The sequence below is a fragment of the Phyllostomus hastatus genome, unplaced genomic scaffold, assembly GCF_019186645.2.
Source record: "Phyllostomus hastatus isolate PE091 unplaced genomic scaffold, TTU_PhHast_1.1 phas_contig_29, whole genome shotgun sequence".
Classification (NCBI taxonomy): Eukaryota; Metazoa; Chordata; class Mammalia; order Chiroptera; family Phyllostomidae; genus Phyllostomus; species Phyllostomus hastatus.
In genome coordinates, this window is record NW_025333835.1 from 11,286,516 (window position 1) to 11,574,873 (window position 288,358).

General features: G+C 34.9%; 1 pseudogene; it reads left to right on the forward strand.

The window, feature by feature from the left end:
* The first annotated feature begins 36,647 nt into the window (after positions 1-36,647).
* Positions 36,648-154,324, forward strand: LOC123818690 (annotated as a pseudogene).
* The last annotated feature ends 134,034 nt before the right edge of the window (positions 154,325-288,358 follow it).

Below are 288,358 nucleotides of genomic sequence, written 5' to 3' on the forward strand. Positions count from 1 at the left end.
GCCTTTAAGGCACTGATCCGAGCCTGCAGAGTACTTCTCCACTGTGAGGAGGTGATAGTCCTATGAATAATTTGATGAAAAACTGATCATTTGATTTCATTCATTTTAAATAAATTTTACAGCCATACAGTGATTAGTGTGCATCATGCTAGTGTAAAGTTCAAGTTTTATTAAGAATATACAACAGTTGTCATTTCCCCAAGATGCAAGACATCTTACTTTAGTGAGCAGTTGTCTGTATCAAGGACAAGAGCACCTTGTAGGGTTCATTGGTATCATGTTTTGTTATAGCCTCCCCACCTAGTCATCCAGAATCATTGTCAACCATCAACAAAAGCTATAGAAAATACTTCCTAAACTGTATATATGCTTGTAATTTATTACTGGGAATTCTGAATTACAAAAACATCAAATACTTTCCTAAATTCATTTCAACTAAAGAAGAGATAGTGCAACACATTTTCAGGAAACAGAGTGTTAACTTTGAGGAACAAAATCTAGTCATTTTACAAAGTCTCAACTATCCCTCCATAACCATATGAATCATTTTTCTTCACTCTGTGGAACAAACTAAGTGTTGGATTACCCAGGTGAGCATTCATGTTGTTCTGATTTTTATAGCAAAAACCCAAGTTATAGCTACCTTTAAAAATTTTGTAATTAACCAAAATTATTAAACAATTAGTGATCCAATTTATAAGACTGAAGGTCCAATAAAAGTTAGAAAATAAGAAAAAAAATTGCAGTTTTAGCCCTTAACTCTTCAAGGCTAGGCCTTATCCAAACTTGTGTTGCCTTTTTCCACCAATACATACTTCTTGTGCATCTTTCCCTTTGCATTACTTTTCCATGTATATAGACTATTTTCTTCACCTACTTTTGCCCTCAGCTAAATGCTATATTATTCATTTTAAAGTGTTAACTTATAACTGTGGTTTCCTATATATGACTGACTTTGTGAATAGCCCCTCAAGAAATACAGCAGTATCATATAAAAATGTCATATAATCCAAATCATTAAAAAAACCCAAGAAATTGAAATTAAATTTAATAATTGTTTGTGAAGAAAAAAATTTAGTATAACCATGTCACAGAATTTATTTTATTTTTGTTTGAAAATCTGTGCATCCCTAGATTGATTTATCAGTAGCCTAGAAGCAGTAAGCATAAGACTGAAGACAGATTAACAATAATAAAATAACAATAGTAGCTTACACATATATACCAGTTATTTTCTATCCACCCAACTTGATCCATTCTCCCCTTTGTCTGATATGCTCTGTGTCATGATGCATTTATCACCTCACCTTCCTTGGACTTTGCTCTCGTGTTGGTTGCAGTCAAGGGGAGGCATGAGTCAGGAGTGAGAGAATGTGAAAGCAGTTAACTCCTTCTTCCTCTGCTCCTTTCTGCTTCAATTCAGCACTCTGGCAGTGACTGACAGTCAACTCTCAGGCTGCAACAACATAAGCCAATAGGTGGAAATGGCTTCCTGCTATTGCTAGTCCCTGAGCCTCGTAACATGTATTATTGGTTCCTTTACACTGGGACACATATGTAGATGGTGCCATCATTTAACATTTTCAGTTACTCCTTCTGGTAGAATTATATTTCCTGTTTGAGACTACCATTGATTTAATATATGGCTCCAACACTGGTCCCAAGAATCATAATCTCAAGATGGCTTTCTGGTGTTGGTTACACTCAAATAGAATATAATACTTTTGTGGCATTTATGTTTCATGATCACAGATTGACTCTAATAATTTGCTTTGTTGGTCCATCAAAGCCTATACTCAAAAGTGCTCTAGCTCAATAAGGTTGAGACTCAAGAATATCTTTCACAGACTATATAAGATTAAATACAAAGACTTTGAAGAAGCAAGGGCTGGACATGGCATCATGATTTTACTAGGATTAATCACTCAGCCATTGTCTCTGCGTACCAATTTCCACATTCCTTTCACCAGGGCACTGAGAAATGCATTGCTGAGAGAAGTACCAACATCCTATGGAAAATTCTGTCTTGGCTCCAGTCTGTGTGTTAGAGATGATGCTGGGATATGCAGGCACAGAATTGTGCTTCATGGTTTCAATCATTTGCTACCTGAGAGAGATAGGTAAGGAAGCAGCACCTAATCATCAAAGCCAGGAGCAATTGCCAAATAAGCCAAAGGGATCAATTGGTAATCAGAGTGCTTTGACATCCTGTGATATTTAACAATGGCTAATTGATATCAGGCTCTTTAGGACTAAAATAGTTGCATAACCTATTAAGATGCCTCTACCAGATTACATTTACTTGACCTGTGTATCACACAGCTTCTAGGCATGTGAGTTGCTAAGGGTTCACAAATGCTCCCTCTCAAGAGAAGGAGCTGAATTGAAGTTACTTATGTTTTCTTGAGAGTACTGACCTCTTTATCCTAGGGCAAGGGTGTCAAACTCATTTTCACCAGGGGCCACATCTTCTCCGTGGTTTCCTTCAAAGGGCTGAATGCAATTTTAGGACTGTATAAAATAACTACTTCCTAACTAGGGGCAAGGAGCTCAGCAAGCTCTGTCAGGTAGAAACAAGGTACAGGGCCAGATTCGGCCCTCAGGCCTTGTGTTTGCCACCTGTGTCCTAGGGAGTACTGTGATATGTTTAGAGGTACCAGGCCATACAGTTACAAAAGCCCAGCCCCCTTGCCTTAATAGTGAGATGGATTCCATGGTGCAAACCATGGTGCAAAGTTGTCAGAAGGATAAGCCTAAAGGTAGATTCAAGATGAGATCCTTCCTGCCATAATTTCTTTACTCACTGACTCCTTTTCTCTAAAGAACACTCAATTCATTGCATGTTCTTGAACTTTCATCTCAGGTTCTGTTATTAGAGGGATTCCCCAGGGCAAATGTAAATAGCATCTTGCTTCTAACATAACAAAGGATATTCTATTTTTTTTAAAGAGAGAATCTTTTTTTAAGATTTTATTTATTTATTTTTAGAGAGGGAAGAGAGGGAGAGAGAGAGACAGAGAGAGAGACATCAATGTGTGGTTGCTGGGGGTCATGGCCCACAACCCAGGCATGTACCCTGACTGGGAATAGAACCTGCGACACTTTGGTTCGCAGCCCACGCTCAATCTACTGTGCTACACCAGCCAGGGCTAACAAAGGATATTCTTAATTCCAGTTAATGAAGGCAATTGGAACAGTCCACCTTCATCTTCTAGGAGAGGAAGTACACCTTTAGGTGACCTTTGACACCATGTAAAGAATAACTTTGATACTGATCAAGATACTCATTTTTTGGTGGAAGAAATACAGCAATCAGCTCCTGTTCCAAATGCCTGGTTAGGGTGCCAACAAAAGGACAGCATCTTGTAAAACAGGGATTCTGTCTTACAAGATTCACAATAAACTTTAAACTAAATCCACATATGTTGGTATGACTTTCAGAGCCAGAGAACACTAGTCTGAGAAGCAAGGAGTTTTCTGTCTCTGTCTCGCCTTCTCCCTCCTTCCCTCCCTCCTTCACTCTCTCCACCCCTCTCTCCTTCCTTTACTCCCTCCATCTCTCCCTCCCCCTTCCCTCTTCTCTCTCTTTCACACACATACATACAGTGTACTTATGTCCACTGTACTTATGTCTCTGTACTTATATACAAAGAGCAATATGCTCTTTACAGAAGTTTTCTACAACGTTGGGCATGGCATGTTTGGTGCTCCTAGAAAAGAAACTTTATATGAAGGAGTACAGTCATTCTTCCTGTAATGTGGAAGCTGTGACTATCTCAGGTTATTTTGAGCTTCTATGCCACTACCCTGCAAGCAGAGAAGAGGGTTGTTGATTTGGCAGGAGTGAACAATCCCAGTTATGCCAAGGGAATCAAATGTGTGTTATATAACGGATAAATATGCCCATGTTTTAAAACAAGGAAAGTCACTCACACACTTCATAACAGTCTGCATCCAATAATAATGACCAAAAGTTAAACTGCAGCAATCCACTGAGGACAGGGTCATCAAGATCTTGGATCTTGCAGAAATGATTACTTGGGTCATTCTTCTGTGTAAACAACCCAGACGAGTTGAGGTGCTGGCAGAGGTTAAGGGGAACATAGAATAGATGATATAAGAAGAAAGCAGTGGTTGTTAATTTAGACTTTATGATCTGCAATAGTAGGCATTGTTGGAGCTGTATTTTATGTTAAGTATTTGTTTCTTTTTGTCCTTTTCCTGTCTTCATATATGGAAAGTACTTGCTATGGCTCATGTTACAATTTATGTTCTAGATGGCAAGACAACTGTAATGACATCACCCTATGATGAAGATGGCTGAGAGGACCTTTCATGGGATGCAATATATTTATCCAAATAAAGGACAAAAATGGATGCTGAATGACAAAAGGAGTAGAATGTTCTGGTTATAAAACTTTATTTCCTCCTCCTCTTCGTCATTTAGTCTCTGCTCCTCTGAGCTCCAGGCAACTGCCTGCTTCACTTGGGGTCCTTTATTTTCCTTGGGTTCAACCAATGCAGACACAGGCACTGGTAGAAAGTAGTAGATATTAGCAATTGCAACAACATGGATAGATCTTTACAATATTGTTCTAAATCAAGTAAGTCAATCAGAGAAAGCTAAGAATTGTATAATTTCACTCATATGTGGGATATAAAACTGAAACTGATAGACACAGACAGACAATGGCTTGGTGGTTATCAGAGGGAAGGGAGGTGAGGTAGGGGACACTCATAGACACAAACAGACAATGGCTTGGGTGGGGGATGGGGTTAAAGGGTAAAGGGAATCAATTATATGGTGACAGATCATTTGAATTTGGATAGTGGGCAGACAAAGCAATATACAGATCATACATAATTTTATTAGCCAATGTCACCCCATTAAATTTAATTAAATTTAACATAAAGGAATAAAATAAATTATAACAAAAAAGAAAGTAGTAGAAAGGGCTGTCATCACTCCCAGCTCCAGCTCTCATCAGGCATCAGTACTGTTAGCTTCTCTTTCCCTCTTCAAGCTGAGGGGTAGCAACGACCCCTTACAGTTGCTGGTCCATGCGTGCCTCATAGTCCTTATTGGCTCCCCAAACTTTCCACACACATCTTTAAATAGATTCTCCATTAACTTCTCTTTCCATAAATACATCTGGGAGGAATTTTTTGCTTGTTTGGATCACAAAAACTATGATGTACTGGCCATTGGTGAGTCAGGCACATTTTCAAATCTATTAATTGAATATTAACTTTGTTATATACCATTAACTTTGAAGTTAGGAGCAACTCCTCTCTCATTTTTACCAATGATGAAAGTGACACACAGAAAGAAAGTTTCCTGCCTGATGCTACACGGATATTGGGCAAGGTTTTGGTGGTTGCAGCCAAGACTGGAATAGGACAATGTGATTCAAGCCCATGATTTGGTAGGTTAAAAGATATTCTAGGGGTATATAGATTTTGTGTAGATTAAGTGCCCTTTAGAAATTGAAAGTCTATTTGAAGAACAAATAAAATTAGTAAGGAAACAAATTTTATCTGTACTAAAATTCTTTCCAAAAAGCAGATATAGATACTGAGAAAACAGCACAGTATGTAAAATATAAGTACTTTAGCATATCAGTTTTTATACTATAATCTGAGCTCCTTGATTAACTAAATTATTTTCAGGTAGCTTTTTATGTACTCAAACTTTAAGAGAGTATTCAACATTACTGTAAAACCTGCTCTTCTAAAAATTTATTTTTATTCTAATTTGGTGATACTTTTCTTCATTCTTTCCTTCAGCTTCTCTGCCTGTTCCCTATGTGCCCAAACTGTTCCTCCATTTCACATTATAATTAAAATTTTTAACATCAGCAAAATGAAAAGGGAACCAAACGTATGGGAAAATATATTTGCAAACAATACCTTGGGCAAGGATTTGATCTCCAAAATATATGAAGAGCTCACACGACTCCACTCCAGGAAGACGAACAACCCAATTTAAAAATGGACAAAGGACCTGAACAGATATTTATCTAAGGAGGACATACAGAAGGCCCAGAGATATATGAAAAGATGTTCAGCATCACTAGCCATCAGAAACATGCAAATTAAAACCACAATCAAATACCACTTCACACCAATCAGAATGGCCATCAACAAACAACAAATGCTGGCAAGGTTGCAGAGCAAATGGAACCCTAGTACACTGTTGGTAGGAATGCAGATTGGTGCAGCCACTGTGGAAAACAGTATGGAATTTCTTCAGAAAAGTAAAAATGGAACTGTCTTGTGACCCAGCAATTCCAGTGCTGGGTTTATACGCTAAGAATCTGAAACACCAATTTAAAAGAACCTATGCACCCCAATGTTCATGGCAGCACAATTTACAATAGCCAAGTGCTGGAAGCAACCTAAGTGCCCATCAGTAACTGAGTGAATCAAAAAACTATGGTACATTTACACAATGGAATACTATCCAGCAGAAAGAAGGAAGGAGTTCCTACCCTTTGCAACAGCATGGATGGAAGTGGAGAGCATTATGCTAAGTGAAATATACCAAGTGTAAAAAACAAATACCATATGATCTCACCTATAAATGGGACCTAATCAACAAAACAAACAAGCAAGCAGAATACAACCAGAGACATTTAAATACAACCAGAGACATTTAAATAAAGAACAAACTGACAGTAACCAGAGGGGAGGGCAAAGGGGATAATGGGAAAAATGGGAAGGGTTGTCAAGGAACATGTATAAAGGATACATGGACAAAGCCAAAAGGGGGAAGGAGTGAGGGTGGGGGGTGGGGACAGGTGGGGTAGGGGGGAAATGGAGGCAACTGTACTTGAACAACATTAAAAAAAATTTTAATTAAAAAATAATTTTTTGGAGCTCATGACTTTATTGTGGAACCTCTACTGTTCTTTCTTTTCTCTCTTCTCTTGTCCTCTCTCTCTTCTGCTGTAATTTTAACTTTATGTTTTACATTAGTTTTTCTCACAAGATATGTTTGCTTACAGGTTTATTCATCAAACATGAATAGACATTAACAATATTGGGTTAACACATGAACACTGTTTTACAGATAAGCGAAAAAATTGTGTATTGTAGGTGTATGACTAGTACATTGCAGATCTCTGTGATCCAAATTCCTAGCTCTAATGTTTAAGCTAGCATGAATTTGTCTGGTGAATTTAGTCAAGATGTAGTGTGATTACTTGACTTTGCATATTCACAATGTAAAGTTGTACAAATAAGATTGAGTAAGAACATCATCATCAATGAAAATAATAATATATAAAACAAAACAAAACATTAGAGCTAAGAATTCAGATCACAGAGATCTGCAATCTACTAGACATATACTTAGAATACACAATTTTTCCTCATCTGTAAAACAGTATTCATGTGTTAACTCAATATTGTCAATGTATATTCATGTTTCTGGATTTCTTCTCTCCTAATAGAAAGTTTTATTAATTATTAATGTTTTATTAATTAATAATTTATTAATAATAAATTGACCTTTGGTATTAATCAATATCTTAAGAAAAAAGTATTACATGTCAAATAAGCTTAAACAATGAAAAACATATTATTCATCTGATAATTCTGAGAAAATTAATATTTAGTAAAATTTTAAATTTACAAACTCTTAAGCCAAATATTGTTTATGGAAAGAAAAAATGCATTATAAGATGTACATGATAAATTTAAGAAATGATACTTTTCTATACTAAAACCTTATTGCATATAATATTGTGGTGCCATCTAAATACAACATAAACTTGGAAATTTTAAGAATTAGTCATCATCTGAATAGTCCTTTTAATATATAGATTATCTGGCATAATATTCTATTTGTTCTTGAAGCAAACACAAAATGGACAGAAAATTAGCCACTGGATAATGATGCATAAAAGAAAACTGTTGCCTTTCTTAAGCATGAAAAATAATGTTATCCAGAGATCATTTTTATGGCACGAACAAAAACTCTATTTTAAAATCAGCTGAAATGACTATGTAGAGTTGGTGAGAGACCAAAACTATTTCAGAGAAAATGAATGAGTCACAGTAATGCATCTTTCTTTATTGTAGAGCTGAAAATAGACTGCTGAAGCTCATTCTTGTTTGAAGCTATGGTATCACAAGCACCTTTGAAGCTGAATCTCTACTAAATATTAGTTCACGTTCAACATTACTGATACATTGCATGTAAACTAATCATTAGTGGAAAAGTTTACCTATTTGGTTCTAATTATAAGCTTTTGATGTTTTGAGATACACTGTAAAAATTACAGTATGAATAATTTTTCACAAAACTGAATAAAGAATAATTCAAGATGATGCCTGAATGATCACCTGACTGAGAAGTGGACAAGAAGAGAAGGAAAAAACTAGGAGCATCCCTTTAACTTCAGATTATCTTTTCTTAATCATTCCACTAATTTATTTTCTGTCTTCTTTTTCTAGTCTTGCCTTTATTATCATTTTTCCTCATCTCTCTTTCTTTTCTCTTCTTTCCTTACACATGATTTGTTCTTTCTCATTTTGCCTCCTCCATTTTCCTTTCTAAGATTTTGGGGGGTTGGTACTTTTTGGCTCATTTCTTTTTCAATTCTAAACATTTATTTTGATTATACTTTGAAAAAAGAGGAAAAGATAATTTTAATGATTATAATTGTGGAATATATTTTCAAATGGCATATTTTGGTCATATAATGTTACTGTTTGGTTCAAATGTTATAGGTGTTTAGTAAATTAAAGTCAAATCATTTTGAGACTTTTTTTAAAATATAAGGCTTATCTTTTAAATAATTATGTGTTGGTCTGGCCAAAGGATAGGATTGAGGTTATGATGAGGGGTGTGCCAAATATCAAGCTGGCCTGCTTCTCAATGTTGCCCTGCCTGAGCAAATTGGGAACTCATAAGTGCTTTGGTTGATAATACCCTCAAAAGTATGTGCATTGGGAGGCTGGTGTGTTGCTGCTATGTATGGCCAGAGGTACTCTTGCCAGCTGCTGAGTCCAGCTGGGAAGCCATGCCTGGCAGACAGAGGCTTCCCTGGAGCAGGAGAGTCTGAAAGACTTTCCTGTGCATATGGACGAATATATTGCTAGCTATCACTCTAAGAAATGAAGAAAAGAATGCTTCCAATGAGCTTTCTATCACTGTCTGGAGGGAGAAAAGCATTCAGATTTATATCAGGATGTAGGACATATCAAACTGAGCCCCATTCTACTAAAAAATAGACTTATAATATTTAATAAAAGGATAAAAACAGAAAGGGAATTTCAAAAATACAAGGTGAGAGAGATGCACAGTTTGTGCATAAAAAAACCTAATGATGAATACTACCCTATGTGTATTAATGTCAACATAGATGTAGAGTGCAATTTTATGTATGTAAGAGGGATACTTTTTCTCCCCATAAACCAATGAGCACCAGTAGCTCATGCACCTTAGGTTAAAGATAATAATTCAATTTTCTTTACCATAGTTATAGCTTTGATTTTTCTGTCCACCCTTTTCCATCTTTTTCTTTTTTCCTCCTTTTCCCTGAAGAATTCAAAGCAACATAATTGTACTGAGCATACTAGGAAAGAATGAAGGAGTTCACCGTGATTAAAGTATGAACTGGAGAAATGTCACTGTGAGCTAAAGACTACATTATGGAGGTGGGATTGTTGGTGACAAAGAAAACATTTTTTATGTAACCACGATGTCATCATCATACCTAACAAAGTTAACAATAAATCTGTACTGTAACTTAATACATAGTGCATAATAGAATTTTCATTATTTTTCTACAAATAACATTTTTCAATATATATTTTTTGCATCAGGTTCCAAACAGATTCCACAATTCTATTTGGTTGTTATATCATTTATGTCTGATGATTCAAATATTCTCTTAAGACTGATAATTCAAATAGAATATCGATATTGGTTTAATATATCTTCTTTGGCTTATTATTTATTTATCAATTGCTATCTGGTCTGTGCATTAAAAAATTTTAATCCTCACTGCAGGATATGTTTTTATTGATTTTAGAGGGAGGGGAAGGAACAGAGAGAGAGAAACATTTATGTGAGAGAGAAACATCGATCAGTTGTATAATACATATACCCCAACAAGCGATTGAACATGCAACCTAGGTAAGTGCCCTGACCAGAAATCGAACCCACAACTTTTTTGGTGCATGGGAAAATGCTCCAACTAACTGAGGCACCTGGCCAGGGCTATATTCTTTTTAAAATATCAAAGGCTGAAAGATGGCAGTAAGGTAGGTGGGAGCTGAGTCCACTTGCTCGTACACCCAACTGGGACATTTAGCTGATCTTCCATAAAACAAAGTGAACAGCCAACAGAATCTCAGCTGATATGAAGTTTGGAAGCCACAGTGTACAGGGGATGTTTCAAAATGAGCAGGAAGGAGGTTTTATCTCCTGATGGGGAAAGTCCCCAGGTGAGGCCCAGCAAACCGTGGCTGCTGCAGGGACAACATCAGAGAGCCCAGTCAGGGAAAGCAGCCTAGTGCCTCCTTCCCCTCACAAGGCAGGGAAATCACAGACCCATGCCAGGAGAGACTTGAACTTGTAAAGTCACTGGGGGAAAAGAGGCAGCAAAATGCACAGCTGGCGGTGTACCCAAGCTGGAGTGGCAATCATTGGCCAGGATAGTGCCAGAAAGTGGGGGAGCATCTTGGTGCACCTGGAGCTTGGGGAACACATGGGCCATGACTGGCCATGACTTAGATAGACTTTGAACTTGACAGAGAGTTGCAGTGTGTGGAAAGCTGGGCAGTGGCTTGGAGTGGCAGCGGCACTGAGACATTTTCAAAAGGTGAACTGAAATGCACTGGGCAGGGACCTCATGCATGCAGCTGTTCAGCCAACAGGAAGGGAGGATTGTGGGCACAGTTTTCTCCCACTCAGTGCACCTCACAGATTGACCAAAGGGGTGCAAAATGAGATGGTTTATCAGTTCCAACGCAGCACAGTGCAGAATGGAGAGTGCAGGCTGCACATTGCTCAAGAGGAGTTGGACAGTGGGTACCTATGATTATTGTAGCCCAGACTGGGCCCCTTCCTTGCCAGAACCATTGGAAAGGGAGAAGTGAGACCAACCCCCCACCACTTGCAAGAGCCAGGAAGATTGGCAAAATCTGCCGGGCAGGATTATTAACAACCAGCAACCAGGCTTTTATTTTCAAGACTAAGACAATAATACCTGAGAGAAAAACAGAGACAGATACAGAAAGAAATTAGAAGGTAAACACCAAAAGCTGAGACAAATTTCACCTTGCTCTTCATTAGAACTTGCATGCTTTTTAAAGTTTCTCTTTCTTCTTTTTATTTTGTTAGTTTTGTTTATTTGTTCTTGTTTTTTTTTTCTGTTTGGTTTTTGTTCGTATCTGCTCCCTTTCATATTGCATTTTAATTTTTCTTCTCTCACTTCACTCTTATTCCAAATAACTCACTACTCTTGGTTTTTTACTTTTTATTCTTTTTATTCAGATTATATATTTTTATAATATTTCTGACATTCCAAATCCCACACAGCACCCTTCCCTGGTCTTAAGCCATTTCTCCATCTTCCTGAGCTTTATTACTGGTGTCATAAACTTTATTTTCTCTCACACACCATGTTTCTATCCCTTGCTCTCACTATTTCTTCTCCATCTAACCTTGCATAAATGCTCTTCTTACATAAGTCAGCTCACATCCTTTCCCCCCTCTTATGAGAGTCTTATTTCTTTTCCACCTTTTATAAATAGTGGCTAGTTGGGTGAAATACTGTTGTTATTGCTGTACTTCTCCAGTGGAACTCCTATTTGTTCACTATTTGTTTGTACTTTAAATCCCATGAAATACTTTCTTCCTGTCTTACTCAATTTTGCCTTCTCCCTGCCCCTGATCAGTTGAGTGAGATATTTTGTTTCATATTTTCCCCATAAACCTGGGCTTTACTCCTTACTCTTACTAGTTTGTTTCCCCCATCCTCTCAAAACCATTTTTCCTTACTATAGCAATCTCATATTCACTTTTCACTTTTCTACAATGTCCTTATTTCCACTACATTTTTATTAAACTTCATTCAGCTGCCATTGCTATTGACCCTGCTGTGGTTCTTCTGCAAGTTTGCTCCTGTTGGCCAAATACATTTTCAATTGTATTTCAAACCTCATAGTATACTCTTCCCTTTTCTTACCCCATGGTCTCCATCATCCTTCCCTGTTATACTTACACTTTAAATTTTGTCCTCTCTCTTTCTTCACTTTAGTTCTCTCCCAACTCATAAATTCTCCTCCTCCTTACCAGTCAATACATTTCCTCCCTTTTATTTATCTCATATTCCCTTTGTCATATCTTATAATACTCATAATTTATCTTCATCTTTGTTAATCTTTGTTCAATTATGGCTAAGATTGCTGATGTGGTGGGGGGGGGTTCTTTTTGCTGGCATAGGTTTGGTTGTCTGGTAATACTGCTTTATTAACCAACAGTTCTATAAAAGCATACAAATACAAGGTGGGAGTCACAACTATCACTAAGCCCATTGGAGGGTAGAACTCACCAACAAGTAAATCCCAAGTACAACAAAAGAGCCTGCACAAATGGAAGAAAGGACAATCCTAGAGCATCCAGACAAAGAGATCACAGAGACTGAACCAGAGTCCCACAGAATTTTTACCACAATAGTACACTCATGAAGACAGGCAGGCAAAGCAGATCACCCTGAGATGCAGACACAAACAAAAAAGAGTCACCTAAAATGGAGAGACAAAGAAAGAACCCCCAATCAAAAGGAATGGAGGAATCCTGGGTAAAAGAGCCAAATGAAATTGAAGCAAGTAATCTATCAGACAAAGAATTTAAAAAAAAAATGATTATAAGGATGTGCAAGGAATTCAGTGACAACTACAAGGAACTGAGTGGAAACTACAACAGCATGAAAAAGGAAAACCAAAAAAGCTGGAAAAAAGTATGAGAATAGCTTAAGGGAACTTCAGGACAACAAGAAATGCAACAACATTCACATCACAGGAATACCATAAGGAGAAGAAAAGGAGCAAGAGACAAAAAATCTGTTTGAATAAATAATGAGAAAAATCTTCCCTAACCTGGAGAGGAGAAAAGCCATGGAAGCTCAGGAAGTACAAAGGGCCCTAATCAAGATGAACCCAAAGAGGCCTACTTGAAGACATATCGTAATAAAAATGCCAAATTTTAAAGATAATCTTGAAAACAGTAAGGAGAAAACAGATAGAAACATGCAAGGGAGCTCTGATAAGGCCAGCAACTGATTTCTCAATGGCAGGAAATATTCCAAGCAATGGAAAGCAGAGGCCAGTAGCCAAAACTACTCTAAACAGCAATGCTGCCATTTAAAATGGGAGGTGAAATAAGGAGTTTCCCAGGCAAAAAAAAAAAAAAACAGTTAGAAGAATACACCATGTCCAAACCAGCATTGCAAGACATACTAAAGGGACTGCATTAAGAAAATGAAGGTATAGAGTGAGAGAGAGAGAGCAATAGATGTACAAAAGGAAAAAAGTGGTCATGAACATGTGCCTATTGATAATAACTTTAGATGTAAGTGAATTAAATGCTCTAATCAAAGATATAGGGTGGCTGAATGGATAAGAAAATGTGACCCACATGTATGCTGTCTACAAGAGACCCACCTCAGAACAAAAGACCTATACAGTCTGAAAGTGAAGGGTTGGAAAAAATATTCTAAGCAAATGAACAGGGAAAGGAAGCCAGGGTAGCAATATTTATGTCAGACAAAATAGATTTCAAAACAAATACACCCAAATACAAAAGGAAACCTTGGAGGACTTCAAGAAAGATATAAACAGCAATACACTCATATTAAGGGATTGTAATACCCCACTGTCAACAATGGACAGATCTTCCAAACAAAGAATCAAAAAGAACATTGTGACACTAAACAACACATCCGATCAAAAGGGCTTAACTGATATACACTGAACCTTTCACCCAAAGAAGAAAAATACACATTCTTTTCAAATACACAAGGAACGTTTTCAAAGATAGACCATATAGTAGGATTCAAAACAAACCTCAAAAAATGCAAGAAAATTGAAATCATATCAAGCATTTTTTTGGACCACAATAGCTTCAAACTAGAAATCAACCTTAAGGAAAAAACTCAAAAACATTCAATTACATGAAGATTAAATAACATGTTATTAAACAATGAATAGGTAAACACTGAGATCAAAGAAGAAATCAAAATGTGTCTGGAAATAAATGAAAATGAACACACAGCAACTCAAAACCTATGGGACACAGGAAAGGCAGTCTTGAGAGGGAAGTTCATAGTGATACAGACCTATCAAAATAAGATAAAAGTATTCAAAAAAATGACCTAACCCAACACCTACAAAAACTAGATGAACAACAATAAACAAAGCCCAGGGCTAGTAGAAGGAAAGAAATAATCAAGCTCAGAGCAAAATTAAATGACATAGAGACTAAAAAAATTCCAAAGGCTCAATGAATCCAGGAGTTGGTTCTTTGGAAAGATAAACAAAACCGAGACACTTTTAACCAGAGTCATCTAGAAAAAAGAGATATGAACCAAATAAATAAAGTCAGAAACAAAAGAGGCAAAATTACAACTGATACCACAAAATACAAAGAATAATAAGAAATTACTAAATAAAACTATCTGCCAAGAAATTTGAAAACATGGGTGAAATGGACAAATTTCTAGAAACATATAACCTTCCAAAAGTGAGTCAAGAGAAAGCAGGAAGCTTTAAGAGACTTATTATCAGCTACTGAAATTGAAGCAGTAATTAGAAAACACCCAGCACAAAAAACCCTGGGCCAGACTGATTCACAGGAGAATTTTACCAAGTATTTAGAGAAGAAATAACCTGGATTCTTCTCAAACTATTCTAAAAAATCCAAGAAGAGAGAAGATTCCCAAACTCTTTTTGTTTGGCCAGTATTATCCTAATTCCTAAACCAGATAAAGACACAGGAAAGAAAGAATACTAGAGGCCAATATTGCTGATGAACATAAATGCTAATATTCTTATCAAAATACTGACAAACTGGATCCAGCAATACATTAAAAAGATAATACACCATAATCAAGTGAGATTCATCACAGGACGCAAGGATGGTTCAATAAACACAAATCAATAAATGTAATACATGACATAAACGATATGAAAGACAAAAAACACATGATCATATCAATAGACGCTGAAAAAACATTTGGTAAGGTACAGAACCTATCTATGATAAAAACACTAAGCAAAGTTGGAATAGAGGGAGCATATCTGTATACACTAAAGGCCATAAATGATGATCCTATAGCCAACATAATACTCAATGGGCAAAAACTAAAAGCTTTCTCCCTAAGATTAGGCACAAGACAAGGATGTCCATTTTCACCACTTCTATTCAACATAGTATTGGAAGTCCCAGACACAGTGATCGGACAAGAAAAAGAAATAAAAGGCATCCAAATTGGAAAGGAGCAAGCAAAACTGTCAATGCCCACAGATGACATGATAGTGTACATAGAAAACCCTATAGATTCTACCAAAATACTGCATGGCCTAAAAAAAGAATTTGGCAAAACAGCAGAATGCAAAGTCAACAGTCAGAAATTGAGGGCATTTTTGTACACGAGCAATGAAATATCAGAAACAGATATTAGGAAAAAAATTCCATTTGCTATAGCAACAAGAAAAATAAACTACCTGGGAATAAACCTAACCAAGGAGGTAAAAGACTTAGAAAGTTACACAACACTGAAGAAAGAAATTAAGGAAGACACAAATAAATGGAAGTATACACTGTGTTCATGGATTGCAAGAATTAACATCATTAAAATATCTATACTACCCAAAGTAATCTATGGATTCAATTCAATTCCTATAAAATTACCAATGACATGTCTCACAGATATAGAACAAATATTTTAAATATTTATATGGAACCATAAATGACCTCAAATATCTGCAGCAATTTTGAAAAAGAAGAACAAAGTAGGAGGGATCACAATACCTGATATCAAACTATATTACAAGGCCACTATAATTAAAACAGTGTGGTACTGGCATAAGAACAGACACATAGACCAATGGGACAGAATAGAGAGCCCAGAAATAAACCCATGTCAATAGAGTCAGTTAATATTTGACAAAGTGGCCAGGAACATAAAATGAAGTAATAATAGCCTCTTTGATAAATGGTGCTGGGAGATATGGACAACTACATGCAAAAAAAAAGTGGAACTAGACCACCAACTTACACCATACACCAAAATTAATTCAAGGTGTAGAAAAGACTTAAAATATAAGTCATGACACCACAAAAGTCCTAGAGGAAAACATAGGCAGGAAAATTTCAGATATCCCATACAGCAATATTTTCCCCAATACATGCTCTAGGGAAAGGGACATAAAGGAAAGAATAAACAAACAGGACTACATCAAACTAAAAACCTTCTGCACTGCCAAAGGAAACATCGACAAAATGGAAAGGGAACCAACTGCATAAGAAATCACATTTGCCAATGATACTTCAGAATAGGGTTTGATCTCCAAAATATGTAAAAAACTCTCATGACTCCATTCCAGAAACACAAACAATCCAGTTAAAAAGTGGGCAAAGGACCTGAACAGATACTTTTCCAAGGAGGGCATGCAGAAGGCCCACAAACAGATGAAAAAATGCTCAGCATCACTAGCCATCAGAGAGATGCAAATTGAAAACACAATGGGATATCAATTCACACTACCCAGAATGGCCATAATTAATAAATCAACAAACAACAAGTGCTGGAAAGGTTGCAGAGAAAAGGGAACCCTAGTACACTGTTGGTGGGAATGCAGACTGGTGCAGCCACTGTGGAAAACAGTATGGAATTTCTTCAGAACACTAAAGATGGAACTGTTCTTTGATACAGCCATCAAGTCACTGGTGGGATAATACCCTAAGAATCCTGAATCATAAATTCAAAAACCTATACACCCCAATGTTCATAGCAGCATTATTCACAATAGGCGTGAGTTGGAAACAGCCAAAGTGCCCATCAGTAAATGAGTGAACAAAAAAAACCATGGCACATTTACATGATGGAATACTATGCAGTTCAAAAGAGAGAGGGAACTCCCACCGTTCATGGAAGCATGGATGGGACTGGAGAGCATTATACCAGTGAAATAAGTCAGGTAGTAAAAGGCAAATACCATATGATCTCACCTATAAGTGGAACCTAATCAACAAAACAAACAAATGAGAAAAATAGAACCAGAGATTTGGAAATACAGAACAGACTGACAGTCACTAGAGGGATGGGGTAAGGAAGATAATGGAGTAGAAGGCAAAAGAGCAAACAAAGGAACTCAAACATAGGATTCAGGGGCATAGATAATGGAGGGGAGTATTGACCATGGAAGCGGGGATGGACCACGGGAGTAGAGTGAGCAATGGGGAAAACAGTGGGACACTGTAACTGAACAACAATAATTTTTTAAAAAGAAACAAAAATCCACAGTTATAAAAACTAATAAACAAAATGTCCAGAAAGTATCCAGCCACATAGTATGAGAAATAGAGGCATTTATTGAAGAAGATATAATATACAGGAAACATTGTACATAGAACAATGATGCTTCAGTGTCTTTCAAGGTAGGCACCTTGGGACCTCAGACAGTTTTCCAAGTCACCATCAGCTGTCCTATCATATTTCCTGAATCTCAACAATGGTTTAAAATCTTTCCCCTTTCAAAGGTGATTTTAGTTTTGGGAAAAGCCAGAAATTGCAGGGTGCTAAATCTTGGCTGTAGGTGATTGAGTCACCTGGGTAGTTTGATATTTGGGCAAAAGCTTGGTAGAAGATGTGATGCATGAGTGGGTACATTGTCATGATAAACCTGCCAATCACCAGTTGCCCATAGATGTGGCCTTCTGAAAGATCCAAATAGTTTCCTTGGATGAATGTTCAAGCTTATCATAATATCTGATCCACATTCATTGCTCTACTCCCTTAGTCATTTTGAATGCAACAGCCTCACACTACATATGCTCACTAAATGTCGTCTACTGTCCCCACTGACTAGTACAGTAAAGTCATTATTATTCACAGATGTGCATTCCAGTCCACTATCCTTGGCTGCCAGGTTATATCAATGTTGCACAAACTGTTCTAAATATATTAACAATGGCTGGACTTTTTCTGAACAGACCTCATAGAAGGAACATTTTTTAAGAAGAGGAGCAATATATTATTGTTTATAATCTGTGAGAAAATTCATTCATCAAAAATTAGGGAGAAATGTAGAAATTATACAAAATATTTTAAATTTTCAAAGTTAAACATCATTTAAAGAAAAATATATGTATATATTTACAATGTTTAAATTTATAAATATACTTATATAGATTTCCATAAACTATATAATATGCTAGTTCTCATTTTTAGTACCTTACTCCATGATGAGTGAAAACATGTGTAATAGTCAATTTTATTTTAAAATTAGATAATCTAATAAAAATTTAGATATTTCAGATAATAATTAGAGCAAAATAATTTTCTGGAAAACTCATTATGAAAAGGTCCATTCAACAATGCAATGGTCATTCATGGAAGACTATAAAAGCAATAAAAATATAATCCTGGAATTTTTTTTTAGGGGGAAACTACACCTAGCTCAACTTTTCAACAATTACATCAACTTAATTTAAATTGTCCTTTTTAAAAATACAATACTGTATTTATAACAATGGCTCACCAATCTCCATTACTGAACATTGATATAGTGTGTTTTTTTGCAACAAGATTCAAAGGAAAAATAAGACCAGACATAGGAATTTGGCAACAGGAAATGTGAGTGATATTCAGGATGCTGTGAAAACCAGCGTCCTTTTTGAAGAGTCAATTATCGCCAGCTAGGATATTTTAGTCCCTTGCAATAAAGAAGCATGTCCTCTAAACTAAATTGGTATAGAATTTCCTGTTATTTCTGAATGGATAAAATATAATTCTATATGATTTTTAAAAATAAAGAAACATCAGTATAAATGCAAAAAATGTGTGCAGAAAATTCATAATCTTCATAACCTTCACTCCAACACCGTTACTACTGTTACTACTATGACTACTAAAAGGAGTCAATGATTATCTTTGAGTAGAAAACTAAAAAAATTTAAAAAATGCTTTTGGAAGTGTTGTGCTAGGCATGTCTATAGTGCTTGAAGAAATGCTTCTAATTTTTGAGGTCACAATAAGGCATAGTGAAATGGCCAGATGGCACGAAATTAAAAAAAAAATCAGTACATTTTGGTTCAAAAAATGAAAGAATCTATGCCTTTCCTCTAATTTTCTGAGCTAGAGGTGGAAGTAAAGTTTAGTTTTCACTAGAATCAGGAGCTTTGACATGTAGCTATAAGGTATTTGTCAGCTACTTTCTATGCTTTTTGGAGAAAATGGGTCTTAGAAGAGAAGCCATATCATGTTTGAAGAAACCAAGGCAAGTCAAAAGGTATGAATGGACAAAAGGCAAGGGCTTCTAAGAGCTGAAATTCCAAAACCCAGTCTCTTCAACTTGGATTCTTACTGAAATTATTTCTGTTCTGGGCCACCCCAGTGTCTTTACTAACTATGGACATTGTCAAATGAGATTTCTGGTGTCCTTGTTGCCAGTTTTTTTCTCCCCCAGAAAAAAGATTGCCTGGAGTTATTTCTCTTTAACTACCTGTTTGTTAATATGTCTGCATTGAATAACTAATATTGCCTTTAAATTATAGTTCAACTTCTATATCTTTTCACTTTATTTGTTTATTTGGCATTTTATTTTCCCGCTTTATGGCAATCTGAGGGGAAAGAAATCACTTTCCTGGTACACTTGAGGGCCATGATTATGATAAAGTTTTGACAGGTTTATTTTTTGCTTGTTACATCAAAGTCTTGTTTTACTGTTACATTGCTTGATTTATTGACTGATCAGTCAATGATAACTTTCCAACAGTGCTATGTGTTTCTCAACTGACCTTATATGGTAGATCCTTAATTTTGATCATTTTTCTTGCTGCTACTTAAAGAAGTAACTGTTTTCCCTGCATGGAAATCTCACTTAGGAGGAGGGAAGGATGGCATTAGAGTAAAACATGTGCAGCACATCGGAACTTCTCTTCTTACCACATCTAGCCAAGACTGAGTATACTGCAAATGCCCTCTCAAAAAAGAAAATATGAGAGAGCAAGCACTGACTGGTAAAAGTGAGGACAAAAATGGAATACAGTCTTGGGGGAACAGGAGCCTTTCCTGCCTCTTCAGTGCCCATATTCCAATTCCATAACCTTTACAATCTTCCTTTACAATGATCTAAAAAAAATAAGTGAAATAAGCCAGGCAGTGAAAGACAAATACCATAAGATCTCACCTACAAGTGGAACCTAATCAACAAAGCAAACAAGTGAGCAAAATAGAAACAAAAACATGGAAATAAAATACAAACTGACAGTGACCAGAGTGGAGGGGTGAGAGGGATAATGGGGGAAGAAGGGGAAGGATCAAGTCAAGGAACATGTATAGACAATTCATGAACAAAGACTATGAGGAGGGGGAGGACTGAATGTGTGGGAGGGAGGATGGACTGGGCAGGGGAGAGCAATGAGGAAAAATGAGGACAACTGTAATTAAACTATAATAAAAAATTAAAAAGGAAAATCACAAGTGGAAGTTGTTGACTTTCCATTAGATCTATTTTCTTCACATAACATGGATGAAGGATCATGACAGAGAGTGTGAATGATAAAAAGCAAGTCAGGGATATGTCCCAGGAGAAAGGATCTACTTAGTAGAAAGTGACAGTCATAGCCCTGGCTGGCGCGTAGCTCAGTGGATTGAGTGCGGGCTGGGAACCAAAGTGTCCCAGGTTCGATTCCCAGCCAGGGTACATGCCTGGGTTGCAGGCCATAACCCCCAACAACCGCACATTGATGTTTCTCTCCCTCTCTCTCTCTCTCTCTCTCTCTCTCTCTCTCCCCCCCTGCCTTCCCTCCCTAAAAATAAATAAATAAAATCTTTAAAAAAAAAGAGACAGTCATCCACCTCAGTAATGATGGTGCATACTCATTTATCTCAATAAATAAAAATCAATAAGAATACATCATTTTCTAATGAAGTTGGTGTTAGAATAGACTGTATAATAATGAACTGTTTATTAAAAAATAATCTTCAGGTCCCTAAATAACCTACCTTTATAAAACTCAGCCTTCAATCTTTATTTGTTGATTTAAAAATGTTGAAAAATTACCTGTAATGGAAGATCAACATTTTCTGTTATAATTTCATACAGTCTCAAAAGCAATTCCTGGAAATAGACATGATGTGTGTGAAGAATAAGGGCAATTTCCTCCTACTATTTGGAGCATTTCATGCACAGTGAGCTGGGGAGGAAATTCAGACATTTTACAATCAGACTTAACATACAATATGCAATTTTTCATTTGTCTCATAGCACCAATGAGGAGCTAACAGAGCTCACCAACTCCTTTATAATGGGATGAATGACTGTTGTATTATAATTGCAAACAAAGCTGAAGACACAATTCAAAATTCTTTTTATGCTTGCAAATATGTTGATCATTGTTCCTTGTTTTATAAGCAACCTTAATTTACACTGAAAATTCTATTAGCATCATGTTTTTGTAAGACTATGTATCTTTTTACTTGGACATATTTTTTCCAATTGGTGAGTATTTTTTTCCAGGGAAAGTGTTTACTAAATTCATGAGAACAGCACTATTTCTGCTGCTATATTAAGGTAGAGTGCTTATACCTTAGCCCTAAAAATATTCACTCCAGAAATTTATCTATGGGCAAATTTTTAGCTTATGACTTCCAAAAAAGTTTTGAGGCATATTTTATTTATATATCCATGTATATGCAAGTGTATTCAACATAGTTTTTAAAACTTCTTTCTAGGAGTTATAAGGCAGTTTTTCTAACAATATTTGAATGAAGAAAATTAGAGATCTTATAAATATATATTATTGATGGACTATTTAAAATAGTTTATTCTTTTATATTTCTAATGTGTCCTTATTCTATGTGAATGCACTCACTTTCTAAATAATATCATAAATCATCATTAAAGAAAATTTAGGGAGTATTTTAGATATCTCTCTTTCCTTTTTATATATACTCAACCACTTTTTCTATATTTTCATAAATGTGCTGGAGATATGTATGTCATTAAACTGAGCAAAATAACATCATTATAATATTTACATTCTGTTGATCATATACTGTATTCTAGGCATCACGAGTCACTTTAACAGTATTAACAAATATAATTATTATAATAACCCTATGATACAGAAACTTAGAGTTCCATTTTACAGAATAGAACAGGGAGGCACAGATTTACTATATTTTGCCATGTATAATGTGCACCCGCATTTTTGGCCAAACTTTCAGGAAAAAAATCATCTATTTAATTTTTAATTAAGTAATTAAATAATTAATATTTACATAATTTTTGCATTGTAAAGGAATTTTAGCATTTATTTTTAATATACTATGGTACAAGGAATTTTATGTAACAAATAAGTACAAAGCACATGAACAGATACAAGATATTTCAGGTACTACACATGTATAATGTACATTGATTTTTTCCCTCAAAAATTGGGCAAAGAAAAGCACATAATATAGCAAAATATGTGTATTTACTTGCCCAAAGCATACCACTGCAGTTGTAGAACTAGTATCTGATTCTAGACTGAATCCAAACCTATATTTCTATGAAAAAAAACAAGTCACATTACTAATGCTTGTCAGTCTAATAAATTAGTTTCTTGTTTTCTATCATAAATTGCTTATTTTTAAAAAGGAAGATATGATTTTCACCTATAAAATTTTCTTATATATGACCTTCCAATGCACAGTCAGTTTGTTAGTGGTGAAAGGCACTAGAATGTTACTGAACCTTGGTTCAGCAACCTCAGTACTTGAGTTGGGAATAAGAAAAAATTCTGCATCAAGACTCAAATACAAGCAAAATCTTATAAAGTCACAGAAGTAGAAGAAATGATCCATGGAGGAAGTGATACGTGGAGAAAATGAGCCAGCTGGGTTGCATGGGCTCCAGAAACAGGTTACAGAGGAAAAGAAGGGATCTGGAACTTAGGAGAAAGAAAGTGAAGAGACACATGCAAAGGAAGAAGGCACAAAGTGGGGGAGGGGGGGGAGAGAGAGAGAGAAAGATGCACTAGATCCTCTGTTCTAAGGGCTTTTAAGGCCAAGGATTTTAGAGGAAGTTCAGGGGGAGGAATTCAATAGAATATTTACTGTTATCTGTTTTCCAAGTGTATCCTTTCAGGATTGTGGTCTCCACTGATTGGTCAACTCCAAGACAGAGGGTCATTAATCATTGCAACTGGTCCTGATGTCAGCCATGCGTTCACCCCACCTGGCCTTGCTGCTTTTCTGGGCCTGGAGCTGAAACACAACTGAAGCTTAGAGGTTATCTCTAGGGCTTCATGCTTAAGGAAGTAGTAGTGCAAGTGCATCATATGAGGCTATTCTCCAGCCTCCTTTTTCCTCCTCTGAGGAGGCCTACCATATAACTACTAACATTCCAGAGGAGGAAAGGTCAGGGGAGGGTCCTAACTGCATGAAAAACAATATAAAATTCAAGGGGTATAAACTGCATGACCAGCAATATACTGGGAGAGAAAAGGTCACCCTGGGGATGTGGTCCTGGTTTTCCCAGGGTCGTTCCTACTTTTGCTTATGCCTATTTAACTGCCTTCTATAAATTCATATTTTACAAATATATTTATCACTATTGATTATAACATCATTAAGTTAGCTTAAATAATTAAGTCATTTAATGTCTTATTTTAGATATTGGCATTATATGAGGAAATAATTATAATGATAAATATATGCATCCATAATTTGTGGAACTCATCTATATAATTATTATTTTAATTTTTACCTAGGGAGAGGATATTACAACCTAGTGAGAAATGTTTAACAAGTAGATGTTATTTTATAAGCCTTATTTCTAAACAAAACCAAGTTAAACACATAAAAGGCATAATTACCTTTGTTGTTATATGACAGAGAAGAAAACAACAGAACATTCCAGTTCACTAAGACATAGTAAAAAAAATCATAGGAATAACCACCTCAAAATTCCCGCTGTAATTACAGCCTGAAATATTTTAATTTCTATTGTGTGGGATTCCTTAAATAATGCAAAGTCTAGTACACGTCTAAGAGTGTTAGTGGCAGAAAAACTATGCTAGTGATAAGTTCAGCTGAACCTCAGTACTTGAGTTTGGCCTGAAAGAATTCAGCCCCCAGGAACTCAAAATATAAGGAAAGTTTATACAAAAAGTTACCGAGGTAGCAGAAGGACGCTTGGAGATTACAAAAGAGGGAAAAAAGAGGGAGGAGAGACAGGGGCATGCTTGGGGAAAAGGGAGAGAGAGAGCACACACTGGGTCCTCCATCCTGAGGGCTTTTTTTCTGGGGCTTCAGGGGAGGATCTCAACAGAACATTTATCACGTTTCCAGTTGTACCCCCTTGTGGTTCTATTGATTGGTTGACACCAGGGCAGGGGGTCATTAGTTACTGCAGGTGGTCCTGATGTCAGCCATGGCATCACTTCCGTCTGATTTTGCTGCTTTTCTGGGCCTGGAGCTGAAACACAGTTGAAGCCTAGGTGTCATTTTCCATGGGTTAATGCTTAAGGGAGTGGTTGTACAAGTGCTTATAGTTTTGCCTCTTGCTATACACCTGGGGCTCTCTTCCTTGGTAACCCTCTTCACCTAGCCTAATGTTCCTACTACAAGCAGCTATCTGTTGAATTGATTCTGCTCACATGTGATGTAATTGCAGAATCTTCTAGGCCAGTCTTGAAATCCAGTGCCTTCCTCCTTTCTTGAAGCTTGTCTTTCTGATTCCTGCTGCAAGAATTTGTAAAGAGAGCAGGAGACAGCAATATTCTAGTCTTCCTGGAAATTTGCATGTAGGAAAGCAAGTAAATGTATATTCACCATGTGCATAGTTCATGGAGTGATGAGGACAATATGAGCCTCAGAGGGAATAATTGCCTCACAACAAGGAACTCATGCATTTCAAATTGCTCGGCACCTGGGCTTGAAATAAGTGCATACTCCTGTTGGTTAAAGCTATTGCTGTAGTACTGGCAAGAAGACGCACAGCTTGAAGGGACATTCACAAAGTCACACAACACGTTAATTCTGGTAATGCATTTTTTTTCTGATCGGCATGATTACAAGAAAAAAAATGGCCATATCATCCTGGGTTTGCATCCAGTTGCATAGTACAATGAGAACAGAGACTCTATTGAGTTTATGGATTTTAATTCTCATTATTTCTGCTTGTACAAGCACATTTTGTTGGGAGTGTACAAAACACCGAGTATTATCTGGCTTAGGATTTCTTTTATGTCCTTTATCAAAGTATAGTTTTTAAATATCATTTTATGTTATTTTATTTTTATTCTCACCAAGCCATGCTTATTGATTTTAAGAGAGGGAAAGAAATGGAAAGGAGAGAGAGAAACATCCATGAGAGAGAGAAATATCAACTGGCTGCCCCTCACACGTGACCTAACTGGGATCTAACCCACAACCCAGGTATATGCCCTGACTAGGAATCAAACCCATAATCTTTCGGTTTATGGCATGATACTCCAACCAACTGAGCCACACCAATCAGGGCAACATCTTTTTATTTTATGTTGCACTTTCTTCACATTGTCTGGACGTTTTCTCATATACATTCTTATATAGAAAGGACAGATATCTGGTTACTCTTTGGCACACAAATGGTTTGCAATAGATTATTGGCCATATTAAGTACAAACTACTGAAATGCATTAAACATCTCTTTGCTTTATCTTTGTATTGTCATTAACATATATGTATATGGGTCACACAAATACACCCAAAATATATAGGCCCAAGGTTTTTAGTTCTCACTTTCCTTCCCAATTATCTTCCTTAACTTATAACCCATACACTGGGTATATAAGGCTTATTTTGGGTATTTTTAATTGCAGTCACACACATTATCTTTGCAGTTGCTGGAAAAAAACGGAATTGAATCTGCTAATCACAGGTCTGGAGGGGAAAAAAGATTATTCCTCTGAAACCTTAGAGAAAATCTGACAGCAAACTCTGTAGCTATTCATATCACTTTTTTGAAAACAAGCCCTGTCTTTAATCTGCTATTTGGTTTCAAACTCGCTTTTGATCCATTATTCACTTTGAAATCCAACCTTTGTTCAGCATTCACTTAAGCCTTATATTCTAAAATTGCACCCGCCATTTACAAAGATAGAGCCTTGCAGAAGCAGCATTTTCTTAGTTTCCCAGATCAGGAAAGGCATAGAAGCTACCAAATAGCCAAATTCCTCTGAGCTGGCTCCAATTCCGAAAAGGACAATAATCAGATTCAATAATTAGAAAAGAAGTATTTCTTTATTGTTAGCTAAGTACAGTAGTAATATAAACCAATAGCTAAACAAATACTGAAATGTTTCCCAGCACTTCTTTCAAAGAGCAGTATAATTCTGGGTGATTAGCACCTTACCTCTATCTGTCATTCTTAAGTTTTAGTCAGTGCCCAGTAAGTGAAATTTTCCTTTACTGCCCCAAAACTGTTTGACTTGAGAAATAATATAAAACAATAAAGAAAGCCAACAAAATATTACTGCTTGTACTTATAATGACTGCACTGAGGATATAGCCCAGAGTGACAGCCCAGTGTGGCTGTTTCCTGGTTGCCACAATTGCTCTGTCTTTGGGGTGCTGGGCAGGGCAGGCCTCCCTTTCCTGAGCTAAGGCCCTGGTGCAATAACAACTGAGGTCATCCCTGTAAATGGCTTGCATCAAAGTGTTCTTCCCAAATTTTCCCATCACTAAGTTCATTTACCCACTTGGACACAAATTCTTCCTCATGGCAACCAGAAGTGGGGAAAAGGTATTGACTTCTTACAGTATGAAAAGTTAGTTTATTACTTAAAACACATTGATTTCTGAAATAAATTTAATCCCCATAAATAATCTTATTTAAATGATTAATTTGATTAAAGAGTTATTTTTCATTAAATATTAGAAAGTTCAACTGTTTTAAATTCCTAAAAATTCTGAATGAATGTATTTTAAGTAATATAGCATTGATTTGCAAAGTACCTCAGAAAAATGCTTTTGTTCTCAAAAAAGATCTCAGTAGTATCTCTATGTTCTCCTTTAACCAAGGAGATACTTTTACTAAAGGAGTTTTCAGGATATGATTTATAGTCTCTTATTGCCAAGTATTGATTAATCCCGGGCTTCCTAAATTGTACTAGTGCATTTTAAATACAATTTGGTCATGCTTACATGGAAACCAAAGTATTTAATATTGTTTTATTTTAAAAGAAAAATTACAATTTTTATTAGTTCATGATCAATCATCTTTAGGATCAGCCCTCAAAAAATTTAAACCATTTGGAATAAAATGTCTAGGTTAAACACTAATATTAGATTTAAATTGTATCTATTTTTGAGAATATTAATGAAGTTTTAACCAAACATTTAAATATGGTAATTTTTATAGTATGTATATATTTTTAAATTTTTCTTTAAAGATTTTATTTATTTATTTTTAGAGCGGGAAGGGAGGGAGATAGAGAGAGAGAAAAACATCAATGTGCCGTTGCTGGGGGTTATGGCCTGCAACCCAGGCATGTACCCTGGCTGGGATTCGAACCTGCGACACTTTGGTTTGTAGCCCGCGCTCAATCCACTGAGCTATGTCAGCCAGGGCTATTTTTTATTTTTTTAATATTTTTTTTATTTTTATGCTATTACAGTTGTCCCATTTTTCTTCCCTTTATTCCCCTCTGCCCTGTACCCCCTCCTACCATCATTCCTCCGCCTTAGTTCATGTCCATGGGTCATACATATAAGTTCTTTGGCTCCTCCATTTCCCATAGTAATCTTAACCTCCCACTGTCTATTTTGTGCTTACCAATTATGCTTCTTATTCCCTGTACCTTTCCCCCCATTCTCTCCCCTCCCTGCTGATAACCCTGCATGTGATCTCTATTTCTGTGAATCCATTCCTGTTCTAGTTGTTTGCTTAGTTCGTTTTTGTTTTTGTATTTGTCTTCTTTAGGTTCAGTTGTTAATAGTTGTTTGTTGTCATTTTACTGTTTGTATCTTTGATCTTCTTTTTCTTAGATAAGTCACTTTAGCATTTCATAGAATAAGGGCTTCATGATGATGAACTCCTTTAAGGTCACTTTCTCTGGGAAGCATTTTATCTGCCCTTCCATTCTAAATGAGAGCTTTCCTGGATAGAGTAATCTTGGGCGTAGGTCCTTGTCATTCATGACTTTGAATCCTTCTTTCCAGCCCCTCCTTGCCTGCAAGGTCTCTTGAGAACTCAGCTGATAATCTTGTGGGAACTCCTTTGGAGGTAAATGTCTCCTTTTCTCTTGTTGTTTTTAAGATTCTTTCCCTATCTTTAATCTTGGATAATGTAATTATGAGGTGCCTTGGTGTGTGCACCCTTGGGTTTAATATCTTTGGGACTCTCTGACCTTCCTGGATTTCCTCGAAGTCTATTTCCTCTGCCAGATTGGGGAAGTTCTCCTCCATTACATTTTCAAATAAGTTTTTAAATCCCATTCTTCCTCTTCTACTTGTGGCACCTCTATGATTAGGATGTTGGAACATTTAAAGTTATCCTGGGGGTTCCTAAGCCTCTCCTCATTTTTTTTTTAATTCTTCTTTCTTCATTCTGTTCTAGTTAAATGTTTACTTCTTCCTTCTGCTCTAAACCATCAATGTGAGTCCCAGTTTCCTTCACTGTTAGGTCTCTCTCTCTCTCTTTTTTTTTTTTTTCACTTTTCATAGCCTTCACTTTTTCCTCTATTTTGCAATCACACTCAAACATTTCTGTGAGCTTCTTGATTACCAGTGTTTGGAACTCTTCATCTGATAGGTTGGCTAGCTCTTCATCACTTAGTTGTATTTTTTCTGTATCTTTGATCTGTTCTTTCATTTGGGCCATACTTTTTCATCTCAGTGCACCTGTTACTTAGTAGGGGGCAGAGGCTTAGGAATTCACCAGAGTAAGGCAACCCACATAACTGCATTGTGGTGCTGTATGTGGGGGAGGGGTCTGAGAGGAAACAGTGCCACTTGCCTGGACCAAGTTTCAGGTACTTCCTTTGCTACCCGCAAGCAAATTGGGCCCTTCTGATGATATATTCCAGGTGGGTGGTGTTATGTACATTCTAGGATCCTGTGGGTCTCTCCAAGAAACTCTCCTGTGAGGCTGAGAGTTTCTCCTACTACCTCAACCCCCACAGATATTTTCAGTCAGAGGTTTTGAGGTTTTCTGTGCCTCAAACCCTAGAATCCTGGGTGCTTTGGGTGTCTTGCTCCCTACTTGTTCCTCCTGGTTTATCTGCATGCAAATGTGGGACCACCAGCTGCAGTCTCACCCAGTCTTCCAGCTGCCACCTTGCAGAAAGTCCTCTCCACCCTGGCTGTCCATCTCCACCATTCCTACCAATCTGGATGAAAGTTTTTTCTTTAACTCCTTGGTTATCAGATTTCCATACAGTTCAATTTTCTGGCAGTTCTGGTTGTTTTTTATTTGTAAATATGTCATTGCCCTTCTTTTGGTTGTGCCAAGAGGCAAAGTATATGCACCTACACCTACACCTTAGCTGGAAGTGATTTTTATAGTACATATTTTTAAATATGCCTAATCACTGAGTTGTTCATCTGGATAATGATTATACTTATTTAACATTCTCTCTCTCTCCCCTTTCCTCTTTCCAACTCTCTCTCTCTCCAATCTTTGTGTGGAGTATTCTGCTTTTAAAAAATATTTTCCTCATAGTTTTTAGTAAGCATGTATAAAGAATGTTTTGGAAACACTTTAGGAACAGAGATGTGTCATTTGAAGACAAACTGCTGTTGATAATTATATCCTTGACCATCACTATTGAAAAGCCATCCTTAATATATAAACTTTTACTTCATTTCATAGACTTCTTTTTCCAGCCTGATGAATTAATCATTTTAACATCACTCCAGCCATAATCTCCAGTATCCTCATGCCTCATACATGCTGCCAGCATGAACTCCCATGTTGCTCATGAGTTTACAAATGTAAACTTCAAGGATGATTTGCAATATTGTATCTTCAAAGGAGTCTTCGTCAACTTTCAGTGTTAGAATTTGCTGATAAACTGTGCATTTACTATACATAGTCAGTTCACAGACTGAAGCTCTTTTCTTCTCTCACATTTTAAATTGAGCTGCATTTTAAATAAAGGGAAAATGCCTATGAGTAAATAGATTGCATCACTTTAGAAAGGAGAATCTCACTGGTTCATTCCATTTTATAACATGTACCCACTACCCTATCAAACACATATGCAGACAACTAAGAAAGAATTAATGACTAGGGCTTTTCTTATATATCTTAATTTCTGGAGACTTCTATATATAGGATCAGTACAATAATAGAAACACATACTACTTTTATGTTTTATCACATTATGTCAGTTTAATATTTCAATTCATATAAAAGTCTGCATATTTGGATATCTTATTATGTCCTGTTGCTTAGAAATATTAAATAGTTTTATTAGATTAATTTGTTTAGAAACAAAATAAGCCAAGAAGAGTCTTCTAAGTAGGGAACTATGGTCCACAACTTACCTTTAAATTCCAATCTCTATTTATCTCCTTGCAAATTTAATTTCAGAAGGAAAGAAATTAAGTATTTATGTTAGGGGAAACCAAATTCTCTGATACATCATCTATGAACACAGAGACAGATTATACAGTAAAAAAATAGCCACTGAGAGTTGTAATTAGAGAAGGGACCACCTAGTAAGCTGAACAACCACTTAATGTCTACTGTATTTCACTCAAGTAATATTAAATAATGAAGCACTACAACCAGGTAACATTTTGCTTTAGATATTTTACTATCATGTTACATGCACACAGATTTATTTTTATTGCCATTTTTCTGAGGATACAGCGATTGAGAAACTCATTTGTCTCTCATGTGAAGGTAACCTTTTAAAATTTTTGATTACTTTTATAATATATTTCTTTTGTGTTCTAAATATTGATGTTAGTATGAATTTACTTATCCTGCTTGAGATTTGATTGCTTAAGTATATGTTTTATGGAATCTAGTATTTTCTTCCATTCTAGGCATTTCCATTCCATCCCTTGTTAAATTGCTCTGTCTCTTTCTTGTCTATTTCCTCTCTTACTAGATCTTTATATTTTATAAGACCTTCTTACTTACTCTTCCATATTTTAAAACCTTCATGTTTTCTGTCTAATTGTCTCTCTGTGTTGCATTCTAGATAATTTCTTCTGACATATTTTTCACTTCATTAATTCTTTACCCAGCAGCGTCTAATCTGTAGTCAAATCAATTAATTGTGTTTTAATTATTAGTTATTGTTTTTTTCTTGCCTTTGTAGATGTATATTTTGATTATTTTTAGAAATCTGCTAGGTCATTTTTATATTTATTAATAAACTCATTTTAGTAGTTGTTGTTGTGGCAACATAGCAGTCCCTGCTCTTTTGACATTTACAACCTAATGTAATGAACTGACTTCTCATTCTTCATCCATTTGTAAAATGTGACTATTTCTGCCTGTTTCTCAGTATCTTATCCTGGATCCTCATCTGTTTTCTCAATGTAATCTTCATATTCTCCTGGGTCATTCCAATATATTCACACCTTCTGCAATTATACAATTGATTATACAATTGATTATAAGTTGTAAATCTAAATTTCTAGACCTAAAATTATTTACCATCAACTTGTCAGCTCTTCATGAAATTTCTATTAATACCTTAAATTAATATAAAAAATAAAATTCTGAATATGTTTTACTTTCTTTCCAACTTCATTTCTTCCTTTATTTTGATGAATGACCCCATAATCCAGGCAGACTTTCAAACCGAATTTTGTGAATTGACTGTAATTACTCTCCAGAAAAATAGAGTGCTGGATTAATACTTCCTTTTACCTGGCTGCTGTGGCTCAGTGGATTGAGAACTTGCCTGTGAACCAAAGAGTCTTCAGTTCAATTCCCAGCCAGAACACATAGCTGGGTTGTGGGCCTGGTCCCCATTTGAGGGTGTGTGAGAAGCACCCACACATTGATATTTCTCTCTCTCTTTCTCCCTCTCTTCCCCTATTTCTAAAATTGAATAAATGAATAACATCTTTAAAAAATACTTCCTTTTAATATCTCTCAGATATGCTTTTCTTTTTTTATACTCTTTGCTATTGTCTTATTGTAGATTTTTCATTTCTCTTGTATATAATCTGTATATATATAAATATGTATTTATATATGGCCTCATCCCTTTATTGATCTTTTACATATGTAGATATATACATTTATATAATTTTATATTTATGTAAATATATATTTATATACACGGCATCATCTCCTTACTGATCTCCCTATTTTCATTTTGCCTTCTTCTGATCTGTTGCTATGTTATTTCTAAAGTAATCTTTCTGAAATTAAAATATGATCATTAACCTCCCTTGCCCATCATTCATTAATAGTTTGTCTCTTTCCTACAGAATAAAGCCCAAATTTCTTTTCATAAATGTAAGCCTTAAAGATTTTTACTCAAGCATTTGACTCTATTGCATATTCTGTCTTTTTTCTTTCTCTTTTCCATCACACATACAACCTATGGTAAACACATCTTATGATTTTTTTCTTTAGAAAAGGAGACTGTTTTATATTTCCTTAAGGACATGTCTCCCTAATATTTCCTTATTTTTTTTTCAAAACATAGTTCAAAATTTTACACCTCCTTGAAAACTTTGTTGTCGCACTGAAACTTTGGTATTCCTCCTCTCTGTGTTTTTACTCAAATAGCTGAAATTTTGATGGTCTGTTTCTGTATTTTCATTTCTCTTGCAGTTCTCATGTACAGTGTCTTATTTCTCCTTTTGTGCCTGATTATCATTGATGTGTGATAGACATTAATCTTGAAATATTATCTATAGCAATGATGTGAGGTCTGGGTTTCAGTTCCCTTTCCTTTAGAATGTATAGGCACTCATTTCAGCCAAGAATTTGTAAACAATACAAGTTTAAACCAATTTCATGGCTGAGGATTTCCCAGGTTGCTTAAACAGATTCTGTGGAAAAGCAGTCCTCCATTTTTCAGGCTGGTGGTACTGAAGGTGTTGTTTTTTTTTTTGAGATCCCAGAACATGGTGGGAAAGGTGGTTTTTTGGAGTCACTGCTTTCAGTTGCCCCATGCTTTGAATTCAATCAGCCTCACTCAGTGGAAAGTTCAGATTCCTAAAATCTGCATATGTTTTCAGGGCCAAAGCAGATTTAGAATTCATTTATTTCTCTGAATTTCATTTTCCATGTGCTATTTCTTCACTGCTTTGTTAGTTCTTGATACTCTTTCAAATTTTAATAATATATTTTTTTCTGATGATTTTCTTTTCCTTAGGTGGAGTTATAGTCTAAATTATTTTGGCCTGCTATTACCAGAAACAGAAAATCAGAAATGAATCTTTACTGTGTACTACAAACTATAAAAGCAAATTAATATTAAAAATTCTTATATTCAGAAGTTACTTTATTTTTTATTTTAATTAAGGTTTTATTGACAATTAATATTTCTATATAACTAGATTGTAAAATGTGAATTTTGAAAGACATACAATGTACTGATATGTGTACAAATTGTGAAATGTTTACTATAATCAAGTTAATTAACACATCCATTACCTCATATAGTTACATTTTTTTGTATGTGTGATGAGATTAGTTAAGGTTTATAGTCTTAGCAAATTTCTTTTTTTTAAGTTTTTTATTGTCATTCAAGTACAATTGTCTCCATTTTTCTGTCATCACTTCCCCCTACCCAACCAACCTGCCCCCACTTACCACCCTCAATCCTATCCCCCTTTGGCTTTGTTCTTATGTCCTTCATACATTTCATTGATGACCCTTCCCCTTCTTTCCCTGTTATCTCCCTCCTTCCTCCCATCTGGTTACTCAGTTTGTTCTGTATTTCAATGTCTCCAGTTATATTTTGCTTGCTGGTTTTATTGATTAGATTCCACTTATAGGTGAGATCATATGGTATTTATCTTTTACCACCTAGCTTATTTCACTTAGTATAATGCTCTCCAGTTCCATCCATGCTGTCATGAAAGGTAGGAGCTCCTTCTTTTATTCTGCAGCATCGTATTCCACCATGTAAATGTACCATAGTTTTTTGATTCACTCATTTACTGATGGTCTCTTAGGTTGCTTCCAACTTGGCTATTGTAAATTGTGCTGCTGAAGTATGCAAGAGTATTAACTATAATCATCATGTTGTACATCAGATCCCTAGAGCATATTCATCCTAAACTGAATATTTGTATCCTTTGACCAAAATCACCTATCGGTAACCACCAGAATTCAATTCTATGAATTCAATTTTTTTAGATGATACTTATAAGTGAAATCATGCAATATTTATCTTTCTGTGTCTAGCTTATTTTTCTTAGAATAGTATGTTCTAAAATATAAGCTATGCTAGTAGAATTATGATCATTCTGAATTAATGGTTAGCTTTAACATAATTACAGGAACATTCAATTGATAAATATATCAGAAAACACAAGTTTTCTTTTTCCTCCTCACTAATGCCTTAAATGAATAGGTTTGAAACTGACAAGCATACTGGTAAGTACACCATCTATAAAAAAGACTTCTAAATAAAAAAATTCTAAAAAGAGTCAAAAAAATGAAAAGGTGCTTAGTTAGTCAGCTTTTTCACTGATATAATCTGAACAGTTGCCTGGATTCTTGATAATGTACTGAGCCTTAAGGAAGGGAGACAAAACCTCCCGGTTCTACTTTTTTGAAGAAAATATGATAGCTTTTGCATTTTTTCTTTAAATCAAGGTTAAAATGGACCTGTGATAAAGTAAATCCTTCTACATTATACTTTTACTCAGAGGATTTGACAGTTAGATATTATGAGTTCCAGAGCATGCATACAATTCCATAAACAAGATGACTTGCTCCCACACATGAGAACTTGTCAAACAGAAGGCAGTCTACTATATATTTGTCACATGGCCAATCATGATTGAAAACCTTGCTTTGCTGATTTATATAAGAATTATGTAAGATTATTTGCTCTTTTATTCATTTTAATAGAATACTGCAGGTGGTTATAAAAAGGTCTATAAAGGATTACTTGCTAGTTGAATACAATCCTGTATTTAATAACCTTTTTTTGTCATTTGCTTTGCATTTTCTAAATACCAAACTTTTTTCCTCTTCCCTTTGTTTTCAACAACAATAAAGTAATGTTTTCATCCCTGGCTGGTGTGGCTCAGTGGACTGAGTGCCAGCCTGCAAACCAAGCGTTTGCTGGTTCAATTCCTAGCAGGGCACATGCCTGGGTTTTTAGTCAGGTTCCCAGTAGGGGCATGCAAGAGGCAACCACACATTGATGTTTTTCTCCCTCTCTTTCCTCTAAAAATAAATAAATAAAGTCTTTAAAAAATAATGTTTTTAGCCCCCAACTATATATTGTGTGTTTTCCTCATTTAACAGAGGTCTGTTCCTTTGGGCAGCCTGAACATAATCATCAAATGTCCTTTGTGAATGAGGGTAAATTTTGTATTAATTATGCCATTTAGAAGGAAAATAATTTATAATAAGGAGTAATAGATAGATTTTTGTTACAACTTTACTGAGGTATGATTGGCATATATTTAAAGTATACAGTGTGGGGATTTGATATCTGTATACATTATGAAAGAATTCTCCTTCCCTCATCTACTTAAACAACACATGTATCACCTCAAATCATCATTTTTTTTTCTTTTTTCGGTGAGAACATTTAAGTTTTACTCTCTTAGCAAAGGTAAATTACACAATGTAATACTATCAACTATAGTCACCATGAAATCATGGTGACATTCTACATTAGACCCTCATCTCATGTATCATACAGCTGAAAGTTTGTAACATTTTATCAATATTTATCAATATTGAATTCTTAAGGCTTAGAGAGACAGGTATTACAAAACGATTTTAGAGTGATTCATTTTATTTACCCTTTTCATCTTAGAACCATTCATTTTATTTAGTCTTTTTATTGGTGCCTTTCAGTTAGGCATTAAATATGAACACTGTATCATTTAGCAACTTTGATAGGCAAAATTCTGAGATTTACACCCAGTAGTGTACAGCCTTGAATAATATTCTCCATTTGAGTGTTGCGAACCCTAGGAATGCAATTGGATAAACCTCTTTTGATTCTGTTACATTTTATGGTAGGAGGGTTTTGCACATGTCATGAAGGCTCCCAAGGAGTGTGTATGGGTAATTTCACCCTGGGTTAGCCTCGTCCTATTAACTGAGCACTGTAAAGAGTGGGGAAGCGGCAGCATGGTTTCAAGAAGCCTCCTACAGGTTTAAAGAAGCAAACTGAAAGCGGAGGGAAAAGCTAGGTGGCAGGAAACTGCTGGGATGGACCGCTAACAGCTGAGAATAGCTCTTGTGTAATAACGGGTATGAAACAGGAATCTCAGTCCGACAGCCGCAGGCGACATAATGAACAGAGGACTCCACAAAGAGATGCTGGATTCCTTTCCCACAGAAACGGTAAGATGATTGCATGTTGTTTTAAGCCACTGAAAGTTTGGTAATTTGTTGCAACTGTAAAAATTTGTGACACTTTCTACAAGATTATTTCTCAAATAGTAGCTTTGCCATCGATCCAAGATGATTTCCAGAGAGGAAGGGGACAGATTTTCTACCTCTTAGTCTTCCAGAATTATGATTCCATGATTTTAGTGGCACGGGCTACACCACTTCACTAAAGTTTTACATGCTTCATTTTTATTATCCGTAAAATTTACTTAAATTATATTCTTCAAATGTCTCCTTTATATCTAAGTTCTCTAGTACTCTGATTCTTTGATGAAAATGTTATTAATGTATTTTGAGGAAAAAAATCAGGGTTTGATCTCTATTAACCAATAAAATACATAAAAAATCAACAGTAAAAATGATTACTACTGGGAAAACCAAATTTTTAAATGAGAATTAAGAGCTGTATTTTGTAATTCCCTTTTTAAGGAAAATAAAAACTTCTATGTAAACTCATATGAACAGTGAAAAGTATTTGTGTGAACACTGAGGAAAGTTATGAGTACTTACATCTTTTAATTTAATTCTGGATTTCTTTTTTTCTCTAATACTAGACCTATGAAAGTTGGAGAAGCAAAGTAGATGTGAGAATGAATTCCACTACAATTTAATTCTGTAAATATTCTATAATAAATAGATTAATGTGAACATGAAAGTCAAATAAAGTCAATACCATTAGCTCCTTGAAAGCAAAAGTATAATGAGGTTGATTCTCACACAGGGATATCATTCATTTTACCATATAAAAGAAATGTAAGGCAATTAGCAGTTTCCAAATTAGCTTGATGGGAGAAAACCTACAATAAAACAATCCATTACTAACTAATGAAGTTACATTTCATAAAAGCAGTTCCTCCAAGGAATTTCCTTTTGAAATAATATTTATGTACAGAGTAGCAGAGGTGAGTATTGACTGCTTATCTCAATTGCAAATTTAGCAAGTTCCCCAGAGAAAAAAGTACAGAGATTGTTTGAATTGTTTTGGTTGGCTTAAAATTACAGTGAAAGGCAATGTATAGACTGAAACCATATGAGTTTCATGTAAAAATAGAAACCATGTGGGTTTCTTCATTTAGCTGGAAGGAAATGTTACTAATTTATTTTTCCTATAAAAATACAATAAAATTAGAATTTATATTTTGCTTCCAAATTAGCAATAACAAAAGAGGAATTAAATGAACTGTTTTGTTATATTTATTAGTTCTATGTTGCTTGTTTTAGTGAGCCCTAAACAGGATTACTGACTCCATGGCAGAAAACACTACCTAAACGGAAATGAATAAATTAAAAAATTATACAAAATATAGTGTGGGTTGTTAACTATATGTATGAATGTGAATTTAAAATAATCCATAAAGATTCAGTGACTTCAGGTGGTAAACACACAATCCAATATACAAATGATGTAGTATAGAATTGTACACTTGAAACCTATATAATTTTATTAACTAATGTCACCAATAAATGTAATAAGAAGATTCAGCACATATATAGTGCCATATATATATATTCACAAATGTGCCTATACACACACACACACACACACACACACACACACACACACACATATATATATATATGGCATAGCTTGGAGCCTTGGAGAACATATGTACAATCTCTGAGTTTACATATGATGAAATTGGTTGTTTGTAAATGTATGAGTTATTTCATACCTGTAATAGTCTATCCTTTATTCATCCACACAATAAATAAGTTCTAGTAGTTACTTGGTACTAAAAAAAAAAACACAATTACTACAACGATGGATTTACTATAAAATGAGTAATACAAAATAAAGATGCAAGCAAAAAATAAATTTAAAATTAGAAATATTTCCTCTGAAGAAATTCAAAAGATTTTATTGTAGAAAAAAGAGATGGAAGGGGCAGCCACTCAGGTTGGTAGGGAGGGCAATACATGTCTTTTTAAGAGGTGTCATTTAGGATGAGATGTGAAGTTAACACACATAATGCCTACCAAGGTGGTACAAATGGTTCGTGCTGGGATAAGAAAGAACTTTATGCATTTAAACAATCTTTAGAGTTCAGTGTGATTGGAGTATAGAGAACTAGAATAAGAATTGTTTGCAGTGTGGTTGAAAAGGTGCTTAAGGGCCAGAGTTTCTATGTCATGTGCATTTCTTTGCCATATGAAGGATTGAAGATTATAGTCAAAGTTCCATAAGAAGGCAATAGAAAAAATGTGTGAGGTATGGCATAGTCTGATTTTTGGGTTTAAAAACAGATGACCCAGGCTACTTTGTGCTTTAATGTGCTTTAAAAATTATTGACATTTCTGAATATGGAGGACAATAGTAGAAATCAGAAAACCAGTAAAAGACTGTGGCAAGAGTTCCACTGAGATGTGGCCTGATTTATAATAATGACCCCGGATAGAAACACAAAGAGGAAAAAAATCTTTTTTTGATAGTGGCATTAACAAGACTCACCAATATTTTTCAAAGAGAGGATAGAGGAGAGAGATAAAAAAGGAAAGCCCCCAGAGGTGTTTCTTCTTTTTTCTCTAGAGTGATTTTGTCAATTAATAAGAAATACATCCATTGCTCTGGCTGGTGTGGCTCAGTGGATTGAATGCCAGCCTGTGAACCAAAGGGCCACCAGTTCAATTCCCAGTCAGGGCACATGCCAGGGTTGCGAGCCAGGTCTCCAGTAGCGGGGGTGTGAGAGGCAACCAGACATTGATATTTCTCTCCCTGTCTTTCTCCCTTCCTTCCCCTCTCGCTAAAAATAAATAAATAAAAACCTTAAAAAAATAAAAAAATAGAAGTTAAAAAAAGAAATCATCCAGGTTTCATAAGGAGAAATGATTATGTCCACTGTGGACATGCTACTCTTGAGATTTATAAATAAAACTAGAAATTTGACATTAAAAATAGGTATTAAAGAGAGCCAATAATAAATTTAGGTGTCATTAACACACATAAAAATAGAGCAAAGGACTAAAGAAAAAGCCCTAGAGATTCCAACATGAAAGTGTAAAGAAGTTTATTGGAAAGATTATTAACAAAAGCAAGGTATGATTAATGTCCTTTAAGCTTAGAGAAATTGTTTTCAGAAGAAGGGAACATTCAACTGTGATAAAGACTGTGAATAAATAAAATTGGGACAACAGTGATCATTGATTTTGGCAAAAGGAAAGTTTCTACAGATCTTGATGATAGACATTTCCATGTAATAATGGAAAAATAAGCTAAATTGTAGAGCAGTGAAGAGTGAATCAAAACTGAGAAAGTGAAGTCTCTATGAGTATCTAGTTTTTTCTAAAAGTAATTACATATGTGTGTGTGTTATGTATAAACATACATACAAGCACACACTTAAGTCAGCATACAAATGGAGTAGTAGCTGGAAAGAATTGTGGCAAAGAAGAAATGGTTTCTTCAAAAATATGAACAAGCCAGGTTTGTATGGTAATATGAATGTTCTTTTTTAATTGAATTTGAATTGACATTGGTTAATAAAATTATATAGGTTTATAATACATCATCTATATATTGTATTGTGAGTTCATCACCAAAAGTCAAGTCTCCTTCCATCACTATGTATCCCATCTTTACCTTCTCCCACCTTTCCCCAGACCCCTTTTCCCTCTGCAATCACCACACTGCCATACTATTGTCGGTCTAGGACATTTTCTGTTTGTTTGTTTTTAATCATTGCTTCACCATTTCTCCAATTACTCTCACTTCTGACAGCTTTCAGTCTGTTCTCTCTGTCTATGAGTGCATTTATTCTTAGTTTGTTTTGTTCACTACATTCTACATAACAGGGTCAGGCATAAGTAATGCCTGGTTGAATCTGGTTTGTAGGATAATTATATGGGTGTAATGATTTATAGTTTTAATTTGAACATTTCACCTAAAATGTCATATGGTGCTTGAGTGTGATTGTGTTATGTTATAGAATTACATGCTTACGATTTTGCAATAAAAGAGTTTGTAATAAAAAGGGATGTTATTTGTGCCACACTCTGTATAAGTGAGATCATACATTTGTCTTTCTCTGACTGGATTATTTCACTTAGCATAATGCTCTCCAGGTCAATCCATGCTGTTGCAGGAAAGTAAGATTTCTTTGTATGGCCAAGTGTTACTCCATTATGTAAATATACCACTGTTGTTTTTTTTGTAAACCACTCATCTACTGATAGCTAGGCACTTGAGATGCTTCTGAACCTTAGCCACTGTACATAATGTTGCAATAAACATGGGGGTGAACATAGTCTTTCAAATTTGTGTTTCAAGTTTCTTTGGATATATTCTCAGAAGTGGAATAACTAAGTCATAAGGGAGTCTCATTTTTAATTTATTGAGGAAAGTCTATACAGCTTTCCACAGTGGCTGCACCAATTTGCATTCCCACTAACAGTGCACTAGGGTTCCCTTTTCTACACATCCTCACCAACAATTGTTGTTTGTTGACTTATTGATGATAGCCATTCTTACACGTGGAGGTAATCTCACTGTGGTTTTAATTTACATTTCTCTAATGATTAGTAGCATGAACATTTTTTCATGTATCTGTTAGCCAACTATATGTTCTTTGGAGAAGTGTCTAAGCCCTTTGCCAAATTTATAGTTGGATTGCTTGTGTTTTTGATGTTGAGTTGTGTAACTTCTTTATAAATTTTGAGTTATAAATATTAACTCTTTATCAGCTGTGTCATTGGTGAATATGTTCACCACCATTCAATTGGTTGTCTTTTAATTTTGTTAATGGTTTCCTTTGCTGTAGAATTGGGTGGAATTTATAGAATGCTTTGGATAATATGGACTTTTTAATAATGTTAAGTAATCCTATCCATGTACATGGTGTATGCTTTGACTTATTTGTATGTTTTTCAATTTTGTTTTTCATTGTCTTATATTTACCCAAGTATAGTTGTTTTACATACTTGGTTAAACTTATTCCTAGGGATTTTATTGATTGATTGATTGCAATTTTAAATAGGATTTTTTTCTTAGTTTCCCTTTCTGATAGTTCATTATTGGGTATAAAAATGTAACTAATTTCTGGATATTTATTCTGTATCCTGTTTTGTATCAAATAGACACTTTATTGAATTCATTCATCCATTCTAGACATTTTTGGTAGAATCTTTGGGGCTCTCTATATCCTTTGCAAATAATAACATTTTACTTGTTCCTTTCCAATTTGGATGGCTTTTTTTTCTTCTTCTTGTCAGATTGCTATAGCTAGGCTTTCCAGTACTATGTTGGATAGTAGTGGTGAAAATGGACATCCCTGTCTTGTTCTTGATCTCAAGGGAAAATTAGCTTTTGCCCATTTAGTATGATGTTGACTGTGGATTGGCCATAGTTGACCTTTATTATGTTGATGTATGTTTCCTTTATCTTCACTTTGCTGAAAGTTTTAACATAAATGTATGCTGGATTTCATCAGATGCCTTTTCGGCATCTATTGATATAACCATGTAACTTTAATCCTTCATTTTTACATCATGTATTACATTTATTGTTTTGTAGATATGGTAACAAACTTGCATCCCAGAAATAAATCCCACTTTATCATGGTGTATGATCTTTTTAATGTATTGCTGCATTTGGTTTACTGATATTTTGTTGACAAATTTAGCATCTATGTGCATCAGGCATATTGGCCTATAATTGTCTTTCTTTGTAGTGTTTTTATTTGGTTTTTGAATTAGAATAACGTTAGCCTCATAAAATGAGTCTCAGATTCTTCCTTTCTGTTGAATTTTTTTGAATAGTTTGAGAATAATAGGTATTAGTTGTTTGAGTGTTTGGAGACATTCACCTGTGAAGCCATTTGCTCCAGGACTTTAATTTGTTGAAAGTTTTTATTACTTTTTCAATTTCATTAGTTGTAATTGGTCTATTTAGGTTTTATGATTTTTCCTGATTAAGTTTTGTAAGATTGCATGTTTCTGGAAATTTATTCATGTCACCCAGATTGTCCAATTTGTTGGCATGTAGAGGTTCATAATATTTTCTAAACAATCCTTTGTATTCCTGTGATGTCAGTTGTTACTTCTCCACTTTTATTTCTGATTTTATTTATTTGGGTCCTCTTTCTTTTTTTTCTTGATTAGCATGGTTAAAGGTTTCCCAATCTTGTTTATCTTCTCAAAGAACCATCTCTTGGTTTTATTGGTCTTTGGTATTTTTTAGACTTTGTTTTATTTATTTATGCTCAAAACTTTATTATTTCCTTAATATTTTTGAGATTTTTTTTTTATTGTTCCTTGAGGAAGACCTATAATTCTATGGATTTTCCTAATGTTTTCACTGTGTCCCATAGGTTTTGGGTTACTGTATTCTTATTTTCATTTCTTTTAAGGTATTTTTTGATTTCTTCCTTGATCTAATTGTAACCACATTCATTGTTTAGTAACATGCTGTTTAGACTCCATATCTTTGTGTGTTTTGTAGTTTTTTTTTTACTTGTGATGGATTTACTGTTTCATACTATTATGATCAGAGAAGATACTTGATACAATTTAAATCTTTTAAAATTTATTGCAGGTCCTTTTTTTTTTTTGTCTTAACATGTGGCCTATCCTAGAAAATGTTCAATGTTCATTTGAAAAAGAAAGTATATTCAACTGTTTTAAGGTAAAATGCTATGAAGCATTAATTAAATTACCTTATATAGAGTAATATTTAAGGCTACTATTTAAAAATTGATTTTCTGTCTAGTAAAATTTTTTTAAGATCTATTCATTGATGTCAATGGGGTGTTAAAATCCTGTATAATGACTACATATTGCCATTCTTTGCCTTTATACCAATCAAGATTTGCTTCATATATTTAGGTACTCTTATGTTGAATACATAAATATTTACAAGGGTTAAATCCTCCCATTGGATTGTTCCCTTTAGCATTATGCAGTGTCTGTCTTTGTCTCTTACTATATAGTCTTTATTTTAAAGTCTATTTTATCTAAGTATTTCTATCCCAGCCCTTTTTTTCTATTTCACTTGCATGAAATATATTTTTCCATATCTTTACATTTTGTGTGTATCTTTTGTTCTAAGGTGAGTATTTTTTCTGTTTTCTTATCCATTCAATTACTCAATGTCTTTTGATTAGAGCATTTAAGCCATTTACATTTAGAGTGAATATTTATAGGCACACATTTTTTGCCATTTTGTCCTTTATAACTATGTTCCTCTATTTTATTTTCCTAAAAGAAGACCCTTCAATGTTTCTTGCAAAACTGGTTTGGTGGTATTGAACTCACTTATGATGTTTCTTGCCTGGGAAATTTTTTTTTATTATTATTCCTTAAATTTTATTTGTGTACCTTCATAATCTTTTTAAAAATATGTATTCTTATTATAATTTTCTTTTTTTAAAGATTTTATTTATTTATTTTAGGGAGGGAGATAGAGAGAGAGAGAGAAACATCAATGTGCAGTTGCTGGGGGTTATGGCCTGCAACCCAGGCATGTACCCTGGCTGGGAATCGAACCTGGGACACTTTGGTTCCCAGCCCGCGCTTATTATAATTTTCTATTACCATTTATTTCCCTTATACCCCCTCCCTCATATTTTTTCCTTAAATTTCAAATGATAGCATTTCTGGGTAAACTAGTCTTGGTCGTTGTCCCTTGCTTTTCACCACTTTGCATTTTTCTTGCCAATCTCTTCTGGCCTGTGATGTTCCTGTTGAGCAAACAACTGACAGTCTTATGAGAGCTCCCTTGTAAGTAATTGTCTTTTCTTGATGATTTTAAGATTCTCTCTTTGTGTTTATCATTTGCCATTTTAATTATGAGGTGTCTTGGTTTGGGCCTCTTTAGGTTCATCTTGTTTGAAATTCTGTGCTTCCTGGACTTGTGTATCTTTTACCTTCACCAGGTTGGGGAAGTTTTCAGCTATTATTTCTTCAAATAGGTTCTTGATCTATTGCTCTCTGTCTTCTCTTTCTGATACCCCTATTGTGTGGACATTGTTACACCTCACATTGATCCAAAATTACCTTAAACTATTCCAATTTTTTTCCTGCTCTGATGGGGTGTTTTCTGCTAACTGTGTTTCAAATGGGTAATTTATTTATCTGATTTATCTCACCTACTATTTATTCCATCTAGTGCATTCATTTCAGATATTGTTTTCTTCATTTCTGACTGGTTCTTTTTAATAATTTTTGTGTACTTTTTTATGATGTTGAAATTCTCAGTAAGTTCCTTAATGTTCCTTAACAACCCTTATAAATATTTTTTTAAACACTATATCTGGTAAATTGATTGCCTCCATTTCATTTAATTCTTTTTCTGGAGATTTTTCCTGTTCTTTCACTTGGGCCATGTTTCTCTGACTCTCCATTTTAGCTACCTCTTTGTATGTGTGTTTTTTTCTATGTATTAGGAGGATCTACTGTGTCTCCCAGTTTTGGTAGGGTGGCCTTATGTCATAGCTGTCTTGTGAGACCTGGTGATACAGTCTTCTTGATCACCTGAGTTGGGTTCTCCAGGAATGACCCTTGTGCGTGTTATGTAAACCCTCCTATTGAAATTGAGTCTGGATGCTACTGGCCATTCATGTGTGGGGCAGACCCTCAGGCTGGCTGATTGTGACGGTCAACCCTGACCACAGTGTATGTACTGATTGAAGGTGCTGACTACATGAAGCCAGTTTTGCCTCAGCAGGGTCTGTTGCCTGTTGAGATCTTCCTTTGGATATACCACTTGTGAAGCCATTTTGATTCTGCTCTGATACTCTCTGAAGCTGGCCACTGGATATGTTTATTGTGGAACCTCCTGGGAGGGAATCTAGTGAAAGTGAATATCAGACACTGCCTGTGACTCACCCTGGACAATGTGTTTAAAGCTATAAATCAATTCTTAGCTTTTGGCTGCCTCTGCTGGGTCTTTGTGTGTATGGAAAGGACCAAGTTGTACACAAAGGTTGGCTTCCACAGCACTAAGCCAGGGGGCTGGTCAGCAAAATGCTCAAGGCACCCTGAGATCTGCCTCTGCCTCCAACTGCCTCCGCCTGCTGGCTGACCATTAGATTTAGTCACTAAAAGAGCCTCTGACAGCAGGCAAGTTGCATGAAGTAGGTTCTCAGTGAGTACCAGGTAAGGGCAAGTAGTATTCACCAGTTTGATATGGATTCAAACAGGGTATCAGTGCTGGGTCTTAGGCCACTCAGCAAACCTCCCACGATATATTAAGCCTAGCTGATTCCTGCTAGATACCCACTGACTTTTGTGGCATGGTGGTGTCTCAGAGAGTGAGGGTTGAGGCCAGCAGAGTGTATCAGGACTAAACAGACTTAAGATTTGACCAGTGAAGGGAGACTTCACATCAGTCCAGCATGTGAGGGCAAAAATGTCCACTGTTCTAGAGCCACACAGCCCCATATGTCCCAGATTCTATCCAGAGTCAAGAGGGTGGGATTGTGGGGAACCCCAAAGGTTTTGGTAACAGATCTCCAGTGCAGGGGATGTGCTACTAGTCAGGTTCATGGGAAAGTGGGGTGAATAGTCCCCACCCCAAAGCCCCATACAACTCAGTCACTCACACCCACTGTGTCTGTCCAGACCTCTGCCCCTTGGGAATTAGCAGGGCATGAGCTCTGCAGGGTGGGCAACAGGGAGTTCAAGGGTGGGGCTATTGCATTTTCCCAGGCTGTTGCAATAAATGGGGGCATACTCCATCCAATGAAGATGGTGTCTGTGATGTGGGAGAGGGACTCAGCACAGGGATCCTGGAAACTGGAGAGCCACACAATCCAGTCTTTCCTCACACAACTCTAGTCTGTCCTGACCTCTTTGTGCCTGGAACCCAGGGCGAGTAGCTTGAATGAGATTGTACATGCTGGCCCTTTAAGAGAGCTCCTATATCTCTAGCCACCTTCTTTTTTCCATGGTGGAAAGAACCCCCACAGATTTTCACAACGAGATGTTATTTGTGTGTCTCTTCCAGTGCTCTGTGCTGGGGAGTCCAGGGTGGGGACCCCACACTTCTCAGGAGGAAATTTTGCAGCTTGATATCCTTCAGGGATCACAGCCACCACCCATGGGAATTGGTTCAGTCCTTTGTGAGTCTCTGCTCTTCCTACCAATCTCAATGTGGATTCTTCTGTAAATCTTTGGTTATAAGGCTTTTGCTCTGCTAGTTGTTGGTTGGTTATTCAGGTTGATTATTCTATATTTTAGTTGTAATTCAAATCTGGTCCTGGGAGGAGGTGAGTGTATCTTCCACCTGGTCTTCTGCCATCTTAGATACTGAATATTCTTCTAGAGAGGGAGAAAGTACTGATTTAAGAGAAGAGAGAAATGAGTGACTGATGTAGGAAATATCTTAAGATTGTTAAAGGAAGTAAGATCCAGAGTAAATGTTATAGAATAAGAAGGAGGGATAAATTTTAATGTAACACAAGATAAGATGCACAAAATTGATGCACATGTTAAGTACATTAAAAATTAAGTAGGATTCTGATGGAGTTCAAAGTTGGTAATTTCTATACAGGTATACCTGGTTCATATAGCTGGTTTGGGTCCAGACTACCACAACAAAGTGAGTACCACAATACAGAGAGTTGTACTATTTCTACTGGTGGAGGGTCTTGCATTCAGTTTGTGAAAAACACAACATCTATGAAGTGTAATAAAGCGAAGAACAATAAAATGAATAGGCCTGTATTCTCAATGAATTGGAAATAAAGTGACCATCTGAAAGTGAGCAGACAGATCAGATGGTTGAAGACCTTGAGTGCCCTGCACTGCCTATCCCCATACTTCTCCTGGACAGAGGGGGCTTTCAGAGCCCTGCCCCAGCATGGATGCTGGTAGTGAGTGCACTCCGATTGATCTAACTAGCTGTAAAACTTTACATATTATGTAAATATCACCCCATTAAATTCTTATCTAAGTTCCTTGATAAGCACTTTTGCCATATCAAATGACATAATTAATACTTTGTTTTATACCATCCACTATAAACTATCTCCTGATTCTTTACTCTTAAGATTAGGCATTAGTGACTTACCCTTCTGTTCACCTGCTTTTCCTTGGCTTCGGTCCTGTCCCATACACACTTCATTTAGATAGAAAATAACTATACCTACATTATATTCTCTATATACAATAGTAATAGAAAACTATTATCTAGTAATTTATATGTGCCACAATATCTCATATCATTGAAATGATTGGAAAATTACTTATAATTATTTTTTTCATATCATTTGGCTAAGAAGAAAAAAAAATTGTCTGAATAACTACCTTTCTATAACATGTTCTGGGCTGGCATTTGCAAATTCTTAGTGAGCTCTTTATTATGAAAAAACAATGCATATTTTTAAAATTTTTCACAGATACCAACTGAGTAAACAAAATTCAACAACTGGTAAGAACGTACTCCAGTTCTTCCTATTTCTTATTCAGATGTGACCTCCGCCCCCCTCCTGGTGTGGTTGTATTTTGTACTTTCATGATTACTCTCTGGTGCAGCTTCACTCTCCACTTTTTTTCTAAGTCATGACATCACATTTTTATGCACTCCCCATAGTACTATACAGCTAGCCTGCCTGTAGGATCTATTGTACTTCTTTCCTAAAACACAACCCTTCAGATGTATTATATTTGACCCTTGAAACAGTTGTTTGAACTTTGCAGGTCCACTTCCAAGGAGGACTTATTTCTTTTTTCAATAGATACAGTTTGCCCTTTGTACCTGTGTGTTTCACCTTTAGATGCAAAACAATATTTTTTCATTTCCAGCTATGGCTTTCAGACCCAGATTCCCAATCATGCATCGAAAATACTGTTTCTGAACAAGGGTTGGTTGAATTTGAGATGCAAATGGCCAATGTAGAGCCAAAAGTTATATGCAGTATTCTACTGGGAGGGTCAGTGCTACGAATCCTTGTTATTGTTCAAGGATCAACTGCATTTAAGATTGTACAAACTATGACATAGAGAATAAGGAGTTTCCACAAGCCAGTCTAAAAAGCAAAATATCCCAAACGGAATTGTGTACCTCTGGACAGAATTTGCTCATCCCCCATCCACTTTCTCTCCTCTGCCTATTTGAGCTAATAACCATCCTCAATTTGCAGTTTGTTATCCCCTAAATTATGAAATAAGTGCATCACTAAACATGCATATGTCACTAAACATATATAGCATGTTTTAGTGTGCTATAAATTTATTTAAACATTCCATACTGTGCATACCACTCATCAGTTTCCATTTTTGTTCATATTGTTTCAAAAATATCCATGTTTCTATATCTCATGATAGATCATTCATTTCCATAACTGTGTAGTAGTATTTTATTTGATGTTATTTATCTATTCTGAAGTTGATATGCTTAAGACTTTTTTTTTTAATCTTAAAAACATTTCTCCAGTGGACACTTTTATATACATGGATACCTGTGAGCATCAGAAGAGATTATCTCAGATTATCATATATACATATATATATCCAGATTATATATATAATATATAATATATATAATTGGATAATTGTTGGCTCATAGGCATATGCATATATCTAATTTTGCTAGATACTGCCAAATTGCCAAATTGCTTTCAATTTATACTTTCACAACTGACTTATCATTGCTCCAAATTCTTGCCAAGAGCTGAAGTTGTCAGACATACAAAATCTTTTGCATCTATTTTTTGTTGCTGAGTAATTAGCATATTTTAATTACAAGTATTTGTATTTCTACTTTTACTAATGTCACTTTGTATAGTTGCTCATTTGTTCTAGTAAGTGTAGCTATTTTTGTATAAATTTGTTATGAATATATATGTTTATATATATATGTATGGAAAAAGTCCAGCCATTGTTAATATAACAAGAACAGTTTACATGACATCAGTGTAACCTGGCAGCCAAGGAGAGTGGACTGGAATGCACATGTGTGAACAATGAAAACTTCACTGTACTAGTCAGTGGGGGTGGTAGATGCCATTGAGTGAGCATGTGTACTATGTGGCCATTGCATTCAGAATGATTGAGTAGAAAAATGAATCTGCATCAAATTTTACATTAAACTTGAACATTCCTCTGCAGAAACTATTCAGACAATTCCAAAGGCTTTCAGGGACAATGCAATGAATGCAGCACAAATAAAAGTGTGGCACAAATGCTTCAAAGATGGTCGAGAATCTGTTAAAAGTGATCTATGTTTTGGAAGGTTTGCAACAAGCAGAACACCTGAGAATGTTTAAAGTGTATAAGCTGCAATCAACAAAGATGGGCAACTGACAGTGCAAGAACTAGAAGCTGACCTGGGGACGCAAAAACAACTGTGTCCAATATTTTGACATGGGATCTGGCATGAAACATGTGATAGCAATATTTGTTCCGTGGCTTCTGCTACCAGAGCAGGAGGAACATCATGCTGTACTTGCTAACAACTTGATTCAAACTGCTACCAATGAACCAGATTTCCTCAAAAAGGCCATAAGTTTGAAGGGGCCTGAGGCATCATTGTCCTATGTACAATGTTTCTTGTATCTTATATCTTCTCAATAAATGTCTCTTTTTTCATATCACATGGATGGATACTTTCTGGACAGACCTCAGTATACACACATAAACAATATGTATTCATTCAGCCTATACATTTTCTTCACATGGCTTTGATTTTCACTTATTTAAAACAGACATTTCCTTAATACAGGTTTTCTTTTTTTAAAAATTAGTTTTTAACATTTAATGCCATTTCCCTTAAGGGTTTGTGTTTGTTTTTCTGAGTTTCTTCTTTAAGAAATCTTCCCTTGTTTTGAGGATGTCAAACTATTTTTCTTTATTTTCTTCTAAAAGATACACAATATTTTTTCATTTCACATTATTCCATCCAAATAGACTGTTGTGGATGAGTAAAGACTGAATTTAATTTGTTCTCAGGACATTAACAACACCGTCCTGTCAGCAGCACTGGTTGATGCCTTCCCCAGTGAGTGTCACTGCTGCCGTTCTCCTGTGGGTCCAAAGTGGACTTGTGGTTCTCGATCTGCTGCCTAGCTGTCATTGGGAACATTATTCTTCTGAGTTATATCCATTTTGGCTAGAGTCCAGCCACTTCTTGAAAAACAAATATGGGAAGTAAAGTATTTTTTCTTGATATGGTCAAATGATAATAATATGTATGAAGGCAGATCTTTCAATCTGCACCACGTGCAGTGTAGTGTGGTAAACACCTTCCCAGACAGTTTGCTAGGATTTGTGTTCCAGCTCTTGCACGTACCACTTACTTGATTATCACACCAATCTCCACACTGAGTATGTGCACCTCTTTGGGGTACATGAAGATCTTAGAAGAGGTGAAAGGATATATATGGATAGTTTAATAGCATTGATTTCCAAAACCCCAAACTATGGGTGTGTACTTTTCCAAAATTAATCTGACTGTGAAGGCACCTGATTTAACGAAGGTTTGTTTTTCTTTCTTAAACACCTTTTCTAACAACTTGGTAGCAAATGTTAGGAATACTTTTGCAAAATAAGTGCTAAACATTTTGTATATGTCAACTGAAAATTTGCTTTAACACAATTGAAAGATGACTTGATCCTGTCATCAGCTGAAATATCATTAAACATGACATTTGATGAACAGATCCATTTGAGACATTTAACATATAACTTAGGAGTCCAGCTCTGGGTTAAAAACCTGTGTGTGATATTTTAAAGCATGACCATAGGCAGTCATAAAGACTTTGGCTGGCAGGACTTGTGGGGAAATGGTGCCCTCCCCACACCAGACCTGTTCACACTCCAAGCACAGCCTCTGAAGTGAGTTGCAGTCACTTGAATTGTTATTCAAGCTCCCTGCCAACACATGCAACTAGTCATGCTTTCCACATATTTGCATTTCTAGCTCTTGGAGCCTTCATTCCTACGTCTCTCTATCAGAAGCCTTGGACAGAAATCTTCAGGCTCTTCTGCTGAAGCCTTCTTATGCAGAGTGAAGGGGAAAACCTTAGAAACACTTTTCCCCGCTCTGATTCAGTACCAAATACTTTTCCACTCCTAGCCCACCACCCTCACTCTTCCTTTCTTTCACCCTTCCATCCCTTCTTGTTCATAAACAGCCAGAATCATTTCTTCACAGCTGCCTCAGCAATGTGACAACCTAGAATGTGAAGTCTGGACTGATGCACATAGCCCTACACCTGTGTGCCATCCCTTGAGGAAACAGGGGAGTCGATGCTTTCCCAGTTCTATATTCTGCCTATCATCTCATTAATGATATGTAACATTTTAATGTATTTTGTTGATTTGCAAATGAACTGGACCTCTAACCAAGAGAATATTTTTAACACATAAATCTTATGGGAAAAATTCAATGCTGATTTATATAAAAATTACATATGTACATATATGTGTACATATACATGTGCATATAATTATATATTATTTATTAGTTATATATTATTTATTATTTATTGTTGCACGTGGGTCACCGGCCAGCAGTGACCACGGAACGCTGTGGATGGCTCGACAATAAACACACGAGAAATAACAACATGCACAGAGACAAACTAGTTTCCGTGGGGAAGTAGGGACGAAATGGCCACCCCCCCTAGTGGGGAGCGTGCTGATTTACTGTCCATACCTGCTTTTATTGGGCTCATGCTGCATAATAATTCAGGTAAAGTACAGTACTCATTAGGGGAAGTAAGGAACTATAGAAAACAAAGAACTCTGCCAGTCTATTGAGTTGGGGGTCAAAGAGCTGTAAGACTGAGGAACAAACTAACTTCCTCCTAAGACCCTTCTCATTCAACTGAGAGCATTCTAAACAAAGAAGGCTTCACAGTAATTTACATATTCTTTCTTAGGCCTGATCACCCTGGGGAATCTGCACTTCTCAGTACCGAGCGGCACCACCCTGTCATTGTTTCAGGCTTAGGTGGAGCAAGAGAACTAAGGCAACTGAGAGATAAGGAGATTTTCTTCCAGACGCTGAGAACTCAGGCTATGTCAAAGCCAAGGAGCGAGGGTCCATCACCCCCCCTTTTGCTGCAGCCCCCCAAGTCCTTCTTTTGGGGGGGCCTCCCAAAGTGATCGTGCCTGGCTTAGGTCGTTCCCCCCGTGGGGAATCTTACCCGTCTTTGGCTAACCGACCAAGCTTTTTGGGGTTCAGTTATGAATAAAGCAGCAGAAGCAGCATTCCTGCCAGGAAGATAAGCTTTTATCTCCTTGCCGGCTTACGGTTCCAAGGGCGTTCCCTTAGCCTTAGCTAGGCGGGGGTTTCAGCCTCTGATACCAGTCAGGGCAGTTCCCAACAATTTATATATTAAACAATAAATGATAAATAATATAAATTATTCATATTATTTATTTATATTATATATAAAATTTATATATGTACACACATATATATATTTTCTATTTTCTCCACTGAAATATGAAAGGATCAATAAAATACTTTCAAGAAGAAAAATATACTGCATTAAGTTATAATTCCATGCAGGGAATTAAGTGGAAATAGTATAAGGAGAAAAAAACTGATATAAAATTATCATTTATTGATGAGGAGCTTTTTCATCAATATATAAATTGGATGATAATAATGTCAAATTCCAATGGTATTCTGATGCCATTGAGCATATATAATTGAAAGATGTGTGAGTAGTACTTTAAAATATCTGTGTTTACAACACATAGAAAAAAAACATCCTTTGCAGGTATATTTACACATTGGAAAATATTTTAGTTCCTAACTTAGATACATGTGAGGTACATTGCTTTTGAAATTTATTTTAATGGTACTTCATCAAACATATTTGATGACCACTGTCTAGGACATCATGATGTTCTGTGACACGTGAAAAACAACATGGGAACTTTCCATCCTGGCCATGTATAGTCTATAGCCGGTAAAGTCTCTGTGGAAGAGTATGCTTAGCAAATGAAAACAAAATCTTTGTCTCTTACACAGATATCCAGAAAGAGTTACAAAATCATATTAAGGACCTAGAAAAAATAGACAAAAAAAAATTTCAGGAATCTTTACAAGTCTCTAAGATCGAAAGTCCAATCTCACACTTTAGAAGGTTCATCCCCTCAGGGCTTATTCTCAAATACACTCAGTGCTTAGAAAAGTCCACTGTAGAAATAATGGATACATCATAGAAAAGATACTCTTTGTGTTAGTGAAGGACCTGGCAGAAAACAGAGGGTGGAGTCAAACAGGCAGCCGAAGAGAATTTAAGGCACTGACTCAGTACCAAGGTATAGCCAAGGATCAGGGAACAGGAACCATAAAGCACTAACACAGCTAGGAAACCTCTGACAGCCAGTCTTTAACACATCCCATTGAGAGAGAACCATAGATCTAAAACAGGGTTGCTTTTCAACCTCTGGTCTTAAGCAGAGAAACACAGCTAAGCTCAAACTGCAACTGATAGTGAGAGCAACTGGAAAATAAATGACCATAGTTTCTCTCCTTATTTCTTCTTTGTGTCTTACTGACCAAACCAAACTGAAATCTAGAGGACAGGAAATTCTGGTGATGCAGCATGGTAGAGATCAGACTCCTGTGGGGATGGCAGGGTGAAGAAGTGTACAATGGAGGGGAAATAGAGACAATCTAACACACTTTTCAAAATTAGTCATGACTCTAGCTATTGAGTAAATTAGAAGTTTATGAAATGTAAATCCTCCTATAGTAGTGCTAAAATACAGAAGTGAACAGAGTAGAGATATTAGATATGCAGATATCTTCATTCAGAGTTTACAGTAAAGTATGTGAGTCAGAGATAATAAAAAGTAAATAAGCCCTGACTGGTGTGGTTCAGTGGATTGAGCACTGGCCTGCCATCCAAAGGGTCACTGGTTTGATTCCTAATCATAGCACATGCCTGGGTTGCAGGCCAGGTCCCCAGTAGGGGGCACAAGAGAGGCAACCACACATTGATGTTTCTCTCCCTCTCTCCTTCCCTTCCTTGCTCTCTAAAAATAAATATATAAAATCTTTTTTAAAAGAAGTAAATGACAGTTCATAGGAGACAGTTCTGCATGGCATGGGCCCAGCTCCCACTCAGAGATGCAGAGGACCTATGCCCACAGATAGGTTCTACCATGGGGAATCAGGCCTCCATTGTGCCTAGACTGCTATGAGACTTGCTTTTGCTAAAACTCCCTCACCCTGAATTGAGACAGCAAGTACTTACTGTAACTTCCTAAAAGCCATGCTAAAACTTGCCAGTATGGAGTGTAACCAGTCAACCACTTTTCCCTTTGCATTTGCAAATATCCTTCTCCTGTGATGTGATTAGCAGCATTATCTCTTTTGTCTTCTGTAAAAGGTAACCACCTAAAGCGAACCTGTGCATAGTAAATGAGGACCATCACGTAATGTTCCCAGAAAAGAAAGAAAGGCCTATCATGGCAAGGGCTGGGGCTTTTTTTTCCTCTTGAGAGAAAAGTTGTGCTCACCCTTTTCCTCCACAAGTAGTCTGCGTGAATTTCTCATATCTCATCCACAATGTAGTGGACCTCACGAGACGGGATCTGCATCAACAGACGGGATCCGCATTAAAAATATACATAACTGTAAGTAACTCCATTTTAATATGGAAGGCATTCTTTATTTTTTAAATAAATAAATTTATTTGTTCATTCTAAAAGTGATGTTCAGACATTTCCGTTCTCAAGGTTCAGTGTCTGTGTGAGGAGATATTCTAACAAGTGCTGATCATGAAATGTAATGAGAGCCACATACAGACTTTTAAATTTTCTAGTGTACACATGGTAATGGAAAAACATACAATAAAAAATTAAATCACATTAAAAAGGGATAAATTAACTTAATAAAGCTTATTTAACACAATACATAAAAATGTTATCAAGTCAACATATAAAGTTAAAATTATTAATGAGATATTGACATTCCACTTTATTTTATAGTATCTGCAAAAGCCAGTCTGGATTTTACATATGTGCCACATTTCAGTTGCTTGAGAGCCATGTGTGATAAATGGCAAACTTCCCACAGTTGTAAAAATTAAAGTGTTTGATAGAAATGGAGGAACATTTATTGGTAAAAACATAATGAAGAGAATGTGTTTGAATGTTTTTATTTAACATATTTTTAGTCAGCAAGGCAGAAAGATTATGCAAGTGAATATTATGATGCTAAAAATTATGTGAATTATACCCATTTAAATCCAATAATTCTGCCCAGCTCTTTCACTCTCTCTTGTTCTTGCTCTCTCTTTCTAGTATAATTTTGAGATCAACTAGGAAATTTAAGCTTTGACAGATAACAATCCACAGGTAAAGTAGTAAAATAAAAAATGCAGAAATAAGACTATAGCTCTTTGAAAAGAGAGGAGAAAAAGAAAGAAAGCAGACTTTTTCCAATGTTTTCTCCCTGAAATATAATTCACGTACCATAAAATTCAGCATTTTTAAAGTTTTCAACTATGGGTTTATAAATATTCAAAAAGTTGTGATTCAATAACTGCATCAAATTTCAGAAAATTGTCATTACCCCAAAATAAACGCTGTGTCAGTTAGCAGTCACTCCCCATTCCCACTTCACCTCAGCCCCTGGTCACCGATGACCTATTTGTTCTCTATGGATTTAACTACTATGGACATTTCATAATAGTGGAATCACATAGTGTGCCATCTTTCCTGCTTGGCTTTCTCATTTACCATGAAGTTCTCAAAATGTATGACTAGATAACATTCCATTATTTGGATATATCACATTTTGACTATCCTTTGTTTAGTTGAGGAACATTTGTACAATGTCACCTTTTGGTTTTTGTGGATAATGTTATGAAAATTTGCACACGACTTTTAGTGTGAACCTATGGTTTCTCTTCTCTTGTCTGTATATGAGGAGTGTACATGTTCCCATCTACACTAGATCCCATGGTAACTATTTAACTTTTTTATTAACTATCAAAGTTTTCTAAAGCAGCTATATAATTTACATTCTTGCCAATAGTGTATTAGGGTTCTTTTTTTCAATCACCACTTTATTAGCACTGCTATTTAATTCTTAAAATTGGTCCCTTACTAAATGTGGATTGGTTTTTATCATGGTTTGATTTACATTTTCCTGAAGATTACTGATGTTAAGCATCTTTTCATGTATGTGATGGCTATTTTTATATCTTCTTTGAAGAAATGTTTATTCAAATACTTTACCCACTTTTATATTGTTGTTCAAGTACAGTTTTCTCCATTTTTACCCCACCATAGCCCCCTGCCCCACCCATCCCCACCTCCCACCCTCTAACCTACCCTCTTTGGCTTTTTACCCATTTTTAAAGTAGGTTAGTTTTTATTGTTGAGTTATGAGAGTTATGAGAGAGTTTATGTACTCTAGATAGTAATCCCTTTATTTGTTTTGCAAGTATTGACCTCCATTCTGTATATTCTCCATTAGCTTTTTTGATGGTGTATTCTAAATCATAAGTTTTAAAATTTGACATAGTCTAATTTATCTACTTTTTGTGTGTTGCTTGTGCTTTTGCAGTCATATGTCAAAAATTATTGTCTATTCCAGGAAGAAGGAAGATGGCTTCAGAGTAGGAGGGAGCACATTTGGCTTCGTCCAGCACATGGGAGAAAATCCTGGCTGATCTACGGAGTAGAGGAGCAAGCAACCAACATACCTCAGCATATGTGAAAGTAGGGGACCAAGAATTGTAACGGAACCAAAAAAACAGTTGGTGAGAGGAGTGCTGCAACACGGTAGGGTTCCAGGGACCAGTGCAGGGTCAGGGGGCTGCAGCCCCAGGCCCAGGGCCTGCTGCTGGGTTTGCCACAGAGTCCTTGGGGGAGAGCCAGGACAATTGCTCCCTCCCCAACCAAACAGGGTCTGAGTGACAACAGGAGGAACCTAGTTGTTAGCAAACAAACAAGGGCTGTGAGCACCCTCAGAGTCTGTGGACACTGGTGGGGCTGGGTCATGCAACTGGCCCTGACCCCCACGGTCACCAGCCTGGCTGGAGAGTTGGGCTGTGGGAGAAGCCAGGCCATGGTATGGAGTGGCAGGCTTGAATAGGAGGAATTTCTCAAGAGGAAGGAGTGAAAAGACAGACACTGTTTGGGGAATTCTCCTATAGCAATCGCTGGCCTCCCTGCCACACAGCCGATCCCGAGTTTGCACAGGTTGTGCTTGTGTGGAGGACCCTGCACACCCCCAAAGTGCTGGGAAGGGTGAGGCAGTCTGGCCGAGGGCGCTTGCTCAGGCCTGCAGGAGCCCATCGCCACACTCCAGTCCACAGCAGTAATCCTGCAGAAACACTTGATTCCCACACTCAGGGTGCGGGGCCCAGGAGCCACGCTCCCCAGACAGTATGTGCCACTGACCCAGAACCAATCCTGAAGGAAAAATACCATACCAATCACCCCTCAGCCTGCCACAGCCAGCAAGACCAGAAAAACTGGTTTGGCCCCTTTGAAACCAAGAGATTTTTAATTTTATTCTATTTTTTAACAATTCTTAATTTTTTAACTTTTATTATTTTTATTCTCTTTTCATTTCTTTTCCCTCTCTTTCCTGCTTTCTTGTTTTATTCCTTCCTCCTTCCTTTCCTCCAATTTTATCTCTTCTTCCTTCCTTCATCTGCCTTTTTTATTTTTATTTTTAAATACCTACAAGTGAGACAAAAACCTGGATTTGTGAAAAGACCACAGTTGAACCCAAAGAAGGGGCATCACAATAGCTGCAATAGTGAGACAGATTTCACTCTGCTATTACAGAGAACCTGCAAGTTATTGCATACTTGTATTATTATTACTTTTCCATTATTCCTACATCTTTTTAAAATTTTTAAAAATTTTTTTTAAAGATTTTATTTTATTTATTTTTAGAGAGGGAAGGGGGGGAGAGAGAGAGAGAGAGAGAGAGAGAGAGAGAGAGAGAGAGAAACACCAACATGTGGTTGCTGGGGGTAATGGCCTGCAACCCAGGCATGTACCCTGACTGGGAATCAAACCTGTGACATTTTGGTTTGCAGCCTGCACTCAATCTACTGAGCTACACCAGCTAGGGCACATCTTTTTTTTAAAAATAATATTTTTGTATTCCTCTTTTTTTCTGTATGGTCCGCTTTGCTAGGCTGGTTATATTGTATCACCTGACAGGTTTCCCCTGATATCTCTTACATAGTGTAAGTATTGCTAATACTGTGTAAGTATTAGTGTTAGTATTAGTGTAAGTATTGCATAGTATTGCTAATTTACTGTCCATCACCTCACTTGTGTCCCATTAGCACACTATTCTAGGATCTATACTCCCTATTCTTGTTATCTAGATTTCATAGATTATGTCATTTGATTGTTGCTCTAATATTATTGTAAATAATTGCTGTTGTATGGTAATTGCATTACCATGCAATTGTAAATACTTCACAACAGAGTCTTATCTTCTTCCCATCCTTTCTAAAAATCATCTAGCTGGGTGAAAGATCACGGTTAACACTATACATAGCCGAAGGATCTCCTATCCTCTTCTGGCTGCTACTGTAAATATCATAGAATACTCTCTTGCTGTATTAAACCATTTTGCCTTCCCCCTCCAACTGATCACAAAAAAGAAGAGCAGGTGGAAGCTGTGAACATCAGGATACCTGCTGGAAGAGGAAACCCACCAACAAAGAAACCACCAACAGATAACAACAGAAGAAGGAGAAGAAGGGAGTGGAAGCCACACTAACACAACCCAGGAACTTTCTGGAAATACAACTAAATAGTGGAGAAATTACACAGAACAAACAAATGAACAAGAGTGATAGACAATCCTCAAAACATTGTACACACAGAAGAACAAGTTTCAGTACAACCTTCCTACACCTGCACAACAAAATACAAGAGGTGGTGGACAGAGTGACCCTCAGATAACCAGCTGGTGGGAAGTACCCACCAAAGAAAGACCCAACAACAAACAAAATCCAAAGACATACACAGAGCCAACATAAACAACAAACCAAGACTAATGAGCTTGAGAGATCAAGGAGACTGCACCACTGAATCTCATAGGTATTAGACCATAGAACTTCACACCATAAACCCAGCGAGTCAGAACAGATAAATTTAAGAAACAGAAGATAACAATAAGAGTCTCACAAACAATGGGAAGACAAAGAAACAATCCCCAAATGAAAGGAAGGTAGGAAGTTTCAGAAAGAATGCTAAATGAAACAGAGGCAACTCAACTATCAGATATTGAGTTCAAAGCAATGATTGTCAGGAAGTTCAATGAGCTCACAATGAGCTACTAGAAACTACAGGGAAACTATAATGAGCTCACTGCAAACTATATCAACATGAAAAAGGAAATAGAAACTATCAACAAGGGCCAAGAGGAAATGAAGAATACAATTTCTGAACTGAAGAACACAGTAGAGGGAATGAAAAGCAGGACTGATGAAGCAGGAGATCAGATCAGCGAGCTAGAGGACAAAGTAGAAGTAATCACCCAGAAGGAGCAACAAAAGGAAAAGAGGCTCAAAAAGAATGAAGAGGGATTAAGAGAAATGCAAGACAATATGAAATGTAATAATATCCATATAACAGGGATACCAGAGGGAGAAGAAGAAGAGCAAGGAATAGAAAACCTATTTGAAAAAGTAATGATGGAAAACTTCCCTACTCTGATGAGAGAAAAAGTCATACAAATCCAGGAAACACATAGAGTTCCAATCAAGAAACCCAAAGAGGGTCATTTCAAGACATATCATAATTAAAATGGCAAAATACCAAAACAAGGAGAGAATCTTAAAAGCAGCAGGGAGAAACAAGAAGTAACACACAAGGGAGCCCCAATAAGGTTAGCAGCTGACTTCTCAATGGAAACACTCCAAGCCAGAAGAGAATAGCAAGAAATATTCCACGTAATGAGAACCAGAGGTCTGCAAACAAGGCTACTTTACGCAGCAAGGCTCTCAATCAAGATAGAAGGCCAAATAAGAAGCTTCCTAGATAAAAGAAGTCTAAAAGAATACACCTCCACCAAACCAGCTCTGCAAGAGATGCTAAAGGAAAAGAAGGAAGAGAGAGAGAGAGAGAGAGAGAGAGAGAGGAACACAGGTACGAAAATGGCAATGAATAAGTACCTATCAATAATAACCTTAAATGTAAATTGATTAAATGCTCCAATCAAAAGACATAGAATAGCTGAATGGATAAGAAAGCATGACCCACACATATGTTGCCTACAAGAGGCCCACCTCAGGACAAAAGATATACACAGACTAAAAGTGAAGGGCTGGAAACACATTTTCCAAACAAATGGACAGGAAAAAAAAAAAAGCCGGGGTAGCAATACTCATATCAGACAAAAGACTTCAAAAAAAGGGCCATAAAAAAGAGACCCAGAAAGTTACTTCATAAAACTCAAGGGAAGAATCCTGCAAGAGGACTTAAACATTGTAAATATATATGGACCCAACATAGGAGCACACAAATACATAAAGAAAATCTTAGAGGACTCCAAGAAAGATATTGACAACAACACAGTTATAGTAGGGGATTTTAACACCCCACTGTCAAAAATGGACAGATCTTCCAAACAAAATATCAACAGAGATATTGTGGCATTGAACAATGCCCTAGAGGAAATGGACTTAACTGATATATATAGAGAGAGCCCTTCATCCCAAAGAAGCAAAATACACATTCTTTTCAAACACACATGGAACATTTTCAAAGATAGACCACATGATAGGACACAAAGCAAGCCTCAACAAATTCAAGAAAATTGAAATTATACCAAGCATTTTCTCTAACCAGAAAGGACTAAAACTAGAAACCAACCCCAAGGGAAGAAACCCAAAACACTAAAAAACATGGAGATTGAATAGCATGCTATTAAATAACGAATGGGTCAAGAATGAAATAAAGGAGGAAATCAAAAAGTTTCTGGAAACAAATGGCAATGAACTCACAACAACCCAAAACCTATGGGACACAGCCAAGGCAGTCCTGAGATGGAAGTTCATAGTGATACAGGCCCACCTAAAACAGATAGAAACATTTCAAACAAACAACCTAACCCTAAATGTACAAGAATTTGAGGAACAACAACAAAGACAGCCCAGAGCAATCAGAAGAAAGGAAATAACCAAGATCAGAGCATAATTAAATGACATAAAGACTAAAAGCACAATTCTAAGGATCAATGAATCCAGGAACTGGTTCTTTGAAAGAAAACAAAATCGACAAGCCTTTAAGCAGGCTCATCAAGAAAAAAAGAGAAAGGATCCAAATAAACACAATCAGAAATGAAAGAGGAGAGATTACAACTGACATTACAGAAATACAAAAGATTGTAAGAAATTACTGTGAAGAACTGTATGCCAAGAAATTTGAAACCTAGGTGAAATGGACAAATTTCTAGAAAAATATAATCTTCCAAAACTCAATAAAAAAGAAACAGACAGCCTCAACAGACCAATAACAGCAGATGAAATTGAAACAGTAATCAAAAAGCCCCCGACACCCAAAAGTCCAGGTCCGGATGGTTTCACAGGAGAATTCTACAAAGCATTTACGAAAGAGCTAACCCCTATCCTCCACAGATTATTCCAAAAAATCCAGAATGATGGAAGACTCCTAAACTCTTTTTATGAAGCCAACATCATCCAAATACCAAAACCAGATAAAGACACAACAAAGAAAGAAAACTTCAGGCCAATATCACTGATGAACATAGACGCTAAAGTCCTCAACAAAATATTGGCAAACTGCATGCAACAATACATTAAAAAGATCATACACCATGACCAAATGGAATTCATCCCAGGGATGCAAGGATGGTTCAATATTCACAAATGAGTAAATATAATACATCACATAAACAAAAGCAAAGACAAAAATCACATGATCATATCAATAGATGCAGAAAAAGCATTTGATAAGGTATAGCACCTGTTTATGATAAACCCACTCAGCAAAGTGGGAATAGTCAGAGCATTCCTCAACATAATAAAGGCCATAGATGAGAGACCCACAGCCAACATCATACTCAATGGGCAAAAATTAAAATATTTTCCATTAAGATCAGGAACAAGACAAGGTTGCCCACTTTCACCACTTTTATTCAATATAATATTGGAAGTTTTAGCCACAGTGATCAGACAAGAAAAGGAAATAAAAGGCATCCAAATTAAAAAGGAGGAAACAGAACTGTCATTGTTTGCAGATGACATGATATTGTACATAGAAAATCCTATAGACTCTGCAAAAAAACTGTTTGACCTAATAAACATATTTGGCAAAAAAATGGGATACAAAGTCAATATCCAGATATCAAAGGCATTTTTGTATACCAACAATGAAACAACAGAAGCAGAAATCAAGAAAAAAATCCCATTTGACATAGCAAAAAAGAAAATCAAAATACCTAGGAATAAATCTAACCAAGGAAGTAAAAGACCTGTATACAGAAAACTATACAACACTGAAGAAAGAAATTAGGGAAGATACAAACAAATGGAAACATATACCATGTTCATGGACTGGAAGAATTACCATCATGAAAATGTCCATACTACCCAAAGCAATTTACAGATTCAATGCAATACCTATTAAAGTACCAATGGCATATTTCACAGACATAGAACAAACATTTCAAAAATTCATATGGAACCATAAACAACCCCGAATAGCTGCTGCAATTTTGAGAAAGAAAAGCAAAGTAGGAGGGATCACAATAGCTGATACCAAACTGTATTACAAGGCCACTGTAAACAAAACAGCCTGATACTGGCATAAAAACAGGCACATGGACCAATGGAACAGAACAGAGAGCCCAGAAATAAGTGCAGGTCTCTACAGCCAATTAATATTTGACAAAAGGGGCAGCAACAAAAAATGGAGTAAAAACGGTCTCTTCAACAAATGGTGTTGGGAGAACTGGACAGCTACATGCAAAAAAATGAAACACTACCACCAACTTACACCATACACAAAAATAAATTCAAGGTGGTTAAAAGATTTAAATATAAGTCACAACACCATTAAAGTCCTAGAGGAGAACATAGGCAGGAAAATCTCAGATATTTCACACAGCAACATTTTTACTTATACGTCCCCCAGAGCAAGGGACATAAAGGAAAGAATAAACAAATGGGATCTCATCAAAATAAAAAGCTTCTGCACAGCTAACGAAAACAGTGTTAAAATAAAAAGAGAACCAGCTGTGTGGGAAAACATATTTGCCAATGATACCTCAGACAACGATTTAATCTCCAAAATATTTAAAGAACTTACACGACTCCACTCTAAGAAGACAAGTAACCCAATTAAAAAATAGGCAAAGGACTTGAACAGACACTCCAAGGAGGACATACAGTGGATCCAGAAACACATGAAAAAGATCCTCAATATTGCTAGCTATCAGAGAGTTGCAAATTAAAACCACAATGAGATATGACTTCACACCAGTCAGAATGGCCATCATAAACAAAGCAATAGGCAAGTGTTGGGGAGGTTGTGGAGAAAAAGGGGTCCTTAGTGCACTGTTGGTGGGACTGCAGACTGGTACAACCGCTATGGAAAGCAGTATGGAATGTTCTCAGAAAACTAAAAATGGATCTGCCTTTTGACCCAGCAATTCCACTGCTAGGATTATATCTGAAAAACCCTGAAACACCAATCCAAAAGAACCTATGCACCCCAATGTTCATAGCAGAACAATTTACAATAGCCAAGTGTTGGAAGCAACCTAGGTGCCCATCAGTAAATGAATGGATCAAAAAACTATGGTACATTTACACAATGGAATTCTATGCAGCAGAAAGAAAGAAGGAGCTTCTACCCTTTTCAACAGCTTAGATGCAAGTGGAAAACATTATGCAAAGCGAAATAAGCCAGGAGGTGAAAGACAAATACCATATGAGGTCACTTTTAACAGGAACCTAAAGAACAAAACAAAGAAACAAGCAAAATATAACCAAAGACACTGAAATAGAGAACAGTCTGACAGTGTTCAGAGGGGAGAGGAGAGGGAATTTCACTGGAATTTCAGGGGAAAAGGGGAATGGTTTACAGGAACAAGTATAAAGGAGACATGGATAAAAACTAGGGGTGGGTAGAAATGGGAGGGAGGAAGGGAGGGCTGGGTGGGTGGGTTGGGATGGAAGTAAAAGATAGAAAATTGTACTGCAACAACAATTAAAATAAAAAAATTAAAATATAAAAATATATGTAAAAAAATGGAAAAAAAGAAATTATTGTCTATTCCATGTCACAAAGATTTACACGTGTGTTTTGGGGTGGTGAAGAGAGTTTTGTAATTTTGCTTTTACATTAAATTTTTGATAGATTTTGTGTTTTTTATAAGATATGAGGTAGGGGTCCAAATTCAGTTATCTGGACATCATTTATTGAATGCCATTATTTCCCTCTTTATTTGCCTTGGCACACTTGCTGAAAGTCAATTGACCATAAATATAAGGTTTACATTCAAGTCTTAATTTGTAGATGTCTGTTAGATCTGTTTTATAGTTCTTCAAGTCTTTGATTTCTTTGTTGATTGTTAGCTTAAATATGCTATCATAAAATTAGAATATTGAAGTTTCCAGGTGTTATTGTTGAATTTTATATTTCTATTTCATTTCTCCTTTCAATTCTGTCAGGTTTTGGTTTATGTATTTTGGAAGTCTGTTGTTACAAGCATTGTGTAAATGATTATAAAGTTTACAACTTTCTGATGGATTAACCTCTTTTATCATTGTAATATTTACTCTTTTTCTTTTAAAATGCTTTCTAACTTAAGCTGTATTCTTTCTAATATTGCTATAGCCATTTCAGATATTCCAACTTATTTGTGTTTGAAGCTAATCTCTTGTAGACAGAGTATGTTTGTATAATGTTTTCTTCTTAAACCATTCTGCCAATCTATATATTTTTTTCTTAATCCATTCTGCTAATCTGTTTTCAGATTGAAATCTTTAGTTCAATTGTATTCAATGTAATTACTGATAACAGAGGATTAATGTCTTCCATTTTTTTTGTTTTCTTATGTCAGTCTTCATTGTTCTTCTAATTCTACATTGCTTCATTTTTTACATTACATAGATATTGCTTAGTGTACTATTTTAATATCCTTGATATTTCACTTACTATATTTTTTAAAATGTTTTCTTAGTGGTTTCCCTTGGGATTACAGTTAAGATCTCAATTGATCTTAAGATCTCAAACAGTCTAGTTTGAATTAATACCAGCTTAATTTCAACTTTATATAAAACCTTTGTTTCTATGTCACACCATTACCCCCCTCTTTTTTGTTATTGTCATACAAATTGTACCTTTGCACATTATATACCCTCAAAACTGTTTTGTATGAATTGTATTGTACAGCTGTATTTTAAGTCATGTGGCAAAAAAGATTACAAACACACAAAATGGTCTTTTGTAGTTACACAGATAGTTACTTTTACCAGATCTCTTAATTTATCAGTGTGGATTTGAATAGTGTATGATGTTCTTTCATTTCAACCTTAAGGATTCCCTTTAGCATTTCTTGTAGGACAAGCTTTGATTGTGACAATTTATTTTGTTTTACCTTACATATAATGCCTTATGACTTTATAATGCCATATAATGCCAAATGACTTTGAAATAGTCATTTTATTGAATATAGAATCTTAGCTGACTGTCTTTTTCCATTCAGCTACTACCGAATGGGAAATTTTACAACTTTCCCACAGTAGTTCCTCTATGGATACCTTTTAGGTTCCATATTTCTGATAAGAAATTGACTGTTAATTGTACTAAAGATTCCTATGTGATGATGAGTCACTTCTCTCTCACTGCTTTCAAGATTCTGTCATTTTACAGTTTGATTACCATATGTTTACAGTTCGATTATGTTCGCTATGAATGTCTTTGAGTTTATCTCAGTTTCTTAAGCTTCCTTATTGTGTAGATTGTTTTACATCAAAAGTCTTGAACTAATAAGTCTCTAAGCTTTTGCAAAGAGGCTCTTTGTGCATATTAGGTCATTCACTCAATTCCCAGGCAGTCGGTCTACAAATCTGCTTTAGCTTCAACTTCTTTCTTGAATAGGACTTCATGGTCATGTTAAAGTGAGATTTCAGAGACTTCTCTGTTCTTTCCTGGGTGTGTGCACTGGTGTACATATGTGTGTTACTCTTTTTTTTTCCAATATGTCTTTTTTTCATAAATATGTCAAAGCTTTCAAAGCCCCCTAAGGATACCTCATTTTCTGGCTCTTCCTTTTAAGTTATTTTTTGGAGGTGGGGGGATTCAAATCCTATTTACCCCACTGTATTACCTCAAACAACTACAGTGCTAAGCAAGTGCTGTTGATTGTTTTCTACAAATGCTCAGAGGAAAAGACTCTTTGCACAGAACAATTTCAGAGTCAGGTCAAATGAACATAATTCTCTAGGAGTGTGCCAAACAGGTCAAGCACTAACAATTCTCTGCGAATGGGGATTTTGGGTAGTTCCAAATCCAGGGTTGCTCTACCAGCTGGCTCTCACTAGAACTGTGGAGCTCTTGGTAATCAAGGCTACTGTGTAGCTGGAGAGAGGACTAGGAATTGGGCAAGTAAACTCTCACAGATCTCACCACATAAGATTCAGCAGTTTTTCTTGAATAAGCACTGAAGATTTTTTCCAAGCCTTTGGTTAATTTCAATAATTCCAAAAAAGTTACTTTTTCAAGTTAGTTTTTGAATTGCTTTAATGGAGAAACAGATTTTTGGAGGTCCTTATTTCATCATTGCCACTGATATTGCTCCAATAGAAACATATTTAAATTTTATTTGACAACAAAGAAGCCTGATTCTGGAAATATGAATACCCAGTAGGACACTGAATTTTGGGGTAAAAGAACAATTTATTAATGTTACTGTTTATCAAAATATTATCCAGAATTTAATCATTTAAATTATCTTATTTCAAATTTCAAACTATAATTCAAATGCATGATATAATTACATTAGAAAATGCAGAGTTTTATAGATTATATAATTTATACCAGTAATTTTGTGGTTTTTGTATAGTATAGGTCACATTTGTACAGAATAAAAAATTGGAACTTGAGATACTTAACATTTTACATAAATTAAGAATTTAGATCTATGCATTAAAATTAGTTAATGTTTCATGTGATGCAAAATATATTATGAGTATATTAATCAAATATGTCATAAATTTGGAGTTTATTAAGGTTGTTTAAAACATTATTTTTTTAATAAATTGTACCTAATGAAACCCAAATAACTTGAAAAATATTATTGGTGTAATATATAATTATTTCAAATATTATTTATTGGTTATGTTTTCAATACTTTGGTTATTTTTTCTATTATTTCTACTTTTGAGAATTTGCATCCACAAAGTAGTAATAATACATCTATCCAAGACTTCTGAGAAATTGGATTTATATTCTAAGGTTAATTAAAAATAGTTTTTGTTGTTTACTTATGAATTAAATGAGTTTTCAAACTTTTAAGAAATTTTATTTCTCTGTATTATTCTTTGCCAATTATATGAAATTCTATGATACCAGATATCTCCCTGGTATTATTTGGAGAAAAATTTGTCTGTGGTTGGTGTTGGCTTAAAAGATAATACTGCCTGGGAATAGCAGTGTGGCTTATACATTTCAAATCCAAATTAGGCCTCAAGTGTTAAATTAAAATAAAAACCTGCAACTCAAAGTGTAATTTTAAAATCTTAATGTTAGAGCAAGATTTAATAAATATAAGTTTTATGTGTGATAATGTGTGGTTTTTAATATGATTTGAAATTATTGAGGCAGAAATGGTTTATCCAAACAGCACTTCTGAAAATGATCTCTTTGCTTATAATTATGCATTAGGTCCTAAAAGATCATTTGTTGGCAAAATAAAACTATGACATAAATTAGGGGAATGGATAGCTCATTTTCTATCCCCCCCAAAAATAAGAAAGAACACTTTATGGAGGACACTCTTTTCCTGTTGCTACATTTCCCTACCTTCAAAACATAGGACTGTTGACTATTTCAATGTCAGTGTCTTCAAACTGAAACACTGAGCTAAAATTACCACTACTTATTTATGTGACAACTCACAATGAGGGATTTTTATTGATTCTAGAATACATAATTTTATTGTATTTTAACAGGGAAATGCACTTTAAGAACAAAACAGCCACAGAGAAACATCTTGAACTTCATATAGTAGTTTTGTTTATTGTTTTAATCTTTGATTGTTCTTTTAGAATTTCTTTTCATATTAGCACTTATAACAAACAGGTAATTATGTTTATTTGTTAATAAGGTAGAATTTCCTTAAGAGGAAAAGGAGAGAAAATGATAAAATCAAAAATTAAAAACTTTATATATTATATGACTAGACTTGAATTGGATAACATAGACAAATTCTTTCTAGATCTGTACATGAGATGATGTTAGGAACAATGCTTCTCTCTGGTCCTGAACGTGAAAGCAATCTAATGAGTGATCAGATTGCAGTTACCAGTGATATTTTTCCACTGAAGCTTCCTGGAGAAATGACTGATTCTATGTCGACAGCAGACAGGTTCAAAGGAAGGCTGAACAGTCTTGCTATTCTTTAAGCAAGGCTGCTTTCAAGGATTAATGGAATTTTGTCAAAAGGACACAGAAGCCAACTTAAAAGGGTTCCTACAGGCCAACATTTGTTAATTTGAACATAAAAAGAAGATACTGACTGTAGATCATAATCTTTGATATCCTATAATAAAAATTTAACATAATGTTAACATAAAGTATTTTAAAAGGCATCAAATATAATAATTTTGAGCTATGATATTAAATTATATTGTCATTTTTGATACCTTTGCTTTAATGGTAAAAACTAAAGAAACTAATAAATATTATATACTTTAGTTAAAATAGATTTTATGACTAAGGATCTGACAAATTCAAATCAGATATTCAGAATTTCATTAGTTATAATTTTAAATATCAATTAGAAAAGCATGGTGGTAAGCATATAAAATAACATAATGTTTACCAAGTGCAAATTCTCTGGATTTGTAATAACATATGCAGGTGTTTTCAGAATTCAAATCCCAATCAGGTGTTCGGTCCCCATGGAAGTGACAGATTTCTATGAAATGATAGAAGAATCAAGTACTAGGTATAACTTGACACCAGGTAAATAGGTAAATAATTGCATATATTTTAAAATTATGTGGTCATTGGCATAACCACAAGAAAAGATAAGCACACACCACTGACTTGTCTAGAAGAACTGGTCAGCATGTCATTCAGAAAAATCTCAGCTAATAAACAGCCTCAAACAAATGCTGGTAAATGTCTCTAAAATCTTAGACAATCATGCATAAGAGGTTAAAATAATATTAATGTTTTATGTTAAAAAATCTCTATATACTTGATATTTTATGTACTTGTAATCTGAGGGAGAATTCAGCCTATTGGGTTGACTGTATTATAACTATACTTTGAATAAATTATTAAATAACTGATTTATTTTCATGATTATAAATCTTAATATATACTTAGCATAAATTATCTCAGAGAATGGTTTATTCACTATATTTTAATTTTTTCTGAAATTATAAGAATTATATATTACTGAGAGGTTTATAGTATTTCCAGATAGTTGCATGTGTAAAAGAGAAATTTAGTTTATATATACAGTTTAAAATCTTTTAAGGCAATATATTGACAACCTTGTATACTATTAAATTTTTTTGTCCTAAAGCTCCTTGAAAGTGATTGTAGAATGTGGAAGAATTAAAAACAGAATAGTAATGTTTGCTAGCTGTACTTAAAAAAAAGCATAATTGAGAACCATTAGATTTTTACAGTTTGGTGGTAGCTTTAATCTAGAAGGCAAGTAGTTACCCTACAGCATCCACAGTGGCCTGAGGGAAAACCCTGTAGAATTCCAAGATGACCCAGAACAAATACCTTTAGGGATTATAGTGTGTACAGTGAAACCATTATTTTAATTTCCCCTGCAGGAAGATAATTTTATCTTATTTCTTCATATATTCCTTTCTCTCTCACTTATAACCTGAATGATGAGTAACAATCTTCATCTTGGTAATGGATAGCCTAAAGAATACTTGGGTTTAAATGTATTGATTACATAATAATAAAGGACACAAAATGAAAAATTAGCTTCTATATCAAGACAGCACTGTGAATAGGAACAAAATGATATATCCTTAATATTGTATTGCACAACCCATGCAGCCAAGTATGTCACCAGCATCCTTTTCAAATAGCCTTTTTAAGACTTGGTCTTTTAACAATGTTACTTCTGAACAGCATAAATTTTTGTCTCCTAAGTGTCACAGATCTCTCTCCCCTGAGGACCACAAGACAATTTTGAAGATTAAACCTTACCAGTGTGTAAAATAAGCTTGTGTTTTTGATGGGTTAAGGAGTTATTCTCTCAGGATCTTTCTTCCCTATGATGAGGCAGTCTTAATTTAAATTTGGGTCTTATTTTCTTCAACACTACATTTTAAGAAGAGTGGACAAGATCAAGTTCTTCTCTGGGGAAAACCCTCAGTGCCAAAATGAGAGTGCTTAATTAACTAAATCACCAACACCAAATCTAATAAGCCAAATTTATTCAATATTTAAAGAAAAAGATACTAGTATCTCCTTTATTTTATATTTTTTCCTCGAGTGAAGAAGTGGCTCCATGCACTTCTAGCAGCCTATGTTGTGAAGAAGAGTGGGGAACTTTAACCTAGTCTGTGTGCAGACTAAGGAATTTTCATTTTCATCTGTACTGCCCACCTTGTTGGCCTGAGCCTCACCTCCTGCTGTCTTGAACCTCGCATGGTTCCACTGAGCAGATCAGCCCCTTCCTGCCTTTTTTTTTTTTTTGAAAGTGGTATGACTTTTTTGAAATGTTTTAGGACAGTGTTGAAAGATCTGAAAATGGTATATTAAACCAACACAAGCACTGCAAATGATATCTTCCTGAATCTAGTTGACATCTAACAAAAGACAGTTACCCTATGAATATCTGTAAGTTGATTAATATAAGTTGGAGACTGAACAATTTTGGTGTGTTCACATTTCTCTGGCTCCCCTTTTTGGCCAAGTACACACCAAGTCGGCCTCTAGTCGGCAGAGCAGGACAGAACCAACATGATCTGTGGTTTCATGGAAATGTTTCTACACCAGCAGTAGGGAAAGCGCAAGTTCTAGGAGTTCTGGGATAAAGCTGCTCGGAGGCCGCCTTCCTCATCTTCGCTGAACTGAAACCAACTAGCTCAGGCCCACACTGCCACTATATATGGCTAAGTCTAGTCTAATTAGTTAACCATGTATTAGAAGTACTTTAAAAAACACAGGTGGTGCTAAATAATTTAAGAAACCATAAGATCTTTATTCAGAGGATTACCATAGATTTTCTATCATTTTTTCCTTTAGGTTAAAATTAACTCCCTATTTTACTATAAATTATAAGTATTAGATAAAATTATTACCTTTAAAGCAACTGGTTTTAGTCATGTCATGTCAACAGGTCAACACTTGTATGCCAAACTGTCTACTTATGCATATTCATAACTACATTTTCATTTCTCTATGCATAGAAATTCTAAGAAATACAGATATGACTCACCTATCAAAAATTAAAATTACATGGCATCTAAATAAACTCTTTATATATATCAAGTCAACTTTTTCTAGACATAGTCACTCTGTATTGCAGAGCTGGCTTTACCAGGCTATAATACTATTCTATCTCAAAAACCATTTCTCAAAATGCTTGTCTCTGTGATTTTGATTTCACCTCTGCTGTAGTGAAGTTTGAAACCTTAACAACCTATTTGTTAAGGTTTCTAACAAATTTGTTAATGACGTCAGTAGATTTTCCTTTTCTACCTGCAGATTTTAAAGAATTTATTCTCTTCAAGTTTTAAGATTCAGCAGGAGGGAGAGGCTGTTGTTTGTTATTCTATGCAGGCAAATTGTCTTCTGGTGATGAAGTATTCAGTTGGGTGTGCACCAGTGTGCACATAGAGGAATTCACAAGGAGGCAAGGCATCAGGGAGGCACCTGACCTAGGAGGAGGTTATCCAAGGTTAAACAATCTTTCCCTCCACAATCACTTTTGGGTCCTTATTTGAATATTATTTTAATGGAAGAGCAAATGCTTACTCATTTATAATGAGGACTCCTTCTCCAGGTTGCTCCTTCCTCAGTGTGACTTTATCCAGCAACACTCCATCCAGTTTCTGTTTTTGAGAAATTTGTCACAATTTATTGCCCACTGCTTACTGTCTTCCTGTTTGCTTAATTGTTTAGGGTTTGTTCTCTCTTTCTTAATATTGTTTTAAGGGTCTTAGAAATAAACATGGGCTCAGTCAACCATGTAGCTATTAAACTTTATTTAAACAACCATGCTGTTCCAGGCACCATGCTGAGCACCAATCTTTCAAAGTGAGTTTCATTTTCTTTTCACATATGAGAGGTTCAAGAATCAGGGAGATCAGAGTTACCTGCTTGACATTATCCAGTGGTAACTAATGGAATTGGGTTTTTAGTGCAAGTTTTTAAAATTCTAAATCCACTCTTTTTTGGACTTGACTTTTTATTTTTAATAGAGAAAAAATTCCCTGTGGTTTTGAAATTATGATGTAGGTTGCCCCCCACACACACCATCACCACCATGCAAACCAGGACAAAGATATTAATTTATATAATGAATGACTGAATATCTATAATGTATACACTTGATTAGTACTATTCAGTACCTAGACTATTCAGTACAGTCAGTCCTCCCCTACCCCAAAGTGAGGTTGCTCCTCTCCCCAGGAAATAATTTGGAGAGAAAGGGTAGCAGTATAGATAGTGTAAGGTTCTATCAAAATAATACTAAATTGCTAAAAAATTTCTAAGACTTGTACAAACTAGGGGAAAAAAGTCACTGATAGTTTGAGTGCTGATATCAGAATTCAGAAAATATTCAGATAGGATATTTCTGTTCTTTCAATCGATTACAGGCTTGGTAGTCACTGCAGCAGTAAGAGTATTAATAACTTCTTCTGTTACCTTTTTTAAATTTTATTCAGTAGAGGAAGCTTTTACTCTGTTGCTTGATAAAACTTCACAAAGCCCATGCAAGCTTCCCCTACCCTGAGGCAAAAAAAAAGAACATTTCTAAGGTCACCTCATTTCAAGAAGCTTCAAGTAGAATAGCTAAAATTCTGAGCAAAAATATTAATTGATCTACAAGGACCTTAAAGTCATAAAATCAATATGGAAAAGGAATTTAACTCAGTATTCCTAAACATTCATCATTTATATTCTCTTTCAAAATATGCTAAGCAGAACAAAACCTTAAAAAATACTTTATTTTAACATAGTCCTAAAGACATAGAGTGTATTTATACTAGTATCTATAGTTAGAGAATAACTTCCAGAAATGCTTAATCCCTGAACATTAACTTATCCCATATACTTCATTATAATAAAACTAAATAGTCCCATTCATCACTAAGTTCTCAGAAATTATAGTTTTAGGTATACTTTATATAGTATAGTATATAGAATAAATAGAAGTATAGTATAGAAGTATAGAAGTATAGATCTGTAGAACTATAGAAGTATAGTATATGGAATAAATATTCTTTACAAAATGACCAGTTTGATTTTTAATGTGTTTATACACAAAGTAATTGAATTCAGTTCAAGTGTTGTGACATAGTTGATAGATGATAGATAAATAAATGAGATAGATTTTGTATGCATTTATAAAATAAAATAAACACAGAATCTGACTCAGTCATACAATTCTTAAAATTAAAAGTGAACTTAGTGCTTGCATATGTAGTGTAGCTTTAGGACCACTGCTGAGGCTTCTAAGCCCTCCCAGATACCTCCATTACTTTCTTACTAATACCTGATATTCTGTCATTAATGATTTATTCATTTGGCTAAGATTTTATTACAGTTAAAAGCCACAAATGCACAATGAAATACAGTGTTTTAAACCATATTGGTATAGTGTTGAAATGCTTTATAATAGATTTTGTTTGTAACAGATATAGCAATAATGGGGGGAAAGTCACTGGTAGAATGGAGAAAGACTCTGACTATGATGCAGACAAAAAAACTTGCAACTGTGAGAATGTGAGATGAATGGTAATCGATGACAAAATTTTATCTATAAAACATTTTTCTCCAGAACCAGTTCTTGGTGCAATGAGCAAAATGGTGTCAGTTTGAAATCCATGGATTGCCAAGTACTGTCAAGTGTATTATTACTGCAGGTCTAATATCTGAGGATATTCACCCACAGGCATCAACTGATTTTCGAATAAATGTACCATAGTCAATTCTGCCAGTATGCAAAAAAGAAGGAAGAAACACAGAAAATGGTCTCAGTAAATTTAACGGAATTGTCATCTACACTTAGCCTCTGACATGGCATCATGATTCATATCGCCATGGCAACTAAAATTTGAAAGAGCAAAGATTAAAACAGATCTTCATTCATTTGATTAACAGGCATTCTGGAAAAAGAAAATGTGGGTTTTGATATAACTTTTATAACGATGTTCAATTTTAAAAATGTATTTTCTAAGAGATTTGCATTTTAATGGAGTAAGTAATGTTTATATCTACTTACAAACAACCTGAGTTATTTTTAATGAATACTTTCAATATGCTAAGCATTTTCCCAGAATATATGATAGGCTTTGGAGATGCAAACATGAATCAATGTTCCTGACCTGTAGAAATGGTTATACATACTATTAAGGTAATTATAATGCAGTGAATTTAGTCTATAGACAAATGTCTAAGACTATGAAGTAGGGAGAATTGGTACTTATGCTTGGGAAGCCAGAAAAGTTTAAAAAAAAAGCTGAGATTGAAACTGGGATGTTAAGAGTAAATGCTTTTTTTCAATCTGGGGTCACAAATCACCCATGCATATGGTTTGTTCAGGAGCTCTGCTAGTGCTTATTATACAGCTGAGCAATAAAAATAATTGTTAAAGAAAAGGGGCCTACATACAACTGTTTCATCAAACCTAATATTTTTAATAACTAGTAGTTTGAAAAAAAATGGGAAATCAGGCAGAAATAATAAAATATAAATTTGTGGGTTCTCCTTTTCAGGTCCATTTATCAACCTGTTCAATGTTTATCAAAATATGCTTTATGAACATCATGTAGAAAGCAATTCTCATTATTGGACACCAATAGGACAAATATAAGGTGGCAAATAAGTCTTATAATTTACGTACTTGCATAATAAAAAGTTTATTGATATTTTATTGCAAAATGTAATAAAATATTTACTCTGTTTTTAGACTTCATTGTCATGCTATAGAATAGTAAAAAGAAATCATTCAAAGAAGAAACACTCTAACCTGGATCTGCTCTCTCTGCAAGATGTTGATGCTATGACAGTATTGGGTAGCAGCTAAGAATGAGTGGCCAGAGGGGAAATAAAGGCAGGGCTCTGGCCACTACAATCTAACAAAGAACTTCTGTGGTGACAATCTTACTAAGATTGCCAGGTGTTCCAAACATCACAAGCGGGAGTAGCACAGAAGGGAGAGGGAGCAGCCCTTGAGATTCTATGCTAGGAAAAGGAGCTTCTGTAACAATTTCACTAAGACAAGTAATCTTTACTAACTGAGAAATCAGGGCTTTGTAGCCATATATTATTCCTAAGATTTTGAAAGGGGAGAAGGGGAGGAAACCTGGAAGCTGACTGAGGTATATAACCCCTGACCCCCAATAGTTGGTGTACTTAGATTAGCTAAGTTCCCACTTGTAGCATTGGCTCAAGTGTATAGAACACACTTACTAGCAAATTAACAACTTTCTTTCCTCTATATATGGGGCATTTATACTTGCCAGGTACCCACTTGTAGCTCTGTGGGTTTCATGTGTTTCCTAAATAAACTTGTTATTTTGTTTTCTCTCTACCTGTTTATTCTTGATTGAATTATTCTCTTGCGAACAAGATAAGAACTGAGGCAGGGGAGGAAACCTCTGGATTCCAGTCTCTTTCTTCCTTTCATAATATCAAGATATAAATTTAATGAATTCAATTAACATTGTCAATGTTATTCTGTCTGATCAAGTTCTATATAATAGTTTAACAGTAATTTTTTCAGCCCTCCAATACATTATGAAAAGTCAATAGGCAGAAAAATAATTAGAAATGTGACTTAAGAGTATTGTATAGTAAAATACTGAATGGCATATTAATTCATGAACATCAGAGCACACTAAAAATTTTAAAGGCATGCATATAAAAATATCTCATACTTGCATACTCTTTTCAAATTAATTTGAACCTGTCATTATATTTGTTTTTATGAACTGTTTTAAGTAGTAAAATAGGCAGGGAACTTTATGTTCACTGGGCAAATGAGATGACAGAATTATTAAGCTGCTAGGAGGTATGCTTCATTAGAATGAGAAACCCCAGAAATTCATAGTCTTTACACAAAGTCAGGTGCATCAGCATAAATAAATAACTAGTAAAGTATGAATCAAGTTTCCAAATTTTAAAATTAGCCAATTGAGTGTTTATTTCCCTTGTAATAAGACTTCAGAATTACTTATCTTGAACTATAAGTAGGAATCAAATGTATACCATCAAATCTTCAATGTTTCTCCTACCTTGAAAAAATAAAGTTAGACCCTTTAAAAAAAGATGTATTTAATGTGATAAGTTATGTGCAAAATACTGTGTTTTACCAAAATAATAAATCCCAGAAATTAACCATATATTTTTAGGAGAAGAGATCCACACAAACATAAGAAATGTGAGACAAAGATAAAGGCTGAGGAATGGTTCAGTCATTACAGAGAAGTTACTTTCAGTACTTATAGTCAACCAAGGATTCGGAGACAATAATTTGATTTGGACTTACACTATTGGAGAGGAAAGACAAATAAATGTTGGGTAAAGAGTAGGCTTAAGCACAGTTATGATTAAGTCAAGGAGTCAAGGATTGTTGACCAGTGTGAAATAATTATCAGGCTAAAAAGACAGATTGTGCTGAGATTGTGGAAGGATTTGAGGAGAGAAACTTTATTTGATGAAATTTGTAGATGGAGAATAGTAAGCTAGGTTCTATGGGTGAACTAGATAAAAAATCAAAACGATATTTGCAAGAATCTATACTAAAAATGCCCACAAAATGTTCTGACAAAAGACATGGAATAAGAAGGCCAAATGCTGGAGGCTTTGATAAACAACTATTTAGAATGTAGGCAAAGACAGTTTCTGGTACCTCAAGATCCTGTAACAAACCAATGCCTTAAAGAACTGCCTTAAAGAATTCCTCCTTAGGGCATGAGTCTTCCAAAGGTCTTTTTTTTTTAATTAAATGGAAATAATTCTGGGGAGCAAAGAAGGATGACTGCAGATCAAGGGTTTCTGCACAGGTTTCTTCATAATTCATCTCTCATTTGAAAAGGAAACTTCCCATATGCAACCCTTTCCAAATGGAAAAAAAGTCTTCAGCATAACATACAGCAGATTAGTAAGAATTGATAGATTGCTTTCACTCTAGCATTTGGAAAAGGATTTTCTTTTCCATTCAGTGATTTCTCTCACAATGTTCCAAAATTTTTTCCTCGTAGATGGTCCTTCATAATTTTCATGTCCTGGCAGAATAAACAACTTTTTAGTTAAGAAACATTATGTACTTCCTCTGCATGAAGCATGATTTCTCCATTTCCACTGGGAGTTTGGGATTACTTTGCTTACAAAGTGAAATACAATGTTGCATGCATATCTCTTCCTTCTTCCTTTTTAAACTGAGTCATGCAGTGATTATTCATTTTCAGTATTTCCTTCTTTAACACATATACTGTCCCATCACCCACATCCACACGAACCACATTTTAACATTTTCATCATAGCTATCCAAGTCCGTTGCTAGTTACTTGACGAGTTCTGATGAGAATGCAAACATTCTGTTGTTTGCCATAGTTTTGAACACATAAGCAAAGTTTACTTTGATGCTCAGGGTGCATAGAATTTGTTGTTAAGACTGATAAATTTCAAAAGTCAGTGTAGTGAGATGGTTGTACTTGATTTAATTCTAAAAGGCACATGAAGAGAAGCTTTCAAAGTTTGATTATGCTGAACCACCTCTTTTCATGCCACCAATTTTACCATATATGCAGCCCCTGCTGAATTTTGCAGACATCACAAAAAAAAAACATGGAGAATTTCCATAAATATAACACTCCAATAATTACTTGAAGTGCAGTACACATGTCATCATATTCATTTGCCATTTTCATGGTGGCTTGTCCTTTCTACATTTTATTATTCATTTATGATAGCTATTAGAGACATTTCATATTCTATCTTGCTCTCCTGAGGAATATTTATGGCTATTATAGGGCTCTTATGAGAAGACCCAAAGATAGTTATTGCAGAAATTCTGTGAGATGCTACATTAGTACAGGGATCAGCTGGCAGTAAGAGATTTCAAGTTGTCCAGAGTCCCCCTTGATGAAGATAAAGAGGCAGATCACTCCTGGTGAGGCTTCCTTTTCACCCAAGAGAACCAAGTTATTTTTGACATAGAAGTTAGACCACATAAATTAACACAGTTCTGCAAACAAGAGCTGTTTTGAAAAGTTTGCAAAGAAGAAACAAGAAAGGATTTAAAATATGTTTGCAAACAAATTTGTGAGTGTCATTTAGAACTCTATTGCAGTGTTCTCCCAAAATGTACTAATGGGGACATATGAAGTGCATGTAAAAGAAATGGCAATATCTTAGCCAGAAAAAGTACAGATTTTGTCTGTCATCTGAATGGTACTGTCATAGGCCCTAGAATGTAAGCCTTCAAGGGAAGCATGATAGAATATTATATTCACTGTGTATCCCAAACAGTGAGAAATTGCCTGGCACATGCTCACTATTTGATGAATGAATGCATGAAATCTGCAGATAGAAATCTGCAGAAAATGTCAATTAATTTATATTCATTATTATCCTTTTGTTGAAACTATTTTTTGTTTTTATTTTTGTTTAAGAATATTGATTTACCATGCTGTTGCAGAACAAGGCCAAGGGGGGAACGATATTCAATTACCGAAAGGACCCCCCACTAGCTTAGATTGTCTGCCACCAGAGGAAAGACATATCTCAATGCCAGGGATCTGTGAAAAGGAAAGGAAATGTTTATTTAAAGCTATGCAGACTTAAAGTAGTGACCTAATGTCTTCATTAAAACATCAAAGTCCTTCAGGATACCCACAGATGCACACAATGCTTTCTTCTCCCTCTGCCCTAAACTGGGGTACCGTATCTCCGGGAAAAAAAGTGGATTCAGGCTCCCGACACTATCAGCTATGTCGTCAGCTAGCAACAAGTTGCTTGGTTCTCCTTGGCAAAGCTGCGAGGGGGTCTGCACTCTGGCTAAAGCCCCGTGGTTCTCACCTTAATGACTGCCTCATCTGGGTTTAAATCCCCACGCCAATACTCCTCTGCAGCCCCATTTCTGACTCCTCTCACAATTGGCTACACTTGCTAGCACTCCCATATCCTTGCAGCTTTACTGGGCTGCCATAGTGAGTCTGGGTAGGTGTGGCCCCGTAGTGTGGAGCCATTCATCTCCAAGCTCTCATGCAGGCGCTGTAACCAGGGGGAGTTGCCTCCCAGTTATGTCTTGGGTGAAAATCACTCCCTTCTCCCTGGCTCAAAGCATGACCACAGCTATTTAACATATCTATGCAACCTGTTAAACATTATAGATATGTTAAATGACCATGCCAGAGTTGAACTGCAAAGCTGTTGCTGTACAAAACAGCCCTGCATGTCCCTGCTCCATGTCCCTTCCCCCAACTCACACCTGTCGGGGGGAAAAGGGGTGAGGACATCCTAATATTTCCTGGACACCTTGAGTTCTGGACCCCATTCCAAATCCCTATTTGGGGTCCCCCTCTTGGCTGCACCCTGTTACAATACTAGAATGGTATGTTTAGCCCACAGTTAAAAGCCATTTAGTTAAAATCCTTCCTGATCTCTTAATCTGCCATATCTTCTTTTATTTAACTTTATAAGAAGTTATTACCTTATTTATTTGAAAATGGCATATTCTATCATTGCTTTCTCTAACCCCCTGTAGGGATTTAAGTCCTAAGACCTACACGTTAAGAAATTTAATTCTCCACTCTCTGCAATGCCATTAATATTAAACATAATGTTCCACGTATACCTGTCCAACAGCTCCTATTTTGATCAAAGGAAACCAGAGGGTTAAGATGACATAATTGAGATATTTCTTGGTTTTCACTTAAGTGAAGAAAAATTTTGCCTGAGGTTTCTTCATTTACCATTTTCTTGTGAGCATTTACAAAGGTGAAATATGGTTCAATTTAGAGACTTGTTTAATTCTTTTTTTTAATATTTTATTTATTTATTTTTAGAGAGGGAAGGGAGGGAGATAGAGAGAGAGAGAGAGAAACATCAATGTGCGGTTGCTGGAGGTTATGGCCTGCAACCCAGGAATGTACCCTGGCTGGGAATCGAACCTGGGACACTTTGGTTCCCAGCCCGCGCTCAATCCACTGAGCTATGCCAGCCAGGAGACTTGTTTAATTCTTATGTATGTAATTTGATGTCACATTATTGCCAACAAGATATCAACTGTAGTCGCTATTTTAACTTTATTAAAAACATCTCATAAATTATTCATGTGGGCACTAAAAAGAAAAGCAAAATGACTACTGTAGATTTTGAAAACAAACAAACAAAAAGATAAAATTTTTGCTTGAATTCCAGCCCAAATAATTACTGGTTATATAACAAACTCTTAACTTTTCTGGTCTAATATTCTTCATATAATAAATGATAATTTAAAAGAACTATAATTTACAGAGTTCTTATGAGCATTAAATAAAATTAATTTTATGAACACAGAGTTGAATGATAAAATTTAGATTTTGTTCAAAAGAAGTTAGAAATATTCTGGATTTAAAGATACTTATCACTTTTGAGAGAAACCCTTGGCATACACTTACAGCAAAACCAGTGTGGTATGTGCAAAAGGAAGGAGTGAGTCAGGCATGATCCTGGTGACTGATTCCAGTCCTCTGCTTATCTGTCATGTCATCCTGGACATGCCAGTTCTCTTGTTTAAGCTCCAACATCTTTTTTTTTAAAGATTTTATTTATTTATTTATTTATTTTTAGAGAGGGAAGGGAGGGAGAAAGAGAGAGAGAGAGGAACATCAATATTGTGGTTGCTGGGGGCCCTGGCCTGCAACCCAGGCATGTGCCCTGACTGGGAATCGAACCTGCGACACTTTGGTTCGCAGCCCGCGCTCAATCCACTGAGCTACACCAGCCAGGGCAAGCTCCAATATCTTAATTTACAAAATATTGAGACTTGTCCACCTCATTTAATTTGATCAGAATACCATTAAAATTATATTTTAAATCCATTTTAACATTATGTAATGTTTCTACATGTATAAGAATGCTGTGGCCAAGCATTACATCCATAAACCTTCTTTATAACTGAACATTTCCTTGTGATACTAACAATATGAAGTTTTATCTCGCATTATTCCTTGTACCATTATATATTTCTCACCTTTTCTTGTCTTCCAATTATATTTAGTCATCTGAAGTGATACATTATAATGCCCTCCAGCCTTATGAGAAAATAAACAGAATTGGCCCCTCAAGGATCATGTCACTGAGACTTTGGAAAGGGCAAAAGCAAAAATCCAAAATGGACTTAGAAATGAATTTTCTGTGTGATGATGCATTATTCATCCAAAGTGTTCTTCTCTCCTCTATCACATTTCTATGAATGCCTCCTCTCATATTTGATTATTGTTAGACTATTGACCAAGAAGAGGGTCATCTAGGCTCAAGAATATAGGGATCTCTTAGTGTGCTTGGGATTGTTGGGTTTTGTTTTCCTCTATCAACTGTTTATGGTTAATACAAGCCTCAATCAAGGCTTTGGATTTCATTTTATCTCAGCCCAAAGCTATTTAATGGATCATGTTCATTCTGGTGATGTGCTCCCTGCCCAGGTATCCAACAGCTTGTGTCAGTCATCTTACTTGTGTTGGCTACCTGGAAATGCAGCTCCCTGCAAGATGAAATGACCTGGGACCAATTAATTGAAAATGAAAAAAAAAGTAGTGAATTCTGTCAGGAGTGATTAACAAAACTAGTTATGCATCAATTGCAGATGGCCAGGACACTGCTTTCCAAATAGAGTTGGCTACATACAAAGGAGAACATATTGTTTAAGCAGCAGGTCTTGTGAAGGATGTAGAAGTTCCAGCAAAATGGGTGTGCAGCGATGCAACATTACATAGGTGCAACAAATTTGTTGTGTCCTCTTATTGCTTAGTTGTTGTTGTTGGTTCAAATAAGATATATATTATGGGGACAGGTACATTAAACTTCAAAAGTGATTTACTAAACCCATTAAGCCTAGAGCTCTATAGATCTTGCTACTAACCACTGTAGCAAGTTACTCACTTGGGAAAGTTATTCACTTAGTGATCCCTTCAAAGTGAAGCAAACTAGATGTCCGGTAAATTTTTGAATAACAAATAAATGCATCATATACCACTGTTCATTTGTTTTTAACACTTAGAACTTGACTACAGTCTCCCAAGGCTATTTACTAATTAGATCTCAGCTGCAAGTACTGTTCATCAGAGTTGCCAAATAGCTGTTACTCAGTGATCATATCATTTTAAGCCAATGTCTCTTAATGTGATCAACTCTATGTTTTCCAAAAGAATTGTTACTAATCTAGCCAGGAAAAAGCTAAAGGGACTCTAAGATTGGAAAGTGGCATGGGAATATTATTTCTCAGTTTGTCTGGGGTAAACAAACAAATGTGGTTTACTCTCTTGAGATCTAAAACACAGCAAATGAATGTGATTCTCTCAAGACCCAGAAAAAAAATCTTTTCATATTTCTAAAATGGAATCTGCCCTCAGTGGGTTCACATAAAAGAAAGGATTCATCTAATCTTGTGCTAATTCAAAAAAATTACAACATATGTGTGTAAAAATATTAAACTTTATTACTTGTAACTTAGTCTAATTTTTCTTTAATGCCCCATCCCATTGAGTTGGTGGGAAAATTAATCTCAAATTTTAATTCCATCCCATCCAATTCTATCACATCAGGCTGTATCATGTTTCTAGGGCACTTGGTTGTTCCAAAGTACTTGTGGAAAAACTCCTCGTCTTTAGTAATCAGCTTATGGATATTTCTAGAGACAACTTGCTCCCTCCTAGTTCTATTATTTTCTATCCAGCAGCACTCTGTGTTTCTCTGGTGCCTCTAGGATATCAGAATCTTCGTGAGAGTGAAAGGATAGACCTTACAGCCACGCTGTCAAGGGTTCCTTTGCTCTGATTATCTCACCGATTTCAGTGTGGTTTTATTGCCTCTGAGCACATTGTAGCAATGAAGACAGACTTCTTTTTGTTGTTGTTGTTCTCTTCTTTTTTTGCCTTCTAATTTCCTTTGGGACATTAAGAACTGTGTAGGTGTACAATTTTTTTCTAATGATTCTGGGCAAGATATTTCTAATACAAACAAATTCTATTCAAGCTCTAGAATATTTTTAGGTTATATTTCTACCTTGATACATTAATATTAGTAGAGAAACAACAAGATGATGAGTCTCACAGCAAAAATTTACCAATGAGTAGTTACATATTCAAAATCAATAGATTCTTTATAACATTGATGCTAATGTGTGGGTCATATTTGAATACATAGCTCATCTTAAAAACTGTTTCTTCTCAGGTCCATGTCAGAGAACATAGCATGAAACAGGATTTAAATATCTGTGCATCAAGTTCAATTTGAAACTTTCACAAATTCTCAAAGGCCACCTTGAAGACAACTGTGATCTTAAATCATGATGTGTTAAAAAAGTGTTGTATATTTTGGATACTATGTATTGAATCAGTAAAGACATCTTGGGAAATCACAATTCCTTCAGCATTTTTAGGTATATATGCACTGCTACCTGGTAACTTTTATGAGATTTCAGATAGCCTTTAAAGACGAGAAGAGATGGCTCTTTACAAAAGTATTTCTGAAACAAAAGGACACATAACTTTTAGTCACAAGGAAGTGAAAGTAATTGTTTTAGCTCACTATTTTAAAATCAGTTTATACTTGATTGTAGAAAAGTCCATTACAATTTGTGAAAGGAATGGTTAAAAGAGAAATGAGTTTATTTCCATGGGATATCTAAGATAATAAAAATATCTACATATATCTACAAATGAAACAAAACAAAAAAACAACTTTTGCTACCACAGTTGCCAGTGATAGAAATATCTGTAGAAATTTTCCAGCATTACACCGCTTATTTAAGGTATTTGACCAGTTTTCAATTAACTTGATACATAATCACATTGTTTAAGAACACAATTTACTGTTTTTCAGATAGTGATGTATATTTGCGGTCACTTTCTGTTATATTTCTGTTAAATAAAATATGCTGAAACCATGTGTTTGAAAAAAGCATGGAAAGACTTTGTGAATATTTTTGATGTGTATTCTATAAAAGACAAAATAGCATGTCATGTAACAAACCTATCATGTTCCCAGTATGATGCCAGACAATAGGAATGCAGCCATGAATAAACCATGGACTAGCTTTCAAGAAGTTTGCAATAGAGTGAGGAAACAGTGAAGTAAATAGAAAAGTACAATACAATATTCATGATAAAATATGGGTGAGAACTCAGAAATATAAGGAACTAACTCATCACTGGAAAGTAAAATTAAAATTTCAAAGTGGAAATGGCATTTGAGCCATATAGATCGAAGGATGAGTACCAGTTCCACATGTGAACAAGAAATGGAATGGAATTCTAGGTTGAGGGAAAAGAAGGTGAAAAGACAATGTGTCAAAACAAAAGACAAGATGAAATCTGTGGAAACTTTTATAGATCTTAGTATTGTCCATGTGGATTATGAAGTAGCCAGTTATTACATAGAATATAAAAATAGAAATCAAATCGTTCCACTAAACCAAATGATTTTTACTCTAAGGTGTAGTTGTGGTGCACTCATGAATATGGTAATAGTAATGGCATAGTAATAGTAATAACAATGATAATCTCCACAATAATTTCATTAAATGGTTACTAAGCACTAACTATTTTAATCCTCATAACCATTTTTCATCTATAACTGAGAAGATCTTGGCTCAGAGATGTTACATAATGTGCTCAAGAGCCATCAGTAAGTTGTAGAGAAAAACATTTAACCTAAGTTGTATTAGCACCTCCATCACTCAGCTGACTGTAAGCAAATTAATTATTTGGTCTCACTGATTTTCTTCATCTATAAATCAGCAATTATAACAAAACCTAAATTCCAAGTTTATGGTGATCAAATAAGAGAATTCGAAACAATGAGTTTTGTGAATAACAAAATTCATGTGGATTCACTGTTACTAATACAAATAAAGGATATTCTAGGGATTTGAGCTACTTTAAATATTAAAATTATGAAATTAGGTAAATTCGGTTAGACTAATTTTGTATTCTTCTAATGGTTTATTCATAGCAGGGACAATGTTTTTTCCGAATTAATTTTCTAGAATGCAATTTTTATACATTATGCATAGGTTTAATTGTGGGAAAAATATTACTCATTTAGAAAAACTAAGCTAAGTACATTTAACCTTTTTTTTAATTTTAAGACTTCTTTGAGCCTTTAATATATGTTCAACAAATCTCCAAGGACTAATAGAGTTTAAAGGATTTACCAAATTTATTTGTGCTCAGAAATTATTTTCTTGGAAATTATTATGGGACTAGGATATTCTGGAATCCATTTTTAGAATCCTGAGCATGAGGCATGATTTAAACTTTCGCATCTGTATATTAATGTTACAGAACAAACAAGGGGAGGCCTGGGACAATATACTATTACTGAAAGAAGGCCCCGGGTCCGTTATGTCCGCCACCCTAGGAAAGACGTCTCTCAATGCCAGAGATTCATGAAAAGGAAAGGAAATGTTTATTTAATGCTATACTAACTTAAAGTAGTGACCTAATGTCTTTATCAAAAATCCTGAAGTCCCTAAAAACACCCACAAACACACAGTCTTTCCTTTCTTCCCCCTTTGCACAGTCCAGAGTACCATATCTCAGGAAAGGAAGTAGAAGTCCATGACTCAGGCAGTCCTCTGGTTCTTAGTTAGTCCTCCATCTCGACTGGGAGACCTCCCTGGGTTCCCGGCACCCTCAGCTGAGTTGCCAGGATCTCTGCTAAAACCAGGTGGTGGTTCCCCCTTCTAAAGCTGTGGGGGTCCCCACTCTGGCACAGGCACGTGGTCCTCTCTCCCAGGGCCACGGGAGTCTCCACTCTCTCAAGGCCGTGTGGTTCTCCTCCTCTGGGATGCGGGAAGGGAGAGTCCCCACTCTGTCCAAAGCCGCGTGGTTCTCCCTCAATGGCTGCCGTGTCAGGGTTTTAAATCCCCCGTGCCAATCTTCTTCTGTAGCCCCATTTCCAACTCCTCCTACACTTGGGCACACTTGCCCTCAATCTGCTGTCTTCTCCAGCTTTTCTGGTTGCCATCGTGGATCTGGGCAGGTGTCACCCCATGTCATGGAGTCAATCTTCTCCCAGCTCCCACGCAGGCGCTGTAACTCAGGGGACCTGCCCCCCAGTCCCATCTTGGGGGGAGATCCCTTTCCATCCCCCTGGCCTTGAGCATGGCCATAGCTATTTAGCGTATCTAAGTGACCAGCCAAAGGCTATAGGTATGCTAAATGACCATGCCATGGATTAGCTACAAAGCTGCCCTGCATGTTCTTGCTCTGTGTGCCCCTTCCCCCAACTCACACCTGTGGGGGAAGGGGTGAAGACACCTTAAAATCTCCTGGACACCTTAAGTTCTGGGCCCCATTTCAAATGCCTATTTAGGGTCCCCCCTCTTGGCTGCACCCTGTAACATTAACATTAGTCTGGAAATAATTTTTTAATAAAAATATAATGCTTGGGTAATACTTGATTCATATTACTTTACAGTCACCTAGAAATATTAATAAAGAAGGGAGCCTAAGTCTCAGTAAAATGTGACGTCGAATGTCTCATTTAGCCTGTTAGACTCTGGATCATCAAGTATTGCAAGCACAGATTATCTGCCTTTTCACACTTACTCTTCCATGCCTTACTCTTCCATTCCTACCTCCCAGTATTTCTCTTTCAGATACAGTTTCCCCAGACCTTCCTTTGCAGCAGCTGGGATTCAGTTCATTTCTGGCTAATTAAATATTATGGAATGTTGGCTTAGGCATGTTTTCTTTTCAAATGATTTTTTTAGAGAGATTTGTTGTTCTGTAATGGGGTGTAGGCTTAATGGGGTGTAATTGTAAGCTAAGAGGTCCCAGGGCTCCCTGCACTCACCCCACCCCACAAGCCTAGCTTGGGGGCTGGGAAAAGCAGCATCATAGGGATTGGGAATTATTTTGCATATCAATAACAGCAGGCCAGCTTCAGGGCCTGCAGCAGAGTTTGGAGAAGGTTGCTCCACAACGAGGGGCGGTGCCTGCCCAGGCTAACTGTGGCAGCCAAGAAAGAGAAAATATGGAAGTGCTAGCAGATGTAGCTGATTATGGGAAGAGTTGGTAATGGGGTTACTGAGGAGGTTCCAGGCTTGGTTTTAAATAAAAAGGCGGGTGCCATGTGGGACTGGGAAAATGGGAGACCATGTGGGAAGAAATGAGGTGAAAGGAGTCTCACTGGTAGGCCTAGAGGAAGTGCCAGGTGGTTTTGCGTTAAGAACTGGAGATCATGGAGACACAGCTGATGGTACTGGGAACCACTGGGAACCGCTGGGAGTCGCAGGAGACCTGCCGGGTCTAGCATGGATTACCGAGAGGAACCAGGAGAAGTGAGCTGCAGACTTCTGGTTGTTTGTTTGTTTGTTTGTTTGTTTGTTTTGTGTTTTTCCTTCTGGAAGGCGGTACTTCTGAGTGGTGTACTCTGAGATTGGCCTGACTGGGAAAGAGTGTGGGCAGTACTGTGTGTTTGTGGGTGTACCTTCGTTTCTAAAGAGAGTGAGATTTAACTGTAGAATTCACCATTTTTCCATACCTACGTAGCTTTTAATTAAATAGTTCCTTCCCTTTTTTACCAACCCCTGGCATTGAGAGCCACAGTTTCTAACACAAAGGCAGTGGGCAAAGAAGAACCATAGTACAAAAAGAGCAGGAGTGGGGGGTTGTCTCTGTAACAGTTCCACTTACTTCAGTGGTTGATTCTTGTATGTACACTGACACAGATGGAACCCTTAATCTTGGTGAGTAGGGACGATGTTCTAATCAATTTAGCTACCTGATTTAGGAATATCTGTTGAAGATACAATGATCGTATCTCACAACCTTTGCTCTTATTTCCTGTCTTTGAACAAAGTGCACTTGGATGGTATGATTTGGCCAAAGCAGTCAGTTCGCAGGCATGAAGGTGAAAGAGGACACATTGGGAATTCACAGTAATGGGTCAGGAAAAGCCTGAGTCCTTGGTGATACTGTTTAACTATCAAAACAAAACAAAACAAAACACTTCAGGACACCTTACTTATCTACTTATTACTGAGTGATAATTACCAACTGCCATATGATTTAAATCATAATTCACTTCATTTTCTCTTTATAGTTCAAAGCCTCCTGCTTGACAGAATGTTCTATAGGTGGGCTGTTATATGTGTACTTGTGGGTCTGGGCTGATCAAGTATTGCTTAATCACATATCTTCAATAACAAACACTTATATCCTATATAACCATATTCTCTTTCTTGTCTATGCTCTAACTCTATATCAAATGCAAATAAATGTGATGTGTGTGGAAAAATTAGTTTGAATAGTGAAATAAAAATTACAGATTTTCTAGCATTATAACAATTTTTTTTAAAACCAACACTTCTTTTTTTGCTACTGGAAAGGTACAGTACACACAACTTACCTACTCCCTATTTATAATACAAACAAAGGCAGCTTCTGAAATTGGAAGAGAAGGAACACAGTGAATTGGGTCCTTGGGATGTGAGATAGTCCTTGTTGGTGAGTTTCTTGTTCTTTTCTGCTTCATCCCAAACCTGGAGGTAAAGAAGCTGGCAGCATAGATGAAAAAGTTACACCGAGTTCTGTATTGTCTATGAGAAACTCACTTCAAATGTGTTTGACATGTAAAAAGTTAAAAAAAATATATCATGAGGACATTAGTTGAATCAGTGTAAGAGTGGCTTTATTAATATCACAAAATAATAGATTTTGGAGCAAATAAAATAACAGACAAAGAGAGAAAATATATTATGATAGAAGGGTAAATCCATGAAAAACACATAGTAATCCTATATGTTTATGTACAAAACTATGTAGCAGAGAAATATATGAAACCAAAACTTACACAACTGAAATATTAAGTTGTTGCCTCAGGCAGACATAAACATTTTTGTTGCTTAAAAATAACCTCATGTAGCAAGTAATTTCTGATATTTTATAATTTATGACAGTCAGATAAATATAAATTGGAGAGAGTGCTAAGATCCTCCATAGCAGGTCTTCTATTTATTACCCTGAAAAAATTCTAAATAGTACACTCAGACAGAGAGAAGAAATTTTGTCACTATTCTAGCCATAGAAATTGGAAAACAAGAATAAGTTGGCTCATCTGACCCAACAGGCTGTGACTTGCTATGACTAAATCAGAATTACCAAGGGAGACAGAAGATTGCATTCCTGCTTTTCAGATATAGTAGTCCTTCTAATTAATACACTGTAGCACTATAAATGTATTTTGTGTCAACATATATTAAATACAAATTCCTCTTTTTCTTAGCATGAATTGGAAGAGTTTCATATTGGCACTTATTGGGAAAAAAGGAGTTAAAAAAAACTTCACCATCATGATTTCTTTTTTCTGGACAGCTGAAGTTTATTTTTGTTTTGTTTTATTTTGTTTTGTTTTACTAAGACAATTTTTAGAGCAGTTTTAGGTTCATGGCAAAACTGGGGGGAAGGTAGAGAGATTTCTTATATGTTTCCTATATATTCCCAGTCTCCAGACATACAGCCTCCCTGATTATCAACATATCCATCAGAGCTGTGTTTTGTTTCAACCGATGAACTTGTACTGGTACTTTGTAATCACCTAAGGTCCACAGATAGCATTGTAGTTCACTCTTGGTATACATCCTGTGGGTTTGAAAAAATATATAATGATATATGTCCATTGTTATGATATCATCTGATACAGAATATTTTCACTGCCCCCAAAATCCTGTTTTTTACCTATTCATTTCTCCAATCCACTGAGCTTTTTACTGTCTCCATAATTTTGACTTTTCTAGAATGTTATATAGCTGGAATCATACACTATGTAGCCTTTTTAGATTGGCTTCTTTCATTTAGCAATATGAATTTATAGTTTCTCCATGTCTTTTCATGGCTTGATAATTTAATTCTTTTCAGTAGATATAATATCCCACTGCCTGGATGTACCATACTGGTTTGCTCATTCACTAAATGAAGGACTTTGAGGTGGCTTCAAGTTTTGGCAATGGTGAATAAACCTGCTGTAAACATTATAGTGCAGGATTTTTCATGGATTTAAGTTTCCAACTTCTTTGGATACATACCGAGGAACATTATTGCAGGTTCATATGGTAAGAGTATACTTAGCTTTGTAGGAGACCTCATAACATCATAACAGTCCTTCATGGTGGCTGTATCATTTTGCAGTCCAACCAGCAATGAAGAATTCCTGTTGTGCTCCACATTCTTGTCAACATTTGGTTTTGTTGGTGTTTGAGGTTTTGGTCTTTCTAATAGTATGCAGTGATTTTTCATCGTTGTTTCTATTTTCATTTTCCCCAATGACCTGCGATATGGAAAAAGTTTTCATATGCTTATTTGCCTTGTACACATTTTTTTGGTGAGGAGTCTCTTGTGAACTTTGGCTCACTTTTTAAATTGTTTTTTTTTATTGTTGAGTGTTTACATTTATTTTTATTGGTGTCACTATTACTGATATCCCCATTTGCTCCACTTTTGCCCACCTATACCCAGCCCCCTTCCCTCCTTCTCTCTGGCCGTCACCACACTGTTGTCTATGTCTATGAGTTAAGGTATATTTTCTTAAATGTTCTTTGTATATTTGGGATAACAATCCTTTATCAAATAGGTCCTTTGCAAATATTTTACCCCAGTCTGTCATTCTCGTGACATTGTCTTTTCACAGAGCAGAAGATTTTAATTTTAATGAAGTACAGCTTATTAATGTTTTCTTTCATGAATTGTATTTGATATACCTAAACAATCATTACCCAACCTGAGGTCATCTAGGCTTTCTTGTATTTTATCATTTGTATTTTCTCACAAGTTTTATAGTTTTACATTTTACATTTAGGTTTGTAATCCACTTTAGATTTTTGTGAAGTAGGTAAAATCTTTGTCTAGATTTCCTTTTTTGCATGTGGATGTCCAGTTGCTTCAGCGCTATTTATTAAAGAGACTATTTTTTTCCAGTGTATTTTATTGCATTGTTCTGTGTTAACCAAGTACATTTATGTGGGTCTTCTTCTGGTCTCTCTAGTCTATTCCGTTGATCTATTTGTTTATTTTTTTTGCCAGTAGCACATTGTCTTAATTACTGTAGCTTTATATTAAATCTTGAAGTCAGGTAGCATTAATCCTCCAACTTTGTTCTTTTCTTTCAATATTATGTTGGCAATTCTGGGTCTTTTTCTCTCCACATAAACTTTTAGATTTGTTTGTCAATATCCACAGAATAACCTGTTTGGAGATGGATTGGGATTGCATTGAATCTATAGACCAAGTCAGGAAGAACTGACATCTTCTTATTCATGAACATGGACTACTTTGCTGTTTATTTCATTCTTTTATTTTCATCTAATTCATCAGAATTTTGTTACTTTCCTTATATAGGTTTTGCACATATTTTGTTAAATTTATACTTAAGTATTTAATTTGAGAAGATGCTAATGTAAATGTTATTGTGTTTTTAAATTTCAAATTCCACTTGTTCATCATTGGAGGACATGGGAAATCAATGGACTCTGTTAACCTTGTGTCCTGCAATCTTGCTGTAACAGCATATTAGGATATTTTTTGCTGATTCTTTGTTGATTCAAATTTTTTACACAGATGACCATATCTTATATGAATAAAGACAGTTTTATATTTTCCTCCCCAACCAGTATACCTGTTACTTTCTTTTCTTACCTTACTGTATCAGCAAGGTCTTCCACAGTATGTTGAAAAGCAGTGGTGAGAAGGGACATCCTTACCTTGTTCTTTATTTTAGTGGTAAAGCTTCCATTCTCATTATTAAAGTTGCTGTTAGCTGTAGGCTTCTTTTGTAGATAGCATTTAACAGGTTGATGACATTCTGGTTAACTGAGAGTTATCATCAATGAATGTTTGATTTTGTCAAATGCTCTTTCTGCATCTATTCATATGATTATGTTCTTACTGGTTTTCTGCTTGCTGTATCTTCTCAATTCTTTTTTATTTAATCTTTATTGTAATTTTTGATTACCATTTAGTTCTCTTAAACTCCCCTCCCCCAAAATATCACCACTGGACATGGAAACCCTTTTCCTTTTTACTCAATCCCTCCATCCCCTAACTTCCCCCAACCACTAGCTATCAACCTCTCCTCCATCCATGAGTCTGTTCCCATTTCCTTGTTAGTTCAGTTTTTTCAATAGATTCCACACATGAGTGAAATCATATAGTATTTGTCTTTCTCTGACTGGCTTATGTCACTTAACATAAGGTTTTCCAGGTCTAACCATGCTTCTTTCCTGTGGCCAAGCTGTATTCCATTGGGTAAATATTCCACTGGGTAAAAGTTTCTTCTTTCCTATGGCCAAGCCATATTCCACTGGGTAAATGGAATTGTTTTATCCACTCATCTATTGATGGACACTTGGGCTGCTTCCATATCTTGGTGATTGCAAATAATGCTGCAATGAGCTAGGGGTTCTTATGTTCTTTCAAATTAGTATTTTAGGTTGCTTCAGATATATTCCCAGAAGTGGGATCACTAGGTGAAAAGGCAGATCCATTTTTAACTTTTTGAGGCATCCCCATACTGCTTTCTACAGTGTCTGCACCAACCTGCATTCTCTCCAACAGTACAAAAGCGTTGATATCAAGGGATAGATCTTCCAGGTAGAAAGTCAACAAGACTGTGATCTTAAATGACATCTTAGATCAAATAAATTTAATTGATATTTTCATAGCATTTCACTCCAACACAGAAGAATATACATACCTTTCTATTGTACATGGAACATGTTCTAGGATAGAATACATGTTAGGACACAAAACAAATTTCAGTAAATTTAAGACGATTGAAATCATATCAAGCATCTTCTTTTAGTACAATGCTGTTAAACTAGAAATCAATCATAAGACAAACACTGAAAGACACACAAAGACATGGAAGCTAAATAACATATTATTAAACAATGAATGGGTCAACAATGATATCAAGGAAGATATAAAAATGTACCTTGAAATATATGAACATGAGGACACAACAATCCAAAATCTGTGGGACAGTGGGAAAGCAATCCTAAGAGGGAAATTCATAGTTACAGGCCTATCTCAAAAACAAGAAAAAGCTCAATTAAACAATCTAACTTTACACTTAAAGGAACTTGAAAAAGAACAGCAAACAAAGCCCAAAGTGGGTAGAAGAAAGGAAATAATAAAGATCGGTGCAGAAATAAATGATTCTAAAAAAAATGATACGTGATTGATGAAATCCAACAGTTGGTTCTAGAAAGATAAACAAGATTGCCAAACCTTTAAACAGACTCATCAAGAAAAAGAAAGAAAGAAAGAAAGAAAGAAAGAAAGAAAGAAAGAAAGAAAGAAAGAAAGAAAGAAAGAAAGAAAGAAAGAAAATCAGAAGTGAAAGAGGAGAAATAACAACTGACTCCAAAGAAATACAAAGGATTGTAAGAAAATATTGTGAGCAATTATATGTCAACAAACTGGACAACCTGGATGAAATAGATGAATTCCTAAAAACATACAATCTTCCAAATCAAAATCAGGAAGAATCAGAGAATCTGAATAGACAGATTATACCTAGTGAAAAGGAAGCAGTAATGAAATAAAAACTCCCAATAAATAAAGTCCTGGGACCCAATGACTTCACAGGTGAATTTTACCAAACATTCCTTGAAGAACTAACATTTCTCCTTCTCAAACAATTTCATAAAATTCAAGAGGAGGGAAGGATCCAAAACTCATTGCCTCTGCTCAGTTCTGAGAGAAAGGTGTTGATGTTTCCAACTGTGATAGTGGATTCATCTATATCTCTTTGCATATCTATTAGTTTTTGAATTAGGAAGCTTAACACTTTATTGTTAGAAGCATTACCATTAAGAAGTGTTTTCTGTTTTTTTTGTTTGTTTTTTAGGAATTGACTGTGTTCAATATCCCTGATAACTTTGCTTACTTTAAAATCTTCTCTGTCTAAAGTTATATTTACTTAAAACTTGTTTTTTTAGTAATAACATGCTGTATTTTCTCACTTCATTTACTTCAATCTATATTTAATGTTGGTTTCTTTTTTCAAATATATTTTATTGATTATGCTATTACAGTTGTCCCATTTTTTCCTTCCCTTTATTCATCTCCACCCTGTACCATACCCTTCTACCATCATTCCCCCACCTTAGTTCATGTCATGGTCATACATATAAGTTCTTTGGCTTCTCCATTTCCCATTCTATTCTTAACCACCCCCTGTCTATTTTGAACCTACTATATATGCTTCTTATTCCCTGTAAGTGTTCCCCCATTCTATCCCCTCTCCCTCCCCACTGATAACCCTCCATGTGATCTCCATTTCTTTGAATCTGTTTCTGTTCTAGTTGTTTGTCTAATTCATTTTTGTTTTGCTTTATTTAGGCTCAGTTTTTGATATTTGTGAGTTTGTTGTCATTTTGCTGTTTGTATTTTTAATCTTTTTTTTCTTAGATAAGTCCCTTTAATATTTCATAGAATAAGGGCTTGGTGATGATGAACTCCTTTAACTTGACCTCCTCTGGGAAGCACTTTATCTGCCCTTCCATTATAAATTATAGCTTTGCTGGAATGAATAATCTTGCAGGCAGGTCCTTGTCTTTCATGACTTTGAATATTTCTTTCCAGCCCCTTCTTGCCTGCAAGGTTTCTTTTGAGAAATCAGCTGACAGTCTTATGGGAACCCCTTTGTAGGTAACTCTCTTTATTTCTCTTGCTGCTTTTAAGATTCTTTCCTTATCTTTAATCTTGGGTAACGTAAGTATGATGTGCCTTGGTGTGTGCTCCTCCTTGAGTCCAACTTCTTGGGACTCTCTGAGCTTCCTGGAATTCCTGGAAGTCTATTTCCTTTGCCAGATTGGGGAAGTTCTCCTTCATTATTTGTTCAAATAAGTTTTTCATTTCTTGCTCTTCCTCTTCTTTTTCTGGCATCTCTATGATTTGGATGTTGGAATGTTTAAAGTTTTCCCAGAGGTTCTTAAGCCTGTCCTCATTTTTTTTTTTGAATTCTTGTTTCTTCATTCTGTTCTGGTTGAATGTATGTTTCTTCCTTCTGCTCCAAACCATTGGTTTGAGTCCCAGTTTTCTTCTCTTTGCTATTAGTTCCCTGTACATTTTCCTTTATTTTGTTTGTCATAACATTCACTTTTTCCTCTATTTCGTGACCATACTCAACCATTTCTGTGACTATCCTGACTGCTAATGTTTTGAACTCTGCATCTGATAGGTTGGCTATCTCTTCATCACTTAGTTGTATTTCTTCTGGAACTTTAATCCGTTCTTTCATCTGGGACATATTTTTTTTTGTCTTGGAAGTTATGTAGTAAGGGTCACAGCCTTAGGTATTTGCCAGGGTGGGGCAACCCACCTTGCTGCATTGTGGTGCTATGTGTGGGGGAATGGTCTGAGAAGGAACAATGCCACTTGCTTAGCTCTCTGTCAGCTCTCTATCAATTCCTCTGTTACCCACAAGCAAATTGGGCCCTTTGCTTGGTGCTGTATCCTGGGTGGGTAGTTTTGTGTACATTCTAGGACTCTGTGGATCTGTCCAAGAATCTCTCCTGTGAGGCTTCAAGTTTCTCCTGCCACCACAACCCCCACAGGTTGTTTCAGTCAGAGGTTTTGAGGCTGTATTTCCCCACCCTAAAACCCTGGGTTGTGGAGTCTTTCTTATGCCCCAGTTGTTCTCCCTGGTTTACCTGCAGTAAATGTGGGACCACCTGGTCCTCCAGCTGCTGCCTTGCTGTGAGTCCTCTCCACCCCTCCACCAATCTGGATAAATGTTTCTTCTCTAACTCCTTGGTTGTTGTCCTTCCATACAGTTCAATTTTCTAGTAGTTCTGATTTGTTAAATTTTTTGTTGTGCTTCTTTTCATTGTGCAAGGAAGCAAAGTGTTTCTATCTATCCCTCCATCCTGGCCAGAATTCTAAAGTAAGTTTCCTACAGAAAACAGATAGTTGGGTTATTATTATTTTGGGGGATCCACCTTTTAGCTGGTGTATTTAGATTATAGAAGTACAAAGGGATTATTAGCATAGCTGGATTAATATCTACCACTTTTGAGGCTGTTTTATATTTATTGCCTTTGATTTTTGTGTGAAAGTTTATATTCTACTCTTTTTACTTTCTGACATTTTATTTGAGGACTTTATATGATACAATTATCTCTGCTTGTTTAGCATGTCATTTATACTTTTTCTCTTTTCTTTCTTTTTTTCTTTCTTTCTCTACCCTTTTCCATGGTTGCCATAGAGTTTTAAATTTACAATTATAGTTATTCCAGGTCTACTGTCAAAGAACACTATACCACTTCACAAGTATTGTGAATACTTAAGAACAAAATAATTCTGTTTCTTTCATCCTACATCTTGTATCTCTCCTGTCATTTATTTTACTTATACTCACATATAAGCACACACATATATATGATATATACACATGCATACAGAATCAAATACATTGTTGGTATTATTTTAAACAAATTGTTTTTTGTTAAACCCATTAAGAATATAAAAAGTGTATTTTTAATTTTACCTTTGCATATTTTTTCAAAGTTTTTCTATTTTATATAAATCAAAGTTTCTGACTTTATTATGTTCCTTCTCTCTAAAATTTTAATATTTCTTTTAAGCCAGGTCTAATGTCAAAAAATTTCTTCAATTATTGTTTGTCTGAGAAGGTTTTTATTTCTCCCTTATTTTTTGAATGATAATTTCACAGGATGCAGAAATCTAAGTTGATGTTTTTTTCTCTTCTGTTTTTTTTTTCTTTCTTCCGGTGTTCCTATTACACATATACACTTTTCATCATTGTCCCATAGTTTGGTTGTTATGTTCTGTGTTTTTCAGTCTTCCTCTACTTTTATTTTTTTTTTGATTTTCTATTAAAAATCCTCTAGCTCAGAGGATTTTTTCCTGTGTCCAGTCTACTAATGAGCCTCTCAAAGGTCACCTTTATTTTTGTTAGTGTGTTTTTTATTGCAAGCATTTAATTCTAAGAAAGAACTAGAAGTTCTTCAAAATTTCCATCTCTCTGCTTACTTTGCCCATCTGTTCTTGCATGCTGTGTAATTTATTTATGAGAGTACTTAGAATATTTATCATATATTTTTTAAATTCCTGATCTGCTAATTTCAACATCTTTGCCATGTTTTGTTCTGAAGCTTGCTATGTGTCTTCAAACTTTTTTTCCCCCCATTGGTATGCCTTACAACCTGGTTGAGCACCTGGAGGTAAATCTTACAGTATGTGAGTGATTCCTATGTCTGGGTTCTGCTGAAGTTTTTAACTCACAGAATTGTCCATCCTGAGTATCCAGCCATATGTTAATTACAGTTCAGGTTTTCATATTGTCAACCGTGTCCTACAGCAATCTCTGCTTTCCCTGCATTTACTGTCTGTCTGCTCAGTCACGAGGCAGCATTTGCCCTGTGCCCTCCTCTGTGTTATAATTTTAAGAATTGTTGATTTTTCAGTTTGTTCAGCTTTATATTTGTTGTTAGGACAGAATGGCAATTTTCAAGCTCTTTACATGCAAATGTTAAAACTGGAAGTACTCTCATTAATAGTTAATATTGAGTAAAATGTATAATCTTTGTCTAATGGGTTTAGACCAAAAAAAGAGGCATTTAAAAATAAATTTAAAAGCACATCATCATGGAGCAACATTTTTCATTGTCTAAAAACTTAAAAAAAAGTAGAATGCTAATGTAACTTTTCTCATTTTAGGTTTGAGTCTCTGGTATCAGTTTGAACTCCAGCATTTTCTTAAGTACATATATATGCAGATATATAGATGCATAAATAACTAGATGTGTGTTTACGCATGAGTGAGCATTCATACATATGTTGCCTAGCTCTGTAATTAAGAAAGCCTAGAAGGCTCTGGCTGGCGTAGCTCAGTGGATTGAGCACAGGCTGTGAACCAAAGTGTCGCAGGTTCGATTCCCAGTCAGGGCACATGCCTGGGTTGCAGGCCATGACCCCCAGCAACCACACATTGATGTCTCTCTCTCTCTCTCTCTCTCTCTCTCTCTCTCTCTCTCTCTCTCTTTCTCCCTCCCTTCTTTCTCTAAAAATAAATAAATAAAATCTTTAATAAAAAAAAAAAGAAAGAAGCCTAGAAGAAGCAACACTCTGGTAGCAGTATACTTACTCCACCCCAGATCTTCATTTATAAATGTTTTTCAAACATTTAGATATATTTGAACATTATATAAAATATATATGTATGAAAATAAATATATTCAAATATTATAAATATATTTGAACTACAAAATAATTATAGTATTGGGTAAAAATTCAAATAATTTCTAGTATGGGTTATAACTCAAAGGATATCCACTTTTATATCTACAAATCTGTAGATAAAAACACATGACATATTTTGGGAGCAGTAAGGTTGAGCAATTAACCACATAATTTCTAAGTTTGTTTACTTGTCTTTTTTTTCATGGATTTAAAATTTTAAATGTGTAAATGACTGTCCCACAAGTACTTAAAATTTTATAAAGTACAAGTATAGAATTTCCAGCATGGGTATATAAATTTAAATTTCAAAAATAACTTTTTTCAACCTTAATTTTAGAAAATCTGAAATACTTTAGATAAATGCAATGTAGTAAAGAAACATGGCATTTATGTATAATTTAAGTGAAGTGTCTCAGATAACAATTTAATTTAAATTTATTAAGCGAGTTATTTCAGGTCAATTAAATAGCATTTGATGATTAAGAGCATATTTATATTTATATTAACATCTATTAAATGATCTTATCACATCTTTTATGGTTAATCCTGCTTTAACCACATTTTAAATTATTTAAAATTTCATCTTATGTCCACTTCCATTTAAAAGAGTACCTTTAAAACTTAAGATTAAAGCCATTTTTAAAGTCTTTTTAATTATTTATAAACTAATTTATTATTATTAAATAAACAGAAACCATATACCATAAAACAAAATAGCATGGAGACATTCAAAAGGATCAACTGACAATTAAAGAAAGGTAAAATGGAAGCAAGATTCGTTTTCCAAGAGATCATGCTCACATTTAATACTTCTTAAATTATAAAATCTGTCTAATAAATCTTAGCATATATGTATTAAACACATTTATGTCTGACAAATTTTTAAAGAGTGTTGCTTTAAACAGACTCATTCAGTCTTCTAAATAATTCAGTGAGGTAGTTGTTACTATGATTATCTTCATTTGTTATATATGGAAACTCAGGAATAGGAAGATTAAATTTTTTGGTGAAAAAGAACTAATCAATGATAAATTCAGGTCAGTCTGGCACCACACTCTGTACTTTTTTTTAAACATTAGCCTGTTTTCCCTTTCTATGGTTAAAATGATTTTCCTGAGACTTATGGATGGTAACAGGTACCAATTTCCAGTGAGGAGCTCAGGCAATGATGACCAGAGGAATGGTTTTGAAGCTCAAGAAGTTAATTTGAGGTCAGTTCCACCCAGCCCTGCACAAACACACAGAAGATGAGTCTGACAGAAAATTTAGGAAGCAGTTAATACTGAGAGAACTAGAAAAAAAGATGCTAAAGAGCTTTAGTTTGTAAACAGGAACACTGGGCTTTATATCTAAGAAAGAAGTAATTGAGATCATGCTTGATTTTAACACAGATTAGTTAAGAAAAATCTGCTTCATTCCTTCTTTTATTTATGATATCTTAGCAAATGCTGAAAATGTTATCCAGAAAGAAATTCTGAAAGCTCTCAGGTTCTTTGATAACTGGAAAATTATTTTCTCAAAGCAAGAAACTTTGAATCTAAGAGTTGGCTAGAAACTTTATTGCTGAGGTGAAGAAAGGGATGATTGTGAAATGGGCTGTGATAAAAAGTAAGAGTTTCTGTGGAGCATTAAAAATGGAAGTCTAACTCATTTTTTTCTTTCCTTGTGTGCACAAGTCAATTTGTGGCTGTGTGGGTCTGTGTGTTTCCACTTTTGAAATTTTGCTCTACCTTAAAAACAGAAGATATTGCCAGTTCACTATCTTGACCTATCTAGATAACTATTTTCAGCACAATTCAGAGTATGTTGGCTTAAAATCCTGGATACCATCATTAAATTGCATGGAATCAATTCTAACTCTGACATTTACCAGGTGCATGACTTTTTGCAATTTACACAGTAGTCTCAGTTTCTAAGATTAGATAACAATAGTGTATATATACTCTAAGTTGAGATAACAAACAGTACCTCCTTTGTGGAGATTTTATAAGACTGAAAAGAGTTATAATTTTAAAGCATATTAAGCATTTTAAAACTGGTTATTAAATCAATTTTAGTATTTTTAAGTGATTTTAACTTTGCGGTATTATGTAGATAGCTGCTTCTTCATTGCGTTGATCATGAAACCAGATTTATTGCACATTATATTGGTGTGATCATCACTATTCTTCACTTCACTTAAATCATCCATTAATATCAAGAAATGCCTTATTAAATCCATCAATTTAGATTTCTTTGGTGGTCAAGGCTTGATTGCTTCAAGAAGCCACCTCTAAATGTGGCCAGTAAGTCAATCATCCCATAAGCCCGATCATAGCATAAACTTTTTGACTTGTACTATTATTGGGACTAAAAAATAAACACCTCTAAAGTCTAGACTTGCCTTTTGAATTATAATGAATTGCACAGTTTAGAGAATTCACACAGGGAATTCTCTAGACACACAGAGAATTGTGGGGTTTTTTGGTGGGGGTTTTTTTTTTTGGTGTGGATTATCTACTGCATAGATTACTCTAACCAGGTATTAATTGAAACCAGACATTTTTCTCCTACCCTGTTTGCACCCAGACAGTATAACAAAAAAGACATTTAACATCTGCCTAAGTGAGTTATAAATACTGTAAGCAATTAAGCTAAACAGTATATTTTAGCTTTTTGAGAAAATTCCATACTGTTTTCCACAGTAGCTACACCAGTCTGCATTCCTGCTACCAGTGCACTAGGGTTCCCTTTACTCTACAACCTTGGCAGCACTTTTTGATTGTTGATTTGTTTATGAGGACCATTCTGACTGGTGTGAAATGGTATATCACTGTGGTTTTAATTTGCATCTCTCTGATGGCTAATGATGCTAAGTATCCTTTCACATATCTCTGGGCCCTCTGTATGTCCCCCTTGGAGAATTCCACTGCTGAGATTATACCCTAAGAATCCTGAAACACCAGTCCAAAAGAATCAATGCACCCCAATGTTCACAGTAGCACAATTTACAATAGCCAAGTGCTGTAAGCAACCTAAGTGCCCATCAGTAAATGAGTGGGTCAAAATGTATGGTATATTTACACAATGGAATACTACCCAGCAGAAAGAAAGAAGGAGCTCCTACCCTTCACGACAGCATGGATGAAGCTGGAGAGCATTATGCTAAGTAAAATAAGCCAGGTGGTGAAAGACAAATAACATCTGATCTAATCTATAAGTGAAACCTAATCAATGAAAAAAGCAAGCAAGCAAAATACAAGCAGAGACATTGAAAGAAAGAACAAATGCACAGAAACCAGAGGGGATGGGGGAGGGAGATAACAGGGAAAGAAGGAGAAATGTAGTCAGGAAACGTGTAAAGGACCCACAGACAAAACCAAAGGGAGGTAAGATTGAGGGTGGGGCAGGGGAAATTGGTGGTGGGAAAATGGAGACACTTACCTGAACAACAATTTAAGAAAAATAGTGTACTTTAATAACATTTGTAAGAACAAGCTTTCAGTAATTTTGATAAAAGTAAGAACAAAAGCATAGCATTTACACTTACATCCTCTTTGGAAATATCTTATAATAATGGTTCAGTTATTAGTAACACTGTGATGCAAGTTTGTGATTTTTATGCGGTTTTGTCAGAAGTCAGGATTTGCTGCTAGTTTAGAGAACACATAACATCTTGGTTCTTGCTTGTTTATCCTGCTCTGCTTCCTATGCCCTGACTTCACTCCACCTCTAGCTGCCTCTAGAGAATATCCTGCTCTTATAAAGAGTTGTCTCTTTGTTTTGCAAATCTCCATGAACTTGCTCACTGTAGTTTGTATGTGTGCTAATGCCATTTGCTTTGGGTTTTTTGTTTGTTTGTTATAAATAAAGTCCTGTTTTGGAGGTCATTGCATTTGGCTTATGAGTATATTAATTAAAAATTTGTGGTAGAATTTTTATTTAGCTTCTTTAGTCTCTTAGCGAACAATAACATCTCTTCCCTTCCTTCCCCTTTATTCCACCTAAACGAACAGTATTGTTTAACCCAAACATGTTTTTCTACTTTGGTATCATTGGTGCACAGTATTGATAGAAGGGTATTAAAGATAAGGCTGTGTGGGAATATGATCTGTTTGCAGATTATTAGTAGGCTTGTGCCCATGAATCTGACTAGAAATTAATCACAGGAGCCATTTCAACATAGCTCTCTCAGATATGGTCAAAATAATTATTTTCAAATAATAGTAAAACAAAGAGAAATTTGTTCTCATGTAAAAGCACTAATACCCACACCCCCCACTTCCACATAATATTTACTCCTGGTAAAAAATTTTGTGTTAGTGTTAAAGTGTTAAAGCAAACTATTTATATAATAGTTCTTAAAGTGTTAAAAAGAACCAGTAGTAATAGAATAGTGCACTATTTTTAACAGGACTTCATGAGACCATATGAACAAATATTAATAACTTGATATTTAAATTAATTTTACCCTGGTAGATATTATTTTCCCAAGTTGTGAATACACCATGGAACATAAGAAAGTTCAAGAGCTTCTCTCAAAGTGTACCTGAGTTTGCAACTGCACAGAAACATAACTGAAATGCCCCAGTAATATCAAATTAGCTTCTATAGGTGTGATTCAATTATTCTCCCTAAAGATTCAATCAGAGTTTTATTGCTATTTTCACTTTCCTGCTTTAGAGGAGGAAGACATGTACCCTGTCATTTTTCATGTCACTAAAGAGTAATTGATGTTGATTTGGATTCAATAAAGACATTTTATCTGAATAATAGAACTAATAAATATTGTCATACATATTAAGTCATATTGTTGAATCCCAGTGGCCCTTTGAAGAATATTTTAGCAGAATATAACAACAGTACATCCACACTAGCTGGTGCAGCACAGTGGATTGAGTGCTGGCCTGCAAACCAAAGGGTCACCAGTTCAATTCCCAATCAGGGCACATGCCTGGGATGCAGATCAGATCCCCAGTAGGAGTCTCAGGAGAGGCAACCACGCATTGATATTTCCCTCTCTTTCTACCTCCCTTCCCCTCTCTCCAGAAATAAATAAATAAAATATTTTAAAAACTAATAGTACATCCACTTCATATATAAAAGTAAAATGAGAGGAAATTTACTAAAATATTCAATTATGATAGCAAAATAAATAGAATATATAATAAAATATATACAAAAATAAAATGTCTAAGTATATTAACTGCAGCATTAATTGTGGAAATAATAATTGACTTGTAACATTTGCATCCTTACCCAGGGAGGCAGGAAGCAGAAGGAGAGCCCAGTGATGAGAGGATACTGTGGAGTGCAATCGAACCACCTATAGTGATGGAGAAGATATCCATGTGTCAAGGGGGAGGGTCTTTCCCACATGGAACTGAGTGCAAAGACAGTAAGAGGGCAATATACAAAACATTTATTTATACATATAAAAAATTACACAGTTTACAAGGGAATACAAAAAATAATATACATTAAATACATAAGAATGGTTGCTAGAAGTGGGGAGTGGTGCATGGAAATGGGACAAACAAATGATAAACTGAACTCCCCTGACAATGAAAATAGAACCTATAAAAATTGCTGAGAGGAGAAGATCTAATTAAAAGGAAACATTCAGTAACAAGATTATTTATAAAAATATATATCCACCCAGTGTAATTCCACTGGAATCTTATATAGGAGGTAATAACATACATTTGGATAACATATACAAATTGGAAATATAAAATATATTCTACTTGCAAAATTCCAAATCAAATATATTCCAAAAGCTGAGGAAATTTTTCCCAATAACCTCAATTCAGTATGCAGATTTTACTATATCTTATTAGTAGATGATTTACATTTAAATCTACTGACACTTTTTTTTTCCTCTACTGGGTTAACATCATTGCAAATGTAATATTTTGTTTCTTTCAAGGAGTGTTGCTATCTCCTTGCAAACTTGTCAGAAAGTCCTACCAGTAGACTGTTATACACTTTATTTAGGTATATAACATTTTTGTTAATTACTATTTTTCTGATCTTATTATGCTTATTTTGGAGAAGGTGTTGGCATTTTCCTAAAGGTATGTTATCAAGACGGTGGATGGTATGAGCTCATGAACTGTCAGTGTGTGAAAAGGTGAAGTCAGCCAGTGGGAAGCTAGCCCAGTCAGGATTTCAGCTGCACCTGTGGTATGGGCTCTCTGGAGAGGCTTCAACTTCATGTTCCTTATGTAGATTTCAGAGACCAAGGGAATATCGTGGAGTTTGAGTAAACACTGCCTAATAACAAAGCTTTTATTTTTGGTGCATAACTCCTGTGTTTTGATATTTAGGGAATATTTAGTAATACATTTAGCAATATAAAAGTTGTATTGAGCTTTTTTTTCAGTTGATGGAGGATATTTTGAGAATGCTAAAAAGTTTAAAAGTATTTTTTTAATATAGATACTTAAAAGTCATTGATAAAATTTAGAGTCTGGCCAAATTAATACATAAATACATAAGACTAAAAGAATTCCTTTGTTCTTAATCAATGTGTTCATTTTGATCAAAAAAATTAATATTTGGAGAAGGGATTGTGCTGCCCAATGTCATTCATTCACTGTCAGAATTCTTTTGTATCTAAGACACTCTAATAGGTCAATTACCTTTGTTATAAATGTGGGCCATTCTATTTGCCTCAAAAAGAAATCCATAGCTCTGAAGAACTAGAAATTCTGATTCCTAGGAAAGCAGTAGTGACTGAGATGTGTAAAATCTATTATCATTAAATGAATTTGTAAATTAATATTGAAGAAGATATGAACATAAAGGACAAAATTAACAATGAAATAGCAAGAAAAATATGAAACTATCTAAATATCATAGATCAGAAAGTTTAGCATTACTCTATTAAAGAAAGCACAAGATAAAAAATTTTAATATATTTGAGTAATGGCTTCTGAAGCAAATTGCTTTGGTTCAAATCCTGGGACCTATAGTTTCCTAACAGTATGACACTAACTGCAAATTATGTAACCTGTTTGTATCTCCTTGTACTCAACTATAGCATGTTACCTGTCTGTACAGTTTTTGAATAGTAAACAAATTAATATATGTAAAGCACTTAGAAAAGAATATGCATAATACATAAAAATACATAGCAATTATCATGTTAATATTAGATATTTTATTGGCATTCTTGTTCTGCATAGAAAAAATGAGAATTATTTTAGCCTATAGGATCCTTTGGGAATTGGGTCTCCTGCATACACTGCTACCGAGATGTCCCGTCTTCTTGATATTATCTATGCAACTCACATCTGCTGCACTCTTAAGACAATTCTAGAATAGAATTTTCATATCCAGAAGTTACATGTTCTACATGCTCTAATCAACCATCTGTTTTTCTCTTGTAGTTCTGTTTATCTGTTTACTTTCAGGTCATTCAAGATCATTCAGGTCAAAGCCTCAAAGTTGCTAATAAAGAAGTGATGTAGCAAAAAAAGTTAATGAATCTACATGAAAAGTGTATCTATTAGTATTGATGAGCAATGGAGTACTATCATTTTTATTAAAAAGCATTTATATTTGTATTGGGAGTTGAGAAACTCCCAATAGAGTAAAGGCATCACATGTAATTTATTTAATTGCATTAAATAAAGAAGCTGAATTAAAACCACAAAGCCTTTTAATTCCATTCATAACCAGTGAAATCTGGAGGTTTGAGTGGGTAAAATATGGAGGTTGAACTGGAGCCAGATAAAAGTCATATTTTAAGATGAGTTAACCTTGTCCAAACTCAAGCTGTGTGATCCTGTGAATAGAAAAGAGCACTCTGCTGTGCTTTGGATATTTCCCTTTAGTTAAGTGGAAACAAAGGTAAGAAAAGACTACTTACCCTATTTAATCAATACAACTTATACAAAAAAAAATCCAAATCCTCCTGACCACTTTAGTGGCACTATAACTGTCTGCAGAGGTGATGAAAATACTAACTAAAGGAAAATTAGAGAGAATGACATTCTCCTTCTCTTTTTCTTTCTCTCTGTTTCTCTCTCTCTCACACACACACACAATCACACACACAAAATCACTCTCTCCCTTTTGAAGGCAGAAAAGAAACTATCCCAAAATCATTGTTCAGAGTACAACTCTGCAAAATCTCAGCCATCTGTTCCTCTTAATACACGAAACTGTATAATTTTTAACAACTCTTTCGTGTAACATTAAGCCAATATTTGCAAAGTGTAATAATAGTGTAAATGCCATTTGCAAAGAATTAAATAATGTTAAATATAATTTGTCTGTCGATGAAGGTAATAGTTTAGGGTGGAAATCAAAGTGTGTCTATTTTAAAAATCTCACTTAATTGCATTGAACTATTTATTTTAATTTACTTTCATTTGATTTTGCAAGATTTTCCCCCACAGCATGTAATGAAATCTTAATCACAATGGTAATAAACATTATTAATGTCAAGAGAGTTTAAAACCTTTTTGTCCCCTTAGCATGTGATATTTTTCTATAATGATTTTATTCCAAAGGACATGAAAATTTTTAATGTTATCTCTGAAGTCATTGTCATTTGATTCTGAACAAAAATGTCATTAATTCCATTAGATTTTCTATAAAATAATGATAATATAATATGGTTATAGAATTCCTCTTAATGTGATTAGTTGTCTATGTTTGAATCTGATTACTTTAAGCCAAAAGTCACACTAAAAGAGTGTCTAAAGCAAATGTATCAACATATCTTAGAATTTTAGAATCTAGGTCGTGATGATTATTCACTATACATTTTTTCAATTTTGATGTATATTTATAATTTTTATAACATGTTAGAAGATAAGTACATCTGATGTAGACATAATTAGCAAACAATGGCACACTCCGGAATGCGCCATTAGCAGTTCACAGACTGCTATAGCAGTTCACAGACTGATGTTCATTGGCTGCAGGGATGCTTTTTAACTGCTATAGCTTCACCTCTTAAAAATTAGGACTAGGTGGGGAGAAAATGCAAACAGCTGTAATTGAACAACAATAATTTTAAAATAATAATAAAATTTTAAAAAATTAGGAATGGCATTAAAATCATTGATCAATGAGTAAGATTGTTGTTTTTTTCTTGAACAATGTTAACTAGCATTTAGGTCAGAGTATAGCAAACAATGCATATAGAAAATTTAGATTTATGACTATTTTAGTCTTTGTCACTAACTCTTTCAAGTAAATTTATTTGAAGAAGTTGAAGATCTTAATGTTTAGGTTTGTTAGGTTTGTATATCAAATTACACGAGGACAAAGATAGCATCTCCGCTGCTTAGCAGTCAGTCTCCCATTCTAACAGGGACCTAATATGGCAGGTTCCTGTGCAATATTTGCTGACTTTGAATTTATAGTTACTATGCATCAGAACAATTAATGCCTATTATATTACAAATTTCATAGTAGGATCAACAGCAAATGTTAGCTCTAGGAAAAAATGGAGAAAAAAAAGCAAAGAAAAATAGAAAGAAAGGAAAGAAAGAAAAAGAAAAGTAAAAAAAAAAAGAGAAAGAAGGGAAAAAAAGGAACAAGTAATTACTTTGCTTTGATTCAGCTGGGGTCCAGCTGTGAAACTAGTAAATTCCCCTTTGTCTATGCTCTCTCAACATAAGCTACCATTAAAAATCAAATTTGAAGAATGTTTTTTAATTTATGAATTTATTCAGCTGCCTCATGTCTCCTTATGCTTTTATCACATATTGTCCTAAACCAGAAAGAGAAACTATGAAGTCACACTAGTAAGCTAATATTTTCACAAAATGAAGGGTGGGGAAGGGGGAGAAAGTATGAGTAGGAATCTTTATTTCCTTGTGATGTGAATTGAAACTTTGGCATGCAAACAATAAGTTGTTTAATAAAATTAAATTAGTAGTAAATTATTTCAGTATTCAATCCACTAAATACCCCTGTGCTGTTTAAGTATGTTTACAAAAGGCCTTGTGCCTGATTTCCCTAATATGTAGCTCCTTAAACAAGATAGCTGTGTATGTTGTAAAAATGTGTAATGGGACAAAAATTAAGTTTCTGATTAGACTGTTGTTATTTAGAGATGTGCCAAATGATCTTTAAAGAATAAAATATAATCCAGCCTCAGGCATCAGGGATCTTTTATAATAATTAGAAGGGAAGAATAGGAAGACATGGCATGTATGCCTACCTTACTATTAGCCACGAGTGTCTCAGGATTGATGCTTACCTCTCCACCCCACTGCCCACACAGCCCCTTACTCTACTTTTGTCTAGTTGTAAAACAAATTAAAATCTTTAGCTATGAATGCTGTGGTTGGCAGAGTTAGAGCAGTGACAGTTCAAAGAATCCATCTGGCAAGCAAGCTCTAAAATAAAAAATAAAACCTTTTTCCACCTCACAGAAATCCAGACAGAGAGATTAATTAAAGTCAAAGGAGAAAAACATACATACAAAACACTTCCTAGAATTGTCATGAGTGTGATTTTTTTCTACTCTCTGTTTACAAAGTCTTTCTCCTTCACAGTATGTTCTTTGATAACACAATAGTCTCTTCAAGTAAAATTCAAAACATTACAGTATTTATGAAAAAATGCCTTTGTTGAACCCATATCTTAGGAATACTGAAAGTGCTATTAATATACCTTCTGTCACACTTTCATATTTTGTTCTTTCTCATATATCTTTAACTTCTACACAGTCATTAATCTGGGGGAGGTATTTTTATGTAAAGTTTAATATTTTCTGGATCTCTTTACACAGTGTATCACTTTCTTACACCATTTTCCCCTTTGAGTTCCTCAGGTACATATTTAAATGGCATGAATAACACTAGATTTCTCCCACACTATGAGGTAATTTACATAAGCATCCTCAGGGCTCTCTAAAGTTCTTAGTGAACATAACATTGCCCAGGATTATAAGGTGCCTAGACAATGGTCTGTCCTTTGAATTCTGACTTTTACTTGTGGTTTCAGGATCTCTGTAGTGAAGCCTGAACTTCCTGTAGGATTTTGTTTCTGTGAGGAGGAAAAAAATACTAAATCAAACATGTACAGTGTGCTTTCAATTCTACATTTTAACAGACACTAAAAGCTAAAGAACCGAGCTGTCTGTGAAGTATTGTTCAGTCCAATGGCTAGGGAGGAGGAAAACCCTGCTGCTCTGTGGTGGAGAAAGAAATCCAGGGATCTTTGTGCTGACTGAGATAACACAGTTTTCACATGTTCTACACAGCTGGCAAAAGCGTCTTTCTTCCTTATTTCTTTTCTTTTCCATCTCCACCCTTAACTCACCTTACTGGCTCATTTGCTCCATTAGAGAGGGAATACTTATGCAAACTAAATGATGTATTGAGGAGGAAATCCTGAGGGCACACACCTGTATTTTATAAGGTGTTTTTATATCATCAAATAATGCACAGATGGGCAGGATAATTCTGGTCAGGGAAATATGTTTTCATTGTTGTAAGATTCCAGAATAAAAATTTAATTTTAATACATATGAAAATATATTTTATGCCTTGCTTTCCCACATTTGCTTTTATTTGGGTTTTATTTTTATTTTTTTATTTTTTTGTATTTTTCCACTACCATTTATCCCCCTTATACTCTCCTCTCCACTACAATCACCACCCTGTTGTACATGTCCATGAGTCTTTTCTCCTTATTGCTCAATCCCACCAACCCCTACATCCTCCCACCTCAGCTGTTATCCTGCTCTCTATGAGTCATTCTCTATTTTTCTTGTTAGTTCAGTTTGTTCATTAGAGACTACATATAACTGAAATCAAATGGCATTTGTCTTTCTCTGCCCATCTTATTATTTAACGTAATGTTCTCAAGGTCCACCCAGTCTGTCACAAAGGGCAAAATTTTCTTCCTTTAGAGCCGACTAATATTCCATTGAGTAAATCTACCATAGTTGTTTTATCCACTCATCTACTGATGGACACTTGGGCTGCTTCCATATCTTGGCAACTGTAAATAATACTGCAACGAACATAGGGGTGCTCGTGTTCTTTCAAATTAGTGCTTTGGATTTCTTCATATATATTTCTAGAAGTGCAATCACTGGGTCAAAAGGGAGACCCATCTTCAATTTTTTCAGGTATCTCTATACTGCTTTCCACAGCGGCTGCACCAATTTGCATTCTCACCAACAATATAAAAGTATTCTCCTTTCTCTACATCTTCACTAGCTCTCCTCGGTTTTTGGTTTATTAATGATAGCAATTCTGATAGGTCTTAAATGAGATCTCATTGTGGTTTTAGTTTGCATTTCTCTGATAATTAGTGACATTGAGTATCTTTTCATGTGTCTATTGGCCATCTGTATATCCTCTTTGGAGAAGTGTCTATTCAGGTCCTTGACCCATGTTTTAATTGAATTGATATTTTGGTCTTGAGCTTTCTAAGTTCTCAATAAATTTTTTATATTAACCTCTTATCAGAGCTATCAGTTAATATGTTCTCCCATTCTATGGGCTTTTTATTTTGTTGATGGTTTCCTTTGCTGTGCAAAAACTTTTTTGTTTGATGTAGTCCCATTTGCTTATTTTGTCTTAGCAGGTCCAAGTGCAGTGGTGCTTACAATTATTTGGTCATAGTTAAATTTTATTTTAATTTAAAAATTTCAAAATCTTGTCAAATATACTTTATATATTTTATTCCTGCTATTTCCAGTTTAAGTCTGCAGTGACTAGTGCTAAACTATGAAGATGTTTCAAATGACAAAGGCATTTTGTATACTTCATATTCTTCTACTTTTATTTATTTATATTTTAAATCTTTACCTGAGGTATAATATAGGAGCTCCAAGCTGGGGAGCTGCAACTATGCTCATGATATTCCGAAACCACTTTCCAGAGATCCAGCAGATACGAACATGCAATTTATTACTTACAGGGAACAGGGGAGTGCTTGATGGCGGCTGGTCGCTTGGCACTACTTATAGGGTTAGGGAAGGAGTAGCGACAGTGGAGGCAGCAACAGTTGCATGTAAAAATTCCACACTTTTGTGATAGACACAGGAGCCTTGAGACATGGGGACTTGAGATGGCTGGGACATCCAGATACAGACTGTTTTCCTCCTTCTTTATTGTTGCTGGCAGGGCTGCCATCTGTTCTTTGAGGCTGTGCAGGGGCCATGTCCTGAGCATCCCCACATGAGGATATGCTTACTGATTTGAGAGAGAGAGAGAAAGAGAGAGAGAGAGAGAGAGAGAGAGAGAGAGAGAAATTAAATCAGTTGCCTCCCATATGTGCCCCAGCCAGGGATCAAACCCACAGCTTTTTGGTATACAGGGCAAAGTTCTAACTAACTGATCCACCTGACTGAGCAAACCTCAAATTTTTTTATCAGTACCACAGATCTTCCTGCCAGCACCACAACATGGATTCAATCATGGATCAATGAAAGTCCAGTCTACTGCTACAGTTTATATACTATGAAGACACCTGTGGTTTTAAGAGGGAACCATTGATTCAAAATATTGGGAAATTTTCAAAATATATTACATCATAATTTTTCTTTCTAATTTTTTGGTTTGAAATTGAAGCAGACTGTGAAGCAGAAGTGGACAAAGCTTAAGTATGTTTGATAGCTAGTGGGATGTAACTGGATAGCTGTTACCCAATCTTTAATGAGATGCCAAGTTAATGTAGCAAGAAAGACCCTGGATTAAAACTTTGAATAAGGTATTCAAAACTACAAAAGTCCTGTCACTTGCTAACTGTATGACTCTGATCAAGTCACTTTACCTCTTGGTCACCAGTTTCAAGGTATAGAATACATTGTTATATATTTATCAGGAGAAGAGATAGGGCAATTAGAGTTTCCTAGCATGGACTTTGGAAAGAATTTCCCATCCTGCCCACAGCAGACATAAGTGAACACATAGAAATACACACATCATGAGGATGTTTTACTAGCTTAGATGACCTATAGTTGACTGTGAAGCTGATTAAACAGTCTATTTCTTCCACTTACTTTCTGTGTAAAGTATCAATACTTGTATTCAAGTGAGAAATAAGGAAGTTAAAGATACAGATGGTGTCATCAAGAAAAAAATAGGTATACATAAAAATAAATAATATAAGAACTTTTATGATCCTAATTAATGATTGTTTATTTAGAGATAAGGGACAGCATGTGTTTTGAACAATCTAACTTTAAAGAAAAATATTTAGGGATGAAAATGGTCTCACAACAGTGCAGAAAAGCTCAGTTAAGCTAGGCTTGAATAAAGGCAGAAGACAGACCAGCTACATGTGACATCTCATTTTGTTCATTGATTTATCATACCACAGCTGTAGTCTAATCTTTGTATGTTTGGTTGTGTCTCCACCATTTATGCCTTCATAATGTGGGCATGCAGTTGAACCCACCATTCCTTCCTTCATTACTTTTTCCATTTATTGACTAATTTAGCTAACTTCTTTTTATTCTGTTTTCTCCACATGTAAGACAGTATTTAGTTTACCTCTGGAAATAAAAAAAATAATAAAACTTAAAATTGGTTTATAAAGACATTGAGGACTTCAGGTAAGATAAAACAGAATGTGATAAGTGTTGAAAGAAACTGAAGCATTTAAGTCAAAGTAGTGTGTAAATGTTACACAAATGTTACTTTTTTGTTTTTACAAATATAAAGCAAGGCCCTCCACCAGCAAAAACCATTATGACTCACTTTGATGCTGTGTTCAGGAACCAAACAGGCAATATCTCCAAGATACATTTTTATATTAAATAGATGCTTAGCAGGGTAAAGAAAGAAATCAGGAAGAGATACTTAAGTTGGATTTACAACCCATGGACATGAAGTAAGGAGGGGGAGTACTGGAGGGAGGGCAGTGCAGGGCAGAGGGGAACAAATGGGAGAAAAAATGGGACAGATATAAGAGCATAATCAATAAAATATTAAAAATAAAAATTAACAAAAAAGTATAAATAGCATTTCATTTTACTGTAAAAGAAAATTCCAGCCAAGATGGAGGCATAGGTAGATACACTTTGCTTCTTTCCACCACAAAAGAAGGGCAAAAAAAATTTAAAAACAAAAAATAACCAGAAATGCTAGAAAATCTAACTGAATGGAAGTCCAAAAACCAAGGAGTTAAAGAAGAAACATTCACTGAGACTGACAGGAGGGAAAGAGATGGGCAGTTGGGGCAGAGAAGACTCACTGCAAGGTGGTGGCTGGAGGAATGGGTAAGGTGGTGAGTGGTGGAGCAGGTGGTCCCACATCTGTATGCAGGTAAACCAGGAGGAACAACTGGGGAGTGAGACAGACCACGCAACCCAGGGTTCCAGTGTGGGGAAATATAGCCTCAAAACCTCTAACTGAAAAACCTGTGGTAGTTGTGGTGACAGGAGAAACTCCCAACCTCACAATTTGTTGAGGAGAACCACAGGGTCCTAGAATGTACACAAAATCACCTACCCAGGAATCAACACCTGAAGGGCCTAATTGCTTATGGGTAGCAGAAGTGACTGAAAGTCAAATGAGAGCTGAGCAAGTGTCATTGTTCCCTCTCAGACCCCTCCCCCACAAACAGTACCACAATGCAGCAACATAGGTTACCCTGCCCTGCCAAATACCTAAGGCTCTGACTCTTACTATATAACTGCCAAGACAAAAAAAATATGGCCCAAATGAAAGAACAGATTAAAGTTCCAGAATAAATACAACTAAGTGATGAAGAGATAGCCAACCTATCAGATGCACAGTTCAAAACATTACCAGTCAGAATAGTCACAGAAATGGTTGAGTACGGTTGCAAAATAGAGGAAAAAGTGAAGGCTATGAAAAACAAAATAAAGGAAAGTATACAGGGAACCAACAGTGAAGGGAAGAAAAGCAGGACTCAAATCAATGGTCTGGAGCATAAGGAGGAAATAAACATTCAATCAGAACAGAATGAAAAGGCAATAATTCAAAAAAAGAATAATAAGGACAGGCTTAGGAATCTCCAGGAAAACTTCAAACATTCCAACATCTGAATTATAGGGGTGCCAGAAGGAGAAAAGGAAGAGCAAGAAATTGAAAAGTTATTTGAAAATATAATGAAGGAGAACTTCCCTAATCTGACAAAGGAAATAGACTTTCAGGAAATCTAGGAAGCTCAGAGTCCCAAAGAATTTGATCCGAAAGAGGAAAACACCAAGGCACAACATAATTACATTACCCAAGATGAAATATAAGGAGAGAATCTTAAAAGTAGCAAGAGAAAAGGAGACAGCTACCTACAAAGGAGTTCCCATAAGACTATCAGCTGATTTCTCAAAAGAAACCTTGCATGGAAGACAGGTCTAGAAAGAAATGTTTCAAGTTATAAAAGGCAATGACCTACATCCAAAATTACTTTATCCAGCAAAGCTATAATTTAGAATGGAAGGGCAGATAAAGTGCTTCCCATCTATAAGGTCAAATTAAAGAAGTTCATCATCACCAAGCCCTTATTCTATGAAATGTTAAAGGGACTTATCTAAGAAAAAGAAGAAAATCAAGAATATGAACAGTAAAATGACAACAAACTCACAACTATTAAAAGCTGAATCTAAGAAAATGAAAACAAAAACAAACTAAGCAAACAACTATCACAGGAACAGATTCACAGAAATAGAGATCACATAGAGAGTTATCAGTGGTAAAAGGGAGGGGAAAATGAGGGGAAAGATACAGGGGATAAGAAGTAAAAATGGTAGGTACAAAATACACAGGAGAAGGTTAAGAATAGTATGGGAAATGGATAAGTGAAAGAACTTATATGTATGACCCATGGACATGGACTAAGTTCGGGGAATGATGATAGGAGGAGGGTGTGCAGAGCAGAGGTGAATAAAAGGGAGAAGAAAATGGAACAACTGTAATAGCAAAATCAATAAAATAAATTTTTAAAAAGTGACACTAAAGGTAAAAAAAATATTCATTTCATCTAGAAGGGTTGGCATAATTAGTGCATAAAAGCAAGAAAATAAATTATTTATTAGGGAATGATATGTATTCTTATTTAAAGCGGACATAATAAAGAATAATAGTAGTAGATAAGGTCTGAAATGTAGGTCAAGTTCAAATACACAATGTGAAATTTAAATATTAATTCATTTATAATGAAATATAGTATAAGTATTTTTTGTCAATGCTGTGGTTGATTACAATAAATTTAAAAGATAAGGAATGATATAAAAGAGAGTATGGAGAATAGAATTTGGGAAACCAGTAAAAACCATCATCAAGATCTTAACCAAGAAATTGTCATCAAGACAAAAGGTAATTATGATATAAATTAAGGAGGTGTAATCAAAAACATCTGGCTGCAATTTGGTTTTAAGGGCTAGGAAAGAGAGAAGGAAAAAGATATATCTGAGGTACTTAGCTTGAGCAAATATGCAAATTGTTTCACTAGCCACAGATATACAAAGGTAGAATAAAGTTTATATAGCAATATGATTTGGGGATGTTATTGAGTTCAATATTTAACACATTGATTATCATCATATCTAAACTTCTAGGTGAAATCATATAGTTTAAGAAATACTTCAAGCCCTGACTGATGTGGATCAATTGGTTGGGCATCACACCACAAAATGAAGGGTCTGCAATTCTACTCCTAGTCAGGGCACATGCATAGGTTGCAGGTTTGGTCCCTGTTGTGGGTGTGTGTGAGAGGCAACTGATCGATGTTTCTCTCCCTCTCTTTCTCTCTCCATTCCCCTCTCAATAAAAAAAAAGAAGCAAGCCCTGGCTGGTGTGGCTCAGCAGACTGAGCGCTGGATTGTGAAGCAAAAAGTCACTGGTTTGATTTCTAGGCAGGGCCATGCCTGGTTGTGGACTGGATCCCCAGTAGGGCGTATGTGAGAGGCAACCACACACTGATATTTCTCTCCCTTTCTTTCTCCCTCCCTTCCCCATCTCTAAAAATAAATAAATTAATTAATTAAAAACATAAAAATTAAAAAATAAAATCTTTAAAAAAAATACTTCAAGTAGCAATAAAAACATACAAGGTCTGTACAGAAGGTATCCAGTGAAGTAGAGACATTTATTGAAGAAGATACAAGATACAAGGAACATTGTACACAGGGCAAAAATGCCTCAATCTCCTTCAAAGCAGACACCTTGGGACTTCACACAGTTCTTCTAATCACCATCAGCTGCCCCATGGTATTTTCTGAATCTCACTGATGGTCTGAAATCTCTTCCCTTTCAAAGGTGATTTTGGTTTGGGGAAAAGCCAGAAGTTTCAGGTCACCAAATATGGGCTGTTGGGAGGCTGAATTACCCGTTTAATTTGATGTTTCACCAAAAATTTCTGTGCAAGACATGATGGTTGAGCAGGTGTGTTGCTGTGATGAAGCCACCAATCACCAGTTGCCTATAGCTGTGGCCTTCCCAAAAGTTTCTGTGGAGGAATGTTCAAGTTTAACACAAAATTTGATGCAGATTCATTGCTCTATATGTTCAGTCATTTTGAATATGATAGCCACAGAATATATGCGCTCACTCAATGGTGTATACTGCTCCCACTGACTAGTATAGTGAAGTCGTCATAGTTCAGGCATTCACATTGCACTCCATTCTCCTTGGCTGCCAGATTGTATCACTGGCACACAAACCATTCTCATTATGTTAATAATGGCTGGACTTTTTCCAAACAGATCTTGTATACCAATTTAGAAATTTATCTCTTGACTAATACTTAAAGAATACAGAAGAAATGTAGGGTTAACTTCTGCTTTTAAAAGGCTTATAAGTGAAGAAAAAATTATAAGACTATAATTACCACAAAAATTAATTGGAAAACAAACACACATTAAATTGTGTAGCAACTTTAAAGATAAAAATACTCAGAGAAGTGTAAGAAGAGGATTTATTATCTCCTATAGGTCTGTTTCATCAAATAAGGCAAAGCAACATTTTAAAGGTGACATAGTAAAAATGTAGATATACCTGAGGGATGGAATTCTATGTTTTGAAAATCTGCTTAACAAGTTATAATTACCTCAAACTTCTGAATGTTCACTGGAAGATTTATTGCCCATCTGTTTACACATTCTGTTTAGTAATTTAAATGACTTATACAAGACCAAGTAGAGAGCAAAATAAGTTCACGCTCCACTTTATAATATCATGTTTTAAGATCAAAAGTCCACAATACATAAGCACTCTTAGGAAAGCCAATTTGTAAATACTGGTGGTTGCAATGTATTCTTTCCTCGCTTGGAATAGTACTAAAATTATAATTTTCAGTTTATATTCTGGAAGAAGAGATAAATTAATAATTATCCTAGAAATTTAAGGTAGAATTGCCCTACTAACTTACATACACTGGACCTGTTAACAACTGTTTCTATATTTCTGAAGGAGGCGACTGCTGATTCTTTTGTAATTACTCTACACCTTAGGGATGACCTCAGTGCCCCCAATCATATTTCACTAGAGATTAACTAAATCCATTTCTCACTTTCACAAAATGGCAAGTTTTCCTCTAGGACTTGCTTTGCAATGGTTTTCTAATCTTGATGTTTCATTAGTGCTTTTCATCTTGTCATTTGAATGATATAAGGTAACTACCTTATATAATCTATATTAGACTACCAAAATTTAATGTTTACATACATAGTAAAGTTTTATATTCAAAGATAAATAATATCTAAGAACAGGTCTTTAACAACACTTTCATAAGAGCCTGAGATTATACACAAAAATTGGGCATTATAAAAAAAATTTAAACCCCAAATCTTAAAGAATAATTAAATATGAATAGTTTCTTATTGAAACTTTTAAAATTCCTTTATTCCAAAATTAGTCATTGAAATCTTGTTATGGATTGCATGTTTGTGTTTTCCAAATACTTAGTGAAACCCAAACACCTGATGTGATGTATCTGGAGATGGGGACTTTGAAAGGTAATTGAGTCAGGGATTAGAGTCCTCACAATGGCATTGATGCTTTTATGAGAAGAGACACAACAGAGATTGTACCCACTCCCAAGCCCCATGTGTGAGAAAACCGGGGAAAGGTGCCACCACCAAACTTGACCATACTGGCACCATGATTTGGGATTTCACAAACTTCAGGATTATCAAAAATAATTTTTAAGCCAGTCAGTCTATATTATCTTTTTATAGCGGCTTGAACTGACTAAGCAATACTGATTATGCTGAAGGCACTGCTGCATGTGATGAAAATATGATTTTGGTATAACAAATTGGGTCTTCATGAAATTTACAGTGTAATGTGAGAGATAGACAACAAACAAATAATTGCTGTATATAGCATAATTTCAAATGGTAAAGGAGGCTATCTAAAAAGGAAAAAAACTACAAAAAGATGGTTTTATGAAAACATATTGTACAGAATAATCAAGAAAAGGTTTGTCTCTTGGCAGGTGGCATTTGAAAAGGCACCTGAGTGAAATGAGCAACTAAGCCATAGGAAGTACTCGTAGAAGACTCTTCAGATAAATGAAATAGCAGATGAGAAAGGCTTGAGGTATAGAAGGTGGGGAATGGGAAAGAGGGATAGAATGAGTGAATGAGTGAGGAGAGAGGGTTATGGGGACAAACGTGACTTGGTAAAGCAATAAATCTTTATTGTGCAAATGAATGAAATAAGTATGGAATAATGAGGCTCACGTGAACTTGAATAAACAAAGCAAAATAAATAAATGACTGATATAATTCTGAGGTCACTCCAAAGAAGAGATAAATTATGCTGATTGTTCAGCTAAAATCATTGGCCATAGACATGCCATTGCCAATTACATAAACCAGTAATTTCTAATTCTGGTTTTGAAACACTCAGGATAGTTTTAATTATCCCAAGAGGTGTAATATAATTTTCCAAATAGGTGATTCAAACTTAGAAATGGAAGGATATTCCAAAATTGAATTAACCTGTCTACAGTGCTAATAATTTAAACTTATAGTGAGAGGAAAAAACTATGGTTGTAGTTTTTGCAAATGAATTTATTTTTAAATTGGTTTCTAAATAGAAGTGTGAGAAACACTGGAGACATTGTGAAATACTTCCAGCACCATCAACTTACTGTGCTATTTTATTTTAACTTATCACTTAAATACTTGCTTAAAAGTAAATGTTTATGTTCATTTATAGATTGACAGTAACCTAATATGTACCCTTCACTTACTTTACTTATTTAATTCATATCTACTATATATGATGCCCGGAATAACACTGACAGAAGCATTCTCTGCTTAAATATGGAAAGAAAATGATGATAAAGGATATATTCTTACTCCTGCAGAAAGATACCTTCCCTTTTAGTAAGCAAGGCTTTTCCATCTCTTTTTCCCTTAGTCTATTACAGCTTATTGCAACTTTCCAGAAAGGTGAAGGTTTTTTTTTTTTTTCAGTCCTCCAGCTAGGGAAACTATTTAGAAAATTGGTTTCTTTTAGTTTCACCCCATGCAAGCTTGACCTATTTTATCTTGTTACTGTGATGGAGACTTCCATTCCTGAAAAAAATTTAGCTTCAAAGAGTCCTGTTAATGGAAGTAGTGTAGACACCCCCTCATAAACAGGTAGAAAATTAAAGTGTTAAATACATATTTAATTCAATAAAATGAGGATAAGCTAATAATAATAAACTAATAAAGACACATTACATATTCTTAGACAATAAACAATGAGATCAATTTTAAATGAACATTTATTTACTATTACTAAAATAATGTGATCTACAAAATTAAAATTAATGCAGGTGATAATCTTGATAATTCTAGCATATATTTTAAATAATTTCTTTGCCTTTTTTGTTGCTTAAATAAAAGTCAGTCTCAATTTCTAGCACTCTGCTTTTCCCCTTACAGAGTAGTGCAGGATAGCAAGATTGGTCAGTACAGTGGGTTTTGAGAGATGCTATTAGTATGAATATAGTATGGTCTATATCAGCAAATTGTTTATTATTACTTATTTATTTATTTTTGTTTAATATTATTTAATGGAAAAACAATTCTGTGCAATGACTAGAGAGCACATCACTAACCTGGGCCAGTTGCACTAATATGTAAGCCATTTTTTATTCACGAGTAAGAGAGTGAACTAGCCTAACCCAGTGCTACACCTGGGAACATATACCAAGTGTGTATTCTGCAGGAATATTACCTTATTACCAGAGAAAGGATCCCAATTATTTGAATGTAATTACTGAATTTTGACCAAAGTACTTCTTTTATTTTCTCAATATATTAATGTCTCTTTGGTTGGCCTAGCTCAAGGTAGCTGAGTTTGGAGTAAGAGTATTTCATAAAGTTTTCTTCTAGGAGCAACACCATGTTATTAAATTTTCTTTTGGTTAAAAAAAGGTTGAAATTTTATTCATGGCATTGACTAAGATTTGGTACAAGTGCACACTTTTGTCATTTGGCAATGCAAACTTGTTCAGCCCTAATGGCTAATGGCTCAGAGGGTCGGGCATTGTTACACAAACAGAAGGGTCACCAGTTAGATTTCTGGTTAAGGCACATGCCTGGGTTACAGGCGAGGTCCCTGGTTGGGGGCCTGTAAGGGGCAACCAATCAATGTTTCTCTCTCATATGTATGTTTCCCTCTCTTTCTCCCTCCCTTCTCCTCTCTCTAAAAATAAATAAACAAAATCTTTAAAATTAATGTTTTTGGTTCCTTCAGATATACTCCCAAAAGTGGGATCACCGGGTCAAAAGGCAGATCCATTTTTAATTTTTTGAAGTATACTGCTATATACTGTTTTCCACAGTGGCTGCACCAATCTCCATTTCTGCTAACACTGCAAAATAGTTCCCCTTTCTCCACATCCTCACCAGCACTTGTTTGATTTATTGATGATAGTAATCCTGATAGGTGTAAGATGGTATTTCACTGTAATTTTGATTTGCATTTCTCTGATGATTAGTGATGTTGAGCATCTTTTCATATATCTAATGGCCATCTGTATGTCCTCTTTGGAGAAGTACCTATTCAGGTCCTTTGCCCATTTTTCAATTGGGTTGTTTGTTTTCTCTGGTGTTGAATTTTTTAAAAAAAGTTATTCCTACACCAGTCAATCAATATTATAATGGCAACATAGAAGTCTATATGAAAACATATTACCTAAATATCATGCTTGTTTCTAATCAGATTGTTTCTTAGGATATGTTATTAAATATTGAATAAATTCTTGTTTTAAGGTTAGTGTGAATTAAATAATAGTAATATTCATGTTTTTTATTCTGTGGAGCATGGAAAATATTCTTTAGAAAGATGTCACAAATTTGTTTATATTGCCAAGTAAACACACTTTACTAAACACATGTTTGAAACATCTGTTTAATGTGTCTAAATGTTTTTCACTTAGAGTAAGCTTGTCAGTAAAGAGAATCATTCAAAGAAAATATAACAGAAATTCATGTTTGCCTATATTTGGAATGAACTCAGTGTATCAGGTATAAAAAGCTTTCAAATATTTTAACATTTGCACTTATACTAGAAGTACATAAAAATAGAACAAACAACTGCTATGGGAAGAAAAGTTTCACATGAAGGGCTCTATTTGTATATCCAGAATGCTTTCTCAGTGCCCATATGTTATTATCCATTGTCCTTAGAGGTGCACTGTCAGAACTCCCATTTTGACAGTCTTGCTAGAGAATCTGTCTTTCCCTCTAGTTAAAAACTCCATCAGTCCAGACTTCTAAATTTGTCTTGATAAGCCTCCTTTATTCATTTCAGTTTGTTCCCAATCTTCCACATTTTTGTTTCTTAGTCACTTATCTCTTGTAGTTTGTGTCTTTAAAAATATTAATAAAGATGTTATTTATAATAATATAAATAACAGTTAATCAGCTATAAGATATACATCATTAAGCTGGGTCCATAAATTTGCTTGTAATCTTCACAGAAAAGCAGTTAGTTACTTATTACATTCACTCTAGAAATAAGAAAACAGAGGCCTGGCAAGCAAATCTTCCAACTTAGAAGTAAGAGGTAGAGCCAAATCTTGGCAAATCCAAGTCCAGAGATCATGCTCTTTCCATGAAATCACATGACTTCTCTTAGTTTGGGGGAGTCTATCTTACTGCTATGAATCAATTGGATGCCTTCTTTCTCCACCTCTCTGTCTTTTTGTCTATTGGTGAAGTTTCTCAGTCATCTACAGTAATCAGGCAGAAGATAATACCCAAAATCTGAGAGGAGCAAGGAGGATGGATAAACCTGTCTCTAGTAAATTTTTAATGTGAAATTTCTCATTTTAATGAGACCAAGCTGAATCTATAAACTCAAAATACATTTCCAAAATTTTGACTTCATTAATAAAATTATTATGGAAACCATTTATGGAAATCTATAAATTATTTGAAATCTTCATTTTATAGTAATAAATCTAAGGTTCAAAATGATAAATGAATAGCTTAAAGTTTATGTCAACCATATTTTATCATTAGTGAGGTTTTAGACTGCTTATTAAATTCATATCCTTTGATGGGAAACATTTTTCTGAAACTTATTTTGTTAAGAGGATAAACAGAATAAACAAGTCTTATGCATAAAGAAAATTTTGAAAAACTATTTGACATAATTTTACCTATATAAACTTACGGTTCCTGTCAAATTTTAACCTAACATTTAATAAGACACATTTTGGGAGATGTCAATTTTAATATTGCTTTAATCAATTTCTTTTCTCAGTATAACTTGAAGTCAGACTGTAAATTGATGATAGTGTGACACAGTGTAGGAGTTCATGTTGCAGAGTTTATCTTTTTGCTCAGATGTTGTCATTGTATACTACATTATATTTCTCACAAATTATTATCCTTTCTGAGCTTCATTTTATTAATATTTAAAACTAAAAGTGTCCTCATGATCAAAATTATAAGAATGCAATAGGATGACTGACATAAAACTAGCACTATGATTAGTTCGTAATTGAAGGAAGTGGTGAATGAGTTCCCAGTACAAGACTGGGGCAAAGTCATTTTACAGCTGGTTGCATGGAAAGGAATACAATAATTAATTAATAATAATACAAGAATAAACCCAGCATTTTGTGTACTCACAACTGTAAACCTACTTTTTTCCCACCTTGTATTTGGGGATAAATCTTTGTGTGCTTTTACTAATTCTAATCCGTGAAATCTTCACATGGCCCATGACTTATGAGTGGAAGTGATGTACCACCCTGTCACACAGGTATACAGGTGGTTTTTGTGCCTGCCACGACAACTTAAATTTTATATTGGCTTTCCAGACAGTGAAAGGGTTGCAGTGAAGAAGGCATGGCCATCTCTGATGGAAATGTAGAGTGAAGAAAAGGAAAACCTTTACTGTTTTACAATCACTGAGGTTGTGGAATATTTGTTGGTGGTTGTGGTGGTGCTGCTGCTATGAAAGCAACACAATCTAAGCTTCTTTTTGCTGATTTAGAACAATGAAAAAACAATAATTCTTTCAGTAAATACTTGTTATTTACTCTCTAATATGCATGCCTCTTTTCCCAATAGTACCTGCTTTCTTTCATGAGATCCAGGAGAATTTTATTCTGCCCACTATGGATGAAGATCATTTAAGGCTGAGAACTTTAAGGCCCTTTCAGCTATTACTGCGACACTAGTGGCTGACACAGTCTTCCAGGATTAAAGAGCCAGATTAGGTGGGTTAATATATAGTAAATGTTAGAAAAGTAGGTTAGTGCTAAACTGAGTAAAACAATGGTAAGGCCAGAATTATGTCCCCCAATCTTTCTCTCTTTCCCTCTCCCTCTCCCACTCTCTCTCACTTTCTCTCTCACACACACACAACACAACCTGCTGGCTATTAAATTTATGTATCCAGAAAATGAAAATTAAATATGATCTTACAGGTGAATTTGAATAGAAACTTGTATATTAGAGGTACATTATTGTGCTTTGATATCCCATCTTAATGATTCAAATTGCTTCTAGATGAAGGATTATTCTGTGTTGACTAACTGTTATGAGAGTGCAAAGTGTTAAGAGCTAAAGTAAGATTTCTAGATACCTCCTTGGGCTCAAACATAAGTATACAAAGATTTTGGCTTTGAAAGTCAGCCCATGAAATTGCTGGGTAAAACATAGATCTAAATAATACTGTTTTTAATAGTTATATTCCTAGAGAATGACAAAAACAAAAGAAATATCATTGTTGGTCCTTTGGTGCTCTCAGGGTCTTCAGCTCTCCATGCATAAGGTATAGGATGGGAAGACCAGAGTAAGCCACTGACCCTTTTCAATGTTCATCTGAAATGTGTTAATGGAAAAGAATCAACAGTAAGCAGCATCCCGGTGAACTAAACCAAGACAACTTGGAGACCTGCGTTCCAATTACAAAGGTTTTTCTTCCTTTGGAGAGGATATAAATGCTATTCATGAAATGTACGGTAAATGGAGGCAGTCTGGCTTCCTTGCCCAGGTGTCTGGACAACTAAGGGAAGCAGTTTCCGATAACCTTGAGAATAGGACTGATAACTAGTGTTCTCATAGCCTTGAGAGTGGGTCTGATAAACTGTTCTCATAGCCTTGAGTGAGCCTGCAAACATAGTATGAAGTTCTGTTGCATAATTCTGTTGGGTCCCTGATGGCTTTGTCTATAATCGAGTATTTAAGGGGGTAGGAGCTCCATGCTGGGTGCCATGCTGGGTGACATGCAGGGACATGCAGGGGGACACACAGCTTGTAGTGTTGGTGGATCACCCACCCTTGAATAAAGGCCATGTCAGCCATCCCAACGGCTCTGTGACTATTCTTCCATCTGCCCAAATCTAGTGAACCTGTCCAGTTTTGAATGGCCCCAACACATGTAAGCATGGCCATTCTTAACAGTTTATATGTATAAAGGCAGTAGTTATCTAAGATGAAGGACTTTTTGAGACTTTTGTTATGCTCTGTCGTGATCTATTTTATCCTTTCTACCTTCACTGTTTTGTTTTGTTTTTTAGGAAAATTCACATGTTCCAAGAAAAGTAAAATTCAAGAAGGAAGCACATGGCTGGATACTTTCATTTAGAAACAATAATTGATTGAGAAGTGGGAAAATGATATAAGCTGTGTTATAGACTGAAGTTATTTTCTAAGAAATCTGGGGGAATGAAAAATCTTTCTCTGCTCCCTTGGTGTTTTGTGTATGTGTGATGTTTTGAACTACTGCTGCCATTTTTCTGTCATGAGAGGGTATCATAGATGTGAGAACCATAAGAAACAGAAGCACAATCTGATCAAATATTACTAAACTCTTTCCTAGCTCTGAAATTTTTACAAAAGCCACGACTCACCCTATTCCCAAACTTCCACTTTTGTTGACATTATTAAAAATTCACATACAACATGAACAAAAAAATCTTTGGCCAAGTAATTTTTTGGGGTACTCAATTTTGACAGCAGTTTCACATTTACAGAAAATTCAGAGGAAGGTACAGAGCCTCCTTGCCCCTCATATGCATAGCCTCCCCCATTGTCAACATTCATCAGCTGAATACTGTGTTTATTGTATTGATGAACCTACATTAACACACCATTATTACCCAAAGTCCATAATTTACCCTAGGGTTAACTCTTGGTAGGTTTGAAAGAAAATATAATGACATATATCCACCTTATAGTATCATAGGCGATATTATTACTGCCCTAAAAATCTTACATACTTCACTTATTCAGTTACCTCCCCTGCCACCCCAATCACTGCATTTTTGCTGATTGGCTTCTTTTACTTAGTAATATGATTTTAAGGTTCCTCCATGTCTTTCTGTGGCTTGATAGTTTATTTCTTTTTAGTAATGAATAATATCCCATTGTCTGGATGTACCACAGTTTATTTATCCTTTAACCTACTGAAGGATATCTTAGTTGTTTCCAAGTTTTGACAATTAGGAATAAAGCTGCTATAAACATTAGTGCACAGATTTGTTTGTGCACAGTTTGTTTTCTTCTTTTCATTTTTTGGTTGCATCTCCTTATTCTTTCCATGCTCCCTTTGTAATCTCTATCAGTGTTGGTATCCCCTTCTGTGGTTTTTTTCATGCCAATATGAAGATATGGTCCTAGTGGTCCTATTAAACACATTCACATACACAAATTACACACTTGCATGCTTTTTTTGCTTTGCAAAAACAGTGGACTCACATGTTAAACACATTTCTGCATCTTAAAATTATCTTTTGGAAATCACTGTGAACTAACTGGCGGAATTACAGTTTTCTTTAAAAGCTAGATAACATTTGTTGATGTAAATATGCAATACTCAATTGATAGGTCTTTACTTAACGTTTTTGTTTTTATGTGCTTATATTTTTAGTTATAAGTAATATTCTGCTATTAATGTTCTTATACATATTTCAATTTGCATTAATATTTTATTAATATTGACTAATATTTTGGGGAGTATAATTACTAGGTCAAAAGATAATTTTTTAAATTATATTGGATTTTATTGTATTTTTCCATAATGCTGAAATAATGTACATTTCCTCTAATAAGAACTGAGCATACCCTCTTTCCAACAACCCAAGAAAAAGATATAGTACTAATTTTCACTAGTCCAAATATACAAATTTCTATCTCTTTGTTACTTTAGCTCATCGACTACTGAGTTTAGGTATCTTTTGCAATGTTTGGAAAGTTGCACTTCTCTTCTTTGAGTGGTCTAAGCACTTTGTTTATTTTTCACCTGGTTACATGTTATTTTACAGTTTATTTTTGAGAAGCATTGAAATTTGTTGTATTTCTGTAAATATCTTTTCCCCAATTCCAAAATTTTGCAAAATTTGTTTATGATACATTCTGAAATACAGTCTTTTAAAAAATGTATAACTATGTTCATTTACCTTTACCTGAATTATAGATTGACTCTAAATTTTAAATATAGTCCCTTTGATATTCTTTCTATATTTTTATTAATAACCTCTCTTTAACACTTAAGTCTAAACTATTTGTATTTTTATAGTATTTGATATGTAACATAGAAATCCACCCTACATTATTTTCCAAATAGAGACAATTATGCCAACATTATTTATTAACTACTCTATCATTTATTTTCAAATGAATCATTATATTTAAAAAACATTAATTATTAATATATCCTGAGAACTATTTCATGATTTCCAATTCAGTTCTGTTTATCTATTTATTTATTTATTTCTGTCAATATTAATATGTATGTTTATTCCCAAGCCATCTTAATTTAATTACAAGTCTATTATGATATTTGGTATACTAGTGCTATTATTAAGATATTATCACCAGTCTGATTTTCATATTCTAAAGAAGCAAACAAAAACACTCTGTTGGAAATACAATTGGATTTGCATTAAATTTATATATTAATTTTGTGAATGTGACTTTTTTTAATTTGAATTCTTGTCCACAAAATTATTGTTTGTTCCTTTTCAAATTAAAATCTTGCTTTGTGTTCTACAAAAAGTATATGATTCTATATTCTGTGTTTTTAAAAAATTCTGAGACTGTTATATGTAGGTTTACAATATTACAAATGTAATAGTTGCCTTGTTTTTTCACTTATTCCTAAATATAACCAAACTATTGATGTTTATGTACTTGTCTTGACACTAACAATGTTCCCATACTCTAATAGCAGTAAATGTCACTTTTTCTACAGATCATAATCCTGGAATCATACATCAACAAATGGTAAATAGTATTATGTGTTATTTTCAATATTTTTATCAGGTTTTTTGCATTTTTAATTTTATTTTATTTTTTACTTTGTTATATCTTTATCTTATATTTCAACCATAACTATGTTGAATAATAATGATAAAAGTGTTCATCTCAAAGTCAAATAATCTTCTACCATCATATATTTGGCCTCCTTTGGGTGGTGGACAACCAATGTAGTATGCAGATCATGTATCGTGGAGATGTACATTTGAAATCTATGCAACCTTATTAACCAATGTCACCCCCCCAAATTTAAGTGATTTAAAAAACAAAAGGAAAGTGGCCATCTCTTATAGCTCCTGGCATAAATTGAAATAATTATTGTGTTCAGAAAAATATTTCTTCATTTTTTAAAATTTCCAGATTATATTTTTAAAATTTATAGCTAATCCTAGTTATCAAAAATATGCTGTTTTATGTGGTTCTCTTGCTTGTTCATTAAGTTTGAATTTGATCTTTTTTGTAATAAAAAAGTGTTTTAATTGATACTGTTTAAATTACCTTCGGTCTTCACAATGACAAAGTTTATAAACACATTTAAACATAGTAGTATCCAATCTTCAATTTTTACACATCCTATGTGAGTTTAATGTTTCTATATCCTAGTTTTCACCTAATAACTTTAAATAGAATCCTTAGCTGGAGATCTATTCTCATTTATTTAGTTTTATCAGTGAGTGTAGATTTCATAGCTTATTGAAAGATTCTCTATTTCAAACCTTTAAGTAAAGCAATAGTGATTTACTTTTATTTCTTAAGTTTAATATTTGAGAAAAATTACCTATTGTCATAGGTAACAAGCTACAAATGTCCTATTAATATTGTTGAATTGAATTAATTTGAAAATTTGTAACTTGAAGGTTTTTGCTGATAAGAAATTTAAGAGTATTCATTAGAAGGCTGAGATCAACAATGAATGAATTATAACCTATACCTTGCATATATGCCATTATTTTATAAATGGAAGAAAAAGCTTATTCACTGAATATGCAATACATTTTTTATATATTTAAAGTTATTAATGCTTCATGTAAATAACAGTACCAATTTTAATTTAAAAAATCATCAGCATTTTTTCTTCTGGTTATATATTTCATTAAAAATGTATAATATAATATAAACAAATAATCATATAAAATAAGCTATAAAGGCCAAAATCCTTATTTTGTGATCTAAAATGATATTTTATTCATAAACTATTGTTCTACTGTTACTATTAGTCTAAATAAAGAACAAATGTTCAATTTGTAATGTGTTTGTGTGTATTTATTTTCTTCATGTTTGTATTATAGGCTGTGAGCTTAGGTTCTTTGACACACTTAAAATGTCAATTAATTTTCTAATGTAACTTACATCCTCCAGGAAATAATTTGTGTTATGGTAATAGGACTGATAATTTACCACGCGTTTAAAGATTCTGTACATATAATTCAACTTTGATTCATTCAGAGTTGATGAAGTAGGACAGGCCCTTGACCAGAAAGATCGAGAAGCACTTAAATAGTGGTAATATGACCTGAAAATCTTACTCATAAATTAGGAGCAATAAATGTTAGAAGAATATGTGCTTGATTGATGTAATATATTCAGTGGATATGTGCCCCAGCATTAATAGGAAATATGCGTTAATATTTTATTCCACTTTCTTCTTGGATTTACAATACTTAACTATTAATCAAAATCTTACTCATTGGGAATTATAGATAAAATATTGAGTTTCAAATGAGATAAAATACAGACAATATCTTGTACTCATGTTACAGTTGTCAAAATCTCCAGTCAACTATTTGAAAGAACTTAACTCTAACCTACCTATTAGAGAATCATAGAGATCATAATACATTATGAAAGTTTGTATGTCTAGTACAGAGTGTATTTTATTGTGAATTTGTTATTTAGTTTTTCATAGTGATGCTGTGCATCAAGGAACAAATTGTGTCCATCATTAGTGTGGTAATTGCTATCAAATGCAGAATTGCTAAGTACTATATAATTAACCAACCATGAAATAATTTGGCTGGCATCATACAAGTCTACTTTGCTGACAAATGATAATATCAATATTCAACTTTGAAATAAAGAACACTTGATTACATTTCCAGCTCAACGAAATTGCATTTTCTAAGTTCCCATGGAAAGCAGCAGTACAGAGTTGAAGAAATAAAATGAGAATTTCTGGAATTTATGGGATGTCCATATTATAATATGTAATAAATACTTAGGCAAACTTTTGAAATGCCAATAAAAATAATTATGTTTGTGCATGTCTGTGCATCTTCAAAAAATTCTAGAGAGAAGAATATAAGAGCTCAAGAAAAATAAAAAGTATAGACAAATAAAAAACTATAATTTCAGCAAGTTGGCCAAATTTGACCCTACTTTCTCCAAGGGATGATGATGAAGTATTATCATTTCACATTAAACAGATTTTTAAAATTTATTTTTATTGTATTTTTCCATTACCATGTATTCCCCTTATACCACTTGACCCATACAATCACCACCTTATTGTTCATGTCCATGATTCTTTTTTTTTTTGCTAGATCCCTCCACCCCTAACCATCCCCCAAAGAACTATCAGCCTTCACTCTATCCATGAGTCTGTACCTATTTTGCTTGTTAGTTCAGTTTGTTCCTTGGATTTCACATACTAATGAAACCATATGGTATTTGTTTTTCTATGACTGGCTTATTTCAATTAGCATAATGTTCTCCAGGTCCATCCATGCTATCTGTCACAAAGGGTAAGCTTTTCTTCTTTTTGGCCAAGTAGTATTCCATTGTGTAGATGCAACATAGCTCTTGTATCCACTCATCTACTGATGGACACTTGGGCTGCTTCCATATCTTGACTATTGTAAATAATGCTGCAGTGAACATGGAGGTGCTTATATTCTTTTGCATTATTGTTTTGTGTTTCTTCATATAAATTCCTAGAAGTGGATGGAATCACTGGGTCATAAGCAGTTCTATTTTTATTTTTTTGTGGTAACTCCATACAGCTTTCCACAGCACCTGCACCAGTCTTCATTCCTACAAAGAGTGCAAAAGTGTTTCCCTTTCTCCACATCCTTCCCAGCACTTGTTGTTTGTTGATTTATTGATGATAGTCATTCCAACTAGTGTGACATAATATCTCATGGTGGTTATAATTTGCATTTCTCTGGTGATTAGTGACATTGAGAACCTCTCATATGTCTATTGGCCATTTGTGTGTCTTCTTTGCAGAAATGTCTATTCAGAACATTTTCCTATTTTTTAATTGGATTGTTTGTTTTGGGTTTTTTTTTGGTGTTGAGTTTTATAAACTTTTTATAAATTTTGGATATTAATCCCTTATCAGATGCATTAGAAAATATGCTCTCCCATTCCATATGTTGTCTTCTAATTTTGTTGATGGTTTCCTTTGTTGTGCAAATATTTTTAGTCTGATGTAGTCCCATTTATTTTTTCTTTTGTTTCCCTTTCCTGGGGAGGTATATTAGATATAATATTGCTATGATCAATTTCTGAGATTTTACTGTCTATGTTTTCTTCTAAGATTTTTATGGTTTCAGTTCTAAGATTTAAATTATTAATCAATTTTGAATTTATTCTTGTGTGTGGTGTAAGAAGCTGGTGTAGATTCATTTTCCTGCATGCACCCGTCCAATTTTGCCAACACTATTTATTGAATAAACTGTCATTAGTTCATTGTAAGTGTTTGCTTCCTCTGCCAAATATTAATTGGTTATAATGGTATGGGTTTATTCCTCAGGCTCTCTAATCTGTCCATTGATCTTTGTTTCTATTTTTATGCCTGTACCATGCTGTTTTGGATACTGTGTCCTTAGATCATATCAATAGGTGCAGAAAAGCATTTGATAAAAACCCAGCACCAAATTATGATAAAATCTCCCAGCAAAGTAGGAATAGAGGGGATATACCTAAACATGATAAAGGCCATATATGACAAACACACTGCCATCATCATATTCAATAGTCAAAAACTACAAACATTCCCCCTAAGATCTGGGACAAGAGAAAGATGCCCACTTTCACTTCTTTTATTCAACATCATACTGGGAAGTCCTAACCATAGCAATCACACAAGCAGAAGGAAAAAGGCATTCAAATTGGAAAGGAAGAAAAAAACTGTCATTATTTGCACATGACATAATACTGTACATAGAGAACTCTAAGATTCTGCCAAAATATAACAAACTGATAAATGAATTAATTAAAGTAGCAGGATACAAAATTAATATCCAGAAATCATTTGCATTTTATACACCAATAATGAACTCTCAGAAAGGAAAATTAAGAAAACAATCCTGTTCACATTTGCTTCAAAAAGAATAAAGTAACTAGGAATAAATCTAACCAAGGATGTAAAAGATGTGGACTTAGAAAATTGTAAGACACTAAAGAAAGAAATTGAAGAAGATACAAATAAGTGGAAGCACGTACGTGTTCATGAACAGGAAGAATTAATATCAGTAAAATGTTTACATTACCCAAAACAATCTATAGATTTAATTCAATTCCTATCAAGATACCAGTAATGCATTTCACAGAACTATCTGAAATATTTCAGAAATTTATATAGAATCACAAAAGACCCCAGCTAATAACAATGATCTTGAGAAAGAAGAACAAAGTTACAGTTATCATGCTAACATTAAACAGATTTTATTACATTATTGTTTAATGACCACATACCATGAATTTTCTTAGACTGAAACTGTTTTATACAATTTTATTTTCAATAAAGTTGATTTATTATATGCATTTCTTAATAAAGTACTAATTTGATCTCTGAGGCTTTTAAATATATTGGAAAATTGATAACTTTTTTCAAGTCTATGTCTAAAAATGGTCACTAATTATTGGGCAATGCTCAATATGACTTATTGAATAATACATACCCTTAGAAATTTCTCTTTCAAACACACACACACAATCTTAAATTCAACTTTTATTAACTCAATTACTTTCTGTGAAGAAATTAATTCATTTGAGGGTTGTTTCTACTTCAAATATAACTAAAATTATTCATTTAAGTATGGTAAACTTCTCTGAATGACTTTTTCTTCATTTTTACCTTGCTGACTGTAATTTATCACCATCATACTTACCCTTCAATTTTATGCTGGTAATTACAATTTTACATAATTTTAATGTGTTTTTATAATGAAATTTGATTATATATTTTAACATTTTCATGTTAATTTACTATGTTCACATACATGTTTTAAAATAGAAAATGAACTTAAAAAATAATTCATGGACTCAACAAGTAAATAGATTAATAAAGAAAGCAAAGTTTCCTGAAATCCATTTTAACATCTGAAATTTAACATCTTTCAACATTTATTTCTGTGCATGAACTCACATGTACCTCATACATGCACAAGTTTATAAAGGCCAATGCTACACATTTGTATTTTTTGACATGTGCTTTCACTAACTATGTAATATATCATTTAAATAAATACATATATCTTATACTTTTAGTATACATGTAATAATGTATTGCATGATTCTATCATATTTTATTTACTTTCTATTACAATAAATAAGTGCAATAATAAACTTAAAAGTACATCTTGGCATACTTTTCTATTACCTCCTCTAGGCAAAATTCTGAAAGTGAAATTCTTATTTAAAATTTAAAAATAAGAAAACTAAATTCTAAAAAAGCAAACCTTTCCACAGCCCTACTGTTCTACCTTTATCAAATAATATATTTCATTCTATTGAAGTCTTTCCTCTTGTCCACATCATTCTTCATAGTATTGCTTCTGCACGCTCCTATTTACATCGAGTACATATATGTCTTTCCTCCTCATTAGAGAGCAAGATTCTGAAAACAGAGACTCATTTTCCTTGAAATCCCAGCACAGAGTGCATTGTCATGGTTAGTAAATTGTCAACCATGATTCCACAGAGGGATGAATGAGTTTAGATTAGAAATAAATAGACTTATCACTTCCTTCGCTCAAACCTAGTTTGACAGGATAACTGTCACAGTGTTTTTGATTTGTAGCCTTCTTTTTGATACTTTCTTAGAATGTCCACCTCTCTCTATATATTTTATTTGTCTTTGTTTACTTTTCTTATTAGAGTTTTTAGCATATTTATCATGCCTTTATAAATATCTCTGCTCTGATAATTCCATTTTTACAATATATGATTCTGCTCTGATGTTTGTTCAGTCTCTTTAACTATATTTTCTTGCCTTTAGTGTGCTTTGTAATTCTTTTTAAAAAATGGACATGATATAGTACATAACAGGAACTGCAGTAAATACCATATTTTGCCACGTATAATGCACACTTTTTTGCCCAAGTTTTTGAGGGGAAAATAAGGATGCGTATTATACATGGGTAGTACTAATTCTGTATCTATATAAATGTTTTTAATTATTTTATTTATGCTTAGGTGTTAAAAGTGTAACTCTGGAAAGTAACAATGATATCTGTATATAAAACAATACCGTGGAATATAATAATCAGCTTTGTTTCTAAAAATAAATAAAAATTGAATTAAAAAATTTAAACAAATGATTTTTTTTTCCTGAACATTTGTGCCAAAAATGTAGTTGCCTCATTATATGTGGCAAGACAAGGGTAAGCCTTTTGTAACATCCTGGTCAGGTGGGAGGTGGGGAGGAAAGTGTTCCAGTCTTGTGATGGCTGCAGCCTGTCAGGGCGCTGGTGCCTCCAGGCTGTGACCTTCAGCGGTGCTTTGCAGTTTTTCCCCCACTTAGGTAGACAGATGGCTAGCAGGAACTGTATTTAGATATATCCCTTCTGCCACATGGGAGGCCAGAGAGGGCTAGAGTTGTGTGTGTCCATGTCCCAAGGGAGGTTTGGCTCAGACAAAACCCCTGAGGGCTAGACTCTGGTAAAAGAATTTCTCCCAAGGCAGACCCTGTTAAGAAGAACAGAATGCTGGTGTATCTTTCAAAATGGTTCCTTTTCTCCTCCCCCTGCTACAGGCTGGAGGAGATTTTTTTCTGATATTTATTGTGAGGACCTGATAGAACTTTGGGGGTAAATATTACAAAAGTGCCAGAGCTCTTGTAAAACTGGGTCTCCTTGGATTTTAAAATTCTCGGTGTTGTTCACACTGAGCCTCTGGCACTTTGTTAATCAGAATTTAGGGCTGCCCTCCCTCAGCATTGGTTCTACAGCTGAGTTTCTACTTTGGTAAGTTATGCTCCTCTGTATTTTCCTGTCTGTCTGTCCAATCATGAGGGCTGTGGTTTGCCCTCACTTCTCTGACAAATCAGAGAAGGGTTATTGTTTAGTTTTTTAATTTACTTATTTATTTTTTTTAATTATTTATTGGGCTTATATTAGTTAATAAAAGTATATAAATTTCAAATGTACAATTCTACAGTGCATCATCTGTGTATTCTATTGTGTATTCATCACCCTAAGTCAAGTCTCTGTTCATCACCATTTATCCCCTTTTACCTTCTTCTACTGCCCTCTACCTCCCTTTCCCTCTGGTAATGTTGTCTGTGGTTCTATTTTAATTTTGTTTAATTACTTCACCTAGTTCACCCAGTCCTCCAACCCCACTCCCTTCTGACTACTGTCAATCTGTTTTCTGTATCTGTGAGTCTGTTTCTTTTTTGTTTTGTCCATTAGATTCTACATATAAGTGAAATCATATGGTATTTGTCTTTCTCTGACTGGCTTACTTCACTTAGTAGAATACTCTCCAGGTTCATCCATGCTGTGGTCAGGTTTTTTTTTTTTTAACTTGTTAGGATTGGTGGTGACTTCTACGGTCCTTAAGTGCTAGACTAGAAAAATTCAGAATGTAAGTTTTTAATGAAAACCTACTTGAGCATTGTGGAAGCTCTGTGGGAAGGAAGGTCAGCAAGCCGCAAGTGTTGCAGACAACCTGGGACTGCTATGTAGATCTGCAGCAGTCCAGTCTTGCTGTGTGCAGTCATGTTATCAGATAAAGAGGTAAAATCTTAGACTGCTGTCGGGAAAATTGAGAGAAAAGGCTAAGAGACATCCTAGCCTTCCATTAATCATGTTAAGAGGTCATTATGGGAGGCTCCCAGACAGTGGTATTTCTATTCAATTCTGAAACATCTGCAAGGATTTTCACCAGATTGATTGTCTTTTTTGCAGCTTTTATGGAGAGCTGTTCAGTAGGCCAATATCAGCCATTGAGCCTGCATCATCATGGCATTTCTCATATGCCAGAGAGTTTATATTGCCAGAATCCATATTGATCCATGTTATCTGGTTTGCCTTTATAGAGCATTTCACATCTTTGTTAATAACACTAACTGAGTTGCTGCAGGACTGAAGGATTGTTCACAATATACTGCAATGAAAGATGTCAAGTGTCTTTAGAATGCAGTGAAATTGACAAGAAGAGCTTATGATTCTGAATGCATTGACAATAGCCCCTTAAGATGATTATCTCAAAGACACAGAATATTTTTAGTCTGAATCCAATCTGTAGATTTCTCAACTACTGTTTCAGTCACACTGTGACTGAACTCATTCATTTCAGAACTCATTCCCTTCAATAAAAGCATGCTGTTGTAACTTTTTTGTTGCTATAGTTAATAAAATTTAAAATTCCCTTTGGGCCATATTCTCCTGTATTACTGAGTGGGTTATACCTTTTTTCTTCCAACCAGACTTAAAAATGCATATTTGTCACTTTGCTCAGTTGCTGTTATTAAATTAAATTTTTGCCTTGATTATAACAATTCAAACTATTTTATTTATTTTTTAGTCTGTTAATTTGTTGGTTTGAAAAAAAAAAGAATTTTTAGGGGATGGCTGGGGTGGGAAGGAGTGGGGGGTAAATGCAGACAACTGTAATTGAACAACAATAAAATAATTAAAAAAAGAATTTTTAAATTCAAAAAAATAAATAAATAAAAAATAAAAGGTAATCATGGTGGAAAAAAATTGTTGGTTTGTTCATTTACTTATTTGAATATCAGTGAATACAACTGACCCTAGAAATAAGTCAATCTTTAGTCATACTATTTTATCATTTACAGCTGGCTATAAGCATATTTCAAATAAATATGTGATTACATTTTTATTGGAATTGTATGCATATAATTTAAAGAGTTACAGAAATGTACGTATTTTTAGGACTGTAAGACACACCCAACCATAAGACACACATAGGTTGTAGAGGAGGAAAATAGGGGAAAATTATTGAAGCAAAAAATGTGGTAAAATATTTAATAACCTGTGATGCCACTCCACCACTACCCCCAACAGTGAGCCAGGTAAGCTATATTTGGACTATAAGATGCACCCCCATTTTCCTCCCAAACTGGGGGGAGTGCACTTTATAGTCCAAAAAATATGGTACATATCTAGAGGACAGAGACTTTTAACTCTTAGCTATTTATTATGAAATATCCAACCATATTGTTAAATAATATGCTAGTGGTTACTTTAATAATTTTTTTTTCAATTTTAGACATAATCTATAAACTCTTATCTCAAACAAATCCATAGTTTCTTTTACTGCTCTAAAATAAACCACACTACTGCTCGTACACACTTGTCATGTTTCCTTATCATTAAGATATATTTATGAATGTCCATTAGATTAAAATTTAGAGTAAATGGCATCAAAATACCACTTAACATGCTCTATATCAAAATTATGCTTTTTTTAAGTATTGTTTTCTCTGAAATTAATAGCCTATTTGTTTGCTTGCCTAGTTTTCTGTGTACTTAACTGTAATTCAACCCTAAATTCTCTACCCCATAATTTTTTTTCTTTCATATTTTTTCTTCTCAATCCCTCAAATTTCAAACACTCCTATAATTTAGATATTATCCCTCTGGATTTCTCCTCAAACTGTCTTTTTATTCTCACTACATATTCATATGTCTTTTTTTATTTTCCCGAATATTTCCTCAACATTTTCTTTCATCACTTCCATGAACTTTCCAATTTCCAGTTTCATTCACATTTTAAAGAGCTCTTAATTTATTATCATCTAGTTCCACTTTCATAACATCTTATTCTTGTTGATGCAATAGCTTCTGTTATCTCTTGTAGGTGAATAATAATTTTGCTATGGAATAAATGTGTGTGTCTCCAAATTTCATACATTGAAACCTAATGCCCATTATGATGATTAGGGGGTGCAGTTTTGGGGAAGTGATCATGTTTTAAGAAGGCAAAGCCCTCAGGAATGAGATTAATGCCCTTGTAAAAGAGCCCTCAGAGAACTGGGCCTCCTCTTCCACCATGTGAGGTTATAGCAGAATAACAGTCATTTCTGAGGATGTATGCTCTCATCATACACCAATCTGCCATGATCTTGCACTTCTCTTCCTCTAGGACTTTGACAAATGAAGTTTATAAACCACCTGGTCTGTGATATTTTGTGCTGGCAGCTGAAATGGAATAACATAGATAGATATGTTTAAAGTTTTCTTTTCAATGAATCATATCAGTTTCCTCCAAGTTGTTTGTTTTCCTAGGTGATTGTTTTCTTTCATTTCAGATGATTTTTGCACATAGTAGTCCCCTCCATATCCACAATGGATTCCATATATTTATAATGTGTTTCCCTATACATACATACCTATGATAAAGTTTAATTTCTAGATTAGGTACAGTAAGAGATTAACAATAATAAGTTATAACAAATTAAAACAATTATAACAATATACTGTGATAAAGTTATGTGACTATGGTCTCTTTCAGAATCTTATTGTAATGTTCACATCTTTTCTCTTAAAGAAATCAATTTACAGTTTCTCTTTGTCATATCCAAATTCTGCTTTGGAACATTATCAAATAAAATAAGGGTCACCTGAACATAAGCACTGTGATACCATGGTGGTCAATCCAATAACTGAGAAGGCTAAGTTACTAACAGAGGGCCCCATACACAGCATGAATGCACCTGAACAGGGGATGTTCCATCTTCGGGGATTGTACCTAGCAGGATTGCTCGAGATTTCATCGTGCTACTCAGAATGGCACATAATTTTAAACTTATGAATTGTTTCTTTCTGGAATTTTCCATTTAATATCTTTGGACTGCAGCTGACCATGAGTAGTAAATGAAACCACAGAAAGTGAAACCATGGATAAGGGGAGATTACCGTATGTCTGGCCATGTTTTGCTGACTTCTCATTGTTGAGCAGTCAGTAGAAAGTTGATTGTAAATTCCTTATAGGTGGGCAGGCTTTTCAGTCGTGTCCTTACTTTTGAGGTGATGTGGTCAGCCTCTTTTCTTAGGAAACCGCTAGGGGGGACCTTTTCTAGACTTCTAACTGCTGGATATGAGGTTAGATGCCAGAACTCCAGGGATGAGTGCGGAAAGAAGGTTGGCACATCATCCGGTGAGAGCTTTGCCTTAACCTCTGACTTCACATAATCTTCTCTCCTCCCCAGTGCCAGCTGTTTCCCCTCCTCCACTTTGCATTTTCTCTCATTACCTTCTCTAGAGGTTTTTGGTTGTTTTCTTTTCTTTTGTTTTTATCTGACAGATGAGTCAGTTGACATGGTACATGGAGAAGTGATTCAGGGATTCTTAAAAAGTCTTTAACTCAATGTTCCTTAGTTCCATGCTTCTATTTGCCTGGGACTGGTATTGCCTATTGCTAAACTTTTGTTGTTGTTGTTGTTACGGGGACATTATGTGATAAAATTTATGTTGTTTCATATCTTTTCTTCCAGCAGGCAAAGTGTTACATATTCTTGGGACTTCTAAGTAAGTTACACCAGTTTTTATTTTTACTGTTCTCTCTTCTATTATTTTTGTATTTTTTTTCTTTTGTTTATTCCAGAGAGAGAAGAAGGGACAGAGGAGGAGAGGGAGAGAAACATTGATATGAGAAACACAGATCAGCTGCCTGTTGCTGGCCCAACTGGGGACCCAATTAGGGACCAACCGGAAACCCAGGCATGTGCCCTGACTGGGAATGGAACCCATGACCTTTTGGTTTGCAGGACAACACCCATTCAGCAGAGCTGCTTTGGCCAGGGCCTCTCTTCCATTCTTAATCTCCTGATGATATTGGACCTTTAAAACTTATATTAACTATAATTTTAAGGTAGTATGGCAGGGAAGAGAGAATAAATGCATTTATTCAGTCTAACATCTCTAACAGCAAAGCTTCATTTAGTTTTATTTCATTAATATTTATTTTTTATTTTATTATGGAGAAAATTCAATGGAGAATATCTAATAAGTATTTTAGAGGTGCAGTAAAATAAGAGGTTTAGGTTAGACACTAACTCTAATAATTTTAGTATTAAAGTACTTGATGCTAATTATTTTAAAACATTAAGAATACAGGGAAGTAAGAAATAATAGTTTTTCTTATCACCCAGAAGAGACTGTATTATTATGTGCCCACAAACAGTGAGACAGTGTTTTATTTTCCAAACGTAATTTTACAGAATAATATAACACTTTCAATTAACAATACATACTTTTTAAAATTGTGAGCAAAATAATTCAATAATATTGTTTTAATAAATATATTATTATATTATATTTATATACCAATAAGCATAAATATTTATTACATAGTTAGGTTGAACATTTCAGAATGTTTCTAAAGTTCTATGGAGGTCATTTTTGAATTCAAGAAATCTTATTGACTTCAGTTGACAGTTAATACTAGAAAAAAAAACTATTGTCAGAAAGACTAATTTGTATAACTAGTCAAATTTAATTTGACAAGTCATATTTCTTTAGTTCAAATAACCACACATAACCAATAAGTCAATGCAATCATTTATAAGTATGTTTTGCCATTAATTCATATCATTGGCTTGAGGAAGGAATGATTTACTATATAATCAGGGGCTTAATGGGAGCATTATAATATTTCTATACAGCTCTCAAAACAATTACTTAGAAAATTAATGGGGCCCAGGGTATTTTGACTTTTGATATAGAATTTTTAAGATACCATAGTAAATGTATTCATGTGTGTTATAGGAGATTCTAAACAGATACCTAAAGAAAAATTTGGATTTGCTTGTTCTTATTGACTTTCTGAGTTTTTTAAGAAGTTCAGGATTGATATTAGATTTTCCAATTTTTCATTGGGCATGATTAGGGATTTTTTATCACCTGATCAACTTGATAATCAGTATATGAGTCTATCTTCAAACAATAATATAAATTATCACTCAGTACCTATTGAAAGTATGACTTCAAATAGTCATGCAACCCACAATAAATTTGATTTATATGAATGATATTTATGAAGGACTGTCAGACACATATGCAGCCTAATTTTTTATTAATAAATTATATTATTTAAATATTTTTGTTTGGCCACATTAATTCACCAACAGATTTGCTTTCAGGGGATATGCATTAATATTAACCCTTGGCAGTAAGGGATCACATGTGGAGAAGCTTAAGACAGCAGATCAGCAGGTGGAAGCTTAGTCCACTTGCTCTTGCCCCCAACTTGGATTTTCAGCTGCTCTTCTGACAATTAATCCTAACAATAAACTAAATCTTAGCTGATATGAACTTTAGAAGCCAAGGAGTATAAAAAATTCTTCATATCACCCAGTAAAATGTTATAACTTGAAGGGGAAATACCCTGTGTGTGGCACCTGCAGCAGTGAAGAGATCAGAGAGAAATTGCAGCATAGGAGCTCCCTCCTGCCTAGGACCAGGGAGGTCTCACACCACAACCTCCAACCCCAACTGGGAGAAACTTGGGAGGATATATGGACTCTGGGGGACCTAGGCTACACACTCACAGCAGGCAGTACATCCATAATGGTAGCACCCACCTGGAGAATTCCAAAGAGAGAATCTCCTGAAATGATGAGGTTGCCACACCTGAGTCTGTCAGAGGCACTAGCAGGCTGCAGCCAGCCAACACCATGACAGACATTTTGCTTTTGGGGGAGGGCTATGTACAGAGAACCAGACAGCAACTCCATACTGCAGTATATGTACTGATTAGAGTCTTTTTTTTTCCCAGATGCTGACCTCAGTCTTTTTTTTTATTGTATTTTATTGATTATGCTATTACAGTTGTCTCATTCCCCCCTTCTCTCCCCTCCACCCTGTACCCCCTCTCCCACCCATGTTTCCCCCCTTTAGTTCATGTCCATGTGTCATACTTGTGAGTTATTTAGCTTCTACATTTCCCATACTATTCTTACCCTTCCTCTATCTATTTTCAACCTACATTCTATGCTACTTATTCTCTATACCTTTTCCCCCTCTCACCTCCTCCCACCCCCCTGCTGCTAACCCTCCATGTGCCCTCCATTTCTGTGGTTCTGTTCCTGTTCTACTTGTTTATTTAGTTTCTTTTGGTTTTGATTTAGGTGTGGTTGTTAATAATTGTGAGTTTGCTGACCTTTTACTATACATGTCTTTTCTTTATCTTCTTTTCTTAGATAAGTCCCTTTAGCATTTCATAAAATAAGGGCTTGGTGATGATGAACTCCTTTAACTTGACCTTATCTGAAAAGCACTTTATCTGCCCTTCCATTCTAAATGAGAGCTTTGCTGGATAGAGCAATCTGGGATGTAGGTCCTTGTCTTTCATGACTTGGAATATTTCTTTCCAGCCCCTTCTTGCCTGTAAGGTCTCTTTGGAGAAATCAGCTGACAGGCTGATGGGAACTCCTTTGTATGTGACTGTCCCCTTATCTCTTGCTGCTTCTAGGATTCTCTCCTTCGTTTTTACCTTCGCTAATGTAATTATGATGTGCCATGGTGTGTTTCTTCTTGGGTCCAACTTCTTTGGGGCTCTCTGAGCTTCCTGGATTTCCTGGAAGTCAATTTCCTTTGCCAGATTGGGGAAGTTCTCCTTTATTATTTGTTCAAATATGTGCTCAATTTGTTGCTTTTCTCCTTCCCATTCTGGTACCCCTATAATTCAGATGTTGGAACGTTTAAAGGTGTCCTGGATGCTCTTAAGCTTTTCCTCGATTTTTTGAATTCTTATTTCATCATGCTTTCCTGCTTGGTTGATTCTATCTTCCTTCTGGTCTACTGTATTGTTTTGAGACTCAGATTCCTTCCTTTCACTATTGGCTCTCCTCCGTGTATCTTCCTGCATCTCTTTTATGATAACCTGAATCCTTTCATCTAAATTGCACCCAAAATCAACCAATTCCGTGAGCTTTCTGATCGCCAGTGTTTTGAACTGGGCATCTCATAGATTGGCTATTTCTTGGTCGCTCAAAAGGATGAGTTCTGGGGCACTGATTTGTTCTTCTATTTGAGCCATCTCTCTCTCTCTCTCTCTCTCTCTCTCTCTCTCTCTCTCTCTCTCTCTCTCTCTCTCTCTCTTTTTTTAAAGGAGCTGCAAAGGAGCTGGATAAAAAACTTGTGCACAGCTGCTTGTCCAGCAAAGAGACCAAGTTGAAAATGCAGTGTGTTCCCATTAAATGCATATGGGCAGAGAGTTCAGTTAGTGGTACAACAAGGAATTTGCTGGGCCCCACCCAGCTTACCTAGCAGGCCACAGAGCTCTGGACTATGTCTCCTGTAAAAGGTAATTGCCTGGGAATTAGATGGGCAAGAGTTGAGTGCCAGAGATTCTTTGTAGTCTGGCAGACACCATCACCATAGAGTACAAACATCTGGAAAAGGAAAGGTGTGCCCATCTCCCTCCTGTGGAACACTCAGCAGCCCCCTGATGAGTGCAAAGTTATAGGGGAAAGAAAGGGAGACCCCAAGGAGGACCTTACTGAACTTTTCTTATTCACAAGACCCTAGTTCCTCTGGCCCTATTCCACTGAAACCAGCTGAGCAGAGAGTGCAGAAATTGGTGCAGCAAGGGGAATTCAGGGCCCCACGCAGCCTCAGCTCTTACACTAAGCTGCCATCATCACCAGTCAGGAAAGAACTGATGTTTTTACACAGATTGTCCCCTCACAGGAAATGGGGATCTAACTCATCAGGAACTATACAATAGAAATAATATGGAATAGACCAAGATGTGTGGGACAGCAGTAGAGGAACACACCCACCATCTTCCCTGCAGTCTGAACAGTGCCTTCAAGGGGAGGTCCAGGAGCTCTATTATCCTTATCTCACCAGAAGCCCTCTCAGAAACAGATGGGTTAGTGGTGAGGCTAAGGCTAACAGCAGGACTGCAGATGGAGGCAGGTGGAGGTGGTACCTGTGGTGCTTTCAGACATTGATTGATCCACTCTTAGGCCTCATGCTTATAAAAACCTAGCAGAGCAGAGCACCGAGGCCATGCCAAATGCAGCCAAACCTGAAGGAGACGGCCATGGACTGTGTATCTCTCCTAGCCTAGAACAGGCTCACGAGAGCTAGATGAGGACAACGGCTGACATTGCCAGAATCAGATCCAGAAGGAGAGACCTGAACCAAGCACTGGACTCTGCTGAGATGAACTCCACCTCATCTTTTTCACTGTTTGCATGGTTTTCTTCTTTTGCATAGCTTTTAACATTTTTTTTCCTTTTTTTTACAATTTTGTTCCCATTAGTTCACTATCTTTTTTTATTTCAAATCTCATATTTTAATCCTCCCTTTTCTTACTCAATTTTGCCTTCTTCCTTCCTTTTCTTATTGTTCTTATTTTCATTTTAAAAATTATTTTTTCCTTTTCTTCACCTCATTCTAATTCCTTATTTTTATTATTTCTCCTGCCTCTGTGCTCTCAAAATCATTTTCCTTTCCTTTAGTTACCACATATTCTTTTTATCTTTCTTATAATAATTGTATTTTCTTTTCTCCTTTATGAATCTGTGATGATTTATTGTTAATATTTCTGTTGTAGTTAATTATTCTTTAATTTTGTTCCTCTTTGTTCATTTTTTAATATGAAATCTCATAATACACTCTATCCTTGTTTACCCCATTTTTCCTTCTTCCTTCCCTTTCTTATTTTTGGTTTAAATTTTATTTTTCCCTTTCTTCACCTTGTTTCTGCTCTTTACTCTTGTTGTTTCCTCTAATTATATCTTCTCAAAATCATTTTTCTTTCCTTTGATCATCAAATTTTTTTCTATCTTATAATATTCTTATTCTCTTCCCACCTTTGTGAACTTTGCTTATTTATCATTGGTATTGCTGTGGCTGTTATTTTTCTTCAATTTTGTTCATATTTTCACAATTGTTATTATTATTTCCAACCTAATGTTTTATTATTCTCTTGTATTGCTCCATTTTGCCTTTGTTTTCCATTCTTATTTACATTTTAGATTTTATTTTTCCCTTTCTTTGCCTTGTTTCTGTTCGCTAATCTTATTATTTCTTCTCTCTCTACCTTCTCAAAATAATTTTTCTTTCCTGTATTCATGTCATATTCTTTTTATCTTTCTTATAATATTCCTATTCACTTTCCACCTTTATTAATCTCTGGTCATTTGTCATTGTTATTGCTGTTGCTGCAAGGGTATTTTTGCTGGTATGAGTTTTTATTTCAGTGTGGTTTTGATTTGGTTAGTCAGAACTTGAACAACACCCTAAGAGATCTTAGAGGCTACAAGACTGAGGACCACAGATCTTCTGTAACAGAAGGCAAACCCACAAAGACAGGCAGTCAAAACAGATCAATATAATATGTAGAATCAAACACAGAGTCACCTAAAATGTGAAGACAAAGAAACAATCCTGAATTAAAAAGAAAGGAGGAATTCCCAGACAAAGAGCTAAATGAAATTGAGGCAAGCAACTTATAAAATACAGAGTTCACAGTAATGGTTATAAGGATACTCAATAAACTTAGAACTAAAAGGAACTTAGTGAACTAGATCATCATGGAAGAGGACATAGAAATTATGAATATGAGCTAGATGGAAATGAAGAATGCAATATCTTACATGAAGAATACATTAGAAGGAATTAAAAACAGACTAAATGAAGCAGAGCATCAAGTCAGTAGGTTGGAAGACAAGGAAGAAAAAGCACCCATTCATAGCAACAAAATGAAAAAAAGACATAAAAATAATGAAGATAATTTAAGGGAGTTTTGGGCAAACATGAAACATAACAACATCTACATTAAAGGGATCCCAGAAGGAGAAGAAAATAAGAGAAGGTCAGAAAACCAGTTTGAAAAAAAAAATAATGACTGAGATCTTCCCTAAATTTGTGAGGAAAAAATCATAAAAGTTCAAGAGGCAGAGAGGGTCTGAATCAAGATGAAGCCAAAGAGAACCACTCCAAGACATATCACAACAAAAATAGCAAAATTTAAAGACAAAGAGAGAATCTTAAAGGCAGCAAGGGAGAAATAGCTAGTAACATACAAGGGAGGTCTAATAAGGCTATCTGCTGATTTCTCAGTAGAAACACTACAAACCCAAAGGGAGTAGCACACAATAATCCAAGTAATGAAAATCAAGGACCTGCAACTAAGACTATTCTATCCAGCAACGCTCTCATTCAAAATGGAAAGACAAAGGAAAAGCTTTCTAGGCAAAAAAAAAAAAAAATGGCTAAAACAGTACAGATCCATCAAACCAGTATTATAAGAGATGCTTAAAGGGATGGCTTTAAGAAAAGAAAGAAATTTAAAAAGAGAGAAAGGAGCACAGGTACAAAGGGAAAAATGACAATGCACAAACAACTATCGATAATAACCTTAAGTGTAAATGGAATAAATGTCCCAATCAAAAGAAATAAGGCAATTGAATGGATAATAAAACATGATCTGCATATATGCTGTCTAAAAGAGACCCACCTCAGAACAAAAGATTCACATTGGCTGAGAGGGAAGGGATAGAAAAAATATTTCATGCAAATAGATATGAAAAAGAAAAGCTGTGGTAGCAATTCTTTTTTTTTTAGATTTTTAAAATTTATTTATTTTTAGAGAGGGAAGGGAGGGAGATAGAGAGAGAGAGAGAAACATCAATGTGTGGTTGCTGGGTGTTATGGCCTGCAACCCAGGCATGTACCCTGGCTGGGAATTGAACCTGCGACACTAGCCATTCTTATATCAGACAAAATAGACTTCAAAACAAAGTCCATAACAAGAAACAAACAAAGTTACTATATAATACTTAAGGGAGTATTCCCAATAAGATGATATACCCTTCATAAACATTTATGTACCAAATATAAGAGCATCAAAATATATTTTAAAAATCCTGGAGGACTTTAAGAAAGAGAATGATAGCAATACTGTCATTGTAGGGAATTTTAACACTCCACTGTCAACAGTACATAGATCTTCCAACAAAAAATCAACAAGGATATCGCAGTTTGAATGACACTGTAGATCAGGATGTCCAAACTTTTCGTGTCTGTGGGCCACACTGGAAGAAGAAGAGTTGTCTTGAGCCACACATTAAATACATTGCAACATGTAATCATAAAATAGTCTCATAATGTTTAAAGAAAATTTGTGATTTTGCATTGGGCCACATTCATATCCATCCTGAGGCATGTGTGGCTCTCAAACTACAGGTTGGATACTTGTGCTCTTGATCAAATGAACCTAATTAATATTTATAGAATACTCCATCCCAAAGAAGTAAGATATACATTCTTTTCAAATATACATGGATCATTTTCAAAGATAGACCACATGGTAGGACACAAAATAAGCCTTAATAAATTCTGTGAAAATTGAAATCATATCAAGCCCCTTCTCAGATCACAATGGCTTGAAACTGGAAACAATCTCAAGAAAAACACTCAAAAACATTCAAATGCACAGAGGCTGAATAACATGTTATTAAATAATGGGTTAAAAATGAAAACAAAGAATAAATCAAAAAGTATCTGGAAACAAATGGAAATGAATACAAAACAACCCAAAAACCTATGGGACACAGAAAAGGCAACCTTGAGAGGGGAATTCACAGCAATACAAGCCTACCTAAAGATAGAAAATATCAAATAAACAACCAGACCTTACATCTAAAAGGCCTAAGTGAACAATAAACAAAGCCTAGAGTGATCAGAAGGAAGGAAGTAATCAAAATCTGAGCAGAATTAAATGACATAGAGACTAAAAAAAATTCAAAATAGTAATGGATCTAGAAGCAATTTTTTGGAAAGATAAACAAAATAGGTAACCTTTAACCAGACTCATCAAGAAAAAAAAGGAGAGAGAGAGATGATCCAAGTAAAATCAGAAATGAATGAGTAGACATAAAAACCAATACCACAGAAATAGAAAGGAATGTAAGAAATTACTATGAATAAATATATGCTAAGAAATTTGAAAACTTGGATGAAAAAGGTAGATTTCTTGAAACATGTAGTCTTTCAAAACTGAATCAAGTAATATGAAATCTGAATAGAATGGTAATAACCAGCAAAATTGAAGCCATAATCACAAAACTCCAAACACATAAAAAGCTTTGGACCAGATGGCTTTACAAGCAATTTTTACCAAATATTCAAAGAAGAAATGATACCTATTCTTCTCAAACTATTCCAAAAAAAATTAAGAAGAGGGAAGACTCCCAGACTATTTTAACAAAGTCAGTATTATCCTAATTCCAAAACCAGGTAATGATACATCAGAGAAAGAGTATTACAGGTCAATATCTCTGATGAACATAAGTACTAAACTCTTCAATAAAATATTGGCAAACTGGATCCAGCAATACACTAAAATGATCATACACAATGATCAAGTGAGATCCATCCCAGGGATGCAAGGATGGAACAATATTCGCAAATCAATAAATGTAATACATCACATAAACAAAATAAGGGACAAAAATCACATGATCATACTAATAGTTGCTGAAAAAGCGTTTGATAAGGTACAGCACCCATTTATAAGAACACTTAGCAAAGTGGGAATAGAGGGAGCATTCCTCAACATAATAAACAACCAACATCAAAATAAATACTACCAACATCATACTCAGTGGGCAAAAACTAATACCTTTTCCACTAAGATCAGGAGTAGGACACCCTTGTGTCCTTATTCAATAGAGTACTGAAATTTCTAACCACAGTGATTAGGAAAAAAATAAGAAATAAAAAGCATCCAATTTGGAAAGTAGGAAGTAAATTTGTCATTATTTGCAGAAGACGTGACAGTGTACATAGAAAACCCTATAGATGCCCCCCAAAAAAACACTCAACCTAATAAGTGAATTCAGCAAAGTACCAGGATATGCAGTCAATATTCAGAAATGAATTTCATTTTTGTGTACCAGCAATGAACTATCAGAAAGAGAAGCTAAGAAAAAATCACATTTACCATAGCAACAAGAAAAATAAAGTACATCAGAAAACTATACAACATTGAAGATTGAAACTGAGGAAAATACAAATAAATGGAAGCATATACTGTGTTCATGGATTAGGAGAATTAACCTCATTAAATTTTTTATACTATCCATAGCAATCTATAGATTCAACACAATTCCTATTAAAAATGCCAATGGCTTATTTCACAGACCTAGGTCAAGTACTACAAATATTTAAATAGAACAACAAAATAAATTGCATCAGCAGTCTTCAGAAAGAACAAAGTTAGAAGGATTACAGTACCTGATTTCAAAACTATACTACAAGGCCACTGTAATCAAAACAGTCAGGTACTGGCATAAAAACAGACATATAGGTCATTGGAGCAGAATAGAGAGACCAGAAATAAACCCATGTTGATAAAGGAGGCATGAGTATACAATGGAATAAACATAATCTCTTCAATAAATGGTGTTGGGAGAACTGGACTAGTACATAAAAAAATTAGATCACCAAATCACACCATACACCACAATAAACTGAAAATGAATAAAGGAATTAAACATAAGCCATGACACCATGAAAGGCCTAGCAGAAAAAATAGGCAGTAAAATTTCAGATATCTCATGTAGCAGTCTTTTTGCAAATATATATCCTAGGGCAAGGGAAAAAATGAAAAAAAATGAGAAAACATCAAATTAAAAAGCTTCTGCACAGCTAAAGAAATAATCATCAAAATAAAAAAGGAAAGTGACTGTATGGGAGAACATATTTTCCAATGACTCATCAGAAAATGGTTTATCTCCAAAATATATAAAGAACCTAATACCAGGGAGACAAACAATCCAAGTAAAAAAGGACAGGGGACCCAAATAGACACTTCTCCAAGGAGGACGTACAGATGGCCTATAGACACATGAAAAAAATTCCCAACATCATTAGCTTTCAGAGAGATGCAAATTTAAACCACTGCACACCTGCCAAAATGGCCACCGTTAATCAATAAAAAACAAAAGCTGGTGAGGATGTGGAGAAAAGGGAATTCTAGTGTACTGTTGGTAGAGATGCAGACTGCTGAAGTCACTGTGGAAAACAGTATGGAATTTCCTCAAAAAATTTTAAAAAATGAAACTACTTTTTGACCCAGCAATTCCAATGCTGGGAATATACTCTAAGAATATTGAAACATCAATTTGAAAGAAATTATGCATCCTTATGTTCATTGTATCACCATTTGCAGTAGCCAAAAATTGGAAACAGCCTAAATGTTCATCAGTAGATGAGTAAATTAAAAAACTGTGGTATATAACCCTGGCTGGCGTAGCTCAATGGATTGAGTGTGGGCTGTGAACCAAAGTGTCGCAGGTTTTATTCCCAGTCAGGGTACATGCCTGGGTTGCAGGCCATGATCCTCAGCAACCACACATTGATGTTTCTCTCTCTCTCTCCCTTCCCTCTCTAAAAAGAAATAAATAAAATCTTTATTAAAAAAAGATAGAAAAGAAAAGAAAAAAGAAAAGAAAAGAAAAAGAAAAAGAAAAGAAAAGAAAAGAAAAGAAAAGAAAAGAAAAGAAAAGAAAAGAAAAGAAAAGAAAAGAAAAGAAAAGCAGGAGAGGACTTCCTCGCCTTGTTCCTGGGGGAAAAAAATCTGGTGTATTTACACAATGGATAACTACACAGCAGAAATAAAGAAGGAATCCCTACCTTTTGTTACAGCAAGGATGGGACTGGAGACCATCGTTCTAAGTAAAATAAGCCAGGTGGTGAAAGACAAATGCCATATGATCTCACTTTTTAAGAGTAATAATGAACAAAATAAACTAGTCAGCAAAATAGAACCAGAAACAGAGAATCATGGAATAGACTGACAGCAGTAAGAAGGAAGAAGGGAGTGGGACACTGTTTCAAAGAAGGTGAAGGTATTAGTCAAGGAAGATGTATGAAAAATCCATAGACATGGATAATGGGGTGGATATTTACCAGGGAAGTGGGGTGAGGGCTGGATGTAGGGGGGAAAGAGGGAAATCATTGGAATAGCTGTAAAACTTAAAAATAAAAAAATATGATCTCACATTTGTATTACAATATAAATGTTTACTATGTCAGTAAATGCATCATTTAGTATTCTATATATACAGGGTTGTGCAAAAGTAGGTTTACATTTGTGAATTCTCAAAACAGTTTATTCTTATATTATTATTGATTAATTATTATATTATTTTCCATTTGAACTACTGTAAAGTTATGTTGCCCCACCCTGTATAAACCACATGTGGGAATTTTCTTAAGTGCTATAAAAACTGACCATGAATGTCATGAAAAGGTATGTACCATGAATCTTATTGAATGTCCCATCTCTAGTATTTATTATCTATGCTTTATTACATATTATAAAACAATGAAAATAATTTTATGTGATCTTATAAATTTTTGTTTGACAGTTGTTTCAGTCTTAAGGTCAAATAGAAAGATATGGGTAAGTAGAGTTTAAATGTTACTGAGGGAAAAGAGGTTGGGGAAAGAGGTGGGAGAGTTGAGGAGGGAATGTTGCTCTAGTCAATGGCACTGGCAGCCACAGGGGCTGGAAGTTGTCTGCGGCTGGTTGCTCTGGGGCTACCCCATGGAAGAGACAGCACCTGGGTACAGACCTAGTTGCTTTCACCTCCCACTGGACAGCAACAAAGGCATTGGCCACAAAGGCAGGAGAGAGAGGCACATATGGCCTGGGTGAGGGTGTGAGTGGAGGTGACCAGAGCCAGTAACGGAGGGGCAACTGTGCATGGTTGACTGGCCTGCCACTAGGGCCAGAGCTACTCTGCCAGGGTTTAAAGTTTAAATGACAAGAAAGGGAATTATTTACATATAAATGAGATAAGTCATATCTACCTCTTCCAGCTTTTTTTTTCCCATAAGAGAGGCCATATTAAACTTACATATCTGAAGGCTGCATCGTCTTGCCTCCAGCACTGACACTTCTCTGTTGTTTGATCAATGTGAGTCATGGGAACTTAAGAAACAAATGGACCTAGCCAGGGGTATGGACAATATGACTTTTATATTCATCTGGGATTGACTATGAGATCCAGTATTTTCACTGGAGAGAGTTTCATTTTGGGGGGAAAGAGCCTCACTGACTTGCCAGAAATGGCTCCTTAAGAGCAGGTCAAGGTGGTCACACATAACTTAAAGAATGGCTGAGGGTAACTGGACTGCTTTCAATGGGAGCTGGTGCGGTGGCCAGCCCTGGTGCTTATGCCTCTGCACCAGCTACCCTAATGACTCCATTAGTAGCTCTCAGCATCTTAGTGTTATTTTTTTCTCATACATTTTAAATGAAAGATTTTATCTTCATGGGAAAATTAAATGTTTGCTAAGTACAGTATTCTAGGACCTACAGTTGTGGTCATTCATGCTCCAAAAGAATATTGATGCTCTGGAGGATTTGGCCCAGTTGGTTGCAGTGTCATTCAGAAATGGAAAGATTGAGGTTGATTCCTGGTCTGGGCACATACTTCTGGTTTGATCCCCATCTGGGTACCAGTGTGTGCAACCACCCACTCCACCCCCTGGCCAGACAGGTCCAGGTATGAATGCCTACTCTGGGTGTGAGGAGGCAACCAATCCATTCTTCTCTCAAGCATCAGGTTTTTCTTTCTCTCTCCCTACCCCTCTCTCTACAGGGATTCAGGGGTCTATGGGGATTCAGGGTTTATGGTCTTTTCCACACTTGTTGTCACTGCGTAACTTAATATTAATCTTTGTGGTGGTACCCTGCCATGGAGAGAAAAACATTCTCATGTACATCACCATTGGCTCTGTGATCAGAATGCTTTTTCTGTATCCTGTGGGTCTATACATCAAGGAGCTCTTGCTGCTCTCAGGGCTGGGTCCTGCTGCTGAGCCTCATAGTCTCTGTGAGCACACAGATCAATTACTTGAACAGGGTGCCTGTGGCTTCTGTATAATCATTGTGGGAATATTTTTAATTATTTTTAAAGATTTTATTTAGAGAGAGGGGAAGAGAGGGAGGGAGATAGTGAGAGAAACATCAGTGTGTGTTTGCTTCTCACACACTCCCTACTGGGGACCGGGCCTGCCATCCAGGCATGTGCCCTGACTGGGAATCGAACTGACTACCCTTTGGTTTGCAGGCCCATGCTCAATCCACTAAGCTACACCAGCCAGGGCTATTGTGGGAATATTCTTGTTGCATGCCTTTTAAAGATGTTGGCTATAGTCCATGTAGCAAGTCTTCTTGTCTCTTTTTGAAAAGACCAAAAACAGTGAATGTATGAAGTTCTTAGTAGTAATGAAGAAAGTTTAACTTGTTCAAGTTTAACTTGAACAGCACTCTAGTGAAAATATCTCCCCCAAAAATGGAAATCTGACAGCTGTTCAAGAAAGATGTAATCAAAAGGTTAATGTATAATTGCTGTTAAAAAGTGAATTTGAGTATCAGAATATGTCTGAAAATGCCTTATTCTCAAATAATGTTCTCTAGAGACAATCTTTTTAAAGGTTTTACTCTTTTGGACCAAGAAATTACTTTTCTTATATTTAAATGATGGTAGCTCACTAAATTAACCTCAGTACCTGGCAAATTTTTGTTGACATTGTATTATTGTACTGGTATTTAAAAATTTTCACCAAAATCTAAATGCACTAATTACAGTTTTAAGTCTATAAAAGTGCTTTATTTTTTCATTAGTGATGAAAGTCCAAAGTGTACATTTGTCACCCCCTCTCGCATCAATTTCTGACCATTTTAAGGCTTTTTTTGACTTAGAAAGAGAACAAAATTATCCCAGTATATTATCCTGTGATTTACCTTACCTACAAAAAGTGACTCCTGCTTGATGAATTATTTTAATTTTCAAATGTTAAAGGGACTCCTAAGTTAGTAAAGGCAACTTGCTTAGAAAACAAAGGGTAGGGAATCACCCTAGAGAAGACTGTGACAGCCCTCCTAGATGGCACCTTGTTAAACCAGGGTATCCTGCACTCTGTCGGCTGCAGCGAGCTGCCGAGGCTGGGGAGGTTTTCTTCAGTTCCTCTGATTCCTTGTTACTCAGAACCTTGAGTACCATCTCACATCTGTTCTTGTACTTTCCAACATATTTTCATAATGAGTTATATTGTCAGTTAGCTCTCCTAACAATTCTGGTAAATAAAGTCTGAAAACTAAGGTAATCTTTAAAATTTAGCTCATCTTAGAATAAAAAGACAAATTCAAACAACAAAAAAATGTTGCTTGAGTCTTGCAGTTATGGAGGAGGCTGGTTATTACCTTCTCTTGTTGACTCTCGCAAGTGTTTTTGCAGTTTAATGCATCTGATAAATTTAAGAACTGTGCTCATTAAATGCCCACCTATATTATTGCCTGATAGTTTATAACTTGTTTTTTTTATTTTTTTGTTTTATTTTGTGTACTCACTTGAAATTCTATATTTTTAGGCATATTAAATTAGACCAGCTTAATCTTCTCTAAACTCTGAATCTTGTTACAAATTCAATTCAAAGAATAAAGATCAGTGAAACAATAGTCACTACTGCACACTTTACTGTCAATCCCAGTTTGAAGAAGGCAGAAAAAAATAGCTAAAAATATTGAATGGTTTTGTTGATGCTTCTTTTGTCAGCCATATATCTTTTTCTGTTTAATATTACAAAAAAGTACATAGTCCTACCAACTATGTAAATTAAAAAATGTGAGAACATATCAAATATATTTTTCCTTCTTGCCCTATATTTTTATTCAGACTGCATCACTGATTTGAATGGGTGATTCTGTACATAGATCGATGGTGGGATACGGTGAATAGCTTTGAAAAGAACCTAAATACAAAATAGCTTGTGGCTAAATGCCTGATTTAAAACATTAATCCATCTGTTCAAATGAAGCCAATATATGTCACAAGAAAATAAACTACAACTTAATAAAACTGAATAATGAAATGATGCCTATATTCTCTTCGGGACAAATATATTCTGGATCTAAACTTCTTTGCTTTGTTTTATGCCAATTCTGAAAAGCTATTTTAATTGTTCTCAACATATAAAATGGTTATCTTAAGATAAACAAGAACATCTTGTGAAAAAATTGGTATGAATTATTTTAATTTTACATTATTCTATAAAGAGGGCCATAAGTATATACAAAATACATTCTATAGCACACTTTATATGAACCTTAGAAGTTAGCAGCAACACACATCACTTCCTATTTTTCTCCCACACAAAGTGTAAGTAGTTTACACACAGATAGAACAGATAGTAATGAAAAGGAGTGCCCAGGCAGAGTATGGAACACTCAGAGGAACTTGCTATTCTTTTCTGCTACCTTACGTGACTGAGAAGAAATAAATGAAATCAGACTCCAACTCTTGAGGCCCCTTATAAATTGACCTTTAAAAGTTGAAGGCAATAGAATCAAAAGCAAAAATAAATGAATGGGACTATATCAAACTAAAAAACTTCTGCACAGCAAAAGAAACCACCAATAATAAAAAAGACAACCAACTTAATGAGAGAAGATATTTACAAATGGCAGCTCCAACAGGGATTAATACCCAAAATATATAAAGAACTCATACAACTCAACACACACACACACACATCCAATTTAAAAATGGGCCTGAAAAGACACTTCTCCCAAGAAGACATGCAAATGGTCAACAGATATGTGAAATGATGCTCAACTTCACTAGCTATTAGGGAAATGCAAGTCAAAACATTAATGATACCACCTCATGCCTGTTATAATGGCTATTATCAACAAGACATGTAATAGGTGTTACAGATGTTGTGGAGGAAAAGGAAACCTCATTCACTATTGATGAGAATGTAAACTGGTACAGCCACTTTGGAAAATAGTGTGGGGGTCCCTTAAGAAAATTAAGAATAAAGTTACTATATGATCTAGCAACCCCTCTTCTGTGTATCTATCCAAAATTTTTTGAAAATATATATTTGCAAAGGTAAATGTGCTGCTATAGTCATTGCAGCATTATTTACAGGGGCCAAGGCATGGAAACAAATAAAGTGTCCTTTGATAGAGGATTGGATTAAGAAGATATAGTACATATATACAATGAAATACTACTCAGCTGTGGGGTCATATTGGCTCTTCCAAACCCCATAATAGAAAGCTGGGTGGAGGGCCTCTGTACAGAAGAAATGTGTATTGCTTTGGAAATGGATTGTAATTCCCTCCTTATCTCATTTTGGGGCTGGATTCTTGACCTGTGACTACTTCTTGACCTTTCCTCTCTGCATATACATCCTGGGATAATGTAATTTAAACTCATGTGCAAGACACATGTCCCCTTTGTTTGGAACTCCTTAAAACAAGTCTTGGACTCAAGGACATGCAGTCCTGCTTTGCAGATCTCCCACCATCAGTGTTCCCTTGCAGATCTCCCACCATCAGTGTTCCCTGTAAGGTGAGTAATAGAGGCTATGTCTGCTCTATCCAGTACTCTCTGAGTTTTCTTCAGCTTATATGAATGAGCAGTGAAGATCCCCAGGCTCCACATCCTGCATTGCATCAGCCATTAGAAAGATGCAATACTGCTATTTGCAAAAACATGGGTGGATCTTTAGAATATCATGCTAAGCAAAGTCAGTCAGACTGAAGAAGTCAAGAACCATATAATTTCACTCATCTGTGGGATATAAAACTGAAAACAACAAATGAACAAGTGAAAAAAACAAAGAAAAACTCATAGACACAAACAATAGTATGGCAGTTACTAGAGGGGGGGAGGATGGGGATAATAATAGGCAAAAGGGATCAAATACACAGTGACAAAACAAGATGTGACTTTGGGTGGCACACTATGCCATGTATACAGATGACATATCATTGAACTGTACTCTTGAAACCTATACAATTTTTAAATCAGTGTCACTCCAATATATTTTAAAAAGAAAATAAAAGTTGAAAGTTACATATAGAATACAATTTGAAAACCTAAAATGATTTAAGTATTTTTGTTGTAATGCATGATACAAAATATCAGACACATTTTACCTGAATACATAAATATACAAAGGGGGAAATATGAGACACAGAACTAGATAGAGAAAACTTAGAGGGTTTCATTGACATGTTGAAGGTATTCTCACAATGGACTGATGGAATAGAGAGGAGGTGTAAGATGACTTCTCACAAGAACTCCTCCTCTTACTATCTGGAATACAGTCTCTTGGTTCTCATCCTTCTTAGGTTACTAATTAACTTACTATGTATATTTACCAAATTATTTTCTTCTTTGAAATTCTCAAAGTCCTAGGACCCCCATTACTTCTGTCCTTGGTCATTTCATTTTCTTGTTTTTTTTTTAAATGAAGGTTTCATCTTATCTTACAATATTATCTATTCTTATATCATCTAAACCTTCTCTGGAATGACTGCCCTCCTATCTCCAGCATGTGGGTTTAGGCAGAATGTAAATAAAGCAGTGTAGACTGCTGCAAGAATACCCTGCAGAGACTCACCACTTCCAAATGGACAGTCATACTCATTTTTCCCTCAGATCCATTTCTAGTTTCACCTTTCCTATCTTAAGAACATCACTTATGAAGCCATTGACTGGCTTAATAAACAACAATTTCAAATACATCATTTCTAAAATTATAACAGTTACTCAGTTATGTATTTCTGTCTAAAATATCTCTTGCAAAGATGTCAGCCCATCTTAAACTTTTTAACAGACGCTTTTTATTTCTCACTAAATATTCTCAATATAACTCCTTTAATTTCTCTCTTATTCTGATGTCTCTTCTTTTCAATACATCATTATATTGATACTAGAATTTTCACTAAAAACAGAATTTAATTGTCACTTTTCTGCTTCAAATCTCTAGATATTTTTTTTTTAGATTTGATTTCTATTTTTTCATTACCATTTAGTCCCCTTATACCCTCTCCGCACTACAATCACCACACTGTTGTCGCTGTCAGTGAGTCCTTTTCCATTTTTTCTCAGTCCTTCCAACCCCTGACCTTCTTCCCAGTGGTCAGCCTGCTCTCTATGAGTCAGTCCCCATTTTCTTTATTCAGTTTGTTCATTAGATTCCACATATGAGTGAAATTTTATGGTATTTGTCTTTCTTTGGCCGGCTTATTTCACCTAGTGTAATGGTCTCCAGGCCCATCAATATTGTCACAAAGGGTAAACTTTTCTTCTTTTTTACAGCCGAGTAATATTCCATTGTGTAAATGCTCCAGAGCTGTTTTATCCACTCATCTACTGATGAACACTTGGGCTGCTTTCATATTTCTTAACTATTTTTTAATAAAATCAAAGGATTCTCCATTATGTAAAATAAATTATCTTCAGGCATTTCCTCTATATTTTCTCATCCTAATATAATTCAACACTGACAATATTAGTTTTCTTGTATGTGCCACAAAAGTTGTACCTTTGGCATTTTGAGATCTCTGTCTTTTCCTGATTGTTATCTTTAATTCTGGTAAATCTAATGGAAAAATCTGAAAATATCCACTTTAAACTCAAATTCAGGTTTCACTTCTCTGCAGTCTTGTAAACAACACACCAGCAATGCAGTCCTGTATCTTTATCCCCCCAACAGGCTATGACAATCTGCAACTTTCACAACTAATTGTAACTACATGCTTATATACCAGACAAACAGACTATATGGTGAGTACCTAGAATTTAGTAACTATTTTTCATTCATATTGGTAGGTATTATATCTAACTATCTCATTGTAGTCACTTAGCACATTTCAGTCATTTAAGATCCAAGCTTGTGACACAGCTTGTGAATTTTTTAGCTGAAATGGAAAAAACTCAAACGTCTTTTCAGAAAAATATAAAGAATGCCCTTGGGGTCCTAGCAAGCATTCTACCTATCAACAAAATGGACTCTAATATCCTAAGGCAGACTCTGGTAGAGCACTCACCTAACAACTTCAGAATTACCCAGGCTGATGTTAACCTCCATTACAGAGCACTTTAAGGGAGCCTTTGGCATGAAATATACACTATAAAACCATATTCTCATCTCTTCACTATGTGCAACTCCGTGATAACTGAACTATTAGGAAGAAAACATTTTCTGTGGTTTCTGACTAACCCTTCTGAGTAGTTTTTGTGCTGTTACAAAGTAATTTAACTCTGGGGAGGAAGCCGAATAACAATCATCAGGCTGGGATCAGAATTAATAGGGTCTGTATTGATCAGACACAGCTCTTTACTCAAGTTCTGGCCCGAGTCAAATGTAACATTTCTTCACTTCTACCTTTGATTGTCTTTAGGGAACATCATAAAAAATGTGTGAGTTGCAAAATGCTAGTCATTTCATTCAGACCAAAGAAAAGGACAGAACCACATGTTAGGTGATTGAAAACAGTGTAGAGTGTCCATGTTTAGATCCTGAATTTTAAAAACCTTGAAAAATAAAAGCAATGAGCTAGGTAGAAAAATGTGAAACACATGACTTTCCATCATTATTCCTGCTAAAAGCAAAGGTAATACGTCGAGGCTTTTATTTATAAATATGTAATACTAATAATTATAGTTTTTTTAAAAAATGGCTGTTACTTGCCCATGCTCTCCTCACAGTAGATTTTATATATATCATTTGTAACACTGTATATGTACTTCTATGGAATCAATGGTACTACATATTTTACTGCTTGCTTATTTTTAATTGAACATTTATTTTTATGTTTAATAATAAAGTTGTATGAGAAATATTACTTGGTTACTTTTGCATTTTCTCTCATATGATTTTCTTCTAAAAATTTTAAATAAGGATTCACTATTGGTTGTTACATTTAGATCAATACCATTAAGGTAAAAACATGAAATTTTACAGAATGGAAAAGAATTAGTGAGGAAAATGAAAGCTATGAAAGAATAAAAATATAAGCAGAATAAATGGCACAGTGTGTAATTGAGATAAAAAATTTTATCAAGACTCGTTTTATTTAAAAATGTAGTGATTTTCTTTGATGTGAATGTTAGAATTCCATCTCTGTCCTCAGTTTTATACTATGATGTTTCTTTAAGTGTAACATAATGCTTACATTTTCATTTCATTTATTTATTTAATATGTTAATTTATAATTTATAATTTAATCCATATTATATTCACTGATTTAAAATCTTTCTCTGTCATTAGTGTAAATATACATGAGACTTAAACTGAAGAAAGTGAGAAATAAAAAAAGTACTAAATCCACTGTTTTAGCCATAGAGTACCAAAGAACTAACTTAAGAAGTTTCCCTTATTTCTATTCCAGTGGTCCTCAGTGAATTTATCTTTCTAAAATTGATGACTTTACTAAGTAGCTTGGTGATTTTGTATGCAATCCTTACCCTAGATACTTACTCTATCTTCCATATAAAATTAGATAATAACAATTTTCATGGTGTTTTACAATCATTTGCTTACTCATCTGCTATTTATTTGACTGTAAATAATTTTTCACTTTTATATAGTTATTTCTTAGCCTGTGACTGATATTACATGAATAAAATAGCTGACACATAAATGATAATATTAAGGATAATTACGGAGGTGGTTCAGGCAACTCTCAGAGGAAATGATCTGCAGAATGCATAGTCATGACGTGGTATTTCCCCTCTATATTGTTTTTCTTCACAGCCATTTCCACACTGTTTTCCCTTTTAATCATCCTGGAAAATTGCTACTGTTTCCCAGAAGAAGTATTAAACGAGAGAGATCTTTTTATTGTATTGTATTTTGTTAATAGAAACTGTTTCTAGGCATTTCCACGATACCCATGAAGGGACAGATTCCTTTCTATGAAGAAAAAGACAAATTTAGCAACGCTGGGTACATACTATTGCCGTGTGCACCATTTCTTCTTATCAAGTCACATATTTTAACTTGTTCCTAGATATGTAGGGGGGGGGACCCAAAAAACTGGAATTATCTTCTTGAAGGTAGGCTCCTTGTAGTACAGGATTCCCTCACTAGGTGAGTGTTCAAGGAACCCCCATGTACCAGTGTACCAGCTGGTGTGAGAGGCTGCATTTAGCTTCAGCAAAATTTTTTGAAGTCTCTTTCAAAGCATTTGCGTATTTTATGATGGGTGATTTATAAGCGCACCTGCCCATGCCATGCTGAGTGTTTAGTGGTTTTTGACCTACATGTACTCCACCTTCCCTATTCACCCATGTACTCCTGAGAGACATCTTTTGTTTCTTTGTTTCCTTTGGATGAAAAAAGTCCTCAAAGGTAAACGTTTTTCCATGTGGTAGAGGTGAAAGCAAAAAACAGAAGAAGCATTAAAAGGCAACAAAATTGTCAAGTTCAAAACCTGTTTTGAGCAGTGAAAAAAAAAGTCTTAATGTATTGCATCAAATAGAGAGTGCTTTGAAAGTGACTGAAGTTTAAACATGCAAGAATAAATACACATTTTTAATAAATAACTTCCACGTTATTTGGACCCCCTTCATACACAGAAGCTATAAAGTTATGAAAAAGCATATTTTTATTGGTAAATGACAATGTTGATATAACTATTGACATTAAGTTAATGTTCACATAATTCATGAAAAAGAGAGGTGCATTTCATTGAAAATAGAAATACATTTACTGCATTTGCTAAAAAGCATATGGAACTTATTTTCAAGATTGACTGTGAGAGTGTGGAGGGATGAGGAAGGGGTGAGCAGGACAACTGTAACTGAACAACAATACACAAATTTAAAACTAATAAAAAGTGCTTTCAAACTGAAAAAAAAAAAACGTATATGAAGAATCTCTCCAGTGTCACTTCTGGGGAAACTTAGTTTGTACCATGAGAAGAACATAATCATCTCTATTTCTCTATTTTTATACATGCAGGGGCAAAGTCAAGTTTTATTTCTGTTTATATCATATAGCTAATATTTGTCAAAGGTATTTTTTCAGATTATCTTTACAATAAGTCAATGACTATATATGTATATATGTATGTGATATATCTTTTTGTAAATATATGTTCATTCTCCCCTATGGCTTTAAAATAGTTTTATTTTCTCAATAAAGTTCTTGCTATTATTCTAAATCCTTGATTGTTCTATTCCCACTGGACCACCTATTCCTTCCTCGATCACCTGAAATTTTCCATTCTGAGGATTTCTTAGCTTCCGTTACTTTACTAACAATGAAGCATATAGCCCAAAGAATAAGTGGGGGCAATATGAGGTTGGGAGGATAAGCTGAAGCTAGGAAATGAAGGTTATTGGATGACACCTTTAGAAGTTTGGCGTTTTCTAAGAGCAAGGGGAAATCAATAATATTTGGGGCCATGGGGAGAATAAATATGAAGGTACAAAACAGATAAAAGAGACAAAGTTTGCTTTAACAATTTGAACCAAAGTCATAGAGAGTAAGCATGAATTTATGGCATATGTGTGTGTGTGTGTGTTTGTGTGTGTGTGTGTATACACATGTATATACATATATACACACACACATGGAATGGAGAAAGAAAGAAATACTTAATAACTACTTCTTTATACCTGCATGGATGATAATAGTGCACATGGGTTTAGTGAATGAAGGGAAAATGCTTATTTGGAGCACAACAACTTGAAAAGTTGCATCTTAGTTTGGGTTCCTTGAGAAGCAGATGTTGAGGAAATTATTCAATTTCATGCAGTTTATTTGGAAGAGGAGTTTAGGAAATACTGGTAGGAGAGGAAAAAGTGAAACAGAACAGAATACAACAATGCAGTATTTGTTACCTAGGAAATTGTTACTTAAATTAAATTACTAGATCCAGTCTCCAAGGGAAAACTCCATCTTAATTGGGCTAAAACACCAACTGAAGAGGTTAAAGAGAGAAGATACATGTGAGACAACAGCAGCAGCTGCACAGTGGAATGGAGAAGAAAAAAGTAGTAAGTTGAAATTCATGAAAATGTATTTTGAAAGAAACAAATAAAAGAAAATTTCAAAAACAAAAACTAGAACATTAAATATTCAGAATTCAGTGGGAATATGAACTAAAAACAATCCAGTGAATTTACAGCTAAATCCATTATTTCTGATTCTATACAAAAACTTTCAGAGTGATAGTAGAAATGGACTCCATATGTTACATATTTCTCCAAATTTGTCATTCTTGTTATAGGATATTTATTGTAATTTTTACTAGTTGATGTTCCAATCATTACTGTAGCTCATTAAGGTCCAGTTTGCCTCTACTGTTGGACACATGAGAGGATTATATTTATTTATACTTTAAATTTATTGTTTCAACCAATTAAGTGTGATGATGATATATAAAGAAGCTCTGAATAATTAGCAATCTTGGTATTGCATAGCACACACTCTATTGGCTACTGCTACAACATAAACACTCACATTGCAGACTTTAAATTCTTATTTGGTTCAGTGGTAAAGGCATATCCAAATCCTATGCTCTCTTTCTACCTCACAGATCATTGTTAACTATCCAGGATTGTCCAACTTTTTGGCGTCTGGGTCACACTGGAAGAAGTAGAGTGGTCTTGGGCCACACATTTAATACATTGAGACATGTAATCACAAAAAAATCTCGTAATATTTTGCTAAGTTTTACAATTTTGTGTTGGGTCACATTAATAGCCATCCTGGGACACATGTGGCCTCTGTGTTGTGGGTTGGACACCCCTGTATACACCTTTCTTTTTAAACTACAGTGAACAAGCCCTGGCTGGTATGGCTCAGTGGACTGAGTGCCAGCCTGCAAGCCAAAGGGTTGCAGGTTTGAGTCCCACTCAGGGCACATGCTTGGGTTGCATGTAGGCGGTACACAAGAGACAACCACACATTGATGTTTTTCTCCTTTTCTCCCTCCCTCCCTTCCCCTCTCTCTAAAAATAAATAAAATCTTTTAAAAATAAATAAATTAAGGTGTAACTGGGTTCATTCATTGTATCCCCAAGGCCATCTCATATACTTAAAGTTATGAATTGTGCCTACTTCTTGCTATTCTTTTATTCTTGTCCCATTTTCACATTATCATAAATCTAAGATTGTCTAGAATTTGAATTTCATTGTTCTCTATTTTCTAGTGCTATTTAGTTATTATTATTATTATTATTATTATTATTATTATTATGACGGTCTTTTTAATACAGATTCTGGTGAGTGGTAAGTCTTCACCATTCTTTCAGTCTCCTTAGTCTGGTGTTTATTACCTTTATTAAAACTGCCTTTTTTTTTTAGTACAGCCACAACCTCATTATTTTCAAACATAATGGGCAATTATAATTTTTTTTTTCTTTTTGATATATTTTCTTAGAATAATTACTTCAAATTCTTTACTCTTTTTGTTTAAGTAATGATATTTTCATATTGGTTTCTAAACATTCTTTCTGCTTGTACTTATTTAAAAATAATCTTTAAGCTTAAGGCTTTATTCTCAAGTTGACCTTTGTCTCTTTCAATATGTAGTTCCTTGGAAGCCTAACTGACAATCATGTATTGTATTGTAACTTCTAAACTTTCTTTCATGAACCATTTATACCAATGACAGTTCCTTTGACTCATATTTTTTATTTAATTTGTTTATATTAATAATATTTCTACTCATGTATTTAGTGACTAAAATTCAGCAAGTACAAAGTAGTCTTAGCTTATAGTTCTTGTTTTTATATTTTTTCATGGTGGCAAATGGCATTGCACTCCATTTGGTTAACTAAAATTACTAGTTAAATTTAACTTTATGTATTTAATTGTTGTCACAGAAATGAAAGATAAATCACCATGTTTCTGATGTGAAAGAGTTCATAATATATTAGGTTATGTAAGTCAGTACAAAAATACCGTAATGGGGCCCTGGCTGGTGTAGCTCAGTGGATTGAGCACAGGCCTGTGAACCAAAGCATCACCAGTTTGATTCCCAATCGGGGCACATGCCTCGGTGGCAGGACATATCACCAGTATGGGGTGTGCTAAAGGCAACCACACATTGATGTTTCACTCCCTCTCTTTCTCCCTCCCTTCCCCATCTCTCTAAATAAATAAATAAAATCTTTAAAAAATACCATAATGGAAGCAGAATAGAATACCACAACAAAAATAATTCATTAAAAAATAAAACAAGAATTCAGTTCTCTGGAAAATGTAACTGATGCCTTCTCTAGAAAGTAAGTTACTACATACAACCAATTCTTCTAAGCATTCTTTCAGACTCTTATTTTTTTTTTCTGGTCACTCACCCCATTCTCAGATATTCAGTTTGCCCCTCAGAGTTCAGTTATTTTTTCAATGAAAAAGATAATATAATTGGTTTCATAATCTGATTTTTGAAAGTTGAATTAATACCTGTCTATAAACACAGCAACTATCAAGTACTCCGAAAAGCAAAGTACATTTCATAATAGCAAATGAGGATAAAAGACAGTATCCTATTTTACCAATCTCGGAAGACACGGAGGAAAATCATGTAACAATTTAAATGCTGTTGACTTTATTCACCTACCTATGTGTCAGTCTTAAAATCAAGGGAAAATATAAAAAATGTTCACATATTTCTCATCTGGGAACACAACACAAAAGACTAATACTCATTAGTTTTCAATTGTGCAGGTAGCATTTCATAGGGAATATTCTTTTCCCTATGAAACAGAATGTTCCCTCCTGTTTCATAGGGAACATTTCATAGGGAAACATTTCATAGGGAATGTTCCCTATTTCATAGATTTCAGAACATCTTTAAGAGCTATAAAAATGTTATATTGACTTAGTTTATTTCTGATAAATATATTTGAAGCTAATCATTCTGGAATTCAGGATCTGTCCCGGAGCATCGCCCCTCCCCTGAGTTCCTTGTTCACTTTAATTTTTATCTACTTCAGTCAGGATAGAATAATTTTACCTCAACCACATTTATTGTTTTGTTCTCCTTCATTCTCCATGTATTTGATATTACACATTAAAAAAACATAATGACATTGTGATGCCTACTCAAATATCTTAAAAAAAGTTAAAACACCTGCTATAAGAAATGTATCTTGCTTAAAAATATACAATGTTTTAGAATTAATCTTAATGAATTCATGAATCTTTAAAGTTTAACTTATTCAATTATATTATAAGCTCCCAACCAAGTGTCATATCTTCTAATGATTGTGTGTCCTTCAGAGAATTTTACAAAGGACTAGGCTACCTAATGTGTTAAATTGATATTTATCAGAATACCTTAGTGAGTTATCAGAGTAAGGCAAGCCAAAGTTAACATTGCCCCTCATATATTTTTATATGTAGTAAGAACATAAAGATATAAAACGTACCACATTGCTATCTTTTAAAACATCTAGAAAAGTGAGGAAAAGGAAATTTTTCACTTAATGTTTTCAGATAACTGTATTTATTCTCTGTTTACCTTCAGATACAAAATTCAGACTCTACCATACTCTCCTAGTGTTTAAAATATTCTTTATTTTAAATTAGACACAATGAAAGATGAACTTTTAGTGCTGCACAAAAACAAATCATGTACAAAAACATCATTGCTCGTCTAAAACTTTACATACACATGATCAATTAACATGGGAGTAATTAATAGAAAGAATATATGTACTAAATTAACTAAAATTCTGATTTTGTCAAATGTAAGATATAAGGATTTAAAAATATTTTGTTAATATACTTCATATGATTTATTTTGAAAATTGTGGTTTTTAATATGTCGTTGATTAATTTTTATTCCAAATTAAATCATCAAACCATAAAGTATATAATAGACTCTTGGGTTTAACTATTATCCTATGCCAACATATTCTAATAAAGTAAAATTAACTGTTAGTTTAATTGTGGGAAATGTTTGGTAGCAAATTTTATTCAATATTTATAATTTGCAAGGTGCCATATTTTTAATGCCTATAATATTTCATGGCACATAATATATTCTTAAGTATTTGTGAAATGTATGATGAATGAGTATGCTAAAATCAGTGGTACAGGGAAAAATGTAAATGAAATAAGCAAGAAAATTACCTCTGTAGCAATTTATACATTGATAAGTCATTTGACAAGTGTTTATTCAGTATCTACCATGTGTCTTAGAAGAGCATGGAGAGCATGGTGATAAAATTCAGTTTTTGTTCAAATGAAATTTAGGTTTCAGTGAAAGGAGACATAAAAATAACTAGTATAACTTTAAGTGATAAGGACCATCACTATAAATAATATTAATTAAATATTAGGAGACTATGTTAAAAAGTGACTGATGCTATGTTCTGATTATTTATGTTCCCCCAAAATGTATACATTGAAATCTTAAACCCCCCAAAAATAATATTAGGACGTAGGAACTTTGGGAGGTGCTTAAGTCACAGGGTAAAGCCCTCATGAGTGACATTTGTGCCCTTAAAAAGAAAACTCCAGAAAGATCTGTAGCAGATTAGATGAAAATCTAAGAAACAAACACTTTTAATGGAGCCCAGCTTTTTACCTCTTACCTTGTGTGGTCTGGAGAACTGTGAGTTAAATGTGCACATTCAGATATTATATTTGACAAAGAATTTAGTAGTTGTTAAATCAGTATTAAATGTTAATTACTGTTATTAAATATTATTCATACCTGTGATCTATAACAATGATCACTTCATGCCAAAATAAGAAAGAAGTAAAATAAGTATTATATTATTCTTATTTTATTTCTCAAGAGATTCTTCAGGTGGAAAAAAGAAATGAGAAAATTCAAAGCCAAAGGTACAGATAAAATGCTGATTCATTTAATAGAAAAAGATATTGGAGAGGAAGTCTGGGTATGAACAAGGAATTAAAATGGAATGGGAGTGTAGAGAAAAGGCAGGTTAGGCATTGCAGATTAGGAGTTTTGAAGAAACATGCATTTGGAACACTAAAATTAGGTGAGCGGCAAAATGAGTCACTGCAGCCAGAGGCCACTGATAAATCCCTGTCCCACAGCACGGGTGATCAGTTAGTTGGTTTGAGGAGTAAAATTGCACAGGCAGTTTTGCATCGCCTTTTAAAACACAAGCATCCTGCCTCCTTAGCAGGAACTATAAAATTATTCTTCAGAGACAATTCAGGGAGCAGTAATTGATACTAATTACCAGCATACATAACAAATTTTACTGATTATAACAAATGTTAAATATATCACTGCTCCTTCAAAAAATCATGCTGACATGTTCATGCCCAAGGGGAATCAGAGTTCTTACCACCAAGGCAGAACTGTTTGCCAAGCTGTTTGGAGGGAGCTTGTACAACAAAATATCTGCCCTTTGACTGATGCAAGCCTGTGTGGGCATTCTATTTACCTAATAATAAGAAAAATGTGTAAAGGAAAACCTGTGCAAATTGAATTGGAGTTCAAACCAAGATGTAGTTGTCAGTTATAATAAGACTATGAGTGTTCTGTGACCATAGCTTGGAGCAATGAGCAGATTTAATAGTGATTCTAGAAGAGAGATGAGGAAAACAAATCATTATCTTTCACAAATATCACCTCATAAGGTTAGTGCAGATCAAGATCTTTGCATATATAAGGAAAATATTCATTTTAATAAATATTTCTCTGAGATGATTTTTGTTGGCATGGCTATTGATTGACAACTAAACAGCAAGTTTATTATGTAGTGTACTGCCTTATTTCACCATACCTGTAAAAGACAAAATATATGGCATTAAATTTGTTCAAGCACAAGGAAATAAAGGAGACAAATACATCCCTTTGAAAGAAATTGCCAGTAATTGGAAGTTTATCTTTCTTTCTTGAACCTTTTTCTCCCTTAAATTCCCACAAGGAGACCTTGTTAATCTTTCCAGCTCCAGGATACTTTGTCATTAGTTACAATCCAAGCATCAAATGAAGGACAACAAATTCTACTGGTCAGCAAGGCTACCCAGTGTGTCAGAGCTGAGAGTAAATTGTCAAATTGAATAGGAGAGACAGAAATTCATTAGCTTCTGTAAAACTGATTTCAATACAAAAAGTCCCTGATTTGAATCATGTTGCTAAGACACATTAAAAAATTCTAATGGGTATCAGTGTAGTTTTGATTTGCATTTCCCTAGTAGTTGGTGAAGATGAACATTTTTCAATGAATCTGTTGGCCATTTGTATACCTTCTTGGGAGAAAGTGCCTGTTCAGGTCCTCTGTCCATATTTAATTGGATTGTTGGTTTGGTGTTCAGTTTTATGAGTTTTTAATATATTTTTGGATATTAATGCCTTGTTGGAGATGTTGTTTGTAAACATCTCCTCCCACTGAGTTGGTTACTTCTGTGTTTTATTGTTGATTTCTTTTGCTGTGCAGAGCTTTTTAGTTTGATATAGTCCCATTCATTTATTTTTGTCTTTACTTTCCCCTGCCTTTGATGTCAAGTGTGTAAAATCTTCTCTAAGACTAAGGTCCATAATTTTAGAACCTATGTTTTCTTCTATGTGATTTATTATTTCATATTTTATATTTAGGTATTTGATCCATTTGAGTTATTTTATTTTAAATTTATTTTTAAATTTTATTTTGTTGTTTAAGTACAGTTTTCTGTCTTTTACTCCCAACCCAGCTCACCCATCCAGGCCTCCCCACCTCCCCCCCCACTATCACCCCCCCTAGCTTTTGTCAACGTGTGCTTTATACTTGTTCCTGTAAACCCTTCCCCTTTTCCCCTGAAATTTCCCTGAAATTCCCTCCCTTCTCTCCTGTAGACATTGTCAGCTGTTCCTTATTTCAGTGTCTTTGGTTATATTTTGCTTGTTTGTTTGTTTTGTTGTTTAGGTTCCCGTTAAAAGTGAGCTCATATGGTATTTGTCTTTCACCTCCTGGCTTATTTTGCTTAGCATAATGCTTTCTAGTTCTATCCATGCTGTCCCAAAGGGTAGGAACTCCATCTTTCTTTCTGATGCATAGAATTCCACTGTGTAAATGTACCATAGTTTTTTGATCCATTCAATTACTGATGGGCACCTAGGTTGCTTCCAACACTTGACTATTGTAAATTGTGCCGCTATGAACATTGGGGTGTGTAGGTTCTTTTGGATTGGTGTTTCAGGGTTCTTAGGATATAATCCTAGCAGTGGAATTGCTGGGTCAAAAGACAGATTCATTTTTAGTTTTCTGAGAAAATTCCATACTGTTTTCTTTTTTTTAACTATTTCTTTTTTATTTTATTTTATTTATTTATTTTTAGAGAGGGAAGGGAGGGAGAAAGAGAGAGAGAGAGAGAAACATCAATGTGCGGTTGCTGGGGGCCGTGGCCTGCAACCCATGCATGTGCCCTAACTGGGAATTGAACCTGCAATGCTTTGGTTTGCAGCCCACACTCAATCCACTGAGCTACACCAACCAGGGTCATCTTATTTTCCATAGTGGTTGTACCAGTCTGCAATCCCACCAACAGTGCACTAGGGTCCCTTTTTCTCCACAACCTCTCCAACATTTGTTTGTTGCTTTGTTTATGATGGCCATTCTCACTGGTGTAAAGTCGTATCTCATTGTGGTTTTAATTTGCATCTCTCTGATAGCTAGCGATATTGAACATCTTTTCATATGTCTCTGAGCCCTTTGTATGTCCTCCTTGGAGAAGAGTCTGTTCAAGTCCTTTGCCCATTTTTTAATTGGGTTGCTTGTCTTCTTAGAGTGGAATTGTGTGACTTCCTTATATATTTTGGAGATTAAACCCTTGACTGAGGTATCATTGGCAAATATGTTTTCCCATAGAGTTGGTTCTCTTTTTATTTCAATACTGTTTAGCTGTGCAGAAGCTTTTATTTTGATGAGATCCCATTTGTTTATTCTTTCCTTTATGTCCCTTGCTCTGAGGGACATATCAGTAAAAATGTTGCTGCGTGAAATATCTGAGATTTTCCTGCCTATGTTCTCCTCTAGGACTTTAATGGTGTCAAGGCTTGTATTTAAATCTTTTATCCACCTTAAATTTATTTTTGTGTATGGTGTAAGTTGGTGCTCGAGTTTCAATTTTTTGCACGTAGCTGTCCAGTTCTTCCAACACCATTTGTTGAAGAGGCTATTGTTACTCCCTTTTATGTTGCTGCCCCTTTTGTCAAATATTGATTGACCATAGAGACTTGGGTTTATTTCTGGGCTCTCTGTTCTGTTTCGTTGGTCCATGTGCCTGTTTTTATGCTAGTACCAGGTTGTTTTGGTTATAGTGGCCTTATAATACAGTTTTGTATTAGCTATTGTCATCTCTCCTACTTTGCTTTTCTTTCTCAAAATTGCAGTAGTTATTTGGGGTCATTGACAGTTCCATATAAATTTTTGAAGTGTTTGTCCTATGTCTGTGAAATATGCCATTGATACTTTAATAGGTATTCCATCAAATCTGTAAATTGCTTTGGGTAGTATGGACATTTTCATTATGTTCATTCTTCCGATCCATGAACACGGTATATGTTTCCAGTTGTTTGTGTCTTCCTTAATTTCTTTCTTCAGTGTTGTGTAGTTTTCTTCATACAGATCTTTTACCTCCTTGGTTAGATTTATTGCTAGGTATTTTGTTTTTCTTTTTGCTATATCAAATGGGAATTTTTTTCTTGATTTCTGCTTCTGCTGTTTCATTGTTGGTATACAAAAATGCCTTTGATTTCTGGATACTGACTTTGTATCCCACTGTTTTGCCAAATTCATTTATTAGGTTGAGCATTTTTTTTGAAGAGACTATAGGATTTTCTATGTACACTATCATGTCATCTGCAAACAATGACAGTTTTGTTTCCTCCTTTCCAATTTGAATTGAGTTAATTTTAGTTTATGAGGACAAACTGTGGTACCTCACATCTGTGAGAATGGTTATTATCAAAAAAACAAGTAATAACAAGTGTTGGAGAGGTTGTGGAGAAGAAGGAAGCCTCTTTCACTGCAGGTGAGAATGTAAACTGGTACAGCCACTATAGAAAACAGTATGGAGGTTCCTCAAAATATTAAGAGTAGACTTACCATATGACCCAGCAACTTCTTTTCTGGGTATCTATCCACAAATTTTGAAAATATTTATTTGCAAAAATATATGCGTACCTATGTTCATTGCATTATTCACAGCAGACAAGACATGGGAACAACTGAAGTGTCTTTTGATAGAGGATTGGATAAAGAAGATTTGGTACATATATACAGTGGAATGCTACTTAGCCATAAGAAATGTTGAAATAAATACTGCCATTTGTAACAACATTGATAGACCTTGAGAATATTAAGCTAAGTAAAATAAGTCAGACTGAAGAAGTCATGACCCATATGCTATAACTAATACGTGGAATATAAAACAGAAAACAACAAATTAACAACAAGAAAAACAAAGAAAAACTCATAGGCACAGACAATAGTATGGTGATTATCAGAGGGAAGATGGTGAGGAAGTAGTAAAGGGTGGAGGGGTCAAATATGTGTAGACCAAAGACGGTTTGATTTTGCATGGTGGATACACAATATAATATAAATATCATGTATCGTAGAATTATACACCTGAAACCCATGTAATTTTATTAACCAATGTTATCCCAATAATTTACTAAAAAAGAAAAAAAAGAGTTCTACCAAATAAAAGGTTGATTAAACAATTTAAATAACATTATTTTTACTTAAAAATTGAACATTTGAGCTTGTGGACTTAAAAAAAAAACCATCATTTGTTTTTAAAAAGAAACCACCAAAGAGTAATATGTATATATACTCAGTAATAAAATTCAAAATGGAAAAAATACAATAAAAAATAAATAAATGGAAGAAATTCGATATGATAACTATAAAAATTTCAACATGAATAAACTTCTACTACTTAAAAACTATGACCTTAAAAGTGAATTATTTTTCTGGATGACATAATGAAATATAGGGATTACACTTTTCAAGATAATTCAATATTTTACAGGTGATTAATAGTTGGCATCAAATTTGTATTCATATTTTGTTACTGTGAAAGTTATGTTTTAGAAACTCTCCAATTATGATGCTATCTTTAGAAAAAGTTAGTTATATGATGGACCATCTATAGAAAGTTCAAAGAATAATTAGGATATCCCACAACAGTGTTTATTAACAGCTTTTATTAAATTTGTCATACGGCCTGTGCACTATCTGAATTGTTTGCAAGTGTAGGAGGGTGCAGCCAAGGGGTCCCCAAAAGAAGGATTTGTAATGGAGTTCAGAACTCAAGGTGTCCAGGAAATATTAGAAAAATATATAGAATGTCCTCACCCTCCACCCCAGGGGAAGGGACAAATGGAACAAGGCCATTGAGAGCTGTTTCGCATAGCAACAGCCTTGCAGCTACCCTCTGGCGTGGTCATTTAGTATATCTATAACCTTTAACTGGTTGCGTAGATATGTTAAATAGCTGTGACTAGCTGTGACCAGCTCTGCGCCAGGGGAATGGAAGTAACTTCGCCACCAAGATGTAACTGGGGGAGAGGTCCCCCGAGTTACAGCGCCTGCGTGGGAGCTCAGACAAGATTGGCTCCATGACATGGGGCCACGCCTCCTCAGACTCATGATGGCAGCCCAGTGAAGCTGGAAGAATATGAGTTCTGGCATGTGAGGCTGAGTGTGAGAGGATTCGGAAATGGGGCTGCAGAGGAAGATTGGCACGAGAATTTGAAACCCAGACTTGGCGGCCATTGAAGAGAGAACCATGCAGCTGTGGCAGTGCAGGGACGACAGCAGCTACTGAGGAGAGAGAACCATGCGACTTTAGCAGAGTGGGGACTCCCGCAGCCGTGCAGACACCTTCCACAATGCAGCTGCCTGTGGCTCCTCTACTGCCCGGCTCCAAGCTCCAGCCAGCTCTGCAGCTGCAGCCGCGAGAAGGGGCCACCAGTAAGTGACTCAGGAGCACCAGGTCACCGCCCTGCCACCACAGCCACCACCAGCCCTTGGCACGCTACACCCACACTCGGAGCCTCAGGCCAACCTTGCAACCACCTACTCTGGACCTGGGGCCAAGACACAATAAGCTCTGTGCTAGACCTCTGGGTGCTGCTGCTGCCGCCGCTGCCATCACTCTCTCAGAAAGGGGGATCACCGTCCCCCCCCCCACCACAGAAGCCATGAGAAGAATCACCATGAGGCTTTAGCTGGAAATCCTGGCAATGTTACAAAACACAACAAGGGGGGCCTGGGACAATATACTATTATTGAAAGAAGGCCCTGGGTCCGTTATGTCCGCCGCCAGAGGAAAGACGTCTCTCAATGCCAGAGATTCGTGAAAAGGAAAGGAAATGTTTATTTAATGCTATACAAACTTAAAGTAGTGACCTAATGTCTTTATCAAAAATCCCAAAGTCCCTTAAAACACCCACAAACATAGTCACAGTCCTTCCTTCCTTCCCCCTTTGCCCAGTCCAGAGTACCGTATCTCAGGAAAGGAAAACGAAGTCCATGGCTCAGGCAGTCCTCTGGTTCTTAGTTAGTCCTCCATCTCGACTGGGAGACCTCCCTGGGTTCCCGGCACCCTCAGCTGAGTCACCAGGATCTCTGCTAAAACCAGGTGGTGGTTCCCCTTCTAAAGCTGTGGGGGTCCCCACTCTGTCCAGGCCTCGTGGTTCTCTCCTCCTCAGGGCTGCGCATGGCTCTCCTTCTCAAAGCAGCACGGTTCTCTCTTGGATGCAGGAGTCTCCACTCCGTCAAAGCCGCATGGTTCTCTCTCCTAATGGCCGCCAAGTCTGGGTTTTAAATCCCCGAGTCCAATCTTCCTCTGCAGCCTCATTTCCGACTCCTCCCACACTCGGCTTCACATTGCCAGAATTCATATCCTTCCAGCTTTACTGGGCTGCCATCTTGAGTCTGGGCAGGTGTGGCCCCATGTCCTGGAGCCAATCTTCTCCGAGCTCCCACGCAGGCGCTGTAGCTTGGGGATTTGCCCCCAGTCACATCTTGGTAGGGAAGTTACTTCCATTCCCCTGGCTTAGAGATGATCACAGCTATTTAACATATCTAAGCGACCAGCCAAAGGCTATAGATATGTTAAATGACCACGTCAGAGGGTAGCTGCAAGGCTGTTGCTATGCAAAACAGCTCTCAATGGCCCTGCTCCATTCGTCTCTTCCCCCAACCCACATGGGGTGGGGGGGTGGAGACATCTTAAAATCTCCTGGACACCTTAAGTTCTGGACCCCATTTCAAATGCCCATTTGGGGTCCCCCTCTTTGCTGCACCCTGTAACAGCAACACAACCAATGGTGCTGGAAATTAAGGAAGGCCTGACAGCTGAGCACAAATTACTAGGAAAAACCGAGAGCTGCCTAAGCCATGTACTTCTATTTCTTTTCCTGAGATACAGTACCCCACACTGGGCAAAGGGGGGAAGGAAGGACTGTGTGTGTTTGTGGGTGTTTCAAGGGACTTTGGGATTTTGACAAAGACATTAAGTCATTACTTTTAGTCTGTATAACTTGAATAAATAACTCTTTTCTTTTTCACCAATCTCTAGCATGGAGAGCTATAATTCTCTGGCTTAGGGAAAGGTGAACCTAGTACAGGAGGACCCCAGGAGAAACGGGGATTAATTCTGAAGCATTGTGGGACCCTCTTCCCTGGTGGCCAATCGGAGAGGATCATGGGAAACCACATGCACAGTAGCTTTAAAGTAATGCAACTACTTGTATATACTCAGTAAAAGCCCACCAAAACTAGCCAGAAAGAATCATCCCTATAAGAATAGAGTCACTCCAGCCCATGAGGTCAATCTCTGCTTGGAGTTGGCCTGCTCCCATGTTCTCTACTATGAACTCTGGGTGTCCAGTTCAATTCTTTGTCCCGATCACTAAGAACCTGGTTACCTGTGCCCACCAGTGACACAAGTAGATAAATCTATTTCCTATAATACTTTCAAATGAATTATATTTCCTTTGAGGAATTTCCTTTTTGAGTCTACTTAAAAAAAAACAATATAGTTGAAGGCAACTATAGGTAATACCAGAAAGATAATTTCATACTATTTTCTTGTTATCTGAATAAGTAAAAAATTCTTATTCCTTAAAGAGTCAATGTGATACTTTGGGGTTTAGATACCCAAACCTATTTTATAGCTTATATATTCCAACATTTATTATGCAACAAATTATGAATGAAAGTAAATATTATAAAAAACAAGCATGTTCTCTTGAGGAAATTTCAGCATAATCTACATGGAATGATATTTTTAAATATCAGTCCAATAAAATCTATACTTGGAAAAAATTCATATCTTCAGGGTATTAAATTTATATTTAAAACTAGGATTTTATCTGAAAACTGTTATAGATATATGCTTGAATGTTTAACAAGACTTTGACTGTAGCAGACTGTTCTGCATGGAATGGGCCCAGCCCCCACTTGGAGATGCACAGGACCCACACCCATGGACAGGTTTTCCTGTGGGGAATCAGGCCTGAAATGTACCTAGGCCTCTATGAGTCTTGCTTTTTGCTAAAACTCCCTCACCCTGATTTGAGGACATTTACTGCAAAGCAACTTCCTAAAATCCATGCTAAACCTTCCAAGTGTAACCGGTTCAACCAGTTTTTCCTTTTCATTTGCAAATATCCCTCTTCTGTGATGTGATTAGCAGCATTGGCTCCTTTGTTTTCTGTAAAAGGTGACCACCTAAAGCGAGCCTGTGCATAGTTAATGATGACCTTCTTGTAATGTGACCAGTAAGACAATAAAAGCTCATTGGAGCAAGGGCGGAGGCTTTTGCTCCCCTTGAGAGAAAAGCCATGCTGTCCCTTTTCCTCCACGGGATTCGGTAATCCATGTGAATGTCTCATGTTCATCCTTAATGACAGGGACCCCACAAGCCGGTGTCTGTATCATTGATGAATGCTGGGGTAAGTATGTTTTCCTGAGAGCTGTTACAAATCTTTCTCAAAAAACAGACTTTCTCTTCATTATTTTGGCTTATGTTTCTGGAAAATTTTTTTAAGCTTTATTGGTGGTTTTAGCTTTCTTTTGAGGTTTTTATTTTCATTTTTTAAATTTTTATTGTATTTTTCCATTACTATTCAACCCTCTTCCCCACTGCAATCACCATTCTGTTGTCCATATCCATGCGTCCTTTTTCCTTAATGCTTAATCTCTCCATCCCCTAACATCCACCCCCCTTTGCTGTCATCCTGTTCTGTAAGAGTATATCTCTATTTTGCTTGTTAGTTTAGTTTGTTCATTAGATTCTACATATGAATAAAATCATATTCATTCATATGGGTCCTGTGCATCTCCAAATGGGAGCTGGGCCTGTCACAGGTGTGCACAGGTGTGCACAGGTAACCAGGTTCTTAGTGATCGAGGACAAAGAATTGAGCCGAACACACAAAGTTTATAGCATAAAGAAAGAGGGGAGGTTTATTAAGTGATAGTACACACCACAGGACACGGGAGTGAGCCAGCTCTGAGCAGAGGAAAAAAAAGGGGCACGTGGGCTTGGGGGATTCTATTCTTATAGAGGCAGAAGCCCCCTGCTAGTCTTTGGCGGGCTTTTCCTGCGCAGGTACAAGGAGTTGGATTTCAAAGCTACTGCGCATGTGTGGTTTCCCATGACTTTCTTGATTGGCTACTGGAGAAGGGAGTCCCACAATGTTATTTCATTATAATGATATTATAATGAATCAGGGGTAGTGCGCAGGCGCATTCTATGATTCAGAGTTGTCCCAGAAAACAGGAACAACCCGTCTTAGGGGGTCTTTGTCATGTATAGGTGTTTTCTACCTCAGCCCTGCGGGGCCTTGGGAGCTTCCTTCCTGACTACCTCCTGCCTCAGGCCCATGCAATGTGAAACAGTCTACTATTGAATATTATTGCTCCAATGAGAGAGGGAGAGGGAGAGGGAGAGGGAGAGGGAGAGGGAGAGGGAGAGGGAGAGGGAGAGGGAGAGGGAGAGGGAGAGGGAGAGGGAGAGGGAGAAGGGTATTTGTTCTTCTCTGCTGGCTTATTTCACTTATTTCACATTATTTCACATAATGTTCTCCAGGTCCATCCATGCTGTCACCAATGGTAAAATTTTCTTCTTTTTTTATGGCCCAGTAATATTCTCTTATGTAAATGTCCCATAATTGTTTTATCGACTCATCTACTGATAGACACTTGGGATACTTCTATATATTGGCAATTGTAAATATGTTTCAGTAAACATAGGAGTGTTTATGTTCTTTTTAATTAGTGATTTTGGTTTCTTTGGGTATATTCCCAGAAGTGGCATAAATGGGGCAAAAGGCAGATCCATTTTCAATTTTTTGAAATATCTCCACACTGCTTTCAATAGTGGCTTCACCAGTCTGTATTCCTACAAACAGTGCAAAAGTGTTCTCCATTCTCAACATCCTTCCCAGCACTTGTTTGTTGATTTACTGATAAGAGCTATTCTGACAGGTATGAGATGATATCTCACTGTGGTTTTAATTTGTATTTCTCTAATGATTAGTAATGTTGAGTATCTTTTCATATGTCTGTTGGCCATTTGTATTTCTTCTTTAGAGAAGTGTCTATTCAGGTCTGTTGCTGATTCTTTAACTGAATTGTTTGAGATTTGGTGTTGAGTTTTGTAAGTTCTGCATACATTTTGGATATTATCAGATGTATTATCAGGTGCATACATTTTGGGGATTATCCTTATCAGATGTATTGGCAAATATGTTCTTTCACTCCATGAGTTGTATTTTTATTTTATTGATGATTTCCTTTGCTGTGCAAAAACTTTTTTTAGTATGATGTAGTCCCATTTCTTTATTTTTTCTTTGTTTCCCTTGTCTGGAGAAATGTTTCAGATAAAATATTGCTACAGAAAGTCTAATAATTTGCTGTTTATGTTTTCTTCTAAGATTTTTATGGTTTCAGGTCTAAAATTTAAGTCTTTAATTAATTTTGAATTTATTCTTGTGTGTGGTCTAAGAAATCAGTGACTTTCATTTTTCTGCATGTGTTTGTGCAATTTTCCCCACAGTACTTATTGAATAAACTATATTTAACTCATTTTATGTGCTGGCTTCTTCTGTTGAATATTATTTCACTTTAAGGTGTAAGTTAATTTCTGGACTCTTTATTCTGCTCCATTCATTGATCTATGTATCTGTTTTTGTTTTTGTTTTATGCCAGTGCCATGTGTTTTGATTACTATGGGCTTATAGTATAATAATGTGATATTAGGTAGTGTATGTCCTCCAAATTTGAACCTCTCTTTTTCAAACCATTTCAAAAAATTCAACAGGAGGGAAAGTTCCCAAGCTCATTTGATGAGGCCAGTATTGTTCTAATTTGAAAGCCAGATGAAGACACTACAAAAAAAGACAAGTGCAAGCCAATGTTCCTGATGAACATGTATGCTAAAATTTATAACAAAGTATTAGCAAACTGAATATAACACTACATCAAAACAACCAAGTGGGATTTATTCCAGGAATCCAAGATGGTATAGCATGTGCAAATCAATAAATATGTTTAACCACTTAAAAAAATAAAGGATGAAAACCACATGATCATATCAATGATACAGAAAAACATTTGATAAAATCCAGCACTTATTTATGATAAAATCTCTTAGCAAAGTGCAAATAGAGAGAACATAACTAAACATAATAAAGGCCTTTATGACAAAGCCACTGACAGCATCATACTCAGTGGGCAAAAACTACAAGTATTCCCCTTAAGATCATGAATAGGACAGGGATGTCCAATTTCACCTCTCTTATTCAACATAGCACTGGAAGTCCTAGCCACAGCAATCATACAAGAAGAAATAAAAGTCATCCAAATTAAAAAGGAGGAAGTAAAATTGTCAATATTTGAAAATAAAATGACATAGAGAACCTGAAAGATTCCACCATGAAACTACTAGAACTGATAAATGGATTCAGCCAAATAACAGGATACAAAATTAATATCCAGAAATGAGTTGATTTTTATATAACAGTAATGAACTAACTGAAAAGGAAATTAAGAAAACAACCCCATTCACATTTGTTTCAAAAAAAGAATAAAATACTTAGGAATAAATCTAACCAAAGATGTAAAAGATCTGTATTCAGAAAATCCTAAGACCCTGAAGAAAGAAATTGAAGAAGATACAAATAAGAAGAAGCATCGTTAAAGTGTCCGTGCTACCCAAAATGATCTATAGATTCAATATAATTTCTATTAGAATTCCAATGTCATATTTCACAGAACTAGAAAAAATATTTCAAAAATTTATATGAAATCACACAAGGCCCCACAGAGCAACACCAATCTTGAGAAATAAGAACAAATTTGGAGGAATCTTTTGAGATTGTTCATATGTCTATTACTTACTTTTTTTATTTACAGATCTGCCATCATGTTACTTCTCATCAGTAATTGAATGTGGTCTAATAACCATTTACTTGATGAGCCATGTGTAATATGTTACCGTTGACTGCAACAGGAAGGAAATTGTAAATATTAGATAAGGTCATCACTGAAACTTTCATCTCCACAGGAAGGCTTCAAAGCATTGGGAGTAGCATGTCACTACATTTGTGAAAAGATTTCTTCCACTGCATAGTATTTTGAATTCTGAAAGAAAATTTCATAAGAAATAATCATGCATTTCAGTATATTTTTCAACTTTGACTTTGTTTACTTATCTTTTTTAATTTCCATTTTATTTTTTATATATGTGAAAACATATGTTTATCTATCTTTAACAGATGGCACCACCTCCTTCCTGAACCAGGTGTTGTTATTAGGATATTCTGTTAGTAAAAGTACAACAAATAAAGCCAAACTGAATGCATTGATTTTTCCTAACTTCATACTTTCTTAAAGGTTGAAGGTTATAATTTAATGGTAGATAAATATGCAGACTTCCAAATAGAATGAGAGTGCTGTTTTTATTCATTATCCATAATAAAATTGATTCAAATTGTTCTAATATTATAATTTAGAAAACACTCTCCTCATATTATCTCAGTTGATCTATACCACAATCATCCATCTGTGTCCTCATTCTAACTTCTGTTACTGTTCAAAGAGAAAAAAATTGAGACAAAATAATCATTTTCCTCTTGATTTCTCTCTCTCTCTCTCTCTCTCTCTCTCTTAATTTTGCAGTTTTATAATTCTCTACATTGAAGTTACTTGGGTCAGGGGTGAACATTAAAAAATAGGATTCATAGTACAATCTGTAGATGAGAAGAGGAGAGTGAAGAAGTCAGTGTGAATTTATGTATTAACTAACAGGAAGGATGTTGGGCATCGGCTATGGACAGCAAGCCATGACCTAGCGCACATTTAACAGAAGTACTCTTGTGATAATCTTTCAGGAAGGAGGGCCAAGTGGTTGGCAGCTGGACGGGCAGTTAAATGCAAGCAAACTATAACTTTTGGCAAAGACAAGACATGTGAATACAGCATATGAAAACTCTACATCTTCATATTTGGCATTACAAAACCCTAACTTGAATATCATTAGCATCTTCATTTTATTTAAAGGGGGATAATATAGTTATGATAACATTAATTAGGGAATATCTAGTACCTCAATTCAATTTTTTTAAACAATGAGTTCAAGAAGGAGGAGTGAAGCACAGTTTTACAAATATGCACATATCGTATTTTTGGATTACAAGATGCACCCTTTTACTCTCAAATTTGGGAGGAATAATGGTTCTTAATGCTGCAGTTGAGTTCTGTTTACATTTACATTGGTGAAATATTATGTTATTTATGTTATTAAATATTTTACCACATTTTTTGCTTCAAAACTTTTTTTCCTGTTTTCCTCCTCTGAAACCTACGTGTGTCTCATGGTCCAAAAAATATGGTAAATACACACAAACTGAGTGAGATGAGAGGTATTCCATAATGTTGAGAAATACCGATATATTTTTAAATAAATAGATCAAACATAGTATGTTTTCTTGCCCTGTGAATATTTCAACGTCATCATGAATTAGCTGAAGGGAAAGAGTGTAGTGGTGATTTCAACAGACATGGATTTTGTTCTCTGTGCCTCTACAGGGATGGGCTGAAAGTTACAAGTATTATGTATAATTTGTGAAAAATGTAGCATTATTACTTCTTTATAGAATATTTATCAAGTCTTCTCCAGCTCATAGCCATATAGTGTGCATCCAAATAATAATTTTGCAAGTCTTATTGTGGTGATAATATTTAATTATTGAAGGTAAAGTGATTCTGTACTATTCATTTCCTTATGTCTTTTTTACAAATAATAAAAATGATAGATATTCTACCCATGTACCTTATTATCTTCTGAATTAAACCTAATTTATATTTTGTATACAGTTTGCAAGTTTTATATTTTACTGTAGATTTAGGGAAATTTCAAATGAGCCAACCACAAGAATATTTAAAGGTAAAGTATTTTATTTTAGATTATTTTCTAAAGACCTGGAGATTACAATTTGAAATGGAATTTCACATTTCTACATAACACTCCACTCACTCAGAACCCAAATAAATACAAATCACTTTATTGGTAAATAAAATTATATGCTGTCCAGGTATAAAACTAATCTTGAACAAAATGAGCCAATGAAGATGTCACTCTCAACTTTTGAAAGAAGCTGGTACAGATTTCATAAAATTCCTTGTCTATTCTATATGGTCTAATGTACATATGTATGGGCTTATTAGACTACATAGGGTAAACTATCAACAATGTGTCAATATATTTGCTATATATACACCACATGTACAAACAAACTCACCCTTAAGAAACTAACAGGATGCAAAATTGTCATGTTGTTTATTTTACATGAAAGCTCCTACTCTAGAATTTTCTTTAAATGTTGGTGACTCCAATGGTACTTTCATGCTTATTCATACTCACTCCATCTTCTCTTCTTGGTACATTTCAATTACTCTCATTTAGAACTACTAAGTTTCCTTTCCAAACGTACTGACTCAAATTTCTGGATGAAATGTTCAATTCTGTATTTTTAAAAGTACTATTGGTGATGTGATTCTGAACTTTCTAGGACACTATTTATAAAATGTTACAGTTGCTAATGACTCCATGTCCCAAAATTTACACTTAATGTAACTCACAGACTTTGGTCTCATAGAGAGAAGTACTTTCTGTAATCCCTCAGTGTTATCTAAAGGAATCACAACATACCCTACTGGTACACATCTTATCATCCATAAACAAGATCCATCTTGATGATTACCTAAAGCAGGTGTCAATAATACCATCTTATGTTGCTATTCCTTGTTTTTCATTCTATTTCCCAATTAGATAAAATTGATCTTAATTCCTTGAAAAAAAACTATACACATAAACTTTAAAACAACCCTTATCTCAGTGATTTTGCTAGCACTATTTTAGAATGCCCCATTTCTCTGCATTGCTTCACCTTGATACATAATTCTTATTCAACTCTCATATTCAGCTCAAACCATACTGTCTCTGGAAACACTCTGTGGGTTCTTCTTCGAAGATTTTAAGTGTCTCCAGTATTTTCACCACAAGTTTCTTTGCTCCAAGCATTTTTGCTGCAAAACTTTTCATTGCATAATTAATTGACCATAAGGCAAATTTGCTAAAAAAGTTATCTTTTTGTAAAACAAAAAGATAAAATCATAACAAATAAAGAGACATTCAAATGAACTTAATTAAACATGCAAAAGTTAATAACAATGTAAAAAAACTTTAAAAAATGTGTGTAGATTCATGGCAATATGGTGCAAATAACTGATTTTATTTTGTGGATTGTATGTAAGCACTGCCTTCGTTCCATGGGAAATGTGAGTTCAATGAACTCTACACCTTCAAAGAGGCCCTTTAACCTTTCTTTTTTCTCTCAATGCAGTCTATTTCAATTTTTTTAAAAAATTTATTGTCGGGGTAAATTATCATTATCTAGAAAAAATGTTAACTGTTTTAGGACCACCTTTACCATCATATCTACCTTTCATTATATAACCCACTATGAGGGCTATATAAATTTATGTATAACAGAAAAATAGAAGATCTGTGAGAACTTCATCAATGGAAAGATGAAAACAAACTGAACTAGTTTAAATACATTAGGTTGGCCAAAAGGGATTGATTTGTCAGTGGAGGAATGGAACCAAACAAAATAATCCCAAACTGTCAACCAGCTATTTTATCTTTTCCTACAGCCAAATGGCCTACAGACAATTAGTTAAAGAAAATATTTGCAGCAAAAATGCTTGTGTTACTATAAGTATTTAACTAGATGCTGATAAAAGAAAGCTAGCAGAGTGAGCTAGACATAGAGCTTTATAAATGGAGAGCATAGGCCTGTTTGCTTCATCAGGAAGCAACAGCTTTTCACAATCTGGGGACTACAGCACTGTGCTCCACCAAGGGAATTAACGCCCCTCCTTCCTCACTTTAGTACTGGGTTGTTGGCCAGGCAATGCAGAGAGATGTGCTGGACTATAGCAGCTTATCAGTCTAACTAGAGAGTATAAACTCCTTCAAAGTCCATGAATACTTGAGAAGTTGATTTTGAGAAAGCACCTGGTCCATTCCAAGCCCAAACTAATGTAATCCCAGGGGAAAAAGAAGCTCTGTCTCTTGCTTGGGAACATGCACTCACCCATCCTCTTACCATAACCATGTGGCCATTACAGCTGTGTGGCCCCTGACCACATGGACTCCACACTCAGGCTTCTGGAGGGTGCTGAATACTGTGGCACAGCAATAGACTGCAGCTTGAAACACACTCTAAACCAGCTGGATGCTGGACTAATATGAAGTAGAAACTCTGGGTAGTGGCTGTCATCTCGGCCCTACTTAAGACAATACTGGACTTTTTCCATGACAAGATGGATGGAGCCAGGAGATTGGGAAGTCAGGAAGGGAACCTCCTTAATTGTTCTTCAGCAAAAAACCATACCAAAGAGCCACATCTTTCTGTGTGGGTCTCAGGAAATTCTTTTCCTTGTGACTTCACCAGAACTTGTTTTCAACCAATAACACTTGTGACAAAGATGTCTAGACAAAGATGCTTCAACAAAAGTACCTAGAACCTATTTTCAGTCATTTGATCTTTGTACTTCCAAATGTGCTATTTTCTCTATGCCCTAATATATTTTTTATTTACATGCCTCATCTATTTGTGTGAATACCTACCCTGTTGTTCTGGTGTTCTGTGGACTTTATTTAGACCATCTTATATTTCTATTCTTGAAAACTATAAGAACACCTCCATATAAGATATCCTCAATAGATAATTGTTGAATAAATGAATAAATGACCTGTGGCCCTAAATGTTATGGTAAAGCATGAAATGTCTTATTGAAAAATCTGTGTTTATAAATTTATCAAGGATTTTTTGTTTATATGAGGTTAAGAAGGAAAATATTCAGAAACTGAGACTTGTGTAGTTCATTTCTAACAGAAAGCTAATCCTGAACATGATAGCTTCTCTTATTCTCTGTTTAGGTGCATTTGGAATATTCCAGTTGGTTATAGCCTGTATTTTCTTTCTTATCCCTGTTTTAAGACTCATAGATTTTCATTTTAACAATAGAAAAGACAAGTTCTTTAACATTAAATATTTATTTTATGGTACTTTTTCACAATCATACATACATGTGTTTCAGCTTCTTAAAACATAATAGTTGTTTTAAGTTCTTTATATTGTATTATTTAAACATACCCAGTATCTGACAAAAATGCCATTGAAACTGAGTTTTGTGATAAAAATTATACCAGTATCTCTCTCTCTCTCTGTTTCCCTGATCTCCCTTAAAGAAAATGGAATGATGTCTTTGGGAAATTAGTATTTAGGAATTTATCATACAATTATAACTATCTTATAAATCATTTTGTTATTCAATATATCATTGCAGTTACCTGTTACAAGTTTCTAAAACTAATAAGTTTAAAACTAATGACATGTGAATCCATTTTAAAATTACAGCAACTTATTTTTAGTATTTGTGATACCTAACATGAACTACGATACTGAGTACAGACATCTAGAAATTAGGATTTCCAGTTTACCTTTAAGTGGTCTCTTGCAAACATTTGACATAGTTAAATGAATCCTGGATTTGGTGGTGTTTTGGTAGTTAAATGAAACCTGGCAGGTGGTTTGTGTTTAAGACTTTGATCTTCCACATGCTGGCTTTTTGAACTTATGGAAGTAAGGACACCTTGTAGAATAAGCAGCTCCACCTCTACATTCATTGAATGGTGTTAAACACTGATGCCTTTGATAGTTTTTTGGCTTATTTTTTAAATCAAGTGAAACGATATATGTGAAAATGCTTGATAAATAAATAATTAAGTTCTGAACAATGCAGTATATATATTTTTTGTTAAAACATTCTTTAAAGTGCATAGACTTGTTATTATACAAAGGACCCTTATAGCATGACTATATAAAAATGGCTGATTTTAAAAATTAAATCCAACCAATTAAAATTTTAATGAGGATTCTTTGGGAATGTGTGATGTGCTTCTAGCACAATAAACTCAATAAGTAAAACTTCAAGTTGTATAAAATTACAGACTACACTGTATCTGTTTTTGCAGTAATCCTCCTTATGACTTCAAAGAAAAATGATAATGTCAGGTCTTGGGTGGCTCTAGGACATCGATTGCCAAACCGATGGAAACATTAGGAAACTAAGAACAGCAGAGTGGTGCAAGCTATTTTTTCAGCCAAAAGAATTATATTTGTCTCATAGAAGGGTTTGACATGATACAGACTTCCAATGTGCTGAGGTTTTCACAGTCACAGGGTGTCTTTTAAGAGTTGCTGCTTCCTGAGGGTAGACAATGGCCCCTAGTGGGGAACTGAAGTTCAATTTTTGCACATGAATTTCTTCCTCCGTAAAGAATTTACTGCTGACTTCCCTTCATTTAACTGTATGTGTAATACATGAGACCATTTCCATTTCTTCTCCACGGAGCTTTTGCTTCAAGGTTCTTGCAATAATTCATAGTATTTTGGTAGTGGTTGTTATGAGCCAATCCCTGTTCTAAGCATGTTGCACACATTAATGGTTTCTGATTCTCACAGCAACCATTTGACATGGCTATTATTACCAACTCAATGGTAATAATTGGAGACCGGGGGTAGAAACATTCATTAATTTACTTAAGCTCTCACTGCTAGCAACCTGAGGAAGCAGGGACTCAAACTCAAGCAAAGTGCACAAAGCTGGAAACTGAGTCTATAACAATTATTCTAAAGTGCCATGCAGGGTCTAATAAGATTTAAACAACAAAAAAGTAGAAGTGGTACAACTTTAACATTTCACTTGAATATGTAAGTTTTTCACCTCTTTATTTTTCTGAATTGACAGGAAGAAGAATCACACTGATGCTCACTGTTCACACATAGTTGTCTATTTCAGGTACTGTACATATAATCTAGAGAAACTTCACAAGCAGTATGTCTATACATTTCAGTGTTATGTGTATATGAAGAAGACAGTCCCTGATTCTTCCAAATAGAGCCCAGAGGCAGGTCTGTAGAGGGTGAGGCTCCAGAGAATCTCTTTCCTTTATTATCGTGGGGAAAGGATTCAATTATTTTATTCCAATACTCTATACTTCAGATCTGTACCAAGAAAATGAGATAAAATGTTTATAATTAAGTAAAACTGATAAGACATACTTATTTTCCCATTCTATATTGAATTTAATTTTGAATTCTTTTGATAAAGATATCAACATTATTTATGTAAATAACACCAAAGATTGCCCACTACTTAGCTTTTTGTGAGATTATCCCTATCACTATGATTTGCAGAATGCCACTTAAGGGAAAAAAGCAATTTTAAGGTTATCATATAAATGACAAACACATTGATCGGGCAGGAAATGCTCAAGAGATCCAAGATGCAGCTGTAGAATTGCTTTTGACTCTCTCACCCATAATTTCATGAATCTTGGTATAATTAACACACTTCATGGGACTTAAGGAACATTTGTTGCTTCTCCATCAGCATGCAAATTTGAGAATGATATGGATCTGCACAGGAGACGGGAACAACTGTTCTCAAGGTAATAACTTGTGCACCACTTCCCAGTGCAGAAAGAGGTGACAGATACAGCATCACTCAGGTTTTATTAGGGAGTTAGCATATGTTTTATTGCTACTACGAATGCTAAAAGCAGATATGTCATAAAATTAACTAACGTTAAATGATTTATTGTTATTTTGGAATTATAGTCTCTGCTTTCTTAAAAGCTATACTAAATAATAGGGCCTGCTGTTGTCAGATCAGTGCACATGTTCAGATAAATAGGAATACAACCTTCTTACAAACAAACAAAAATGTTCACTGAGTCAGCAGACATTCTTTCAACAGGAAGAAGTTATCTCAACAACAGGAAGCCATTACATGTTGGGGGATGTGTGCACGTGCATGTGTGCCTGTGTATGTCTCTGTGTGTGCACATTAAACATGGTCACTGCAGTCAAACTTTTTAACCTGAGACTTATTTTCTTTTACAAGATGTTAGAACATTTGAAAAAAGAACTAATTAGAGAAAGGGTTCATTCCTTGTCCTATATTTCTATGAATGAAAGTAACAAAATGCAAACATTTCATTATAAAGAGATGAAGTAGTCTGATTTTTTATAATTCTATAACTTGCCTGAAAAAAGGTTAATAGAATAAAGACAGAGAAAATTATGCAAACAATCCATTACATGGTAGATCTTTTGAAATGACACTTTAATACAGAAGCATAATTCAAGGTTATGTATGTATTGCTTTGAGTTTACAAAAATAGAATACAAGTGAATAAATGTACCTGTGCACCTTTTTATATGTGTATAATGCATTTGTACATTTATACATATATAATATGTACAAGAAAGGAGGGAATAATGTGCATAATATCTAGTGCTTCAAATACATAAATATATTTCTTGAGGCACATTATCTACAGTAGTTCCACTGATCAGGTTTTTCATCTGTTGCTTTCTCATCTAAGACAAAAATAAATAAATATATAAATCCAGAAACATGTTAAAAGTCAAACTTTCCTTAATGTGTTCAGTTTTGACAGGACCCTAATCCAAGAAAATGCTCCTTACGCTTTTATATGATAAAACTATATTGAAGATTCATTTATCCCATAAGTCTCTTATTTTTATTTAACCACAGACAAATTATTTTAAGCTTTCAAGATCATTTTAGTGTACTACAGCAGTACTTCTTTATATCAATAGTGTATTTCAAAAATAAATTATGAGAAATGCATTGGCTAAGCTAGCATGAACAGCATACTGAATAAAATCAAAGTTTCATTATCATACCACATGAAAAGAAGCTATGAGCCCCTAAGTAGAAATGGTGCTTTTAAATTCTAAGCTTCACTCTATAGACCATATATCAAAGCTTATTGAAAGGGAGAAATCTACTAGAAAGAATAAGAAATGAAGTCTATGTAGAAGTTGAGTTTCTTGCAAGTTGTCAAAAGGAAGTATACCACTACTGAAGTAAGTGGAGTGGAATGAAAGAGTAGAAGTAACGCCAATAGTTCTACTCGAAGTGCAGGTGCATGGGGACATAAGATGATTGAAGTCGAATGTCAGTGCACTCATTCCTTCACTGAGAATATCTTGCAAAAAACAAATGAAATGTTAGTTCTGGTAAACCAAACAGTGAGTTTAGTGAGTTAGTTGCCTTACATATTGCTTTGATCCTTAACAACTCACACATTAGTAACAAAATCTGAGATGAGTGGTCAGTCCAAAAACATACTTGGAGTAGCCCTGCAAAAATATTGCAAAATTCCAATAATTAAATTATAACACTAAAACAAAATACATATTTCTTTTAATTATTTAATAGGAATAAGTTACAAAATAGAATATTAGAAATTATGGTATAAATACTTTTTGTGCTTTATTTGATAGATTTTAAGAGAATTTTACAGAATATATGTTTGTTTATTTTTAGTCATATTTCTTTTCTTGGGAGACAAATGGTCATCTCATAGACTATTAAAGTGGAATTGTATTCATTACCCATATAATATACATAACAGCAACATCAGAATCAGGAATTGTTTCTATAATGTAATATGAAATATCTTCCTTCCATCACATTTTCAGTCAACATTGGCTTTATACATGTATTGTGGCTGTTAGTATTAGGTCATCCCATATGAAATCATACAAGTCCAAACACTTGGTGATGATAATTCTGAGGAAATGTATTTTAATTGTTACACATTTATTAAATGACAACTACACTTTGTGTGTTCCTATTTTTATAACCTCCTGAAAGTCACTCCTGAAACACTCACCAGCTGTATCATCATCCACTCAATTTTGTGGCCCCCAGACACTTGCTCCAGGAGTCTGTGTCCTGTGATATGTTGCTAAGTTTTTCTCTACAAACTTCATTTAGAAATCAGAGAAAAATGTTGTCTTTGTTTTTATTTGTGTTGCTGAGATAAACTTCCAAAATGGAGCTGCTCCTATCTGGTGTGCTATGTCAGCAGACAGACACTTAGATAATTCTCATGTCCCTGTAAATGTTCTATTAGACCAGAAATGCAGTGTATGCCATCAGTCAACCCGAAAATGCCATTCAACCCTGGGTTCTATATTTATTTTCTTGTTCCTTCTCACCACAAACAGGTTTAACTTTGTAGTCCCAACTAGTCAGGTATTTTCTATTTTCCCTTCCTTGTTCCCTACTCACTATGTATTTTTTCTTCTTTGCTCCCTACTATTTTCTCATAAAAGCTGCCACTTTCTTTTCTGTATAAAAGTCCTCTGGACCTTTGAGAATGAAGATAGCTCATTTCAGGAAGTGTTAAATAAAGCTTGTTTGAATTACCTAAATTGTCTTCTTCAGTCATTTTAATATCAATTGATATTTTACCTCCAGGTTCATTTAATGATACTTAAGCTAGATCACTTCTCAGACAGCATAGCTTTTATAAGGAGAAAGTGTCACTCCACATATACAGCCATCATTTAAGAATCAAATAAGAGAGGTTTAAATTTTGTTTAACATATAAGTGTCACTCCACATATACAGCCATCATTTAAGAATCAAATAAGAGAGGTTTAAATTTTGTTTAACATATTTATTCTTTACTATTTCACAAAGAAATGATGTTTCTCATCTCCAGACTAATATGGATAGATTTTGGCTTAGATCTTGAAATTTCTAGTTTACACTGAATCATAACAAAAATTCCAGTAACATATGAATATTTAAAAATTAGACCCAGATGGTCTGAAAACTCATAAATTGTGCATGCATTTGCCCTTCCAATCTCAATTTGGAGTTAGTTTGTGCTCATACTATACTTCTCTAATTTGGCTTATAATGCTTCTAAGAATAGTTCCAGATTATAGATAACATTCATGGAAATTATGTTGCCATTTATTGAGATAGATTAATTGTTTGATCTTTAAAAGATCAAGTAAATGATTTTGGAAAAATATATGAAACTCATTGTAACAATGTCTCAGATTGATTCTAATCTATATTTTTTTCCAGGAATAAAACATACCTAGGCAAGTATGGGGATTAGTATAATGCCTTCTCGACCTGCCCCTAGTCTCATTATATTTACATAAGGTAATAAAGAACCTTTTGGAAGCTGAATCACTTAGGGAAGACTGCAGGTACACAAGTGTAGTTAAAAAAAAAGTGTCTAAACTTGGAAAAAGGAGTTAATTCTTAAAACATTACATTGCCTATTACTTAGAGTTTCCCACTTCAATCTGAAGTCATGAATTAATTTTAAATTGAGAAACTTGGAACAAAAGAGTAAGAAAAATTATTTGTACATGTCACTACACACCATATGAAACTTTGAGAAAGGGGTGTTAGGATTTCTGACATCTTTTAGCAGCGATGGTTAGTGATTTCAGCATTAGCACCATCAGAAAACCCAAGATAACTACTAGCCACTTTGACATCACCCAGCACTGTTGACAAATATATTGTCACCATCAGGACTGGTGATAACTTCAGTAGGCACCAGCTGCCGACTTATTGCTTCTGACATCATCATCAGTAGGTAGCAAGAAAAGTGGAGAATGAGAATATTTAAGGAGTTTCAAAATTACATAGGATGAAGTCAGAGAAAAAGATATTATTGATTTTTATTGTGACTTATCCTTACCATTCTTCAAATCTTATCCTTTCCCCTTCCAGAGTCTATGGTCAGGTACATAAGTGGTACATCATTACAAGACTGGTAGAAATAGCAGATGCAATTGAAAATGTTATTCCTTGTTGCTTTATTTTTTTTCAACTTGTACTTTATTGACTCAAATCAAATTGTATGAATATCATTACTCTAGAACATAAATAATGTAGATATAATTTTACTTGATACTATTGTAATAAAAGTAATTGTTAATATTCTGTATTTATATTCTAATTATGCAAACATTATTTATTTTATTTTTATCATAGTTTTTTTCATTACCATTTATCTCCTTTATATTCTTTCTACTTCCACCCACCCCTACATCCCCCTGGAAGACAATTTTCTGTGATAGGGCATTTTCTCCAAATTTCCCCAAGATATATCTGGTACATAATGGCCATTGTGGGAAACTTTCAGAAAGGAATAAAATTTTTTAAAAGGCGTATTGTTTCTCCTGAGAAATGCACTTAATAAACATTAATAAATAAATATAACCCATAACCTCTGTAAAATTATAGAAAATTAATATTTTGTTTTAAAAATGCTTCTTCAATAACAAACTCATTTAATATTTGGTACATAGTATACATTGAATAACCTTTGGTTAATCACATATAATATGTGAATAAACTATTGGTTCTTTAGCCAGGAATAAGCATAATTCATAAATGTGAATTTTATTTATTTTATTCAAGAGTTTTTTCTTCCCTATAAATTTGTGCAATCTTCTGATGTAACATTGCATAGTAATGGAGGTATTGTCCATGTGAGATGTGACAATTTCTGCAGTTTCTTTTCTTTCTAGTCTTTCCTCCCCTTATACTTCTGATTTATAACATTTCTTAATACCCTCTGGTTAGAACTACCCTCCCTCAAGGCTCAATAATTATTGACCTACTGCTTTTTTTAATTATAAAAAATTATATTTTTTTCTTTGGAAAGGAAAAAAAATCACAACTATGTATTTTGAAAGGGAGTGTAAAATAGAAATGTTTTTTTCTTAAAGTTTTTTGTTAGATTTATTGAGGTGACATTGGTTAATAAAATTATATATGTTTCAGAAGTACAATTCTATAATACATCATCTGTATGTTGTATTGTGTGTTCACTACCCTAAGTCAAGTCTCCTGTTACCATTCATCCCCTCTTTATGCTCTTTTACTCACCACAACTCCTCTTTCCCTCTGGTGATCACCATACTGTTGTCAGGGTCTATGAGTCTTACTTATTTCTTTGTTTAATCTCTTCACCCTTTTCACTGAGTCCCCTCAACCTGCTCCTGTCTGACAACTGTCAAGTCTGTTCTCTGTATCTATGAATCTGTTACTATTTAGTTTGTTAACTTAGTTTTTTCATTAGATTCTGCATGTAAGTGAAATCAATAGGAATGATATTTATCACTCTCTAACTGACTTATTTCACTTAGAATTATGTTTTCCAGGTCCATCCATGCTATTGTAAAGGGTAATATTTCCTTCTTTTATACAGTCAAGCAGTATTCCATTTTGTAAAATATTCCACCACTTTTTTAGCCATTTGCCTACTGAAGGGCACTTGGGCTGCTTCCAACTCTTGGCTATTATAAGTGCTGCAATTAACACAGAGGTGAATATATTCTTTAGAAAGAGTTTCAGGTTTCTTCAGATATATTCTCAGAAGTAGAACTGCTGTGTCATAGGCAGTTTTTTTTCATTTTTTTGAGGAAACAGCATACTGTTTTCTATAGTGGCTGCACCAACCAGCATTCCCACCAATGGTACACAAGGATTCCATTTTCTTCACATCCTCACCAACAAATTTTGTTTGTGATTATCATCAATAAGAATGTTCTTTCTATGTTTATGTAGCAATTTTGCAAGATAAATACTTTCTTTTCTCTAAAATATATATGTATGTATGTGTATGTATGTATGTATGTATGTATTTAGACAGGCAGGCATGCAGGCATCAATTTGTTGTTCCAGTTATTTATTTCATTGCTTTATTCTTGTATTTTCCCTGGCCAGGGACAGAACCTGCAATCTTGGCATATTGGGACAACAGTCTAACCAATGGGGCTACCAGGTCAGTGAAGAAAATATTTTTTTATATTATAAAATAGATTAATATGATAAAACACATAAAACATATACAAAATAAGGTGAAAATATTACCCTAACTCCTGTATCTTTGTAGAAAGAACTGCGAATTTGATGTACTGCCTTCCTTTTCTTTTTTCCATTGAGAAACAAAAAAGGAACATCATTTTTGAATTCTATGAATCACACTACCTATTGATAATCCTTCATCAGAATTTTGTGACTCAAGGCATTTAAATTAATTAATTCTTTAAAGATCAAAACAATTGTCTGTCAGAAAAACAAAAGTTTAAATGCATTTTTTCTTACAAGAAGACTAAAAAATTGAACAGGCATTGATAAAGCCTTAGGTTTAGGTGGAAGACAATTTTTTTTGAAAAATTAAGTGTATGTGATTCAAATTTAGTGAAATTTTCTTTTAATTATTTATTACATATATTTTAACAAATTTGAGTTTTATCATACCCAAATGATTATGAATTATCTCTGCTAATTATGCAATCTCATAATGATAAAAATAAATATTTACCTATGTTTTTATATCTTAATCTTTCATCTAAGTATCCATATGTTATTCATTTGGATATATGTAATTTTTGAACTGCAAGGTCAAAAATAATATTATATTTTCCTTTAATTTTTCCTTTTGACTCATGATTTCCTCTAGTTATTCAAAAAATGTTGATAATGAATTTTCCCAGCAAACAATGATAAGAAATAGGCTCACCAAAAATATAATCATAGGATGTACATATCTAAGTATTTGATAACTTGATAGTGATATACACTGAATTCTAAAACATATTAACAAATGGAATCTTTCATTCTTTATAACCATATTTATTTTATTATTATTATTATAATTCACCAGTCATTTGACCTTTCCTGTTGTTTGTAGCTCATTTCCCCCACTGATTTCTAGTTGCTTTAGTTCCCCAAATTCAAGTTCCTTTCAAAAAACCCTCAGATAATATCTAGCTCAATCACAGAGACTCCGTATGGTTTCTAGTCGAGTGCCTTGATTAACACTCACTTCCAGTTGCTTTAGTTCCCCAAATTCAAGTTCCTTTCAAGAAACCCTCAGCTAATATCTAGCTCAACCACAGAGACCCTGTATGGTTTCTACTCGAGTGCCTTGATTATATTAGGTGCTCAATAACTGCATATTATTGTATCACACTATTATAATTTCAAACAGTATGAGATTAAAAAATATATACTCAGGATGTTGCAGCAAAAATGACCTTTTTCTGTGACAAATGAGTAAAATAAGAAATTATAGATAATAATAACAATATGGTCACGTTAAAAACACATTTAAAAATACAAATAGAGGCTTTAAAGAACATTAATGTTTGAACAAGTTTGCTTCAAGCAAGTGTGCTATGGATTGTTCCTTATATACCTTGACTGTTTCTCAGTCCAGAGAGACTACATTGTTTACCCTCAAGAAATTTTACAAATCACAACAATCTTGAAGAAATTCATTTTGACTATAACAAAAATGACTTGTTTAAACTGCTTTTAAAAGAATATTGTTACTTATGAAAATATGTGTAGCTTTTCACTTAATCTGCATACAGCATAAATTTCTAAGCTTGAAAATTTTTGTTATCTAAGATTAAACATAACTTCAAGACAGATAGGAAACCAGCACTGTGATATATATTTTAAAAACAGTCAATATAACTTTATAAAAATTAAAAATGGTACTCTCTAAAAGACAATGTAGAAAGAATGAACAACAAGCCATTTACCTTGATAAATATTTCCAATATATATACCTTACAAATAACTTTTATAAAGAATACACAAACAGTTTTGGAAACTCAATAATAACAATGCAAACAAACTAATTTTTTTTTAATGGGAAAAGATTTGAACAGATACTTCACCAAAGATGATCTAAGAGTGACTAAAAGCTAGAACATTTCTAGTATAACAATGACTTTTTAGATACTATAACAAAGGCATGACCCATAAAATATTTAATAAACTGGACTTCATTAGAATTGCAGATTTGTACTAATGAGGACAAGAAAACATGGCATCTTTAGTTACTAGGGCAAATGAAAATCAAAACTATGCTGAGACACAAGTATCCACCTGTGCAGTGGTTATAATTTTTTAAGAAAACAACTATATTAATTACTGTCAAGATCAGAGTAACTATAACTTCCATCATCTATTGCTGTTGGCAATGCAATATATTAAAGTCTTTTTGGAAAATATTTTGGCAGTTGCTTGCAAAGTTAAAATATACTTACCAAATCATGAGTAATCCCAGCCCAAGAAAAATAAAAACTTGCCTTAACAAAAAAAAACTGTATTTATTTTTTAAAAGTGTACACAAATGTTTACAGTGGCTCAAAAATCATACATAAATGTGTGTAGTGTCTAAGGACAATGTTTTCTGTGGTGAATGGATGAACAAGCTCTGGCTTATACAATGAAATACTACTCAAAAGGAACAAACTAGTGATATACAAAGCAATAAGGATGGATCTCAAATGTGTTATGCTCAGTAAAAATCCAGATTCAGAAAGTTGTGCTATATGATTCAACTTATATAACATTCTGGACAAGGTAAAATCATAGAGACAAAAAAGAATTAATGTTTGCCAATAAAATGTACCCTATCACCATGGTTTTTAATCATTATACTAAAAGTCCTTCCTAATGTAATAAGGTATAAGAAAGAAGTAAAAGATACACAGTTTGGGAAGGAAAATATCAAACAGTTTTTATTCCTAGATGACATTATGATCTATGTAGAAAATGCCAAAGAATTAGTGAAAAAAATCCAAAATAGAAAAAAAAAATACCAAAACTAATATGCAATTACAGCAAAGTTAGACAATTGAAGGTTAACATACAAAATTGATTACTTTTCTACATAGCTGTAATGAACCAGTGACATTTGAAATAACAAACACCATTTACATTAACACACTCAAAAGTAAAATACTTAAACACAAATGTAATAACATTTTTACAAGATCTATATGAAGAAAACCATAAAAACTAAATAAATGAAGAGACATTTTATATTTACAAATAAAAAGATTAAATATTATCAAGATGGCAGTTCTTGCTCACTTCATATATTCAATTCAATCCCAATTACAATTTCAGGAGGTTGTTTTTTTAAAGATGTTATTTATTTACTTTTAGAGAAGGGAAGTGAGAAAAAGAGAGGGAAAGAAACATCAGTGTGTGGTTGCCTCTCATACAGCCCCTACTGGGGACCTGGCCTGCAACCCAGGCATGTACCCTGACTGGGTTGCAACCCAGGCAACCCTTTGGTTTGAAGGTCAGCACTCAGTCCACTGAGCCACACCAGCTAAGGCGCAGAAGGTTATTTTTTTATATTGACAATGTAATATTAAAGCTTATATGGAGATACAAAACATCTTAAAAAGCCAACACAACATAGAAGGAGAAAAACAAAGACTTAAAGACTTACTATAAAATTATGGTAATCAAGACAGTATGGTATTGGCAAAAGAATAGACAAATAGACCAATGGAACAGAATAGAGACCCCCTTTGTATCATCTTTGACAAAGAAACAAAGTCAGTACAATGGAGCAAAGATAGTCTCCTCAACAAATGGTGCTGGAACAACTGCACACCCCCTCGTGTAAAACAGAATAGACACAGACCACAACAATTTACCCAAGATGTGTTATTGACCTAAGTGTAAAATGAAAATTTACAGAAATTTTAAAAAGTAATATAAGAAAAAAAACTAGAACATTTTGTGTATAACAATAACTTTTTAGATACTATAACAAAGGCATGACCCATAAAATATTTAGTAAATGACTTTATTAGAATTGCAAATGTCTGCTCTATAAAAGATAATGTTGAGAGAATTAGAAGACAAGCCATGGGTGGGGAGAAAATATTTACAAAAAAACCCACATCTCATAAAGGACCATTACCCAAAATACCCAGAGAACACTTAAAACTCAACAATAAGAAAAGAATCCAATTCAAAAATGGGCCAACATCTTAACAGACACTTCAGAGAAGATATACATATGACACATAAGGATGTGAAAAGATACTTTACATCATATATTATCAGGGAAATGCAAATGAAAACAATAATGAGATACCACTATGCACCTATTAGAGTGGCCACAATCTGAAACATTGACAGCGTCAAAAGCTGTCAAGGATGTGGAGCAACAAACACTCTCATCCACTCCTGAAGTGAATACAAAATGGTGCAGCCAATTTGGAAGACTGTCTGGTGATTTCTTACAAAAGTAAATATATATACTATATTACCCATCAATCAATCATACTCCTAAGTATTTACCCAAAAGAAGTGAAAACTTATGTCCACACAGAAACTTACAGATTGATGTTTATAGCAAATATATGAGGTCTGTCCAGAAAAAGTCCAGCCACTGTTAATATACCAAGAACAGCTTGCATGGCATCAATGTAACTTAGCAGCCAAGGAGAGTGAACTGGAATGTGCATGCTTGAACAATGACAACTTCCCTGCACAAGGTAGTGAGGGAGGTAGACATCATTGAGTAAGCATGAGTACTATGTGATCATCACATTCAAAATGACTAAGCAAGTAGAGTAATGATTCTGCTTCAAATTTTGGTTTAAGTTTGAACGTTCCTCTATGGAAACTATTTGGATGATTCAGAAGATGGCAGCTATGGGCAGCTAGTGATTGGCAGTTTCATCATGACAATGTGCCTGCTCATGCATAATGTCATGTATAGGCTTTTTTTGGCAAAACATCAAATCACGCAGGTGACTCAGCCCCCGACAGACCAGATTGACTTCTGGCTTTTCCCCAAACTAAAATCACCTTTGAAAGGGAAGAGATTTTAGACCATCTATAAGATTCAAGAAAATACAATGGGGCAGTTGATGGCAGTTGGGAGAACTGTGTGAGGTTCCAAGGTGCTTACTCTGAAGGGGACTGAGACACCATTGTTCTATGTACAATGTTTCTTGTATCTTGTATCATCTTCAACAAGTGTCTCTATTTTTCGTATTACATGGCTGGATACCTTCTGGATAGACCTTGTATAATTGCAAAACTTGGACTAAACCAAGTTTTAGCAGGTAATTGGACACATAAACTATGGTGCATCTAGACAATGGAATAATATTTAGCACTAAGAAGAAATGTATAATCAAACTATGAAAAGACTTGGAAGAGCCTTAAATACATCTTACTAAGGGAAAGAAGCCAATATGAATAGACCACATACTTTATTCCAACTATATTACATTTTGAAAAAGGTAAACTTATGGAGATAATAAAAAGAGCAGTAATTGCCACAGTGGTGTGAAGGGTAGAGATGAATGGGCAGAGCACAGGGGATTTTTAAGGCAGTAAAGATTCTATGTATGATACCATGATGGTGAATACATGTCATTATACAATTTTTCCAACCCCATGGGATTCATACCACTCTGATGTAAATTATGGAATTTTAGTGATTATGATTCAGCAATGTATTTTCATCCTTGGTAAAACGTGCACTCTACCAGTAGGTGCTATTGATTATGGGGGAGGGTATGCATGTGTTGGGACAGGAGATACATGGGAAATCTCTGTACCTTTCCTTTAACTTTTATGTAAATCTAAAATTGCCCTAAACACTTTAAAATATAAAAAAGAAGCATATACCAGAAGTAAATAAATATAATGTAAAATGTCCTATAGATTAGGTATATGTAAAATGTAATAGAAGTAAAAAGCAAGTAATTCTAAATATATCTGAAATCAAAGAAATGCTCTAAGCCTACAATACAATCACAGAATATTCTGTTTACAGGCAACTCCAAACAATATTAGTGTTCCTCCAGTTGTTATTTTTTCATCAAATTTTAATAACCTATCTTTTATCCCAGGTTTTAAAGTAGTACTGTACAAAAGCAACCTATTTTAATTTTTCTTAACCCACTGTTGCCTTTAGGCAATTTTCCATACATTTTTTTAATTATATTGTGCTCTGGCTGGAGTAGCTCAGTGGATTGAGCATGGGCTGCAAACCAGGCATTGCAGGTTCGATTCCCAGTCAGGGCACATGCCTAGGTTGCAGGCCAGGCCCCCAGCAACCGCACATTGATCTCTCTCTCTCTCTCTCTCCCTTCCCTGTCTTAAAAAATAAATAAATAAAATCTTTTAAAAAAGTATAATGGGTAGTAAAATAACAGCAAGAAATAAGTATCACTTCCATTTTAAAGACATGAATATACTCTTTGATATGTATTTACAAAAAAATTTAAATTATGGTCAATGGAGTTTTTGACACCTCACTTGATCACTGAATTGCTTTTAACTACTGCTTTGAGTTTTAAAAAATCCAATCTGAAAATTTTGTTTGACCAAGTGACCAATTCAATTAAATGAAAAATATTTTGGGTAACTGCTTTTGAGAAGATAATAATAAACAATAGAAGTTCATTTAAGAAATCAAAGAAATCAAAGCTACCATAAAATTTAAAACCTTGTGTTACTGCTGCATCAAAGGAAAGTGCCAGGTGCTATGGAATTTTATGGGAGAGGAACCAAATGAAGTCATAAATAAAGGAGTGTGTCAGAGAAAAATATTAATAAAGCAATCTAAAACTATATTCCATAAATACTTAATTTTATTTCTGAACTATGCCTTGCTGGAAGAACCTTGATGTTTTCTGAAGAACCCCAGCATTGGTCATTGTTTTACCATTATACAATTTATTACATTGTCCTTCAAACAGATTGTATACTCTTTTGTAAGCTGTATACTCTTTTCTAACCTCAGATTCTGATTTCGACAAAGTCAATGCACTGAATAGATAGATCTTGTCTTCTTTCATAACATTTCTATTACAGCTATTTTTCATAATTATATCAAGTATATTTTTTCTTAAATAATAGTTTATCTTATATCAAGAAGTTTGGATCATTCGATCACCACAAATCCAGTAGACAAATATAAGGTGGTTTGTATTAAAAATTTCAGTGTTATATATAAATTGTTAAAATAAAATGTTACATTTATTTTTGTCAAGCATTAGTCTCCACTGGGACAAGCCAGTCCACAAACTGCAAATTTGAGCATTACTATTATTTGTGGCAATAATATGGGACACTCACACTCCTCATATTGTTCAGGTCTTATAAAATACATAACTGACACATCTTTTTTAAAAATTATCTAAGGCTAAAGGACCCAACACACTGAATAATATCATGAGGACAATAATTTCAATTTAAAGTTGTTTAACTTTGTTATTTTGTTTCTTTCTGGTTTTCCTAACTCTAATACTTATTCAAATAAGATTAAACTTAAAACAGTGGAAACCTAGCACTCTTTTTATAGAATTAGCTGAATTTATTTGACCTATTTGGCAGCCTTGCTGTTTGTTTTAGTTTCTAAGGTAGAAATGTGAAGGAGAGCAAAGACTGTTGTTCAACCTTAAATCTACCACATGATTTTCTGAAATACTCACACCTACTGTTTTAGAGTCTTAGTAAAAATGGGGCACAAGGTTTCCTATTTTAAGTCAGTTATGCATAGAATTATAGAACAGTAAAAGCCTTCAGAGATCATTTGTTTACTTAGGTTGCTACAGAGTTTTTTTCTTCCTCAAATATTTCAGGACAAGAGAGCAACAAAACTCAGCCTTGAATCAGTTTTGAACCACATCAACATAAAAGTCTTAATTGCCCTTCCTTCATCATGATATATGTGGGGAAATCTGCAACACAGAAGTACTAAAATCCTGTCAATATATAGCTACAAAAGCTGGAAAACTTTGCCAGAATTTAATGGTATAGAACTTCTAAGTAGCATTTTGTGAAAAGTAAATAGGTAGTCAGTTTAGTGGATACATTTGCTGGAAAACTAATATTGCTAAGTCAAGTAAGTTGAGTTTTCTAAAATAACTAAGAATAAGACTTCTATTTACTTAGCATTTAACAAACACATAGCCTAAAATTTTGTTTTAATCTTTCTTTTTTTTTTTTTTGAGTAGCTCTACTGGCTACACTATGATCAAAGAACAGGAATTAAATCATAGATTGCTTTTGGTAGTATGGACATTTCATGATGTTAATTTTTCTAATACATGAACACAGTATACACTCCCATTCATTTGTGTCTTCCTTAATTTCTTTTTTCAATGTTCTATAGTTTTCCAAGTGCAGGTCTTCTACATCCTTGGTTATGTTTATTCCTAGGTACTTTATTTTTCTTGTTGCTTTAGCAAATGGAATTTTCCCCCTAGTTTCTGTTTCTGATATTTTATCACTGCTGTTCAAAAATGTCTTTGATTTCTGAATCTTGACTTGTATCCCACTATTTTACCAAATTCACATATTAGGTCGAGTAGTTTTTGGTGGAACTTATAGGGTTTTCTATGTATATTATCATGTCCTCTGCAAATAATGACAGTTTTACTTCCTCCTTTCCAATTTGGATACCTTTTCTTTCTTTTTCTCATCTGATCCCTGTGGCTAGGGCTTCCAATACTATGTTGAATGAAAATGATGAAAGTGGACACTCTTGTCTTATTCCTGATCTTCGGGGAAAGCTTTTAGTTTCTGTCCATTGGATATGATGTTGGCTGTAGTTTTCTCATATATGACCTTTATTATGTTGGGGAATGCTCCCTCTATTTCCACTTTACTGAGGGTTTTTATTATAAATGGGTGCTGTAATTTATTAAATTATTTTTCAGCATCTATTGATGTGATTTTGTGGTTTTTGTCTTCCATTTTGTTTACATGGTGTATTATATTTATTGATTTGTGAATACCACCCTTGCATCCTTGAGATGCATCCCATTTGATCATATATCATGGATCAAGAACAAATATTTCAAAAATATATATGGGACAAAAAGCAACCCTGAATAGCCACAGAAATTTTGAGAAAGAAAAAAAAAGTAGGAGAGATCACAAAATCTGGTATCAAACTTTACTACAAGGATACTATAATTAAAACAGTATGGTACTGGCATAAGAACAAACACAGTGATCAATGAAACAGAATAGAGAACCCAGAAATAAACCCATGTCTCCATGGTCAATTAATATTTTCCAAAGGAGGCAGGAGCATGAAATGGAGTAAAAGTTGCTTTTTCAACAGATGGAAGAGCTGGAATGGTACATGCAAAATAATGAAACTAGACCACCAACTTACACCATACACCAGAATAAACTAAAAATGGATAAAAAACTTAAATATAAGCCATAACACCATAAAAGTCCTAGAGGAAAACATAGGCAGTAAAATTTCAGATATCCCATGCAGCAATATTTTTGCCCAAATACCCTCTAAGGTGAGGAAAAGAAAGGAAACACTAAACAAATTGGGCCACATCACATTAAAAAAGCTTCTGCATGGCTAAAAAATATCAGCAAAATAAAAAGGAGACCAATCATATGGGGAAATATATTTGGCAATGGTAACTTGGACAGGAGTTTGATCTCCAAAATACATAAAGAATTCATACAACTCAACACAAGGAAGAAAAAAAATTCAATGAAAAATAGGCAAAGGATCTGAATAGATTTTTCTTCAAGAAAGACATATAGAAGACCCATAGGCATATGAAAGGATGCTCAACATAAATAGTCATGAGAGAGATGTAAATTAAAAGCACAATGAAATATCACCTCACACAGGTCAGAATGGCCATCATTTACAAATCAACAAACAACAATGCTGGCAAGATTGTGGAGAAAGGGTAACTCTAGTACACTGTTGGTGGGAATGCAAACTAGTGAAGCCACTATGGAAAACAGTATTGAATTTCCTCAAAAATCTAAAAATGGAACTGCCTTTTGATCCAGAAATTCCACCACTGGGATTATACACTATGAATCATGAAACACAGTTCAAAAGAATCTATGCACCCTTATGTTTGTAACAGCACAATTTGCAATAGCTACGAGTTGGAAATATCCTAAGTGCCCATCAGTGAATGAGTGGATCAAAAAACTGTGGTTCATTTACACAATGGAATTGTACCATGATTTCTGCAGCAGAAAGAAGGAACTCCTAAGTTTTGCAACAGTATGGATGATACTGCAAAGTATTATGCTAAGTGAAATAAGCCAGGTGGTATAAGACAAATACCATATGATCTCACCTATAAGAGGAAACTAATGAAGAACACAAATGAGCAAAATAGAACCAGAGGCATCACTCAGATAACTAATGCTATAGTTCAAAGAATGAACTGAATTCTGGGCATATAAGGAGGGGCTTAAGGAGGGGAAACCAAGTTATGAACTTGGGTTCATAACAAATTTGCTAACAGATAGAATAGTAAAAGGAAATAGTTCAAAATGAATCCTGGCTTGTTACTAACCATATTTGGTCAACTAGAATGTTCTCTGACTGATTCACATTCTTTGTGGTTCATCAGAAGCGGGTGTGCCTGCTCATCAAATCAGCAACTCTGGAGACCATAAATGGATACAAAGTGAAGAATGTCAGGTGAATGTTTAGAGTAGTTCAACAGGAGTCTTTGAGTGGATTTTCATGGATATGGAAACAGAATAGTCAAATTTTTTAACAAATTACACTAACTTATAAAACCCTGGGAACCTGTTCATTATGAATTGACTTCACTTTTCATAATTTGATAAGTGCATCAGCAGCATATTCTTACCATATCTATAGAAACGTCTTAGATTATTAACCAGATCAATTCTTTTTTAGAAGTTAGAATTGGAGGTTTTCTTGCCATCTTTTTTTGCATGTGGCTTATGATAATGCATTGAGGAATTCAGATATTTTAGCATCAAGATACTTTGTATATGTACTTTTTCTTAAAATATGGGTTTTACCATTAAGAATGACAGAAATAGTTTGTATACCCATCTTTAACAAATATTTAACTTAAATCTTTCATTGATTAATTGGCTATCTAAATCATATAGAAATTGAGCTAAGATAGAAACAAATGCTTTATACATTCTATTCTTTATGTTTATTTTAATTTACCCACTATTTCATTTGTTTTTCTCTTTGCCATTCATTAAAATAAATTGATAAGATGTAAAAACATTACTTCACTGAAAAGTTTTTCTTTAATTTTCTATATGTAAGAATGGTCATGGCTTATAATATGCAGTAAATCATTATAAAGCTGTATTAAAAACATTTTGAACTGGTAGAGACTTAGAGGTAACCTAAGACATGACTATATGGAATATAAATTATAATACAGTATTATTTTACTTTGAAAGGAAAACTGGGAAAGTCACCAGCCCTTCAGAGACTTGGAAAACCAAATCTATCAAGTAAAGGAAATAGAAAATGATTAATGTTTCATAAATAGATCATTCAAGTGAACCTTTGTAGATTCAGAAACATCAAATTTTTAAAGAACCAAATGGAGTATTCACTAAATATTTGTGGAGCACTATTATGCATTAGGTACTCTGCTATATGTCCTACAAAGTATAGGGAAAAAATAAGAGTCCCATTTGGAATATTATATTATATTCTGAGAGGCAGTAGGAAACACATATAAATAAATAATTGTTTTTAAAAGGTGCAACATGATAGGGACCAGATGAAAGAAATGAGTGCTGTAGGGTTCAGATTCTACTGTTGGAAAATCTTTTTAGAAATACATTTAATAAAATTAAAATATGTCCCTGCTGTATAACAAATGTTGACATTTAAGTACCTATTGTCTAGTGTGCAGAGTGGAATGGGAAGAGGTTGGGCATCAGGGAGGTGGTTGCTGGAAGCACAAGGAGGAGGATTTAAAGCAAGTAAGAGAGTTCATTAGTAGAGGTAGTAAGGAATGCAGTCAAAAACACAAGCACAGGGTCCTGAAGAGCCAAAGAAACAAAGAAGGGGGCATTGAACCAGGAGCAAGTATGCACAAAAGATTCTCATGAAAGATTAGCAAATCACAAAAAAAGTATTAAAGGCATCCAGTTGAACAGTTGTGAATACCATCCCACAGGCCTAAGCTCTTGGTTTCATTCATGGTAAAAGCCAAAACTCAGTAAGCATTTTTTAAACTTCTACTATCTACCAGGCCTGTGTTCAGATTTTGAGGATCCAAATTTAATAAAGCATAGCTTTTGTTTTTAAGGATGTCAATTGAATAGATTATATCAATGTAAGGTTTTCTTAGACCCTGCCAAGGAAATAAACAGCCAATTAGCCATGGAAACAGGCAGATAAGTTTTATTTTGGAAGTTTGTGCTCCCCGGCAACATTTTCTCCACCCTGAAAAAGGGCTAAGAAAAGACCTTGCAGGAGAAGGGAAAGGGTGGGAGTTTTATAAGGCCTGCCTTCACGTGGGAGCCAAGGGTTGGTTCTCGGTGAACAAAGAAGCAACATATCATTGGTGGTTCCTGCACTGACATCAGCTACCTCTTCCGGGTCAGAGTTCATTCGCCATATTCCTTGTAGTCCAAACGACGGCCATATTTGTAGTCCAAATGCTATCATTGTAATTAGGTTCCAACTTGTCCTATCCCGCCCATCCTGACAATCAAAATGAAAGTTGCTGTTTTAAATTAAAAACAAAATGAATAACTTTATTAATAAAAGGGATCAATATTAATTGAATTTCTACTTTACACCTGGTTTAACATGGTAAGAAGTCAAGTGAAATAGCTTTTAATTCGCAGGTCTTGATTCCATCTCTGGCTCATTCACTAATTGCCTGGTGAGTACCATATCTCTGTTGGTGTGTTGCTTCCTCCTGTGAAGAATTTTGAGTAATAGTAGTTCCCATCTAATAAGTAAACTATGTGAGTTATTTATTTTTTGTTTGGTTGGTTATTTATTCATCATTGTTCTAGTGCCCAGGATGGTGTCTTATTTAGTAGGTATTCAATGAGTATTTGTGGAAGAGTTTTGGGAAAGGAAATGATCTGATGTATAAAAAGTACTTAGGCAGAATAACAGTACATATAAATGCCAATGAACAGCGAATATATTTTTTAAAAATTAAAATTGTAACTTATGGATGATGAAATATTCCTGCCTTTCATCTGTGATATCTGTGATTTGCAAATAAAAAATGTCTTAAGGGAATAAAGATTTGGACACTATACAATGAAAAGATTTAAAATGCAGTTTATTTTTTAAACTTAAAACTGCTAATTGGAAAAAAAATAACTTGCCCATTGATTGGGAGTGATTGTTACTAGCAATTTAGCAAAGTTGGTAATATATTTGTTCTCAGCAAATAATAGCAAAATTAATTTTAAAGGCGCATTTAATGAACTCGTAATGAAGAAAACACCTGCCTTTTCCATTATGCCCTTTTCTCTGAGAATCAATAAACAGAGATCATATTTATTATTCTATGTGCCAATACATTTTTCAGAGACTGAGTATTCATTTATTGGTATTCTTTCATTTTCAGAGAAATTATCTAAAGTATCCAAAAATTAGAAAACTCTGATGAACTCATAAATTTTGCGTGTTTCCCAGGCAGGTTTTAAGGTAGAACACCAAACATAAAACAGTTTTTATTCACAAGGACAGAATAACCCTTCCTCAGGAGCAGCAACACTGAGTGCAGTCATCAAACAGATGACAAAGGATGAATTAAAATATCATCAGACATCAGACATTAGTAATGCATTTGCTCTTTTTTATTTTTTATTGTCTATTTATTGATTCATTTTTCTGCATGGTTGCACTGCCCTTCCCAGGGTCTTTTTGTACCTGATCACCATTTGTTCCCTGTGTTGCAGCCACACTCCCCTTCACTGGGTTTCTCAAATAAATCATGTTTCTGCTAGACACAGACCCTTTCATACTGTTTTGTTTTGTTTTGTTTTGTCTACAATTTCATCCCTGAGCTTCCCCCACTGGTTGACTCCTACATATTCTCTAGCATCACTACCAACTCAGAAACTTGTTGCTCTACCAGATAAGACCAAGTCTCCACATTACATGTTCTTTAATTCCAATGTATTTCTCTTTAATCATAGTTGCTTTGATTGTAATCACACATCAATGTAACTGTTGGTTAAATGACTGTCCTTCCACTGGATTCCAAGATCTGTGGGGGCAGAATTGTACCTAGCATTGTGTCATAATAGCTTACATATTAATAAATCAGTAATTAATTGACAATATTTAAATACTATGTAGGGAAAATGTATATTATTCACATTTTATAAGTGAAGAGATTGAGGTCTAGAGATTTTAAGTGACTCCACAAACTTGTATGGCTTGTTCATGGCAGTAGTCATATTAAAACAAGTCTTCACTTTTTCTGCACTGTGCCCCATAAGATGATCATTACATTTATCTCAGAGGAGACAGTGTTCCTTTCCCCTGAAAGTTCTCCACCCTGGTATTCCATATTTCCAAAATAAGATACTCTTGTCTATTCTGAGATACCCAATTAGTTTCAAAGATAAAATTTTATATAAAAATATCTTTTAATAAACAGTACTTGTTCATAATACATAATATGAAGAAAATAACTACCACATGTATTATCTTATATATCATATTATTAATGCTTGTTCTCACTTTATCACTATTAGTCTAATTACTAATTATTGATACATATATACATATACATACACACACATACACACACATATAATGATGCTTACCAAATGCCACTTCTTAATGAATAGCTATAAAAAATAAAGAAAACAAAAAGAATAGGAAAAAAATTCTCTCAAATTCTTTCAGTGGCATTTACTTCATGTATTTTGACAAAGGCAGTTTAACGTTAACAACTGGCTTAATCAGCCTTAATGCTGAGTCACTCATGGGAGCACTGAAGAGAAAGCCAGAATCATCAACCTGAGGGCAGAAAAGATCTTCACTGCCTCGTGATAGAAGGCAGAATGTGTGTTGATTCTGTCTTTAATGATAGATTTTTTTCAGACTAACAACCAAAACATTTACTGAACACCATCTATGTTTGCAAAGCTATGAGAATTGACACTTAAAGTATTTTTGTAATTTTTCCAAGACCCAAATAAAATGTTAGACATCTATAAAATTTTATTTTTTTACCTTTTTTCTTCCTCCAAGTCTGGACAATTCCCTGGTTCATTCATGAAATTTACTTTAATATTCTTGGTTTGACAAAAGCCCCTTGGTTTGAAAAGTCCTCTCTGATTCAAAGATATTTACTTGCTATCTTCTTCGGATGATAAAATAGAGTGCAAATGCAAAACGGAGGGGACTGCCAATCAAGGTGATAGAAAAAGAAGTTGTTTTACAGTATTTCAAACTAACAAACTGCCACAGATTTTAAAAATTTATGGGAAATGCTATTATAAAATGCCTCTAAATAGCAAAAACTTTGTTATTGAGTTTCAGTCATGTCTGTAAAAGTATACAAAGAAGCAGATTAAATCTTGAAAGGAAGAGAGAACAATGAGAAAGATAAGAAGACATTGTTTCTCGTCAAATGATATAGAACATACTCAGAAAGAGATTTACCATACAGCCTCAAATACTATAAAGAGTAGAATAATTCTTAATTTAAGAGAACCCATGTGTCCTTGTCCAAGGCCCTGACTGAGGTGGTTAAAGTGTGAATCTAGCAATATTATCTACATGATCACACGTTTATGTAACATTCGTCATTTAAATCAGTGAAGTGCACTGCACTCTTTCACTTCAATACCACCTCTATCATACTTTCCCTTGTTATTTGTTGTTTTGGAGGGATTGTGAGCATTATTAGAACCTGTCTCGGGGAAATTAAGTTGGAAATACACTCAATTTCACTGCAATGTTTGTGTGGTTCAAGACTGTATGCGTCTAGCTAAGTCATTGATAGCTGCCCTAACATACAATAGTTTTCCAGGAAAACCTGCACTACCCACTGCATTTGTTTACATGGCATGGCAACCAACTCAGGACTTCTGGTACAAGCCAGAAATCCTAGAATCAAAGAGGCACATTTTATGTCCCCAGAATTACATCTGTGGGCAGTGAAGATAAACCAAAGTTTAACATACATAAAGCAAGATAATGACTTCTAGTAATCAGGCCAGCAAAATTATTAGCAGGCAGTTTTAATAAATAGTGAAAATATGCTGTCCTAAATGTGTTCAAGGATGTGGCATATATCACACAACAGAATAATTTTAATTAATTTATGAAGTTACTAGGAAGTATGCTGAAATCACAAAGCAAATTGTAACAGTTTTTAAACATAACAAAATCATAAATTTAAATATTTTGAATAGAAAAATAGGCTTTTTAATTATTTGATAATACAACTAATAAAAACTGTAGAATATAAATATTGGAAAATGTTCTAATGTAAGTATTTCAAAAATAAAAAATAAAATATAAATATATCAATTACTTTCTAAGTCATAAATTATTTTTTATTTTTTGGGCCTTTATTACTGCTAGGTGCAGTGCCACATACTTTATATTTATTAATTTGTTTAAATCTTTTGACATGCTTATGATGTTACTGTTACTGTCATTTTATAGATGAGGAAAGGGACTCAGAGAATTATCTGTTTCTATTTTTAAGTATATTTTATTGATTCTGCTATTATAGTTGTCCCATATTTTCTCCCCTTTATTCTCCTCCACACTGTACCCCGCCCTCATACCATCATTCCCCCACTTTAATTAATGTCCATGGGTCATACATAAAAGTTCTTTGGATTCTCCATCTCTTGTACTATTCTTAACCTCCCCCTGTGTATTTTATACATAACATTTATGCTTCCTATTTCCTGTACTTTTCCCCCATCTTCCTCCCACACCTCCCTGCTGATAACCCTCCATGTCATCTCCATTTCTGTGATTCTATTCCTGTTGTCATTGTGTGCTTAGTTTGTCTTTGCTTTTTGTTTTTTGGATTTTATTTTGTTCTTTCTTGTGTTCAGTTATTGATAGTTGTGAGTTTGTTGTCATTTTAGTGTTCATAGTTTTTGATCTTCTTTTTCTTAGATTAAGTCCCTTTAACATTTCATATAATAAGGGCTTGGTGATGATGAACTTCTTTAACTTTACCTTTTCTGGGAAGCACTTTATCTGCCATTCCATTACAAATGATAGCTTTGCTGGACAGAGTATCTTGGATGTAGGTCCTTGCTTTTCATGACTTAAAATGCTTCTTGCCAGTCCCTTCTTGCCTGCAAGATTTCTTTTGACAATCAGCTGATAGTCTTATAGGAACTCATTTGTAATTAACTCTCTTCTTTTCTCTCACTGCTTTTAAGATTCTCTCTTTAACTTTTGGCATTTTAATTATGATGTATCATGATGTGGCTCTCTTTGTGTTCAACTTGTGTGGGACTTTCTGAGTTTCCTGGACTTGTATATCTATTTCTGTTTCCAAATTGAGGAAGTTTCTTTTATCATTTTTTCAAATAAGTTTTCAATTTTTGCTCTTCTTCTCTTTCTGGCTCCCTTATGATTTGGATGTTGGTATGTTTAAAGTTGCCCCAGAGGTTCTTAAGCATCTCCTCACATTTTTGAGTTATTGTTTCTTCTTCCTGTTCTGGTTGAATGTTTATCTCTTCCCTTTGTTCCAAGTAGTTGATTTGAGTCCTGACTTCCTTCCCTTCACTGTCGGTTCCCTAAATATTTTTCTTTAATTCACTTTGTATAGCCTTCACTTCTTCCTTTAGTTTGTGGTTGTACTCAGTAATTTCTCTGAGCATACTGATTGCCAGTATTTTGAACTCTGCACCTGATAGGTTGGCTATCCCTCCTTGCTTAGTTCTTCTTTGGCAGTTTTGATCTGTTCTTTCATTTGGGCCATATTTCTTTGCCTCTTCAATTTGTTGGCACACCTGTTATAAGGGGCAGAGCCTTAGGTATTCACCAATACAGGGCAAACCACTTTGCTGTGTTGTAGCTCTGTATGTGGGGTGGGGTCAGAGAGGGAACAACACTGCTTGCTCGGCTCTTGTCCTGCTTCCTGTCACTTTCCCCACTCCCCACAAGTCAGGGCTTATGTACATTTTAGGAACCTGTGAGCCCCTAACATGCACTCTCCTGAGAGACTGGCAGTTTTTTCTACTGCCACAATCCCCACAAGTTTTTGTAGCCAGAAATAATGAGGGTTTTTTTCTCCCCAGTGGTGCTGGAGCCCTGGGTTGTGAGGTCTGTCCTGGGCTGGTATTGCTCACTCTCCAACAGTCCTCCTGAGCTTTATCCACATACGAATGTGGGACCAGACTGGTTGACCAGCTGCTGCCTCACTGTTGCATCCTTGCCCCAGCTGCTTGTGTCTGCCCCTCCTACCACTCTGGATGAATGTTTCCCTTTTAACTTATTGGCTGTTCAACTTCCATACAGTTAGATTTTTTGTCAGTTCTGGTTGGTTTTTGTTTTTAGATTGGTTGTTATCCTTCTTTTGGTTGTGCCAGGAGGTCACCTTGGCTTCCATCTTAGCCAGAAGTAGTATTTCTTTTTCAATTCCTTTCTAAATAATAACACCGATGAATGTAACATAAAACTCATAATGTGACACTAAAAACAAATAACAAATGGATTAATGAGTTACATAAATTAAATATATGTTTATTAAATTATATTAAACTAAATATATATTTGTCATTGCACAAGAAAATATTAAAATTCTTGAAGTTTAATATAGAAATTTAATATGTAGATGATAATGCTACTAAATGTCAGTGGTGCTGAAAGTAGTAAATGAGCAATAGAATTTAGAAAAGACAAAGTTGGCTTCTAGTTTTGGGGGGTTTTGGTTTTTGGATTAATATTTGGGTGGGTGTGTATAAATAAGTAGATTATATGTTGATAAAAAAATATTTGCAAGGAGAATGTAGATAAATGTAAAATGGCAATAAAAGTCAAATTGGGTTCTGAAAAGAAGTAATTTGCCTAGAGGAAATTATTAGTGGATGAAATTTATTATATTAAGTACTTTAGTCTTTGTTTATATTATATTGTTTATACAATATAGAGCTATTGGATATTGTTGAGAAAGATAGTTACATAATGGGTATTAATAAATTAAGCTATTTTTATTCTAAAGTAATACATGTGGCTGAAGACCAATTTGATGTAAATATGAGAGTAAAGACTGATGCATTAAATGTTTGAGTATAGTGGATTAATTTCAAGGTCATTTTCTTCCATTATATTCTATGATTTAAGTTTACTTATGTAAATGACATATAAGACTGTATAAAATGTTTTAATTTTTATTATTATCATTATTTAAAATGCAGCTTTGATTATTTATTTATAAAACATGACATTTTTCCTTTGGCAGTTTAAACATCATATATTCTATAATAATGATGGTAATGTGTTAAAAACTAACACAATATATATGCTATAAACTGGAAAAATCATTTTTTCTGCATTCCTTGATAAATGTTTAGATTAGAAAAGAAATTTCAAACTATTTTTCTTTTGTATTTGTTATAGTGGGCAGCAATAATCTAAAGAAACCTAGCATCCCATCTTGATGACCAGTTATTCAAACAATATAACAAATGTTTATTAGCTTTATTAAATTAAGAAAAAAGTAGTTTTCAAATTCTAAGAACAGATGGAAGAATACACAAAATGGAATCTGATAATAAATCAAAGAAGGCACACTATGTTCTCACCTATTTCTATAATATTTAGCTATGTTTGGTTTTTAGAAACACATTGCTCTGGGGAGATTTAATCAATAAAAAGATTCTCAGAGTTTTATTTTATATTTGGATATATAGTTTATTGAGAGATGGCAATATATTCTGATCTATAGCGGCAGATAGTCAAATGTAAAATTATTTTAGCAAAGGTCAATTTAGGCTGTAACAATTTTCCCTTTAAGATTTACTAAATTTGAGGCTATAATAAAATATGACTGAACCTATTTTACATTGTCTCCTTTGATTACTCTTTTCTACAAAAATTGAGGGGTAGAGATTTAGAAAGCATATTTTCCAAGTTGATATGTTTATACTAAAAATGAACTCAGAGCCAGTCATCTAGTTTTAAAACAAACTTCTGAGACTCACATCACAAGTGTGTGAATATTATGATCATGTTGCACATGTATGTTTGTATATGCATGTTCATGCGTATTATGGATGATAGCTATTTTTGAATAATAAAGTATAAAATTTTGCTAACGCTGTGTAGAATGTGCAACACTTTCAATTTAACTCACAAATCTATAAATTTGCAGTTACAAATTTAACTCACAAATCTATAAATTTGCAGTTACAAATTATGTTAGAATTTTCTGAAAATTAGTATTAACCCAAATATAACATTCAATTTTTTATTTAATATTTTCCTGCCAAAAATCATACCCTCTCCTAAAATAGGAGACATAAGATAGACCAGAATATTTTTCTCATCTATCTAATTTATAACAAAGAATATCAGTTATGATTTTCATTTCTAATTGGATAGTGGTGTCCTTAAGAAATTCTTTTATGGTTTTCTAAACTTGAAAAGCAATGGCTCATTGAACACTTATTATATTTCCTACTGCATACAAAGCATTGTGATAGCAATAGGGAAGGAAGTGAGAAATAAGTAGTCTTTTATTTCTATTATATAATTCAGTGGAACCTTTCCCACTTCATGATAGGTATCTACCAAACTAGATTTGATATCTAGTTTGTGTGAGACTGCCATTCTTTGTTCTACAAGTTCACATTTACTAAAGCAAGATCACTGCACAGAAGTATAATCTGCTTCCTTGGACATATGTTCTTTTTCAATTCCCCACCCATGCGGTTGTATTGGTATGAGAGCTAGTTCATCTGGGCAGGCTAGTAATTCTTTTTTTAAACATTTTATTTCTGATTTTAGAGAGAGACGAAGGGAGGGAGGTAGGGAGGGGTAGAAACACTGATGTGAGAAACATCAATTTGTTGCCTTCCACAATGCCCTGGGGACCAAACCTCCAACCCAGCAATGTGCCCCAACCAAGAATCAAACTGGTGATAGTTTGGTTCCTGGGATGATGCTCAACCAACTGAGCCATACCAGCTGAGGCCAGGCTAGTAATCCCTGTTCATATATTAGTATGAGACACCATGTTATGTTTCCTTGGTAGTTCAGTCAATCTATAATATATTTAAGGAGAAGAGGTGAGCGAAGAGCCTTAGTTGACCATCATACTCAAACTTTAAATTCATGAACAAATTAGCACTAGAACATACAATATAGAATTAAGTCTGTAGTCTCCTAAGTGCCATTACTCTATTTATTTCTATATAATACTAACTTATTAAGTTTACAAATTAAGATATCAATAATGTTTGTATGATCACCATTTCTTTTGTGTCTTTTTATTATAATTTGAACTGAATGATAAAATCCAAATGAAATGTCAAAATTATTAGATGTGTGCTTATTTATCCTATGGATCATTAAACAAATGATAGCCACAAATAAATCCAACAAAAAGTTACCAAGTGAAAGGAAAAAGCCTCATTTTTTTTCTTCTGCTGACCATGTATCTAGTTGTAGAGAACACATTAGAGAAGTAACTATCATTATCTAAATGTAATTATAAAACAAGTCCTCAAATACTCAACTGTGATCATCTATATAACCTACCTTGAGATAGTACACACATAATGTAATTTCTATAATGTAATTGCTCTCATTTCTGAGTAGTAAAACATTTTTATTTTATTGAAAAATATTTTTAGGCAATTTGTAGCAAATTATCTAGCCCCTATTTTTCTTTCTCCTTAAGAAATATTAGTAATATAATATTTAATAATCCTTTAATCTTTTGCTCTGCTACATGTAAAGTTCAACATCAATTTAAAAATTTAATACATACACAAAACATAACCTTGATTTTCCTTTTGTGAATCTATCACACCTACAAGTCTCTCTGCTATGTTTCAATCTTTTACATTCCTGTGACCCCCAATTACATGAACTCAAGAAGCATGTATAATACAATGCAATGACATGAGAGCTATTTTCTGTGACACATATTCAAAAGCTGTGTTCATTGTGTTAATATTAGGAGGAAGGCATATCATTAAATAAAATTCCTCACTTCAAGGAGTATGGAGTCCTGACCCAGCATGGAAATAAGAGAGCTATGGCTTCTGAAGGCCATAGTGCTGATGTATGGACAAGAAAACACTGAATCTGATTGACCAGGATCTTTAATCTGCATCTCATTTACTATTGCACATTTCAAGTGTTAGTGTTCTTATGCTTAACATAAAAACAAAGATAATCAATACATTTGAATTTTCCACTTATGACAAAATTATCTTGTTGTTTTCCTTAAAAGGAAGATACATTCATATAATGCAAAATACTAAAAAGAAACATAGTAGGTTTATGCCAAAATGCTATTTAAAAATTTTTGTTATACCTGAATTTACATATTGGGACTGTTTTGGGTAAGTTAAATCTTTTTTAAAAAATATAAGATAAATCATAACATGCATATGAAAACTATGATCTGTAAACAATCCATATTTACAACAGTGCACATTGCCTGATTACCAATCTGCTGGTGGGATTTATGTATCCTCTCTTCACTTTTTGGTTGTTTGTGAGTGCATAAATTTTGAAACTAATCATTCTTCTCTTTATTTCATTAAATAAAGACAGCAGTGATGGTGCTGTGCCACATGAATAAATAATATTTTCCTAAAGGTGAATCAAGAATCTTAATTCTATGCCTATGAAATAAATGAAAAATGAGGAAAATATGTTTATAATCAGCTTAATAAATAATTCTCTTTGTTGTGCTCATATGTAAAAACCTTTAATATTGAGTTAACTTATGTTATTAACTATAAATATATACACCACATATAACATAAAATGATAGATTTTTATTGCTAATCTTCTTACAGAATGCGCTTATTTAGGCTGAAATCAAATGACAAATTGGTACAATGCTCTACCCATATTGTATGAGTAAAGTACACTGTCAAATTATTGCTTCATTGTATAGTAAGAAATTTGGCCTCACCCAAAGAAAGGTCTTGCCTTTTTCTCTAGAAAACCTCTAAACCTTTGGAATTTTCCAAGGGATAGAAATGTCTTTGTTGTTTATAGTGGGCACCTGGAACTATGCTTTACACTAACAAGGTGATCTAGAGTGAGCCCCTAAAGCACTGATACCTATCATTCAGACTTCTGGAAAAGAGGGTGGGTGCTGGAGTTAGAGGTCAACCTAGTAGGCAATGACTCAGTCAGTCATGTCTGTATAATAAAGACTCAATAAAAATTCTGAACACCAAGGTCAGGTGATCCTGTCTGGTTGGCAATACTTTGTGCATAGTTTCACGCATAGCAGTTGGGAGGAAGTAACACCATCTGTGACTCCACAGAGAGAGAGTGGCTGGAGGATCCATGCTGGGGCTTCTCCCAGACCCTGACTTTTGTCTCTTTGGTTGTTTCTAATTTGTGTCATTTTCTTGTAATAAACATAACTGTGCATATAACAGATTTCAATGAGTTCTGTGAGCCTTTCTAATGAATTATCAAATGCGACAGTGATTTGGGAAAACTGAAAACTTACCATTTGGTGTTAGAAGTCTTGAGCAGACTTGACAGTCTGGATAACTGCATCTGAACTTTACAGTTTGGTTAGCTCTGGATATGAAACCAAGCCAAGCTGTTTTATGGTATTTAAAAAAAACCTGTAAATATATTATTATTGAATTCCCATATAGAGCCAATGGGGAGCTTCTGCAATGTAATAATTCAGTATATTCAATTAATTGACTATCCAAATAATGTACTTAATTTTCTTTATTGAAATTATTTCCACACATTAAGAATTCCAATTGTTAAAATTGTATGCAAACAATAGTTTATAATGTATTTGTTTAAAAATCATGTGTATAACAGTTTTAATTAAAAATTAATTTAAAATTTTATCTGCATAGCCAATGCATATCATTATTATTTTTTTAGTGTTTGATCTACTATTTAATTTTTCAGGATGATCCACCAATATATTCACTAATACTCTCATGAACCTTCCTAATTTATTTTTCTTATAAGTGATCTGATGGTGATAAAGAACAAATAAATTCCGATATCAGAACAATTATACTCATCCCTAACACATGTTATGTTAATAAGCAAACATATGTGGTCTGTCCAGAAAAAGTCCAGCCATTGTGAATATAATGAGAATGGTTTGCGCCACATCGATGTAACCTGGCAGCTGAGGGGAGTGAACTGGAGTGTGCATGTGTGAACAATGACAACTTCACTGTACTAGTCAGGGGGGCAGTAGACACCAGTGAATGATCATATATACTGTGTGGCCTTCACATTCAAAATGACTAAGAGAGTCGAGCAATGATTCTGTATCAATCATTTTATGTTAAGCTTGAACATCCCTCCTTGGAAACTATTAGAATGATTCTAAAGATCACAAGGATGGGCAACACATGATTGACAGCTTCATCATGACAATGCAGCCATTCATGCATCAGGTCTTGTGCAGAGTATTTTGGGGAAACATCAAATCAGCCAGGTGACTCAGTCCCACCAACAGCCCAGATCTGGTGCCCTGAAACCTCTGGCTTTTACCAAAACTCGAATCACCTTTGAAAGGGAAGAGATTTCAGACCATTGATGAGATTCAGGAAAATACAGTGGGGCAGTTGATTGTGACTGGGATAACTTTGTTAGATTCTAAGGTGACTACTTTGAAGGGCACTGAGGTGTCATTGTCCTATGTACAATGTGTCTTGTATCTTGTATTTCTTTAACAGATATCTCTATTGTTTATACTACATGGCTGGATGCCTTCTGGACAGACCTCATATAACATGAATTTTTAATGAAAGGTAAAGTACTTCCTAAATATTGAGTGGTAGCTCACAGTTTTACTGAAATCCCAGAACAAGGCATAAAGAGAATGTGCCTAAAAGCTGCTTGAAAGAAGAGCACAGTAAACCTTTGCTTTGTTGGCTGTCATTTTAAGAGATTTAAGATGAGTGGATAAAACAACTATGGTACATTTATAGAATGGAATACTTCTCATCCATAAAAAGGAAGAAATTTTACTCTTTGTGACAGCATGGATGGACCTGGAGAACATTATGCTAAGTGAAATAAACCAGTCAGAGAAAGACAAATACCATATGATTGTACTCATATGTGGAATTTAATGAACAAATTGAACTAACAAGCAAAACAGAGACAAAGATAAGAGCAGGCTGACAGCTCCTGTGGGGAGTGAGGGGGTGGAGGGATTGAGCAAAAAAGAGAAAGGGTTGACTGACTCATGGACATGGACAACAGTGTGGTCACTGCAGGGGTGGAGGGTAGGGTAGAAATGGAGGAGGGTGAAAGGGGGTAATGGAAAAAATATGATAATAAATTTAAATTTTTAAAAGACAATTAGAAGTGACTAGAAAACAAGAAAATCTTTTATTCATTTTATTTCACTTTTGAACTCAAAGCTGATATAATTTTTCAGTTGGTGAAGCAAAGTTCTCATTTCTGTTTTGAATGATCAAATTTTCCATGTCCTAGTGCAAATGTGGCAGGCCGAATCTGGCCCTCTGCCTTGTTTTATGTAGCCTGGCACCTTGTTTCTACCTGGTGGCAGTGCTGAGCTCTTGCTTAACTGGTAAGGAGTAGTTACATTTATACAGTCCTAAAATTACATTCAGCCCTTTGAAGGCAACTGCGAGGCTGATGTGGCCCCCAGTTAAAATGAGTCTGACACCCTGCCCTAGTGGCTGTTTCAGTCTAAGTAGTAATCTTCAGATCTTTGTGGTTAGTAAAGAACACATTGCTTACATGGGAAGTGTTCTAGGAAATTGGCTACAATGCTTGACCCAGTGTCAAGCTGGAGTCTGGTTGCTTTTCCCACCTGCTTTTATGGTGCCAACCTTCAAGTATGAATGGGAAATAGAATATATTTATTGATGTAGACCAGTTCTTTGGTATCACAAAACCTAGATCTTATGCAAGAGGATCAATGACAGCAGGAAAGACTTTTTCCCTACTGGCTTTTAGACAAAGAATGATCTATTACATTAACATCAGCAATTTGTAAGGTTTTGATTTCTAAAATGAGAATACTAAAGACCTGGCAAAATATTTTGAAAAAAGATATCTTTTTAAAAGTCACAAATAATTACTAAAGGGAAAAGTAAGCTGCCTTTTAAGTATATGAAATAAAATGTTTCCTTTTGTAGCTAGATCTCTCAAATAGCAGTAGTACAGTGAAATATTATTGATTTTATATTAGTTAAAATTAGTATTTAAAAATATTGGCAAACATGGTAGGAAAAAAGAGCAGATAAAGATGATGCAGAAACTTCTGCCTGAGCTCTTGGATACATTAGCAAATAATCAATACTTTTAGAAAATTACAATTTGTTTTGGTAAGAGACATGGGAGGGATACCATTTTCTAGAGAACAAGTAAGTTCTTTTCAGAGACAAACACATATATCAAAAAATTATTATGAGATTTTCCCAGGCACATTTTATTTTAAAAATTATTTCAATTAACTGTGATAAAACATAGTATGTTAAAATAGAAGTAGAAAAACAGTGAAGTAACAAAAATGGAAAATATAGCATAACACCTCAGTTAATAGTACTCTCAACAAGAAGTATTTCCACCTTGAATTTATTTTTGTGTATGGTGTAGTTGGTGCTTGAGTTTCATTTTTTTGTATGTAGCTGTCCAGCTCTCCCAACACCATTTGTTGAAGAGGCTATTTTTACTCCATTTTATGTTGCTGCCCTCTTTGTCAAATATTAATTGAGTATAGCTCATTGATCGTAAAGACTCGGGCACGGATGGTACCAGAAAGTATTATGCTAAGGAAAATAAGCCAGGCAGTGAAAGACAAATATCATATGATCTCTCCTTTAACAGGAACCTAAACAACAAAACAAATAAACAAGCAAAATATAATCAAAGACACTGAAATAGAGAACAGGCTGACAGTGACCAGAGGGAAGAGGGGAGGGAATTTCAGGGGAAAATGGGAAGGGTTTACAGGAACAAGTATAAAGGACACATGGACAAAAACTAGGGGGGTGGAAATGGGAGGGAGGTGAAGAGGGCTAGGGGGGTTGGGCTGGGATGGGAGTAAAAGGCAGAAAACTATACTTGAACAACAACATTTAAAAAAGAAGAGAAAACAAGAAGTATTTCCAATGTCCTGAGATTCAAAATATAATTTTAAGATCCAAAATTTCATAATGCCGTAAAGATATTTTTAAATCTATTTAAATAATATAGTTTATATTTTTGCTATTACCAACTCTCTTTTTCATATTACCTATACCAGTTTTCCACTGACTGTGGCATAATGAATGTAGCATATTTTAAGTAATGATTTCTGTGTATATTTTTATTCTGTTTTCTGGCTCTTTTTAATTTGATGTTTTCTTTTGCTGGTAGTTTTTTAAACTGGTGACATGTCATCAATTATTTCTTGTTTTGCATTCCAGACAAACAAGGCAGTTATTTCCCAGTCCACAAAAATTATTCTCATAACACAGAACAAATTATCTTTATTACATGAGTTTTTATGGCTGAATAACATGATAAATGAGCACTCCTGTAAACACTAATAACAGATGAACGTTCTCACAACTCAATAAGACAACATGTAATATATATAATAATAACATATATAATATGTGAATAAATTACTGTGAATAACATTGAAGTGCTTTAAAAGAATACTGAGTTTTTCTACAGACTAATAAAGGTAAGAATAAATTTTTTCCTAGATTAACACATTAACATTTCATGTTTTAAATTGTCTTCATCAACCTAAGAATCTTCTGGAACCAATGCAAAAAAAAAATCAACCTTACTTGTTAATACATTACTAGAAGAACCAAATCCTCTTTGGTTGTTAAAAGATTTGAAAAGGAGCCCTAAGAACAGATTTAAAAACAGGAAGCCAAAGTCGTGGGCACTAGTTTTTTCCAAATTCTCAAAACGTTTGCAAAATGGCACTAATGACTTCCAAGTAAAATTTTTGGATCTTATTTTTTGTTGGAAAAAAGCTTGCAGTTTGAAGAAAACCAAAGTCATTTCATAAAATCAGTAATTTTAATTATTGTTAAATTTGAAATACTTGGGCTTTGAAAAACTTCTAAATCGCTTAGTCTTTCATCTACATGGACATGGATTTGCATAGAAAATTTTAATTCTGTATGACTCCTTTAATGCCCCTAATATGTGGTGTTTCTGAGTCACTTCCCTTGGATATAGTGTCACTGTTTGTGTTTTACTTAATTCGCATGTTTGACAATAACCATATTTTTGGATGGTTTCTATAATAATCAGTTATATTTTTAACAATTAAAATAACATTTTCTTACTCCTTTGCTATTTATTTAATAAATTAATCTTTAAAATAACAAAATTTCTTCAATCATAATTGATCCTATATCTATCTCAATTTTCCCCCAGCAAATAAAGGAAAATGGTCAACATTTTTATTTAGAAATCTAGTATTTAACTGTCCAAAGAAAAGGTCAAAATAAAAAAGCCACTGAAAATATTGGGAAGTTAATAATCCTTTCATGACAAAAAATGGGGGCAAATAGTACATGTGATTTTGAAATGAATAGAGAATATTTGATGTGATTAGTTTTCTAGTAAGTAAAACACAGGGACTGAAATATTATTCTTTAGTAAATAAAATAGATTTTCAAAGTTTCTCAAAACTTTTCCATAAATTGCTTTTAGTTGATAAGTGGTAGGTAAGCTATTTGTCTTTTGAATGAGAAAATATTTAGTTTATTCTTACTAATGAATTGTATTGTAGGGGGGAGAGACATACAAAAAGAGGAAATGAGCCTCAAAGTACTCATTATGCCTGGAATAGTGACATAGAATTCTTAATAATGACTTTCAAGCTTACCACTTCCCTTAAATAAATATTTTTTTCCTACATTCAGACTGGAGAAAATAGTGCCTTTCCAAAGTTATTAGCCTTGGGCTTCCTAGCACGAGAATCTTCCTTTGTAGTGATAACTGATTTTCTTAAAGGAAATTGTCTCTTGAGAGTAGTCTTGATAGAAGGGTATTTTCCAACTTTGTACAATCACTACCCATTTTTACCTCAGAAGCCTGGTGAGCCAGGTCCTTTTTCCGTTCAAGACTCGAGACAGCCCGTGGCTTGCTTGTGATCAGTGGATAACAGACAGTTCGTAGTTACCAGCAGGTACAACAGCAGGGGAGACAGAAGCAGGGCCTAGTTAGTGTTCTGGTCAAAGTAAAATGACTAGTCATTCGTCTCAGTGATGTTGTGTTCTCCCTGCTTACTGCTTCTTGGCTCTAAGGCACTTTCTTAATTTCAATAGTCCCCTAGACTGTTTGACTCTGCCAACTTCTCAAATCTTTCTCCCATTTCTTAACAAAATCCACTTTGGCTTAAGTCATCTATACTTAAGAGCACTAACTATTGGCAGTTATCTTCCTACTATTATATATATAACACATATATATATGTTAGTTGATATTTATAGATTCCTTATTCTATTAATATTTTAAATGAGCATATTTATTTATTTTTCCAGACCTGTATTATTTGGCCTACAGTCCTACTTTTTGTCATATTTCAAGTTGTTGTTCCAAGAACCAGTGAGTAAGGATAATATTAACATTTCAGTGTATTTCGGACATAGTTCCTAAGTTTTAAATATTCATAATTTGTTTCATCTCATCTGATCTTCATAATGCCAAGTTTTCAACAGAACAAATGCTACACTTCTGTTTTACAGACGAATTTGCCTTTCAGTGAAGACAAGCAGATTTTGAATAGTAGGGGCTATAACTTCAAACCAAGTTTTACACCATATTTGCTGTTAGCATACAACACACTTGCCTTTATTACTGTAGGTGAGACAATTAAAAGGCAAGAAGGCAGAATGAGTTACTATGTATTAGTGGTTCTGGTTACCAGTTTCAAATTGTGACTAACTGTCCCCTCCACAAATGTACTACCATGCAATTCTCAGAACACCAGGTGGGTGTCCTATAATTCAATTCAATTATGACTTTATACCTGGAAACAACATCAGATCACAGTAAAGGGATCAGTTCCACAAGATTGCCTTCACTTCAGACACCAATGACAAGCCCAGGTTTTTACCTGTACTTCTGCCCAACCAGCTTTAAATCAGAGGTTCCCACTGCCCACTCCTTGGATTTGATGAATTTGCCAGAAAAGCTCAGAGAACTCAAGAACCCCATTTACTCACTAGATTACTGGTTTATTACAAAGGCTGTTAAAGGACATGAATCAATAGGATGAAGAGATATGGAGGACAAGGTCCTAAACAAAGATGGTTCTGTCCTTGTGGAGTTTGGGGGTCTGGCATGGTGGCACATGGAAGTGTTTTGCTTCCTCAGCCTGCAGGCAAACCTTCCCATTTTGGCTTTTATGCAGGTTTCATTGTATAGTCATGAGTGATTAAATCATTGGTCACTGGTGATTGATTGAATCTCCAGGTCCTTTTCCTTAATCAGATGTCGGGGATGGGTCTGAAATTTCCAAACTTTCTATTTTTGTTTGTTCCCCACACTTAGGTGTTTTCCAAATGTTAACTCCTTAACGAAAATCCAGTTGTAGCAGAAAGAGCTTGTTATGAATAGCAAAATACTTGTTTCACTTTTTATGGCTCTGAAATGAATTCAGAAACAGATATAAGAGAGTAAATATTGTGACAAAAGATGTTCCCCCCAAATTCCAAGGGTCTCCTCTTAGGATATTTCCAAGGTTTTGGAGACTGTGGCTAGAAAACATGGATGAAGAGCAAATATATATGAGGAATACATTTTGTTATCTCATTGTCCAAATATATGTTTTTTTATAAGTCACAATATTGTATTATGAATCAAATAAATAGGAAAAGTATGGGAAAAGTCCATAGATATTGACTTTAGGCCAGTGGTTTAAGATTGTGTAGAGTAGTGTCAAGGATAAGTGGTAATGTCATAGATTTTATCACACAGTGAAAAGAATTCTACAACAATATTTTTCTCAATATATTAAGGATACTAGTAGAAATTTCACTGGAGTCTATGAATCTTCTGCAGTGGGTGTCTTTTGCCTGGACACCTTCTCTGAATAAAAATAGCAAGTGTTCTAAGGACTCTGGCAACTTGAATTTTAAGCTTCTTTCTCTTCTCAGTTAACATCCAGGTTAATTTAAACCAAAATTAATTTAGACTGTAATAAAGAATAATAAGCATTTATTTGGGCAAAAGGAGCTGCAGTCTGTGAGACACAGATTCAGGTATCAACTTAAATTGTGTTCCACAGAGACAATGGGGAGGCCACCTTTTATAATGAAAGTTCCTGCCCAGGTTTCCAATTATGTTTTATGTTTTGTATAAATGAGGTCTCCAAATTGTATAGTTCTGATTGGATGGAACAGGTCTCATTCTGTTGGAAGAAAGACAAAACCACTGTTTTACTGCAGTGGTTGACACAGACTGCGTAAATAAGTGGTGCATAGTGTGGGAACTGAGAATTCAGTCTGAGGCTCTTCCCTGTGCAGAGTGTATGAGAAACCCCTGTCAGCAAATGGCTAGGAGGCTCTTATTTTTCATGAAATGTGTGCCCTTGGTTGACCCGGGCAGTCCATCTCAGCAGACAAATTTCTTTTCATGGTTCACGTCAAATGAATCTTACTTCTTGGGTTGTACACTAAGGACTCTATTCACTGTGTGGAATATTTAGTATAAATGGAGAGTGGCTAACAGAAAGATGGATTTCACTGAAATTGTTAATTTTAATAATTGACTTGTATTTGTAAGTTCTCAAAAAATATAATATTTGAATAATAATATTCAAATACAAAACAAAACAAATAATGTGTGTCTTCAAAGGACCTTCTTTCAAAACAATTGCCAAAAGACATAAGGAGAAATTCAGGGTGTGACAATATACATATGAATAAAAATTATATGTGGATTTAAGAGGTCATTTATCAGCTGTCATTTCTATTTGAATGAGCTTACACAGGGAAATGTAGGGATAAGTTTATCTTATGGTGATCAGCAGAGGGGCAGATTGGGTCAGGAGGAGCACAGTGATCCATGGTGGTAGAGAGCTGTGGCCCCAAAGGCTAATAGATCCAAAGCAGTTCATTACATTATGTTTCCAGCACCATGCTCCTAAGACCTTGCACATGTATTAAAGGTGAATGAATTCCATGTGAAACAGCACGTACCCTGAATTTCCTAAAAGAACATTTGAACTTTGGTCAAAGGACAGGCCAGGGTATTCAGGGGAAAAGAATTAAAAGCATCAGCCCTGGCTGGTGTGGCTCAGTGGATTGAGAATGATGGCTTGCAAACCAAAAAGTTGCCAGTTCGATTCCCGGTCAGGGCACATGCCTGGGTTTGGGGCCAGGTGCCCAGTAGGGGGTGTTTGAGAGGCAACCACACATTGATGTTTCTCTCCTTCTCTTTCTCCCTCCCTTCCCCTCTCTCTAAAAAATAAATTAAAAAATAGAATTAAAAGCATCAGAGTTCTTTTATTCTGAAGACACATCTAGTGATATTGTATTGTGACTAGTCATATTGCATTTCTCATAATATTTATTCTGGTGTGATTTGCTATTTGAGTGCTGTTTTTCTCTCTGAAATATGGAAAAGTTGGCTCCTACTTGACCAAATTGCTGTAAACAATGACAGACTTATTGGACCTTACATAATGACATTCAAACATAACACAAATCAGCTCTAAGTCAGGAAAATGAACACTTGCAACAGAAAAAACTTACTCTTATTTTTTTCCTGCCTCAGTCACACATGCTGGCAATCCTCACACCATTTATGTTCTCTTTCCAGGGCTGAACTTAGCCTTCTCACTCTATGCTTGCTTGCTGTTATTACATGTTCAAACAGCAGGCTGCCGGAGGAAGGCAGGAAAATGGTCAAACAGTAACCACATCACATCGACTTAATAGTAGTTCTGGAGCAACATAAAACAGTTCCACAGAGCTGTATAATTTTTTTGACCTGGATATGTTCTTAAACACAACATGATGTTGATCTCTTTGCTTTTATGTTGAGGTGAGCTCTAGTACCAGGAATGGACTTTTTTCCCTCTGTTTCTTTCAAGTTCTTAACTTACATTTATCTAAATAGCACAGACGTGAAACTGAAAAGCATTATATTGTTAGAAATGGGGTTTGGAGCATTTCTTACTTATGATTTCATAATCATGTCCAAAGGGAATTAAGGAACATATTTATTAAGTGTTCAATTTTATTTATTTCTATAAGACCCAGCTTATAGCTCCATTCTTGATTAATAAAAAGAGTAGTAGAATATTATCTGTCATAAGAAAATGTCCTAGGAAGGATTATAATACAGGTTAAGATAACAGGTTTTTCTGTTATCTTGTGTTATCATAGGCCTCATCTGTTTTACTTCTATCCAAGAAACCAAATATCAGATTTCACCATTACAGTATGGATATTAAGTGATGTTCTTTTGATTTGTGACACCATTAGATACTATTTTCTGCAGTGAACCAAGACATAGTCCAGCCACTCCTTGACCTAGCGAAATTATGAGGGAAATAAGACTCAATGGACCATGACTTAAAAAAAGATATAAATCCTACTTGATTATTAGCAAAGCTATGTTCCAAATCTTAGCAGACAGGTCTCTGTTAATAAATGCAATATGCATCCAAATCCCCAAATACTGAATGACAATTTTTCTTCACTCCAACTTCAAATCAAATATCAAGATCTTGACACCTTGCCATCAGCTTCAAGATAAAGAACACCATAGTGCTGAGGAAAAAAATCACATGAAAGATAATTAAAAAATTAGTGAAAGTATGTTTGAGTATTATTGCATTTGAAGAGTATACAATAAATAACTAATGGAACTTTATATGTAAATGGTAAAAGAATTAAAGGCAGATAAAAAATATCTTTAACACAATGAACATCCTTACAAAAGCACAGTCTGTCCCATCAAGGTGAAAAGATGAAGTTAATCTGATTAGTGATTACTCTTCCAAAGCTTTAGTCAATTAGCAAGATACTAAGTTAGAGTTTTATTTATTAAACTAGCATTGACTTTTAAATCTAATAATTCTAGCCCTACATTATTTTTATGTTAGTTTCTTTTTAAATATTGTTTTTTATAGAAGGTCAACATTAATGAAGTATATAGATTATAGATGTATAATCTGATCATTTTTCACAAAGGTATTATATTTATATAACCACCATCAAGATTAAGAAAATGAAATATTATATGGACTTGAGAAACTTTCCTTTTTCCTGTGTACTTTCAAAACTCTTGCTACAATGGGTAACCACTATGATGACCTCTGATGCCGTAAATTAAGTTTGTCTGTTATTGGTTGTCATAAATTGAATTGCACATACACTCTTTTTTTGGGTCCTGATGTCTTTCACTAATTGTCCATATGTGATATTCTTGAATATTACTGCATAACAATAGATCAATTATTTTCATTGCCATATAGTATTCTACTTTGTAAACATACCACAACTTCTTTGTTTATTTTATACCCGAAGGACACTTGGGTAGAATGGCAGTTTGGAGCAATTACAAATACATTGCTTCATATTGTCCTTTTTCTAATGGTAGCCTTTTTTGGTGAGTCTGTATTGGTAATTTGTAGTTTTAATATTACAAACTTTTTGCTGAAGCCTAAATCATTAAAAATATATTATTTTATTGTTATCTGCTTGAAGATTTATTGTTTTACATTTCAACTTTAGCTCCTTAATCATGTGAAATAGTTATATTTATAGTTGAAGAAGCAAGGGTTGAGACTATTTTTTTCCACATTGATACCAACTTGATTCTGCACCATTAATCTGAACGACCACCCTTTTGTCACTGTATTGTAGTTTTATATATGTCATAAATCTAGCAACAAATCTATACAGTGTTTCTTTTTCTGGGAACTATATCATGATATTACTTTATTTTTCTTTCTTGCAACCATATTTTTCAAGCATTTTATTTATTTATTTTTAGAGAAAGGAAGGCAGGGAGAAAGAAAGGGAAACATCAACGTGTGGTTGCCTCTTGCATGCCCCCTACTGGGGTCCTGGCCAGAAACACAGGCATGTGCCCTGACTGGGAACTGAACTGGTAATCCTTTAGTTTTCAGGCTGGCGCTCAGTCCACTGTGAACCACACCAGACAGGGCTATAAGTCTTAAGCTTTTGATGTCAGATTAATTTCTAGGTATTTGATGCATACTGTTAGATATTTTGTTTGTTACTAGTCTGAAATAAAATTGGTGTTTATATATTGGTTTTACATTCAATGAAAGTTTCGATTTAAGCTACTGATTTTAACAATTTACTGTAGATTATTTTGAATTTTCTGTTTATACACTTATATTGTAGACAAATTTTAAAAAATTGTAAATGTCTTCACATGCTTTCCTTAATGCATTAGCAAGTTTCCATTAGTATAATCATGAGTAAAACTATTAATAGTGGTCATCCTGTCTCATTTCTAAAGTAAGGAGGTGACGCTATCATCACTTCATTATTAAAGGGATGCTCTTCATATTTTTTACACATGACCTTTGTCAAATTAAAAAAGAAATAATAACTTTTGGCAATATTAATTAATTTATAGCCTAAGCCAATGTATTCATCAAATAAATCTAAGGTATTGTGATACTTTATCTTTTTAATATATTGCTATATTTAATTTGCTAATATTTTGTTGGGTTTATTTTGGCATATTTGTGTATGGTTTTTGCATCTTGTTGCATCTTTTTTTTGTCTTACATCTGTTAAGGCCTGAATTTTATGCTTATTGTAAATATCTTATCAGGCCTGAAATCAAGATTATGGCTACCTCATAACTTACTTTAAGGAATATTTCCTTTTTAAATGTATTCTGAAAGAATTGTATAAGAATGGTATCTTTTTTCTTCCTAAGTACATAAAAGACTCTTTTAGTGAAACTATCTGGATTTTGCCATGTGGGAATTTTTAAGTTATTGATTCCATTTCTTTAAGAAACATGATTGTTTAGATTTTACATTACTTCTTGTCCTTGCCAGGTGGCTCAGTGGGTTGGAGCATTGTACAGTACACTAAAAGGATATGGGTTCCATCTTTTCTCTGAGAGTCTGTACACATACCTAGATTGCAGGTTTGATCCCTGATATAGGCATGTATGAGAGGTAACTGATCAATGTTTCTCTCTCCCATTGATGTTTTGCTCTCTCTTTCTTTCTTTCCCTTCCTCTCTCTCTAAAATCAATAAGCATATCCTTGAGTGAGGATAAAAAAAGAGATATTAGTTTATTCTATGTAGAATCTTTTATTCTGCTAATGTAATATCTCTCAAGTTATATTAATGTTGTATTTTATATTAAATTGATTATTTTACAGTTAATACTTTATTTACTATATTTATATAAATACTACTTATTGTTGAGCCAGGTACTATGCTATCAGTTTGCTTCTTATACAACTTTTTCATTTTAATTTCATACCTTCTTTCTTATGTTCATTATTCCTCTACAACTGAATAGTCTCTCCACATTCTTGAAAAGCTCCAAAAATCCATCTCCATTTTAATCAACACATGATGAAAGCTATTTTGATAATTTGTCAGGTTTATCCATCTTTTCCCTGGAGACAGCCCTCCAAGAGCCCTCGGGCAGCCTACTCTACCTCACCTTCTTACTCATCACTCTTTTGGCACAGCCCTCATTCTGGGCTTGATTTTCTACCATCTGGAGAATCACCTTCCCCTCTCTTTGCTGTGAGATCTCTTGTTTCATGTCTGCACTTATATATTCTTCACCATTTTTCTAGTGTGTTCCTGCCGCCCAGTCACAAAGCTAATGTTACATATTTTAGGTTTCTGTTATGGTACTACCCCATCTCAAGTTACCATTTCTTATATGTTAGCTTTTTCATAACAAATCCCCACAAAACTGACTGGTTTAGATCATGTTGTATGTGAGAGTTTTAAAGGTAGGGAGGTTTTCTGGTCTGGGCAAGCTCACGTAATATCTGCTCAGCTATTTTATGTATTTTTGGTTAGCTGGTGGATTGACTACTGGCTGGATGTTCTAAGATGGTCTTAATCACTTGTCTACTGGTTGGTAAGTTGTCAACTGGGTAGTCTTAGTTCTACTCTGTGTGGTTTTTCGTACTATAGCAGGTTAGCTCAGGTTTGTTCATCTGGTTGTCCCAGCGTTACAAGCACAGCATAAGAGCAAGCATCAGTGAACATAAACTTCTGAGATCTCCGCTTGTGTCATTATTTTCTAAAATCAAATTAGTCAAAATAAACTGAATGGTCATCCCAGAATCAAGGGCTCATCAAAAGGGAAGAATTTAGAACTTTATTTGCAATCTACCACTGTATCTTTCATAACATTACATTTTTTTTACCTAATTAAAATTCTAGACTCAAAACTTATAAATCACCTATGATATCTACTTATTTTTATTTATTTATTATTTATTTGTTTACTTATCAACTTACCAATATTTCTAAAGAGCTTGTAATTTTCCATGCACTGTTCCAAGTCTTTTGTAATTACTTCTGGGGGCATTCAACCTTTTGGCATCTCTGGGCGACACTGGAAGAAGAGGAGTTGTCTTGGGCCACACATTAAACACAAAACACTAATGAAAACTGAAGAGCAAAAAAAGGAGTTTAAGTAAATTTACAATTTCGTGTTGGGCCAAATTGATAGACATCTTGGGCAGCATCTGGCCCATAGGCTGAGGGTTGGACACCCTTATCTGGGATTAACATTTAATTCTAACATAATTAGGAAATATTCCTATTGCTATCCCAAAATAACAGAGTAGGAACCTGTGGCCAGAAATTTTAAGGAGACTGTCCTTTTTCAATGTAGAATATGAAGCCAGGCTGCCTGGGTTCTGCAATCTGTGCTGTTCTTTGTGGCCAAAATTCATGTTTTCACCCCTCACCCAATGCTGCTGGGCCTGACTACGAGTAGTATCTAATTTATTTTTAATTTGACTTATCCTTTATCTCTGAAATATATTTATCACCCTTTTCTTTTTCTGTACTACCTCCCTAATTTTTTCTTTATAAAAATACTGATGAATTCATGACTAATTATAATAAATGTCCTATACTATTCTATTATGTTGCCCTTCTCCATAACTTTTCTTGATTTTCTCATGTTGTGTACTTAGTCATATATCTAAACTTTCCTACAGGGTCTTAGCAACTGAAATAAGCCACAGAGTCTTCTTTATCTTTTTAAGTCCTTTCTATATTTCAAGACTCAAAAAATCTGTTTATCACAAGGCCTTTTCTGATTTTTCAGTCTCTGAATATTTCCATCTCTCTCAAAGTATGCTGGATCTATTTGATCAATACTATTGTTGACAAAATATTTATCATTCTGATAAGCATTCAATACTTTTTTGTTTTAGGGGCTAAAATGGCATCGGAGTAGGAAGGAGCAGATTCAGCTTCCCTTTGCTCAGGGGAGAAAATCCTAACTGATCTACGGAGTAGAGAAGCAAGCAACCAACAGACTTCAGCATATGTGAAAATAGGAGACCAAGGATTGTGTCAGAACCGAAAAACGAGACCCTAAGAAGAGTGCTGCAACAACGTAGGGACCCGGGGACCAGCGTGTGGTCTGGGGGCTGCAGCCCCGGGCCCAGGGCCCGCTGCTGGGTTTGCCACAGAGTCTTTGGGAGAGAGCTGGGACAACTGCTCCCTCCCCAGCCAAACAAGGTCTGAGCAGCACTGGGAGGAATCCAGGTGCTAGCAAACACACAGGGGCTGTGAGCACCTTTGGAGGCTGTGGACACCGGAGGGGGTGGGTGGCACAGCAGGCCCTGACCCCCACAGTCACCAGTCTGGCTGGAGAGTTTGGTGGTGGCGGGAGAAGCCAGGCCACTGTGGGGAGCAGCAGGCTTGAACAGAAGGAATTTCTCAAGAGGAAGGAATGAATAGACACAGACACTGTTTAGGGAATTCTCCTAAAGTGATCAGTGGCTCCAGCCTCCCTGCCACCCAGCCTTGGGCGTGTGGGAGCACGGGCTCAGGGCACGCGTGCAGGGAGAGCATCCCTGCACCCCAGTCCACAGCAGTAACCCTGGGGAAAGACCTGATTCCCACACCCAGGGTGCAAGGCTAAAGAGCCAGTGCAAGCTCCGCTGGCCAAGGAAGAAAAGCCATACCAATCACTCCTCAGCCTGCCGCAGCCAGCAAGAGCAGAAAAACCAGTCTGGCCACTTTAAAACCAAAAGACTTTTTAACTTGATTCTATTTTTTAATAATTTTTAATTTTTTAATTTTTATTGTTTTTATTCTCTTTTGATTTCTTTTTCCTCTCTTTCCTGATTTCTTGTTTTATTCCTTCTCCTTTCTTTCCTCCAATTTTATCTCTTCTTCCTTCCTTTGTCTGCCTTTTCTATTTTTACTTTTTAAAATTTTTGCTAAATACCTACAAGTGACACAAAATCCTGGATCTGTGAAAAGACCAAAGCTGAACCCAAAGACGGGGCATCACAACAGCTGGGACAGGGAGATAAATTTCACTCTGCTATTACAGAGAACCTGCAAGTTATTGCATATTTGTATTATTATTATTATTCCAGTATTTCTACATCTTTTTTTAATAGTATTTTTGTATCCCTCTTCTTTTTGTATAGGCTGCTTTGCTAGGCTGGATATATTGTATTATCTGACAGCTTTCCCCTGATATCTCTTTCCATACTTTATTGCTAATCTATTGTCCTTTAACTCACCTGTGTCCCATTAGCACACTACTCAAGGTTCTGTACTTCCTATTCTTGTTACCTAGATCTCATAGATTCTGTCATATGATTGTCGCCATAATATTATTGTAAATAACTGCTGTTCCATGCAATTGTAATTAGTTCACAACACACCCCCCACCCAGATCTTAGCCCATTTCAAAGTTTCCTGAACTCTATTACTGTAGTGGTTAACTCTATTCTCTCACTCACTACACCTATTTACTATCCTTTACTCTCACCTTACCTGAGAATCTGACCTCCCACAACCTCCCTGCTTCATAGATCGAACTCACAATCCTTCCTTCCCCAACAAGAGTCTTATCTTCTTTCCATCCTTTCTAAAAATCAGCTAGCTGAGTGGAAGATCACGGTTAACACTATACATAGTCAAAGGATCTCCTATCTCTTCCCTACTTGCTACTACTGTAAACAGCATAGAATTCTCTGTTGCTGTCTTAAACCATTTTGCCTTCCCCCTCCAACTGATGACAAAAAAGAATAGGTGGAGGTGGTGAACACCAGGGTACCGACTGGAAGAGGAAACTCAACAACAAAGGAACCACTAACAGATAACAAAAGAAGAAGGTGAAGGAGGGAGTAGTAACCACACAAACCTCGATCCAGGACCTATCTGGAAATACAACTAAACAGTAGAGACAGTACCCAATACAAACAACTGAACAAGAATTCTTTAAACCTTATACACACAGAAGAACCAGCTTCAACAGAACCTGCCCTCACCAGCACAACAAAATACAGAAGGTGGTGGACAGAACAGATCAAATTAAGAAGCTGAGGCCAACAAGAAGAGTCTCACAAACAATGGGAAGACAAAGAAACAATCCCCAAATGAAAGGAAAGGAGGAAGCCTCAGAAAGAATGCAAAATGAAATAGAGGCAATTCAACTATCAGATATTGAGTTCAAAGCAATGATCATCAGGAAGCTCAATGAGCTCACAATGAGCTACCAGAAACTACAGGGAAGCTACAAGGAACTCACAGAAAACTACATCAGCATGAAAAAGGAAATAGAAACTCTCAACAAGGGCCAAGAGGAAATGAAGAATACAGTTTCTGAACTGAAGAACACAGTAGAGGGAATGAAAAGCAGGATCAATGAAGCAAAAGATTGGATCAGCGAGCTGGAGGACAAAGTAGAAGAAAACACCCAGAAAGAGCAAGAAAAGGAGAAGAGGTTGAGAAAGAATGAAGAGGGATTAAGAGAAATGCAAGACAATATGAAACGTAATAATATCCATATAATAGGGATACCAGAAGGAGAAGAAGAAGAACAAGGGATAGAAAACCTATTTGAAAAAGTAATGATGGAAAACTTCCCTAATTTGATGAGAGAAAAAGTCACACAAATCCAGGAAAGACAGAGAGTCCCAATCAAGAGGAACCCAAAGAGACCCACCTCAAGACACATCATAATTAAAATGGCAAAATTTCAAGACAAAGAGAGAATCTTAAAGGCAACAAGGGAGAAACAGGAAGTAACATACAAGGGAGCCCAAATAAGGCTAACAGCTGACTTCTCAATGGAAACACTCCAAGCCAGAAGAGAATGGCAAGAAATATTCCAGGTAATGAGAACCAGAGGTCTGCAACCATGACTACTTTACCCAGCAAGGCTCTCAATCAAGATAGAAAGCCAAATAAGAAGCTTCTCAGACAAAAGAAGTCTAAAAGAATACACCTCCACTAAACCAGCTCTGCAAGATATGCCAAAGGGACTGCTTTAAGGAAAGAAAGGAAAAGAGAGAGTAAGAAAGGAACACATGTACATAAAAGGCAATGAATAAGTACCTATCAATAATAACCTTAAATGTAAATTGATTAAATGCTCCAATCAAAAGACATAGAATACTTGATTGGATAAGAAACCATGACCCACACATATGCTCCCTACAAGAGACTCACCTGAGGATAAAAGACCTGCGCAGGCTGAAAGTGAAGGGCTGGAAACAAATTTTCCAAGCAAATAGACAGGAAAAAAAGCCAGGATAGCAATACTCATATCTGACAAAATAGACTTCCAAAAAAGGACCATAAAGAGAGTCCCAGAAAGTCATTTCATAATACTCAAGGGAAGAATTCACCAAGAAGACATAAATATTGTAAATATATATGCACCCAACATAGAAGCACCCGAATACATAAAGAAAATCTTAGAGGACTTCAAGAAAGATATTGACAGCAACACAATTATTGTGGGAGATTTTAACACCCCACCATCAAAAATGGGTGGATCTTCCAAACAAAATATCAACAAAGATATTGTGGCATTGAACAATACCCTAGATGAAATGGGCTTTACTGATATATACATAACCCTCCATCCCAAAGAAGCTAAATACACATTATTTTCAAATGTACACGGAACATTTTCAAAGATTGACCACATGATAGGACACAAAACAAGCCTCGACAATTTCAAAAAAATAGAAATCATACCAAACATTTTCTCGGATCACAAGGGGCTGAAGCTAGAATCTAACTCCAAGGAAAAAAACCCAAAACACTCAAAATCATGGAGATTAAAGAGCATGCTATTAAACAATGAATGGGTGAAGAATGATATTAGGGAAGAAATCAAAATGTTACTGGAAACAAATGAAAACGAACTCACAACAACCCAAAACTTAGGGGACACAGCCAAGGCAGTCCTGAGAGGGAAGTTCATAGTGATACAGGCCCACCTAAAATGGTTAGAAACATTCCAAACAAACAACCTAACCCTACGTCTACAAGAACTCAAGGAACAACAACAAAGACAGCCCAAAGCAGGCAGAGGAAGGAAATAACCAAGATCAGAGCAGAATTAAATGACATAGAGAATAAAAGCATAATTCTAAGGATCAATGAATCCAAGAGCTGGTTCTTTGAAAAGATAAACAAAATCGACAAGCCTTTAAGCAGACTCATCAAGAAAAAAAGAGAGAAGACCCAAATAAACACAATCAGAAATGAAAGAGGAGAGATTACAACAGATACCACAGAAGTACAAAGGATTGTAAGAAATTACTATGAAGAACTGTATGCCAAAAAATTTGAAAATCTAGATGAAATGGGAAAATTTCTAGAAAAATATAATCTTCCAAATCTCAATGGAAAAGAAGCAGAAAGCCTGAATAAACCAATAACAACAAAAGAAATTGAAGCAGTAATCAAAAAACTTCCAACACACAAAAGCCCTGGACCAGATGGTTTCACAGGACAATTCTACAAAGCATTTAATGAAGAACTAACCCCTGTCCTTCACAGACTATTTCAAAAAATCCAAAAAGATGGATGACTCTCAGACTCTTTTTATGAGGCCAATATCATCCTAATTCCAAAACCAGATAAAGACACAACGAAGAAGAAAACTTCAGGCCAATATTGCTGATGAACATTGACGCTAAAATCCTCAACAAAATACTGGAAACCGCATCCAACAATACATTAAAAAGATCATACACCATGACCAAGTGGGATTCATTCCAGGGATGCAAGGATGGTATAATATTCGCAAATCAGTAAATGTAATACATCACATAAACAAAAGCAAAGACAAAAACCACATGATCATATCAATCGATGCAGAAAAAGCATTTGATAAGGTACAGCACCCATTTATGATAAAAACACTCAGCAAAGTGGGAATAGAGGGAGCATTCCTCAACATAATAAAGGCCATATATGAGAGACCTTCAGCCAACATCATACTCAATGGGCAAAAATTAAAATCTTTTCCACTAAGATCAGGAACAAGACAAGGCTGTCCACTTTCACCACTTCTATTCAATATAGTACTGGAAGTTTAGCCACAGCGATCAGACAAGGAAAAGAAATAAAAGGCATCCAAATCGGAAAGGACGAAACAAAACTGTCACTGTTTGCAGATGGCATGATAGTGTACATAGAAAATCCTATAGACTCCACAAAAAATCTACTTGACCTAATAAATGAATTTGGCAAAACAGTGGGATACAAAGTCAATATCCAGAAATCAAAGGCATTTCTGTACACCAACAATGAAACAGCAGAAGCAGAAATCAAGAAAAAAATCCCATTTGAAATAGCAAAAAGAAAAATAAAATACCTAGGAATAAACCTAACCAAAGAGGTAAAAGACCTGTATTCAGAAAACTACATAACATTGGGAAAAGGAATCAAGGAAGACAGAAACAAATGGAAACATATACCGTGTTCATGGATTGGAAGAATTAATATCATCAAAATGTCCATACTACCAAAAACAATTTACACATTCAATGCAATACCTATTAAAGTACCAATGGCTTATTTCACAGACATAGAACAAACACTTCAAAAATTTATATGGAACCATAAATAGCCCCGAATAGCTGCTGCAATTTTGAGAAAGAAGAGGGAGGGATCACAATACCTGACGCTAAAGTAGGAGGGATCACAATACCTGACACTAAAATATACTACAAGGCCACTGTAATCAAAACAGCCTGGTACTGGCATAAAAACAGACACATGGACTAATGGAACAGAATAGAGAGCCCAGAAATAAACCCAAGTCTCTATGGTCAATTAATATTTGACAAAGGAAGCTGCGACATAAAATGGAATAAAAATAGCCTCTTCAACAAATGGTGTTGGGAGAACTGGACAGCTAAGTGCAAAAAAATGAAACTCGAGCACCAACTTACACCTTATACAAAAATAAATTCAAGGTGGATAAAAGACTTAAATATAAACCGTGACACCATTAAAGTCCTACAAGAGAACGTAGGTAGGAAAATCTCAGATGTTACATGCAGAAACTTTTTTACTGACATGTCTCCTAGAGCAAGGGACATAAATGAAAGAATAAACAAATGGGACCTCATCAAAATGAAAAGCGTTTGCACAGCTAAAGAAAAACAGTATCAAAATAAAAAGAGAACCAACTGTTTGGGAAAACATATTTGCCAATGATACCTCAGACAAGGGTTTAATCTCCAAAATATATAAGGAACTTACACAACTCCACTCTAAGAAGACAAGTAACCCAATTAAAAAAATGGGCAAAGGACTTGAACAGACACTTCTCCAAGGAGGACATACAGAAGATCCAAAGACACATGAAACAATGTTCAATATCGCTAGCTATCAGAGAGATGCAAATTAAAACCACAATGAGATACCCCTTCACACCAGTCAGAATGGCCATCATAAGCAAAGCAGCAAACAACAAGTGTTGGAGAGGTTGTGGAGAAAAGGGGACTCTAGTGCACTCTTGATAGGAATGCAGACTGGTACAACCACTATGGAAAGCAGTATGGAACTTCCTCAGAAAACTAAAAATGGATCTGCCTTTTGACCCTGCAATTCCACTGCTGGGTCTATATCCTAAGAGTACTAAAACACCAATACAAAAGAACCTTTGCACCCCGATGTTCATAGCAACACAATTTACAATAGCTAGGTGCTGGAAGCAACCTAGATGCTCATGAGTAAATGAATGGATCCAAAAACTATGGTATATTTACACAATGGAATTCTATGCACCAGAAAGAAAGAAGGAGCTCCTACCCTTTGCAACAGCATGGATGGAGCTGGAAAGCATTATGCTAAGTGAAACAAGGCAGGCAGTGAAAGACAAATACCATATGATCTCACCTTTAACAGGAACCTAAACAACAAAACAAAGAAACAAGCAAAATATAACCAAAGTCACTGAAATAGGGGACAGTCTGACAGTGACCAGAGGGGAGAGAAGAGGGAATTTCAGGGGAGAATGGGAAGGGTTTACAGGAACAAATTTAAAGGACACATGGACAAAAGCTAGGGGGAGGGTGGTAATGGGAGGGAAGTGAAGTGGGGAGGGTTGGGTGGGTGGGCTGAAACGGGAGTAAATGGGAGAAAACTGTACTTGAACAATGATTAAAATAAAACTTAAAAAAATAAAATACATTACCCAAATTTTTAAAAAAATACTTTTTTTGTTTTAGGAGTATATATATACTCAAATTGAAATTTAAAGGTACATCATCATCATAATTATTTCTTTGCTGAGCATTTCTTCTTGATTGGAACATTATAAAAATATTATGAGTACCAATGTAAATTAAAACCACAAGCCTTATTAACAAATTTTACCATTATAGTTGACAGGTAAAGAGTTTATTTTCAAGGCTCTGTTGTATAGAGAGTTACTAAAAATAATTTGAGGAAATTATTAAAATTTTAAATTTATCTGAAGATAAAGAAAATGATGTATAACTTATTGAAAAGATAATGTTCTAGGAATAAGGGAATATGATGAAAACACTTTCAAATGCTGTGTTTAGGCAAATTTTAAGCAGAGTGGGAAATGAAAGTATGAGGAGTAAGAGAAGGTCATATATTGGCATAATAAGTAGTTCTGGGTCTAGAGACAGATCTGATGAAAAGTATAGTTGTCACAATTTGTTAATCTATAATTATTTCTGGTTTCCCAATTGAATCATTTCTGTTACAAGTAGGAGAATTAGAGACAGAGTTGATATACTTATTTTAAAAGACTCTAAAAACTCATCTAATACAACAAGCTTTATTTAAATTTCCTAAGAAATATATTGCCCTAATTCTCAGGTCTGTTTCTATGAGAAATAAAGAAACACTCAATTCACTCAAGGAACTTACTCTTTTATTGTGAACCTGCCTTGGTTCTTTCCAGTTTTATAATCCCATAGCTTTCTCTTTCTGTCTAGGGTATATAGCTAAACCATCACAAGGTGTACTGCAATAGCCACAGAAATAACCAGCCACAATTATAAAGCAACAAGACTCACCACCCAGACAGTGACTGAATAGGATCTGATGTTACAATACAGCCTTCCTAATTAAGAGTTCCACAAACCCTACATATGTAGCAGGCTTAGACTATATATGACTTCATTATAAGATAGAACAAATATTTGGAATGTAGTTATAGTTTTCAAATAAAACTATCCAATGTTACAATCTTCCTATCACTTAGTTATGAAAACTCAAATAAATAAGCTTTGAATATCTAATCCTGAATGTTTTTGTATATAAAATTTTAAGATGATGATACTTCACATAGAGGGGTTTTGCAATTCTTAAGATCTATAAAATATTAAAAAAGAGGTAAAACATATTCGATGTGGTGGTCACTGTGTTAAATGCTAAAATTCACCTCCAGGACTTAAAAATGTATGCCCCCACCTACATGCCTCAGCTGATACCTTTTTCCAGAAATTTTTTTAGGCTACAGAGAGCCACCTCTGCTTTCTTTATAATCACACCCTTAGTAGGGCAGCCATCATCTGATGGCTGGCAAAACACAGATTCTAAAACAATGGCAATTCTTGTTATACTGTGGCAAAATACTTATTAACTTTTCTCCTAGAGTAATTTAGGAATTGGATGATTTACTACATGAACTTGAGTCTGTAGAGGAAGAGGATGTAAAGTAGAATCTTAGTAACATCCATTGATTGTTTTCAGCAAGTTGTTGCAGAAAGTTCTATTACTGGAGTCCTGTGAACACAAACCCACCCTTCCAAGTTTCCTTCTGTGGTAGTTCCACCCACTCTTCTAGGACAACTTGAAAATTTTGATTCAATTTCACTTCAACTTTTTTATTCCTTACATATAATCCATCATCATATTCTGCTTTTCAGTTTTTCAGATTTCTAAGATGTTCCTTTTCCACTGAGAAATCAGTCATCATTTGAGGAAGCAACAGAGTACGGTAAAAAGAGTGTGGATGTGAAGACAAGCATTCATGAAATTTCAGGTCTGCCTTATGTGGACTTGGAAAAATACTAAAATCTTTCTAACATTCTGTTTAGTCATCATTTAAAATGGAGATAATCATTTATACCTTTCTAGATTTTACAAAAATTAAAAATATATGTGCATATGCTCAATTACTGAGAGCACATTTTAAGTATTAAATCAAAGACAGCTATAAATAATGACAGAATGGATTTATTTATTCCTGCTTTCCTCTCCAAGTCTTAGACAGCAGCTCTTCTCCGGATGGCTTGTCTTCAAACCCATCTTACTCACTCCGTTCTATCATTTAACATCAAATACCACCATTTTATTCAAAATTCAAAGCTACATATACAAATAATAGCTGATTTTTATTTTCTTATTTTTCACATTAAAAGAACAAATATCTATTTTTAAAATTAGAGAAAAATTACCTTGTTTACACCTTTTAATTACACTTTTAATTTAATTTATTAAAAATTATGTATTGGTACCTTTAGAATACTTGAGTAAAATAAAATATAATACCCCCTTTAATTCATGTGAAATTAAGTTAATAGGTAAGATTTGTGTTCAGAAAAACAGATTTTTAAAAATTAGAACTGCCTCTTTTTTTTCAAGTTTTAAAACTAAACAACTTGGAGAAAAAAGTTTATTATAAATAAATAGAGTAAAAAGCTACAATGACTCATGTAAATTATTCTATTGTAGGAATTATTTCATTTTTACATGGAAAAACAGAATCTTTTTTCTTTCTGTTTTATTGATATATAATTGAAATACAATACTGGATAAATTTAAGGTGTGCAACATAATCACTTCATTTACATACATTGTGAAATGATTACAACTCTGTTTAGTTAACATCTAGCAACTCATATAGATACCAAAAAAAGAAAAAAATTAGAGAAAAAAGTTTTTTTTCCTTGTAATGAGAACTTTTGGAATCTGCTCTAAGCAACTTTCAAGAATCTTTTTCAATTTTTATTATGAAACCAATTCTGTTTTTCTATTAGCATGATTGCTTTCACTGATAGACCAAATAAAAAATTAAAAAATACTGGATAAAATGTGTTTTATTTTGTTTTAAGGGAAACTCCTCCAAACAAGAAAAGTAATAATGAAATTTACTTTGAACTACACTATAGCAAAATGTTACAGTTTCTACCCACCCCCCATTTTTCACCATGCAGTTTTGAGGGAAATAGAATGGTCATAGTGATTTCTTGTAGTGGTAAGTGCTTTACACTTTATAATGTATCTCCATATCCATTATAGTTTTCAACCTTCACAATAACACTGGGATAAAAATGAATACATTAAAAATGTGACCACAAAGAAGTTAAATGATTGGCAGAGATCACACAACTAGTAATTGAGCCTCAAAATTAAAACAGAATAATCTGACTCAATCAGTGTTCCATATTTTAGAATAAGCAGCTGATATTTCATTCCATATTTTAATATGGAAAGCTTACTCTATTATCTTTTGTATTTCAAAATCAGTAATAAGAAATTAAGCCAATTGACTCACTTCACCTAAAAATGGGTAAGTACTGACCTGGTTTATTTTATTAATCTGCTTTTAAAAGGAAAAAACAAATAGATGTTGTATATTATAAATCCATATTAAACTCTTTGACAGATACATTATATTAATTTCAGTCTTTAGGAATTATCTTGTAATATACAATAAGATCATTATATATGAAAATAAAGAAATTAAGGAATGGAAATATTCATGGAAAAATTTCTACTTTCTAGTTTTTTCAACAGTTTTTCAATTGTATTCAACTGATTTAGTTGGATTTCCAGGTCAGTAAGGATCCCTGAAAGTTTGTTTGTGTATGTCTTTCTTAACAAGCCATTTACTTCTTCTTTTTTAAAATTTATTTATTTTTATTTTTAGAGAGAGGGGAAGGGAGGGAGGAGGAGAGGGAGAAAAGGAAGAAAGAAACATTGATGTGTGGTTGCCTCTCATGTGCCCCCAACTGAGGACCTGGCCTGCAACCCCGGCATGTGCCCTGACTGGGAATCTAACTGGCAACCCTTTGGTTCACAGGCCAGCACTCAGTCCACTGAGCCACACCAGCCAGGCCACCGTTTACTTCCTTTGACAAATGCCTTGAAAATGTCTTGCCGCACCAGCTTTTAGCTTATTGTTTTTGCATTATCAATGGCAAGCTATGAAATATTAATATGATGACATCACTGTAATTACTTCAATTTCCATGCAAATTGTTCTTTCTCAAAAAAAGAAAATAGACAACTCAATAAGGAAGACATTCTAAAATTAATTTGCTAGTAGCATGACATTATAATATATATCAGAGAGGAGTCATAGGAGAAATAGAGAAAATGACCAAAACAAAAAGCTAAACTATAATTTAGAGTATCAGATTGATAAGTGCAAATTTATTTGGTGGTACAGCAAATTAATCTTGTTTCATGTTTTGTAGTGAATACTTAGTTATATGCACTACCTTTGTTGGCAATGCCACAACTACACCATGACAACTTCTTATTAGTCTCAAATTTAGGAAAATAATTGAGCAAAAATCCTGAGAGAAGGTTCTATGATGTGCCACTTCTGGATGAATATGTTTGATTTGTATATTTCTACTTCTAGCCTAGAGTCAGTAAATACACAATGAGTATTACTCCCTATTTTGTATCAATAACAGACATTACAAATCAATTATGACCCTTTCCTAACTGAAATAAAAAGTAATTTGTTTTTTATATTTATGAGGTGACATTGGTTAATAAAATTATATAGGTGATATTCACTTGAAACCTATATACTCCTATGACACATGATATGCATATTGCATCGAGTGGCCACCACCCAAAGTCAAACCAGCGTCCATCACTATGTATTTGATCCCCTTTGCCTTTAACAACACCACCTCTCTTCCCTCTGGTGACCACCATACTGTCGCCTGTGTCTATAAGTTTTTATTTTTCTTTTTTGTTCACTTATTGCATTCAATTATATAACCTATATATGAGTGAATAATATTTTTTATGATAAATCATGTTCTTGCAATTATATAAAATGTCCATCTTTAATATTCAGGTATTAATGTGGAAAATATTGTGAATATTTCCTCTTGCAAATATAAATAAAATTATATTCTGCCTTGTGAAAAATACTCAAATCGTACCTATTCATTTGGATTGTTTCCATGTCTTGGCCACCATGAATAATGCTGCATTGAGCATAGGGGTGCATGTGTCTTTGTAAATTTTTCAGGTAAATACCCAGAAGAGGGTTTGCTGGATTATACGGTAATTCTATTCTTTTTTTTTTTAATTTTAAATGATTTGAGAGAGAGAGAGAAACGTTGATCTGTTGTTTCACTTATGGATGCATTCATTGGCTGATTCTTGTATGTGCCCTGACCACAGATGGAACCTGCAACCTTGACATATTGGGATAGCACTCTAAACAGCTGATCTATCTGGCCAGGGCCCTTTCCTTTTTTTTAATTCTCACCTGAAGACACTTTTTTCATTGCTTTTAGAAAAAGGGAGTGGGGGGAGGAAGAGAGGGAGGGAGGGGGAGAGAGAAAGAGAGAAACATTGATGTGAGAGGGAAACACCAATTGGTTGTTTTTTCACATGCACCCTCACCCTGACTAGGATTGAACCTGCAGCCTTGCTATGTGCTCTGACTGGGAACTGTTTATTATAGCAACTGTACCAGTTTACATTCCCATCAGCAGTGAATGAGAATTTGTTCCTTTTTGTCTACAACAGGGATGTAAAACCCATTTTCACTGGGGGCCACATCAGCCTCACAGTTGCCTTCAAAGGGTAGAATGTACTTTCAGAACTGTACAAATGTAATTACTCCTTAACTAGGGGTACGGAGCTCAGCTCTGGCTCTGCCACTGGCTAGAAACAAGGTGCCAGTCTGGATAAAACAAAATGGAGGTCTGAATTTGGCCCAAGGGCCTTGGGTTTGCCACCTGTGCGCTACAACTTCTTAAACAGGTGTTATCACTTGTTGATAATAGCCATTCTAACAGGTGTGACGTGTTATCTCAAAGTTGATTTCTTAATTCTTTTCAATAAAGACCTCTAGGCAGCCAGTACCAGTAATTTGGCACTTACATGTAGATCAAACAAGTATTTGTCATCCTTGTATCTGTAGTTTTATTTTATTTTAGTTTTGTTCAGCATTACTAAATAACTTGGCTAGATTGAGTGTGTGCAAAGAAAATATTTGGAGTAACAGATGTGTTTGCTAAATAAAATTGTGTAATTCCTGAAAATAAAAAGAAAAATTTAACTTGGTTATTCTGCCTTCTTCATAAGGTTGCTCTGATCTCTACAAACCCTAACTTATGATATTCAGGAACCTAGATGCTAGCAAACACAGAAAATTAAGATCCCTATTTTTATATTTTATGTTTTTCCTGCATCTACATATTCTTTACTCTCATCATAATCCTATCCATTCTGTTGATGAATCTTTGCTATCTAAAATATTTGTGAATATGCTGAGCTTCAGATTCTGCCTGTCAATGCAATACTTGAAGTGAGTGAAAAGTTTTTACAAAGTTCTGGAGGAGGAGAGTATGATCCCTAGATGATATATCAGTTATCAATTTAGATAATACCTAGAAAAGCAGTAGACAGGTATTTTCAAATTAAAGACATGAATAACCAAAAAAGGAGACATTTTTCAAAAATAAAAACATCATGAAATCCAGCCAACTAATACATATTTTTAAAAATCTGAAATACACAAGCCATGAGCAAGATTTATTCATCCCTTCATTCATCCACTCATTGACCCATTAATTTATCCATGGATGAGCAACAGTCATACAGATAGAAGAGCAAATGGGTACTCATGGGTCTTAGGGCTTTCCTTAGAAGACAAAAAGTGGTTAAGTGGAGGGAAATAATAGAAAAACATATTTTCTACCTTCCATAATTTTCCTGTTATTGAAACAATATTATCTAATATAAAACACATAGTCTTAAATCATAGGAACTCTAGCATTTTTTATTCTTTTACATATAAGTTTTTAAGAATGAATATACCTAGTTTTGATAAAATATTTATTCAATTCATCCAATTCCCCCCATTTACTGATGTTTACGTACTCACAAAATTAAATTCAAGAATTTTTACTAAAATTAACCTTATAATATTTTTAAAAATGTACTTTGCATCTTTTTTCCCTTTGTTCTCTTATTTTTTTCTATTTGAAAATTTTATCTGTATATTTGCATAAGTTAATGATCCTTATATATGAGTAAAAGTAATATCTTAATAGTGAGCTCTGTTATAATAAGTATACAGAAAATGATATAAGCAATTCAATAATGACAAATTAGTATTTGGGATTATTTGGAGCAACAAGTATAAATTTAAATAAAAATTGACAGGGAAAATGCTATGCTATAAGAAGGTTTATTTAAACTTTCAAATTTCAATTTCAATTTTCATCATATAGGTTAGATTAGATTTCCACACATAAAAAATATGGGAAGGGCATTCTAAAAAAGACAAATAAAATAAGAAGAAAAATTACTTGAAGAAGAATGAATGACTGGTACATAAGTATATGACAAAAAGAGTAGGTATAGGCTGATTGTCAAGTTGTAAGTCAAAATATAAGAAGATAATTTTTTATGTCCATCCATTCATTCATTCTAGAGCTATGTATTTAACCTCTACTGTAATTCAGGCTTTATTCTAATATTTTGATATTAATTAGTGAACAAATAGGCAAAAATCTTTGCTGCCATGAATCTTTGCATTCTGGGAGTGGTGAATTCTGAGAATGTTGGTTATGAGATGCTGAGTAGGTCTTCACTGTGCTAGTGACATTAGCAATAGAGAAAAATGAAAATATAGAAAAGACAAAGCAGATACACAAATAACATTGCATATCTACTAATAGGATGTTTAAGAAAATTGTTATTCTTAATAAAAACATATGAAAGACTCACATTTTTGTTTATATATAGAGTCCACCGGAATGTAAAAAATGCCTCATTGCTTTTATTTATTTACTACAGCAAAGCCAAGAAGGATTTAAGACATCTTACAGAAATGTATATAGTAAAATAGGGTAAATTGCCATACTCTTTGTTTCCAAACTCTCTGGAGATTGAGTTTTTCTGACAAAAAAATAATCTGCTTATCAAGATCACATACTATTCACAAAACAGGGCTCTGGAAATTGTCTTTCTTGGATCCTTAATAATTATTTTGAGGATTACGTGCTTCTATAATTCTTAGTTCATTGGAATTTAAGGGTTGATGAGCTCGAAATCTGTAAGGATTTAGGAGCTCTTCAAGGAAATGATCTACATAAATACAGGGTTTTACATTACAATATTCTTTTTACTGCCATGTCAAGCTGGGGCTTGCTCAGAGAGCAGCTTATGCAGCATTTACTCCATAAGCTGCTGATTATGTTCTTTAATGTCTGGGAGGCTCAACTTCTCACAGATGGTACCTGCTGTAGTCACAACTTCTTAGCATGATATGTCAGTCATCATACGCTCTCTATATGGTCACAATTCTTTGTAGGTTTTTGGTTGACATTTGAAGTACTTCAGAATTGACAGCTGTTACACTTACTTGATAAACTGCATTAATGACAAAGTTTTTGTAATTTTTGTTTCATTAACACATTTTACAAGGTAAAGAAGAGTGAATTTGTGTTCACACAAAAAATAAATTTGCAGATGAATTAGCAAATTACAATAATTTTCTAATTAACTAGAAGAAAATTAAAAGCAAAAATTACACTCAATTACCAGCAAATTTCAGTGAAAAAAAATCTGTGAATTGCTTGATTTACTTGACTATTTTAATTACTTTCACATTTTCTCCTGTTCTTTTTCCTTATGACTTTGAGTAACCTATATATTTTTAAAAGTTTAACTATTATTTACACTATTCTATTTTTTTTCCTCATAATGTTATTGCCTGAAATTACTTCAGTCTGTGTCAGTGTTCAATAACATTAATAAAGACATCATGCCCTGGCTGGTATGGCCCAGTGGATTGAGCACAGGCCTGCAAACTAAAGGGTAACTGATTCCATTCCCAGTCAGGGCACAGGCCTGGGCTTCAGACCATGTCCCCAGTAGGGGGCACACAAGAGACAACTACACATTGATGTTCTTCTCCCTCTCTCTCTCCCTTCCTCTTTCTCTAAAAATAAATGAATAAAATATTTTTTAAAAAATAAAAAAAGATTACTATTTAGGTACAACATTGGCACTAATATGGTTTTTTTTAGAAATATACTTTCACACTATGTGCTATATTTCTATTTTGACATCTAGAGTATAAACTCCTAAAAGATAAAGTACAGCATAGGGACTATAGCTAATAATATTATAATAACTATGTATGATGTCAATTGGGTACTAGACCAATTGAAGAGATCACTTTGTAAGTTATATAAATGTCTATCTACCAAGCTGTATACCTGAAAAAATATAATATATTATATTATATTAATATAATATGGAATATCAACTTTAATTGAAAGTAATACATTTTGAAAAACCCATATTTTTTACTTGATGGAGAACAGTTGAAAAGAAATAAATCATAGCATATCTATCTTGTAAGCACCACAAGGACAAAGAGTTTTGTATATTTTGGTCCCTACTATATTCCTTGTACATAAAACATTACACACTATATTGTAGCTTCTCAATAAATATTAAATGAAAACAATATTTGGAGGGGGAGTTTTGCAGTTTGCTCTGTTATACTCAATTTGGTTTAGGCTTTTCAGAGCATTATCTTGTGTAATGGCTAGACCCGTTATCTCTGTTAAGGCAGTCATGCTACCTTTCTATATAGGTATACTGGGGATCCTTTATAAATTCGATGTGAACTCTGAGCAGGAGTCACGAGATCATTATCCTAAGCTAGTTATTTCTCACATGCTAGTGACTGAGAAAGCCTTAGCTTGACTAACCTTTTGACAGGTTTCTTCCTGACTATAAGCCTTTGACCTTTTTTTAGAGATCTGATTTAGAAAGTATGTATGTATGTATTAATTAATTAATTTATTTATTTATTTATGTATCTATAATTTTCTTAAAGCATTTCATTTATTTATTAATTTAGAGAGAAGGGAAGGGAAAGAGAAATTGAAAGAAAAAACATGTGAGAGAGAAACATAGATCTTTATTCCTTTGAGATGTAAGTCTTCTCCCAGCCTCTTGCCAGTTTTACAATCCAGGAAAATCTTTCTCAAGAATGTGGGGGCCATCCACTTGAAATACAATCTTCAAAGAAAATAGAGTCCCCACCTTCAGTTTCTTTGGAATTGCAGGAAGCTCCAAGTAGCAAACACAGATTGCCTCATCATTGACTAACCCCATTTCTAACAGCCTTCAAAACTTTTTTGCTAGCTCACTGGTCCTGTCACAGGAGGTTACAGGTACCCAGGTTGTTGGTGATCCCAGACAAAGAATTGAACCAAACAGACAGTTTATAGCAGAAAGATAGAGCAGATTTATTAAGTGACAGTGCACTCCACAGAATATGAGAGCAGGCCAACTCCAAGCAGATATTGACCCTCAGTGGCTAGAGGGATTCTGTTCTTATAGGGCAGATATTTCCTGGCTAGTTTTGGCAGGCTTTCATTGTGCATGTGCAAGTATTTATGTTACTTTTATGCTACTGTGCATGTGGTCTCCCATGATTCTCCTTGACCGGCCACCAGGGCAGGGGGTGCCACAATGTTAATTTATTATAATGTTGTTATAATGAAGCACAGTCATGCAGCATCTTCTGTGCTGGTGCAGTCGTGATTCACCATGATTCAGCACTTTTTCAGGAGGCAGGATGGGGGCAGGCAACCAATCTTAGAACAAGGTCTCAGTCCTATATTGATGTCCTTTATCTTTGCCCTGGGGCACGTCTGGAGTTTCCTCCTCCTGAACAACAAGTCTTAAAACATGGGTTTTGTTCTGTGTCAATGTCTTTTGTCTTAGTCCTGGGGTGCCTCTGGAGTTTCCTCCCTCCTGACTATCCTCTGTCTCTGTCCCTTTAAACTTTCTACTGCCTTTTTACTTTCCTGAGCAGATAATCGATATTTCTGCCCTACTGCAATAATCTTGGTCCCTGTTAACAGTATTGAATAAAGTCTTCATTGTTGGTGCAATTTTTCCTTGACACCAATTTTGAGAGAAATTATGTGACTCCTGATGTATCTAAATCTCTGTAATTATGAACTGTGTTTCTAATGAGTGTTACTGTGTTAGAGAGTTACTAATATGGTGAATTGGCTCTAAAAGTGAAATAATAATAATCACATGAAGGAATAATTAAGAATGTTCATCTCCTCTAATCAGCAGACATTTTCAGGAGAAGCTTGAGTCTCCTCGTTTCTGTAACAGAAGGCTATCAAGGTTATAGACGTTTGATCCATGATTTATGTAGGTAGAAGTTTCTACCTTTTTGCTATAACTAGTTCACTGTTGGGTCATTGCACTTGGCATAGACCTGACTAGAGAGATCTTTAGAAAAAGATGTGCATCAAAAGAAATGGAATAATGAGTGAGGGTGGTCATTCTGATGCTACTTCCAGAGGTCACCTCTTGTATCATATATTAGAACTCAAGCCTGCTTTGATCTCATTTCGGTAGTAAGAAACAGAAACTTGAATTTTTTTATTGTGACTATTACCTTATTTCTTTAACTTTTTTTCAAATCTTGAAAGAATTTTTGTAAGCTTCTTTACAAATTTAAATGGAGAAAATGCGTAGTCCATAATAATTTTTATATTAGTTTAATTGAAATGAAATGTTGTTAAAAATACTCAAATTATATTCATTTCCTTTAAAATGTAGATCTTTTAAATATGTGTACATGTGTACATGTATATTTCTTAAAGTTTTCATAGGCATTTGTGACACTAATAATTAACATTAATATTTATCTATAACACTAACATTCATAAATTTATGTTATATTTAGAGATAGATTCTCAGCTATAAGTATTTTGCCTCTGGTGTATGAAGTCTTTCTCAGTAAAGAGGATATATAATGAAGACACTAAAAGTCACATTTCTTTATATATTATATAGTTGTGTATACATATACACATCCACCCATATATGTTTAAATGCATTATAAATAAATATACATCCATGATTACCAAAGTTTGTAAAATGAACATATTTTGTATACCATACTATATCACATTGACTTGAAAAAGGACTAGAATGCAGATTGTAAGTTAATAGATATAATTTATGCATTTATTTTAAAATATTTTAAATATAAAGTTTTACATTTTGGGGTTTTACCTCTACTTGCATTTTGGTCATCATCTCTGATAGGATCAAAATATCCTATCAGAGTCCTTTAATGGGATTAAGCTCTAATCCCCTTCTAGAATCAACAGAAATACACTAAAGATTTCCTGTATTTGACCTCCAATTTGTCTTTGATTTTTCAGGATGTCAGTTTGGGTGTAATCTAAAGAAAGGTTATAGAACTGCTTAAACAATATGCCATTATTCTTCATGAATTCAGTTGATTACCCACTTAGTTTATTGGATATTGGATAATATTTCAACAGTACAGTCCTGACTGTTAACATTTGGTTAAAACCAAGAATCTGGCTAATCTTGAGTGTGAGCAAACATTAAATTTACAAGTGACCTTCTTCTACATGATTCAACTTCTCTAATAGATTCTAGTGCTGTAATGAAGGTTTAATTAACATAAAAATACTTGGCCTTAGAAAAACAACCTTTCTCCTTCAGTAAATGTGATGTGTTTTTGAAATATCAACTGAAATGACAATTCAATTTAATGAGGATTAAATATGCTCTATGTAATGAAAGGTAAGTAAAATTATATCTTACTACTACAGAAATATTTAGTTTTAAATTAAATAAGAGTATAGTAATTCAAGAGTCAATGCCCAAGGTAATAAAGGGCACTTCAAAGCAAGAACAGGTTTGGGAATTGTTTTGTAGAATACAATATTAGCCTACTTTTCTGTGTGTGGGTATGGGAATTTGATTGCAACAACTGACTGCATTCACCCAGTTAAAATATTTAATCTCAATTTCACATGAGAGAATTATATTAACTCAAAAACTTATAAAATAACAAATATAAATTATTGCAGATATCTGAATTGACACCATGGGAAGAATTATAATGTACGTTGATACACAGCTAGTTTCTAGTCAGCAACCAGAACTAATATTCAAAGATTAATTGCATTAGTATTATATCAATGTATTACTATAAAAAGAAACAGAAGCTTAGAATGGTAAATATCTGACAAAGTTTACAGAGCAAATACAGAGCTGAAAAAAAGATAAATGCTGACCTTATGGGCACCTTTTCTTTATCATTGTGCTATATCCTTAATATACTTTTAGACAAAGTTTTCAGAGAATTGTTTCTATATTGATTTTGGTCAAGGTCTGCTTTCATGGAGGTTGCTTTCTTGTTCTGTGATAATCCAAGGCAAGCAGGGCATTTCCTTTGACCACACGTATTATGACCCTACAAAATTCTTAGTTCCTCCAAATGGATCTGCCAGTCATTGCAAAATCCCAGCAGAGAGTAATGACCTACTCTCTACTTTGTTCATCCAGAATGAGTTTTACTGTGTGGCCTACCAAGCACTCTTTATTGTAATTATCTCTGGTTCTCAAACCATCCTCTGGCTTTTCATGTTAGCCCTCAGAATTTACTGTAGGTTTTTTGTTGTTGGGATTCATTTGGCATGCCCTTCCACATGACTCTTCAGCTGTTGCTCAGATAGTCTTCAGGAATTTGTCTTGTTTGACTTACAAAACTTCACTAAAATGAAGAGACCCACCCACCCTCCCTCCTGACACCATAAAGAAAAATAAAATGACTTATTGGTCAGCCACACTCAATAGCTCCTAACAGAAATAAATCCAATGTGTGGATGTATGCATGTATGTATGTATGTATGTATGCATGCAGTTAGCCATTAGGATCTGTTAGACACAGAATCTCCATTATATGTAAGAAAACTGTTGTCTTTAGTTATTCCCTTTACAGAGTTGCTTTCACACGCCGGTGAGCATGATGGAGCCATCGCTGTTGCCCAGTGTTTGCAATATGTCTGTCATCATCCCTGTGTTCTTCATAAACACCGTTTACGGCTTCAAGGGGAGAGGACTTAGAAACCTCTCTGGCTTTTGGCAGAAGATAACCAATCTCCAGATGAATGATTCCCTTTTAATTATGAGGTAAAAGCCTAACATACTTTGGTTACTTTCTATTTTCAAAACAACCATCCACCCTATTCCTTCACACTTATTGCATGCCAGACATTTGAACTAATAGGAATTCAAATTTTATTCTGATTTGAAGCATTTTTTTCTTTCCAATAATTATACTCATAATCCTAGGTAACACATTACTCTACCTATGTAAGGTAGAATAAATAACAATAAGCAAATAGTAAAAAAATAAAAATCAGTGAAAATTAAAAAATAATATAAATAATGCAGTACACTTCTTAAATGGTTAATATAATCATATAAATATTATTTGAAATATCAATAAAGCTAGATAATGTAACCTTTCAGTTACTCATAGAAAGAAAATGCTAAATGTAGAGTAATTACTATGGGCCAGGCAGGAGCTATGCTAGATATTCAGGATAACAAAGATAATAAAGTGTAGGCTTTTTTCCTCCAAAAACTTGAAATTTAATATAGAGAAAATGTTTAAACAAATGATGACAGTACTAAATAGGCAAATGTTATGGATATGTAGAAACAGCTATGAAAACATCAATAAACAAATGTCATTCTACAGGAAAGTGTTTAAAAAAGAAAAAATTATTTGCTTTAAAAGTAAGAACATATTTCCATATGCTAAAAATGGAAATTGAGGCAGTTAAAATATGTGCTAAAACTTGAGCCATAAAAGGATATTGTATGTTTGGGAAAGTCCTGTACTTGAACCACAGGATGTAGGTGAAGGCAGAATTGAATTTTGGAGATGAAGAGATGAGAAATACTATCACTCTAGGCATTTAAGGAGAATAAATCTAATATAGGAAATTAGAAGTTTACAAATTCATTGAGACTGTTGGAGGGGTAAATGTCTTGGAGCTGCTGCAACCTTGGAGGTACTCTTGTCCAAAACAAACTATGTTACTGAGGCTGTTTCAGCAGTAAAGGAGTTACTGCTCTGGCTATGGCCTTTTAATACCCATAAAGCAGTTACTAGACACTGGAATGCTGAATCTAACCACGATGCTTCCTCTTAGCAGGAGCCTTGCTGTGACTTCTATTACCAAGTGAAAGAGCATCAGGGAAATGTATTTTACCTTGTCTACAAAATATCACCAGAATTCATTTACTTTGTGATTCTAATTTACAATGTCTTTTCAGTATGGAAAGGCACTCTAGAGAAAGAATTGAAGAAAAGGACAATAGTTTCCACAGACCATCTCTTTGAATACTTGGTACCCACATATACACTTCCACATATCCAAATAGAACAGTAGTAACAACACATCTGCAGCATTATAAAACCATCATTTTATCAAAAAAGAGTCACTCACAATGAAAAAAGACACAAACTCTTCTCAGCCATCACATAAACACTAGATGGTATTCATTCTTTCTCTAGTTTGGTCAAAATGCTGTTCGGTATCCTATAATACAACAAAATTATAAAGCAAATCAATCCTCGAAGTACATTTTATATTAAATAAAAATGGTTAATGTATTTATGGTAAAGTGTGTACTTCAAAATAATACATAAATGTATATACATACGCTATATTTGTTACTTCTACATATTCTTACTAGTGTTGATACGTTTCAGTTTCTTCTTAATAGAAGATCTTTCAAACACTATCGTCCTGTAGCCTAGATGAATGGGGATTTCCTTACTTTGGGTCTATACATAACTCTGTGAATTACTCAGAGCAACACACCAAAATGTGATGTGTTTGTTTCCAATATCCAGAATTTAGAAACCATTTATCTCTAAGTGGTAGGAAATCAAGGGGCTTAAATTTTTATTTCTCTTTGGAGGGTTTATTTCAATTAGTATCAGGCTAGAATATACCTAGAAAATCACTGAAGTGCAAGGTCCTTATTTATTTATTTATATTTATATCTTTTACTTCCTAATACGCCTATACCTTGACAAGATATTTAGGATACACCATTCTTCTTACTCAAAAAAAGTAAATGGGCATAAGATGAATTAGGTGATACTACCCTGCAGTAACATGGTGAAAGTTATTTTATTTGCTAATGTTTGGAAATAAACCCTTCCTGGGTTTTGTTTTATTAGTGTAGGGAAATAGTAACCAATTGTTAGGTAGATAACCATACTTTGGGGACCAGTGGCAGTGACAGATCTCAGCTTAAAACTCACATTTTTAACATCATCTGTAAAAAAAGTCATCATTTGACTAAGTTTAACATATTTCATTGTCATTTCCCAAGTAGTATGTGTCTTTGACACAGACTAAATAAATGAGTTATTTGATCTACTAGACATTTCAGTATAAATCTTGCAATTTTTCGACACTAATCTTGGTGATTTCCTATTTTCTGTGATGATTTTGGCAGGGAGGTACAGTTGCAGAAGTTTCCATATCACCCACCCCCCATCCCGTCATCATGATAGTCTCACTGCACAGGTCCAGGATTAGTGTGTGAATAATCTAATACTTTACTCAGAACCTGGGGCATATCACTGGATGGACTCTTGACCTACAGAAAGACAAAGTCAGGCTCAAACCATATTTTCACTGGATTTCCCAGTAGTGGATGCCAGTAGTTTTGCATTCCCCACAAATTGGTGTTTTCTCAGAGAATGTGTCAATTTTAGCTTCATTTAGTATAGGCTAAAGTTGAATCCAGTGTTACTCAGTTTATTGAGGTAAAGTGTATTTTCTCTTTCAGCTACTTATGCTCAGATATTAAGTCCAGAATTTTGGGTGAGTGTGTATATGTCAATTGGGAGTTGTTTCTTCCTCTTCTGGAATCCTTAGAATCCACTGCCAGGTTTATGTTAATATGAATTGAAAAAATCCTTCAACACTTTTTATTTATAAGTCTTATCTTCTAGCACATATCAGACTTTTCTCCCTGGGTCATGACTTTGAACTCCAGCTACATTTGGGATTTGGGGAGAAGTGTGAGAAGAAGGTGTAGGCTTTTTAAAGGAACCTACCTCAGATAAGCCAGTGCAGGATTTCTAAACAAAGCAGGTGTAGTTATATCAGAAACAGGCCATGGGACTGTCTCTCCTGGCAACAAAAGCTCAGTGGGATTGGAGGTTCAGAGTCCTAATTTCAAACAAAATTTTTAGAGATTGTTTCTTTTCAACTAATGAACAAATTTCACTAAAGACAAAAAATCCTGGCAAGATTCCCACTAACGTGGGAATCAGTGATTTTAAAAATCATATTTCACTCCTAATTTTTAGATCCATAAGGTGATGGTGAAGTGAGAGTTTGTTCTAGGGAAGTCACCCCAACCCCTAGAAGCTACCTTGATAGTGTATCTTGAGTCAAAGTGTAAAACTCTGAGCTTGCCATTTTCTTAAATTTCATGGGCCTTCAGGAGCACCAGACTAAGCCACAGTATTTGTATTTCTTATTTCCCCATAATGATCTGTTGAAGCAGTTACTGGTATGCCAAACTTGACCTTTTATAGACATGTTATTGCAGGTCACCACAGGTGATTAATTCATTAGTCATTATGCTACTGTGTGCCACAGACTACCAGTATCTCACTTTCCAGTGGTATCAGGACTGTTCTTCACTGTTCATCAGTGTGTACCCCTACTTCTGATACAAAACTGCTGCAGTAAATGAAGGTTTTCTAAGGTGTCTTAAAGAAAAATAAATTTATTACATAGAATTAGGTGCAAGCAAAAATGGAGAGATGAGGAAAATGAGTTGAGTCTATTTTCAAAGGGTTTTGAGCATAAAAACAACCACTGTCATAATGTTGCAATGCAGAGACTAAGAAACTCACCGTCCTCACCTGTTGTCACCCAAACAATGTTTGATAGTCCACATGAAAACAATCTCTAGCTAAAAGAATGAGTGCCCCTGCCATAGTCATAGAGCCTGTGGGGAGATCCTGAAGGGTCAGTTCCAGGCACTACAATCACCTCTTGGCCATCACTTCTCTAAGACCTGTAATGCCAGCAGAAGCACCAGCAAAGGAATGGTACTCACCTCACATCTACCTTCGAAGTATCAAATAGATGCATAAAAATGGAAAAACTGAACTGAATTCTGGAACCCAGATTCTCGGGGATTTTCTTTCTAATAGTCCAGACTATTTAATGAAGAAAAGTATCCTAAAATTGCAGTAGCTGCAAAGATATTTTTGTTGTTGTTGTTACTAAAAATATTATATTATTACACATATGTGTTATTCTGCAGAATGCTTTAAAAATAGTTTTTCTTGTTCATTTTCTACAGTTAGAAGAGATTAGATATATAAACAAAAAGTAAAAGTAGAAGGAGATGGTTAAGAACTGAACTATGGCATAAAAGTACATTAGCAAATATAAATGCAGGACCAACTAGTAAAAGTAAAGCAAGTTATTATTTTTGACAACTAAGGTTTTTCTTGTAAGCCATCTAAAGGAACCAGAGATATCTATCTTATTTTATTGCTAATTCAGAAAGTGTTATGTATAGACATTTCATATATCACAAAAAGATTTATAAGATGAAAGTAATTTATTGTAATGTAAGTAGGTCTTTTAATCTATGCTGTTACAATGAGTTCAAACCTATTTGATATATAAAAGTAGACAACTACAATAATAAATATTTCATAAAATTATAGTGAGTTATTCTTTTATTTGGATGCTGTCTGTTTTTCAAAAATGCATGTCTCTATAAAATATACTTGTGATCATCAAAGTAAAAGACTGTGTCCCACAATTGAATCTTGAAAGTATTTGACAAATAAGATAGGTGGTTAGAAGTATAAATGACAAGCAAGGAGCAAGAGTATAGGCATGGATGATCTATTTCATCATGCAAGCATGTTTCAACACAATAAATAAACTTATACCTCAAACTAAGGCAGACACTTTCAGATTGCAAATGTAGTCACTTTTTCATTGTTTACTTGCCTTTATTGTTAAGTCAAAAGCACTACAGTTGAATTTTGAAATCAAATGAAATGAATTTGAAAGGACAAAAAAAATTAAATGATCAAATACAAAAATGATGACACTAGTGCTTGCTATAACCACTTATAAAGAAAAAATCTTTTAAAATATTTGATATACAGCAAAAAAATCCACTTAAATGGGTTGTATTATGTTTCACACTTATTTCAAAGATAACATAGATTTCTAGAGTTTTGCATTGCTAATGTATGTCAGGAGTATGTTAAGCATTGCATATATATTATCTCTTTGAACTTTTACAAATGCTCCTTCTATTTGTCAATTAATCATTTATTTTATTTTTTTTTAATTTTGGTTTCTCTGAGATCAAGATTCATGTTACAATTGATGTAATGCAATAGTATAATTGTTGAGTTTTTTTTTGTTAGTGATACATCAAATGATGATTCAGCTTATACTATATGGAATTGTACAGTATTTTGAAATACAAAAAAAAAATCATTGGAGAGGCTAATGAGCCTGATTAAGTTGAAATAACTAACAAGTTTTATAATGAGGATTCCAACTCAGGAATCTGTTATCTGTACATACATGCTTCATGAATACTATATATTCTTTTCTCTCATATTATTTGCCCATAATATCTTTAAATTAAGATTTATGTAATGATTAGAAAGGCTATTTTATCATTATTTCAGCTATAGTTAAGTAATTAATTCTAATAATAATTAATATTAAAAATGAAAATAAATTAACATTTTGTTCTCTTATATGAATTAATATGTATTATGTTAGTTCTAATTTCTGAACTTGAAAGACTGCCAGCAATGACCTTTGAAAAAGTTTACAAATCAAAATTCTTGTTGCCACCATAATGTCCACTAACATTATAATAGCCTTTAAATGTTTGTGTGGAAAATTTTTTTCACAAGACAAAAAATGTGCAATGTAATTCAGAATTTATCTGTAAACAATGAATTTGTTTGGTCTTGTTTAACTTTATAGTAGATTGTCCTGAAAATGTAGATCGAATGAAGATACTCAATTTGTCTTATATAAATATGATTCCACCTATCCTTCCTCCTCTTTATGGAGATTGATGTAAAGATTAAGTTATTATAAAAATAACCCCTTGAGACTTCCGGCAAGATGGAGGCATAGGTAGATGCACCATACCTCCATGCACAACCAAGATTAGAACAACAACAATTTAGAGGTAGAATAACACCTAGGACTGATAAAGAATTTATCTGAATGGAAGTCGGACAGCCAAGAAGTTGTAGTAGACCCGTTCATCCAGACTGGTAGGAGGGGCAGAGAGGAGCAGCTGGGCGCAGTTCACATCACTGTTCGAGGCATGGAGAGCAGGGAGCAGTGGGCGCATAAGGCAACCGGGAGTGGGTAAGGCATCTGGGGTGTACAAGATCGCAGCGGGTGGACCTGAGTACACAAGTGGCAGCTGGCAGACCCAGTGAGGTGGCGATTGTGGACCAGGGCACAGCATGCAACCCAGGATCCCAAGGAAGGGACTGAGGTCACAGGAAAATGGAGCTACTGCTATTGTTCCCTCCCGCCCCCACCCCCACCCCCACCCCCACATACAACATCACAATCTAGTGACTGGGGTGCCCAGCTCCAGTAAACACCCAAGGGTCTGCCCCTCACCGCAACAGGAGCAACCACACGAAAAATAAAAAAAGGCAGAGAGAGAGAGAGAGACATGTCTCAAACAGAAGAACAGATCAATGCCCCAGCACCCATCCTTTTGAGTGACTAAGAGATAGCCAATCTATCAGAAGCACAGTTCAAAACACTGGTGATCAGGAAGCTCACAGAATTGGTTGATTTGGGGTGCAAATTAGATGAAAAAATGCAGGTTACCATAAAAGAGATGAAGGAAGATGCACGGAGAACCAATAGTGATGGGAAGGAAACTGGGACTCAAAACAATAGAGTGGACCAGAAAGAAGAAAAAAACAACCAAATAGGAAAGAATGGAGAAATAAGAATTCAAAAAAACGAGGAGAAGCTTAGGAACCTCCAGGACATCTTTAAATGTTCCAAAATCTGAATTATAGGGGTACCAGAAGGGGAAGAGGAAAAGCAACAGATTGAGCACGTATTTGAGCAAGTAATAAAGGAGAACTTCCCCATTCTGGCAAAGGAAATCGACTTCCAGGAAATCCAGGAAGCTCAGAGAGCCCCAAAGAAGTTGGACCCGAGAAGAAACACACCAAGGCGCATCATAATTACATTAGCTAACGTAAAAATGAAGGAGAGAATCCTAGAAGCAGCAAGAGATAAGGGGACAGTCACCTACAAAGGAGTTCCCATCAGCCTGTCAGCTGATTTCTCAAAAGAGATCTTACAGGCAAGAAGGGGCTTGAAAGAAGTATTCCAAATCATGAAAGACAAGGACCTATATCCCAGATTACTCTATCCAGCAACGCTTTCATTTAGAATAGAAGGGCAGATAAAGTGCTTCTCACATAAGGTCAAGTTAAAGGAGTTCATCATCACCAAGCCCTTATCTTATGAAATGTTAAAGGGACTTATCTAAGAAAAGAAGATACAGAAAAAACATGTATAGTAAAAGGACAGCAAACTCACAATTATTAACAACCACACCTAAAGCAAAACCAAAAGAAACTAAGCAAACAACTAGAACAGGAATAGAACCACAGAAATGGAGATCACATGGAGGGTTAGCAACAGGGGGAGTGGGAGGAGGAGAGAGGGGGGAAAAGGTACAGAGAATAAGTAGCATAGATTGTAGGTTGAAAATAGATAGGGGGAGGGTAAGAATAGTATGGGAAATGTAGAAGCTAAAGAACTTATAAGTATGACACATGGACATGACTAAAGGGGGGATATGGGTGGGAGAGGGTATACAGGGTGGAGGGGAAGTGAAGGGAGGAAAATGGGACAACTGTAATAGCATTATCAATAAAATGTATTTAAAAAATAAATAACCCCTTAAATAATTTAACAAATATTCATTAAATGTGCCTATTAAATTCCATACATGGTTGTTGGTGTGAAGGACATATTATTAACTAAAAATTATCTTTTTCCTCAAGGATAATGAAACTAAAAAGGAGGTTTATACTTTTTTTTTTTTGCAAATGTACACATTAACACAAATTTTGATCTATGTTTAACTGGGGAGAGGACAAAATGTCCTGAGAAGCTATTATAGCAGTCCAACCTCCCTAGTGGAAGGGGAAAGAGTCATGGAGGCTTCTGTAAGAAAGTAGCATTTACGCTAAATTCAAAGCATGAGTAGAAATTGGTAAGAGTAATTACACCAAATGAACCATTATGTGAAGTCAACTTCTCTTTGCCTCATTTGATTCTTGTTCCACCTGCCACAGCAGGGATCAGGACTGCATGGGTTTTCACTGCCTTAGCATTAGAATTGTGCCTCAGCTCATATTCCTGCTACGTATTTTGCTTCCAATCTATGGCTTCTCTTTTGATGCCACTGGACCCTTCTCAAGGCTCACACATGAACAACTTGTAAGTGCAAGGACTTTAGCAATTTCTGGGCCAAAGCTTTTACCCTTGGAAATAAAAAGTTCATGATTAAATTTTTCCTCACTTTTCTACCCCCATGATGGTTGTCCTGCAATACAGTTTAAACTGCTTCTTAGAGACTGTCCTACTGAATCAAGAAAACAGTTGCATTTAATGCAGCCTAGCTTAACAACAAATTGTCATAATCTCTCCCTCCTGTCCTTCTTCACTATCTTTGTTATGCTGTAGATGTCTGTGCTACCTAATAAATAGTACCAGGAAAGACCTCTGACTTAGTTTCTGGAGAATACAGATGAAGACAGGGTAGCTTCACTAACTGGTACTATTTTAATGACTGGTCAGTTAAAAAAAAAGAAAAGAAGGAAGAAAAAACAAAAAAAATATTCTATTTTGTTTTAGCAGAAAGGGTTTTATCACATTTAAGTAAATGGCATACACAAAGGTTTACAACTTTTTATTACATGGAATACTCAACTTTTCATGCCAGAGAAGGGCTGCCTCAGAGATGCCGACCTGCTCTCCCTGTCCCAGCCTAAACCAGTTACCTAATGAATGAGAGCAATCAATATTCAAGCATCTGTAACCCCTGTGTAACACAATAGCATGCCATCTCCCATCACTTGGGAAGCTGTAGCTAACAGATTTATTGTGAGAGCCAAAGAAACAGTTGCAAAAAAAATTAGCATTCAAGATGAATCCCAAAGTCACACATGGTATAGACCACCAAGGTTTCTACCATGATCAGAAACTTCATTTAGTACTTGGAAAGAGTTTTATCTATATAAGTGATTTTATGATTTGTTGAGTGGGTCTGGGATAGTTTTTCATCTAGAGTTAGGTTTTCTCCAGTACTGAGGACTGACTTTTTTAAGTATGCAACCCAAGTTCTGTGAAATATGAATTTCTTCCAGTCTGACTGGAGAAAACATGCACACATGCACATTCCAGCACTGAACACCACTCCTTGTAATCCTTCTGGATGCTGTTTCTTAGGTTTCATGCAATTTCCTCACATCCATTTACTGAACACTATTTCATTTTGTTTTTTAGCTATGTAGTTCACTTTCTAGTACACTGCTCTGTGAAATCCAACTACATTGTCCTCTCCAGCTCTCAACTCTGTCTCCTGGGTTCAGGGAGTCCGCTGGGTTCCAACTCAGTTCTCCTGCTTTAGTAGAGTTTTGAATAATTTATCAGGGCACTGAGCTGGGCAATCATAGGCTCGATTTGTTGGTTTCCCCACTTTCAAGAATCACTGTCCTATATTGCCAAATTGCCAGTTTCCATTGTTTCAAATATTTTGTGTTCATGCATGGGTATATGTGTGTGTATATGTCAGGTGAGATGTTGTTTCAAGCATAAAAATAAATTTGTTTTCTGTTACTGCATTTTAATGGAAGTAGAAGTCTTCATAAACTTATTTTTAACTTCTAAAATATCAACTGACTATGTTTCATAAAGAATGGATTGATATACTATAAGAGTAAAACCAGAAGGACCTGTTCAGAACTCCATCTCCCCTAGGAGCCAGGGGCCCTAGTTCCATGCTTGGATCCCCAACCCACATCAACGGAGATGGGAAGATGAGACTGTGTGTTGTCTATCAGGGGAGACTTGTGGGAACCCACCAAGACTGTGAGGCTCGGGTTGCACACTTCCAGCATGTAGTGCTTCAATCGTTGCTGTGCCAAACTGGAGAGCTTAGGGTAGGGGCTCAAAATGCTGAAGAGACCAGGTAGCCACACCTGGGTATTTCAGAGACACCTACAGAGTGCAGCAAGCAGTGACTTTGAGAGGCATCTTGTTTTGGGGGGTGGTTTTATGTGGAGACCCAAACAGCAACTTAGTTGCGTGGTGTGGTACTGCATAGAGACTGATAAATGGCACTGAAATGCAGATAGGAAAGGATTCTTTGTGCAGCCGCTGTGCCAGCCGAGAGACCAGATAGAAATCGCAGCTGCAGAGTTTTCTCCCCTTAGGATTGTGATGCAATAACAGCAGCAGGGAGGGATTCCTAACCCACAGCAATAGAGACAGGAAGAGGAGACTATGTGGGTCTCTGGCAGTGGGAAACAGTGTGGTTCCATCATGGCTGTGAAAATCAGCAAGTACACATTCAGTGTGCAGTGCTTCTACTGTTTCAGTGCCAGCCAGAAGAATTTTCTATATGAGCTCAGAATACAGGAGAAACCACACTGCCATTCTAGGCCCTCTGAGAGTGGCAGATAGAAGCATCTTAAAAAGACTGTCTGATTTTTGGGAGAGGCACTTGGTAGAGACCCATACAGAGAACTTACTGAGAGCTTGGGAGAGAGAACTGATTTCCCCCTTTTGAGCATAGATGCAGTTCCTCACACCCCACCATGGGTCATTAATGCTGCTGCTGTTGCTGCTGCTGCTGCTGCGGAGAAGAACCCAGCAGAGCTGGGGATTTTTTTTGACCCATTCTGAATTTTTTACAGCTGTGCTAAAACGGGCTGGGTCTTTGGGTTCCTCCCCACTGAGACCACCTGCACAGAGAGATGGGAAAATTAGGCAACAAGAGGTTTTTTGGCCCCACCCAACTTGATTTGCAAGCTAAGCACATGCTGCACAGAGCAAATAGTTTTGGACTGTCTCCTGAGGAGGCTGCTGTCTGGGAGTTAGTTAGACAAAGTTGAGCTGCTTGGATACTTTGAAGGGAGGCAAATCCAGTATCAGCCCACGCTACCATCAGAAGGGTAAGGAGTGCCTGTCCCACTCCTACAGGTTTGCAGGCACAACCCCAAATGGGGGAGCTCTGAAGATCAGCCTTATGAGGTCCCAGATTCCCCGACTAGGTGCATTTCTACAAGGTGAAAAAGAGACACTCAGAACAAAGACTTTCAAAGTGTGAAATACTTGGAAGATATTGTCTGGGAATGAGTCAGAGAGCTTAGCCTCCTACTAAGGTCTTAGAATGAGACAAAGAAATTAGCTCCCACCTGTAAACTGGTCCAGCAATAGCCCTAACGGGAGACTCTTTTGGTCTATCCTCTGAAGTCCATAGATGCTGAGGCCACTTCTACAAAAGTAAAGTTGAATGTACATATATTGTATCAGTAGTAAGACACCCTGAGGAGCAAGTGTTGGAGTCTCTGTCAAAGACTAAGGGGGTTAGCTTCCTGCAAGGACTATTCCTTCCTCTCTGAGTGCCCTACGGACTGCACAACCAACAAACTAGCACTAGCACTGTTTCAGCAGGTCTGAGTTTATCCCACAGCCCCTCATCAAAAGCTGATGAGGAAGACCAGGTAACCGCAGGGTGGGGCACAGTGGCTGAAAGGTGGAGGCAGACCTCAGGAAACCTCAGCTCTTATACAAAGCTGCCACCAGCTCCAAGCAGGAAGAAGCTGACTCTTTCATACAAATTGGCCCCTCATGTGCACATGCAGGTCCTTTAGACCCTGACACAAGCCTGGTAGCTACAGAGAGGCAGCCTAGGGCCAGTTAAACACAATGTCTAACAGTAACTTGTATCTGAAGTAGACCCAGAACCAACAAAATCAGTGATGGGCTTAGGCCCACACCAAAGCTCAAACCAAATACCCACACCATTAGTACACCCAAAGGGGGATTTCTACAGGTTCCAGACCCTGCTGGGAGCAATGCCTCATCAAGAAGAAGCCCCTGTACAACATCTCACACACAGAGGTCAAGGATTACTCTTATATTCTCCCAGCCTAAAGAGTTAACTATACCCACAAAAGAGCCAATAACATTCAAGACTCAACTATAACAAGGAGACACAGAACCTATAAGAAACACTGTTGGACTATGAAATTCAGGTGTTCTGTAGGATTGTGCAACTGACCCCAACAAGACACCTTTATCATAAAATCACCAAAGTAGGTTCAGGAGATATAGTACACCTACCTAACACACAAAGGTCAAATGTCCCAAGCAAAAGAACAACAGAAACTGCCAAAAACCAATGAGAAGGAATAAATGAAATGGAAGCAACACAAATACCAGATGCAGAGCTTAAGATAGAGGTTACTAGGGGGCTCAAAAAACTTAGGGAAGAATGGATGATCTCAGTGAGAACTTTAAAATAAAGAGATAGTAAACATTAAAAATGATATAGAAACTATAATCAAGAACAAGTCAAAAATTAAGATTACAATATCTGAAATGAAGAATTATCTTGAAGGTATCAACAATAGGTGAACAATGCAGAGTATTGAATGAGCAAATTAGAGGACCATATTACAGCATCCACCAAAAGAGAAAATGAAAAATTTTATTGTTCCTAGTTTTTACCTTTTTTTCTTAAATAAATTCCTTCAACATTTCATGTAATAATGGTTTGGCTAGGATGAACTCCTTTCATCCTGAAAAAATTAATTAGTAGGACAACACACAAGTTCAAAAAGCACAGAAAATCCCAATCAAGGTGAACCTGAAGAGGCCCACACAGGGACATGCCATAATTAAAATAGTAAAGTTTAAAGGCAAAGAGACATTTTTAAAGACAGCAAAAGAGAGACAGTCAGTTACTTACAAAGGAGTCCCCATTAGAATTTCAGGTGATTTCTCAACAGAAACATTACAGGCCAGAAGGACTGGAAGGACATCCTCAAAGTCATAAAAGCTTAGAAAATGCAACCTAGATTTTTCTACCCAGCAAGTCTATTTAAAATTGAAGGCCAAATAGCGAACTTCCCAGACAAAGAAAGGCTAAAAGAGTTCATTACCATAAACCAGCATTATAAGAAATGTTGAAGAACCTTCTTTGAAAAGAAGAAGAAATAGAAAAACATAACTACAATAAAATTAATAATAAGTACCTATCTACAATAACCTTAAAAGTAAATTGATTAAATTCTTCAATCAAGAGTCATAGAATAAATAAAAATATAAGAAAATATGACCATTATGTATGCTTTCCACAAGAAACTAACCTTAGAATAAAAAATTTCCACAGGCTGAGAGTAATGGAATGAAAAAAAATATTTCATGCAAACGGAAATGAAAAAAAAAGCTGGGATAACATTATTTATATCTGACATAATAGACTTCCAAACAAAAGCCATAAAAAGAGACAAAAAGGTTCGCTGCATAATACTAAGGGGATAAATCCAATGAGAGGACATAACTCTTGTAAAAATATATGCACCCAATATAGAAGTACCTATGTTTAAAAAATATTGATGAACTGTAAGGAAAATATTGACAAAAATAATATAATAATAAGAGATTTTAACACTCTACTGTCATCAATGGACAGAACATCCGGACAAAAAATCAACAAGGACATAGGGACATTCAATGATACACTATATCAACTGGATTTAATGACATTTACAGAATATTTTATCCCAAAGCAGCAGAATACGCATTCTTCTCAAATGCACATGGATCCTTCTCAAAGACAGACCATATGTTAGGACACAAAACAAGCCTTAAGAAATTCAAGAAAATTGAAATCATATCAAGCATTTTCTCGGATCAAAATGTCAGGAAGTTAGAAATCAACCTTAATAAAAACACTCAAAACATGCTAATATGTGGAAACTAAACAGCATGTTATAAAATAATGAATGGGTTACCAATAAGATCAAGATGGAAATCAAAAGATACTTGGAAAAAAGTGAAAATGAACAACCACCCAAAATATAAGGGACACAGTGAAAGCAGTCCTGAGATGAAAGTTCATAACACTACAGACCTACCTCAGGAAGCAAGAAAAATCTCAAATAAACAGTCTAATACTATACCTAAAATACTACATAAACAACAACAAACAAAGATCAGAGCAAGTAGAAGGAAGGAAATAAGATAAGAGCAGAAATCAATGACATTGAGCCAAAAAAACACAGAAGGTCTATGCAACCAGGAGCTGGTTCTTTGAAAAGAAAACAAGATTGGCAAACTTTTAACCAGAGAGTGAGAGAGAGTGAGAGAGAGGGAGAAGAGGAGAGGAGAGGAGAGGAGAGGAGAGGAGAGGAGAGGAGAGGAGAGGAGAGGAGAGGAGAGGAGAGGACCTAGGTAAAATCATAAATAAAAGCAAAATAACAACTGAAATAAAAAAAATACATGAGATTGTAAGAAATTACTATGAAGAGTTATACTCTCCTTTGCTGAGACATTTATTCTTGAGGAAAGTGGGGAGTCTGAGGTCATCTAGGTCTCAGAGGTGGTGGCCACAAGATTTCTCACTCAGCTCAATATTACAAACATCAAATACAATACTCACAAAAGTTCTAGTTGTGCATGTTTTCAATCTGCACTACTGTAACCTTTTTAAATTTAATTCTCTATAGAACTATTTCCCCATCTGAAGCCAAATTTTCTTTTTATATGCTGAAACCTGTATTTACTTTCTACTACCTTCAATTTTAAAAAATACATATGCCCTGGCTGATTAGAGCATGATCCCAATACACTAAGGTTGCAGGTTCTATCCTCAGTCAGGGCACATAAATCCATGTTTCTCTCTGTCTCTCTTTTCCTCTCTCCCTCTCACCAATAAATAAAAAATTTAAAATACATATTGTATATTACAATTATTATAATATAAAATGGTACATTTTGCACATGTGTTCTCCTCCCAAATAAAATTTTACTGAAATAGTTCAAGCCAATTGTCTCTCCTTCAACTTCAATTTTTTAAAACTTATTTTTAATTATAATTAACACACAATATTATATCTACTTCAATTTATACATACAAATTAATTATCACTGGCTCTATATTCCACCCAGTTCAAGTCATGCATATGCTTTGAATCATCTCCTGATTAAAAGTAACACCTATTTATTTCATTTTATTTAATTATTATGTAGTGCCAATTTGTAATTATCTAAAATTGAAGTGACTAAATTTTAAAAATATTGGTAATATATATTCTATTGGTCATATATATCACATGATATATAGATATGTACACCTATATACATATATGAAGATAATAGTAATTCATTCTGGGTTTTTTTTTAAGATTTTATTTATTTATTTTTAGAGAAGGAAGGGAGGGAGAAAGAGAGAGAGAGAGAAACATCAATGTGCAGTTGCTGGGGTTCATGGCCTGCAAGCCAGGCATGTGCCCTGACTGGGAATCGAACCTGCGACACTTTGGTTCGCAGCCCGCGCTAATTCATTCTGTTTTTAAACAAAGTGTTATTTAAAAGTAACTTCATACATTCATTTTATTTTATTTTTATTTTATTTATTTTTATCTCACAATTTTAAAATTATATTTTATTGATTATATAACTACAATTGTGACAATTTTCCCCCTTTGCCTCCCTTCACATAGCACCCTCTATTCCCTCATGCCATTCCCACACCATTGTTCATGTACAGGGGTCATGCATATATGTTCTTTTCCTATCCTGTACTTCACATCCTCATGGCTATTCTGTAACTACCTATTTGTACTTCTTACTCCCCTCACCTGTTCACCCATTCCTTCACATCCCCCTACCATCTGGCAGCCATCACCATGCTCTCCATATCCATGATTCGGTCTCTGTTGTTGTTTGCTTAGTTTGTTTTTTAGATTCAATTGTTGATAGATATGTATTGTCATTTTATTGTTCACAGTTTTGATCTTCTTTTTCTTAAATAAGTTCCTTTAACATCTCACAAAATAATGGTTTGGTAATGATGAACTCCTTTAGCTTTTTCTTGTCTAGGAAGTTCTTTATCTGCCCTTCAATTCTAAGTGATAGCTTTGCCATGTAGAGCAAACTTGGCTGTAGGTCCCTGATTTTCATGACTTTGAATATTTCTTACCAGTCCTTTCTAGCCTGAAAGTTTCTTTTGAGAAACCAACAGACAATCTTATGGGAATTCCCTAGAGGTAACTAACTGCTCTTCTCTTGCTGCTTTTAAGATTCTCTCTTTTCTTTAACCTTTCACATTTTAATCATGATGTGTCTTGTAGCCCTGTTTGTGTCTATTTTCTATGGGACTCTCTGTGCTTCCTGGACTTGCATGTCTGTTTCTTTCACCAAATGAATGAAGATTTCTTTCACTATTTTTTCAAATAAATTTCCAGTTTCTAGCTCTTTCTCTTCTTCTTTTGACACCCATTTGATGCAAATGTTGGAACACTTGAAGTTGTCCCAGAGGCTGTTTACATTATCCTCTCTTTTTTGCATCTTTTTTTCTTCTTGTTGTTCTGATTGTTTGTTTGTTTGTTTTTTTCCCCAAATCATTGATTTGATTCTTGGCTTCGTTCACTCTAATGTTGTTTCCCTGTAAATTGTTCTTTATCCATTAGTGTACCCTTCACTACTGACTGGATCTTTTTTATGCTACTGAGGTCCTCACTAGGTTCCCGGAGTATCTTAATATTCAGTATTTTGAACTGTACATCTTATGGATTGCTTATCTCCATTTTATCCTTTTTCTCAAGTTTTGATCTGTTTTTTTTTTTTTTCATTTGAGCCATATTTCTTTGTCTCCTCGTTTTGGCAGTCTCCCTGTCTTTGTTCTTATGTGTTAGGTAGAGCTGCTATGACTTTCTGTCTTGGTAGTGCCATCTAATATAGTAAGTATCCTGTAGGGTACACTGGAACAACCTCCCCTATCACCCAAGGCAGGTACTCAAAGTGTGTCCTTTGTGTAGGCTGAGTATACCCTCCTCTTGTAGTTGAGATTTGATTGTTGTTGTCTGGTCAATGGGAGGGATTTACCAAGACTAGTCAGTTGTAAAGGCTGACTGTGATCACTGACTGCCAACCTTCACCCTCTGTGGAGGATCAGCTGTGTAAGGGCAGGGTGGTGGCCCCCCCAATATTTCCTGTAGGAGTTCACTTGGTACATGGGCTCTCAGGTTTCCTAGATGATACAGGCCAAGGTTAGCTCCCACCTGTGTTCTGTCCTTGCATGAGCTATAAAGTAACCCAAGAGGGCTGCTACTTGTGTTGGGCTTGGAGGTTCCCAGGTGAAGCCAAGCTATGATTAAGGCTGGCTGTTACTAGTGCCATACCTGGGGACACTTAGCAAGAGGTACAGGGACTGGGGACTCAATGAGGCTCACTGTTGCTTGTTTAAAAGGATTTAGGAAGTTTTATAGCATTAGCCTTTACCAACCATTCAACAGAAAAATTACTGGTAATAGCTTGAGTGGACCTGTAAGTTGGGTGGGACAGAGTCTCAGGGGATCTCCAGGACCAGGCAAACAGTGTTAGCCAAGTAAATGATCCCCACATGCCAGCTCTGTGGCTGTTGGGGGAAGGTTCAGAAAAGGGACTATGATCTCTGCCTGCCTTTCTCTCTAGGAGAAAGCTGTCCCAAGCTCTTGCCTTGCCAGACACTTCAATTCCTTACTATATGCCTCTCTATGTGAAAGTGCCTTTCAAGCTACTACCCAGGTGCTGGAGCTCAGAGAAAGTGAGACTGAGTGTGTGAGTTCTTTAAGAGGAACTGCTTTGGACTCCAGCAGTTTCTTCCATCCATTCAATCCCACCTGTTTTTTGCAGCCAGAATTTATGGGGATTTATTGTTCTGGCACTGGATCCCTGGACCAGGGGCAGGGACTCCTTGCTCCTGAGATATCCCTCCTAAATTTTTATCTGCCACATACGGATGTTGGGCCAGCCCATTCCATATTTCTTACCCTGCCACCAATCTAGATGGATGTGGATTCTTTAATTCTGTAGTTGTCAGACTTCTATTCAACTCAATTTCTTACAATTTTGAATGATGGATGTTCTACAATTTAGTTATAATTCTGAAGTGGTTGTGTGAAGAGGTAAGCCACACTTGCCTATGTCACCTTCTTTAGCTTTATAGTTTTAAACCAATGACACATGGCTTAGTGATAGACACTGATACTAAGTATAAATTTGTTAATTTGATAATTGAAAAATGGATAAGTCTTTCATAAAAATGTTTATTTTACATTAATACACTTTTTTTCATCCTGAGTGAAATAGAAGATATTTTATTTTCAATTAAACATAAATGTCAGGTAATTTGGTGGGTTTTATAGAATTATCAACTAATCAAATGACTACAGAGTCTTACAATGCATGGATTTAACTTAGACACATTTCCTGAGTGTCTGCTCTGTCACGCACTGTGCTAGTTGTGTGATTAGAGCACTAAATAAGACTGACAACCCCCTGCCATATTAAAGCTTGCATTTGAGAGAGAGTGACAGATAATACAATAAACAAGGGATCCAATCATGTTTAATGGGAGTGGATTCAGCAACACATGCTGCACCTTGAGAAACACACTAAGGTAAAAGCCAAAAGAGTATTCCAGTCATGGAAAAGGACAAAGCTTGTGAGACAGAAATATCAGTTGTATTAGTAGGCATGCTCAAGTTTCAGAATGTGTCAGAACAACATGCATTGTGTAATTGAAATTTGCTAAGATAGTACAACATAAATGCTCTAAAAACAAAAAGGTGGTATAAACATAAGATGTGCACAATGTTTTAAATCAATAGCAGTCACTCTTTTACAGTGTATATATCTGTCAAACCATCACATTGTACACTTTAAATTTCATATAATTTTATTTGTCAGTTATACCTTCATAAAGTTGGGGAACAGGTCATCTAGAAGATGTGTTAAAAGCCAGTTTAACTTAGAATTTCTGAGTTGATAGATCTTGGCATGGTCTTGATAATTTGCATTTCTATATAGTGTAGGGGACTCACTTGGAGAACTACTGGGTTAGAGACATTAAAAGAGACCAGTGTGGCTAATGTATAAACGGCAATTATATACACCAAAAGGATGAGAGTCATTTTATAAACTTAACTTGTACACAGGACTCAGATCACGTAAACACACACTGACCACAGTAGGGAGTTTGAATTTATTTTAAGTGCTGAGAAAGAACATTTAACAGTTTTCAGCAATGTAGTATTATGATCTAATTTACATTTTAAAAGTACCTCCTTGGGACTGGCCCAGTGGCTTAGTTGGTTGAAGCACTGTCCTGTCTACCAAAGGTTTGCAGGTTTGACCATGGTAGGACACATGCTGGAGGCAACCAATCAATGTTTCTCACATCAGCATCTCTCTCTCTCCCCCAAATGAGTAAATCACATCTTTGAGTGAGGCTTAAAACAAATAAAATAAAATAAAATAAAATTATCACTCTGGTTTCTATTAGTAAAATGTGTTGTGGTGTTGAAAAAAATGATATAGAGAGGTTTCTAGAAATCATTTGTAATAGTCCAGTTGAGAAATAAGTTTTTTATACAAAGAACATGTCAGTAGAAATGGATTTGCTGAGAGAACAAATGTGAGGATAGACCAAAAGAGAGAACTCAAGGATGATTTTTAAGTTTTGGGGTCAATCACTTGGGTGGCTGTATTAATGAGGGGGAGTATAATAATAAAGAAGATTAAGAAAATTTTCCCTTAGATTGTTTATTTTGATGGACTATGAGCCACACTTTGAATAGAACTGATTTACAGATTGTTTAAAGGAACATAAAGATGATTGATCATCTTCACGGGTGAAAATTTAGTACAGAGACGATATTGTAGAAGACTAGTTTTAATTGTCTAAATAACATTGAGAAAAATAAGTAATTAAAGAAAACACATGATGATAAAACTTTCAAGATGATTTTCAGGGCAAAAAACATGGACTCGTAACTATAAAGGATTGTGGGTTCACTGTAGATTTTTTTTTAAGTTGAAAGATACTGGAAATAATTTATGTATTCATAGAAATGACCAACAGAGCAAGAAAAACTAGAAAACAGAATAAAAGAAAGAATGAAATCTGAAGAATGCTTTGGAGAATGAGATCCAAAAATAAGTGGAAACTAGCTTTGATAGGATGAGCCCATTATTATTATTATTTTTTGTAACTGAAAGCCAGATAGAAAATATGGTATATGATGTTGCTGGATTTATTGGTGGAAGTAAGGTAAAAGTTCATTTATTAATTTTTTATTTCCTCAGTAGAATGTGATGTAAAGCCGTCACCTGAGGAGATGAAAGAAATTAAATTTGAAATTATTACTTTTGCTACTAAACAAGTGAAATTATTTTGAGGTCTTCATAGAATTTCATGGTTGCATTGAGTATTTGAAGTATGGAACAAGAATTTAAACTGAACATATGTAAACAGTGTTCTTACCCAGCAATTTCAAATGTTGAAAAGACCCAGAGAGGAGGATAAGTGATTTAAATCATAGTAAAGGTATTGCTTATAGTAGAACAGAGGAAAGACAAAGAAATTGAAATATATAGAAGGGAATGATTATACCATAATACTATGGAATATAAGCTGGCAAGGTGAGAAATTATGACTAGAATATGTAATTCATGGTAAATGGGTTGTTCATGAGGAGCTCTAAAAGTACCTGAACAATTTTCACAGTATAGGCATAAAATTTGTGAGCTGTAATATCAAATATACTTTTGATAAAAATATATTCTCCAAATAATTATATGGTTTACTTCAAAATATGTTTCACCTCCTCTCAAAGTTCTACTAAAATGTGCCTGACTTCATTTCAAATATCGCATATAAACCATGATGTAGGGAGATGGACATCAGGGATAGATTAATGCCAAAGAGAGAGAAATAGAGAAGAAAGAAAAACAAAGGAGAAAGAAAAAGAATGGAAAGGTATTTATTTTTAACATTATTTTATTCATAAAATTTTATTCTATAAATTTGTATCCATTATACATTTAATATTTGAATGCTTCTTAGGTAAAATTAACCACTCCCCATTATGTAACAGGACAGGAGATTAATATGTAGTATAAATATATTTGTACATTACTTGTCACTTAATATGTATATATAATTGAACCAAAAAGTTAATTGTTCTCATTTATTACTGCAAATTATAATCAGCTTGATGAACCTCTTTTCTTGCTTCTCTCAGGTTCTAAGGTAGAAGGTCCTCTTGGGTTTTATTAACTGTAGTCTGGAAAAAGCTTAAGTATCAATACTACAAGATTGATGAGTAAGTACTGTCAAACTTTATTGTTAAGTGTTTTGAAGCACTAAATACAAATAAGATGGTAGAATTACAATTATTTACAAAAATATTGTTATAATGTATTGTTTAGAGACAAAAGCATCATCTTGAAAAACAATAGTTGGCAGTATAAAATTTCTTGAACTTTAGTTTTATTGCTCTCTATGAATCTACATATGCATTCAGGGAATAATTTGGATGCACATGTATAATTAACATTTGTTATCTTCAGGTAACGTAATATTAATTAATTACTACCCTTTTCTTCTGAATTTTCTACCTTATCTAATGAATATTTATTACCTAAGAAATTCTGCAAATTTTTTAATCTGAGCAGCATCCTAGTTCCTCTTCAAAAAAGATACTATTTCTCACTTTACTTTGATCCCTATATATCAAAATAGATGCTTTACTTTTCAAGCATGCTTATCAATGGATTTTATATCCATTTTGAAAACTTCTATATAATTTAAAAAGTAATAGTAGTTTGTGGATATTTATCTATTAAGGAAATTATTTTTATGGGAAATGCTCTTATATATGAATCATTTCTATTCCATATTTCTTCCTCAGCTACTGAAATTATATTTTCTGTTACCTTTTTTTGAATGACAAAAAGAAATCCTGGAGGCCCAAGGTGGCAGAGGAGTAAGTGAAAGCTATACTAACATCCTCCCAGGACCAATCTGGAATTATAACTAAATTGTAGAGAAATCATCTTGAATGACCAACTGAACACTAGCTGAAGAGAAGCCTTATAACTAGACAGAAGTAACCACTTCAGCACAATGTAACTGGTAGGGAGTTCAAAGGAGACATGAGAGGGCTGGTTTGGCTCCCATGGGCAGCAGCAGAAGTGCCAGAGGAATATGTCATTGGTTGGGGGTTCCCCCTGAGAAGTGTGGGGTCTAAAACACCTAGCTGAGTTCTATAGCCTAAAGCACCCAAGCTATAAAGGAATCCAGAAAATATCCAGTTGTGAAAACGGCAGGGTTTCTGTCTGCCAGGGAGAGATGGCTGGAGAGAAAGAGAGCCTTTTAAGGGGCCAACACACAAAATATCATTTGCAGCCACTTACCATGGACACCAGCAGAGGGAAAGCAGAGTGGACTAGAGATGCTTGAGGAGAGTCTCGGATTGGTGACCCTGGGGAGAGAAGTGAAGAAAAGCTGCTAGGACCCCTGTGCTAAGTCATTTCCATACTACAAGAACCATCTTTTTTTCAGGCAGAGCACTCCATTCCAAGTGGCTTTGACCTGAGGGGAAGCAATAGCCCTGCCCACAGGAATTACTGTGCCCAACCCTGTAATTCCCGGTGCTTAAACCAGGCTGCTGATTATAGCTTAAGGCTACATCACTGATTAGTTTAACTACTAAAACAGAAAATGCAAAGAAGAAACCCAAAGGAAAAGACAAAGAAACAGACCCCAAATCAAAGAACAAGAGAATTCTACTGAAAAAGAATTAGGTAAAAGGAGGCAAGCAATTTTTCAGATAGAGAGTTTAGTGTAATGATTATAAAGATACTAAATATAAATCGTTGCACTATAAAAGTCCTAGAAGAAGACATAGGCAGGAAAATCTCACACATTCCACACAACACCTTCACTGATATGTCCCCTAAAGCAAGGAATATAAAGGAAAGAATAAACAAATGGGATCTCATCAAATTAAAAAGCTGCTGCGTGGGTAAAGAAAACAGCATTAAAATGAAAAGAGAACCAACTATATGGGAAAAGTGATTTGCCAATGACTCCTTGGACAAGGGTTTGATCTCCAAAATATATAAAGAACTCACATGACTCCACTCCAAGTAGACAAAAAAAAACAATTAAAAATGGGCAAAAGACTTGAACAAACACTTCTCCAAGGGGAATATATGGAGGGCCCAGAGACTTATGAAAAGATGCTCAGCATCACTAGCCATCAGAGAGACACAAATTAAAACCACAATGAAATATCACTTCACATGGGTCAGAATGGCCATCATAAACAAATCAATAAACAACTGTTGGAGAGGATGTGGAGAAAAGGGAACCCTAGTGCACTGGTGATGGAAGTGCAGACTGGTACAGCCACTGTGGAAAACAGTATGGAATTTCCTCAGAAAACTAAAAGTGGATCTGCCTTTTTACCCAGCAATTCCAGTGCTGGGATTATACCCTAAGGACCCCAAAACACAAATTCAAAAAAACCTATGCACCCCAATGTTCATAGCAGCACAATTTACAATAACCAAGTGTTGGAAGAAACCTAAGAGCCCATCAATAAATGAATGTATCAAAAACCAATGGTACATTTACACGATGGGATACTATGCAGCAGAAAGAAAGAAAGAGCTCCTATCTTTTGTGATAACATTGATGGAACTGGAGAGCATTATACTAAATGAAATAAGCCAGGAGATGAAAGACAAATACCTTATGATCTCCCCTATTTGTAGAACCTAATCAACAACAACTACAACAACAACAACAACAACAAAAAGGAAGCAAAATATAACCAAAGACATTGAAACTAAGAACAAACTGACAGTACCCAGAGGGGAGATGAGAGGTAACAATGGTGGGGGGGGAGAAGGAAGAGTTTTAAGGAATATGTATAAAGGACATGTGGACAAAACCATGGGGGAGGGTGGAAGCAAGGGAGGGAGGTGGGTTTGGCTGGGGTGGGGCTGAGTGATGGGAGGAAAATGCAGACAACTATACTTGAACAACAAAAAATAATTTTAAAAATAAATAAAAAATAAAGATACTCAACAGCATGAAAAAGACATAGAAACCATAAAAAAGGGGCAGTCAAAAATAAAGAATGTAATATCTGAAATAAATAATACACTGGAAGGAATAAATAGTAGGTTAGGTGAAGCGGAAGATAGAATCAGTATTTTGGAAGACAAGGTAGGAAAAAACTCCCAAGCAGAGCAGTAAGAAAGAAAAAAAAAACTATTTAAAAAACTGAGGAGAGCTTAAGAAACATTTTAGACAACATGAAGTATAACAGCATCCCCATCATGGAAGAACCAGAAGGAGAAGAGAGTTAGCAAGGGATTGTGAATCTATTTGAAAAAATAATGACTGAAAATTTTCTTAATCTGATGAAGGAAAAAGTCACAGAAGTCCAGGAAGCTCATAGAGTCTAAAACAGGTTGGACTCAAAGAAACCTATACCAAGACACATCATAATTAAAATACAGTTTGAAAACAAAGAGAGAATCCTAAAAACAAGAGGAAAGCAGGTTGTTACCTAAAAGGGAGCACCAATTATATTGTTATTGGATCTCTCAACTGGAATATTCAGGTCAGAAGGGAGTGGCATGAATTATTCAAGGTGATGAAAAGCAAGGATCTACAACCAAGGCAACTTTGCCCACTAAGACCATCATTTAAAATTAAAGGAGAAATAAGGATCTCCCCAGACAATAAAAAAGCTAAAGGGGTTTTGTTAACATCAAACCAGTACTGCAACAAATGTTAAAGGGCCTGCAAAGAAGAAGAGGAAGAAGAAGAAGGAAGAAGAAGGAAGAAGAAGGAAGAAGAAAGAAGAAGAAGAAAGAAGAAGAAGAAGGAAGAAGAAGAAGAAGAAGAAGAAGAAGAAGAAGAAGAAGAAGAAGAAGAAGAAGAAGGGGAAGGGGGAGAGGGAGGGGGAGGAGGGAGGAGGGGGAGGAGGAGGGAAGAGGGGGAGGAGGAGGAGGGAGGAGGGGGAGGAGGAGAACAACAACAGAGGAAAATAGTCTGACAATAAAATGTCACTGTATATGTCTCTATCAATAATCACCTCAAATGTAAATGGATTAAATGCTTCAATCAAAAGACACAGGGTAACTTAATGGATAAGAAAACAAGACCCATATATATGCTGCCTCCAAGAGACCCATCTCAGATCAAAAGATACACACAGACTAAAAGTAAAGTGATGGAAAAGATATTTGATGTAAATGGAAAGGGGAAAAAGCTGGGATAGCAGTACTTATATTACACAAAATAGACTTTAAAGCCAAGACTATCATAAGAGACAAAGGACACTACATAATGATAAAGGGAACAATTGAACAAGAGGATATAACCCTAGGAAACATTTACATTCTCAACATTGGAACACCTAAATATGTGAAGCAAATGTTGATGGACATAAAGGGAGAGATCAACAGAAATACAGTCATAGTTAGGGATTTCAATATCCCATTGACTTCAATGGATAGATCTCTCAGACAGAAAATCAAAAAGGAGACAGTGTCCTTGAATGTCACACTAGATCAAATGGATTTAATTGATGTCTTCAGAGCATTTCACCCCAAAGCAGCAGAATATACATACTTTTCAAATGCACATGGAACATTTTATAGGATGGACCACATGTTAGGACACAAAACAAGTCTCAATAAACTTAAGAAAATTGAAATCACATCAGACATCATCTCTGACCAAAACATGCCATGAAACTAGAAATCAGTCACAAGAAAAACACAGAAAAACACCCAAATACATGGAAGCTAAATAAAGTGTTACTAAACAATGAGTATGTCAACAATGACATTAAGGAAAAAAGGAAAAAATACTTTGAAACAAATGAAAATGAGGACACATAATCCAAAATCTCTGGGGCACTGGGAAAGCAATCCTAGAGGGAAATTCATAGCATTACAGACCTATCTCTAAAAACAAGTAACTTTACATTTAAAGGAACTTGAAAAAGAACAACAAATATCCCTGGCTGGTGTTGCTCAGTAGATTGAGTGCCAGCCTGTGAACCAAGGGGTCAACATTTGGATTCCCAGTCAGGACACATGTCTGAGTTGTAGGCCAGTGCCTTGGGGAGGGGGACATGCAAGAGGCAACCACACATTGATGTTTCTCATCCTCTTTCTCCCTTCCTTCTCTTCTCTTCTCTCTAAAAACAAATAAAATCTTTAAAAAAAGAACAACAAACAAAGTCCAAAGTGAGCAGAAGGAAGGACAAAATAAAGATCAAAGAAGAAATAAGTGAAATGGTCAAAAAATGATAACGAAGAGCAACAAATCCAAGAACTGCTTCTTTTAAAACATAACAAGATTGACAAGTCTTTAACCAGACTCATCAAGAAAAAAAGAAGAAAGGACCTAAATAAATGAAGTCAGAAATGAAAGAGGGGAAATAACAACTGACACCTTTGTATCACTAAAGCAATACAAAGGATTGTAAGAGAATATTATGATCAACTGTATCCCAAAAAACTGGACAACCTGGGTGAAATGGATAAATCACTAGGAACATACAATCTTCCAAAACTAAATAAGGAAGAATCAGAGAATCTGAATAGACAGATTACACCTAGTAAAATTGAAGAAGTAATAAAAAAAATCTCAACAAACAAAAGCCCTAGACTGGAAGCCTTCACAGGTGAATTCTGTCAAACATCCTGGGAAGAACTAACACCTCTTCTTCTCATACCATTTCATAAAATTCAAGAGGAGGGAAGGCTTCCAAATGTATTTTATATGGCCATCATTATCTTAATTCTAAAACCAGATAAAGGCACTACAAAGAAAGAAAATTACATGCCAATATCATTGATGAACATAGATACTACAATCCTCAATGAAATATTAGCAAACCGAATACATCAATGCATAGAAAAGATCATTTGCCATAATCAAGTGGTATTTAGTCTAGGATTGCAAGAATGGTACAACATTCACAAATCAATAAATGTGATTCACTACATAAATAAGAGGAAGGATAAAATCCATATGATTATATCAATAGATACAGAAAATCTTTTAATAAAATTCTGCACCCATTTATGATGAAAACTCTCAGCAAATATTGTGATTAGAGGGGACATACCTAAACATAATAAAGTCCACATATGACAAACCTACTGTCAGCATCATATTCAACAGGCAAAAAACACAAGTGATCCCCTTAAGATAGGGAACAAGACAGGGATGTCTGCTTTTACCTCTCTTATTCAGCATAGTAGTGGAAGCCCTAGTCACAGCAATCAACAAAGAAAAAGAAATAAGAGGCATCCAAATTGGAAAGGAAAAAATAGAACTGTTTTTATTTGCAGATGACATGATATTGTACATAGAGAAAACCCAAATTCAATATTTGGTGTTGGGAAAATTGGACAGATACTTGCAGAAAATTACTAGAACTGATAAATGAATTCAGAAAAGTAGCAGGATACAAAATGAATATGCAGAAATCAATTACATATTTATATGCTAATAAAATACTAAAAGAAAGGAAATTAAAAAACCATCCCCTTCACAAATTGCTTCAAGAAGAATAAAATACCTATGAATAAACCTAACCAAGGATATAAAAGACCTGTACTCAGAAAATTATAAGACAATGAAGAAAGAAATTGAAGAAGATATAAATAAATGGAAGCACATACTATGTTCATGGATAGGACAGTTTAACATCATTAAAATGCCCATATTACCCAAAAGAATCTATAGACCCAACACAATTCCTGTCAATATTTCAATGGTGTATTTCATAGAACTAGAACAAACATGTTAAATTTATGTGGAACCACAAAAAGGCCCCACATAGCAACAGTGATCCTGATAAAGAAAAACAATTTGTAAGAATCATGCTGCCAGATACCAAACTATACTACAAGGCCATAGTGATCAAAACAGCATTGTACTGGCATAAAAACAGACACATAGATCAATGGGACAAAACAGAGAACCCAGAAACAAACCCACACCTTTCTAGTCAATTAATATTTGACAGAAGAAACAAGCACATACAATGGGTTAAGATAGTTAATTCAATATTTGGTATTGGGAAAATTGGACAGATACTTGCAGAAAAATGAAATTAGACCACCTTCTTACACCACACATAAGAAAAAATTCAAATTGGACCAAAGGCTTAAATATTAGACCTCAAACTATAAAAATCCTGGAGGAAAACATAGGTAGCAAACTCACAGACATTGCTCATAGAAATTTTTTTTACTGGATATATCTGCCCAGGCATGGTAAATAAAATAAATAAATAAATAAACAGATGGGCTTCATCAAACTAAAAAGTTTTACACAGCAAAGGAAATCACCAATAAAGTAAAAAGACAACCCACAGAATGGGAGAAGATATTTGCCAAATATCTAATACGGGGTTAATATCTAAAGTTTATAAAATATTTCCAAAACTCAACACCAAAAAAAACAAACAATTCAATTAAAGAATGGGCAACAGACCTGAATAGACACTTCTCTAAAGAAGAAATACAGGTGGCCAATAGACATATGAAAATATGCTCAACATCACTAATCATCAGAGAAATGCAAATAAATACCACAATGAGATACCATATCATGACTGTCAGAATGGCTATCATAAATAATCCAAAAGACAAGTACTGGCAAAGATGTGAAGAAAGGAGACCCTTTTGCTCTGTTGGTGGAAATGTAGATTGACTCAGCCAGTGTGGAAAGCAGTATGGTGATACCTTGAAAGATTAAAATTGGATCTTCCTTTTGACCCAGGACCCTACTTCTAAGAATATATCTGAAGGAAACCAAAACACTAAAAAAATTACTTAAGCACCTTTATGTTCATTGCAGCATTATTCAATCACCAAGATATGAAAGTAGCCCAAGTATATGTCCATCAGTATATGAGTGGTTAAAACAACTATGGGCATAATCAACAAGGCAAACAAGGAAGCAAAATATAACCAGAGACATTGAAATCAAGAACAAAATGACAGTAACCAGAGGGGAGGTGAAAGGAGATAATGGGAGGAAAGGGGGAAACAGTTTTCAGGAACATGTATAAAGGACACATGGACAGAACAAAAAGGGGGTAGGATCAAGGGTGGGAAGTGGGGGTGGTTGTGGTGGGGGAAGTGGTGGAGTGAAATGGAGACAACTGTACTTGAACAACAATAAAAAATGTGAAAAAAATACCCAACTATGGGACATTTACACAATGGAGTACTACAGACCATGAAAAGGAAGAAAATTTCACCCTTTTTGACAGTATGGGTGGACCTGGAGAACAGTATGCTAAGTAAAATAAGCCAGTAAGAGAGAATGACAAATATGATATGATTTCACTCAGATGTGAATCTAATGAACAAACTGAACTAACAGGCAAAATAGAGACAGATTCTTAGATAGAAAGCAGGATGACAGCTCAGGTGGAGGAGATGGTAGAGGATGGAAGGACTGCACAAAGGAAAAAGTACTCATGGATATGGACAACAGTGTGGTGATTGCAGGCAGAGTGGCATATAAGGGGACTAAATGATAATGGGAAAATACAATAAAAGTAAATAAATAAATTGTTAGAAAGATGAAAGAAAGGCAAGAAAGAAAGGGAAATCATAATCACTGAGAAAAATAATGGGTTACTTGAAGAATTATCTACAGACATCAAAAATCTCTATAACTCATAAAATATTATCATAGAGAATTCTGTTAAAGTCTACTGTATAAATAAAATTTTCTTTTACTCTTTACTTTTTTTGTTTTTACTTTACTGATTTTTTTCTTTCCTTTTATTTGACTACATACAGTTGTCATTCTATTTTCTCACTACACTGGAACCTTAGAATTTTTTCATAAAAATTGATGATCATACTATATCTTTTTAATTGGTTAGTACTAAATTAATCTTATACAATTTATTTTACAGATAGTGTCTCAATGCCTACCCTGAGTCACTGAATCTGCTATCTTGGCTCACTAGTTGATTCCAAGAAGCTTGATCTCTTAAAACTATCCAATTAGTGTTTGTGGAAACATTTTTAATTAAAAATTGCCTGTATTGAAAATAGAGATTTTATTTTAAAATTAATGTAATTATTCAATCCAACTCTATGTAAATTAGAAATGTACACACAAGCATCATTTTATTCATAAATGTTTATTATTTAAATTCATATTCTCTGTACATTTTCTATTCCAACCACAATATGCCATCCAGCATGACTTTGACCTAAAAATCTCTGTCATCCCCTCACACATTCTCTGTCACCCACAGTTTCATCATTTCAAGAAGCTTTCCACATATTAACCCAAAAATGTTATCTAAGAGAAAGTTTCAATAATAATAAAAATAATTTTATTATTATCAATCATTAAGAATAACAACCAATGTTTTAACTATGTTTAATGTTTGAAAACATGGTATTTCACGCACTTGAGTGTAATTTTAAATTATGAGGAGCCTGCCAAGATGATCCAGGTCCTGGGCCTCAAGACTGCTCTGAAAGAGGGCAATCCTGAGGAAGACCTCACAGCTGACCACACTAACGTGCAAGCCAAAACTTTGTATAAGGTGTCTGATGTCACCAGACAGATAAACGTGATGAAGGTGGCCAATTGTAGCCCCTTTGCCCTTCAGTGGCTGATGCCTGATGACTGCTCTCTGCTGGACGATGAGCTCTGTGTCAAGATCTACATCTGGAAAGAGTGAAAAGCTAATGAGCAGAAATGGCCGGCAGCCTCCCAAGTTGCTGAGGACTTCATCTCTGCATGTATATATGCAAAACACTCAGGTGAAGATTCTGCCCCAGGGCTGTGAGAATCCCATTTTCAAGCAATTCTTCAAGAACTGGAAGTGAGAGGAGCATCTCCCTGCACCCACCCTCTGCCTGCATGCTTTTCCTTCTGCTGGTCAGTACCAGGATGTCCCTGAAGATGTTTAATAAAGAAGACAAGTGCTTAAAAATTATAGCAGTTTTTAGTTAGAAATTATTTTTTATAAAATAAGAAATGGAAGTATTAATGTAGACTATGAGTTGGACTTGAGTATTTGTATTGTACACCCCAAAGCAAAGAAGCAACCAAGTGAATATTTCTCTGGCTCTAGTCATGATTTCTTTCCTTGTCAGGGTGCCACCACATTGGATATTAAATATTTATGTTTTCAATTATTTGGACAATTAAGCTTGCCCTAGCTTCTGTCCTCATAATGACATGTTCAAAATGAGGTGAGCACATTTTGTATAAAAATGGGTTAGCAAATATTTTAGATTTTGAAGACCATTTGGACTTTTTTCTTCTTGAAAATACTGAATTCTGCTATTCTATTGCTAAAATGGCCATGAGAAATATAGAAGATGTGGTCTGTTTTTCAATAAATTTTTCTTTACCAAAGTAGGTGACAGTTCCCATACTAGATCAAGAAAGTGTATGCTCATGTTCTATAGTTCCTCCCTTCTAAATACAACAAAAGGGAATCATTAAACAGGCAATGATAAAGATATTTGGAAATGTGAAAGGAAGGATAGGCCAGGGATTCTAGGTCTTGAAGAGCAGCAAGGTAGCTAGTGTCTTTGGTTTTATTTTTATATTTCAAATAAGTTATATTTGTCATTCATGAGTTCTACAATCTGAAACTACTGAAAGAAATAAAAATTAAATAAATAAACAACACAGGCTTACTCTTTTTACTCAAAGGACCAGGAAAGGTGAAGGCCACCATCTATTTCACATCGAAGATAGTGATTGGTTGATTCATTTATAGGAGCAGCTTCAAAGCACCAGGGTACTGAAATATGACTGCTCCACACCTGCAGCAGCAATAGCCAAGCAGATCCAACCCCTGGGGCAGCATCACTCACAGAGGGGGCCTGCAAACCCTAGTTTTCCACCCAGTAGGATAAGGAGGCAAATCAAACAGCAGCTGGGCCAATTTTCTCTGCCTGCTGCAACACACACAGCGGATGTTCCCACTAACAATAGGCAGCCTTGGAAAGTAGCTTCTGACATGGAAAGAGTCACCACCAAGTTTTGAGCAGGAGCTACAGTAGCAACATAAGAATGAAGAAACACAGAACAGTATTTTAAGAGCTCTGAAAAGTAGTCATTGGCAACACAGCCCAAGAAAGGAGATCTGAATCTACCTCCTAACCCTGCATAGAATAAAATCAATTATTTTCTAATATAATAATAAAAATGTATATTACTCATCACATCAAGAACCAGGAAATCTACAGTATGACTGAGAAAAGAGACTTAATGAATGTCAATACAGAAATGAAGCAGTTTGTTGAGATTATCTGACCATGATATATAAAGCATCAAAAAATATGTCCAAAAATTGATGAAACAAATAAAATTTATTATAAAAATAGAGAAGTTTAAAAATGACTAAGAAAATTATAGAACTGGATAGTACACTAAATGAAATAAAATTTCATTATATGAATTTAATGGTAGAGCAGACATAGAAAGGATAGACTCAGTGATTTAAGGACAGATCAGTAGAATTTATTCAACTTAACAAAGAGAATAGATTTTAAAAAAACAGAACCTCAGGAATCTGTGGGACAATAACAAAATATGAAACTTATACCATTAGAGTGGCAGAAGAAAAAGAGAAAAACAGTAGGGGTGGAAAAGTGTTAAAAAATGGGGGGAAACTTCCCAAATTTGGTTAAAAAAGCATATAATTAGTACATATTTAATAAGCCTAAAAATGCTGTATTGGATAAGGTCTAAAAATTATCACTGAAGCATATCATCATTAAACTTTAAAAAGAGAGGACAAACAATCTTATAAATGTCAAGAATGAAATGATATACTATCTTTGGAACAGCAGAAGTTCAAATGATAGTAGATTTATCATCTGAAACCATTGAGGCCAGAAAAAGTGGAACATTTCAACTGATGGAAAAAATAGACATCAGTCCAGAATTATATATCCTGAGAAAACTGCTTCAAGAATGATGGAGAAATAAAGACATTCTGAGATGAAGGAAAACTAAGAGAATTCATTTCAAGCAGGTCTGTCTTTTAAAAATAACTATAGGAAAATCTTCAAATAAAATGATAACCAAGGAAGGGTAAAACCTTCAGAATCAGTAAAAATAGAGTTAAA